This window comes from Schistocerca piceifrons, chromosome X (assembly GCF_021461385.2).
Source record: "Schistocerca piceifrons isolate TAMUIC-IGC-003096 chromosome X, iqSchPice1.1, whole genome shotgun sequence".
NCBI lineage: Eukaryota > Metazoa > Arthropoda > Insecta > Orthoptera > Acrididae > Schistocerca > Schistocerca piceifrons.
Window position 1 is genome coordinate 918542694 of NC_060149.1, and position 288358 is coordinate 918831051.

At 41.2% G+C, this 288358-nt stretch overlaps 2 protein-coding genes and 2 non-coding genes across 6 annotated transcripts; 2 read left to right on the top strand and 2 right to left on the bottom strand.

Annotated features, from left to right (window-relative positions):
- Nucleotides 1–18589: 18589 nt before the first annotated feature.
- LOC124721297 (glucoside xylosyltransferase 1) lies at nucleotides 18590–169143 on the bottom strand. 3 transcript variants are annotated; one of them, XM_047246206.1, is made up of 8 exons: nucleotides 168797–169143; nucleotides 98136–98286; nucleotides 77804–77938; nucleotides 77532–77724; nucleotides 70373–70522; nucleotides 52678–52850; nucleotides 49473–49554; nucleotides 18590–18624 (listed from the first exon to the last, which is right to left on the bottom strand). In XM_047246206.1, the coding sequence occupies exons 1-8, from the start codon at nucleotides 169069–169071 to the stop codon at nucleotides 18605–18607; spliced, it is 1179 nt and encodes a 392-aa protein (XP_047102162.1). In that variant the 5' UTR covers nucleotides 169072–169143; the 3' UTR covers nucleotides 18590–18604. The 3 variants fall into 3 exon arrangements, with proteins under 3 accessions (XP_047102162.1, XP_047102160.1, XP_047102161.1); XM_047246204.1 differs by lacking the exon at nucleotides 18590–18624 and adding an exon at nucleotides 18685–19022; XM_047246205.1 differs by lacking the exon at nucleotides 18590–18624 and adding an exon at nucleotides 39031–39306.
- A 404-nt stretch (nucleotides 169144–169547) lies between these two features.
- Nucleotides 169548–219324, top strand: LOC124721287 (ADP-ribosylation factor-like protein 8B-A). Its single transcript, XM_047246196.1, has 4 exons — nucleotides 169548–169843; nucleotides 170098–170252; nucleotides 177573–177734; nucleotides 214416–219324. The coding sequence occupies exons 1-4, from the start codon at nucleotides 169721–169723 to the stop codon at nucleotides 214534–214536; spliced, it is 561 nt and encodes a 186-aa protein (XP_047102152.1). The 5' UTR covers nucleotides 169548–169720; the 3' UTR covers nucleotides 214537–219324.
- A 57770-nt stretch (nucleotides 219325–277094) lies between these two features.
- Trnat-ugu lies at nucleotides 277095–277169 on the bottom strand. The gene has a single exon. It is a non-coding gene; the product is annotated as a tRNA-Thr (tRNA).
- A 66-nt stretch (nucleotides 277170–277235) lies between these two features.
- Nucleotides 277236–277310, top strand: Trnat-ugu. Its single transcript has one exon. It is a non-coding gene; the product is annotated as a tRNA-Thr (tRNA).
- The last annotated feature ends 11048 nt before the right edge of the window (nucleotides 277311–288358 follow it).

The window sequence follows — 288358 nt, forward strand, 5'->3', positions numbered from 1 at the left end:
GTCGTTTACATCTGTAAGAAGTTCATGTTATGTTGTATTGCTTAAATAGAGGTAACAGCAACAGAAAGAAACACACAAGATAGTGCACTGTGGAAGTTGAAATTGGACACAATCTGATACTTTAACTGGAAAAAAAAGGACTCGAACATCGGCGAGTCTAAATATCTGTTCTCCACGGCATTGCCTCATCTCGTTGAGCTAATGGGACAGCTCTGGGACAGCACAGACTTGATGCTATCTGTTCTTAGCCATGCTGCACACAGTTAGTGTTTGACAGAGCCTCATTTTTTAGATCAAATTTCTGTTAAACATACTGGTGGGACTAGGTTTCCCTACATACACTTTTGTCTTGAATTGGGATGAGGAGTCGCATGCCAACCTCCAAGTGCTTCAGTTTTTTCTTCACACTGTATAGCATTCTGTGAGTATTCCACACATGCATCAAAGTCAAGTTGACAGGCAGACAGTACTGCCTGACAGAAGTACCATCACTGATGGGGCTGTCGAATTCAGCTGTTCTCTGTATAACAGTGTGTTCTTGCACAAGTGTAGCAGATGACTCAACTTTCAGCTTGCTGTTTTGTTTGAATCAATTCTAGATGTGGACATTAATCTTTGCGTGGCATGGTGGAGAGGTCTGCCGTAAAGAGTCTATGACAAAGAATTGCAATGATGAATCTCAACAATGCATTACAGTGTTTACTAAGCTTCACAAGAGAAGAGCTGTAACACTAGCTAAACATGTACATCATACATGTTTTTTCTTATTTTCTTCCTTTTATTTGTGCCACATCAGCCAACCTCTGATACATATTGAATCACACACACACACACACACACACACACACACACACACACACACACAAGATTCGCACACAGTATTTACACTGATTTTAAACATATTACTTACATTATGATGTGCTCCTGTCATTGCCATGAGATGTCACTTCAAACACCAACTCAGTGTGAAAAAACTAACATTCATCTCTTCAGACAACTTTTCTGCCATGCACCAATTAGATTGTGTAACTTATATACCAGGTGATCAAAAAGTCAGAATAAATTTGAAAACTTAATAAACCACGGAATAATGTAGATAGAGAGGTAAAAATTGACACACATGCTTAGAATGACATGGGGTTCTATTAGAACAAAAAAAGAAACAAAGTTCACAAAATTTCCAACAGATGGCACTGGACAGCAAAACGTCAGTGACTGCGCATAACAATTGTGTCTAAAAGGAGCTGTAATGAGAGAGAGAATCAGATGCGCCAGCAGTGGCAGCATGTTGACGTTACCTGAAAAGGCGCTTTTAGTGAAGCTGTATTTATCAGAATGGGGAATGTGCTAGTTCAGGGTTATGATCCTATCGCCATAGGATGGGGATTCGAACAGGTAAAAGTCCGTTGACAAATGCAACTGTGGCGAGAATGATTTTGAAGTTCGAAGCCACAGGTTGTTTAGACGATAGACCCCATAGCAGCCGACTGAGCACAAGGCGTAATGCTGCTGAGACAGTTCAGGAAAAAATGGAGACTGTAGCGGGTTCGTCTATGCACGGGGAAGTCAGCACTTCTGTAGTCGCACATCGCACCGGCATTCCATACACTACTGTTGGCATTTAGGCGTTCCCTCCGATGCTATCTGTACAAAATCCATCGGCATCATGAACTGTAACCTGGCGATTTAGTGAAGCGGAGGGCATTTGTGGTATGGGCGTTTCAAAAGACGGCACAAGACGACGATTGGTTGAGTAACGTGTTGTGGACCGACGAAGCTCATTTCACTCTTCGAGGGTCTGTCAACGCCCAAGACTGCAGAATTTGGGCTACCAAAAATCCTAGAACTGTCATGGAAACTCCATTGCACAACAAGAAAGTCACGGTATGGGTTGGATTTATGGTACCACATCTACCGTTATTGGGCCTTTTTTCTTCTAGGAAATGCGTGATTCTGGTTTTGTAACTGCTACCGTGATGGGTGAGAGGTACGCTGATATGTTACAGAATCGCATCATCCCCAGTTGGGCTGATAAACACCTGCTGGAATGTACGATGTTTATGCAGGACGGTGCTCCACCCCATATTGCTAGACGCGTGAAAGATCTCTCACGTGCGTCGTTTGGTGACGATCGTGTGCTCAGCCGCCACTTTCGTCATGTTTGGCCTCCCAGGTCCCCAGACCTCAGCCTGTGCGATTATTGGCTTTGAGGTTACCTGAAGTCACAAGTGTATCATGATCGACTGACATCTCTACGGATGCTGAAAGACAACACCCGACACCAATGACTGACTATAACTCCGGACATGCTTTGCAGTGCTGTTCACAACCTTATTCCTTGGCTACAGCTATTGTTGAGGAATGACAGTGGACATATTGAGCATTTCCTGTAAAGAACATCATCTTTGCTTTGTCTTACTTTGTTATTCTAATTATTGCTATTCTGATCAGATGAAGCGCCATCTGTCGGACATGTTTTGAACTTTTGTATTTTTTTGGTTCTAATAAAACCCCATGCCATTCCAAGCATGTGTGTCAATTTGTACCTCTCTATCTACATTATTCCGTCATTTATCCAGTTCTCAAATTTATACTGACTTTTTGATCACCCGGTATATAACAACTTATATATTTAGTGACTTAACATTGTACCGCAAATTTTATTCACAGCTTTATGCAGTGACTTGCAAACAAAATACTCTATTCCTCACAAGTCCTCTGACCTAATACACTTCATGCTACCCATGTGAAGCAGGGCCGACTCATTAGTTACATATGAAAATGAAACAGCTGAAAATGTAGGTCTGACAACTACCTTAAAAACATAAATACATGAGTCATCTGTGAATCAGAAAAGTCTTAATAGAAACATGCTCTCAGGAATCTCAGGGCACATACCTTACTACATTGTTTTTCTATGTTACATCATGTTCTGGTAACTATTATTTATATGCTGATGACATCCAGCTGTAGCTAAGTGCCAACACTAAGAACGTCATGCTTACCACATCACATACAAATGATGATCCTCCTTCAGTATCACAGTGGGTATAAAAGCTAGGCTTAAAATAAATCCAAAGAAGCCACACAAAGGTGATCCTCATATTGCATCAAAAGTTGATCAGTTAACACTTTTGTGATGTATTTCTTCATACATTCTGTGACAATATGATGATACCCTTTCAAAAAACAGTTACAAATCTCAGCATAAGCATGAAGGAGCATCTACACTGAGAGGAAGCAACTGCCAGGCCCATCAGGAAAGCTCTTTTTTTGCCTATGTACAATTAAAAAATTTTCCACTTAAAATATAACTTAATCACCTTCAACCATTAATATCACTGAATCTTTACTGATGTTATGTAGTTCAACCAACCAGAAATAGCAACACCTGGTGCTAGCCATGAATTCTTGCATAAGGAACTGGTATGTGTTGATTGGGTTGACTGGTCACATCGTATGGTGTCCTCAACACCTCTCCTCACCTATTTTCATTTCATAATTGCAATAAAATATCTGCTACATCCAGCATTTTGGCTGCACCAATGCATTAAATTAATTTATTTTTCAATCTCTGGCTTCATTTAAGATGCACAATTCTGGAACAAAGTAGCCAGTAATCTACATCTGATTAAAACCCATGCTGCATTCAAGTGAGATTAAAGCTTTATATGTTTTCATCAGCATAGTTTCCCTTTGAGCATATCCCAGCTATCTACTTTCTGTACAAAAGTAAACTAGTGTTTGTGTCACATTGTTAACACTATTTCAGATTTCCCAGATCCATTTTATTTCTTTTTTTCTCCATCTCTTCTGCTTGCTTTACTCCACTTTTTCTCGTTTGTGCCTAGACCAGTAAACTTCTTCTTCACATACAGTCATTATGAGAACTAATTCTTCTTGTTTTACAAATGGGCCACTTTGAACTATGGTTACTTCAACTGTTTCTGGTTTTATCTACATCTGCATCCACATCTACATGGTGGATGGATGGACAAGTGTAATGTAGGCAATCTCTTCAGTAATTTTTCTAAGGGTTCTGCCAATAAAATGCAGCCTTTGGTTCACCTTCCCCACAACATTTTCTATGTGCTCTTTAAATTTAAGTTGTTCGTAACTGTAATTGCTAGGTATGTAGTTGAATTCATGGCCTTTACATTTGGCCAATTCTGCACGCTATTGACTCGTGGGATGAGTAAAGCAATCACTCCTTTTATGATGGGCTGATCGTCGACAAAATTGGAGTACTGACACATTCATTAAAACTAACTCCACTAAAGTTTATGCCATTCTATCAACTCCATCACACTTATTTTACTGGTAGGTGAAGAATTACATTCACGAATTACAAAGTGCCCTATTCTCATCGTTCAGCAAAGGGAACTCACAAGTGGAAGCGATGTCTACATTTACATCTACATCTACACAGACAGTCCGCAAATCTCACCTAAGTGCCTGGCAGAGGGTTCATTGAACCAGCTTCACAGTAGTTCTTTATTATTCCACTCTTGAACAGCACACAGAATAAATGAAAGTAGTAGGTCAAACTGCGTATGACCCCACTCTGCAGTGTTGCCAGATTTATTCGAGATGGTGGATCCAAGGTGGTGGCCAAAGATGTGGCAATGTCGCAGCAACACCGTGGCGGGAAGTTCAAATTTTGGCGTGAAAATAGATCAATTGAGCTACTTTCACTAACCTAGCCATCTCCCCTCACCCCTCCCCTCCCCTATCCTTGCCCATCTGGAAATTGGTGGGAAAAAGGACTCAGTCTGTGCTGGGCTACTGGAGAGGATGGATGTAAGTCTTTATTTTGTGTGCATTGTGTCCAAGCACAGATGGGAAAATCAGAACAATTATGCAAACAGATTTTGGTCACTATTGTACAGAGCAGAAAAATGGCTAGAATTTTTGGTGAATTTTCAGTGTCCTGCAACTGCTGGTCTGGAGATGCTCTAAAGCCACATCGGTGGGTCAGGGACATCATCCCGCCAGAGGTGGATGGTCTGCTTGGACATGTCTCCAAACACTCAAATGAAAAAGACATCACATTACTCTCAGATGTCACAGAACTATCCATAGATACCCTGCCCCTCTCTTGTTCGAACCAGTCTGTAGAGCCTCTTATGCCCAGCTCAAAGGAGGTCTTTTGAATGGAGCATTCTGATTGGCTGTTATGGAATTTACCCATCAAACTGCTGCTGCTGTGGTGGGAGCATTATCTACCAGATTTTTCTGCAGAGGGACCAATTATGTGACTTTCAGTGGCAAACTAGTTTGTATAGTTGGAAAGAAAAGATACAGCAGTCATATTGCACTGACAGTGAAACCCTGGAAAAGTGATCTACAGATCATGAAATACAGAGACTACCACCACAGACACTTCCTCAAGTACATTGCTCTGCTTCTGTCAAGGAAAGCTTGAATATTTCAGTCTGAAACTGATCTCCAACTGAGCTATATTACCACATACCATATCGATGTACCAAACACACCATACAAAATCAGCACTTCTGCATCCTGCATATCGCTATCGACCACCAAACTCATATATATATATATATATATATATATATATATATATATATATATATAAAAACATTCACAAAACTGGATTTATTGAATGCAGTCCTCTGACTGCTAGTGTTGAGCTAAGGCCAATTCACACTGGCTGTCGTGTTATGTCATGTCCTATCTCATCAAAACATTCTGCAGTACATTTCAAATGATGACATCAACAATGGCCATCCTGTCCCATCGTGGCACCATCAAAGTTTCTTGGCAAGAAAATTTTGACGGCTGATGTCATCCATCCGTTGTTGATCACGTGGCACCTAAACTCATTTCCTCTAGATACATGGCCATGGACAGAGCTCCATATTTCATTATGGTTTTTGTGGTTAATGTCAGTTGTATTTTGTTCATTATTTGTTATAAAATGGTTTTGCTTCATAATTTTTTCTGTTAAAATTTATAACAACTGACAAAAGATTAATTGAATCAGCAAGGCAGCAGTCTGAATTGTACAATATGAGTGTACTAAATTACTTGCTCTCTACTACATTCATGAAGTGGATTTTTATACATACCAGTACAGTATTTAACATTTTGCAATGAAATGCATGCAATATGGCTGCAACTTGAAATGAAATAAGTACTGTGGGTAGAATCAGATTGATTAGCTGGTGGAATTTGTTTGTATTTTTCAGCCATTTGTAGTGTTTCATAAAGAAATGGACTGAAGCCTTCAGACACTGCAAAATTTTTACCATTCAGTTTCTGCCAGATTTATTTCTTGCTAAGTAGCTCTCTGGATTGTGTGTCAAACAGTTTTGCAGGCATCAGTGGTCATATTTATGTGGTTTCACTTGCTAACCCCAGTACAAATAAGGCACTTGAACTATTAAAAGCCAAATACAAGACATGAAGAAAACCTTTAAATCATGAAGGGCAGGATATTGAGAGAGATATGAGTATTGCACAAAAACTTGGGCAGGACCAGCAACAAAACTTAGCCTTAGATAAACCAATTTTTTGCAGTAAGTGATGGTAGCTTATAACAGTGTGTTTCATTTAGTAATTCAGCGTGCAATTTTGTGTAACAAATGAAAAAATTGATGCCTTGACTTTCTAAAATAGAAAATGAAGATTCCTCTTCCTCGAGCTTCTTGTATGGTGCGTGAAATTCCCCTTCTGTACCACGGAATGACGTTTTCAGACCCATCCTCTTTTTTGTGTACACTGCTGTATTCCTTCTCTAATATACAAGCTATCCCTGTAAGCTGCAAACCATTTGAGCCGAATAAATGTCATTTTTGTACAAATGTGGACTCCAACATCTGCTTACATACGCTACCACACTGTGTGTGTGTGTGTGTGTGTGTGTGTGTGTGTGTGTGTGTGTGTGTGTGTGTGTGTGTGTGTGTGTGTGTGTGTGCGCATAAAAACAGTTGAAAATCTTGTGAAAATCACAATTCCTGTGGAGACGGGGGGAGGGGGAAACTGTTGAGACCACCATGTGAGTTGAGATCACGTGACTTAACATGATGGATAGGGTGAATACACCATGACGTGATGGTGCCATAATGTGACAGACAGTGTGAATTGGCCTTTAACATATGATATGGATGCTGGTTTTAATTGTGTAGCACTTCAACAACCAGTCTTTGAGGTATGTGGAACTACCTTTCAATATTGTGGGTACTTTCGTTCCCTCTGTTTGTGGAGTACGTCTAGTCGTTGGTGGACCTCTGTCCACTCTTTGTGGACAAAGCTTACTGTTTTCCCGAAGGTGCTGCTCCAGGTAATGAGAAGCATTCTTATCATGATGGTGCCTTTGAGTATATTGTGCAACATATGTGTGAGCAGCAGCGAGCTGGTTGTCAGAAGCACCCAGCACCAAAAGTATATTGATCTTTTATGAACTCCATTGGGAAGCCACACCACACGACTCGCTAGGACCGGTTATGGTTGTGCACTGTGTGATTAGTAGACACAGGCATGCCGTTTAATGGCTCCCACTGTCACGTGACAGGCTATTGTAATGTGACAAAATGATGTCCTGCTGATAAACGAGAACTAGGTACTGGACATCCAAAAAATATAAAGGGGATCTGATGAGGACTGGAACCATAACTCCATGGTGGATGTGGGTTTGATACCCCAGAAGTCTACCCAATGAGCTACGACTGCTGGTATGATAGTGCAGGGTAATACACATTGCTCTGTACATTCCAAATTGGTGCACAACATGAGTGTTATCAGTTCCTCGTTTTCATACATGTGGTTTCAAAATGCACCTGACTTGAGTGTGCTAAATAAACTTTTGCCTTGAATCCGGACGAGGAATGCATGAATACCTCAAAGTGTGGTATTTCTTTCTTGGCCCTGTATACTGTGGAATGGAGAATGTCTTTGTCTGTCTTTGATGGCTCACCTGAGGATGTCTGGCAAGTGCCCCAATTGAAATATTGTGGAATGTATTTAATGACAACTGGATGAAAGTCTGAAATTAACTTGAACATCCAGTTCACTGGAAAAACTTTAAAACTCGCATTGGATGTACTGTGTGTAAACAAAGCAAAGCTGCTGAAGTAGGTTTCTGGAGAAAAATTAAGCATCACATTTTTTTGGATTTGCATGTTTTTTCACTATGCAGTTATTCTCAAGCAACTGAAGGGAAACGATAGGTTTAAAATATTTGATTATGTATTTCAAATTGTAAGTCTCACATCACAGATTGACGATGAGTTGGTTATCTTTCCATTAGTGGTCATGTTTATTACAATACTTCAAAGTTGAATAACTATCAGCTTATTGTTGAAAGAATTTGCCGTGACTTAAGAGTGCGAATTGCAATTTCTAATCTCAGGGAATCAGAAACTTGCAGTCTAAAATTGTTTTCATATTTCAAAATGGGTATCCCCACATCATTGAGAGGTAAATTATAGGTTAAAATGCAGAGAGAAAAAAATGGACCGAGCCAGGACTCGATCCCATAACCTTTACAGTTTCCAGCCACTACAGCTAGATTAACACACCAGATGCTAATTTGGTCACGCTTATTGCTTTCTCGAGGCACTGCTGATGTCTTGACTTACACGAACCATTCACTAATGGCAATGGCATCATTTTCAATACTTAACTTGAATTCATCATAATTTAGAGAACTTGTATGAAATATTTATAAATTATATACATAATCCTTCCCCATGAATCAGTGTATTTATGACTACAGCAGTTCCTGAAATTAGCTTGCATATGTATACTGAAATGAATTAAGCTAATATAGATACAGCAGAGGAGGAGAAAAAAATGTCAAAATCTTCTGTACCAAAGTCCTGGTGACATATAGCAGTATTAAACCAGGCAGTATTAAAATAATCACTTCACCCCTACTCATGGCATGTTTGTTGTCATCAGTCACTTTGCTTAATGGAGTTGCCATGCTGCTGTGTTTTCAGAGGACTGATTGTTATTTATCTTAGATGCTAGAAGTTTTAAGGTATTCTGTCAGGTAATCCACAGCAAGGCTTTGGATAAAGGAGGAAATACATTCTTATTTTAAAAAAGTGACACACCACGAAGGAATTATCCAAATGGGATGAGTTATCTTTGTAACACAAATCCTTGAGTCCTTAACGTGTTTGACATTTACACCTAAAATTAAATGTGATGCTGTGGTACCTTAACATCAAGAGGAATTCAGCCAAAATATAGATTTTAATGAGGTGCAAGTGCTAGCCAGACAATGTAACATTTGCAAAAAGAAAGCTCAAGAACTATTTTACTGGTAAAAGTCCATGCTGATGTGGATTTAACTGTAGCTAGAATGAAATGTTCTCTCTGCAGCAGAGTGTGTGCCGATATGAAACTTCCTGACAGATTAAAACTGTCTGCTGGACCAAGACTCGAACTCGGTACCTTTGCATTCAGGGGGAACTGCTCTACCGACTGAGCTGCACAAGCGCAACTCACGACCCATCCTCACAGCAGCAGTTGCACCAGTACCTCATCCCCCTACCTCACACACTTCTTCCCAGAAATTCCCCTGTGAAACTTGCAGGATTAAGTCCTGTAAGAAAGGAGACTTGAACTCATGACCTTTGCCTTTTGCAGACAATTGCTCTACCAACAGAGTTACCCATGCACAACTCACAAACCATCCTCACAACTTTACTTCCACCAGTACCTCATCTGCTAACTTCCAAACTTCACTTAATCTGGCACATTTTAATCTGCCAGAAAGTTTCATATCAATGCACATGCCGTTGCCGAGTGAAGATTTCATTCTGGAAACATCCACCAGGCTGTGGCTAAGCCATGTCTTTGCAATATCCTTCCTTACAGGAGAACTTCTGTGAAGCTTGGAAGGTAGGAGATGAGGTACTGAAGAAAGTAAAGCTTTGAGCATGGGTCATGAGTCGTGCTTGAGTGCCTCAGCTGGTAGAGCACTTACCTGAGAAAGGCAAAGGTCCTGAGTTTCTAGTCTCAGTTTGGCACACAATTTTAATTTGTCAGGGAGTTTCATAACTGTGGCTATCCACAGTTGTTGTTATTGTTATTATTATTATTATTGTTATTACTGGTTAAAAGTTACTATTTTCCTCTATTTGCATCATATGTGATTTATCACAATTATTATTATTATTATTGTTTTAAGTCACTGTTATCATCTATTTGGGAAGCAGTGCCACTGTATTGGCTTCAGTGCACAGTGTCTTCTTAAGGGTAGATGCCTTGGTTGCCATCTCTGAAGGCTAAAGATGGCAATATGACTGTCTTCATGATTTTCCATACAAGCCTACATTTTGTTTCTTTAGTAGCACCAGCTGCTTTGCCTCTGAGTCGTATCTGTTTTGTCTGCACTAACAGTTGAGCACTTGGGGCTGAGATGATGGTATACATGCTCCAGCCACTGCAAAGTATCGCATGAAGTGCCACCTTATGTGGCTTGTGAGCACATTTAGGATGACGCTGGTGGGAGACAGTAACTCAGCATAAATTATCCACAGGCAGTACCATCACACCATCCTCCATCAACTGTGGCCACCACTAGGACATGGGGTACATACATACTGGGGGGAGAGTGGGGGAATTTTGCACAGCGAGTAAAATGATGCCTACCAATATGTATTTCAATGGAAGAGCTAATCTTAGCTGTTTGGTGCTGCCACATGGTGCTTAGTTATACAAATAGCATACAGACCACAGGCACAAGAAGCAAGAGTGAGTTTTGTCTTTGTTTCTTCTAATATTTGATCTCCAGTTTCTAAGACGTAAGCCATTTTCTGTTATGATAAAGTAAAAGTTTTTGTGTCTGCTTGCTTAGCTGAGTGGTAATGTGCTTGCCTCCCATGAAGCAGGCATGGGTTCGATTCCCGACCGGGTTGGACATTTTCGCTGCTTGTGGACTGGGTATTGTGTTGTCCTCATCATCATTTCATTCTCATCACCAGCACGCATGTTGCCCAATGTGGCGTTGACTGAAATGAGACTTTCACTTGGCAGCCGAACTTCCCCGGCTGGGACCTACTGGCCAGCAATGCTGTATGCTCACTTCATTTTACAGGTTTTTGTTGTTATCCCTATGTCTGCCCGTTAACACTGAAGATTATATACTTATTATTTGTCTTATGCAAAGTGTAAGTCTGGAACTTTAGTTTTATATAAGCCATGCTTGTTAGGGTAATCTGCTGCACAGAAGCCAAGTGTGTTGTTTTACTCCACTTGTTTCACACTAATGAATGTAGGTAGCTAAATGATATACATTAATGTATATTTAATGAAAGTCAAAATAACATAGAGCATAGTTTTTATAACATCAGGTTCCTCTGTTCAGATGCTGAGGACGTACACCTGCAGAACAGAGAGAGCTGCTTGGATAGCAGTTGAATTAAGACATGCTATCACTGCTGTCCATAACGTGACTTCTATTAGACAGAGCACCATCCAACACAACGTACCAGAGGCAAAGATCTGTGTGTAGTCTGTGGTAAATTCGGCAAAGATGACAAGAAATGGTACCAGTGTGTTTCTTGTGCTTTTTGGTTTTGTTCTGAATGCCCTGAGTGAGACAGTCCTGAAAACTATAACTGTGACTCGTGTCTGAATAAGCAGATATGCAAGTTGTTTAGCAGATATAGAAAACACCAAATAGTGAATACATTTATACTTGAGCCTTCTTCAGTTTTGTCACTAATTAAGGTGATGCTTTTGCTATTTTCTTTTTGTAAACTATGTCATTCAGCATTTTGTTTAATAAACGTAATATTGAATACATTTATTTTGTATTATAATATGTGTGGAATGAAACACTTTACACCATTCCTTGCACCAGATTACCCTACTCACTGTGTCATTTCACCCAGTATGTCACGTAAAATGAAGCAATGCAATGATGACATAATTATCACTTTAATTTCTAAAATGTGTAGCTGCATATTTACGGTTTTAAGATGTGTCGCAGTAAACACATGCAGCTAACACTGTACAAAAATTAGAGCCTCTAGGTATTACAGAATAAAGGTTACAGTCAAAATACCTCAGGTGCACCAAATTCCTCCACTTCCCCCTATACTTGTCTCCAATTTAGAGTATAAAATGGGGTTGATTCCCACCACCTTGATTCGGACTGAGGGTTGGCATTTATTTACAGATTCTGAGGCGGTCAACTTTTCATCCACTACACCTATACTTTCAGACACAAAACAGTGAGGAACCCCAGTATCGTGGTCACCACACGTTTGTGGTCTTGGCTGAGAGTTCCTGATTCTGCCATCCTCTAAATCAGCTGCACCCCAGTGACCGCTTCTACAACTGAAGCAGATGGCTAACTGCAGTACCAACACCAGCTCCAGCACCACCTGTCACCAGGCCACCATCAGTCTACAATACTCATTTCCTTGGACCTGGTCTCATCCTTACGTTGGGGCCATCCTGGGCCCTATGCCAATACTGGCAGTCACAGAAGACATCTTACAGGTTGCCTTCTCAGCTGGCTCAGCATCACTTAAGTCTTGGTTACAATGTGGAAGATAGGGTACATACAGGTCTCACAGACAGCTCACATTGGCCAGGATTCTTTTGTCACTCTTTTATCCTTCCCCACAGAAGATGACACATATCCAGCTGTTTCCACCAACAGATGCTCCCCTTTGGGGACAATAATACTGCATTACAGACACACTACAATTATAAAGTCACAAAGGTACCACAGACAGTGGACACATGCAGCCGCAGAGGGCGCTTTCAACTCCACAGCCATTGCAAACTTCTAGTCGGTATGACAGTTACGTGTCCCAGGGAGAGATTGTGTGACCATCACAATAGGATAAAGAAGCAACACTTTGAGTGGCAGATCTGACATGTTTATGAAGCACTGTTATATTATCATGTCACATAAATTACTCCAACCTGTTATTATTTTTCAATTTCCTCAGTGTTATTTTGCTGCTTGCTTTGTAGAAAGTACCTAGCTATGGGGTTGAACACTGATTGGCTCTTTCTGGTGTGACATTTGGCTCATATGATAAAGATCTGTCATAACTTGTATATGCACATTTGAGTATTGCAAAGACCCTTCATTGACATCTCGCTGCAGTTGGATCTTAGATACTAACGTCATGATTTGAAGATTGTACTAGGAGGTGGTTGCTGTTGGCAACTGCTTCATTGCTTTCTCACATTAGCATCTTATGGACAGTTAAATGATGCAGATAACTTGAAAACTTACTATAGTTTAGTCTCTTCACCATCAAACTTGAGATTTTTTTTCTGCTGTATGTGGTTTTGTGTAATGAAGATTTTCACAGGATTTTGTCTTCAACTACTGTATAATAATTGTGTTTTAACTTTCTTGATATTTTTCAGTATTCATGTGAAAGTTGTTTAATGGGGGACTTAATGAAGTAAGTGGATGAATGAAACACACAATATGGGTATGCAGATCATGTGCCTTGAAGAAGCAGAACATTTTGGTCCTGCATGAGCTGCAGTATGCTGAGATATCTTTAGTTCTTATTCTTTTGCGTCCCTTCTGTCGGCATGATACCGCACTAATGTTAACATGAGGTACATGCTTCACTGGGGCACAGTATAATGGTGTGGGAAATGACTTTAGTATCCTCTGCAATCTTAGCTGCCTGCTGATGTGAATTCTCTCAACAGTGATTCAACAAGTCAGCTCCTGGCTACACAAGGCCCCCTGAATTCTCAGGTCTTTGTTTCATTGTGCAGTAGAAACTACTGTACATTCAGCAGACATATCACTGTAATGCTACAACCAGTGGGTGATTGTCTAGTCTAGGCTGTTCCAGCTCACATGCCTGCCAGCAGGCAGTCTGGTGTCCACAGGCAAAGGTGGGCAAATGGCTGATGTGCTGGAAGTAAGGTTGCTGGGCCACACTGTACAAAACAGTTCTGTGCTGGCCAAATGCATGCAGGCAGGTTTGGACAAGTGGTTCACACATGTGCAGAATGCTTGTAACAGGACCATCTGGTGAGTAGCCTATATTAGCTGTGCCTGTCCGGGAGCAAGCTTAGGAGCACCCAGCAGTGCCTGTGCCTATGGGGCAGCAATGGAACAGCCTGTTGCAGTCAATGGTCTATAGTTGGCATGGCCTCCACAACAGGCACAATTTCAGGAAAGTTGAAGCACTTAGGCATTTAATGCCCCATAAATGCAAACAAAACCTCTACAATTGCATACCACAATAAGTCCTTACTACAGTTCATTATATCTTCATAAGATCATAATCTTATGGTAGTGATACTTTTATTAGTCATGCAAGTCATAAATGTGTTGCATTTGTGATAGTTTCTTCATAATGATGACATTTTAATACACATTAATTTGATCTTATGACTTGCTACAAAGAAATGGACTTAAATCTGTTATTTGTATAGTTATTTGCATGTGTTACTTTAATACAAGAAGCACATGTTACATCAGCAGATATTTGAAATTTATCCTACTTTTACAAAGAAAGATCTGTTTTGTGAAAGAACTTTACTTTTTTCAGAGAACAGTGTTGTCTAGCATATTTGACGTGCTCCATGCCCCTGAGGCCAATTAATTTAATTTAAGATCTGTAGAATGAACATTAAACCAAAACAAATTAATGCTTGTGTAAATTATGCTTATCTCTCTCAGAGAGAGAGAGAGAGAGAGAGAGAGAGAGAGAGAGAGAGAGAGAGAGAGAGAGAGAGAGAGATCTGATATCTGGTACCACCACTTCAGCTAGCAAAAAATGTGTTCTTCCAAACACAGGACACTACAAGGTCCTTGACATCAGGCGTGTGCTGTGCTGAAACTGATGAGTACAATTTAAGATCGTTGATTAACTAGATGAAGGTTACTTTTATAAGTAACAGATTCAGTTCCTTCTACGAGAGCTCTACCTCACCTAGTTCTAGAAGTCACACCTTCCTTGACTAGTCTCAGAAAAGCAGCAAGTCAACCAAATTTTATTTTTTGTGGCTCACCTGGTTTTTCTTCAGTTATTATGTTATGCCTGTTGGTGAAAAGGGAATTGTAGAACCAATTAGGAAGACTTTGGAGTGCCAGGACAGCTGAAAGTATATTTTTAAAAAATGTAAAATTCAGAAAATATGTGTATCCTGCATGATATATGATACTTCTATCACGGCTGTTTCTGTGTATGCTACTTGTGCCTATAGCAATGAGGTCATCTTGTTTCTTGTTACAAAGTCCATGATCCTTTTGGGTGCTGGCCAATTTCTCCTATGCGAGTTATACTGGGGATTACCAGTTATCTATATCTGGAGTCACTCTTAATAATTTTTATTGTGAAGTGGAATGTCAGGAAAGTATGTTGCCATGTACCTTCATCAATAATTACTGTGTAGTATTTTCCCCCCTTTTAATTATTGTAATACATTGTATTTCAATTTCACTATGCTGTACTGCCAGCTGGTGTTATCTTCACTAACTTGTGATTTCATGTACACAGTGCCAGTCAGAATGACTTACCTTGCTATAACAATGTTTGTGTATGTTTCATATACATATATTGTAAATACAATTATAAGGTATGGTTTTACTGGGATTTTATTACATATACCTTTATGCCATTGACTTTGGATCATATCCCTATAATTTTATTCTATTTTGTAACTGACCTTTTCTTACGGATGTTCACACTGAAATGACTAAGTGTCTTACCTATTCTCCTGATGTAAACTCCACATGTTTATATCCTGGTATGTACTCGCAACAGATCACGCAAAATTACTCTTGCTAATGCTGTTGTATTCTGAAGTATTTCTAACTAGTGACCTTTTATACCAACTTCCAGATCTATTTGAGTGGTTGAAACGTGTAATAAAAAAATCTTCTGCATTCATAATTGCAGAGATTTGTGTTGTAGTTCACCTACAGAAGTTGATTACAGAGAAATCAATTGGCAAAACGAGAAGACTCTACTGCTGCTGTGAAGCTACAGATAACAAGCAATGAACAGTTCTCTGAAGTTATGAGTGATTTTACATGACGTGGCATTTGGGTGAGCATGTGTCCAGAGGGAAGGCTGACAAATTCAAGGGCACAAGTAGTCCATATCTAGTTATACTGTAAACCTTGTTCTACAGCCATAAAATCTGAGACAAACATGAGGGAACAACACACTTCACAAACACAGATTAAGCAATGGGATGGTGCAGTCTACCCTATAAACAAGTTGTGGATGCATTATGTAAGCAGATTATATTAATTTTCCTGCAGTTGTGTACACAACTTTTCTAGAACTGAAAGAAACTTTCATGGAAAATGTGTGATACCACAACCCACAAAATCACAAACAAGATGTTCTGAAGGCAGGGCAATTGAATGAGCACCCAAGAGCCTATTAGGGGATGTAATAATATATTCACACATATCTTTCATTAGAACAGCATAGAGCATTCTGAAAAAGAATTTTGGGTACTCATTACGCTACTGTTGCATTACAAATCTTTCAGCATTATGAGTGATGGTTTATGATCACAGTGGGGGCAACCAAAACCATAATACTTCCTATCCACAATTTTGACAGTAAATACTAGACTTAAATTGTCGCTTTCTCTGCTGTTATATAAAATCCTCATTCAATCATGGTCTGCATTATGATAAAGATTTTTGGTAAGTAAAACACTTTACATAGTCACTACTGTAATCCAAGACATTCTTCAGCTGTAGAAGGTATATCAGCTGATGTGAGTAGCTTGAAGGCAAATAATGTAGAAGATACAAATATCTGTGAATCAAAAGAAATGTGGTAAATTATGTTTTGCAACAACATACAGTTTTGAACAGTGTGTACAGCAAAATGGTTCAAATGGCTCTGAGCACTACAGGACTTAACATCTGTGGTCATCAGTCCCCTAGAACTTAGAACTACTTAAACCTAACTAACCTAAGGACATCACACACATCCATGCCCGAGGCAGGATTCGAACCTGCGACCGGAGCAGTCATGTGGTTCCAGACTGAAGCGCCTAGACTGCACGGCCACACCGGCTGGCGCTGTGTACAGCACGTAGCTAATGAATGGAAGAATAGACTACTGACTGCACAACTACAGGTATGTAGTCATAAAAGGATGGTAACTTTGTAATTGCATAGAACCAAGTGGAAAAATAAAATGTAGAAGACTGACTGGCTTACACTTGTGCCGTGGTTCAGAATTCATGTTAAACTCGGCATTTTTCAGATCAAAAAACATTGCCAGAGATGAAAGAAGTGGTAGGTGACAGATTAAGATACTAGGAGTGCCTAGAGACCAAAACTGTGAACTCTGGATTTGTAGTCTGGCACTTTAACACATCTTTTTCCACAGAGCCACCAAGATTCATGGGTACTGGAACCAGGTACTGAGTGACAAGGATAGCAGAACGGCCAACGTGAAGTTGACATGTAATTTTTTGCATTTCAACAATTAAAACTATTTCAATTTATATTTGATAGTACAGTATGTTGCTGTACAATAAACATTTTCTAATTAATTCACAGTTATTCATACTTACTGGACTTTCTATTCATTGGCTTGTGAAAGCTAATGACCATAATAAGTGTTTTGCAACCATGTTTCTGCAATGTTACTTTATGTTTCAGGAGGTCCCACTTAAAGCTGTGTTATTTATCTGGTAAATATCAAAGAATGGTAAATAATGCATTCATGGGTATTGTGTGTTTAATGATGGTATCATAGGATAACTCTGTCTTCTCTTTTCTTAAGTAAATCATCATGGCTGTTTGGTATTAAACTGATGTTCACATAAGTCATCTTTCACTTAAAAAACTACCAAATTCACACAGTATCCAGGCTGGATTTTATGCTGTACTGCAGTCAGTTCCAGATTCCTTAATTGTCCATGACAGCGTGTGAAGTGTGTATTGATAAGGCAGCATCATATATAATCAGTCACTTTAAGCTTCCTCAATAGTTTTTTCACCCTTCAAATGTTTCCTATTCCCAAAAATTGATATAGACACAGCAGTTACTAACAGTAACAACTAATTCCACAGTTTTTGCCATTGGTGACAATTTAGAGGCTGTCAATTTCCATATAAGGCGTGTCCTAAAAAGATGATAGGATGCCAATATGTTGTTGTGGAATTTTCAGTTTGGAAGTAATTCATCACTGAGTGTTTCAACAATTCTAAGTTAATCAACCCCTGTACTGTAGAAGTTACCAGCTACTGATACAGGTGGGTAGCACAGAATCAAAGTTTTCAACTTTGAGAGGCCAGCGCTAAGTTGCGAACAAAAAAAAATTAAAGTTATAATCCTGAAACGTGAACTTTTGGATGATTTCAGAAAATAGCCATTTTCTGAAGTTCAGTATCTTAGAAAGCATCGAGTGTAAAGACATTTAACCTGTAAAAATTATATGCTCTACAAGAAAAATGTAAGTGTTGCTTGTTGCAGAACACAAGGAAAAAAATTTGTACAGAAAACCCAAAATATCCCTGTTTTTCAGTGAGGTTTAAACACTATATTTAATGTAGTATATCAACTTCAGTTTAAACTGTGTTCAGAGCTGCAGTGCTTCATCTGAACAGACAGTACGCTCCAAAGGAATTACATATTTACTTCTGTATTATCTAAACTGTCATGAGAAAACCTGTAAGGGAACAGGACATGAAAACTGATCATTTCTGAGTATGGCAGTGAAACAACACTATCACAATAGAAAATTTATTCAATAACAAAATATCAAAATCATTTGTTAATTCTGGCAATATGCAAGGAACAGTGTAAATAAAGGTATCATTATGCTAACACACAACAACAGAAGTGAAATGACATATGTGTACAGACATCATGATCATATAGCATTAGCATCATGACAACCTGATACAACTCCTATCATTGACCACATCTGTATACTTTTTCTTCTTCGTACACCAGTTCTCTGTATTCTCACTAATCTGGTCCTCTCCTTAATCCATGACAATATCTGAAGACATATTTCAACCCTTTCACTGTCCAACTCTTGGGAGTGCACCACCAGCCCAAGATCTAAAATGTGAAATGGGAGTATAGTCCATATGCCACCCTGTTTTGTGCGCATGCTCACTTATTATTGGATTAAAATGTTTCACAAGTACATCCCATTTAATGCTCTCTATTTGCTGCAAAGCTTATTATGTATTTACTACAGTTTTATGTTACTAGCTAAATGTTAGTGAATGCAACATATGTATTAATGTAATTTATTTGTTGGGCAGAAAGGAGAATGAATAAGTCTTGAAATGAATTAAATTTATTAGAAGAAACCACAAAATCACTTTATTGAAAAAGTGAAGCAATATAGTGAGGTGAACAGACATTACATAAAAATAAAATTTATGTAATGAACAGACTTATCAGCAGGCTGTTATTTTAAATTAGTACTTTATTTAGCACTACTAGCTAGTTTTTTCAGTGTTCATTCTGAAGTGCACAATAAATGTGGATGTATCATTCTCATAGGTCACACACTGTGCACAATTATATACATCATAGGCCTCAGTTTCCACAACTTCAGAATAGGTATCCATAAAATGCATGTACACAGCTGTTAGTAATGTTTCTTTGTGTAATACTGTCTGAAACAAGAGTCAATGACAATGGATCATGAAATTCTTCACACACAGGCCTTCTCTTTGGCTGTTTCTTATTGCTTTTACACACAGTTCAATAATTTTGTTTCTCTAGTAGGAAGTGGACTTTGGGTAGGACCTGTCTTGATGCTCAAGTTTTTTAGGATACCATATGATGATCCTGTTCCTTAACTTCGTACAGTACAGCTTCATGAAGCTTCTCAACCATCAGATGAGCTCCATGTGATTTTTGGACATGCCATTTTGTTTCTGGTGACTTTTTAGAGACTTTATTGCTGAAAATTTGTATGTCAAAAACATCTTATATAATTTGCAGTATTAGGAAAAGGATATATCACTATGCTACTCACCATAAAGATAACACATTGAGCTGCAAACAAGTCTCCCCCCCCCCCCCCCCCCCCTTGTCTTCTCCAGCAGCTCGGACCAGAATCATCATACCTATCTGCAACTCAATGTGTCATCCTTACGGTGAGTAGCAATCTATCCTTTTCCTGATGGTGTTGATATTCCAACCTGCAGGTTCCATTGTCTTATATAATTTAATCATCTCTCACATTATTTCAATGAAACTCAGAAGCCTTTCTTCCGAGTCAAAATACCCATTGAAATGTTATAACCTACCTTGGTTTCACATTTTAATATTTGTGATTCTGACGTATAGTTCTCTTTCTTTGTTACCACTGGGACACAATAATTGGACAGTTGTAAGGTGATTGGCCTGCCATCAAAGAAACAGCAAATTCTCAGAGCTACAAAAAGTAAATTCACCCCTTTTAGAATTTTTGTCCATTTTCAATGATATTTCTATTCTGTTTTGTTCCAACGGCATTGGTAATTCTATGACAAGTCATAAGAAAAGTTACAGGTTTGTATACTGCTCTTTGATAAGATTGTGTGACAATTCTTGGGAAATGGGCTCAATAGACTGGTTACATCATCACCAATTTTACTCTGTTCTGAATGTTTCAGAGTTTTATGTACACAATAAAATCCTAGTAAAAGCCAGTTTCAAAGTCCCACAAGATTAAGAGCTTTATACCACATCAGTTTAATTTTTTTTAATGTATCCTCTCAAAACACAGGTGACTCTGAAAAGCAACAAGCTTTTATCTATACACGACTTTGCATTAAGAATAACTGCTTCTCAAAATCTGTCTCTTAAGTAATCACTCACTCGCTTTAAGACTTCAGTGGAGAAAAAGAGGTTTACTACTTGTCCCCAATATATAATTCTCTCCTTGAACCACATGATGTGGCCCATATTTAGTTCTCTCATCATAATAACTTTGTTAACTTCATAATCAAAGGCAATAAAACATTTACATCAATGTGAATGAACACACAGAAGGATCTTCTCATTTTTATATTTGCTTTAGTGCCTCATTTTTTGTACAAACGTTTCTTCTGTGACACTTCACAACAGTCACCATGAAAACCAGACTGACAATTGGGTACAGTAACTTAACACAAAAACAGTGTTCATTTCTTTGGTCTACAGCCGCACTTTAGAACAGGAACACCATTTCCACAGAGGAGAGAAAATAAATAAATAAATAAACAAATAAATAAATAAAGATTAACTTCAACAATTCAGAAGAGCACAGACACCAAAATATTTATGCGTCTTTTCAGTGACTCTTTTCAGTCTAGGCAAAAAGTTGAACTCCCAATAAAATTCCAACTACACTGATACCTATTCAGACTGGTAAGTTAATTAACTGAGTACATAAAATTCAATTGGTCTTTCAATAACACATAAACATGATGTTCAAAAACAGATCTAAGGTGTCACAAAAATGCAGAATTTGACCTTTTCCCAAAATCTGTCACCACACAAGCTTTTGTTAGAAGCATCTAGAACTAGTACCAATATATTTGTCAACCATTTTATTTTCTGTGGCTGATGAAGAACAAAATCAAGGAATACACTACAAAACAAACACTTCAAAGTGAAACTCTCCACTTAAAAAAAAAACTGTAGGGAACAGTAATTGTTTCAGTTTCATTTAGTGTGAGGGAGCAAGACATAAAAACACAAGTGGCATTTTACATGTACTAATAGCACATTAAATATACTATGCTGTAGAGGCTTACTTCAAAAATGCTCAGCATCTCAACATATGAAAGGAATGACAACAGCAGGGAATTTAGGACTGAGAATGGTCTTAGTTAAAAAAGGACTACAATATGTAATGAAGAAACTAAATCTGAAGTACAATAATACAATCTACACAGATATTGCTACCCTGAAGAAAAGAAACAAGAAGATAGAAGCCTATAACATTATGAAGAGAGAGGCAACAACAAAGAGGAACACTGTCATAATCACTAAAAAATTGCATTACATGGTAGAAACAAATAATAACGCAGTGACTTTTTCAAGCACATAACGCACACAGCGAGGTCACATCATCTTTCCAGACCAGAATAATAACATGAATCCCTTAATTCTGATCACAGATTAGAACTCCAATAAAATTCCAACTAAACTGATACCTACTCAGACTGGCAAGTTAATTAATTGACAAGTCATCAATCCTAATTATAAATTTAATACCGTCAAACTAATTTTCTCAGGTCCATAGACACTACCGAGATCTTGTCTACATAGAGAATTATCGGCTGGAAGGAGCAGTATAATTTTACCATTCCCCATTTATATAGTACACATGACTCTGAAGATGGCAAAATGTAGCTTGGTTTCCTAGCTGTTATTTTGAACAGTTATTGAAGCCACCTGGCAGCAGAGACATACAAAGCATCCCACATTCTGGGAATCCATGTCACTTCATCTTGAAGGAAGGAACTTGGCCCCTCCAGTTTGCTGGAACACCAGGAATGGCTACACATCCAGCCTCTGTTAGGATGACTACAAAGACCTATTTGTATACTGGGGGTGCACAGTAGTCTATTGACCAAGTCTTTACGTAGCCCAGAGAGCAGCTTTCCTGCCTATTCCGTTGCTGTTTCTGAAGATGTCTATGGGAGCAGGCTGGTCTTAGCCACCCACGAGCTGTTTGTGATGTTTAGAATTACAAAGCAAGCCACAACTACAATGTTTGTGACTGTGCTGTTACTATGTTTGCACTGCAAGATACCAGAGCTGCAAATTTACATGCAACACAGTAAGCCCTATTGTCCAACCCCTGTTATCGTGATCATATTCATGGCTCGTGGCCATGTTAATTCATTTCAGTGCTCTCTTTAGGGACTGGTCTTTATTCTAAAGACAGAATTGTTTGAGTGAACTTTTGTTCTAATGACTTGTCCTACAGCAAGTCCATTGCTTGCTCAGCAGCTGCTTTATTGAAAGTGATAGTATTGGAAATTTGTGACAGGGCTGCCTCTCATTTATGTGAGCATTTCTAAATATATGCATTGCCAGACTACACTGACTTTCATCGGCCTGTAGCTTCCCCGCAGTCCCTTTTTGTTATTAATTCTTTACTAGGTCATGAAACACCTGCTGTAAAAAATGAAATCCAATGCCTGGGACGGAAGATCAGCAGGTGAGTGATTTGCTATGGAAAAATGATAGTTGGTAAACCTCAGAAGGATATTTGTTCCATATTTTGATAATCTGTATTAATTCAGACTCTTTAAGAGGAGAGACAACAGAGACCCCAGCATAGCACACTACAGCTACAGCTACTCACACAACAACACATGCTGTAAAATGAATCTGTCTATACCAACAAAAATAAAATGCTATTTAACTAGAAATGTCACTATAAAGAGAAACACAAGGAATATGGCAGAAACCACATTACATTAAAACCACTACGCTCATGAAAAGAAATCTTTCGATATAAATACATCAATTAAATAGCACTTACAAACTCTTTACAGAAGTTATAACACGATAAGCATTTAAAGTAACAATGACTAAAGATCAATTTTATTTCTATCTTGATGGGGACATTTATAATCCACAAAGTGACAAGACGGCCTACAAATGGGATTTCATACACTCCTGGAAATGGAAAAAAGAACACATTGACACCGGTGTGTCAGACCCACCATACTTGCTCCGGACACTGCGAGAGGGCTGTACAAGCAATGATCACACGCACGGCACAGCGGACACACCAGGAACTGCGGTGTTGGCCGTCGAATGGCGCTAGCTGCGCAGCATTTGCGCACCGCCACCGTCAGTGTCAGCCAGTTTGCCGTGGCATACGGAGCTCCATCGCAGTCTTTAACACTGGTAGCATGCCGCGACAGCGTGGACGTGAACCGTATGTGCAGTTGACGGACTTTGAGCGAGGGCGTATAGTGGGCATGCGGGAGGCCGGGTGGACGTACCGCCGAATTGCTCAACACGTGGGGCGTGAGGTCTCCACAGTACATCGATGTTGTCGACAGTGGTCGGCGGAAGGTGCACGTGCCCGTCGACCTGGGACCGGACTGCAGCGACGCACGGATGCACGCCAAGACCGTAGGATCCTACGCAGTGCCGTAGGGGACCGCACCGCCACTTCCCAGCAAATTAGGGACACTGTTGCTCCTGGGGTATCGGCGAGGACCATTCGCAACCGTCTCCATGAAGCTGGGCTACGGTCCCGCACACCGTTAGGCCGTCTTCCGCTCACGCCCCAACATCGTGCAGCCCGCCTCCAGTGGTGTCGCGACAGGCGTGAATGGAGGGACGAATGGAGACGTGTCGTCTTCAGCGATGAGAGTCGCTTCTGCCTTGGTGCCAATGATGGTCGTATGCGTGTTTGGCGCCGTGCAGGTGAGCGCCACAATCAGGACTGCATACGACCGAGGCACACAGGGCCAACACCCGGCATCATGGTGTGGGGAGCGATCTCCTACACTGGCCGTACGCCACTGGTGATCGTTGAGGGGACACTGAATAGTGCACGGTACATCCAAACCGTCATCGAACCCATCGTTCTACCATTCCTAGACCGGCAAGGAAACTTGCTGTTCCAACAGGACAATGCACATCCGCATGTATCCCGTGCCACCCAACGTGCTCTAGAAGGTGTAAGTCAACTACCCTGGCCAGCAAGATCTCCGGATCTGTCCCCCATTGAGCATGTTTGGGACTGGATGAAGCGTCGTCTCACGCGGTCTGCACATCCAGCACGAACGCTGGTCCAACTGAGGCGCCAGGTGGAAATGGCATGGCAAGCCGTTCCACAGGACTACATCCAGCATCTCTATGATCGTCTCCATGGGAGAATAGCAGCCTGCATTGCTGCGAAAGGTGGATATACACTGTACTAGTGCCGACATTGTGCATGCTCTGTTGCCTGTGTCTATGTGCCTGTGGTTCTGTCAGTGTGATCATGTGATGTATCTGACCCCAGGAATGTGTCAATAAAGTTTCCCCTTCCTGGGACAATGAATTCACGGTGTTCTTATTTCAATTTCCAGGAGTGTATCTCAAGGGCATTACCCAATATCTTTTTAAATGACAACTAAAATTTATTTTGGGAGAAGGCTTACAAAATAAAATACAAGAAATGGTTTCTACCACAGACATTACCATTGTACTATAACAGCACAATGCAAAATTAAACAGAAAAATGAATGGGGTCCTAAAAATAAATACAAAAAGGGAAAATAAAGCCCTTTCAGCACAAATAGAAAAACCAACTGGTTCACACATTACACTCCATTACTGTACCAAGGAACATGATAGTGAGAATAATTGGAATATTTTCAACACACGAAATTATGAAAAAATATGGAAGAAACTAAAATAGTGAAGAGCAATGGATATGAGAGCCACACATAGATTCAAGTAAAAGATTGAGACTCAAAAGAAATGTTGTAAACGAAACACCCACACACAGACAAGAACAAGAGAGCATACAAACATAGAGCACAATAATACTCACTGCACACGCAAAAGCAAAGAATAGATGATACAATGCCTTATATGCTTAAATGAAAATGAGGACAAAATGCAAGAATTTTAAAGCAAAGCAGGTCAACAAACAGTGTATCTCATAAATGCCGTACAGGAAAATAGCTACCACTACACAGCTACACATTTTTAACCTCTCTATTTTTATGTTGTTTTATGTAGACAAAATTGTTCTTAGACTCCTATGTAAAAACAGTCTTTCAGAATTTTATGAGCAACCCTACACTTAATTCGTATTCCTTGTAACATTTCTCACTGTAGTTTGTTGAGCATCTGCATTACACTTTTGTGTCAATCAAATAAAATAAACTATTTTTAGACAGTTCCAGCTTTTTCAATAGTTCTAATTTGATAAGACAAGCAATAATCAAGATTATGTAGTATTACTAGAATGAAAGTTCTTTCTTTCCTTTAAGATGTTTCATGTCCTCATAAGACTCCCAGTTAACCACACATTGCCGTTTACCTATCTATTTCACAATTTGGGATAAACCATCACGTATTTGCCTCATTACTTGTTAACCTATATTTTTAATCAAATTGTGAATATGTTTACCTTCCAAAGAGGTCAATAAAATATGAAGCCTATTGTGAATTTTAATTGGGATCTTCATGAAGATAACAATTTTAGTGGAAAAGTGCAGACTGTTCATGCATATACACCCATGAAAAAATGTTTTGCATCAGTCCGGTCCCCAGAACTCTTGAACATAGACGTTGACTGTGGATATTGTATCAGACACAGTTCTTTTGACTGTTTAGAGATGTCACTAAACCCACCCAAAGATGTAAACAACCAAGCAGGAGCAGCACCTATTAGATGGAGTGGGTCTGACAGCTGATCAATTCCAGTCACTCTACCAGGAAGGAAGTACCCGGCTCATGTTGTCTGTACTTTAACCATGCCTACATGGTCAATACTGTGATTCAATCGAATCCGCATTGTTTCTTTGTGCCAGGAAGGGCTCTCAATGAGGGATGTGTCCAGGCGTCTCCGAGTAAACCAAAGAGACAGGAACTGTCGTCGAAGACACGCCTCGCTCAGGCAGCCCAAGTGCTACTACTGCAGTGGATGCCACTACCTATGGATTATGGCTCGGAGGAACCCTGACAGCAACGCCACCATGTTGAATAATGCTTTTCGTGCAGCCACAGGACATCGTGTTAGACTAAAACTGTGCGCAATAGGCTGCATGATGCGCAACTTCACTCCCAATGTCCATCTTTGCAACCATGACACCATGAAGCGCGGTACAGATGGGACAATAACATGCCGAATGGACCTCTCAGGATTGGCATCACATTCTCTTCACCGATGAGTGTCACATATGCCTTCAACCAGACAATTGTCGGAGAAGTGTTTGGAGGCAACCCGGTCAGGCTGAACACCTCAGACACACTGTCCAGCAAGTGTGGCAAGGTGGAGGTTCCCTGCTGTTTTGGGGTGGCATTATGTGTGGGCGACATACACCGCTGGTGGTCATGGCAGGCGCCGTAACGTGCTGGCGAGGAGAAAGATACAATATTGTTTCTCCGCCAGGACTACCCCCCTCCTGGTAAAAATGAGGTCCCCCCTGAGTTCCAAAATAGTACTATCTATTTATTTCTATTCTGGTGTGACATGATTACCTTTGTAAACCAAGAATGGCTTGGGCTGCAAAATACGATCTCCTCTAGGAGTAGATTTTGAATATGTTATTAAATTCATAAAAAACACATGGCGTAGTGAAGAATGTAAACTCATCAATATTCCAAGGAGGCCCTATAAGCTTCTAATCTATGCATGAGGAAGGGAATACAAAATTCGTGGTCAACAAGTCACCTGTCTCATAATGCCCAACTTTGCTGTCACTGCCCCAGACCACCCTCCTCCTCCCCCCCCCCCCCCCCTCCCAACAAATTACTATTGCACTTCTATTCCTTGTAGAAAATGTTGTCCATAGTACCTTGTGCCATCTCCTTTGGTTAATTTTAAGTACTAGATATGTCACTGTGCCACCAATATCCATCATGTGTCAAGAAGAATATGCCCAGGCCATAGCCAGTTTCCAATTACATCAAAGCACTGCTGCTCAAATGACATGCCACAAGTAGTGGTAAGAACCTTAGTCTTGGGTCGTTTGGGGGAAAGAGACCAAACAGTGAGGTCATCGGTCTCATCGGATTAGGGAAGGATGGGGAAGGAAGTTGGCCGTGCCCTTTCAAAGGAACCATCCCAGCATTCGCCTGAAGCGATTTAAGGAAATCATGGAAAACCTAAATCAGGATGGCTGGACACGGGACTGAACCATCATCCTCCCGAATACAAGTCCAGTGTGCTACCACTGGGCCACCTCGCTTGGTAAGAACCTTAGTCATTTCCACTCCATACTTGATGTAGAAATTACACAACAAAAAGGCATTTGGATCCTGTGGTACATACTATAGTTGGTTTTTGCTGACTTATTTATGTCTTTCAGTTCTGCAACCATATGAAGAATGAAAACAAGAATTTCAGTAATATCTTCATTGGTGAAATAATTTTAAAAACGAGGATCATTTAAAAATAATGCCCGTAGGCTAACACTGTGAAAGAAGTGACGTGCTCGTAGTGTACACCATGACTATATTACTTCACTCCTCATAGAAGAGGTATGTTATACCACTGTCCCTTCTATTTATGCAGTGTGAGACAGCTGTGTGAAATGGGGTTCACACAATTTTTCAATATGGAAATTACATGGGAGGAAAAATCATACACCAAAATTTAAATTTAATGTGACAAGAGGTTGCTAGAAATAATGAGTGCTTAGCAGGCAGTTTGTTGGCAGCAGACTGCAGATCAGAGCAAATTTTCTCAAAGGCCAGCCTGTCTCAAGAAGGAATGTGCAATTGTAAGTAATACCAATTTGAAAATAGGTACGGATGAAATACTAGGGCGCACTTGGCATAGATCAGCAGCTTCTGTGATGTTTCGGCAGGTATTTGCAGTTTCGTTTTTGCATTGTGTAACAGGAGTCAAGACAAACACACTGCCCTTCACACCTTTCATGTGACACCCAGTGTCACTGGAAAGCACCTTTTTCCCGTTGCAAACAAAATTATTTTCAAGGCAGAATTCTACATGCCAATTCGATAGAATGGTCCCAAATCAGTCTAGTGTGATATTTGTTTTAACAATACACATTAACAGATGCTGTGAAACATGAAGAATAAACAGTACTTCAACAGTGACAGTACCTCCTGGCCCATGCTGACTACTACTGCAATGCAGGAGCACTGCTCAGTTGCTGCTGGACTACTGGTTATTCTTTGTGTTCTACTGTCCCTATTAATACACATCGAGAAAACATCTACCACACTGGACTAATTTTGGACTGCTCTATTGAATGGGCATGTAAAATTCCTCTTAAAAAAACCATTTTGTTTGCTTCAACTCCAGTACACAATGCAAAAATGAAATTGCCAATACCTGCTGAAACATCAGAGAAAATATGCCAGTGACTATAGGAGGGGCAGCCGGTATAAGAAGTGACATTAAAATTACCATATTATACGGACTATAAGATGCAGTTTTTTCTTCTAGGAATTGCCTCAAAATTCAGGTGTGCCTTGCACTCAAAATTAATACAAAAATGTCCAGTGTTTGATTTACAATTTCCACCAGTCTTGAAAATGGCCATATAATCGATGCCATGGGAAACCTATCTCTACATGGCAACACTGGATTCAACTGGCAACAGCAGTGCACTGATGTGACAAAGACGAGTTGCGCATATTCATAAGATTGCTAAAGTCGTCTCCTTCATGGCCTGCCATAACAAATGTGCAAACATAGGACTGAACTCAAATGGTGAAAACTAGAAGATGGCATATTGAAATGGATTCAAGGACACTGTCAAAATGGCATTTGAATTAATACAAAAATTATTAAAGCACACATTCATAAGCTAGCATTATACTGGAAATTAATAGTCTTTAAGGGTGGAGTCGGTTGGTGCTACAGGTAAATGAAGTGTCAGACTTGGCATGTGAACCAAAACCAAAAGATCTCAGAAAATGCCACAGAGTTGAAGAGAAAATACTATCTTTCCAGAACTGCTGCCATGAAAGGTGCTAAAAGTGTAACTATAAAAACAAGTGGATATGAAAAAATTCACTACACTGTTGTCCTTTCATGTTGTGCTGATGATACTAAGCTTAATCCAACGATCATTTTCAAGTGCAGAACAATGTCAAAATCTTCTGAAATACCGATAGGTGGTGGTGTTCATGTATGTGACAAGGATTGGATGGCTGATGCTGGTATGAAATTATGGATTAATCGAGTGGGGGAGAGAAGGAATGGTGCTTTATTGAAGAAGAATTCTCGTCTTGTGCTAGATCAGTTTAGGAGTCCTTCGGAAAATTCTGTGGAAGAGAAACTGAGTCAGGGAAGTACAGAGCTTGCTGTTATTCTGGGAGAACTAACTTCACAACTGCAACCTCTTGATGTCTTGACAAATAAACCATTTAAAGTGTATGTGGGAGAGGACTGCAACAAATGGATGAAACCCAACAAATTCACGCTGAAGGGAGCTTTGAAATGACCTACAAACAAGCGTGTCAGTGGATAAAACATCATGGTCTAGAGTGCAAGAGGACATTATGGTTACATCTTTCAAGTGCGGCATAAGTAATGTTCTCGATGGCTGTGAGGGTGATTTTATATTTGAAGAGGACAACAATGACTATGAAGAGGAGGAGGAGGAGGAGGAGGAAAAAGAAGAAGAAAGTTCAGATGATGATTTTCAGGGATTTTAAAGGTCAGTTCAGTTTTATCAACTACGGATTTCTTTTTTTTAGTCTGGCTTTGCAATCTAATAATAAAATTGGTAAATATGTTCTTTTTATTAAAATTGCTTAAAAATTTAGGAGCACCTTTTGGTTTGTAAAATATGGTAGGGTTATATACGCTTATAAAGAACACCAGATATTGATTAGCCCACAACCTGAACACTTAACAGCACAAGAAACAAAAAATCTCCTGTGTGTTGCAAATGTGGAAAAGACTGTGCAAAATAATAATGTTTGCATTAGTCTCGTACTTTATATTTTAGTACACTTAGTGTAATGTGAGAAAGATTATTTGTAGATTAAAGCAACATCATGCTAATTCAAGGAATGACAGTTGCAGAAATAAAAATATAGAAAAGAAAACTTGCTACTTGTCTAGAGTTGGGTTTGTTTTGAAGTAATAACGATATAATAAATGCATCCTGTAAAGAATTTTAACATTTAAATATGACATCCTTTCTACTGTATTTTGACTGATATATTGTTGTAAAGTGGGCTTGTGTTTTTTTTCCCCAATTGAGTGAGTTTATGGCTATTTTTCTTTTTTTGTTTACACTGTGTAGTATCTTTAATTCATTTAATAAAAAACCTGTATAACTGTGTTTAACAAACAAATATGAACAATGGGAAATGTGAAAATGTTTTCAGAGATAATATTAGAAATACTAATTAAGAGGGGCCCCTGAGAAACTCAAATATAACTATGGCAGACCAAGGACCTTCTACTGAATGCTGCACTACATTTCGAAGTAACACAGAAGCACAACACTATTTTCCAATACAGTGATCAAGTCTATGTAAATAATGACTGTAGCGTTCGAGCAATCGTTCAGTTCCTTAGTAGGAATCTGCTCCTTGGCCAATCAGCCATTCGACAAATGCCATGTGAACATCCTTTACCATCAGAAAATTTATTTCAACCCAGACTTTCTTCCTGGATTGCCTAGACGTCGTTGTCTATGGTCATTGTTGATGGGCTTCCTGCTTGATCAGTACGAACCATGTCTGCAGTCTTTGTCTAATTACTAGCACCATTTCAGTACGACTGGATGCAAGATTGCATTTGGTCCACATACCACCACAATTACATGGTGAATCTGTGCGAAATTTATACTTTTGCCCAAATGAATCTTACTGCCACACTTACTTCAACTTTGGAGTATATTTTCAGTTCCCACATTATTTCAATCTCACACTGTGATGCACCATTCTCTGTTTGCAGGAAACCCATAAAATGAACTCTCTTCTGACAATGTGTCACTCTTGTTGTGCAATAGTCTTAATATGGGATAACATGTCTAACTTATTTTCTGAAGTCTCTTCATAGATACATACATTTCGTAAAAAGAATTACATTGCCAGTATATTTACATTTATATAATCACTCAAAACTGTTACTCCACAATTCCCCTAAGGTCATTTCCATCACACTTAAGCTGGCTTTTTGCTTTTAATTCCTGAGCATTGAACAGAGTGGTTATAATTAAGCTTTTGCTACTTGCGAGGGCCCTCAGGAAAAAAATGAGTGATCACAGTACAAAGCAACTTTCTGGAAATGTTCGTAAGGACACACGGAAGAGAAATATTAAATAAACCATTGAAAGAAATGTATGTTAACATCCACATGAGAGGGTAACATTTGTTAATCGCATACAATGTTAACATTCCAGGTTACAAAAATTGCTCAACGTGATGACCATCTGTATCCATGACAGACCGGAACTGCACTAAAGATTGTTCGCAATACTTTTCGAACAGTGGACCTCGGTGCACTGCTTGAAGATTGCACATTGTGTCCTGCACTCTCTGCCATGGCATCAGTAACTTCAGCAACAACTTGTGCAACTGGCTGTAGGTATCTCACTGGATCAGTTCCCAAATTACCAGATGATTCCCACTTCCAAATCATGCGCTTCAATCCACAGTGTGGAAAGAGGACCTCTTCATATTACTTTAAAGCATTGATACTCACAAAGAGCAGCAGCACTGTTGTTGTTCTTTTGATAAAACAGCATTATGAATAAAGCCTTGATCACCATGACAAACCCATTTTGACTGTCTGCAACTTAATGCACACTGATACTTGCGTTTCAACCCTATGTCTCCGTACCAGTAACGGAGCCTTATGGCAAATTATGACAATATCACCACGAACAATGCAAGTCCTGCAGGACACAGTCTGAATGCCATTCCTATAAAGTTGGGTACCAATACAGTAAACAGTTTTCAGTCTACACTAACTCAAGCAGCGAAAGTTTAATTGTAACCACCTGGTACTCTCATGTGACTGCTCCGGTAAGTAGAATTAACTATTATGTTTAAATTTTGTGTGTTTAACAATACTGAATACTGTTACATAAACAGCAAAATTACCTAAACTGGTATACAGATGTGAACAGATATTAATTATTTCTGCTGAGTTGCCCAAGATGTAGTACTGCAATTATTTTCTGAACAATTCAAGATACAAAATTAAGGTTTTCATTAGCTGACTGTATCCAGAGGAACATACAATTTTCTTACATGGTTAATGCTGTTAAGTCTCATCAGCCAAGTATTGAGGTATATTTTTAAACTGGAATAACGTATTTTTAACAGAATTTGAAAACTTTTGTTAAGATGAATACAGTTCGTTAAGGTTAGCGAAAAACCTCTTATGAAAGTAGTGGAGACACATGCAAAATGTGAGAGGCAAGGCATACGGAACCCAGTGAGTGGTAGTAAACAATTAGAACCAGGGTCCTCATGCCAGGCTCTGTTTATATATGCAACAGTCAGATAGGTTGAGGCTACTGAGATAAAAACATGTCTCCTTTTGGCACTACTTTATACCACAGATAAACACAGTCAGCTACATCTGTAAATGGAACCTTATGGTGACATATCACAAGGGAAGTTCCTGGCAGGTTAACACTGTGTGCCAACCCAAGACTCGAACTCAGGATCTTTGCCTTCATGCTCTACCAATCGAGCTACCCAAGTACAACTCACAACCTGTGCTCACTGCTCTACTTCTGCCAGTACCTCACCGCCTACCTTCCAAACTTCACAATTGGCAAACTTCCAAAGGCAAAGGACCCAAATTGAGTCTCAGTCCAGCACGGTTTTTATCTGCCAGGGAGTTTCATATCACTGCACACTCCACTGCACATTGAATACCTCATTCTGGATATCAGAAGGGGATTAGTAAAATATTGCAAATATATGTAGGCCTCATGACTGATAATATTTCATATAATGATGCAGCCTAGCACGAGAGCCCTGCCAGGCAGTGTTTACATCGCAACAGAAGATTTCATATCCACACAGATAGTCAACCACACTAAAGCACTCGCTTCCATGAGACAGGGAGGCACAGTGCACCAGTCCATGATCAGTTCTGCCTTGTGAATTAACAATGGGGGCCAGTGTGCCTGACGGCTTGGATGTAGCTTTTAGGCAGTTTTTCACATCCACCTATGAAAATACTGGGCTGGTTTCCACATCCTGTCTCAGACACATGATGTACACTTTGTAACATGTTATGTTTGAACTGTTGTTCATAACTGACACTTAGAGGTCAAATGAATCTTGGGGTGGTGCTTGGATAATGGTTGGCAAGACCTTTCCAGCTGCCTCAAAAAATGCAGAGAGCAATTATGTTGGATTCTCCTTAAGGTACCTGCAATCCATAATTTTGAAGTAGCAATTAGCTGGTGGTACTGTCCGTGAGAAAAAAAAAAAAGAAGAGACAGACCTTAGATATTTTGTGTCTCACAATTTTGATTGAATGTTAGAATGATGTCACTGTGGTTGATGCCAGTATGGTGGGCAACTTCCCATGCTGACAACTGTTTTTGTTGTAAGTGACAATGCACACACAATCTAAGCTCAAAATGATGCTTTGTGGCATGTTGTCAGACTGAACAATGCGTGAAAACTGGACTGTGCCAATTGCAACTGGAGACAAAAAGTGTTCTACTAAATCACACTGATAATACAGATTTACTTTTACCTCCGTAACACACAAAGCTGTACAAAGTGATTTATTGAGAAAGATGTGAGGCTGGTACAAAATATTTACTTGAGTGTGTTTAAGTTACAGAATATATGAGGCTGAAAGAATATTTTTTTAAGGGGAAAAGGTTGGTTCCAGTTATGAAAACACCTTTTGCTTGTATTTTGGTCTTTCTACACAATTTTCGTAGGTTACCAGCCCCAATTAACCTCTATTTACGAGGTGCGGCTAGAAAAAAACCGGACTGATGCTGTAAAAAACATTTATTTACAATTATTTACAATTTCATGTAATCTCCTTCAATGTACTCTCCTCCTCGGTCTCTACACCGCTCCATACGAATTTTCCACTGTTCATAGCAATGCTGCAGATCATTTTCGGTAAGTCCATACATTACTTCCGTCGCTTTTTCTTTTACTGCTTCAACAGTCTCAAATCTAGTTCCTTTCAAAGCTGACTTGACTTTGGGGAAAAGAAAAAAGTCACAGCGGACCAAATTAGGTGAGTAGGGTGGATGATCTAAGATGGGAATGTTGTGTTTTGCCAAAAATGTCTTCACTGACAACGCACTGTGAGCTGGGGCATTGTCTTGGTGAAGGATCCATGACTTTTTTCTCCACAAATCGTTCCGTTTTCTCCGTATTCGCTCACGTAGGGTAGCCAGGACGCTAATGTAGTAATGCTGATTCACTGTTTGTCCCTCTGGTACCCAATCAATGTGCACAATCCCTTTGATGTCAAAAAAAAAACAATCATCATTGCCTTGAATTTCGATTTTGACATTCGTGCTTTTTTTTGTCATGGAGAACCAGGAGTTTTCCAATGCATCGATTGGCGTTTAGTTTCGGAATCGTAAGTAAAAAACCACGATTCATCGCAAGTAATAACATTTTGTAAGAAGGTGGGATCACTTTCAATGTTTTCCAGGATGTCAGAACAAATCATTCTTCGGCGTTCCTTCTGTTCAATTGTGAGACACTTTGGAACCATTTTTGAACACACTTTGTTCATGTTGAAACTTTCATGAAGAATCTGCCTAACACTTTCCTTGTCGACTCCCGTTAACTCAGACACTGCTCTGATTGTTAAACGGCGATCTTGTCAAACAAGTTTACCGATTTTTTCAATGTTTGCATCAGTTTTTGCTGACAATGGTCTGCCAGTGCGAGTGTCATCACTGGTGTCTTCGCGGCCATCTTTAAATCGTTTAAACCACTCAAACACTTGTGTTCGCGATAAACAATCATCGCCGTACACTTGTTGTAACATTACAAACGTTTCACTTGCAGATTTTCCTAGTTTGAAACAAAATTTGATGTTAACACGCTGTTCTTTCTGTACACTCAACATTTTCCGACGCACAGACAAAACGTCAACTACTTAAAACAGACGCCACAGGCAGACTGAGTACAGGAGGCAGATGAAACTCGAGCAGTAGATGGAGCGAGAGTCACGTGACAGGCCACGCGACTTTCAGCCTTATTGCATTCGTTTTATTGTTTCACCAGTAGTAGTCCGGTTTTTTTCTAGCCACACCTCGTATACACGAGTTTGGTTGCGTGCATTCTGAAAGCAATGCATCAGTGTTTACATGTGAAGATATGTCCAAGTATGAGAAATCAATAAGATCTTCAGCTGAAGGGAGACTGAGAATTAAGAGCAATGAACTCTGTGAAGCTAAAGTTCACTCTATTCAAATAATGTTGATTCCATATCATTTCATTACCTATGTGCCAAGTTCCCAGATCAATCTGTCCACAAGAAACTGGCCAATGAAAAGTGATAGGTGTAAGGTTGCCAAAATGACATTCCAACTTGCCAGTTGAAGAAGACTGGACGGGCTGATCGCTAAGTAAAACTGCTAGAATCAGCCACACCAACTGACATATGTCCTTCCTGTTAGCTCAGGAAGGTATCCTGATTTTATGCAAAACTTGAAAATTTTCAACACAGTCATTTCACTATCATCTGAAACACTGGAGAAGTCCTTGCTAGTCACTGGATGTTTCTTTCCAGTATATAACAATTAGTTCATTAAAATGTAGTGCCCTGAGACCGGTATGCTATGAGAACTCCAACTGGCGAGTTCTCTCACCGTATGGTAGTCACGTATTAGGGACAGTGCCTTATTTTCTCTCTTCTAGGGGTGCCTTTTTCCCATACAAATGGCTGACAGAATGCATTATATGAGCAGACAAGTCAGTCAGTTTCATTTGTCTTGATTTTTTTGTTATACATCTCCAACTAAGTAGCTTCTAATTATCTGACACACTCTCATCAAGTACAAGGTGATTGCATGCATGAGGATGGTACATTTTGTCACAATAGCACCTTCCAAATACTACTTTGATTACTTTCACCTTCAACAACGTGAACTCTAAACCAATTACTGGAAGAGTATTGCTAAAGGGAAATAGCTGGGTTCAAATCCTGCTTTTTGTTAACTGTATCTAATTTACAAAGATGTGACATTTTCTTTCACTGTATCTAATCTATCAGAGCAATCCCCACACACACTGACAATGATCAAAAGTATATTGTGGAACGATTGTCTTAACTGATCGATTCCATATTTCTGATTGGTCATGGGTATGATGCACCAAATGGTGAAAAAAAGAATCAATAATTGACTAGTTACTCAGTCATCAGCAGGAACCAAGTATAAAATCCAAATTCCTGTAAAAAGCTTCAACAATTCCAATATCTGCGACGAGTTGCAGCTAATAACACCCTGAAGATTCAGTAGCTACTGTCACAGCCTCTACTCCACTTACATGATGTAAAATCTTTCATCATCATCATCATCATACTGAACTATTCTTTATTTTAATCCAGCCCCTAACCCAGTTCAATATGTGAGGCTACTCACGAACTGGCATTTTACGTACTGACAGCCAGTTTGAATCGTGCTATTTCAATAGATTTTAATCATCAGCACTTGGCCAGCAAAGGGAGTATAAGTGGTAGTATATTTTGTCTTAATGGTAGGTTACATTGCAAACTTCTACATTGTGTTTCATGTAGTCAGGGCAAACAACACTGTTGGTGATGACCTAGCCTTTAAATGGAGGTTTACAGATTGCCTCCCCTATTCAAGAGTAGCAGACTATGTACTGGTTTCTGGTTTCCTCTCCCTTCCCCTTATCATAAACAACAACACAAACACAACACTATATTTCACATGAATTCATCAGAACTAAGAGTGAGACTAAGATATTCACCACACAAGTGGCTGAAGTGGTATCTAATCAAAGGATAGCACAAAGCTGTTGCTCACATGAAGCATCACCACATCATGACGACAACAATAATAATAGTAACAATTATAATCAAATTCAGATTCAAAAGACCTTTCAGCCTCTGAAATGTGTCACACAGCCATTTCTAAGATAGGAGTGGGCAAATTAACAGCAAAAACATTCAAATTCCGCTTTGTGGTATGTGATATCATAATCTGCTGTCCGGTCAGATTAGGTGCTCTAGGAGCCACCTCAGCATCAGAATAGTATGCCAGGTACTAGCTGTTCCAACTGAAAACTACAAGTTATGGTTGGATACAATAATCAACTGGCCATAATCACTATGGACTTTCCCATCAGTATATTGTATGCAAGTCAACAATAAAGCTTACAGGAAGTATGTAATAGGCAATTAAAATAAAAAGCTACCAACGAATTACGCAAGTTTGATCAAGTTGTGATTTAAGTCAATTTATACATTTCAGGTACATCATTTTAACACTGCACTTGCGTTAAACCTCACTGCACACACAATGAAAGCTTATGAAGTGTACACACCACTGCCACAAGGCAGCATCTCTGTAGAAAATGAGAGTATGATATTAAACAAGTACACAACAAAACCAGGAAATCTTGAGCTCTTTTTGATATTTGCATACCTGATTGAAAAGTTGTAAAAAAAGAGGTTCCTTGTCAATATATTTAACGCCAATGATGATGCTACAAAATACATGGAGGAGTAATGTGTAATGTAGAAGGGAAATGACTTTTATTCAGTTAAAAAACTTGATATTAAAAGTGTTCCACTCTAAAAAATATCTTGCTTTACTACAACAGACAATTTCTATGATAACATCCTTTCTGAAACAAAGATTTGAACCAATTCCCCGTTTCACGAGTTTTGTAGTTGTCATATATTTCATTCTCATTTTATGCTTTCAATTTAGTTTTCCAGTCTGTTATCACAATTTCTAGTATATTCAGTGTTATTATTCCTTGCACCTGACTCATCTCCAATTCTACTCAAAACATATATTGGTTATGTTAATTCCCACTGACAGAGGGCATTTTCACACACGGGGAGTACATGTCGTATCAGTGTGACTTTTCACTAACGCTCGACTTTTTTCCTTTTATACACGTCCCCTGCCATCCCACACCACCTTTAGGAACACTCTACTAACTACGTGTAAATTAGAGTGTTAAGTGACTAGCTACTTCGAGAAATAATTTCTCTTTCTTTTATTTAACTAAAATTCAGGGCCTGCATAACACTAAGATAAGAGTTTTTGAAATTTTTAAATAATTAGTAACTATGCACGTTAGTTGAAACCTACCATGCTTAGCAGCCAATAATGTTGAACTCATACTGAAAAACTAACATCTGCAAGGATTATGACTTATGGGATGCAAAGATCTTAGGAAAAAATACAAAAATGTATCAACAAAAGTGTAATAATATATTATTTCACTTTTAGAAGTCCAAAAATTGTTTAAATTTCATGCAAGAATTCATACAAATTTCATATAAACAAATGTAATGAAAGATATTAGATGCAAATTCTCACACAAATCTATGCAGTGCATTTAAAGCAAAACAAACCAGGAAGGACAGACATGCTAATGAGGAAGGCATACTCCCTAAATTTATTTTAATAAGACAAGCATAAAAGACTTAACATTCATAAAATTACAGTGACTCACTAAATAATATCCATCAAATCACTGATGATACACTTAACATTCAGTAATGAAAATGCAAGACCTGTAACAGCACATGAAGAACCATCAGGTGCAAAGAATCATCGACACTTTACAAGATGCAGTCATTAACAAGCATGAGTTTCTGCCGCCAATCACAAAAAAAGATTGCACACACACACACACACACACACACACACACACACACACACACACACACACACACACACACACACAACTTAATCTAACTATCACAATATTGTCCAATAATACATTATTCTTAACAACAAAAATGATTAATGACTAGGATAAATGAAAGTATCATTATGCCTGATTGGGCTGACATTTCACAAACATTACGAGACGAAGCTGAAAACTTGTATTAAAGTTCTGATACATAATTTTTCAAACTGCATGACACAGTCAATTCAACATCATAAAAGATCCTGAAGTTAATAGTTATAACTGCAAAGTCAGATAAATACAAAGATTATTTTATTAAAAAAGCATATAAAATGCACAAAATTGTTTTGTATTGTGCTAATTTATCTTTTATTTGAAATATATTACCTTTGACATTCCTTGAAACAGAGTATGTTACAGACAGATACATCAACATGTACAAATAGCAAACAGATTTGTGCTTCAACAATCTCTTCATCAATACACAGAGACAGTTTTGTATGATATTCACTAAAATTCAATTTGTTGCTTGAAGTTTCTCAGTCAGTAAAAACTGTGTTAGTCATCCCTGCATATATTTGATACGTAATATTGACTATACAGGTGTTTGGAAGAGCAAAAGGAAGGCACAGTGAAAGGATTTTTTTTTCTGAACGCTATTAATTTAAGCAACTAATTCACATCTTTCATTGCTACACTTTTCAGAATATATAGCACTGACTTCAGGCACAGACTGCTTTCAATTTGAAAGGCGTAATTGGTTAGACATTGAAATAGCATTTACTGAAGTACTAAACAGATTAGGAAAAAAGATTAAATGACTGACATAAACCAGTAACTTACTGATAGAGGGAAGAAGATGAACCATGTTATGAGTTGCACTGAACTGAAGACAGGCAATCAAATTTTGAGTCACAATTTATCCAAGCATGAAGTACATGCCATCTTTCCAGAGCATTGAGAAAATAGTCTTTCGTTAGGATGATTACTAGTGCTACAGATCTCACGTTTTCTTGTCCTCTGATAATAGATACGAAATATTTATAAGCCACTTTCGACAAGCAGCTGTAGTGAATTTGGTGAGGATATGGACAAAAGTCTAAACAGTTTAGAGGCCATGGTGATTAACAATGTGACAGTTATGAGTGTAATAATTTCCAATATAGATGTAGTTAATTCCAGAACAGGGCACAGTATCCCTTATCTTCCCCTATACATGTGAAAGGGCTTTTATATATACTTAACAGCAAAAAAACTGGCCAGGATAAATCACAGCCAGAGTTAAAATCTTGTACAGCATTGAAAGAAATGAGATGAAACATAACAGTTTTCCAATTTACATTTAACATATGTGGCAAAAAATTTCCTTGGAATTATTATAAACCTTATCAAGTAAACGGAATACACTGTTATTTTCTAGAAATAACTGAATAAATAGAAGTGGGTGTATGGGAGGGCCTCTGCAAGTAAACGACCCACACCTAGACACGTCCCTACTATAAAAATTTAGACATATCCCTCAGTTTTTAGAACATACATTAACTTCCCATTGCAGGTCTTATGATATAACCACTTGTCACATGTTGTGGCCTCTTGAGCATTCAAAATATTCAAAGGCAGTGACCACTTTTAATTTCTTTTCAAATTAAACAAATTATTATACAAAAAAAAAAAAAAAAAAAAAAAAAAAAAAAAAAAAAAAAAAAAAAAAAAAAAAAAAAAGATTTATCTGAGGCGGTAATTACAATCTGTTATTAAAAGCCAACCTGTCATATGAACCACTAAGTTATGAAGACACTATATTGGCCACTCCCATGGTCATCAATTTCTTGCTACTCTTACATCTTTCCCACCATCTATAATTCTTGGAAGCAGATGTACAGGTTGCGGTTGGTGTTGAGAAATGGGGACGGGCAGGCAGACCGACTTTTTGTGGCATATAAAGAAAGTAAATCTCCTTCAATTATGCACACAATTACAAGTCATTTTTACTGTTATAAGTAGTACTGCACACTCTCTAATATGAGTGGCTCATGTGTGACAAGGGGAGTAGCTGAAATTTCACCTCTGCACAAATTTTTTGCTGTCACATTTACTCTTCATCCCTCTTTTGATCCATGACTAAATTCATTTCTAATAGTGGCTCTCTTTCTATTTTATGTCATTTTTATTATTGGTCTGTGTTGTGTTTCATTTTCTAGTACTGATAAACAACATGAAGACAATATCAAGCAATGAAAAACTTATCAAACTGCTCTTTCCTGGAATATTAAATGGTCACTTGTGGCATATACAATACGACTAACTTCTGCAGCAACTTATATTCATAACATGTTTAGTTTGTTGAGCAACAAGTCAGTTACAATGTCCATATCAAAGCCAAATAAATTATACAAATATACACTAGTATTCAATTTAAAAACAGATCCTCACTTCACCTGCAATAAGAACCTGTCTGTACAGTCATAAATTTTTTGATGTAATTATGAATAGGCACACACAATATCCATACTAAATGCTTATCTAAAGGAAAGGCTTCAAATCCCAATAACACACCAGAAAATTTTAAAAACAGCTGTGCTGAAACAATTGAATGGAATACAGACTTAAGTAGAATAATATTGTCTGAAGGTTGTGCTCAGTGCTACTACATAGCCAAAACATCCAAAATAATTCACCATTGCTACTGTTGTGTTCTGCTATTTCTGTCTTAGTTCATATTTTGGAAGCATCAACTCACCAACAGATTATATGAGTGATTGCAAACTTGTTGCAAAATCACTTTACTTCAAATTTGTATCTACACTGTGACACATTCCTTGTCCAGTGGCAGCAATCATTGCAAGTAAATATAAAATCACACAAATTCTATTATAATAATAGAGCAGACTCCAATTTGCACAGTCCACATGAAAATAGAACAATACCTACTCTTTTACTAAATAGTTTATATTTTGGGCTGTGGCTTAATTTGATACAGATGAGATCAACAGAGGTATCTGCAGTAGAAGATTTATTGAAGAATAGTTATGAATGACACACTTCCAAATTTACCATTACTAACAATACTGAAAACATAGTTGGTGTTTTAAAATAAAAACTGAAGATAATACCTCAGAAGGTAGTCATTGCATATTTAATTGCTGGAAACAGCAATATGTCTGCTGTAGAAAGGCAGCATTTTATCATATAAGAAATAAGTGATCTCGTTTTATTACCTAGTGAAGAATACAGTCGAAATCATGTTGTATGGGTCATCTTCATATGTAACACCAGAACACAGGTCTACTGCTACACCACACATCAGATGATATCACTGGTAGTAACAGTGCTGTATTTTAGTGTTACATTTGAGGATGGCCCAATTTGGTCGAAGCCACTCATAACAGTTACTAAAACTTCATCTAGGCAGCTTTCTTCATTATCAGTTTCTGCTACAGTTGTGGAAAAAAGTATATCAAGGAGAAAGTACGCAAAGGTGAAGGATGTATTAAATATTTCAGAATGTTAGGTAAAAAAAAAGTTACATATAACTGAAAATTCATCCCTTCCAATAGAGAAGCTGTATTAGTCAATGAAGCCAGAGCTTACATGGGGTAGGTTATGTGCTAGTCACACGAGTCAGTGGGTGTAATAAACGGTGCACAAAGGCCTGACAAGGCGTTAGATCAGGTATAAAGTTGCTCAACATAAAGTAAGAGAATTGTAGACTAAAGCCTTCGTGAATGAACTGGTTAATGGATTTTGAACTCTGATAGTACTAGCTCAGATGAGATGAGAATTTATCACATATGACTGCAGCTACGAGTGGTCAGTGGTGAAACTTCAAGAACTTCAGATTCTGAATGTTCACAATTTTTAATGAGAATTTTAAAAATGCTTTTGATTCCATGAAGTTATCTTGGTAAGCCACATGTTTTGTAATTCTCTTAATAACAGTCTATAATTTTGGTTCTGACAGTCATTTCCAAAAAGTCAACTATAGGCTAACTCACTACTTTTCACTGCTTAAAAGTTGGGAACTGATGTTGCTCAACGTCTTCTCATTTGGTTTAGTATTCACTATACTATCAAATCCTTTATAGTATCTTAAAGTGCTGAAAAGCAAATATATCTGTTTGCTCTTATTTTTAACTGCCAGATGAATTGCAAAATGCAAACTACAATCACAGTTCAATGTCTTATATATGTCATTAGAGCCCATTAGGAAGAAAATAGGAGCAGGAATGGGCAAGATCAGTTTAAGGAAACTTACTTTTTCCGTTTTCATTTTTGTGTCTACCAGAAACAGTTTAAAAATCCATGAAAAACTAGAATGTTCAACCAGAAAAATGCTTGAAGACCTGAACAATTTAGAAAGGGATTCACTTTTAAACTGATTAGCTGAACTGAAGTTCGTTATGCAATTATAGCAGGCCATAAATGAAAACTCTCCATAGGAGAAAGATTGCTAAAATATATGACAGCACTTTGTTATTAATCTGCTAATTATATTTTGTTATTTGAGTTTTACAGTATTCTGCTAATTTCACGCATTATTTCAGGTGAATATAAATACTTTTAAGTATGTTTTTTCAAAAATGAGCCAGTGCCTGGATACTGATCACTATGCAAATACTTTGTTTCCATTAACCATCAGGTACATTATTTATGAGCAGTGCACTAATATGTGCTTATGTTAATGATAAAGAAACTATTACTAGTATTGCTATTACTAATACTACTATGACTATTTGATGGTGTCCATGGTGGTGATCAATACAATCTAATATCTACGGGAAAAACCTGCAATTTTTGGTTTTTACATGCATCTAAGTTTAAAACTTTTCAAAATATTTTCTTTAACAATTCTCTCTTAAAAATATGGTGCTCTGTAAACAAACACAGACACACACACACACACACACACACACACACACACACACACACATACACACACACACACACTCACTTTTTCTGAAACAAATCTTCTCTTCAGTTATTCACCATTCAGTGTTATGATGCTTTTGTAGCAGGTTATAATTGTGTATCGACTGAGACTTCAAGTTAAGCATCTGATTGTGTGTCAAATTGACATGGGGTCATTAGAATTCAATGGGTTAGTTCATAGCAATAATTATTACAATCACTGGCACATTAACTGTGCACAGTTATAAGGGCCTTCTATTGAGTATTTTTGAGATTCAAGATTCATATTATAATGCTCATCTAAAAGGCCTCAAAGTCTTAGGTCCACCACACCATTAGATTTGCAAGAAGTAACACACAAAATGAACAGAAATTGTGAAACAATATCTGGAGACCTCACATAACATGCTCATTATGTCACACTGTCACAGACATAATGTACAGACAGAACCTGTTAGGTTACTAATACCGTCTTCAGACATTGCATAATGGTAGAGTTGGCAGATGAACATGGAGAGATGGAATTAACAAAGAGAACACACAGCAGCAGCCATCATCAATGGGCACTGATAGCCACACACAAACATTTGACGCAAGTCTGCAGTCCTTGGGGTTAGGAATTCACATTTCTGGAAGCTAATGAGACCTTATTTCTGTGATTATGTACAAATTATGCACAGGTTTCTGACTGACAACTTAAGTCAACAGTTGTTCTCAAATATGGGAATAATTTTCATGATTGTAATGACATTCAGATTTCCTCTCCATTCATAGCCAACTGGTAAATGTGGGAAACCCCACCCACACAACTACAATTTTTAATTTGAAGGCAATGAATCATGAATGTTAGATTGAGTCCACATTTGGTGTTAGTTCAAGACAAAATTTTGGCCTCCCCCCCCCCTCTCTCACTCTCTCTCTCTCTCTCTCTCTCTCTCTCACTCACTCACTCACTCACTCACTCACTCACTCACTCACTCACTCACTCACTCACTCACTCACACTCACACACACACACACACACACACACACACACACACACACACACACACACACACACACACACACACCCACACCCACACCCACACCCACACACACACACACACACACACACACACACACACACACACACTCACTCACTCACTCACACCCAAACACACAGGGGGAGAGGGGGAGAGGGGGGAGAGGGGGGGAGGGGGAGAGAGGAGAGGGGGGAGAGAGGGAGAGAGGGGGGAGAGAGGGAGAGAGGGGGGAGAGAGGGGAGGGGGGGGGAGAGGGGAGGGGGAGGAGAGGGGAGGGGGGGAGAGGGGAGGGGGGGAGAGAGGGGAGGGGGGGAGAGAGGGGAGGGGGGGAGAGAGGGGAGGGGGGGAGGGGGGGAGGGGGGGAGAGAGGGGAGGGGGGGAGAGAGGGGGAGGGGGGAGAGAGGGGAGGGGGGAGAGAGGGGAGGGGGGAGAGAGGGGAGGGGGGAGAGAGGGGAGGGGGGAGAGAGGGGAGGGGGGAGAGAGGGGAGGGGGGAGAGAGGGGAGGGCGGTGAGAGGGGAGGGGGGAGAGAGGGGAGGGGGGAGAGAGGGGAGGGGGGGGGAGAGGGGAGGGGGAGGAGAGGGGAGGGGGGGAGAGAGGGGAGGGGGGGAGAGAGGGGAGGGGGGAGAGAGGGGAGGGGGGAGGGGGGGAGGGGGGGAGAGAGGGGAGGGGGGGAGAGGGGGGAGGGGGGGAGAGAGGGGAGGGGGGAGAGAGGGGAGGGGGGAGAGAGGGGAGGGGGGAGAGAGGGGAGGGCGGTGAGAGGGGAGGGCGGAGAGAGGGGAGGGGGGAGAGAGGGGAGGGGGGAGAGAGGGGAGGGGGGAGAGAGGGGAGGGGGGGAGAGAGGGGAGGGGGGGAGAGAGGGGAGGGGGGGAGAGAGGGGAGGGGGGGAGAGAGGGGAGGGGGGGAGAGAGGGGAGGGGGGGAGAGAGGGGAGGGGGGGAGAGAGGGGAGGGGGGGAGAGAGGGGGAGGAGGGAGGGGGGGGAGGGGGGGAGGGGGGGAGAGAGGGGAGGGGGGAGAGAGGGGAGGGGGGAGAGAGGGGAGGGGGGAGAGAGGGGAGGGCGGTGAGAGGGGAGGGGGGAGAGAGGGGAGGGGGGAGAGAGGGGAGGGGGGAGAGAGGGGAGGGGGGAGAGAGGGGAGGGGGAGAGAGGGGAGGGGGAGAGAGGGGAGGGGGAGAGAGGGGAGGGGGAGAGAGGGGAGGGGGAGAGAGGGGAGGGGGAGAGAGGGGAGGGGGAGAGAGGGGAGGGGGAGAGAGGGGAGGGGGAGAGAGGGGAGGGGGAGAGAGGGGAGGGGGAGAGAGGGGAGGGGGAGAGAGGGGAGGGGGAGAGAGGGGAGGGGGAGAGAGGGGAGGGGGAGAGAGGGGAGGGGGAGAGAGAGAGAGAAGGAGGGGGTGGATGAGAGAGATTTAGCTGAGGTACTGGAAATGTTTCCTATTACTACTTATGTCAGGTGATCTGTGCCTTATTTTCAAATCAAAATAATTCAACTGATGTCCGGGGACTATTTCTCTGAGCAAGATCTACGACCATCCAAGCCACATCATTCAGCATATTACCCTATTTTCAATGACATAAATCTCTCTTAAATCTATATTGCCATTTCAGAAAGGCCAAAATATTTTTCTGTAGTATGTTTACACAAAAGTTCATTTTATCACAGAAATTAATATACAGGAAAGTGGACATAACTACAACATGTTGAGAAAAAAGTAATATTGATGATATTAATGACAATAATATGGCACTGTGACATTTGCTACATCGAGTGATAACTTAATAATAATTGAGAAATTGCATGGTTTATTCATCTCATTGTATGTTTGATGGGGCAATACAATATGTATAATTTCGTCCATTGAATATCTTAGTTTCCAAATACTGTACCTCAGTATTGAAGCAGTCTGTTACTATTATAGGAATTTATTGACTGAAAATGTAGAAACCTAACTCTATTATACATATTGTTCTTTTAAGGTATTGCTGATAGCCCATAAATGGTATTATTTTACTTTTTCTGTAAGGCATGTCCAAACATAATCACTGTCTGAATAGACAATATGAGGATGGAAGTGGAGCAAATTTAAGACGGAAAACGCTAATTTCATGCATCACATGGCAAAGTCATGACATGCCTTTAAAAAAAGTGCTATCATTGGTTAGGACACATGAAAGTGAGTTAGAGTGGGGAGCAGGTGGAGGAAACATTTTCGATTAGATAATATATTGGGACTGTTTTTGGGCTTGACAATTCTTTCATAATAGTTCCAATACAGTGATTATTTCTAGACAGTGTAGAATTTCCAATAACTTTCCATCTTCACGGCTATCAGTTATTATAGTCACAAAACAACATATTATAATTCAATACACTGATTTTTTTAATGTAGTGTAGCTTCTTGTCTTATTCAATTACACAGTTTGGTACTTTTAAAATGCTCAGTTTCTAATTGAAACTGAAATTTTTGAGAAGCAAAGTTAAAAAACTTGTTATGGTAGAATGCTCCACTGATGAATGATCATTAGGGATCAATCACAAGCTGTGGTTACAAAGGATGGAAACAGAACTCATCTTGGCACTGGCCTTAAATGACTTAAGGAGAGTGTTGACAACTTAAATTTGGGTGACCTGACTCACTCTTGTGCACCATATCATACAATGAACATGAATTAACCAATAAAAATAAAGACTTGACATATATCCAGAAGGGAAACTGAAAACACAAGAGCAAAGAGTAATGCTATATCTGCATATTATAACTAACATCTGTTACTGCAGTACCTTTAACATAATCAATCAACTCTTGCAAAAATACTTTCCTAACAAACAAAGGCAACTGCAGAAAATTGCCGACCCCCCCCCCCCCCCCGGGCAACAACCATGACTGCAATATTAATGAAATAGATACTGTGCATTAAATTATGATGAATGCCAATGGCAAATTTCAACTTTATCTTGTCACTTTTACAACAGAATAACTGAATTTGTAGCCACAAAATACAGCTCATAAATTTAAAATTTAAAGTAATCCAACACACTATTCAGTTTGTTCAATTCATTGCTCACATGTTTGTTTTAAGTCATACAAACTCTAATCTTTTTACAACAATATTTTGCAGCAAGTTACAAAATTTATCATCTGGTGTCTTCTTAGAAGCACAGTAGATTTAACTAGTCTTCACAAAATGCTGGAGAAATATTCCAATTGTACAACACAATTAGTTCTGAACACATTTTTTTCCTTGTTAACCTTATAGGAACTAAGAAATTTTGGATTAGGCACATCATTAAGTCCTATCACACACCATATAACCAGCTAGAAATCTTTAGAAAACTGCTAAATACTGCTGTAAATTGTAATCAACTTCACAAGGAGGAGTAGCAGAGAAAATGTGCACCTCCTACAGGGTTACCTTCTACTCAAGTCATGGCAAATGCAAAAAAGTAACAAGTTGAGATTCTCATTATTGCAATAACATGCAACTTGTCTGACGAATCATTATCAGTAGCATCGCTGGGAACTAAATGTGTGATTTGAAAATGGAGGAGAAGTCATGTTTTGAGAGCTGAAAGTACAGTCTACAGGGTTCAGTATAGCACCTCAGAACTCTCTCTAGCAAAACACTGTATAGCATGTGTATTAGTATGTAATTTTTTGGTGTTAGTTGTCTTACAACTATACATTATTGATGCTAGTTTTTCATCTGGTGTCCTTGTTTTGAAACAGAATTCATTTACAGCCCTCCCCCACCTTCAACACTCACATTTTCATGCCAACAAAATCTAGCACCATCATTGGTCAATGGTTGTCAGACAAGTTATGACTATCGACAGTCCTCTGTCACCAATGGTTAATTTTCTGTCATAATTTTTGCACATTTACAATCACATAAAAATTTAAAGTATACATGAAAACACATTAAAGACATTAATACAATATTGCAACTAAAGGAACTTCATCAACTGACAGAATCAAACATCTGTTCAGAAAAGAGGTAACAATTCTAGATTAAAAACATAAAATTAGTTTTAAATGTTTCATCTAGATAATCATCGTCTGTTATCTTAAATCAATTTTCTGAAAATATCTCTGCAGAGATTTTGTGAATATGTGTTTCACTTTACCACAGTTTGATGATGACGCTAGTTCCAAGTAGTTCTTAATGGGTAAATAAAGATTTGTGTGAGGATCTGTCCCCAGCTGATACTGAAAAATAAAAATACAGAAATATCAGTGTGTCTGTCTAATTTTTTCATGATCTTGACTAAGCTTGATCTCATTCAAACAGCAGTAATGAAACCTGCATTTCAGTTGTCTATTAAAATGTGTGGTACTCCTTTCAAACTATTCATATTAATCATATAGATAAAGTATACACAAACTCGAAAATTGTAAAATTAAATTTGCACACACACAAATAAGTTTCAAAAGTAACTTAAACTATCAGTGAAAGCTGAAATCTAATCACTATGAAAATAATAAAATAGTTTATGGTGCCTAAGTTTTTACAATCACAAGCTTCCTCATAGATAATCTTAGCGAAAAAAATGTGCCAGAAGGTTATGGTGAGACATAAAGGCAATATGAAGAGAAGAAGAGCAAGTTCAGTGTTGGACACTGTTCCATGCAAAACACAGTAAGCAACACAATTTGACAAAATGGTGACCGTACAAATCCGGGAAAGCTTTTTAACCATGACTGGGTAGAATTAAATTTTTGGATTAGTTTTTAGAAGCTGTTTCGAAATATTGATAATTCAACTTCTAGCCCAGACACCAAGTTTTTCCTAAAAAGTTAAAAAAAGCTTTGATCAAACTCAACAAGAATGTTTATATGAGTGGTAGCTATGAGGTGCACTCTACCATTCATGAATTTCTTGGACATCATTTTACTAGAAAGAAAGAGAGGTGAGGTGATTGCCAAGAATTTTTAGAGTTAACTTGGGGCATTCCAAAGAACAGGAGATTGTTTTGCATGCCAGGAGCTGTACTCGTATAAGATAGATGACAAAGGCAGTTTTCACATCCACGATCATGTTTGGTTTTAAGAGGAATATGCATTTTTCTTGCTTGAAAGTATGTACAAATCTGACTTCTGTCACTATAAGCAATTCAAGCCCCCTTGAAATAATTCCCTATTAACTGGTCATCTTGAATCTTGATTTGAAATCAGTAACACTGCTGCAAAAATTTTTTCAGCCATCTCTACTTAATTCCTGAAACTGACTCTACTCTTATTTTATGATTTTGTTTGAATAGTAGTTAAGGCAAACATGATGAAAGTTTTTATGCAAGCAGACAGAGATGAAGAAGAGGAAGAAGAAAAATCAGTGTGATAAATTGTGCATGAAAGATATTTTCATTCCCTTACAAACACGAGTCCTAATTTTTGTAACTCTTAGTATGAAAAAATTTCTTCAGATAACATATCGACAGTAAATTCCTCGACAAAGTCCCTATGACACACATGGACAATCCTGGTTACAATACAAAAATTGAAAAATGTCCAGAAAATGTTATTTGTGTGTAGCACGACACATCAAACCTATCATGGATCATTCTCACAAGCAAAGAAACTGAGAAACAACTTATTTTGCAGATCATTGCTGGTGAGTATAAAAATACTCAATGGCTACGATATCCTTTCTTATGACAAAATTATGTCCAAATTATATTCCCTTACATCATGTTTTGATTCAACATAAGATAGTCATTTTACTGAATTTGTGTGCATTATTAGAAGAAAAAAAATTCTTAAAATTTTAACACTTTTCAGGAAATTCTGTAAAATATTTTTTGGGAACTTTGATTTACAATAATGATTTTAACAAGTGCATTGTGTGTCCCTACAAATTTCTCTTTGAGTAAAAAAAAGAAATTGTGGGGATGGAAGGAATATACAACTTTTGAACAGTTATATGTAGGGCTAGACTATTTTCAAACTTCTAGGCATTTCTTACCGAGTACATATTTTGTGCCGTTTTCTGTTGTTGAATGGAGAATATTAAGGGGTAAGACCCCAGCAACATTTTACTTTTTGGAAAATTACCTGTACCTATGGACCATCCCGGTATGCAGTCTCTATCAACAAACTTGGTCACTGGGTTGTGTTACGGGACCACTTTTTCAGAAATGGTCGCATAGCATAAGTAAAATAATAATGAAAGACCCATTTAATCAGAATATTTAATCAATGCCAAGTAATATGATACGTAATGGTACAAGTGATTGTCAGTAACTGATTAATGTAACATTACTCTTCATTTACTCTTTGATTCTGATTTGCATGCCTCATATAAATCATAGTATTTTGAAAGAACATTTAAGTTGTTGCAGAAGCACCCAGGCTGCCAGGGTAGTAAAGTAAAGTAGGCTGCCATCCTTGGAGTAGTTTTCGCAGAAGGATGCACCAAGAGAGGCACAAATCAGTGGTTCACAGGCCACTGGACAGCCTTTTGTAATGTCACCCTGGGGCATCTGTAGTATGTTAGACAATCACAGATAAGATACCCCGTGGTGGCAGCAGTCAGCAGCCAGCACCCGCAGAATCAAAATGTATAGATGAAAGTAAGTGTAAAAATTATGTAATGAAAGGCCTGAATGCTCAACCTCATGTTTAAAGTTACCATTAGACCATAACCCCTTACAGCACAGGACTGCACGAGTAGAAAAATGACTCTACTTCTACAAACTGTTACAGCCTGCAATGGCCGGTAAATGACCAGGTTTTTTCTATCTTCAAGACTGTGCTATAGAATAGCATTTGGTTGGCTGCGTGTCTGTCTGTCTACCTTGTGTACCTTCTTTTAGAGACTCATCGGGAAACAACAAACAAACACACACACACACACACACACACACACACACACACACACACCTATTTTTTCAAGATATTTGTTTTTGTTTAGTTTTATGTCATCTTTTTTGAAAGTGACCTTGCTTACAAGCTAAGAACTATATTACTTTAGTTAAAATTTGCAGTATTTTTTAGTGTGGGGCAACATCTTAATTTCTGCTTTACCTTACTTTTGCCGCTGTCAAGCTCAAAATTTAACTTAATAATATGTTGTACTATCTGGGCATTTATTGCACTCTTCATGATGTTATGGAGAATCACCGCTTCCACCTTGTACAACAGCAGCTATTCACAAGCATTTACTGATCTCCTACCTACATGAAAATTCCAATTTAAATTTGATTTACCTTTGTCATTACACATTGGCGGCTTGGTTGATTCAGATTTACACTTTGTTTTGTTGTTTTTGTCATTTCACTATTACTCCGTATTTCTGAATACTAGGTTTTATTGTTATAAATATTTGGAACTTACTTCTTCCATTGCAGTATAGAGTGCATGGAAAGGTGGTTGTTTCTCAGAGTGAAAGCTCCCTCGACTTCCATGCAGTACAGCAACACCTTCCTTATCAGCACTATGGCACACACTCATGTACATACAGTGATCTGGACGATAATTATACCGACATGGGTATACGTACAGTTTATCTGGAAAATACATATGCAAAGTGATAATTAACAATAAGAGGATAAATAATTTTAGTAAAATATACAAAAATCTTTTAGATACTGTTGTGAATTTCACATATTTTTATATACATATGCACCAACAAAAGATAAAAATACAACTCAGAAAGACCACACAGAAATTTTTTGGCAAATTGTGTCACATACCTTAGATCATATTTCACTGAAAAACACAGTAATACTACTTGTAGATTTTAAAGCACAATTTGGCAAAGAACGAGCACAAATTCTTAGCAGGAAAACTCCATGCACATACGGAAAAAGACCAACGTCTGTGCAGACCCCATAACATAGTACTTACATCTACATTCTTTCAAGAACTTCCTAGAAAACTTACTACATAGGTATCACCCAAATATTAAATAACAAAATAACGCCAGCTGGTATTTTCTGTGCCCTATTTAAGCCATTTGACTGTGTGAACCACAATATCATCCTAGATAAACTGAGGTTTTATGGAAATTACGATAAAGCCAACCAATGGATAATATCATACCTAACTAAAAGAATGCAAGACTTTTACGTAGTTGTTCAAGCAATGTAATCTGGGGAGTAATTACATATGGAATTTCCTGAGGCTCAGCCTTCGGTCTACCATTGTTCTTCGTGTATGTAGACTATCTTCCATTTGACATACAACAAGCAGAATTAGTTCTTTTTGTGGATGACACTGTTGGTGTAATCAATCCAAGCATATGTACAGCAACAGAAGATACGGCAAACAAAGTGCTTAAAAATTTCATTGACTGGTTTTTTGCAGTCTCACTCTCAGTTTTAAAAAGAGCACCATACTCAGTTCTGTACATCTAGAAGTACTACAACAGTGGCAAGAGTAACACACAGTGAGGAAATAATAAACAGAGTGGAATCTTCCAAATTTGTGTGTGTCCATGCTGATGAGGATGTAACCTGAAAAAATTATGTTTTAGAAATCCTAAAACAATGTAGTTCAGCCCTATTTGTGCTTAGAAGCATTGAAAATATTAGGGTAAGACAGATCAGCAAGTTGACATATTTTGCAAACTTTCATTCAATAACGTCATATGGAATAACGAAAGAATGTATTCATTGCTCAACAAAATGCTATAAGAATAATATGTGGTGTTCATCTATGATCATCTTGGAGACATCTGTTTAAGGAGTTGGACATTCTGACTACTGCTTCACTGTACGTTTATTCCCTCACCAAGTTCGTTGTAAATAATCCCTTGCAGTTCGCAATGGACAATGATGTACATAACTACAATACCAGAAGGAAAAATGCCATTCATTACTTCACACTAATTTTGTCTTTAGCACAAAAAGGGGTGCACAATGTCACAACTAAAATATTTGACCACTTACCCAATGATATAAAACGTCTGACTACAGTAAAGTAAAATATGGAAACAAAACCAAAAAAGCTTCTCCTTGACAATTCCTATTCCATAGAAGAATTTCTATCACTGTAATGTATAAAAGGAAGTGGGTAGGAATTACTAACATCTGTAGATTTAATAATAATAATAATAATATTAATAATAATAAACAAAAATTCATAGATGTTCAGCATGTAGCCACATTTACAAATTAATTTTCGATGTAAATGTAAAATGACACATCCCACATCATTTATCATGCAAATTATCCATTGAACATGAAACAAAGTAAGTAACAAAACTAACTCACCCACCAAATCCAATTTGTAGGGGGAAAAAATTTAATCATGTTGCTATCAATAGACACTGTGCAATTTAGATTCAGGCCACTATCTACCTATCATTAAATTCAAAGTAAGATAAGTATTTAGAAAAAAGAACCAATACCAACCAAAAAAGTTTGACATACAGAAATTGTCTACAGCATACCTAAATTGTAATATTGTAATAGTGTCCATTTTAAGGACTGGAGGTAGGAGTTGTTAAGATAACTTTTATAAATATTTTAGCATACAGCCACTAATATTAAGAAAATAATCCTCAATGATGAGTTTCTTGAGTCAAGCTCCCATCATTATCTGTCTAAGTTAATCCTACATGGACATGCCCTTCAAAAACAAACTAGGTCAAAATATAAAAACAAATAAAATTATATGTACATGAAGTCTTTGTCTTACTTTAAAAATGGCAACACCAGATTCTCTGCTCCTCTTATCCACATTACTTCCCATCCACCAAAGTGTTCCTTCTGCAGAGTGATAAGCGTATGTCACATACGCTGCCTCTCCATGCGCCACTAGTTCATAAACATGTGGACAGCTCTGAGAGACTGCATTGAGTTATCAGCCATTCCATAACATTCCAAAGATGTTACGAAGGACATGGAGAGAGACCACACCAATGGTTATCTATGCAAAGTCATTCACATTCACTGTGCTAACATCAACCTTGAAAAAGGTTCAGAAGCCACTGGAAAAGGTGTTACCATTCTTGCCAGTTTGTATATTAAGTACATTATCAACTTTAACCCGATAGATTGCTATTTCAAGTTGCTCAAGAAGTCAAGTTCCTTTCCTTTCTTATCTACATGTAAGTTCTCTCCTATGCCTTTCAGGGTGTGACTACTGTCATACATATACTTGGCAACCACCAATCTGCTGCAGTTGCCCAATATAAAAGCGTGCATTGTGTGACATGAAATATATAGGTTCCTTTTCCCAATATTAGTGGTTCTATGCTAAAGAATTTATAACTAATACCTAAATGTTATGGTCAACTTCAAAAAGACATTATTCAGACGAAACTCAGGGTTGCCCCAACTTTCCAAAGATGAAATTCCCTGGTATTTTCCTTATTTCCAGAGTTTTAGCATTTTCCCCTGACACATTTTGAGATCTCTAGGGTAGGTAAAGACATAAGTTGACAAAAAATGTAAAGACTTCGTATTTCTTCCTTGTGTGAGCAAAAATCTGCAGTACTAACATCAACATCTTTTGTAATGAACTGTTTGCATATGGAGAGAGCAAGCCAAATGGTGTGTTTCATTAAGACCACTGTTGTTATTTTATTTCAGTAAAACAAAACACATTTGGTGACAAAAATACGCATTTCCGTGGAATTGCATAACAGATTTAAAATACCTTCACTCATTTCAGAAATAATGCCAGAAAAAAGTAGGCCCGTTGAAAGAAGTGTATAAGGCAGGGAACAGTTGTGTAAACCAACACTATAGGTGACCACCAGTAAAATGTTACGTCCCTGTGTCACGTCTATTATTTTTACAGGTATTGCGTGATTTTTCTTTCGAGAAATATATGAGTACATAGCGTACAAACTGCCAGTGACAGCCACAATTTCCTTCCTCTTATCGTTAATACTTTCTAATATATAAATTATTTTTGAAGTGTCAAAATGTACCACAATACATAAAATGTCTATAAAACATTGCAAAGATAATCGCTGAGCCGCAGATAGGCACGTAGAAAAGACAATTACACACTCTCAGCTATATTTTTGGCCATGGCCTTTGTCAGAAAACAAGAGCATACACACATTCACACAGTCACTCATACATAACTTGTGCACAGATGACCACTGTCTCCAGCCGCAGTGTCAACAATCTCTGATAATCAGATCCAAACAAACCACTTCTCACACCTTCCTGCCTCTCATTGGCAACTGCTAGGCTAGTGCCAAAAAGTGGTGGCAGCACTGACAGCAAGCTGAGGGGTGTGGCAGGAAGGGGAGAAGAAGTAAGAATGAGGGTGTAGGGAAGCGACACACGTACTCAGCTGCGCCAAGCCAGCAACGATGCACATCATCTCAATAAACAAACCGTTTCATCTACTGAGACAAAAATGAGATTTTTTTATTCAAATTTCCCTGATACGTTTGAAATTCCATGATAGTCCCCGATTTCCAGAACTTGCTCTTAAAAAGAAATGGAAACATGCCTGGTGGAATGATGACTGAGATGAGTTAATTACAAAGAGACAATGAGCTTAGAATATCTGGAATGCAAATGAAAATAAATCTCTAAATTAAATGTTTCCCTGAGACATTTAAGTCTCTTTAGTAAGTCTCTTAAGTAAGCAGAAGAAATGAATTAAAATTTGTGCTGCGGCTGGGACGCAAACCCAGGTCATCTTGCTTGCTAGGCAGAAATGCTAACCGTTACACCGCCGCAGTACAATGGTCAACACTGCTGCACGATACGAACTGAAGTTTGTGTTGAGGAGGGCACTCAACTTGGGTAGTTCGTGTAGCAATGTTGATCATTGTACTGTGGTGGTGTAATGGTTAGCATTTCTGCCTAGCAAACGAGAAGACCTGGGTTTGAGTCCCAGCTGCAGCACAAATTTTAATTCATTTATTCTGCTTCAGTCATTATCCTGGCAAATGAAAATGATAAGAACAAGAAAAAGTTTGTAGAAGTCAGGAAACCTGGATCAAAGGATTTCAAAAAGATCAGTGTACAACCCATAAAAGATTAACTAACAAAGTCTTATTTCACACAGAACAACACAAGGAACTTTTATAAAACATTTAAAAATAGTTTAAAGAGGAACATAACACTAAGTATATAATAAAACTAAGAGCTGCAGAATACTCGACAACTACTTCAAAGAACTACACAACTGTAATCTACCAAAAGAATAATTTAATTTTGATAAGATAAACCAAATACAGCCAGACTCAAAACCACCAGCAATGGAGGAAATCTTAAAACAATTCAAAAATAGCAAAGCATTAGGAGAAGACAATATTGTCGCTGAATTACGGAAACACTCCAGTGACAACATTATTCTAGGTCTAACAGAAATCATTAATGGAATTTCAACAATGAACACCTTAGCATCAGAATGAATAACACCATTAATACATCCATTACTGAAAAAAGGAAACTAGAGAGCCCCATCTCAGACATGCCCAGTTCACCGGAAGCCCCTTATTGCAGCTGATAACACGTCTGGATGTAGCATAGGATACCGCATACCTCCTAGTAAAACTAGAGAGGCATGTGAGTGGCAAAGATATTCTACTTACCTGAATGACATCACAGATATGTACTGCGCATGCGCGGCAGCACTGCAGTGCCTAGGACCAGTTCAAGGTCACACTCGCTGAGATGCGCTCACATGACCCACACACAGACCAACACACTGATCAATGTCTTAAATGGATTTTTTTTTAAACAAGGGGAAAACAAAAATTCATGGTATGGAAGGAAGGGATCAGTATCTTTATTGATTCATTTTCTGTAGTAAAAAGTAAGATCTCCGTGAACTTTATTTTGGAACAGCTGCAGCTTCCTTTAATCCATACCGAGACAGCTTCATGTTCATTAATTTTTCTATGATTCCTGGTCCCTTCCTTCTATCCTATGGAAGGGAAAAAACTAACCATTTCAGACTTTGATCAGTGTGCTGGTCTATGTGTGGGTCACGTGACTACACCTCTGTGAGTGTGACCTCGAACTGGACTTAGCCACTGCAGCATTGACGCGCATGTGCAGTACACGTCTGTGACGTCATTTGTGTGGATGGAATATCTTTGCCACTCGCGTGCCTCTCTAGTTTTACTTGGAAACACACGGGATTTTATGTAATATCCGATCAAATTGTCGACTGCAATAAGGGACTTTCGGTGGACTGGCCGCAGAGTAGCTACACGAGCAACAGCATAGGACCACTCACGGAGATGCCATACTACAGGAGGTGGTTTAGGCATTCTCGCCAGATAGTCTGTAAGGCAACTGATGACATAGAAATTAATACTAACAATAATGTTAGGACTCAGGTTGTTTAAGATGGACCTTCTATGTTTTGTGGATGTGCACTGAATTTTACACTGACACAGCAAGGTACATTTCAACATTCAAACAATTATAGAGGAATTTCCCTCTTGCCAGTGACCCATGATATCTTGTCCACAGCACTTTCAAAGAAAGCTAAAGGAATACTCAGCCCACAACTATGAGAATATGAAGCAGGGCTTAGGAAGGTAGGTCTCGTGCAGAGTAAATACTAAATCTAAAGAACATGGTAGAAATGAGGAAAATCAGAAACTTAAAATATGTGATAACTTTTGTAGATTGTAAAAAAGGCCTATTACTCAACTGATAGAAATGCCGTAAACAACATTATAAAGGAATTTGGACTTGATAATGAAACAACAGAAATAATTAAAGGAACTTAAATACAGCATCCAATATAAAATTTTTTGGGGGAACTGTCAAAACCTTTTGAAATAAAATTAGCAGTAAGACAAGAAGAGGATTTGTGACCTCTACTTTGACAGAATGCAGAAAATCCATCAATATTAAGTGTATTCAAGTAGAAAGAAACCAACATAAAATCACCGTAGACTGTCTAGCTTTTGCAAACGATGCTACATTAACTACTGACTCGCTAGACACTGCCAAAGAGCAAATCGCTAAACAACAGAAACAAGCAGACAATTTAAGACAACAAATATCATTTGAAAAAAATGCGGTTCACGACAAATATCAATGATGCCCCCGAAAGCCTTAAAAATCACAACACAGTATCTAAAACAAGCTGTTTTAAATATCTACTAGAATGAATACAAGCAATATAAAAGAAAGGATAACAATAGAAAACACAGTGAATAAAATGGAAAGGACATTCCAAAAACTAACACACTATCAAACAGTGGTAAGGCTTGAAACAGTTTGTGCAACAAAAACACTTAAACAAACAAAGTTTGAGGATCCTGAAACAGTGGAAACATTTTGGAAGAAGAATTACAAGGAATATACTAGGACCCAAAAGTAACAGTAATACTGACTACAAATTAAGATCAAACAGAGAGCTCTGTTTGAAAATGGAAACGCTAAGTGACGTATTGTGGAAAGGAAGACAGTATTTTTATGGACACACGTAATGAATGAACGAAACAGACTAATCGAGCTGATCTTCAACTTCATAAACAGCTGCAAATCCAAACCCACATGGTTCACTGAAATTGACAGAGAGACAAAAAACATTGGAATTACTATGGACATAATAGTTAATAACACTCTTTCAGAGAAGCAGTACAAAGAGCAGGATTTCAGGAAAGAAAGAGGTATGCACATCGAAGGAAGTGAACACAGGAAAAAAAGAATGACACACTCAAAGCATGAAGGAAGTCTGGGAGCAATGAAAATTAAATACAAAGAAGAAAGTTGATTTATCTTAACCTCCAAAAGGCTTATTTGAACAAACAATATACGAACAATCAAACAATGAACTCTATATGATATGTCAGTAAAGCCAGCTATAAAATGATTTTTTTAAAATTTTTGGAATGTTTCTTTCCTCTTCAGAATATAATGAAGACAGAGAAGAGAAAATAACATGCCACTAAAAACACTGGGTCAAAATGTGACAGGATGAAATAAAAATCTACGATTGTATTTTATTAAATGACAAGTTTCATAATTTGTGCATTTTAGGTTAAACAGGAAAGCTGCAAAAAATTATATAGTTTAACAGGACATTAAGAGTTTGGTAGAGAAAGAACTTACAGACCTATAAAACGGCATCACAAGGTGTGCTTTATTTTCTTGTAATCTGGTTGTTGCTGCCGTTGCATCTGAAGGGCAATCAACACAGTGGTCATCTGCGCCCATACGCCAACTGCATGAGCTAAATGGGGCTAGAGCACAAAACAATGACTAGATAGGTTGAGGAAGGTGAAGGATGCTGGGTAATGGGAACTGGAAGTTGGCAAGAAGGCAGCGAGAAGGAGGAGGAGGAGGTATTCAGACTGTTTTACCTTGTATATATCCAATAGATTTTACCAGCTGTCAGAGTTGAGTGGAGAGGAGCCTCCTGTGTAGGTGTAGGAAACATGCAGTAAGGAGGCCAGAGTTGGTTGCAAAGTCTAACAGAAAGAAGAAGGTTCTGCTGCTAGGTAGTTCGCATGCTAGAGGTGTGGACCAGCAGTGCAGAAGTGTTGGGGAGTGAGTACCATGCCACCAGCATTATGAAGCCTAGTGCAGGGTTGGCTCACATGACTGAAAGCACAGGGGAGTTATGTAGGAATTTTATGAAAGAAGATCAGATAGTGATTGTGGGTGGAGCAGGATCAAGTGGGGGGTGCCCCAGGGATCAGTGTTGGGGCCACTCCTGTTCCTTATTTATATAAATGATAAGCCCTCTAGTATTACAGGTAAATCTAAAATATTTCTGTTTGCTGATGACACTAGCTTGGTAGTAAAGGATGTTGTGTGCAACATTGGCTCAGTTTCAAAGAGGGCAGTTCATGACAAGTTCATGGGTTATAGAAAATAAACTAACTCTAAATCACAGTAAGACTCAGTTTTTACTGTTTCCAACACATAATTCAACAAAACCGATTTTTTAATTTTGCAGAATGGGCATATGGTTAGTGAAACTGAACAGTTCAGATTTCTAGGCATTCACATAAAGGCCACATTCAGGATCTTGTTGAAAGACTTAATGCTGCCATTTTTACTATTTGAACGGTATCTGAAGTAAGTGATCATTCGACGTGCAAATTAGACTACTTTGCTTATTTTCATTAACTTATGACGTATGGTATTATATTTTGGGGTAACTCTTCCCATTCTAAAAAGATATTTTTGGCTCAGAAACAGGCAGTTCAGGCAATAAGTGGTGTAAGTTCATGAGCCTCTTGTCAACCCCAGTTCATTAGTCTGGGTATTTTGACATTGACCTCTCAATATACATATTCTTTGATGTCGTTTCTTGTTTACAACATCAGCTTATTCCCAAGGCTTAGCAGCTTTCACTCAGTTAATAATCGGCAGAAATCCAATCTGTTTTTGGATCGCACTTCCGTAACTTTTGTGCAGAAAGGTTTGCAGTATACTGCTGCAGCCATTTTCAATAAGCTACCACAAAAATTGAAAAACCTTAGCAGTAATCCATGTGCTTTCAAATCGAAACCGAAGAGTTTGCTCATGGGTCAGTCCTTCTATTCTGTTGAAGAGTTCCTTGAAAAATTAAGCTGATTCTTATGTTACATTGCTGATTGTGCTTACTTAAATTTATGGCTTGACTTTTTTGGGTTCATTAAACGTTTTATTTTGTTTGTTATTACTTTCATGTTGTAATTTCATGTATTGACACATTCCATGACCTCTGAGATTTGCTCCTCAATTTGGTCCTACAGAACTGGATGTCTAAATAAATAAATAAATAAATAAATAAAAAATGAGGATACAACATGAGCCCCTGTACTGTTTTTTTACATGAACACAGTCTACTCCCCTGAACAGTACACTGGAGCGAGCTAGTCAATACACACCATTACAAACAATGATATCTGGTCTGGACAGCCACTAAGAGGCAAGTCCAGAATCCTACATACTAAATGCTTCTACCAATGAGCTTAGGTAGAAGGAAAGACAAAAAACAAAATCGTAAAACATGTGCCACCTTCAGCTCATTATCACCTAAAATCAAGGGCAGGTCTGTTGGTGAACCAGGTAAACCAGCTTGAACTGTCTTGTCACTATATGAAATACAGTCAAAATGTGGCGAACTGTAATCAGCACACCACATGCATCATAAACAGGCAGTTCTTCATGTCTCTCAAGAAAGCCATGGGTCAGGGAGCTTTGTCCTATTCAAAGTCATATTAAAGTGATGTATTCGTACTCATGGTCTAGGGGGTAGCTTCTTTGATTCATAATCAAAAGTCTTTGGTCCTGGGTTTGAATCCCGCTCATGATTAAATTCTGATTAATAATCAGCATTGGCAGCATAAGAAGTAACTCTCATTCTGCCAATGGCCTTGTCAAAGAGGGCGCAGGAGCGGACAGAGATTCAGGGTACCCACTTGTCCTAGGGTTGGAAACTGCCCCTGAAGGTAGAAGAATCAGCTATGATCAACGGCATGAGGATGCAAAATTCAATGGAAACCACTGCATTAAAGACACGTAATGTGTATCCACAGGACATGTGGCCTGCAATTGAGAAAGTGTCATGATGATCTCTCCATTGGCAAAAGATTCTGGAACAGTCCCCCATTTGGATCTTCAGGGGGGGGGGGGGGGGGGGGGGGGGTGGAATGTCAGAAGCTTGAATGTGGTAGGGAAACTAGAAAATCTGAAAAGGGAAATGCAAAGGCTCAATCTAGGTACAGTAGGTATCAGTGAAGCGAAATGGAAAGATAACAAGGATTTCTGGTCAGATGAGTATAGAGTAACATCAACAGCAGCAGAAATTGGTATAATGGGAATAGGATTCGTTATGAATAGGAAGATGGGGCAGAGAGTGTGTTTCTATGAACAGTTCAGTGACAGGGTTGTTCTTGTAATTTCTTACACTTTCCCGGCGATTTGATGACATCTCGTGGAAATCGGGTTTTCTGCCGGATATCAGCGTCTTCCAAACGATATTTCGACATCATTACTTGACATCTTCATCAGGTGTGACCTGCGGCTTGTCTCAGGTCACAGCTGATGAAGACGTCAAGTAATGACGTCGAAATATCTTGTTTGGAAGACACTGATATCCAGCAGAAAACCCGATTTCCACAGGGTTGTTCTTATCAGAATCAACAGCAAACCAACACCGACAGCGACAGTTCAGGTATACATGCTGACATCGCAAGCTGAAGATTATGAGATAGAGAAAGTGTATGAGGATATTGAAAGCATAATACAGTATGTAAAGGGGGATGAAAATCTAATAGTCATGGGGGACTGGAAAGCAATCGTAGGGGAAGGAGTAGAAGAAAAGGTTACAGGAGAATATGGGCTTGGGACAAGGAATGAGAGAGGAGAAAGACTGAGTTCTGCAACAAATTTCAGCCAGTAATAGCAAATACCGTGTTCAAGAGTCACAAAAGGAGGAGGTATACTTGGAAAAGGCCGGGTGATATGGGAAGATTTCAGTTAGATTACATCATGGTCAGACAGAGATTCTGAAATTGGTTACTGGATTGTAAGGTGTACCCAGGAGCAGATATTAGTAGTCATGAAGAGTAGGTTGAAGTTTAAGACATTAGTCAGAAAGAATCAATACGCAAAGAAGTGGGATACAGAAGTACTAAGGAATGACGAGATAGAGTTGAAGTTCTCTAAGGCTATAGATACAGCAATAAGGAATAGCTCAATAGGCAGCGGAATGGACTTCTCTAAAAAGGGCCATCACAGAAGTTGAGAAGGAAAATTTAGGTACATAGAAGGTAACAGTGAAGAAACCATGGGTAACAGAAGCAATACTTCAATTGATCGATGATAGAAGGAAGTATATAAATGTTCCGGGAAACTCAGGAATACAGAAATACATGTCACTGAGGTATGAAATAAATAGGAAGTGCAGGGAAGCTAAGATGAAATGGCTGCAGGAAAAATGTGAAGACATCAAAAAAGAAATGATTGTTGGAAGGACAGACTCAGCATGCAGGAAAGTCAAAACAACCTTCAGTGACATTAAAAGCAAGGATCATAACATTAAGAGTGCAAAGGGAATTCCACTGTTAAATGGTGAGGAGAGAGAGCGGATAGGTGGAAAGATTACATTGAAAGCCTCTATGAGGGGGAAGATTTGTCTGATGTGATAGAGGAAGAAACAGGAGTCAATTTAGAAGAGATAGTGGATCCAGTATGAGAATAAGAATTTAAAAGAGCTTTGGAGGACTTAAGATCAAATCTGGCAGAAGAAATAGGTAACATTCCATCAGAATTTCTAAAATCATTGGGGGAAGTGGCAATAACACAACTATTGATGTTGGTGTGTAGAATGTGTGACTCTGGTGACACACCATCTGACTTTCGGAAAAACATCATCTGCACAATTCTGAAGACGGCAAGAGCTGACAAGTGCAAGAATTATCGCACAATCAGCTTAACAGCTGATGCATCCAAGTTGCTTACAAGAATAATATACAGAAGAATGGAAAAGAGAATTGAGGATGCGCTAGATGACGATCAGCTTGGCTTTAGGAAAGGTAAAGGCAGGAGAGAGGCAATTCTGACATTGCAGTTAATAATGGAAGGAAGACTAAAGAAAAATCAAGACACGTTCATAGGATTTGTCGACCTGGAATAAGCATTCGACAGTGTAAAATGGTGCAAGATGTTTGAAATTCTGAAAAAAAGCAGGGTAAGCTATAGGGAGAGACAGGCCATATACAATACGTACAACAGCCAAGAGGAAATAATAAGAGTGGACAACCAAGTATGAAGTGCTCATATTAAAAAGGGTGTAAGACAAGGATGTAGCCTTTCACCCCTACTGTTCAATCTGTTCATCGAGGAAGCAGTGATTGAAATAAAAGAAAGGTTCAGGAGTGGAATTAAAATTCAAGGTGAAAGGATATCAATGATACGATTCACTGATGACATTTCTATCCTGAGTGAAAGTGAAGAAGAATTACATTATTTGTTGAACAGAATGAACAGTCTAATGAGTACAGAGTATGGACTGAGAGTAAACCGAACAAATACGAAAGTAATGAGAAGTAGTAGATATGAGAACAGCGAGAAACTTAACATCAGGATTGATGCTCATGAAGTAGATGAAGTTAAAGAATTCTGCTACCTAGGCAGTAAAATAACCAACGATGGACAGAGCAAGGAGGACATCAAAAGCAGACTGGCAATGGCAAGAAGGGCATTCCCGGCCAAGAGAAGTCTACTAATATCAAATATAGCCTGCCCGGTAAGCCATGCGGTCTAACGCACTGCTTTCTGGGTGGGAAGGCGTGCCGCCGGTCCCCCGGCACAAATCCGCCACGCGGGTTAGTGATGAGGTCCGGTGTGCTGGCCAGTCTGTGGATGGTTTTTAAGGCGGTTTTGCATATGGCTCGGCAAATGCAGGCTGGTTCCCCTTATTCCACCTCAGTCACACTATGTTGGCGATTGCGGCGCAAATACTTTCTCCACATACGTGTACACCGTAATTGCTCTACCATGCAAACATTGGGGTTACACTCGTCTGGTGTAAGACGTTTCCGGGGGAAAGAGGGGGGGGAGGGATGTTCCACTGGGGGCCGAACCACACAATAACCCTGAGTTCGGTGTGGGGCGGCAGTGGGGTGAGTGAACTGCTGTAGCCTGTTGTGTACCACTGCGGGCTATGGCGGGGATGAAGTCTCTCTGGCATCTCTAGGTCCCCAGTTCCATACAATACAATATCAAATATCGGCCTTAGTCTGAGGAAGAATTTTCTGAGAATGTATGTCTGGAGTACAGCATTGTATGGTAGTGAAACATGGACTGTGGGAAAACTGGAACAGAACAGAATCGAAGCATTTGAGATGTGGTGCTACAGACGAATGTTGAAAATTAGGTGGACTGATAAGGTAAGGAATGAGGAGGTTCTTGCAGAATCGGAGAAGAAAGGAATATGTGAAACACATTGATAAAGAGAAGCAACAGTATGACAGGATATCTTTTAAGACATGAGGGAATGACTTCCATGGTAAACTGTAAACTGTAGAGGAAGACAAAGACTGGAATACATCCAGCAAATAATTGAGGATGTAGGTTGCAAGTGCTAATCTGAGATGAAGAGGTTAGCACAGGAGAGGAAGTTGCGGTGGGCCACATCAAACCAGCCAGAAGACTGATGGAGAAATAAATAAATTAAACAGACTGCATCACTTGTAACTGGCTGAAAAGAGGTGCGCCATGGCCACACAGTCTCTTACCGATCACAACTTATTTTCTGGCATGATCAGCAACTCTTTCTCCCAAAGATGCAAGACAGGCCATCACAGCAACGACAATGCAGGGCACAGAGTCAGCTATGTTGTGAAGGGTACATGCCTCCTTGGTCGTGGTGTCGGCCATCTCATTCCCACAGATATCCGTGTGTCCTGTAACCCAGCAGAATGATACCTCCTTCCTCTGTCTTTTCAAAGTGCAGAATGGCATCATGGATGTTCCGGACAGTTCTATCTGCTGGATACATAGGCCGGATTGTCTGCAGCACACTAAGTGAGTCAGAGCATATGATGAATTTGGCTCCACATTCACACTTCATCTGATCCACAGCATTAAAAACCACATAGAATTCAGTGTCAAAGATAGTAGATGCACTAGGCAGATGGAACCTAAAGACAGAGGCAAGAAAAATGACAGAACAACCAACAACATCCCCCTCCTTGGACCCATCAGTGCATATCATGGTAGAGTCCTAGTACAAATTTAAAATGGTAATAAATTTATTCATAATAACGTAGTCTGGAGTGAACAATTTGTTGCACTCTGTCAAACCTAAAATTAATCTAGGTTTCAATAACAACCAGGGTGGAGGTTTGCACCAACCCTCCCTCTGTATGTTTGGCGGACACACTCCCAGACCCAATAAAAGCTGCTTTGCCCATATACTGACTGGTTTCATCCCTTGTGGATGGTTGTAACAGAGTCATTCTAAAGATTCACAGATATTAATAGCTGCAGGGAAAGCCAACAAAGTCAGAAATGACTGGAGCTTGAGCGTCTGTTTAACCACAAGGAAGTGCTGCTGAGCAGCTAATGGCAGCTCCTCTGCCTCTGCACAAAAGCTCGGTATAGGGCTCATCCTATAGTCTCCTGTGGGCAATCTGATGCCCTTGTGGTGTACAGAGTCCAGCATCTTTAAATACGTTGGTCATGCCCAGCCATAGACCGTACAACCATAATCATGATGTGATTGCACGAAATCCTTAAAGAACTGCAGCAAACAGGATCTATCTGCACCCCAGTTCTTACCATTCAAGCACTTCATGATATCCAGAGCTTTAAGGGTTCTTGTTATGAACTCATTGAGATGTGGCAGCCAAGTAAGTTTGCTATCAAATAAGATACCTAAAAACCACACAGTCTACTTAAAATGTATAGCAGTATCCCACAGCCTTAGTTCTGGAGGTGTAAAAAGAGAACAATTACATTTAAAATCAACACAAACCATTTTCTCTAGGAAGAAATTAAAACCTGTCTGAGCAGACTATTCTTCCAGTCACGTAAGTATCAACTGTAACTGATGAGAGGAAGATATGAAACTAGAAGTGGAACAGAAATTGGAAAAATCATATCAACTTGAAGCTGCCTTATGGTAAGTTTATTTTTTTAAAAGTGGCTTACCTAAAGAAACTCACTCACTATCCTCCGCTTTCCTCACATGAAGAAACCATTTACATTATGAGACAGGCATTTCCAGAATTACGAGGTGTATTTTTAAGGTGAAATGTTTCCTAAACAGCCAAAATATAGTACTCTGCAAGTTTTCATAAGGGCTGACATAAACAGCACTTTAAACACATTTAGTTCCCATAAATCTCAGATTTTTCCAATTCAGGTATTCTGTTTCCCGCAATGATAACAGCAGTCTGTTAGTGTATGGTGGGTGGTAAAGTGATTCAGGTCGATTGGTAAACATAGTTTTATGGTTGATTAAATGTTTTCTGTACACTTTCTTTTAGTCAGCTGGCATTTATGACACCATTATAACCAACATTGCTGAAGTGTGGTTAAACTACTTACAGACAGCCTTATATACAAAACAGAGTTAAGTATTTAACACATACTGCAACACCTACGGGTTAAATGCAGTTGCTTTCTCCAGCTCAATACTTACTTTTTTTCTGGACATACAACTTCTGGCAATAATTCTCTATGTGTACACTACAAATTCAGTAATGAAATTAACAGTGTGACAACAGAACTGAAGTCAAGTTAGATTTCCATAATTTCTTGGCGGGAAATATGAGTTTCCCTGATCTGTACTGATCTAGTCCATTTCATGTTTTTTCTTCCTTTTTCTTTGATTTATCATTCTGACAAGCCTTAAAAAACTTTTTTTTTTTGTGAAGAAGGAGAATACCTACTTTTAAAGCCAACTGTTACCCTTCACTTAAAAATCGGGCTACTTCAGCCAGTGTACACAATTTTACACATTTAAGAACTTTGTCGTAATCTCTTACCGTCCACGCAGACTTTCTTTTGAAAGTGTCAGCAACCCACCAACTTCAACGAATTTTTAACCGCTACTGTGAAACAAAAGCTGGCTGACAGAGGCCAAGATGAAAATGCATGAAGATAACTAGTATCCTTGCCTCAGTGTGTGCACCAAAGTTGTTGGACCACTTGCTCTTGGCAAATATGAGTGGCAGTCAAAGTTTTAATTACCACCTCAAAAATTTTTTACTTGCAAGTACATATCTGCAGTCCTGATATAAACTGAAATCTCTGTGCCACAGTACAACAGCATGTCACAAGAGCAACCAAAACAAAATGATACAGCCCATTGAGAAAACGAAGCAACACACAACAATTCATTTTCTCATGCTGAGGGGGTCGAAGTGTACAGCAACAATGCATCAACATGACACTATGAGTGTTATAGGCCCTTCAAGTGTAGTCAAGTAAATCTGAATGATGATGAATGGAGTGGCACACTATTTCCCTGCAAAGAACCAGGACTCTTAATAGAAGTGGGTGCCCTGGTACTCCAAGACTGCCATACCACAATTGAGGTGACAGTGAAAAAAGTCAAGATCAGTTGTGGCTCAATTTTTAACATATCACACAACATTTTGAACAAAATAGGGGTCACCCCCAACTGGGTTCCACCAGTGCTCACACAGGTTCAAGAAAGTCCTCCAAATTGAGGCAGCAGCAGAAATGTTGCAGCTGTGTCAGACCAATCCCTATTACCTTTTTAGCTCAGTGCTGGATGACTCCTAGACAAAGGAGAAGTCGAAATCTGGATTGACCAGTGCCAAGAAAGACCATGGCCCAATCATTATCAGACAAGTAAGATGACGAGGGTGCATTTTTTTTTGTGTTTTTTGCGGGGGAGGGGTAGCTGTCATGAAAAAGCATTACAGGAGAGCTGTCTACAGGGATGGTTTTTGCTCCATGAAGACATGCCTACTGATTCTGTACAGTACACAGACTAAGATACTGTTTCTTTGGGCAATTGAATTTTGCCTCACCTGTGAGTGAGTTTTTTCACTTTCCTCAGATGAATAAAACATTATGAGGCAGTCATTTCTAGAATTATGAGGTAATTTTCTATGTAAACTGTTTTATGAACAGCCAAAATGCAGTCTTCCACAACTGTCGTCTCCACTAAATAATCTGTTGATGGGAAAAATCTGTTACATTGAGTGCTGATATGTAGAGGACTATCACCACTACCACAATGTTTCCCAGCTACAATCTGATTTCTTAAGGTAATAATTGAAAATTTATGATCCATAGGTTGCACCAGTACTGTCTATCAGATGTAATTTAATCTAGAACAAAACCACTGAGCAACTTACTATTGTCTTGAACCTATCTTTTAATCAAAGTTTTCTTTTAACTAAAGAAAACAAAGTACCATGAGTATTATTTCTGCAACACCAGATTCTTAAATCTTCCATGTTGCTATAGGCTTTATGAGTATTAGATCACGAGACAATAGTACACTTAAACATGTTTAGTAATATCTGTGAACAAATTTAAAATACGAAAGCTAAATACCTCCAACAAGTTTTCTCTCTCTCTCTCTCTCTCTCTCTCTCTCTCTCTCTCTCTCTCTCTCTCTTTCCAAAATATAATATATCATATCCAAAGCATGTTGTGCATACCTGGGTGAAAGTGGAATATTATGTTTATAATGTCTTGATCTCCCCATGTTATCTTCAGTTTGTATTCTTTATATATTGGTACAACATAGTCTGTCCACCGGAAAGTGCGCATCCTGGTAAGATTCATTAACATAACACCAGAGTTGACTCCTATGCAGACAAAAAATACACGGGTAATAAATTTTCAGCCTTCTAAGCAATCACTGAGCAGCAATCAATAATACTGTAGCAAACGGGATAGTGAAAATATACTGCAACTGAGAAGGAGCTTGTTAACAATAATTACAAACAAAATATTTTAAAAAATTTTCAGGCTGACAGGAGACCCGCATGGAATCTATGTACAGCTAAGAACTGAAATATTTAGTGCTGGCTTGTAAGATAAGTCTTTGACGCTAGTCCTTAACAAAGAAAATGACAATAGTCAGAAATACCAATGGCAGCATACCAAGCTGACACTAAGGTATGACAACAATAGTGATATGTTCAGTACTCCCAAGTTTTGTAGTTACTTGTGATTAAATTTATTGATATATACTCTTGCAGTGCATAGTATCAACGAAGTTTCTGTTATCATTACAACAGTGATCATATGACAAAACAATGCCATAACATGTGAATACAAATCAGTATTGCTGATTAAATGTGTAAATTTCACAGTTTTTTTAGTGTTATCAACACAACCTCCCTGAAACTAAAAGATGATTAACTTCATGACAATGAAGTACTGAAGAATGAAGTACTTATTATGTTGTATCAGTTTCACATATGATAAATGTTCTTCAGTAAATGTACTTTTTGTGACAGAAGTGCTTCCAATAAAATGAAGCAAGATGAGAAAGTATTACGACACTGCAATCTGAAATGTTTGTGCACTTTAATGACTACAAAGCGATACATGTCAATCTTTTCATACAGTTCAAGTCTCTTTATATGACCCTCCCTTACTTGTTAGTTTTTTCTTCACACCATTCAAGAAAGTCAATGCATTGCATAGTAATATTCCATGAAACATATTTTATTGTTGCTGTAGCGTAATATTAATTTTTCAGACTGGTAAATAATGGGAAAAAAATTATTAGATCTTTTCACATATTCTACAGATTTTTGTAGTTCAGCACTGATGCAATGTACGTCAACTACCACACAACCAAGAAATTAAATTACGGGACTTTACGGTTTAGATGACCCACATCTAAAACAGTAGACTTCAAGTCAGAATGACTGCAGTATCATTTTCCACCTTTGGTCACTAATTTTCAATGTCGATACTTTTGGGAACTGATTATGGTTTCTTTGTCAATAACAGGATTCTCCCAGTGTTTCACTTTTTGTAATTTTGTCACATGAAATTTCTTATAAAATATTAGTAGGTCAACAGACTAGTAAAATGAAATAAACATATTTGCAGTGTTTTATTATTAAATGTAGTTCACTGAGAAAGATTTAAATCAACTTTGCACCCAGTATAAATTCCTTACAAAGTTGGCACTCTTCGGATAATTTTCACTGTAAATTTAATTGATATAACTTCTTGAAAAACAATGTCTGTTTAGCTATCCGTGTTTGTCTCAAGAGAATGACACAATGTGTGTGCTTCTGTATGCCACACAGTAAGCATTAGAGTACACAAACTCTAACACACAGCAGTTGTAATGACAGCCTAATTTTGAGATTACATCTTCTTAAGCAAGTAGCAAAGCAATGACTGTGTTGAACATTAATGAAAGGTTAACCGTATGATAGGCTACATTTCTATGCATTTTTCTGTCTTTCATGGGTTTATTTTCATCATTCTTTACTCAATTTGCACATTGATACTATTAAAAACATATTAAACTAAAATAGAAAGACTCATGGGTATCACTAGGTAACTTTTAAAAACTACCTACACTATCACAATGTCATTTATCGATTCTACAGTTCCAATTTCAGCAGTTCTCTTACTGATAGACATTAATTTCCCACTCAGCTGGATATAAAATTTATTTATTGAAAGTTGCATTTCTTATACTTTTGCAATAAATTTTTAATTATTGGTATCTGCTGCTTACTTTGTTTCATCATTTGTTATGTTATAAAGGTGTGTGTGTGTGTGTGTGTGTGTGTGTGTGTGTGTGTGTGTGTGTGTTTTTCTCCACATGCCATTTCGGGGAGCATGAAATCCCTCTCAGATCATTGCTCACATTGTCCTATTAGGTGGACCGCAATGTCGGATGTTGTGCTGAAAGCTGAACCTGGCTCACCAGTTTAGTAGGCTGCCAGTCTGGTGCCACACTGAAGTGTTAGGGCAAATTCTGTGCTGGACCAGAATTGTATTGGTAGACCCCTGGGTTACCTGTTACTTCTGGCTGACTTCAGTAACGGATGCTGGATTTCATTATCTTCAGCTACAGATTGGTGATCTTCTCGTGAGGCGGCAAGTGTAACACCAACACTAGGACACTCACACACAAGATGTTACTATATCATAACCAGAGAATAGAGTCTGAATGATATGAACACAATCCTACTGATTGAGTGCTCTTCAATAGTGGGGGTGGAGTATTCATGTCATCGAGGAGAGGCTCCACTCTACGATGTCATTCATAGTGACCTTATCGGTTTTGCTTTTCAAATTGTCAGTGGTCTTCAGTTCCACTATATTTGCTTAATTAATTTGTTACTGTATCTTTACTGCTTAGTCAAAACCCTGCAAAGCAACGCTGCAACCTAACTAGTGTCTCTTACATAATGTTACAAATGCAGTCCAGTCTGCACTCTTCTAATGATTTTTTGCTGGGTTTGCTCACAGTCTTGTTCAAGAGTGTTGAGGTTCCTGTCTTCCTGCCTGAGAAACAGTGTTGAAATGTTTAAGATTCCCAGCTGATGGCTGTTGATACTTCCATGTGACTGAGTAATGTCAGCTGTTCACATTTACAAAATTTTACTCTTCTGTTTCTTTAATAATTTGTAGTGTAACATTCCCCTCCACTTGAATAAAATTTAGGCTGAATTTTACCTCTTTCTATCTGCTTGGTTAACTATCTTACATACTGACTACTCTGAACTGTTTGTTCCTTTAGAACATCTTACTCAAGGAAAATATTATTTTTCTAGCTTGCTGTTTTTACCTTTTACTCTAAACACTCTTACTTACTAGGATGAATCCATTCCACAGTAATGTCATGGATGGTTGTTCCCTTTCCACGATTTATGCCCTTTATGAGACAAAAGTAGACTGCATTAATAAAAACTAATATCACCATAACACTTGGAGATCTTTTGGTAGTCTATACTGCTTACGATGCAGTGGTGCACGACTACCCGATGGAATACAGCGATGTGCTACAAACGTGGCTGGTAAAGGACACCCTATTAAACATAATGCTTGTTGTGGAACATTGACATCTAGCTTAACCCAAATTACTTTCTTGTACCTGCTGGTAGTTAGTCATACGAAACAACTTTTAATGTAAAGTGAAACAATATGGTGATAGACACCTTTTGAAGTCTCATACACCTGTGATGTATAAATGCAGATTGAAGTGACAAATTAAACTTTGTAGCAACAACAGGATTTGGACCCAGGTCTCAAGCTCAGTAGGCAAATGTGCTAACCACTAAGCCACCCTGGCACAGAGGTTGGCATATCTGCCCAGTGAGCAGGAGACGTGGGTTTGAATCCAGGACCTGGTATAAATTTTCATTTGTCACTTCAGTCTGCATATAAACTTTTAATGTACTTGCAAATAGTTTAGTTGGTACTGACTTAGCGATAGTGTACCTTGTGACACAGAAACATCTGCAAGTGTTGCACCCATCAAAAATGAATCCGCGTCGAGTTCAACAGTTCAGTCAAACGGTTGATTCTAGCATGGTGCCTAAGCAACGAGTCTACTTCAAATATTGCAGAAAGTCCCTGCCCCACAGTTGGAAACACTTCCATTTGCTCCTGAAACCATGTGGTTCCTAACTAAATTTAAGCTGTGTTGTCCTCACTGAATCTATCTTTTTTACCGCTATTGAGCACAATCTGTATCTCGGTATTTTCAGTCTCCACTTGTCCATAAGATCCAGGTTCACAACTGATGTTTGTGCCCCAGTATCTACTAAAAACTTATACTTCCTTTTGTTTATCCACATTATCAACAAGAATATGTCTCTGCAGATATTTCTACAGTACTGCGATTTACTGGGAATGTTTCCCAATGGAAGGAACATTCTCCATTGGTGTTTAACTGTTTCTTTTTCGCACTGCACTTTCCCTGTTTTCTAAATTCACAATCCCAAACCTTATGCCCAAACTGTTGGCAATTATAGAATTGTGGTTGGAAACCCTGCATCTTAATGCCCCTGCTGCCCACAACCATAACATTCTTTACCAGATCTGAATATCTTCCATTCAGTATGCATCATAGCTGCACTATCCACTTCTTGCAAATTTATAGCAATATAAGCCTAATTCCTCAGGGTCTCCCACTCACACTCATCATGAAAAATTTGGGTAGACCCCTCTGAGAAACATGTCCAGTGTTGTATTTTCTGCTTCTGAGCAAGACTCTGCATGCACCTGGCTTGTGCGGTAGCTCTTAAGTCTGTGAATCAATTTTGCATATTCTGTCAGAAAATAATGTCACTGTTTTATTCATCTTCTGTCTTAAAATATTTAGTTTCTCCCTAAAAACCTGTGTACTGTTCAGTTTTCTATACACCTGATGCAAACCCTCTGCTAAGTCACTGAATGTGCGCAACATATTAAGCACTTCATGATACAAGATATAGGTTTTTAGCCTCACCCATGATACGTAACTTGGCCATCCATGAGCAGGTTTCATCTGACCAGCTACTTAATGTGGCTAACACATCATCTTAAAACACAGTAATGTCCTCTGTTGTTTTCCTGGAGAGAAGGGGGTTATGAGATTTATGGCTGAAGGATCACCAGATGAAGGGGTGAACATTTACTACAGTTTTAACTTCGATCAAACCTGATTATAGTTGCTGTTCTGTCAAGAAAGCTTGTAATTGCTGACTTAGTTGTACATTAAGTGTGTTCTGTAGTTCATTAGCCTCTAACAATTTGGAAACTTATTCTATATGATCCCTTTTTAGTACTAACTGTCTGTGTATGTGACATTCTTGCGCAATTTACCTTTCTCTGTTTCATACGAATCAAACTAGTATTACTTCTGACACTAACTCAAGTGTCTCAAATGCAAAAACAAAATAATCACACCTAATTCCTACACCTAATCATTAACCAATGACAATCTGAACAATTTTCTACCATGTGACTGTATTTTCTACATGTAGTACATATTGCTGGAACAAATGTATCAAATGGCGCACTATGTCCTGTTAAGTTTTACAAAGTGCTGGAACAAAATACCCTTGCTAAATATTACCCTTTAACTGCAACAAATCTGCTAGTTCTCTCTGTCTATATAAGGTATCTTCAAGGTTTAAGTCTTAACCTGGACATAGCAAAGAATATATTTCCTTCTTTTGAGAACACACGACAATGTCTTCTCCTTGACCCACCCTCTATGACTTGCTGCTGGTGTTGCCCTACAACACTTACTGACACTGGGCTGAAGCACTTCCGAAACCAATTTGTTATGGTCGCCGACTGCCAGGCTGGAAACCCCTACAAGTTTTGTAAGGATGCGACAAAGGACCTGCATGGCATTGTTAGATGCAATGAAACAGTATTCAAGATTATTTCATTTATTACTCAGAATACAAATCATTGCCATGACTTGTGCAATGGCCGATGGCTATGTAAGCCAGAGAGGAATCTGCTGAATCCACCAATGGACTCTAGATTGCCAAGGATGCTGCTCCAGCTCACAATGGAAGTCTACAACACCCTTGTGCGGTGGTTTGCCGTCCACTGCCCTGTCAATAGCCCTGCAGGGGCGGTGACCACCATGGTGTGTGTGTGTGTGTGTGTGTGTGTGTGTGTGTGTGTGTGTGTGTGAGTGAGAGAGAGAGAGAGAGAGAGAGAGAGAGAGAGAGAGAGAGAGAGAGAGAGAGAGAGATCAGTGGTGGCTGCTGTGCTGACTTCAGTACTGAGTGCTAGAATTTTAGAATTTCATTATTCATGGCTATGAATTACTGACCTTCTCATAAGGTAGCAAGCGTACGACCAACATTAGAACACTCTCATACAAGATGTTACCATACCATAATCGGAAAATAGGGTACAAACAACATGAATGCCATTGATCCTACTTACTGAGTGGTCTAGGCTAGTGGGGACGGAGTATTTATGTCATTGAGGACAGGCTCTGCTCTACGATGTCATCCATAATGACCAAATCATTTCTGCTGTTCTAAAGTTGTCAACAATGTTCAGATCTGCTACGTATGCGTAACAAATTTATTACTGAGCCTTTACTGCTTAGTTAAGCCCCTGCTAGTTAACATTTTGAAGGTAGTCCACTCTGAACTTTTCTAACGATTTTCTGCTTAGCTCATTTGCAGTCTCACTGAAGAATGTCGAAGTTGCTACCTTTGTGACCAAGTAACAGTGTTAAAATGTTAACTCTTCTTGTATTGCACAGCTTTCGAAACTTCACCATTATTTTGTAATGGTGGCTGTTTGCACTTAGTAAATTTTACTCTCCCATTTCCTTACTAATTTTTTGTGCAACACTTCACTGACCTCCCTACCTGAGCAATAATGGAAATTGTCTAGTTAACCATGTCTAACAATTGGTTCACACAGTTCAGCATTACTAATCAGTTGTTTTTATGCTTACAAGTGTGACGCTCCTGGTGCAAGCATTAAATTTCATCTTTAGAGTAACCCAACTGCACAATGGAATTTACTGTACACAACTCCATTGACAAACCTAATTCGTGGAGCCACCTACAATCAGGCTTCATTTCAACTCTGTTTACTTCGAAGACTCATTCTTCACAAGAAACATGTTTATATACAATGCCTGCACTTATACACCCTGAGATGCATAACCTGACATTCAATGTATTGTATCCCCAAGACTTTTGCCTACAAACTGCATGAACCAGTCAGATGCATGGTGATATAAATTACTTGTTAATAGTAAACAAAGTTTACAGAGGATTCATATAAACAGTTCCCTGGAACTACAGATTATGAGATATCACTAGACAATTATCAAAGGCATATGAGCAACCCAAACTAACATACCTAGTTTTCCATAATATGGATGCCTGGCAAATCTGTTGTACCAGCCAGTATTTGGATCTTCATGTTCAGGAGTTAAAGCTGCTATCTGAGATGAATTCATAAGTTCAAAGTGTCTCCACACATCCTCTAATGGTCCAAGAAATAAGGTATCTGTATCCACATACAAAAGAGCATCAATGTGGCTCAGAACTGTCTGTAAATAATAAATGCAAACATTATGTATCATACTGACATCATTTGATTGAGTATTATAGTTATCTGCAGTTACTCACAGGCAGAAATAATCTTTGAGCTGCACAAGGTTTGAATAAACGTCTCCACTCACTAGTATCTCCCTTCAGGGGGAATGTGATATGGTGTAATTCATATGAAAATGAGTTATTGACCAGATTTTGCCATTCATTGAGCTGGAACAATACAGAACAGGCATTATTTAAAAAGTTTGCAATGTGATATCAAGACTTAAAAAGAAAATAAGGAAGTATGAATATAACCTGTCATTCAGAATGATATTTTCACGTCGCAGAGGAGTGCACCAACATAAAACTTCCTCGCAGATTAGAAGTGTGTGCTGGACCGAGACTAGTTGTGATTTGTGCTTGGGTAACTCAGTTGGCAGAGCACTTGACTACCAACGGCTAAGGTTCCAAGTTTGAGTCTCAGTTTGACACACAGTTTTAATCTACCAGGAATTTTCATATCAGCACACACTCCACTGCAGAGTGAAAATTTCATTCTGTAAAAATTCCCCCAGGCTGTGGCTAAGCCATGTCTCCGTAATATCCTTTCTTCCAGGAGTGCTAGTCTTGCAAGTTCCACAGAAGAGTTTCTGTGAGTTTGGAGGGTAGGAGATGAGGTGCTTATGGAGGCAAAGCTGTGAGAATGGGTCATGAGTTGAGCTTGGGTAGCTGAGTCAGCAGAGCATTTGCCTGTCAAAGGGGAAGGTCCCGAGTTCGTCTTGGTCCGGTACACAATTTTAATCTGCCAAGAAGTTTCATAATTGCCCTTAATACAGTTTACTGTTACTAAAATGATGAGGCATCTGAAAGAATCGTGGACTCAGCAAGTAATTGAAAAACAATATAATGTAAGGCAGAAAGAGGCTGTTATAGTACTGTTCAGTTCTTCTATTGGTATGACCTTAAAAAGAAAAGGAGGGGCAGCCCAGATTCAGTGTACGCATCTCACACATGTGAAAGCTCGTCAAACTGAGATCTTACTCGTCAAAGTATATCTTCTTTTCTAATGACAAGGGTTATTTGGCAAGTAAGGTCTGATCAGTTGTGAAATGGAAACCACAGTGAAATTCAAAAATGTTTTATTCAGAACAGTTAGCTACAACCTCCAGCTACTTCTCTACATAGTCGCCACACCAAGACATTTGTTATAGTGTTGTACCAACTTTCCAATACGCTCCTCATACAAGACAGCCATCTGTGCTTCCTGCCAATTCTGTACACTGGTCTGCAGCTCATTTGCTGCAGCAAAATGTTGTCTGTTGCCTTCATTGCCCCTGCAGTGTGCGGCCAAAAATTGTCACTTAAAATGAAATGTATGACAGTTACATTATGTAGGGTTGCACAAAATCAGGCAAAATATCTCAGCAGGCACACACCATTGGTGGAAAATACTATTATCTAGGCACCTTTATGTGCTCACTGTGCACTCAGAACTGAAAAGAGCAACATGATGTTATTGACAGGCATGCTAGAGACATGCCCAACACATCTGTGCAAAGCTTCATTGGATTTTCATTGTGGTTTCCATTTTGTGATCAATCAGACATTACTTTTCGAATAAACCTCATATTTTGGCAACAGGTGTACACTGCAACCAGTTAAAACCTACAACCCAACTCCAGAAATCTTTGTCCTCTCCAATTCTTTCCACCAGCCTATTCTTCAATAATTCTGGCTTCCTTTCTCTATCCAACTATAGCAATCCAGTCTTGTACAGCTATTAGGTTCCGATTCTTTTCACATGTTTTATCAATTCCTCTGTTTCCTTATATATCTATTTCAGAATCACCAAATTTTCACTGTAGAGGTTGGCATATTTGTGTCCTGTGTTATCTTTGTTTCCTTTTTTTAAAAAAAATTCAAATGGCTCTGAGCATTACGCACTATGGGACTTAACGTCTGAGATCATCAGTTCCCTAGACTTAGAACTACTTAAACCTAACCAACCTAAGGACATCACACACATCCAGGGCTGAGGCAGGATTCGAACCTGCGACCGTAGCAGCAGCGCGGTTCCGGACTGAAGCGCGTAGAACTGCTCGGACACAGCGGCCGGCTGTTTCCTTCAAAGCATTACTCATTATTGTCAACAAAAATCACATCATTTGCTGATGTTATTTTCAGTAGTGAATTCTTGCCTCAAAAACAAGTCTTAATTCTCTTTCAATTTCAGCTCACTAATCTCTCTTACATAAAATTCGGTCTATCTAACTCTCCCTTCAGAGTTTCCTGTTACTCTGTAATATTCAACCATTGTATGCTCAAATTCATAAATGACTGTGTTCATCCTCTTCACAATGATCCCTTACCGCACAGTTCTCAACCACAAAACTGAACAGGGGAAAAGTTTAAATCTAAATCATGTCTTTGGCTGAGATCTGTCACAGACTGAGCCGTAAAAAAAAAATAGAGTGATACAGAAAAAGTGCTACCTTCTAAGATCAAATGAAACAGCAGATAGGAAATTTGGAATCCATGATTATTTATTTCAAGTTTATTTACTTAACTTTGCCACATTTAGTATGTAACAAATCTCAAATTTATTATCAAAGCTTAGTTTCAAGAGAATAGTGATAACTTGGATATTTTTGTAGCTGGATCAGCTTCCAGTCTCTGGCATAAGCCTTGGCTTTTGGTTAGTAGATTAATGGCAAGTCCATGAAGCTGGTGAATCAGAAGTGATAATCTCTTGCCGTTGGGTGAGTAACCAGTTGGTGGCTAGGTGGAAGCCCTGTCCTTGAGGAAAGGTACTGTAAATAAGGGTGATGATGTCCAAATAAGTGGTTCTGGACCATATGGCCCTAACTATGAGAAAAAAATGGCTCTGATGCCGAGCTCCAAGTCCTCCATCACACGTCCCCTTGTACAGAGTTTATGTGGACAAAGTGCCCCTTGCTGTCCTTTGGACTGGTTTGGTTTGGGCTGGTAGGAGGTGGAGGTCAGCAACATCTGAATTTAATTGAGAGCCACAGGCTTCCTCCAATAACCATGGCACATAATGTGTTAGCAGGTATGAAATATGCAGATCCCAAGATAAGAGACACTTTTCATGCAAAAATATAGATAATAAAAGCTATGCTCAACAAAAAATAATAGTATTCAGTATTCAGTTTATTCACCATCGACCAATTACAGTGGAATAGGTCTGAACATTAAATATACAATTAACAATAACTTTACAGTAAAGTTTTTACATTTTAATTCCACTTCTTTTAGGAATATTCTTATATACTAATGTCAGTGATTATTTCAAAATATTCTGTTATCTTATAAAATGGGTGTTTGAGTAACCAGTCATAAATCTTACATTTGAAAATATTACTGGCCAGTGACCAAGCAGATGCTGAAAGTTTATTGAAGAGTTTTAAACTCATTTTTTGTGAGAGTTTGCAGTCTTTGTGAGTCTGTGTCTTGGTATGTCGAGGTCCAGTTTGCCTCTGGTGTTGTGGGGATGTATGTTCTCTCTGCTCTCGAATTCATTTAAGTTGCTTTTGACATAAAGCAGTGCTGTGTAAATGTATGGATTCACAACAGTTAATATCATGTGCTTGATAAAGAGGGGGCAGCAGTGTTCCTTAGGCTTAACTTTGCTCATTATTCTGATTACTTTTGTTTGAATTCTCAGAATTTCACTGACAAAGCAAGAATGTCCACACAAAAATACGCCATAGGAAATGTGTGATTGAAACAGGACAAAATATACCACCTTTAGATACTCATCAGTGACTACACCTGTCAGTCTCCAGATGAGATAACACACACTTGCTATTCTCTTGCAGATATGGCTAATATGTTCCTCCCAGTTTAATTTTGAATCAACATGGAATCCTAACAATTTTACCGATTTCCTTTTAACAGCTGTAGTTAAACTCAGAATTAGTTCTTGTGTTTTATCAGTATTACATAGGAGTTCATTAGAAGAAAACCAATTCATTACTAGTTCTAGTTTTTCAAGTGTTGCCTGATGCAGTTCTGTTGTGTCATGGTGTGTATTGAGCAGTGTTGTGTCATCTGCATAACACACAATTGAATTTGCTGCTTCACAGTAAGGTAAGTCATTAATTGCAATGATGAACAGAAAAGAACCTAGGACTGAGCCCTGAGGCACTCCAGTCTGAACTTCCTTCAGTGAGGAGCATCTATTTTTAATTAATACAAACTGTCTCCTGTTACTTAAGTATGATTAGATTACATCTAAAGATGGTTTGAGTATGCCATAAAATTCCAGTTTTGCAAGTAGGGTGTTAAATGGTATGCAGTTGAAGGCTTTACTAAGATCACAATGTATAACTGACACTAGATCCTTCTTTTTGAATGCAGTTAACACCTGGTTAACATCTTCAGTGACAGCAGTAGTGGTATTTTTACCATGTTGATATGCAAACTGTCTGTTGGAGAGGAGCTCATGCTTTTCAAAACAGTTATTTAGTTGGCTGTACATTAGATATTCAAAAACTTTAGAGAAAATTGGGACAATAAAAACTGGTCGATAGTTTTGGGGCAGATGCTTATCTCCCTTTTTAAAGACTGGTATCACTTCAGCAGTTTTGAGTGCATCTTGGAAAACTCCCGATTCTCAACACACATTAAAAATGAAAGAAAAAGGTTGACAGATAAAGTGTATTTTTTTTCATTACATAGTTATAGAACCAATAACAGTCCATACTTTTGGAGTTGGTGAACTTTGCCATAGCTATTACAATATCCTCTGGGGTTACAACATTCCAGTGGAAAGTATGCCTCCTATGTGGCACAGCGCCAAGATGATCTAGTGCACAAGAGCCATTTTGCTTGATTTTGTTTTTCAGCTCAGTCACTGAGGTTAGGAAGTAATTATTTACTTCTTCTGGGACCAGCATTGCATCTTGTGTGTGGGTTTGTGAATTATATTGGTTGATGATGTCCCATGCTGATTTACATTTGTTGGGAACACTTTCAATGTAATGTTCACATGCATGTTTTTCGGCCAAGTACAGTTTGTCTTTGTAGGTTTTTTTTTAATTTCAGATAAGCTCTATAAGAAGTATTATCTAGCTCAGGTCCTTGTTTAAAAGAATTTCTATGTATTCTGTACAGACTGAGCATCTCCTCCATAGTGAGAGCTAGCTTATCTGTATACCCTTTTGGCTGTTTGTTTTTCTTTTTATGCTTAGGGCTTCTTTTGACTAATGGTGAGCAGGAGTACCATAACTTTCAAGTATTTTCAGGAAGTTGTTAAACACCATTTCACCAGCACCCTTCCCAGGTTGTGTGTTGTATACAAAGTCCGAGTTAATATCAGATAATCTGTCAATAAATAAATTAATATATTCATCTTTCTGCCCTCTTATCCACGTAGCATTAGACTTGATTCTGACTGATGTGTCTGATTTAGGCAACTGATCACAGCAGAATGTTAAAATCAACAGTTCAAGATCAGCTATGGCTCCACTGGCAAGTCTGACGTCATACATATCTCTAGAAAAATGTACTATAATATTATCTAAGCACGCATTATCCCGTGTTGGTCTGTAATTTGTACATTGTAAATTTAGTGATCTTTAAGACATTAAAAAATGTTCTAGTAACATGTTCATCACTGTTGGCCATTTCGATGTTGAAATTGCTAAACATAATTAGTTTTGTTTTAGATTTTAGTGTTGTTGTTGTTGTTGTTGTTGTTGTTGTTGTGGTCTTCAGTCCTGAGACTGGTTTGATGCAGCTCTGCATGCTACTCTATCCTATGCAAGCTTCTTCATCTCCCAGTACCTACTGCAACCTACATCCTTCTGAATCTGCTTAGTGTATTCATCTCTTGGTCTCCCTCTACGATTTTTACCCTCCATGCTGCCCCTCCAATACTAAATTGGTGATCCTTTGATGCCTCAGAACATGTCCTACCAACCGATCCCTTCTTCTAGTCAAGTTGTGCCACAAACTTCTCTTCTCCCCAATCCTATTCAATACCTCCTCATTAGTTACATGATCTACCCACCTTATCTTCAGCATTCTTCTGTAGCACCACATTTCGAAAGCTTCTATTTTCTTTTTGTCTGAACTATTTATCGTCCATGTTTCACTTCCATACATGGCTACACTCCATACAAATACTTTCAGAAATGACTTCCTGACACTTAAATGTATACTCGATGTTAACAAATTTCTCTTCTTCAGAAACGCTTTCCTTGCCATTGCCAGTCTACATTTTATATCCTCTCTACTTCGACCATCATCAGTTATTTTGCTCCACAAATAGCAAAACTCCATTACTAATTTAAGTGTCTCATTTCCTAATCTAATTCCCTCAGCATCACCCAACTTAATTCGACTACATTCCATTATCCTCGTTTGCTTTTGTTGATGTTCATCTTATATCCTCCTTTCAAGACACAATCCATTCCGTTCAACTGCTCTTCCAAATCCTTTGCTGTCTCTGACAGAATTACATTGTCATCAGCGAACCTCAACGTTTTTATTTCTCCTCCATGGACTTTAATACCTACTCCGAATTTTTCTTTTGTTTCGTTCACAGCTTGCTCAATATACAGATTGAATAACACAGGGGAGAGGCTACAACCCTGTCTCACTCCCTTCCCAACCACTGCTTCCCTTTCATGTCCCTCGACTCTTATAACTGCCATTTGGTTTCTATACAAATTGTAAATAGCATTTTGCTCCCTGTATTTTACCCCTACCACCTTCAGAATTTGAAAGAGAGTATTCCAGTCAACATTGTCAAAAGCTTTCTCTAAGTCTACAAATGCTACAAACATAGGTTTGCCTTTCCTTAATCTAGCTTCCAAGATAAGTCGTAGGGTCAGTATTGCCTTACGTGTTCCAATATTTCTACAGAATCCAAACTGATCTTCCCCTAGGTCGGCTTCTACTAGTTTTTCCATTCGTCTGTAAAAAATTCGCGTTAGTATTTTGGAGACGTGACTTATTAAACTGATAGTTCGGTAATTTTCACATCTGTCAACACCTGCTTTCTTTGGGATTGGAATTATTATATTCTTCTTGAAGTCTGAGGGTATTTCGCCTGTTTCATACATCTTGCTCACCAGATGGTAGAGTTTTGTCAGGACTGGCTCTCCCAAGGCCATCAGTAGTTCTAATGGAATGTTGTCTACTCCCGGGGCCTTGTTTCGACTTACGTCTTTCAGTGCTCTGTCAAACTCTTCATGCAGTATCATATCTCCCATTTCATCTTCATCTACATCCTCTTCCGTTTCCATAATATTGTCCTCAAGTACATCGCCATTGTATAGACCCTCTATATACTCCTTCCACCTTTCTGCTTTCCCTTCTTTGCTTACAACTGGGTTTCCATCTGAGCTCTTAATATTCATACAAGTGGTTCTCTTTTCTCCAAAGGTCTCTTTAATTTTCCTGTAGGTAGTATCTATCTTACCCCTAGTGAGATAAGCCTCTACATCCTTACATTTATCCTCTAGCCATCCTTGCTTAGCCATTTTGCACTTCCTGTCCATCTCATTTTTGAGACGTTTGTATTCCTTTTTGCCTGCTTCATTTACTGCATTTTTATATTTTCTCCTTTCATCAATTAAATTTAATATTTCTTCTGTTAGCCAAGGATTTCTACTAGCCCTCGTCTTTTTACCTACTTGATCCTCTGCTGCCTTCACTACTTCATCCCTCAAAGCTACCCATTCTTCTTCTACTGTATTTCTTTCCCCCATTCCTGCCATTTGTTCCCTTACGCTCTCCCTGAAACTCTGTACAACCTCTGGTTTAGTCAGTTTATCCAGGTCCCATCTCCTTAAATTCCGACCTTTTTGCAGTTTCTTCAGTTTTAATCTACAGTTCATAACCAATAGATTGTGGTCAGAGTCCACATCTGCCCCTGGAAATGTCTTACAATTTAAAAACTGGTTCCTAAATCTCTGTCTTATCATTATATAATCTATCTGAAATCTGTCAGTATCTCTAGGGTTCTTCCATGTATACAACCTTCTTTTATGATTCTTGAACCAAGTGTTAGCTATGATTAAGTTGTGCTCTGTGCAAAATTCTACCAGGCGGCTTCCTCTTTCATTTCTTAGCCCCAATCCATATTCACCTACTACGTTTCCTTCTCTCCCTTTTCCTACTACTGAATTCCAGTCACCAATGACTATTAAATTTTCGTCACCCTTCACTATCTGAATAATTTCTTTTATTTCGTCATACATTTCTTCAATTTCTTCGTCATCTGCAGAGCTAGTTGGCATATAAACTTGTACTACTGTAGTAGGCGTGGGCTTCGTGTATCTTGGCCACAATAATGCGTTCACTATGCTGTTGGTAGTAGCTTACCCGCATTCCTATTTTTTTATTCATTATTAAACCTACTCCTGCATTACCCCTATTTGACTTTGTATTTATAACTCTGTATTCGCCTGACCAATCGTCTAGTTCCTCCTGCCACCGAACTTCACTAATTCCTACTATATCTAACTTTAACCTATCCATTTCCCTTCTTAAATTTTCTAACCTACCTGCCTGATTAAGGGATCTGACATTCCACGTTCCGATCCGTAGAACGCCAGTTTTCTTTCTCCTGATAACGGCGTCCTCTTGAGTAGTCCCCGCCCGGATATCCGAATGGGGGACTATTTTACCTCCGGAATATTTTACCCACGAGGACGCCATCATCATTAACCATACAGTAAAGCTGCACGCCCTCGGGAAAAATAGCGGCTGTAGTTTCCCCTTGCTTTCAACCGTTCGCAGTACCAGCACAGCGAGGCTGTTTGGTTAGTGTTACAAGGCCAGATCAGTCAATCATCCAGACTGTTGCCCTTGCAACTACTGAAAAGGCTTCTGCCCCTCTTCAGGAACCACGCGTTTGTCTGGCCTCTCAACAGATACCCCTCTATTGTGGTTGCACCTACGGTACGGCTATCTGTATCGCTGAGGCACGCAAGCCTTCCCACCAACGGCAAGGTCCATGGTTCATGGGGGGAAGAGATTTTAGTATTTTCCTCATAAGCATCTCAAATCTTTCGAAAAATGTACTTACATCTCCACCTGGTGATATATATAAGCTAACAATCATAGTATTCCCTGCATTTAGTCTTATACAGCTAAATTCTCCATCTAGCTCTGCACAGTAAGAGCTAACATCTATTTTGGTAAACATTATAGTATCTTTAACAAATATTAGAACACCTCCATTGTTTCTTTCACTTCTACTTGACCTTCTGTCAGCCAATGTTCTGAGACACAAACAACATCAACATTTTCAATACTACAAAAATGTTCTAATTGTAATAGTTTGTTCCTAATGTTCGTTTGCATCACAGTAACAGATTTATGTTTATTGTTTATTGTCTGTGAACACACTCTCATATGAATGTTGCTTTTAGCACCTAGTTCAAGTACAGGAGGTTTATTACCCGCCGATTCACTAACTTTTATACTAAAAAATGAGGTACATTCCAGGTATTATTCAAACTGCTACTTTTGTAGATTGTTTTACTCCATGTGAGTCTTTCTCTAATTAGTTTCTTTGACACGTTCGCACATAAACTTTTTTCCTTCATAGTTTAGGTGGCACCCATGTCTGGTGTGAAGGCTACACTGCAGTTTACTTATGTCAATCACAGCACAATTTGCGTATTCAGAGCACAGTTTCTTTATTTTAATATTTGTTCTTCGAATTTCTTTATTAACACACGAACTATAGATCGTGCCTATGAGGTACTGTAACAACAACTGTATTCTTTGACTTATTTTTTTCTAGAAAGTTCTGAAGCACTTTTACACAAACATCTGCTTCATTTTTCGCAATATCATTTGATCCCATTATGCATACGACAAAGTCATTTTCTTGCATGGATTTTGTTTGAATGCGAGTGTCTAAAATGTGTTTAGTTCCTGCTCCAGGTTTGACAACATTGGTCACTGCTATGATTCGATTTATTTCTCGAAACTTACTAGATATACTCCTGCCATGGCTGCCTGTTAGAAAAAGCACACTGTTCTTTTTACCTGATATTCCCCATTAATCATCGTTTTTCTCAGAGTGATTATTCGTTTTCAGCGCATTGTCTTTTGCGAGGTCTGGGTGATTTACACTCTCTTTAACACCGTCACTGGGCTGCAGAACACCGTATTTGTTTTTATCCATAAATGTAACTGCTGTTGCAAAGTTCGTTGTTATTTTTCCAGCTAAAGTCCTACCTTTGTATCTCACTTCTTTCCACTCGGACAATTTGTACCTTTCGTCAGGTGCCACTTCACTTGATTTGTTCTTCGACTGTAGTTCCCCATTTTCATTCTTGAGTGTGATGATTTCACTTCTTAAAGTGTTGACTAAGAATTGTAGGCCTGAAACTCGTTCTCTTAAATTTGTTATTTCGATGTTACTATTCTCGCAAACTCCCTTTTTAGCACATAACTAACTTTTTCTCATATTACAGTTACACACTTCTACACTCACGGCCATCTTGAACGTTTTGATTTGGTAGCCATATCTCCAGATCTACAGACTGGCAAACTTTATTAATGCTGTGAACTAAAATTCTTACTTCTGAAACTAGGGGCACAACAGGAGGGAGGTGAAAAAGTCTGCATTTCTATTATAGGTGACCAATAGAAGATAAGGGGTGAGTATAGCAAAAATGGAAGAAATAATGCTATGTAGAATTAAGAGGTCATATACTCATTTTAGACCATGTATTAGATGCCAATACAAGACTAAACATGTAATGGTCAAGGCACATGCAAAGATATTAATGAAGATTAATAGTAGGACTGAAGGAAGCAAGATTAAAGTTTAATGTCTCGTCAACAGTGCAGTGATTAGAGGTGGAGCACAAGCTTAGATTATAAAAGGATGGGAAAGTAAACTGGCCATGCCCTTTTCAAAGGAACCATCCAGGAATATGCCTGGTACCATTTAGGGAAATCACAGAAAATCTAAATCTGGATGACTGGATAGGGAATTGAGCTGTCACCCTTCCAAATGCAAGGCTTATGTGCTAACTCGGTAATAGTAAGACTGAAGATAGTAGAATAAAATAAAACAAAATTGTTATATTGTACAAAATTGCAGACAGACAAAATGCCAGCAAAAGGGCGATAATCTAGAACAGGACTAGGAAACTAAACAAGGGAGAAGTAAAACAAACAGGACGGCTTAATGAACGCTAAAATTACTAAAGCATGCATTAATAAAAATTAAATCTGCGTTTGCTTTTATCTGTAAATCAGGGTGGTAGGTAAAGCAGCTGCACTATTCTAAAGTAAGAGAGAAAAGGAAGGGCAACAATATTGTGGAAACCACTTCCTTCAGCAGCTCTCCATCATCCCCAACCCCTTTACCTCCAGAATCCCTACTTGCCACTGTCGATTCCAAACCCACTACCTCATTCCTCATACACCTAACTAACTTTATCCTAACACACAACAACACAAGGAAAGGTATACACACAAATCTACGGCAGAGCCTGGTGTGACCCACATGGTACCCTCCTATGCCAATCTCATTATGGGCCCTCTACAGGAAAGCTTTGTAGCCTCCCAAAACAACAAACTCCTGGTCTGGTTCAGGTTCATTGATGATATCTTCATGATCTGGACTCGGGGACAAGACACCCTATTCACATTCCATCGCGTGTCATGGCGGCTGCAGTGTAACACGTGTTAAGTTCGGCTCGCGAAATTTAGTTGAATTCGAAGGTGTTCTCGCAGGTGGTGTTGTCTAGTACCAGTGGAAATTGTGTAAACAACAGTGTTCTGTGCAGCAGTGCTATTTTTTTCTGTGCTCCGCCAATATCTTCGAGAAAATGGTAAACAGAAGAGTCAACAGCAGCGGGGAAGCAGCAGGTGCGGCGGGCTCGCTCTTGGCGGAAGGTGTGGCCGCGGCTCCCGGGTCCGCTCTGAGGTAAAAGCTGAGCTTCGCGATAAAAACAATCTCGATCTGATAGCAGGCACTATATCAGATACTGTAACGGCAGCAGTATTGGCCAAAATGCGTGAAATCTGTGTCTGAATACGAGAAAAAGGCACAAGAGTTGGAAGTGAAACTATCTGCCGCAACAGACGAGCTAGAACAGTACCAAAGGCAAAATAGTCTACGACTGTTTGGAGTAGCAGAAAATAAGGAAGAAGACACAGACAACCTGCTTATACAGGTTACGCGTGAAAAATTAGGCGTTGAAGTGACTAAAGCAGACATTGACAGGAGCCATCGGGTGGGACGAAAACTGCTAGGTGTTACCAAACCTCGTCCAATAATAATTAAATTTGTCTCTTACCGAAAAAGGGCAGAGATCTTTACGCAGAAGAAGAAGTTAGCAAGGACAGGGCTTACAATAAGAGAAGATCTGACACACGAACGACTAAAGATTTTAAACAGTGCCAATCCCATTTTGGTCTTCAGAATGTGTGGACTCAAGATGGCAGAGTAATCATTAAGACAGCAGCTGGAAAGAAGACAGTCACAAACATGGCAGAACTGAATAGTATTAAGTGAAGATACTCGAGCCAAAAGTGCAAACTTAACACCATTTGCAAATTGTAACAGCCCTATACTCAGATATACTGTCTTGTAATTTTATTAACTTTTTAATTATACCCGTAGTTTTACCTTCAACTAATTGTTTTTGAAACTGTATTAACTTTTTACTATTTTTTTTGTACCTGTAGCTCTAACCTTTACTTAATTTTAGTTACTGCTAATACTTTTTTCATTTTCTCAGTTTATTCTCTTCCATTCTGTAATAGTTCTATTGCAATTATTAGTCTCTCCTTTAGTTCGTTAATCACCTATCTCTTCGGTTTAAATTGTTCATAACAAAAATCACTATCAGTATCACTTTAGCAAATTTCAATCTAATTGTAGCTTCCTACGATAATCACTACCAGTATCACTTTAGTAAATTTCAATTTAATTCTAGCCTCCTCTTCAACCAACTAAACTACCACGTAATCCTCCAATCCGAAACGTGGTTGAAACCACACATATCCTCTGCATCTATTCATCTCCCACGGTACACATTTCTTAGGGCGGACAGATCAAAAAAGCGAGGTGGCGGGGTCGGCGCGTATATACGAACAGATCTCAAAGCGAAAGTCTTATGTACGTCAAACCCTGCTGAAGAAAGAGAGGCTGAATTCATGTTCACTGAAATAAATATACAAAGTCGGAAGTTCTTGACTGGCGTCGTGTACAAGCCGCCAAAAATAAGCTCAATGAGTTCCTTTCAGTCGGAATTACATTCACTTCAGTGTCAATACGAACATGTCATCGTAATGGGTGACTTGAACATAGACATGCTAAGAGGCACTCCCTCCGCAATAAACCTAAGAAGACTGTTTAGTTACAATAGCATGAACATTCTTCCATTACAACCTACACACCATACGGCGCACAGTCATACTCTTATAGACGTAATCGCAACGAAACAGACTGACAAAGTAAGAGATGTTGGTCAAACATCGGCCCCTGGCCTCTCAGCACATGATGTAGTATTCCTGGCCTACTCTGTGCAGCCCCCAAGGATCAAATTGCGTTACATAACTTGTAGGAACATGAAACGTATTGACCTTGACGCTCTAACAGCCGATTGCTCAGAAATCTCATGGCATCAAATAATCAGAGAACCTACAATGGACGGCAAAATTAACGAACTTGGTGATAAACTCACTGCCCTCTATGACAAACATGAACCCGTACGCACAATTCGTGTAAGAAAATCTCCTGCTCAATGGCTGACAGCTGAGTTACGTCAAATGACGACTAATAGGGATGCTGCCCACAGGCATTTCAAGGCAGATCCGAAACCGGAGCGTTTCGAAGAATATAGAAAGCTACGGAACAGAGTGAGACAATGCATTCGCAATGCTAAAATCAGGCACGCTCACTCCCTTGTATGCAGCGATCTGACGCCCACGACTCTATGGAAGAATCTCCGTAGCTTGGGGGTCGAAAAGGCAAAATCGGAAACAACTTTTCATGTGTCAGCTAACGAATTAAATGAATTCTTCTCTGCACCTCTGAATACCAGCACGGCTGATAATTACCGTCCACAAGAATCCCCAAACAGGATAACTAACAACGATGCCTTCCATCTAAAACATGTAACAACAAATACGGCAAGAAAAGCAATAATGAGAATTTCTTCTGATGCAATAGGCAACGGCAGTATCGGTATAACCGTGATTAAGAATGTTGCCGATATCTTAGTACCTGTCTTAACTGACGTATTTAATTTTTCCCTCGTGAACGGAATATACCACACTGCATGGAAAAGAAGCATAATTCGACCCATCCCTAAGATCGAAAACCCGCAACTGCCTAGTGATTACCGACCAATTAGCATACTGCCTGCTGTTTCCAAAGCACTTGAATGTGTTGTTCATGACCAAATCACTGAACACTTGCATGAATTCAGCCTATATGACAAATTTCAATCCGGTTTCCGTAAACATCACAGCACAAACACTGCTCTAATTAAAGTAACTGATGACCTGAAATATGCCATCGACAATCGAAAGGCAACAATATTGACGCTACTGGACTTCAGCAAAGCTTTTGACACTGTTAACTTTGACATATTGCTCAGAAAAATGCAACAGCTTAATTTCTCAGATAGTGCAATGAGATGGTTTGAAAGCTACTTAAAAGACAGACAGCAATGTGTTGTCTGCGTAAATGAAAAATCTTCCTGGAAATGTGTTTCCTCGAGAGTGCCACAAGGACCAGTCTTAGGACCACTTTTGTTTTCTTTATATGTCAACGATATTTCGTCGTTTCTGTCCCCCTGTAAATATCATTTCTATGCCGAGGACCTCCAGCTCCACCTAAGCGTCAGACCTGAAGATGTAAACACTGCAATCGCTCAGATGAATGATGATCTGTCTTCAGTAGTGACATGGGCGAAAAACCTGGGGCTTAAACTAAATGCAAAAAAGACGCAAGTAATCTTAATAGCCCATCAGAAATTAATAAGTTCAGATTTCCGCGAACGGCTACCTCCTATTCTGCTCGACGGTACTTTAATACCATATCAGAAAACAGTGAAGAACCTGGGTGTAACTTTGGATGAGCATCTCAACTGGGCGGAGAATACAGTCGCAGTGTGCCGAAAGACGTCAGCTTGTCTCTATGCTCTCAAAAAGTTTCGGAACATATTTCCACAGGACTTTAAACGCCAGCTCGTGCAAGCACTCGATCTACCGAACCTCCACTATTGTGATGTAATTCAACAAGGCATGAGTAGTGAAAACAAAAGACTGCTAGAACTAACCATGAATGCCTGTGTGCGTTACACCTGCAACATTCGCCGATATGATCATGTTAGTGCTTCATACTCCGAGCTAGGGTGGCTGCGGCCGGACAAATTGCGTGACTACCACACTCTATGTCTACTCCACCGACTCCTCGTCGCGCAAGCACCCCAGTACCTTGCTTCAGAGATTAAAAACCTGTCATGCCATCATAACCAAAACATGAGGTCACTCTTATTTGGTATCCTAACTGTGCCCACTCACAAAACAAAAACTTTTGCAAACTCCATCTCATTTGCCGCTGTCCGTCTCTGGAACAAACTGCCCCTTACCTTGCGCCAAATTCAATCTCCTGCTGCTTTTAAGAAGAAGTTGAAGCATTTCCTACTATCATCCTCATAACGTTCTCCACAAAATTAATGTACAAGGCCAATCCTCTCATCTGTCAAATAGCAAAGCTAGCGTCTCCTATCTTGCTCCTGAGATGCCTTCCTCTTCATCTATCCCTATTAGCCACGCTATCTTCTTTTCTTTCATATTTCCTTAATTAAGTTTCATCATGTCTCTCTATTCTTCTCCTCCCATCACCATCAGTCTCCCTCATACTCCCTGCTGCTAGCACTCCTATCTAAAATCTGTCTCTTCAATAATGTCTAATTATAACAGTACTTATGATCTACGAATATAAACTCTATATGTATGTATTTTTCCAGGTGTGCCTTTGTAATTGTTTATTTCACTTTCTGTACTAGATGTAGTTTAATATGCCTACTAAAACATATGAATGTAAAATAAGTAGAATGTCTGGTTAGATGTAAGAGGGGGCCTGATGGCCCTAATCTTGCCAGGTTAAATAAATAAATAAATCATAACCTCAACACCTCGTCTCCTATCTGCTTTGCCTGGTCCTCCTCAACTCAGCGTATCACCTTCCTGGATGGTGACCATCCTTGTCCGCATTAAACCTACCAACCACTAACAGTTCCTGCATTTTGATAGTTGCTATCCCTACCACATAAAAAAGTCCTTCCCATAAAGCCCACCATTCCGGGGACGGTGTATGGGCACTGATAAGAGCTCTCTTGCTACGTATGTTGAAGGTCTCAGAAAGGCCTTCACATACAGGCAGTTCTCCTAGACCTAGTCCACAAACTGATTCCCTGTGCGATACCCTCACACAACCCCTATCCTCCTCTCCCATCACTGGCCCCTCCCCCCTCCCAAAGAATCAGCTACAAAGGAGCACCCTTCTTGACATCCAATATTACCCCAGATTGGAACAACTGAACCACATCCTTCATCAGAGCTTTGGTTACCTCTCATCACGCCCTGAGATGAGTGACATCCTACCCAGGATCCTTCCCATCCCTCCCAAAGTGGTGTAGCGTCGCCCAACCAAGCTCCACAACAACCTAATCCATCTCTATGCCACTCCCAATCCCAACTCCTTGGCACATAGATCAAAGCCCTGTGAAAGACTCACGTGCAAGACCTGTCCAATCTGCCCACACATCACTTCTATTCCAGCTCTGCCACAGGCTTATCCTACCCCAGCAGTGACCAGGCCACCTGTGAAAGCAGCCATGCCATATGCCAGCTCTGCTGCAATCATTGTATAGCTTTTTGTATTGGTACAAGTACCATTCAACTGTCCAGCAGGATGAATGGCCACTGCCAAACTGTGGCCAAGAGCAGAGTTGACCATCTTGTGCTACAACATGCAGCCGAATATGACATGCTCGATTTCGATGGCTGCGTCACAACCCGAGCCATCTGGATCATCATCTCCACCACCAGCTTTCCCGAAATGTGCAGATCCCCTTCTCTGCTCCTTTTCACCCCCCCCCCCCCCCATTCCCCCCTTCCACCCCTACAGCCTTCCAATGATATGCCTGGTAGCCTTTTCTTGCCACTATCTAGTCCCTGTGCACTCCACTGGGATGCGCTGACTCTTCTCTTCCCCTCCCAACTCTTATCCTGCTATCCCTTCCCCACCCCACTCCGGATTGCTACTTCCATTGATGCAATGCAGTTGCATTCTGGCTGAAACAATTGGAATAGTGATCATGTGTGCACATGGTGTGCTTGCTTGTGTGAATGTGTGTTATGAGCTCTCCTTTCTGAAGAAGGCTTTGGTCAAAAGCCCAAGTGCAACAGTCTTTCCATTATGCCTGTCTGCAACTCAATAGATTATCTTTACAGAGTGTGGCAGTCTATCCTTTTCATACTATTGTTGATATTCCAAACTGGACTTTCCACTGTTAGAGAAAATGAAGAGAAACAGGGAAAGTGAAGACAAGAAAATGAACACCTATCAAAGAGAAAAACTTAATATAAAGTTAATAAAAAGGAAGTGATTTAGGGTAATCTGAGCCAAGAGGCGAAAAACGGATGCAACTTTATGAAATTTGCCCACTTACACGAAAATGTGTGGTGAAAGTAATAATAAATTGTGTGTGAATTTCTAAGCCCTGATGCTATGTATGATGAACCATGGAGTCTGGTCATTTTATTTGTAACGGTGTTTGTCACATTAAAGTACAGGCTTTACTGCAATGAAGTACTGCAACACAATGTGCTATTTAACTCATAAGTACAGTTTTGTCTTGGTTGGGATGAATACTGTTTTTTACCTATGTTGATAGATTTTGGTTCTGCACTTAAGTATCTTTGCCACAGAACTGATGGAAATATTCAAAATGCTTTTACCGTTTGTTTACTTCCATGCCACAGAATCTAAATTTTCATGATGAGTAAATACATCCACATGTGAAGTGTATTAGAAAACTCATGAATAATTTAAGTAGTGTCTTAACAACAATTTGAAAAAGAAAGATTGCTACTCACAAAATAGAGAAGGTCCTGAGTTGCAGACAAGCACAATGAAGAAGACTGCTAAACATTTGAGCTTTTGAAGAAAGAAGTCCACTTTTCGCCAACACACACACACACACACACACACACACACACACACACACACGTACACACGTCTCTGGGCACTGGCTCTACGGCCACTGGCGCACGACATTAAAGACAGTGGCAATGTGTGTGCAAGTTGTGCTTGTGTGAATGTGTGTAATTCTATTTTGCAAGAAAGGCTTTTTTGTCTGAAAGCTTGAAAGCTTAATGTTATGCAATTTTTTTCATTGTGCCTTCTCTAACTCAATACCTCCTCTATGTGGTGAGTAACAGTCTATCCTTTTTGTATTATTGTTATCCCACTCTGGACTTTCCATTATTTAAATAGTGCCCTTTTATTTTGTGATACAATACCAGCAATTTCCAAAGCATGTTTATTGAATACTCTTCTTCTTTGCACTCTAAACTCCTGTAGAATAAGTCTTCTGTGAGTAATCAACATCTTCATCTATCACATGGAAAATGATTAAATTTGCAAGAACACAGCTTCCCAAGTCATTCCCGCAAGTGCAGGTAATACTGCCCCATATCACAACTGTGTAATTAATTTTAGGCTGGTACATATTCCCAATCCTCTAAAAAGCCCTGCAAGATGCTATGTCTTCCATGAGGTACCTATTCCTAAGCTTCTTTTTTTTGTGGAAGCTCTAGTGATTTATATCCTGTTCATAACGCACCAACTGCAGTGATTTGAAGTTGAACAACAAAGTTCACTGGGCATTATTACAGTGTAGCTGGAATAACTGCAAAACTGTTCTATCTAGATGAGAGAAATTATGTTATATTACCATTATTTGTTATTAACTTTGATCTTAACCCTCATCCCATTTTTGCTGAACATGTATGGATCCCACAGAAACATCAGACACTACTGCTCTTCCTCACTCTGGGTGTACTATTTCACAAACACACGACCCAATCTGCTATATTCTTCTGCCCACTCGTCAATCCATCCAAAAACAATTATTTCAGCCTACATCTGGCAATATCTGTGGCATCAGTGGAAGAGAGACATTTTATATCATATATGAAGGAGGGATAAATAAAGTTGATAGCATTTAAACTTTGGTAGCAATGCCCAGTTATACATCTTATGCTGTTAAGGCTACGAATTTTGCTAGTGAATTACACCAAGAGTTCATAAAGTCGGAATTGGTAGCAAGCAATGACTAATTGATTTGTGGAGGTGTAGAGCTGGAAGACAAAGCTTGCACAAACACAAACAATGATGAAGACATTAAACAGTTTGCCTCATGTACATATAAACTTCAACAACAAGTGGACAGACTAAATGGAACAAGTATGCATGTAGACACAAAAATCATTATAATTAAGACAAATAAAATATATAATCAACAGGTGGAAAGTAAAATAGTACAAGCTGACAATGAAGCCACAGAACCAACTCTTGTGTTATATTTAGAGCAGCTGCAGACAATGACTGGATGGACAGCAAAAGTAAAACCAGAGGATTATGGCCAGGAGTGTGCGTGATGAAGTAAAACAAGTCTTTAAAACGAAGCTTCTGTTGTGTCTGCAACAGAAACTTTACAAGCAATGTGTATTGCCTACTTTTTACTGATGGAGCGAGACAGACATCTAAAGCAAAGGATTGCTCAATAAGTAATGGAAAGATGCACATAATAAATAATTAGGAGACACAGGGGAAACAAACAAATGGATCTGGCAACAGAATGTAGTAGAAGACAAAACTACATAATGAAAATAGCATGGAAGGGGACATGACATTTATCCAGGTGAATTGATGGACCAAGGAACACTCTTTGTTGGAGTCCTGGCATTAATGAAAGAGTAAGAACATTAATTACCTAATGGAAGGTGAATAAAGGATGTTAGAAAAATGTAGGCACAATAATGCATGTGTATAACTGAATGTGTATGGAAAAGTCTAGAGCAGGGTTTCATTCAGCAATGTATGTCATATGGCTGATAATAAGACTTTCCTACTTTATGTAGTGGGTCTCTATATATAGGTTCTGCATAGCCTCCACCTTCTACTTCCCCTAGCTTTACCTTCTTTTCTCCTTCACCTCTCTGTTGCCAGAGAAATATCTTTACACTTCAAAAGCTTCAACTTCTGTGACTATTTCACAGTGTATCTTTTACAAGTCACAAATTTCTTCTTTCTGATAACACTAGTTTTTTCACATATTACTACTCATGTCTTATTTATTTGTATTTTGTAAGTTTATTTATTAAGTTTACTTACTTTCTCTCTGAAACTAGGAATAAGATGATCATCTGCAACCACAATGAATTTCAATGGTGATTTAGTGAATAGTATTGCTGATTTTATCACCACTAGAGTTTCAGCTAGACGATCTCCACATGCGACAACAGCTAACACAATTTCGTGAAATCTGAAAGAAAAGGAGTAAAAAAATATTAATTGTAAGATGACTTTATTGCTCACAAGAATACTGTAATAGGGTCATAATGAAATACATACATGAACACAAGTTTACTTTAATACTGAAACAGAGATCAGCGCATATCCATACTTTACAAAATTTCCCAGAAGAGGGGCTTGCTGTAATTTAAAAGTACGTTCACTGTTATATCGGAGATATATGAAAAAAGTAGCACCAACTGCTCGGGCACACATGCAGTCTACACGGCCCCTGTATGTCTCAGCATCATGAGCTCTCCACGTCGCAGTCACAACCGGACACCAGGCAGCAATACCAGTGCTGGCAGAGGCTGCCATTTCCAAGGAATCTATTTGTGTCTGTACAACACGTAACAAGAAAATAGTATGACGAGAATTCCACAACTGACACCTACAAAGGCCAGTGCATGGAGTACACAAGCCAGTTCTTCTGGCTATGAGAGCCTCTCCTGGCCTCCGGGCAGTGCTACTCACCTCATTATCTCAGGACAGTCTCAATGCTCATTGCAGGGACCACTGCTGCTGTTCTCCACTTTCATCATTGTTTCGTTTGAGGACTTAGGCTGATTCGAGATAGACTTTTCTGTGCCTGTGTTGGACCTAACCAGGACGACATCCTCGGAAATTGGATTACTTCCCTGCAAATGCAGTTTCCTACAAAGCTCCTAGTGACGTTACTACATACTAGAAACAGTCTGGTATGCCAAGCTTCTGTACCAGTACCTTGCAAGACGTTGTATTTTTCTGTTTTTTGTTTTTACTGTCGAAGTAGACGTATTTTTGCAATCAATAAACTTGCTGAAACTTTATCACTATTTTTCCTGTCCCCCCCATGAGGGGCACTCCACTAACTACTACTCTCCAATTTAATTTAGAAGGTTATTCACACGAAGTATGAAGACTGGTGAACTTTCACAGTCTTTTTCTTCCCAACAAAAAGGATGGAAGGCAAAGTAAAGGGTTCTATATGTTTGACATTGCACTAATCATTGATGGCAATCTGAAGGACATACTATTCTTGAAGACTCAAGTTTGCCATAATTGTTAGTAATTATTTTTATTACTATCAAGGTTTGGCAAATCTATGCTGTCATCATCAGATCTTGTAACATTATTAGATGTACAAGTCTTTTACAATACTGAAAGTTACACAGAGATGTGTCAAATTCTAACAAAAAAATTTGGATAGAACACCAGCACGTTACAAATAAAATACCACACAATTAAAACATACAACACATTGTGCTGATGTCCCAGCATACACTAATCCTTGTGTATGCTGGGACATCAGCACAACATTTTGTATGTTTTAATTGTGTGGCATTTTATTTGTGACATTCTGGTGTAAGCAACATCCAACTAACATTAGTTTGGAGTCTGACAGTATGAGGGGGAGGGGGATCTGGAACCTCTGGGGTCAGTGGAGTAGTCATCTCTCAAAATTTCTTCCTTCTCTCTTTCACTGCTTTTGGCAACTGAGAATCTTGTCAGGGCTTGTCTGCCGTGGGTAAGTGGAAGAGGAGCATGCAGCCCTGGGACCCAGAACAGTGGCTTTTTCAGCCACTGGCTGGCGATGTGCCACTGGTCTGTTGATTTCAAGGAATAGGGTTCCCAAAAGGAAGATACAAGGTTAATACTGGAGCATTCATCCTCTCTTTTGAGGGGGATTCGATTCCAGACAATGTCCAACTCAAGGTTTAGTGCTGCAATGTGAAGCTTTACTATCCATCACCAATGCAGTGCTCTAAATGTTGTTACACGCTGGAGGATGCCACTTCTGCAGCCAGGTGTAGGGAGTGGTTCCTGAAGATAGTGCTGCAGGAACAATAAAAGGGCAGTGTCTATTGCCTCCACAGTCAAGCTTATTTGTGAGACTACTGCAGGCCAACATTGAGGGTACTGTCAATGACATTGCCACAGTACTGGCAAAAGTCAATATTGAGACGGGATATAAATGACTGCATTTTCTTCTGAGCTTCAGTATATGAGAGATGATCACAGACCTTCAGCTCATGTATTTTGCATTCCTTAATTAGGGCAGCACACTGGGGTTCAGGGATGGTGGTCATCCCACAGTGGTTAGCACACAACTCACATTCAGGACGATGTCAGTTCAAACAAGCATCCGGCCATCCCGATTTAGGTTTTCTGCGATTTCCCTAAATCACTCCAGGCAAATGCCAGGGTGTTTCCTTTGAAAGGGCACGGCCGACTTCCTTTCCTAATCCGATGACCTCGCTGTTTGGTCCCCTCACCCAAATCGGCCAACCAACCGACCCAGGTCACTGGCATTTAAAGTACTGCATTGGGGATGAAAAGCACAGCTTCACCTTGAGTTTGACCATGTCTGGAAGCAAATACCCCTCAAAAGTGAGGGTGAATCACTGTGTCAACCTTGTTGTCTGGTGGGCTCCAATGTACACGATTCACCAAGTGGATTCCTTGCTTATCTCAGTGTTCGCATAATTCATCATCTGCAGTGTGAGGTCCCAGTGAAAAATTAAACTCCGCAACATGTTTAGGTTCTTATGGGGCTTTAAATAACAGTTATATCAACAAGTTGTTTACAAGAGTGTAATGCCCAGAGCTGGGTACAATTTATTGTCTTAATTAAGATGGAACCACTTTATAATTTAGTAAGGGAAGAGAGTTTGCGAAGCATGTTCTCATTATTCTCCACAATAACACTGGTCTAGTAGAGAGAAAGGACTCTCCAACTGTTGAGGTGCAAGCCAAGAACTGAGGGTTGCAAATGTCTGCAAGTTGCTTTTTTTAGTGTACCTCCAATGGAGCTGCCAAGGAAGAAAAGTTCCTAGGGTCATTATGATCTGTACTGAACAAGAGCTTGATGAGACTGCCAGGCACTTGTGGCCACTGGCTGAAAAAAATAGGGCTTTTCATGACACCAGATATCTGCCACGATGCCACCTAATGTGCAATCTCCCCACGAGTAACACTCAGCTAAAGCATAGGTCACCTGGCTAGATGACCAGTGCCTTCAGTCCTGGTACCCCCAGACAGTCACCTACTCCTCAGCATTCACACGGAGGTGACAGCTCGAGCATCACCAATGTGATACCTGTGTTGTCAGAAGGCTACCACTGTGAAGGTACCTGACAAACCCCTGGCTACCACGCTGGGTATTGAGCAACCTTCCCTAAGTGGCTCGTAAGATCTTATAAATTTTTTTTATTGATTTATCTATTTCTTTTGAAAAGGTGGATGTCTAAACCAGGTGTGGATGCCAAACATAATTTAATCCAAATATGTGGAGTATTTGTCGCTGAGTGGTACTCGTGTTACAGCCTTCACTTCTCTGGAAACATTATTTGCTTCTTGGGAAGGCCAGCACAGGTCCAGCTCCAGCTGAGCGAACAGGTCATTTCCTGTTTAGTTCACTCCTTACAAGAATGTTTTACCAACCTCAGTTTTGATACTAGGAAAAATATAAAATGAAAGAAATACAGTAATACCACTTGTTCTGTAGTATGCACCAGCTAGGCTGGATTGATTGCTCACTTAAACTCCAAACTTTTAGAGTTCTGGCCACACTTATTACCGCTGTAGCCTTAATTACGCATACACCCGGTGTCCAATGTGTGTCCAGTTCTGATATTTGTGCAAGTCTGAAACATGGCTAGTCCTTGTGATGCACCAAACAGGACAGATGTTTCGTGCTGTTATGTGACTAAAATAGTAAGGGAATGTGAGAGTAAAAAAATTGGCAAAACAGTTGCTTTGCCACTCTTAAGAGGGAGTGTGAGCAACTCAGTGTAAAATGTTTACAACAGTGCAGACTGTTGATCACCTCCTAGGCCAGCAAATGCAGGACAAAGAGTGGAACAATCTGTCAAAAAAGATGTTACCATACCATAACCAGAGAACCAAATGCAAATGAAAAGATTACCATTGATCATACTGATAGTGCCAAAAGCAGACTGAACTGTCTTTGTTACTCCTGTAACATTACACAAAACACACTCGGTAGGATGCAACAGCGACTAGTGAGAGTTTGACTATGCATAAAGACCCTGTAACAAGTTTGTTAAGCAAATTTACTGTAACTGAAGACCCCGTAACGACTTGGGAAGAGGAGAATCAATCCTGTAATTACAAATGATGTTGCAGAGCAGATCCTCTCCTTGGCTTCAATGTGTGGGAGCTGCCCCACTACTGATGGCCAATGTTGGCGCCAATGTGTAAATGAACGGTAAAGAGTACAGTTGTTGGCTGTGAACAGATTACTCAGCCCTATTACAGCATTGTTGGTTTCCATATGATCACTAAATTTATAGAAAATATAAAGTCTACTATAAAAGTCTATCAATTCCTAAAACTATTAGTTCTCTTGGATCTTTTAGTTGCTAAGCTGAACGATTTTGTATTATGAGGATGCAGACAGAGGTCCTGTGTGGCATTTTTAGATGCCATAAAACAATTTTCAAAATTATGCCATTTATTATTGAAAATGTAAATAGTTGCCATGTCCTCTGCAATGGCTGGTGGCTATGTAACCTGGAAAGGAACCTCTTGACCCCAGTAGTGGACTCTTGGGTGCTGAGGGTGCTTTATCAGTTTTGAGGGGAAGACTATGACTACCTGATGCGGTGGTTTTGATGCCCGCTGTTGAGATAGGCACGCCCCATTGGTAGCTCTGCTTTTTGGAGATGGCGGTGACCACAACATCTGTGTTTTTGATTCACACGCTGTATTGTGGCATTCTCAGCCCCCCCCCCCCTCCTCCCCCAGATCACTTCCTGCGCGTTGTCACCTCAGGTGGACCGCACAATGCAGTAGGCTTTCTGACCCATGCAATGCTGGGGTTTAGGGCAGCTCCTGCCATGGACCAGAGTCATGTTGGAAGGCCCTCAGTCTATCTTTCAGCACTTGCTGCTGTGCTGACGTCAGTGCTGGATGCTGGACTCGATCAGGTGTGGCATCAGATCGTTGAGGTTTCTTTACAGCGGCGTATTATATACTGAACTATATCACGAAACAGTAGTGTACACGTAAAACAATCTGTGTACTTGATACTTTTTATCTATAGCAGTTTCTAAAGTTACTTCCTACTGGTTTGTAAGAACCCCCACCTTGGCCGGAACCTAGGAAACTTCTCACCTACAGTATTTAATCGCGAACATACTATCCCTCTCTATCATTTTGTGTGTGTTATTTGAGTGGTGTTGCCCATGTTTCTGACAATTAAAGTGAAATGCTTGCTCCAATCACATTTTTAAAGGAACAGTACATGAGGACATTTAATTATCCTTATAATAAATTGATTGTCATGACACTAGTTCGTTAAATTACGCACCATCCAGTAAGGGGTCCCTAGAGGTGGATTACCTTGGTGTCCTTCCGACGCAGATCCTGATCCCAGAATTTCCAAATTTAACAAATTTTGGAGGGCAAATTAGCACAAAAACTAGATAAAGGGATTAGAGAAATTAAAAGTTACTATTAACACATGATACTTTCCAGTTGCTTGCATGAAGACCTGGCCGGTGAGGTACCAGGCAGGTAAAGGTGCACATCCACAGAATGACTGTACCTGCCGTTATGAACAAATCCAATACGTTTTGCGAGTCCACATGCAGAACCAGCAAAACTCAGGAAATCAAGTTGGACAGAAAAGGAGACTTCACTGCAAAAATATGACAAAGACCGAGTTCTTTAACGTGGAAGAGAACAACTTATCTGCTGGCATAGGCGTAGTCTAAGAGACCTGTGTTCACAGTCATACTGCTCCATAAAATATTGACTGTGGTGAGTACACTTCAATTTTAGAATATATTCTGTAAATAAAGAAAATGTCAAAGCTGTTAAGAGGTTATTGCTAGTATATTTATTGAATTAGGTGCACTACATATGTACATCTCAAATATTCTAAAGAATGTTTTTCAAATGCTGTGTACCTCTGAACTGCAACATACTAATCACAGATCTATTTTATTGCAATTATTATTAAAATTGTAACTACCTGTGGCACACTGCAAATGGGGATGATTATAAGTTATACACTGAGGTGACGAAAGTCATGGGATACTGATACACACATATACAGACGGCAAAAGTATTGCATACACAAAGCACAAAACGGTAGTGCATTGGTGGAGCTCTCATCATTTGATGCCGAGATGCCTTCCTCTGTGGACCATAGGAAAGAAGCGAAGGAGGTGGCGTAATTGCCGCCCGTCAGAGCCCGCTCCACCAGTGGCCCCATCTGGCCTCCCACAAATAACGAAGTAGTAGTGGTAGTAGTAGTAGTAGTAGTAGTAGTAGTAGTAGTTGTTGTTGTTGTTGTGGTCTTCAGTCCTGAGATGGATTGATGCAGCTCTCCATGCTACTCTATCTTGTGCAAGTTTCTTCATCTCCCAGTACCTACTGCAACCTACATCCTTCTGAATCTGCTTAGTGTATTCATCTCTTGGTCTCCCTCTCCGATTTTTACCCTCCACGCTGCCCTCCAATGCTAAATTTGTGATCCCTTGATGCCTCAAAACATGTCCAACCAACCGATCCCTTCTTCTAGTCAAGTTGTGCCACAAACTTCTCTTCTCCCCAATCCTATTCAATACCTCCTCATTAGTTACGTGATCTACCCACCTTATCTTCAGCATTCTTCTGTAGCACCACATTTCGAAAGCTTCTATTCTCTTCTTGTCCAAACTGGTTATCGTCCATGTTTCACTTCCATACATGGCTACACTCCATACAAATACTTTCAGAAACGACTTCCTGACACTTAAATCTATACTCGATGTTAACAAATTTCTCTTCTTCAGAAACGATTTCCTTGCCATTGCCACTCTACATTTTATATCCTATCTACTTCGACCATCATCAGTTATTTTACTCCCTAAATAGCAAAACTCCTTTACTACTTTAAGTGTCTCATTTCCTAATCTAATCCCCTCAGCATCACCCGATTTAATTTGACTACATTCCATTATCCTCGTTTTGCTTTTGTTGATGTTCATCTTATATCCTCATTTCAAGACACTGTCCATTCCGTTCAACTGCTCTTCCAAGTCCTTTGCTGTCTCTGACAGAATTACAATGTCATCGGCGAACCTGAAAGTTTTTACTTCTTCTCCATGAATATCACTCGGGTCTTACAGGCTGAGAACTGAAAACCATGGTTGGATGCCCAAAAATGTGCCTTACGGATAGCTCCCTGCAGCCGCCGTTCAGCGACACTGATGCTTCGGGAACTGTAATAAAGACAAAAGTCATCAGCATATAGAGAGGAACAGACCGATGAGCCCACCACAGCCACAAGACCATTAATCACCACCAAAAAGAGGGGAACACTGAGAACTGAGCCCTGGGGGTCACCGTTCTCCTGAACCTGAATATGAGCAGAGCTAAAATAAGAGCCAACTCTAACCCGAAAGGAGCGATTGAAGAGAAAAATCGGAATTGGACCCAGTAAGCCCCATTCGTGCAGCGTAGCAAGGATATAATGGCGCCAGGTGGTATTGTACGCCTTTCAAAGATAAAAGAAAACACCATCTACATGCTCACACCGAGTAAAAGCTGTACGAATAGCCGACTCTAGCGAGACTAAATTGTCGATCGCTGAGCGGCCCTGATGGAAGCTGCCCTGTTGCTGGGCCAGGAGGCCCCAAGCTTCGAGGATCCACATGAGCTGCTGACTCACCATCCGTTCCAGGAGTTTGCACATAACATTGGCAAGGCTGACAGGGCGATAGCTATCAACCACCAGCGGATCTGCACCAGGATTCAGCATCGGGATGGTAACGCTATCCTGCCAATGAGTTGGGAAAACGCCCTCTGTCCAGATGCGGTTAAACAGGGCGAGTAATTCACCCTGACAGAGCGCCGAGAGATGGCGAAGAAACTGGCTGTGAATTTGGTCTGGACCTGGAGAGGTATCGGGGCAAGCTTAAAGTCCATTTGGAACTCCCATTCACTAAACGAGGTGTTGTATCGTTCCCAATGGTCCATGCAAAACGACAGCTGCATACACATAGCCTGCTCTTTAATGGCACAGAATTCTGCGCTGTAGCCTGCTGTCACAGAACTGCGAGCGAAGTACTCTGTCAGATGTTCGGCGATGGGTCAGTACAAAGTGTACCCCGAAGAGAAAGGCAAGGGACAGACATATGAGGGCGAAAGCCAAAAATGCGCCGAACCCGCGACCACACCTGAGCTGGGGAGGTGCGAGAACCTATTGTGGCAACATATCGTTCCCAGCAGGCCTGTTTGCTCCACCGGATTAACCGCCAAGCCCAGGCCCGCAGCCGTTTAAAAGCAACGAGATTCTCTAGGGAAAGATGACGCTTGTGTAGTTGCAGGGCTCGCTGGTGGTCACGGATAGCTCCTGCAATCCCTGGTGTCCACCAAGGGACTGACTTACGCCCTTAGGGTACTTGAAGAACAGGGGACAGTTGCCTCGGCAGCAGAAACAATGGCGATAGTGACGTCGTCCATTGCCAAATCAGTGTCACCAGAAAGCGGAGCAATGGCCATAGTAGCTGAGGTGTAGGCTACCAAATCAGCTCTACGAAGAGACTATCGTGGCAGCTGGTCAGGGGTTGGGATTGAAGAAGAGAAACCAGGATAGGAAAGTGGTCGCTACCACAGAGATCATCGTGGACACTCAAACTGAGGTATGGAAGAAGACCTGGGCTACTAAGAGAGGTCAATGGCTGAGTATGTGCCATGAGTCAAGCTAAAATATGTGGGAGCACCAGTGTCAAGGAGGCAAACGTCCTGCTGTGCCAACAGAACCTCAACATTCCTACCCTGGCCCGAGATATCGGTCCCACCCCATAAAGGGTGGTGGGCATTAAAGTCCCCCAAAAGGAGGAATGGCGGGGGGAGCTGGGCGAACAAGGCAGCTAGGTCAGCAAGAGGGACAACCTCATCCGGGGGAAGGTACAGGGAACAGATGGTAAGCTCCATTCCTGTCCGGAGTCTAACAGCCACAGCCTCGAGAGTCGTGTGAAGTGGCACTGGGGCACTAGCAACAGTGGCAAGAACATAAACACAGACACCGCCAGACACCCTGTCGTATTCTACGCGGTTCTTATAGTAACCCCAGTAGCGACAGAGGGAGGGGGTCCGCCGAACAGGAAACCAGGTTTCCTGTAGGGCCAGAGAAGCGGCACAAAAGCTGTTTCAACTCAGCAAGGTGGTGGAAAAAACCACGGCAATTCCATTGAAGGATAATGGTATCCAACTGTGAAGACATGAAAGAACCTGGGGGGATAGGTCACGCCTCAGAAGCGCTCGCTGCCACCGATTGCGAAGTAGCCTGATCAACTTCCCTAGGAGCTGTGGGTCGAGCAACATCTAGATCCTGAGTGGACGCTAGATGCTCCACATCATCTTCAGGTGCAGTGGTTAACTCCTTTTCTGTCTCTATGACCTTCTCCTTTTGCTTTTTCTTCTTTTTGGCAGGGTCCTGTTTGTCCTTCGGTTTATCAGGCTGGGTGGGCTTTTCCGACCCAGTCTCATGGACTGAGGAAGACCTGGAAGCCCTACGGCCCTCAGGTGGTGGCTTTTTCAGCCACTCGCTGACATCTGGAGGGGCAGTAACCATGGAAGGGAGGGCACCAAGCGATCTCTTCCGCGCGAGGGGAGCTGGAGGAGGCGGGCACTTCTCCGGCGCAGAGGTGGGGACTGAAGTCCCTAAAGAAGGAGAGGTTGTTACTCCCGATGTTGAATACAGGTGAGCAACGGAAGAGGGTGTTCCCCCCAACTACCGGGTGGGGGGGAGGGGGTGGAGGGCAGGAATAGACGGCCGGGCTGGAGGGCCCACAAAAGTGGCTGAGCTTGGGGGCTCATCGCCAGGGATGGTGACATCGAAGCTGCTGCAGTATACGGCGATGAAATGCGCACAGGGTGAAGTCGATCATACTTGCATTTAGCCTCTGTGTAAGTGAGCCTGTCCAAGGTCTTATACTCCATAATCTTCTGTTCTTTTTGATAAACCGCGCAGTCTGACGAGCAAGGTGAATGTTTCTGTCCGCAGTTGACACAAAAAGGGGGCGGCGAACATGGTACGAGGTGGGAGGCACGTCCACAATCCCGACAGGTAGGGTTGGCGTCACATCTCGATGACATGTGCCCAAATCTCCAGCACTTAAAGCAGCGCATGGGAGGAGGGACGTAAGGCTTAACATCACATCGATATATCACCACCTCGACCTTCTCGGGCTCAGTGTCACCCTCGAAAGACAAGATGAAGGCGCCGATGGCGACCCTACTATCTTTAGGTCCCCTGAAGACACCTCGTACAAAGTGGACACCGCGGCGTTCCAGATTTGCACGGAGCTCGTCGTCAAACTGCAACAACAGGTCACGATGAAAAATAAGTCCCAGAACCATATTGAGGCTCTTATGAGCCGTAACGGAGACTGCAACATCACCGTGCTTGTCACAAGCAAGCAATGCCCGTGACTGTGCTGGGGATGCTGTCTGTGCATGAGGAGAGATCGTGACTGTGTGCAGGATGTGTAAGGGCTTCCCACCGAAATTTCCGAAGCGTAGTCGAAACAACCTTAGCAACATGCCCTTACAGTGCCTAGTGCGCGAGATAGACAGCCCAGGACTGCAAAACAAATCGCTCTTCCAGAGCTCTGCCACCATGGCGTTGCAGGTAGCCAGCGAGACTTACACTATGTGATCAAAAGTACCCGGAAACCTGACTGAAAATGATTTGCAAGTTCGTGGCGCCCTCCATCGGTAATGCTGGAATTTAATATGGTGTTTGCCCACCCTTAGCCTTGATGACAGCTTCCGCAGGCATACGTTCAATCAGATGCTGGAAGGTTTCTTGGGGAATCGCAGCCCATTCCTCGCGGAGTGCTGCACTGAGGAGAGGTACCGATGTCGGTCGATGAGGCCTGCCACGAAGTCGGCGTTCCCAAACATCCCAAAAGTTTTCTATAGGATTCAGGCCAGTCCATTACAAGGATGTTATTGTCGTGTAAGCACTCTGCCAAAGGCCGTACATTATGAACAAGGGCTCGATCGTGTTGAAAGATGCAATCGTCATCCCCGGATTGCTTTTCAACAGTGGGAAGCAGGAAAGTGCTTAAAACATCAATGTAGGCCTGTGCTGCGATATTGCCACAAAAAACAAGGGGCGCAAGCCCCCTCCATGAAAAACACGAGCGCATCATAACACCACAGCCTCCGAATTTTACCGTTCGCACTACACACGCTGGCAGATGACGTTCACCGGGCGTTCGCCATACCCACACCCTGCCATCGGATCGCCACATTGTGTACCGTGATTCGTCACTCAACACAACGTTTTTCCACTGGTCAATCGTCCAATGTTTACGTTCCTTACACCAAGCGAGGCGTCGTTTGGCATTTACCGGCGTGATGTGTGGCTTATGAGCAGCCGCTCGACCATGAAATCCAAGTTCTCACACCAACCGCCTAACTGTCATAGTACTTGCAGTGGATCCTGATGCAGTTTGGAATTCCTGTGAGATGGCCTATTACACATTACGACCCTCTTCAACTGTCGGCGGTCTCTGACAGTCAACAGACGAGGTCGGCCTGTACGCTTATGTGCTGCACGTGGCCCTTCACGTTTCCACTTCACTATCACATCGGAAACAGTGGACCTAGGGATGTTTAGGAGTGTGGAAATCTCGCGTACAGACGTATGACACAAGTAACACGCAATCACCTGATCACGTCCGTGAATTCCGTGGAGCGCCCCATTCTGCTCTCTCACGATGTCTAATGACTACTGAGGTCGCTGATATGGAGTACCTCGCAGTAGGTGGCAGCACAATGCACCTAATATGAAAAACGTATGTTTTTGGGGGTGTCCGGATACTTTTGACCACACAGTGTACCTCGTCGCCAACCTGTGCGCCATTCGCGTCAAGCGTGTCACCGTCATGGCCAAGGACACCCAGCTCGCGCTTCGCATCCGCGGCGAACGCGCCTGAAGCCCGTTTTACACGAGCGACTTTGTGGTCAAGATCGACTATTCTAGTACGTGGGCCTTTTGTGCCTGCGTATTAAGTCAGCACCCAACCTCGACGCGAGTGTGTCTATGACGTCAATGATCTATAGACTGTGCCGAGAGCGGAGTTCTAAATTTCTGAGTATGCTGCACGTTGTGCATGCGCAGAGACAAGGGACTACAGCGGCGTCTGCTAACGTCGGCAGTTATAACCAATTCTAGCCGAGCTCATTCCTATTACAGAAATGTATTTCATGTCTTCTTAATCTTCATTATCTTGTTTACTCTGTTTTCGTGGCACACTGAAAAGTTACACAAGGTCCTTGTATTTTTTTTTTCTTACTACTGTCCGCCTACAAGAGAAAGAAAACAACTGAAAGCGAAAAAGTATTTGCGTTTAACAGAGAAAAAAATTTACACTATGTATACATAAGAACGTAAATAAATAAACGTGTTTTGACGAAAATAATTTCAACAGTGAAAAAGAATTACTGGAGGAGAAAAATAATTTTCGTTGTTATTTAGCACTTAGCAAGAACACAAAATACAAAGGCTACAGCAAAAAGGCGCAATTTACTGCGTTCTACGTATTGTCTGATGTGTTTGCAAGTATAGATTTTCTCGAGCAAATAAATGTATATGTTCTGAAATGTTTGGATGACACCTTTCCTGTTCTTACAGTTCTCAGGAGTGCCGAAAACTTACGACGCGATCTCTGACAAGAGCTTCCACTATGAATTCTGCTTTGGTCACTAATAAACTATACTGTCATTGCCTCTTCCTACATTTTGTTACTATATTTCGATTTTTCCATAAAAAGGATAGTCCCTCATTATATCGCTTTCATCAAATGCCAAACTGCACAGCAGAGAGCTCACACAACTGACGTGTAAACGAAAATGACCACTTCAGAACAGACGAGACTCAGCGCGGAAATAAAACGTCTGGGGCGCTGCAGTAGACGCACTTGTCTCGAGTAGTCAATTGAGGCAATGAAGTCGATCGTGTAGAAGGGTCTTAAGTGTCCTGCTAGTTACACCCGGCTCGGCACTTCTTCACTGCACTAGCGCCGGTAGGTCGCATGAGAAATCTGAGGAGTGTCGAAAGAGATGCCTGTCATGCCGGCGCCTAGGAGACAAATAATTGGCTGTTTTGTACAGCAACATTTTTAACGTGATCAACAAAAGGGGTTTTTGAGGGAACCTTTGCCGTTTTATTCACGGATGTGTCAATGTCGCAATCCACCTCGTAAACATGCCACAGGAGGGCTGAAAAAGCATGAACACCCTTTGCTGCTTTGGATCACGTTCAAATACGCTGAATGATTTTGAACGGTCTTTAGCGGTTTCATCCTGTCCACCAGAGCAAAAATGCGGTCGCGCTATACATAAAACGGGTACGATCACTTTCAATGGATTGAAAGCCCACGATGTCGTTGGAGAAGGGTTGATCGTCCAGGGAGTGGGGTGGCTGACAACTATGTCAAAGATGTTCAAGAACGTCGTCGTATTGCTCATCGCAATGCGAAATGTCGTTTTCCACCGAAAGATGTGTGGGAATTAACGCCCCAAGAGAAGAGGCAATTTCATTAGCGTCCTTTACGCCAACCCTGTGGCCTTTTCGTTTCGGTACTGAACGGCAGTGTGCCTGAAATGTTTTTCTCGGCCATAAGAAAACAGTGTGATTTCAAATCTGGGCGTCGCAGTTGTGATCTCTATCGCACAGGCGTCAAAAGAAGGGAGTGAAATGTGGATAAGAAGGGATGTGATGATCTTCCCACCGTGTGATACGTCCACGGTGGAGTTGGGCAGAATTGAGATAAAATTTGGCGCCAATCTGCCATCATTAACCTATCTTATACCTCATATACACTTCTGAGCTGTGGCCTTTTTTCGCATGTATTTGTAGCGTAGCCGAGTCCGACAGTGATGTAGCATGGTGCCACGCTTTTGCACCATTACAGAGGATTTATTTATTTATTTATTTATTTCTCAAGTAACGACCTGCTGCCTATTACTATATAGCATATCGTACATTGTGTGATAAATAAATAAATCGATTTTACAGTGTAAGGCGTTAAATTTCTGTACACCTGCTGTCTCGGGCTGCTTTGTGTGCGATAACCATGTCAGACTGCGGTTGAATAGCAACCCTGTAAAGTTCAAGTCGCCTGCCACTTCAAATTGTTTTTCATCCAGATATACACTCCTGGAAATGGAAAAAAGAACACATTGACACCGGTGTGTCAGACCCACCATACTTGCTGCGGACACTGCGAGAGGGCTGTACAAGCAATGATCACACGCACGGCACAGCGGACACACCAGGAACTGCGGTGTTGGCCGTCGAATGGCGCTAGCTGCGCAGCATTTGTGCACCGCCGCCGTCAGTGTCAGCCAGTTTGCCGTGGCATACGGAGCTCCATCGCAGTCTTTAACACTGGTAGCATGCCGCGACAGCGTGGACGTGAACCGTATGTGCAGTTGACGGAGTTTGAGCGAGGGCGTATAGTGGGCATGCGGGAGGCCGGGTGGATGTACCGCCGAATTGCTCAACACGTGGGGCGTGAGGTCTCCACAGTACATCAATGTTGTCGCCAGTGGTCGACGGAAGGTGCACGTGCCCGTCGACCTGGGACCGGACCGCAGCGACGCACGGATGCACGCCAAGACCGTAGGATCCTACGCAGTGCCGTAGGGGACCGCACCGCCACTTCCCAGCAAATTAGGGACACTGTTGCACCTGCGGTATCGGCAAGGACCATTCGCAACCGTCTCCATGAAGCTGGGCTACGGTCCCGCACATCGTGAGGCCGTCTTCCGCTCACGCCCCAACATCGTGCAGCCCGCCTCCAGTGGTGTCGCGACAGGCGTGAATGGAGGGACGAATGGAGACGTGTCGTCTTCAGCGATGAGAGTCGCTTCTGCCTTGGTGCCAATGATGGTCGTATGCGTGTTTGGCGCCGTGCAGGTGAGCGCCACAATCAGGACTGCATACGACCGAGGCACACAGGGCCAACACCCGGCATCATGGTGTGGGGAGCGATCTCCTACACTGGCCGTACACCACTGGCGATCGTCGAGGGAACACTGAATAGTGCACAGTACATCCAAACCGTCATCGAACCCATCGTTCTACCATTCCTAGACCGGCAAGGGAACTTGCTGTTCCAACAGGACAATGCACGTCCGCATGTATCCCGTGCCACCCAACGTGCTCTAGAAGGTGTAAGTCAACTACCCTGGCCAGCAAGATCTCCGGATCTGTCCCCCATTGAGCATGTTTGGGACTGGATGAAGCGTCGTCTCACGCGGTCTGCACGTCCAGCACGAACGCTGGTCCAACTGAGGCGCCAGGTGGAAATGGGATGGCAAGCCGTTCCACAGGACTACATCCAGCATCTCTACGATCGTCTCCATGGGAGAATAGCAGCCTGCATTGCTGCGAAAGGTGGATATACACTGTACCAGTGCCGACATTGTGCATGCTCTGTTGCCTGTGTCTATGTGCCTGTGGTTCTGTCAGTGTGATCATGTGATGTATCTGACCCCAGGAATGTGTCAATAAAGTTTCCCCTTCCTGGGACAATGAATTCACGGTGTTCTTATTTCAATTTCCAGGAGTGTAATTCAGATGGGGGTGGGAGGATCGGATTCTGCATAAGTGTATGATGCAGCATTTTGTAGGCGGGAAACACCAGCCACGTTTATGGGCTCCATATCCGTGTCATACGAAAATGACCCTCTTCTGAGCACAGTGTTGTAGAAGTGCAGTGCACACGGAAGTGTCAGCATACAAGGACGACCGTAAATTTGGACGGTAACGGCGGCAGTTCCTGTTACGAAGAGGATAGTGCTGGAGCCTGAACTCTGTGGAATGCCGTGTACTAACCGTTGCACCAATTCGGAATGCTGAGGGGCTAATAAACTGCAATAAAAGTTGGGGGATTACCCACGTGACTTTGTAAGGTGGGGTGTTAATATGTTGTGTATAATACGTCTTTCGCAAATCGAATAAGACCGCTAACTGCTGTCAACTAAGGGTAAAGTCGCCCTAATAGTGGTTGGTTGGTTTAAAATAGGGGGGAAGGGACCAAACTAGGAGGTCATCGGTCCCTTGTTCCTAATAACACAATGCCACAAGTGTTAGAATAAAACGAACTAGACATATAATGCAAACCGGAAAGGAAGGAAAAACCACAAGAACGAAGGAAAGCCTCCGAACACTAAAAGGAATAGAAGAGGACAAGAAAACAGAGAGACGCTAGAAACAGAAGAGAGTAAAACAAGAAAGCACATTACAGTTGCTGGCCGACCACGAGAATAAAAAGGAAAAGCCAGCCAGTCTGCAACACATTAAAACTTCCATCCTAAAAGCACTAGGGTGGAGGACACAGAGGGACAAAGCACATGCGCTAAAACCTATATAGAAGTATAAAACCCACTCACATGGATAAAACGTAAAACTAAAGCCGCTACTGAGGCATCGTCGCCCAACACCGAAGGTAGGGAGCTGGGAAAGTTAAAAAGTCCGCTGAAGAGCGGATAAAAGTGGGCAGTCGAGCAACAGGTGGACGACTGTAATTTGGGAGCCACAACGACGGAGTAGGTAACCACGCGTTAGCCATGTATGGCCAATGCGGAACCGGCAGAAGAGAACTGATTCCCTGCGAGAGGACCGCATGGATGACTTCCGCACATTCATAGTCTCTTTAATGACACGTAGCTTGGTGTTCGTACTGCTATGCCATTCCGTCTCCCAAAGCCGGAAAAACCCACGGCGTAAGTCAGAACGTAGGTCAGCTTCAGAGATGCCCATCTGCAGAAGCGGTTTCCGCGTCGCCTGTTTGGCCAGCCTGTCGGCAAGTTCGTTGCCTTGGATACCGACGTGTCCTGGGGTCTACACAAACACCACTGAACGACGGGACCATTAGAGGGCATTGATGGACTCCTGGATGGACGGTACCAGAGGATGGCGAGGGTAGCACTGGTCGATAGCTTGTACGCTACTCAATGAGTCAGTACACAGGAGAAATGACGCGCCAGAGCATGAGCGGATGTGTTCAAGAGCACGAGATATGGCCGCCAGCTCTGCAATGAAAGCACTGCAGCCATATGGCAAGGAGTGTTGTTCAATATCTCCTCCATGAACAGACGCATAGCCTAGGTGCCCATCAGCCATCGAGCCGTCGCTGTAAACCACGCCAGAGCCCCAGAAAACGTCAAGAATCGAGAGGAAGTGACAGCAGAGAGCGGCGGGGTTAACGGAGTCCTTAGGGCCATGCAAAACGTCCAGACGAAACTGCGTCCGAGGCGTACACCATGGAGGTGTACGTGAACGTACCGGCAAGTAGAGGTGATAAAGGGAAAGACTCCAGTTCGGAGAGAAGGGACCGCACGCGAACCGCAATCAGCCCCGACCTGGGCCGCCGATGCGGGAAATGGACCGCCGTGGGCGGGAAAAGGAGATGGTAATTCGGATGCTCAGGAGAACTACAAATGTGTGTGGCGTAACTCGCAAGCAGTTGTCCACGACTGACCTGCAATGGAGGGACCCCACCCTCCACCAGTACGCTGGTCACCGGACTCGTCCTAAAAGCTGCTGTTGCTAGTCGAACCCCGCACAGGGTCGAGTGAATGTAACGCTGAGGGCGCTGCCGAACCACAAGCCACACTCCCCTAGTCAATTTGAGATGGGACAAGGGCTCTGTAAAGCTGCAGCAGCGTAGAGTGATAAGCACCCCAAATGGTGTCACTCAGGCAACAGAGGGCATTGAAGTGCTGCCAACACTTCCGCTTAAGCTAATGAAGATGAGGGAGCCACGTCAATCGAGCGTCGACAACCAGTCCTAAGAATCGATATGTCTCCATTACAGTGGGTGGATCGTCACGAAGGTAAAGTTCTGGGTCTGGATGAACGGCAAGACACCGACAGAAGTGCACGGCACACGACTTTGCAGCTGAAAACTGGAAGCCGTGGGCTAGAGCCCATGACTGCGCCTTGTGGATGGCTCCCTGTAGGCGCCACTCAGCAACACCAGTATTGGTGGAGCAGTACGAAATGCAGAAGTCGCCTGCATATAGAGAAGGTGAGACGGAGGGCCCGACAGCTGCTGCTAGACTGTTAATAGCCACTAACAATAGAGAGACGCTCAATACAGAGCCCTGCGGGACTCCAATCCCCTGGGTATGGATGGAACTATGGGAGGCACCAACTTGGAAATAGAAGGTATGGAGCGACAGTAAGTTTTGGATAAAAATCGGAAGCGGGCCCCGGAGACCCCACTCGTACAATGTTGCAAGGATATGAAGTCGCCAGGTCATGTTGTATGCTTTATGTAAGACAAAAAAGACGGCAACCAGGTGTCAGCGTCTGGAAAAGGCTGTTCAGATGGCAGACTCGAGGAACACAAGATTATCAGTGGTAGAGCAACCCTGGCGAAAGCCGCCCCGACATGAAGGCCACGTGACTCCAGGACCCAACCCAATTGCCGACACACCACACGTTCCAGCAGCTTACTAAGAACGTTGGTGAGGCAGGTTTTTACTGGGTTCGAGCACCAGAATGGTAGTGCTCTCCTGCCACTGCGATGGAAAGACGCGATCGCACCAGATACGGTTGAAGATGATGGAGGTGTGTCACTTGTAGTAAGATGAGAGATGTTTAATCATCTGGCTGTGGATCCGATCAGGCCCAGGAGCTGTGTCAGGGCAATGTGTAAAGGCAATGTGCAAGACCACTGAGGAGCTCCCACTCTGTACATGGGGCGTTATAGGATTCACTGTGGTGTGTAGTGAATGAGAGGACTTTCCCTTCCAGAAGCCGTTTGGAGAGTGCCAAAGGCTGGGGGCTAGTTCTCCGACGCAGAGGCTCAAGCATAGTGCTCGGCAAAGTGTGTGGCAATCGCGTTTACATTGGTTGATAACACGCCATTTATGGTAACACTGGGAACACCTGTTGGGGTCTGGTACCCGAAAAGACATTTGATCTTGGCCCAAAGTTGGGAAGGTGACGTATGGCACCCAATGGTCGAGACGTATCTCTCCCAACACTCCTTCTTCTGACGTTAGGTAAGTTGGCAAACGCAGGCACAGAGCTGTTTAGGCTATGAGGTGCTCCAGGGAAGGGTGCCGCTTATGCCGCTGTAGTGCTCGCTGACGCTCCTTAATTGCTTCAGCGACTTCCGGAGGCCACCAAGGGACTGCCTTACGCCAGGGACATCCTCAAGAGCGAGGGATCGCGCTTTTTCTGCCGCAGAAACAATTGTTGTTGTCATCTGCTCAACTATCACATCAAAGTTACCATGTGGGGGAGATTCAACGGTGATAGCACAGGTGAAAGTTTCCCAGACTGCATGGTTTAAAGCCCATCGGGTCAGGCGTCCATGGGCCTGACGTCGGGGCAGTGACAGGAAGATGGGGAAATGGTCACTACCACACAGGTCGTCATATGCTCTCCAGTGGATAGATGGGAGAAGTCCTGGGCTGCAAACTGATAAATCAATGGCCCAGTAAATAGCATAAGCCACACTGAAATGTGTGGCGGCCGCTGTATTTGAGAGGCGGAGGTCGAACTGAGACAGTAAAGTTACGACATCTCTGACTCTGACAGTACGCACGGTGCCACCCCACAAGGGGTTATGGGCGTTAAAATCTCCCAAAAGTAAGAAAGGTTTATGGAGTTGATGAATCAGTGCAGCCAATACGTTGAGGGGTACAGCACCATATGTAGGAAGATATATGTTGCAGACAGTTATTACCAGCATCGTCCTTATTCTGACAGCCACAGCCTCACGAGGGGTTTGAAGGGGGACAGTGACACTACAGACTGAGTTTAGGACATAAACGCAAACTTCACCTGAAATTCGATTATAGTCACTACAGTTCGTGTAATATCCCTTATAGCCATGGAGGGAAAAGGTCCGCATTGCTGGGAACCAGGGTTTCTGGTGGAAAATGCAGATAGCAGGTGTAAAACTTAATAGTTACCGTAGCTCAGGCAGGCGGCGGAAAAAAACGCCGCAATTCCACTGGAGGATGACGTCATCGTACGACTGGGAAGGCATGGAACATTCAATGAGGCAGTTTACGTCTTAGAGGCACCTGCTGCCACCGACTTACTGCCTGAGCAGTCTATATCCATTGTGTGAGGGTCTGGCGCGATGCAGATCCTCAGAGGATGCCAGAATCTCCATCCCATCCACAGATGCAGAGCTAGTATATAGTGGTAGTGTGGGGCAATTTCCTTGGTCTTAGGGGTCTTTTTGGGTTTCTCTCGCTACTCCTTGGGTTTAACTGGCTGGGAAGACTTCACTCTCAGTCTCCGGGACTGAGGATGAGTGTTAAGTCCTACAACCAGCTAATTTTGAGTTCTTCAGCCACTGTTGTGTGTTATTTTTCCCACAAGGCGAAACCAGGGAAGGGAGAGACCCAAGGGACCCCTTTCTAGTGAGAGAAACCGAAGAAGACTTACGCTTCTCCAGCTTAGAAGTGGGGACGAACGTCCCCATTGATTGGGGAGGGGGGTGTTGCTCCCAAAGTAGGTGGTGCGGGAGCAACAGGTAGGGAAATGCCACCCACCATCAAGGGGGCAGGTGTCGTCTTCTGGCTCTGAGAGGTGACTGGGTTGGCAGAATTGTTGGTGCTATAACTGTTGTAGGGGTGGCGTAAGACAATGTCATACGTACCGGAAGCAGGTGTTCAAATTTTCTCTTCGTCTCAGTGTAGGTCAGTCAGTTGATTTTCCTTTCTTTCTGGAGAAACCTGCAGTCTGGCAAGCAAGGAGAATGGTGCTTTCTGAAGTTGACAGAGATGGGAGGCAGGGCACATGGAGTATTGGGATGTGATGTGCGTCAGCAATCTGAGCATGTGATGCTGAAATACAATGGGAATACATATGGCCAAACTTCCAGCACTTAAAGCACCGCATCAGGGGAGGGGTATAGGGCTTTACATGACAGCAGTAGACCATCACCTTGACCTTCACGGGCAATGTATCACCCTCGAAGGCCAAGATGAAGGCACCGATGGCAACCTGATTATCCCTCAGACCCCGGTTGACATGCCAGACAAAAAGTACACCTAGCCGCTCAAAATTGGCAGCTCATAATCAGACTGCAAAAGGAGGTCCCCGTGAAATACGATACGCTGGACCATATTTAAGCTCTTATGGGGCGTGATGGTTACAGAAACATCCCCCATCTTGTCACAAGCGAGTAATGCCCGTGACTGGGCAGAGGATGCTGTTTTGATCAAGACTGACCCAGATCTCATTTTGGACAATCCCTCCACCTTTCCAAACTTGTCCTCTAAATGCTCAACAAAAAACTGAGGCTTCATCATCACGAAAGATTCCCCATCAGTTCTCCAACATACAAGGTACCGGGGCGAATAAGATCCGCTGGCATCCTTAGCCTGACGTTCCTCCCATGGAGTGGCCAGGGAGGGGAACGATTTGGGGTCATACTTCTGTGCGTTGAATTGAGCTTGTGAACGCTTAGAAACTGCTGGTGTTTCACCAACAGCAAGAGATGATGGACTACGCTTCATTGCGTGTCATCTGCCCTGATGCCACCCACTCCGACCAGGAGCCCTTCCCACGGGCGCCACCCAGCCGCAGCAAAGGCCACCTGGCAGGATAGCCATTGCCGGGAGTCCCAATGCCCCAGGGGGATGGGCATCTACCCCTTGGCATACGTGGTGAGTTAATGGCGCAGGCATCAGCAGAGCAATCCCTGTGTGGTCAGAGGGCTACAACAAACAGGGTACATGGCGGCCCAACCACAACGGACTGGCTACCGTGCTGGATATCAGGTGCAAAGAAGTCCACGCTCATCGTCGACGCAGAAAGCGACACTGCATAGTGCACAGTGGAAAACGCACCAAGGAAGGTGTCCACAACCAAGAGATGGAGAACGGGTGGAACTGCAATGCGACGACGAGAAAATGGGCTGAAGATCTCTATGCACGATGGACACGTTACACCATGTAAGGCCCTCAAAAATGGCTCTGAGCACTATGGGACTTAACATCTGAGGTCATCAGTCCCCTAGAACTTAGAACTACCTAAACCTAACTAACCTAAGGACGTCACACACATCCATGCCCGAGGCAGGATTCGAACCTGCGACCGTAGCAGTCGCGCGGTTCCGGACTGAAGCGCCTAGAAACGCTTGGCCACCATGGCCAGTAAGGCGCCCTTCCCCAATTGGCTCACTCTTTGGGAAAATTTTGAAAAATGGAAGTCAAACTCTACAGGGGATCACCACATGAAGGCCGAAACGTGAGACTCCTTTCAGTCGCCTCTTACGACAGGCAGGAATAACTTGGGCCTATGCCAATCCCTGGACCCACAGGGGGGTTCCTAATAGTGTATTTACATAGTAAAAGGTTTCAATGTCAGTACTATGACACTTTCTGCCTCTTCCCAAATCTTGTCCAACATAATCAGGATGGTACTTCGTTTGCTGTAGTGCGTAAGGCGGTGGAGCATTTGATTGTATAAGGTATCTCAGACGTAGGAGGTGTGTTTTCAATGTCTTCGTGCTCCGCTGAATTACGTATTCAAAAGGCGAATTATAGGGCTGTATCTGACAAACGTTAAAAGATGTAATACTGAGTTCTCTTAAAATTCGATGCAGAGTGAAATCTTGATTGAAGCTGACACTGTGTCGTAATTCGGCTTTGTTAAAAAAGATTGGTATGTCGAGCTCTTCAGTCTTCGTGCTCGGGAAAATGTGTGCTGGAACGTCCCAGTTATGCCCGTATCTGGGAATCTGTTACATGTGCAATCCTTGAAGCGACTATTTGTTCTTAACAAACCTGCCTGCATTGTTTGATTTAAAAATGCGTTTTTGCTCGTAGTCTTTTATATAAAATTAGGTTACTGTCGTTGTAATGGACTTCGTTTACTTATGATGGTCTTCGTACCGCTTGCGTCGAGATGTCCCGGAAGAATAGGGTATCGCATTCGTTGTTTCTCGCAGTATCTCATCAATACCCTTTTCTTAGGATATCGTGACTGGAGGAGTGTACGTCCTCAATGGAATTTAGTAGAGGCTACCGCAGCGGAGCGTCAGTGCCTCTCCAAAGTGGTACCAATAAATTGATTGGGTGAAGGTCGCTGTCACACAGAACGCGGTGGACAAGTCGTAGCACAGATTAAAGACCAGGACGCAGCCTGTATTCGTAGTGCAAAAGTTAAAATCCCGCTAGACTGGTGGACTTCAACTAATTGTATTCTCGCTGACTAGCATAGCTCTGGGCAAAAGAATAATGGGGAGGAGTAGTTTATGTAGTAGTACTTCTATCTGCTGACAGTACATACCTCTATCTGGGGAGGGGTTGGGGGGTATGATTTTGAGATCGTTACTAATTACCAAGACAGAAGGATTATAGCAGCTATGACCTCGAACTCGCTAAAAGTAAGCGAATGTACTAATGTACAAACGCATCCTGAAGCATCCATCGCATTAGTTTGACTAAAAACGTGATATTTTTGGACTATAGGAAGTTTGCCTTCCAGTATCCGAGACTAATGCATTGCAACACACGCGATGGATAGGTGGGACATAATTTGCAGCCAGGTGGCGGTAATAGCCGTTCAAGTTCCATTGTATGAGCGTTAAACGAGTAGTAGTTTCAGTCAACTAAGCTGAAAGGGATTGGATTGGTTCTTTCTCGGTTTCCTCTTTGACTGGTGTAATATCCTGATTTACAGGCAGTGAAACGTACGTTTCGTCCGTGCCTTGGAGCTTCTGTAGCGTCGAGCGAAATCCATTCATGGCTGCAGTCAGCGCTATACAAATTGAAAAGCACATTTCGTTAATTCGTGTAAACTTTTATTAACAACGTACTTTTTAAATGGGTACATATGTATAAGTAGGGTTCAGATCCTGAAAATATATTTTAGCACACACTTAGCGATACCGAAGCATTTTCCGTAATATGTACACTGAGCTGAGGGGTACTTCATGGCGACAAAAAATTTAAAAAATACAATTTCGATAACTGTCGTTGAATTTTATTCAACGACGTGCTTTTTAAAGATATATAGATGTGTATGAAGCGTCCTGAACCTGAAAAAGACATTTGTTGCGGAAACTCACATTAACTACACTACTGGCCATTAAAATTACTACACCAAGAAGAAATGCATTGGACAAATATATTACACTAGAACTGACATGTGATCACATTTCCACGCAATTTGGGTGCATAGATCATGAGAAATCAGTACCCAGAACTACCACCTCTGGCTGTTTGTGTATGAGAAATCGGCTGGAAACTTTCTTCATGTCAGCACGTGTAGGTGTCACCACCGGCGCCAACCTTGTATGAATGCTCTGAAAAGCTAATCATTTGCATATCACAGCATCTATCGGTTAAATTTCGCGTCTGTAGCACGTCATATTCGTGGTATAGCAATTTTAATGGCCAGTAGTGTACTAAAACAAAAATTTTTGGGTTAAGTTTTAATGAAAATTTTAAAACGATTACGGAATCTGATATAACAAATCATTAAAAACAAATATTTTTCAAAATTCTGAAATATAAAGTATATGACTAGCTTACAATACTTTCAAAAGGTGGGTAGCTGGTATCACCTCCCCCCACCCCCACCCCTTTCCCACTTTTGGTATTGTGAAGGTTAATCGGAAGCTTTTATAGACTTACTCGGATGAATTCTCTACTCTGCTGTCCTGCTAATCTCTCTAAATAAGAGTTGCTAGCCTCGCTTTGACCCCACCACACAGGGTTCAACTTCTCACAACTCCAAAGTCAACGACTGAAACAGACCTGTAGCTGGAAGATTCAGAGACCCGACCACTGGACTGGAATATGTTCAACGCTAACAGTTCAGACACTGCCCCTAATGGCAACTACCAACTCTCGCCAGTATTCCCCACAACACCAAAATAGGAATACAGTTGGAAGTCAACAGGTGGGGAGGGGGGAGGAGGGGGCAATCACAGAAACCCATCCCTCACAAATCTGTACGGAAATAAATGAAATTTAGTGACACGAATTAACCCAAGCCAAATACAGTAGAGCGTCGATTATCCGAAGTAATTGGGGGACATGGGTGTTCGGAAAACTGGTTTGTTCGGATAATCTAACTGTACATGTTTATTTGCCAAAAAGAAGTACTGTACAGTAAATTTATTCATAAAAACAGGCATCCCTTTTAGTATTGCGGAGCGGCAAGCCTCAACTCTAAGCTGGCGCAGCTGTTGCTGTGAACAGTTTTGTTACTGCCGCTACTTCTACTGCCAGTGCCAAGCCGACAGAAGTGTGCTGATTGTTGAAACACAGCGACTGGCGGCTTGGCCGGTCAGCAGCGCCTTGTGAAGGCCCCATTAGAAGCAATGTTCCGCCAGCGGTGGCCCAGTGCGGCGACTACTGTGGGAAACTTGGTTTGGGAGTGAGGCGGGAGAGTAACAGGTGCGAGCGAGTACACAGTTCGGTTAAGCGGTCTTTCGGTTGACCGACGTTCGGATAATCGACGCTCTACTGTACGTTACTTTTCTCAACGAGCTCCACCTCCAGTTAGTTAATGGGTCCACGCTCTGCATATATATCTCCCGAGAAAAGGAAAGGAGCACGAAAGTATCTAAGCAGAATTCCGGGTCCGAGAACTCACTACGAATTCTCTCAATCTTCCGTACTTCAATACGTAACTTACAACTTCCGAGGTCTGTTCAAAATATCCCGAAACATTCGTAATAATGCGCCAATTGTGAGTTGGAGCGAAATGCGGTTCGCATCCCTACACGATGCCTGTGTTTAATGTGTAACTGCCGGAAGTTTGTATGTTATTGTTAAGTGTTGTATTGAGTAGAACATTGTGTCGCACAGTTTGCGAATTTCGAGATGGAAGAGTTAGGGCAACGCGTCTGCATTAAATTTAGTGTGAAGCTCAAGAAAACGTACAGTATCACACCAAATGATGCAGGAAGCCTACGGTGATACGGTGGTGAGTGCTTACGTGGTACTCCGTGTTAAGAATGGTTCACACGGTTTAAAAATGGCCGGATGGAAATTAAAGATGACAATCGTCCAGGACGCCCTTCGACGTATACCGACGACGCTCATGTCGGGGACGTGAACGAAACTGTGCGTGCCAATCGTATACTCACTGTCGCACAAGAATGTAACATTTAAGTAGGATCATGTGAGGAAAATATGAGAAGGAAATAGCCTGAAAGTGGCAAGACAATTCAAGCCTCTTGCATCACGCTTAGGCACCGGCACATTCATCCCTGTTGGTGCGTGACTATTGCACAAAAAACGAAATCACTGTGCTGCCCCATCCTCCGTACTCTCCATACCTGGCCTCACCGGATTTTTTTTATTATTTACAAAGTTGAAATCCCCATTGTAAGGACGAAGATTTGCCACGACAGATGAAATTAAAGAAAATTCGCAGACGGCGCTTCGCGCGATCCAGCAAGAGTTGTACAAAGACTTCTTTCGGAAGTGGAAACGGCGTTGGATGCTGTGCATCAATTGTGTAGCAGAGTATTTCGAAGTAGACCATGTACAATAAGTAAAAGATGGGCGTAGAAAAATTTTGTGGACAAAGTTCTGGAATTTTTTGAACAGACTTCGTAGTTGACCACGGAGGATCACGTACTCCCGACTTAAGAAAAACACAACGAAAACACAACCTCAGCCCCACGAGGGCTGCAGGACAATGGCTCGACTTCGTGAGCTCAAACTGTTCCACCAACGCGCTAGGATGGAGTAATAACACTGGTCACAAATTGATATTCATAGAGGTATCTACGGAAAATGCACAATTGTAAACTTCGGTGGCTGATGGATGAATGTGTGACGCTGCAGCACAAATTTCACCGTGCAGCTGGCAACGCTAGTAGACAAGGGACACATCGATACCACAGTATAGACTTCCGAACTTCACTCCGTGTACTCGGGTCAACAGTAACTATGCCTCGCAGACAGGCGCGTGAAGAATATACGCAGATGTCAGCATTTGAAAGAGGGTGTAAAGTTGATCGCAAAGAAGCCGGTGGGCGTAATCGGAGAATCGCTCGAAACTGAGTAGCAGCGACGCCATTATTCGACGATGTTGGCAGGAATCGGTGAATGACGGCCTATTACAGCGGCAAGAATGAAGCAGTCGACATAGAGACGACAGAACGGGAGGACCGAGCAATCGTCAAAGAGGCACTCAGAAACATGTCCCCACCGATCCAGCATGTAACTGGTGTGTCAGTGACCACAAGGACCATTAACAAGCAACAGACAGAACGCGGGCTGAGCTCATGGGGCCCCTTGCACAAATCCCATTTGTACATCAAGAAACCCACTTGCAGCGGTGTTGGGCACATTCAGCCTCGAATCTCAGACAATAGAGTAGAACTGTTTTTGGTGATGAGTCCTGCTTCGAACTGAGCCCTGATGACCAGCGAAGAGTTTTTTTTGTCATCAGTCTACTGACTGTGCTAACCTCTTCATCTCAGAGTAGCACTTGCAACCTACGTCCTCAATTATTTGCTTGACGTATTCCAATCTCTGTCTTCCTCTACAGTTTTTGCCCTCTACAGCCCCGTCTAGTACCATGGAAGTCATTCCCTCATGTCTTAGCAGATGTCCTATCATCCTGCCCTTATGTGTTTTCCACATATTCCTTTCCTCTCCGATTCTGCGTAGAACCTCCTCATTCCTTACCTTATCAGTCCACCTAATTTTCAACATTCGTCTATAGCACCACATCTCAAATGCTTCGATTCTCTTCTGTTCCGGTTTTCCCACAGTCCATGTTTCACTACCATACAATGCTGCACTCCAGACGTACATCCTCAGAAATTTCTTCCTCAAATTAAGGCCGGTATTTGATATTAGTAGACTTCTCTTGGCCAGAAATGCCTTTTTTGCCATAGCGAGTCTGCTTTTGATGTCCTCCTTGCTCCGTCTGTCATTGGTTATTTTACTGCCTAGGTAGCAGAATTCCTTAACTTCATCGACTTCGTGACCATCAATCCTGATGTTAAGTTTCTCGCTGTTCTCATTTCTACTACTTCTCATTACCTTCGTCTTTCTCCGATTTACTCTCAAACCATACCTATTTTTTCCTTCCCAACTTCTGTGATGGCCCTTTTTAGAGATGTCCGTTCCTCTTCAACTGTACTGCCTACTGCGCTATTCCTTATTGCTGTATCTATAGCGTTAGAGAACTTCAAACGTATCTCGTCATTCCTTAGTACTTCCGTATCCCACTTCTTTGCGTATTGATTCTTCCTGACTAATGTCTTGAACTTCAGCCTACTCTTCATCACTACTATATTGTGATCTGAGTCTATATCTGCTCCTGGGTACGCCTTACAATCCAGTATCTGATTTTGGAATCTCTGTCTGACCATGATGTAATCAAATTGAAATCTTCCCGTATCTCCCGGCCTTTTGCAAGTATACCTCCTCCTCTTGTGATTCTTGAAAAGGGTATTCGCTATTACTAGCTGAAACTTGTTACAGAAGTCAATTAGTCTTTCTCCTCTTTCATTCCTTGTCCCAAGCCCATATGCTCCTGTAACCTTTTCTTCTACTCCTTCCCCTACAACTACATTCCAGTCGCCCATGACTATTAGATTTTCGTCCCCCTTTACATACTGCATTACCCTTTCAATATCCTCATACACTTTCTCTATCTGTTCATCTTCAGCTTGCGACGTCGGCATGTATACCTGAACTATCGTTGTCGGTGTTGGTCTGCTGTCGATTCTGATTAGAACAACCCGGTCACTGAACTGTTCGCAGTAACACACCCTCTGCCCTACCTTCCTATTCATAACGAATCCTACACCTGTTATACCATTTTCTGCTGCTGTTGATATTATCCGATACTCATCTGACCAGAAATCCTTGTCTTCCTTCCACTTCACTTCACTGACCCCTACTATATCTAGATTGATCCTTTGCATTTCCCTTTTCAGATATTCTAGTTTCCCTACCACGTTCAAGCTTCTGACATTCCACGCCCCGACTCGTAGATCTTTATCCTTCCGTTGATTATTCAATCTTTTTCTCATGGTAACCTCCCCCTTGGCAGTCCCCTCCCGGAGATCCGAATGGGGGACTATTCCGGAATCTTTTGCCAATGGATAGATCATCATGACACTTCTTCAAATACAGGCCACATGTCCTGTGGATACACGTTACGTGTCTTTAATGCGGTGGTTTCCATTGCCTTCTGCATCCTCATGTCCTTGATCATTGCTGATTCTTCCGCCTTTAGGGGCAATTTTCCACCCCTAGGACAAGAGAGTGCCCTGAACCTCTATCCGCTCCTCCGCCCGCTTTGACAAAGCCGTTGGCAGAATGAGGCTGACTGCTTATGCCGGAAGTCTTCGGCCGCCAATGCTGATTATTTATCAAAATTTAGGCAGTGGCGGGGATTGAACCCGGGACCGAAGACGTTTTGACTATGAATCAAAGACGCTACCCCCTTTTTTTTTTTTTTTTTTTACCCCTAGACCACGGGTAAATGGCGAAGAGTAGTGGAATAAAATGTCGTCACATCACTTTCTATTGTTGCCAGATGTATCCATGATGGCGGAGATGCCGTCATCCAAAATGGCGGATTTTGGCGGGAATACAGGACACTTGGGCTACCTCCACTAACCTAATCCCCTTCCCATCCCCCAGAAAATGGTGGGAAGGTCAAATTCCAACAGAACAAGGCAACACACCTCTACTAACCTAAGAAAATCGCAGGAAGATAGGTCACTTGGGCTGCCTCCACTAACCCAAGTCACCAAGCCACCACCTCTTCCTAGGGATTGCTGGGAAAAGGACTCAGCCTGCACTGGGCTGGTGGAGAGAGGAAGGAATGTACTTTATTTATTTTGGAACAATTTATTATCACCTTGATACAGAACACATGCCACACAGCATACAGACCTACTGCTAAATAACTCATGTATAATGCTTTGCACAGACACTTGCTAATTGTAAACTGTGAAAATAACACATTGCACAGCCTACAAACTTGCAAACCATTCGTAAATAATGCAATATATTTATGTTCACAGAGGCAAACATCTCGAAAATTGTCAGAATAATAATCCATCTAAAAGACTCTGCAATCATGCTTGCTAATCATCAATTGTCAAAATCATGCACCAGTCTTTATTTAAACAATTCGAGACAGCACCCCCATCCAGTGTGTTTGCCATGAGGTCTGCACTCCAACTGACCTAGTACACAGTACCACCACCAGAGGGCACTGTCATCTGTTCTGTGACGTAATTCAAGATGACAGCCATGACGTCAGCTGATGATGTATGTACCATTATCCAAGATGGCGGCAAACTGTGTTCACCATAAGGTCTGGACCTAGTACTCAGTACCACCACCAGAGAGTGGTGTCGTCCATTTTGTGATGAAATCCAACATGGTGGGGGGAAATGGTGGGAGAAGGCCTCTGCCTGTGCTGGATATAAGTTTTTATTTTGCAGGCAGCCTCCCCACCATGAGACCTATAGTCCATCTGACCTAGTACACACTACTGCCACCAGAGGGTGCTGTCATCACTCCTGTGATGCAGTCCAAGATGGTGGTCTGGAGGGGAAAATGGCATGAAAATGACTCAGCCTGTGCTGGGCTGCTGGATAGAGTAAGGAAGGAGTGTACGTTATTTATTTTGGAATGGAGTATATTTATCACCCTGATACAAAACACATGCTTGGGGTCACAACACACGATCTGCAGACCTGTAAACTACTTCTAAATAACGCTCTCCAGTCACGCAAACACTTAATTTACCGAAATAACTTCAGGACAGACATACAAACTCCACCTAAATAATGCAGTACACTGATGTGCAGACGCAAAATCAACTTGTAAACTGGCCAAATAATGCATAGCGCAGCCTACAGACCTGCTCACAAAATAATGCAATAGACAAACAAACAATGTACACAGACACCGTCCGCCACCCCCTACAGACCGCAATGGGATACCAATCTCACTGTCACCCCACATACAGCCCAACATCCAGAAATGATGGTTTGGGGTGCCATTCTTTTCACAGCAGTAGTTCTTTGGTTGTCATCCACAGCATCCTCACAGCACAGCAATACATCGACGATATTCTTCGCCCTGTTTTGTTGTCATTGATGGCAAGCCAACCTGGGCTTACATTTCCGTAAGCCAATGCACACAGCGAGAGTTTTCACTGCTTGTCTTTCAGTTGGCCCAACTCATCTTGGCCAGCAAGGTCGCAGGATCCCTCCCCAATTCACAACGTTTGAAACATTGTGGATTGAGCCCTCCAACCATTTTGGGATATTGAACAGCTAAAGCAGCAATTGGACAGAATTTGGCATGATAGCCCTCAGGAACATCCAAGAACTATATCAATCAATGCCAAGCTGAGAAACTGCTTCCATACAGGCAGAGGCAAACAAATGGATTACTGACATGTTCAGTTTGTGAAGTTCTTTCTCTTCAATAAATCATCCAATATTTCTGAAACTGCTATCATTTTGTCTGTACATGTACATAGTGATGTAAAATGCATGGGTATTTACACTGAAGCGCCAAAGAAACTGGATTAGACATTCTTATTCAAATACAGAGATACGTAAACAAACAGAATACGGCGCTGCGGTCGGCAACGCCAATATAAAACAGCAAGTGTCTGGCGCAGTTGTTAGATCAGTTACTGCTGCCACAATGCCAGGTTATCAAGATTTAATTGAGTTTGAACGTGGTGTTACAGTCGGCGCACGAGCAATGGGATACAGCATCTCACAGGCAGCGATGCAGTAGGGATTTCACGAGTGTACCCTGAATATCAGGAATCCGGTAACACATCAAATACCCAACATCGCTGCGGTCGGAAAAAGATCTTGCAAAAATGGGGCCAACGACGCCTGAAGAGATTCGTTCAACGTGAAAGAAGTGCAACCCTTCCGCATATTGCTGCAGATTTCAATCAACAGAGCCAACATGTGCAGCGAGCAGACCATTCAACGAAACATCATCGATACGGGCTTTCGGAGCCAAAGGCCCATTCGTGTACTCTTGATGACTGCACGACACAAAGCTTTACGCCTCACCTGGGCCCTTCAACACCGACTATGGACTGTTGACTGGAAACATGTTGCCTGGTTGGACGAATCTCCTTTCAAATCGTATTAAGCGGATGGAAGTGTACGGGTATGGAGACCACCTCATGAATCAATTCATCCTGCATGTCAGCAGGGGGGTGTACTTGGGCAATTCCAGCAGGACAATGCGACATCTCACACGTCCGGAATTGCTACGAGAGGCTCCAGGAACACTCTTCTGAGATTAAAAACTTCAGTTGGCCACCAAACTCCCCAGACATGAACATTAGTGAGCGTATCTGGCATACCTTGCAACTTGCTGTTCAGAAGAGATTTCCACCCCCTCACGGATTTGTGGACGGCCCTGCAGGATTCATGGTGTCAGTTTCCCTCCAGCACTACTTCAGACATTAGTCGAGCCCACGCCACGTCCTGTAGCGGCACTTCTGCGTGCTCGCGAGGGCCCTACACGATACTAGGCAGGTGTACCAGGTTCTTCAGCTCTTCAGTGTTTAAGTTCTGGTAAATGCCCAGGATAAATATCCAAATTTCATAAATGCTCGGGCATTTATGCGTTCTAAGCACTAACTGATAGGCGGCACTTATAAAAAAATTTAAACTGATATTTTGTACCATAAAAGGCGTATTGCAACACCGCTTCTGTAGCAGTTGGATAACCAAGTTGAAAAATCTGCTTAAAAAAAGAAAACTCAAATTTAAAAGTAATACTTGAAATATAGTATAGTTTAAGTAGGTAGCCAGTAGCTAGTATTTTTGCTTGTGCTATACTACTACCAAAATATGATAGTAAGGAAAGTTTATCCGTAATGATTTTAATTAGGGATGAGTCGTGTGCCGATTCCGAATCCACTAGTGCAAGAATCACCGATTATCTAGGAATCGACTAGTATCGGAATCGATCGTTTCCATTCTTTGTTATTAAATTTTTTTATGTTAGTGTTCCCATTTTATCTTCAGAGCAGTGCAGCCATGAGAAAGTAGATAGACAGAAGCAGAACAGAAGACTATAGTCTATCTGAAATGTCACTGTGTCTGACAATAAAGTCATTATTTTCACTGAAAACAGTTTAACATTTAAGAATACATTTATTGTCAAGAAACACATGCCAGCTATGTAATACATTCCGTAAAATTTTGTTATCAATAATCATTCTTCAGTAATATTTGACACTGATTATAAAGTGTGTTACACAACAAAGCGATGATGTACGGACTATGTTTTTTAGTACCGGCTTATCACGACACAGCTCTTCTATGCAGAGAGTGTGTGTGTGTGTGTGTGTGTGTGTGTGTGTGTGTGTGTGTGTGTGAGCGCGCGCGCGCGCGAGAAATGGTAAAAATATAAAGGAACATTGTAAATGACAAGCAGCTGTTGTTAAGCTGGAATGCTAGGAAAAAAAACCTTCACTCTTCTTTCCTTTAATTTTTAGTATTTGTTTAAATGTAAACATTTGCTAACTGGTAATATCGGACGCACTGTACCATCCCTTATTTTTATTCGTAAATTATTCATTCCAGCACCAAAAACTTCAAAAAGTACTTTTTATAAACAGCCCAGAGTTTTGGGCATTTAAAACTACTTTGGGCAAATGCTCATTTATAAATGTCCTGCCGCTGGGCATTTACCTGGCCCAAATTACTCGAGTCCGTGCATTATCGTGGTACACAGGCTGAATTGTTTGGTCACAAATCCAATCGACTTTTATTTGTTTGTTTTGCTCCACGCAAACGGCGTTGATCTTTTAAGTAGTACTCGTTATTGATAGTCTCACTTTGTGGTATGAACTCGTGGTGCACTATGCCATTAAAATCGAAGATCAAAGTACGCATAAATCTGTAATCGGAAAAAGAAAATTTAATGCTGATACTTACAACAAACAAGCTTTGGCACTCCCAAGCACTCAGGTGTTGTACCAAGTTAAGAGACATCCCTGTCATTAACACACCACATTAAAAAAAAAAAAATTAAAACATTTGTGACTTGTCTTTAAGAGAGGTCTGATGAAGAACTCAGAACCTGACAGTTCGCAGTGTTCATTTTGTATGGAACACACAAAGGCAAACTGACTTGACAGAGGTGGGTTGTTATTGACGTTTGAAGGACACACTTACCGGAAGTTACCATTTCAGTCATCTAATTGTATTTCACAATCCGTATGCAGTAACTGTCAGAATTCCGTATGACGACCGCTGTTGTGAACAACCTACAGCGTGCACAAACTGTCCTGATGACTTTCCCAGGTCACAAGTTTGGCTGAGTTTTAAAAAGGACAGGAAGACACATGAATATAAATCTTTGGATCGCCTCTCCAACTTGTTAGTCCAAATACATATGCGAACAGCTTCATCCAGTTGATATGATCTTCAATTTCGCAAAAGTTACAGCTAACACTCCTCTGTTCAAACTCTATTATCTATTTACTAAATTAGTGAACTGTTGGACGGAGAGGTTACCACCTCCCTTAAATACTACATATACCACGTCAGTAGGCACCCCTTCTCTGACATCACAGGGAAGCTGGGTACGTTCCCCCTCCCTTCTCATCCTGTAGTTTTACTGACGTAACAATCAGTGGAAGAACCGAGTACAAGCATCTGGCCGTAGAATGGATATATGGAGTGTCCCAGGAAGAATGGTCAGTATTCGGGTGTATGACAGGAATGATCATTTGAAGCAAAAAAGTTCAGTAAACTTAGGCTCTACAATGTGTCCCTTAAGAGTTATGAGCATTTCTTCAGTAGACGAAAAGTTTTACAGTAGTGAAGATGAAAAAGTCCTAATAGCTCTTAAGGTATGCATTTTAGAGACCTTGTTTACTAGACTTCTGCTGCAAATAATTGTTTTTGTAACATTTCTGAATTTTGACTGTTCCTCCCAGCACACCTTGTATAACTCGACAAGCCCACATAAGAAAGTCTTGAAAACAAAAAAGCAAGAAATAAAGGGAGAGACTAAATCAAAAATTTCTTAGATGGTACCGTTCGACCTTGAATCTGCCCTAACGTCCCCTGCATTAGAACTAGCATAATATCATTTATGGGCTCCGAATGTTTGCTCGTTAGAGCGGCTACTTGTGTACACCGGACAAAGATGTTTTATCCACCTTTGAGATAATGGACTGGTCTTTGCCCACCTCCCTCATCGAGTAGTGGTGGAAGCATATCAGACTCGCTCCATATCGGGTGATTTCCCCTTGACACCACATATTTCCAACGTTACTATGAGACCACTATGGACCCTGGCAGGAAGCAGCGCTTTACAGAAGAGCCATTAGCGCAAGACAAATGGGCATTTGCCCCGTAATTTGCTCAAAGCATTTCAAACGCCCAAAATCTGGGCCATTTATAAAAAAAGTACTTTTTCAAGTTTTGCTGCAAGAATGTATAATTTACAAATAAATGTTTATGTTTAATCATATGTATGTCATTCACTGTCTTTATAATTAAGAACGAAAGGAAAGAAGAGAGAATTTTTTTTTTTTTTTACTAGCATTCCAGCTTGCTGTACCAAGGAAAGGCGCCTGTTACTGACAGTTGCTTGTGCGCGCGCGCGCACACACGCACACGCCGCGTTGTAACACAATATATAGTCCGTGTCAAATCTCTGAATATTATTGAAGAATGATTATTGATAACAAATTTTACTGAATGTATTACACAGCTGGCATGTGTTTCTTGACAATAAATGTACTCTTTTTCCTCCTTTATCTAATTTCGTATGAACGGACTGCTGTAAAGCTAAAATGAGAACACTAACATAAAAATAACAAAGAATCGATGCCGAAAACACTGGAAACGTTCGATTCCGATACTAACCGATTCCTAGAGAATCGGCGATTCTTGGACTCGTTGAATCGGAATCGGCACGTAACTCATCCCTAATTAAACTAATTATGGATAAAAATTTACTATTCTAATATTTTGGAAACAGTATAGTACAAATAAAAATACTACCTACAGGCTACCTACATAACGTAAACTGTACTTAATTTGAAGGAATTAATTTTAAACTTTAGTTTTCTTTTTTTATTATGTACTAGCGCAAGAACTGACCTCATTAAAAATGTACAATTATGTTTACAGTCCAATTTATTTCCTCTAATAACGCATCCCTAACTCTCGAGCAGCTTTTTCCAATTTGTTACCAAACCACTACAGACACAGTGTTGCCAAACATCTTTTTCAATACAAAATATGAGTTCAAAATTTTTTATAAGTTCTGCTATATCAATTAATCTTTAAAATGCATATATGTCAGAGCATTTTTGAATTTTGGGCATTTGCCCATGCATTTATCCTGGGCATTTGCCCAAGTTATAAATTAACAGGCATTTTACGTCACTAGTGACAACTTTTTTTGATATTTTCATTACATTGCTCTTATTATGTTTTGTTAGCAAGATAGGGAAATACTGTAAGATCACTCACAACAGTTACCTGCGTCAAGCGTTCTGGTGCAGGAATGTGCAAGCACGTAACGTTGCTACGCAAAGCTATGCTGGAGATTGCATCACCGCAGTCGGAACAGAAGATACAGAACTGTGACACGCAAGTTCAGGGGCAGTGCATGATTGTGAAAGAATATGACGGAAGGCGAAGTGGCGCTGAGTAGGGCATGTTAGTGTAGCAGTTGGGAAGACTGACCTAAGACCGAATCAGTGAATAATGTCTTCAGGAAGAGTGTCTTATCAATAAAACCATCAGGCCCTTGTGTCAGATTTGTATCCGTATTTCAACAACAAAAGCAAAGAATACGAAAATAAAAAGGGTAGCAACATTTCGATATCAAGACAGTCAAAGCAACTAACACAGTCAACGAAGACAAAAAAAAGGGCGAATAGAGGAAAAAAATTATGTAGCCCCAAATTTTTGTAGTGAGAGGGAGAGGGCAATGAACAAATACTAAAAATCCCCAGCCTTGGGGTGTGAGTTTTGGGATTGGAGGGCTGTTTAAAGTTCACTTTTTAAAGTTTTTCTTGAATAATTCTAAAACCACGGCTTCTAGCGAAAATCTTTTCCAGTACAACATCCAACTACGTTACATTTCCTAAAAAAAAAAAATGCCATAATAATTTTTTCTCTACGCTGGAGCGTCAAAGAAACTGTTATAGGCATGCGTATTCAAATCCAGAATACAGAAATATGTAAACAGGCAGAATACTGCGCTGAGGTCGGTAACGCCTATATAAGACAAGTATCTGGCGCAGTTTTTAGATCGGTTACTGCTGCTAGAATGGTAGGTTATCATGATTTAAGTGAGTTTCAACGTGGTGTTATAGTCGGCGCACGAGCGATGGGACATAGCATCTACGAAGTAGCGATGAAGTGGGGTTTTTCCCATACGACCATTTCACGAGTGTACCGTGAATATCAGGAATGGGGTAAAAATCAAATCACCGACATCGCTGCGGCCGGAGAAGGATCCTGCAAGAACGTAGCCAACGACGCCTGAAGAGAATAGTTCAACGTGACGGAAGTGCAAGCCTTCCGCAAATTGCTGCAGATTTCAATGCTGGGACATCAACCAATATCAGTGAGCGAACCATTCAAAGAAACATCCGATATGGGCTTTCGGAGCCGAAGACCCACACCTGTACCCTTTATGACTGCATAACACAAAGCTTTACGCCTCGCCTGGGCCCGTCAGCACTGACACTGGACAGTTGATGACTGGAAACATGTTGCCTCGTCGGATGAGTCTCTCTTCAAATTGTATGGAGCGGATGGACGTGTACGGATATGGAGACAACCACATTAATCCATGGACCCTGCACGTGTCTAGATACGGTTCTGAGGGGTGACACGTTCGTAAGCATCCTGCCTGATCACCTGCATCCATTCATGTCCATTGTTCATTCCGGCCGACTTGGGCCATACCAGCAGGACAATGCGACACCCCACACGTCCAGGATTGCTACAGAGTGACTCCAGGAATACTCTTGTAAGTGTAAACACATCCGCTGGCCGCCAAACTCCCCAGACATGAGCATTAGTGAGCATATCTTCGTATTGCAACGTGCTGTTCAGAAGAGATCTCCATCCAGTCGTACTCTTCCAGATTTATGGACAGCCCTGCAGGATTCACGGTGTCAGTTCCCTCCAGCACTACTTCATACATTAGTCGAGTCCACGGTACGTCGTGCTGCAGCAGTTCTGCTTGACCGCGGGGGCCCTACACGATATTAGGCAGGTGTACCAGTTTTTTTTGGTTCTTCAATGTAGTTCCCGCGTTGCGGGAGATAAGAGAAATCGCAGATTATTAATAGTAGTGTTAATGGCAGAAGATTGATGTTTACTGTTAAATGAAGTGGGTTAAAACCAAATATTAAATGTGTGCAACATGTCTTCGTGCAGCACAGCCGTGTTAAGGGATAAAATATGTTCTGGGGATGTAGAAGGGTGGAGGGGGCGGACGTGGAGGGTAGAAGTGCGAGGGATGGCAGATCGCCGGATTGTGGCCATGCACTTCCCTCGAAGAGTGAGGTAGTTCCCTACTCTACCTACGTCATCACGTTACAAGAAGCAACTACAGGGTGTTACACAAAGTTATTTCGACCATTCGCAGCGCGCATTACTAATCATTAGCAACGCGGTGCGCATACATGCCCAAGGCGCGTTTACTTTTCACAAAGCGCATTAACACTACAACAAGTACAGACTGGCCCGTATTTGGAACTCCTGACGCCCACCCTTTCTCCGCAGGCTTTAAATATAATGGTTGGCTTCACAACGGTCGCCTGACGCCGTCGATAACATCGTTTGACATCTTTGTCACGGTGCGTCCGATCTCCGTCAGTCTGGAGGTTGTAACCGAAAAATATGAAAAGATTATCCTAACCTAACAGTTATGTAATACTGTTTGAATGATATTTGCGCCACTTGACAGAACAAAATTTATTTTATATTACTATCATGATTTCGGCCTTACGTTATTATCAGTAACAACAATGTTGGGTATATTTAGACTTTGGTAAGTGAAGTCATCTTCAAGATCTATTGATATAGGCGTCCCAGCGTGTAGATAAGTACTTATCTACACGGTGGGACACCCAGGTTAATAGGTACTGACGATGATATCACTTAAAGTATAATTTTACCCAGCACTGTTGTACTTTATAATGGCTTAAGGCCGAAATCATGATAGTAATATAAAATAAAGAAGTTTGTAGAGTCAAATGGCGGAAACGTTGGTCACACTCTGTTAGGCTAGAATCTATTCTATGTCCGAAGTAGGTCAGATTTTAACCTCGATGGGTGAGATGGATACCACGACAGCTCTGTGCTTGGAGGCGATTGTTGCAATTAGGCGTTTGATATTAAAAAGATGCCGAAATGCATTTAATGAGATTTATCTTGAGATTACTAAATACTCTGAATGCCACTTTCCTTCTCCCACCGCCTATTAGCGTCAGAAACGGTCACCATCTTTGAATCTAACATGATGTACTTTACACATTTTTGTAATAAACACGTATTAATACGAAAAACGTAGTTTGAGTGACGTACCGCATTGCGAATCTCTCCGAAACACGTTGTTCCGAGTATTACTTTTATGCTACAGCGATAGGATGTGCGACTTCGGCGTATAAACGTTTTGTTTAAAATTTAAATGTGTGGTAAGATCCTATGGGACCAAACTGCTTACACACTACTTAATCTAAGTTACACTAACTTACCACGCCTGAAGGAGGACTCGAAGCTCTGGCGGGGAGAGCCGCGCGGACCGTGACAAGGCGCCTCAGACCAAGCGGCTAAGCATTTTGTCAATGACATTACGAGTACATTATGGTTAAGTTACGTGGTGAAAGTAGACGATGCTTCTATTTTATGATGCACGGATAGAATTTGTGTGTGAGTAAGCAAGTACTATTTAATTAACCTAAGACAAATTTGTTGTTTCACAGTAGCTCATTTTATTCCAACAATGGTGAAAATTAATGCAGTACGGGCAGTATATTCAGATAATTACATTCTAGTACTGGAAACTGCAATGCCCTTTAAACACTTGTCCAGTGGATTTGGGAAAAGTAGTCACAAGGTTTATGGTGACAGAAGTATTTCAGATTGAGTGTAGCTTTTATTAACTCTGAGCACTATGGGACTTAACATATGAGGTCATCCGTCCGCTAGGACTTAGAACTAATTAAACCTAACTAATCCATCCATGCCCGAGGCAGGATTCGAACCTGCGACCGTAGCAGTCGCGCGGTTGCGGACTGAAGCGCCTAAAACCTCTCCGCCAACGACGCCGGCAGGTTTTATTAATGAAGTCAACTATATCACAGTGTCTTTTAGTGTACTTACACAAAGCATACCGCCAAAATTCGGTACAGAATAAATTTATTATTTCGTAGTATTTGTTGTGCAAGATTGAAAACATTCGCTTTTAAATTAGTCTTAAGGACATCGTAAAAAGGATCCAACATACGACACAACAACTTGCAAATTATAATTTTTAGAACATGGTATAGGCTTACATATTGGGAAGATGTAATCACCATATATCAAATATCAAAGTGTCATTTCTAATCTTCCTTGAGCCAGAACTACACCTTTAATGTGAGTGTCGGATTTTTTAACAGAGCTCGAATCACGCCTCTACAAGTACCGGAAATTAGCTTTCGTTATCCGAAAGTGTCCCACGTTTGAGTCTCCAGCTTTACATATTCGAGATTATTAGAGGTGCCCTGAAAAGGGAAACTATGAACACTGTTTTGCTGAATTTATTTGAAGTTGTGCAGACATACGTCAATCAACCTTCAATGACTGTCATTCAGCATGCGTGTGGAAGACAATGGTGAAGTATACAATAAGACATTAAGAACAACTAAAGCACTGAGAAGTGGAAACATGATACCACATCTGCAAACCACTTCATGTAACAAAATCACCAACCAACTGACTTAAAATCACCAGCAAGCAAGCGGTAGTAATAATTTGTAGACAGCTAAGTCCACCTACCACAACCCAAAAAATATCGACTACAGTAACTGTAGCATAATATACGCCATCCTTCTCACTTGAACAAATTATCTTTTGAGGTTATGATTCACGCCTAAAATTTCCATAAAGATTTTGCCTACTTCTTGTTTCCAATAAACCTGCGATTTCAGTTAGCACATTCCGAACTATATCCCGATGATGATATTGTCCTCGGGATGCAACAAACTCTCTCTTTCTCGAATTAAACTTACCAGTTTCTCACAGGCCCATATATCGTGTGTGAATACGTCGGTCGATTTGATCGAAGAAAACACAGATTTGAGTGTCACCGATTGTCGTTCGAGGTCTATGCGTTCGGACGATGAGATCGGCTACAGTGCGGTCGCACTGGTGCACTGATGTGAAAGCTCGGCCACCGCCGGCTGATGTCGGTCTTCGGCAGAATCCACCCATATCGGTGCCACTGTGACCGCAGCTTAACACGTGGACATGTTTTTTGCCTGATTATTGTGTGCAGTAGCACGTTTCGAGTTAACAACGGCAGAATAATATTTAGCTGCAATAATTTCTGCCACTACTTCAACTACTCTCTTACCCTAATTTTGATTACTTCCTCATAAATAGCAGAAGACAAGTATGATGTTTTTCCCTTTCCAGAATCCTTAAATTGTGACATGTGGCTAACAAGAAATGGATAAAATTAAGATACAAGTTCCATGCACATTAAAAAGGTAGCATTATGAACTCGTCCAAAACAGAGTTCTGTTTTTAAAACTTAGAACATAATCTCAGTGCTTTGAACTGTCTTCATGAGCTGTGATTACCTCTGGATGCTTCCAGTCCGAGAAACCGTGAGGTCCTGCCAAGCCTGATGTACCTACAGACAGAGTACTTGTTGCACAAAATAATGTTCCCTGACTTTCTGGATGCACTAAATAATCTCTACCATTAATTTCACTGTCTACAAGTTCTCCCTGTAAAAAAAAAAAAAAAAAAAAAAAGGGCACTAGTACAGCGTCTTGTAGTACCATCCTTAAATTGATGTTCTGATGTTTCAAAAGAACTTTGTTTTATCTCGTTCACTGCGACGGAGTCCTGAGTATTATCAGTTTTTCACAAAAAAAGAAAAAGGGATAAGCACTGAGCGTTCAATTACATTTTCATATGATGAAAGTGCATTTTTCATCGTCTTTGGGTTTATCTGGGATAAGTGTTTCTTCTTGATCTTCTACAATTTCTTTTGGGGAGAGTGTTTCTTCTCTACCGCTTTCTGCCAGTCAGTGATAATCGAAATATAGCAGCGTCCATTAACGACAAAGTAGGAATCACATTAACAGTCACTTGTCATTTGATTTAACGAACTGGAGCAAACTATTCAGTCGTCCGCGTGAAAAATCACACTGAGTGTATCTCCTTGTATCTGCTACTCTCTGCTATTATAGGTAAATTCGCAATGAAAAAAAAACCGTGACGATAAATTAATTCACAATATGACCCACAGAAGTTAAAACGTTCTGTTTATCAAACACGCCCGGAAAGTTCGAAAGCACACGGCAAAAAATCGCAATATCAAGGAGTTGTGCAACATAAACGAAAATTGGTAGGCGTGCTTCTACATCTGAAAGATGTATTTCGCACCAGTCGCATAAGAGTGGCGCTAGTAGCGCCACTATGAGGATGCAGATCACGTTTGCTTTAAATATAAGATGTAACGGTCGTGAGCGTGTTACCTCTGAGAATGGACGTGGTGAGTTGATGTTAGTCATTATCAACACTGCACTGAGTTTGTACGAGGGCGAGTAATAGGGCTGCGAGGAGCTGGATTTCCTTCTGCGATATTAACGGAAAGACGTGGCAGGAATGTAGCCACTGTACATAGTTGCTGGCAGTGGCGGTCACGAGAATGTACAGACCGGACCCTGGATGGCCACGTCGCACTACCGAGAAGGAAGACCATCGTGTTCCGTATGTGGCTATGGCGCATCGTACTCCATCTGCAGCAGCAATTTGAGTACCAGTTGACACCATAGTGACAACTAAATGTGACAAATCGGTCACTCGAGAACAGCTCCGAACCAGACGCCTTGTAGCACGCATTCCACTAATCCCAAACCTCCGCTATTTGCGACTTCAGTGGTGTCAAGCGAGCGCTCATTGGCGGGCAGTGTGGGGTCTGTTGCGTTTCCTGATGAAAGCTGGTTCTGCCTCGGTGCCAGTGATTGCCACGTGTTGGTTAGCAGGAGGTCAGGCGAGGGTTTTCAACCAATCTGACTGCGTGCTAGAGACACTGGAGTTGTTGTCTGGGGTGCGACTTCGTATGACAGCAGCAGCACTCTCGTGGTTATTCCACGCACCGTGGCTGTAAGTCCGTACGTCAATCTGTTGTGCTGCCATTCCAGGGGGTGTTTCCCAACAGGATGACGCTCGCTCTCATACCATTGTTGTTCTACAGAATGTCCACATGTTGCCTTGGCCTGCTCCATCAGATCTGTCTTCAATCGAGCAGCTATAGGACTTCATCGGACGACAATTGCAGCGTCATCGACAAGCTGCATTAACCATCACCTTATTGACCGACCGAGTGCAACTGGCACGGAACTCCATCCCACAAACTGACATCCGGCACCTGTACAGCACAAAGAATGCAGTTTGCATTCAACATTCTGACAGTTACACTAATTATTAATGTATCAGCATTGCACATTTGCAATGGCTTATCTCCCGCCTACAATGAACTGTGATTTTGCAGTGTTAATCAAATATGTTACCTAGGCAAATGTATTCCAGGAATTTCATAGCTCTACATTAATTATTTTTTGGTGTTGCGATTCTTTTCCTTCAGTGTACGCAGTTTTGTTTATGAATAGGACAAAGTGTGCATGTGTATCTTGCGTCAAGAGTTTGTTAACAAAGTGAACAAAACCACGCTGGCGTGGACGTACTTTTATAACGCCACTTTAACCGCGTTGTAATACAACCATCAATCGAAAGTGGAACATGTAAGAACGCTCTCTCGCAAGTTACGGAAACAACTAATTAACACCACAATATCACGCTATTTCTTACCTTTCTTAATGGTCTCCACAACAAACCACACTTCTGCGTGTGCGACAATTAATATTTCCCGGTGAGTGGGAGATTTAAATTTTAGGTACCTGTTTGATGCTCGTGCCCAGTTCCCCTCCCCTGCCCTCCTCCCCCCCCCCTAAAATACAGATCTGTATTACTAATATAATACTAACGCTAGAAACGCAAATTGACAGATTACCTAAATCTCTGCATACCGCTCTATACTGTCATACCGTACGGCAGCTGTAGCGTTCTTCCGGTAAACGCAACTTCGAACTCCCCCTCCTCCCCCAGAAGAGGAGATCACTTTTCATTTTGCAGACAGATTATACCTCACCAGCATTTCCTGCCCAGTTCTCTCATGTGAGTTGACAGAATTTCTTCATTGAGATCGTGTTTATATGATTTTACTTTTTTCCTGTTCCTCTTATGAGGGTTTCGACGAAGCTCCGGCAGCGCAGTCTATTTCGGGCGAGGAACTTCGAAAGTGTTTCTACAGTGGGCTTTACTCAGTTTGTTAAATGGTTCAAAATGGTTCAAATGGCTCTGAGCACTATGGGACTTAACAGCTGTGGTCATCAGTCCCCTAGAACTTAGAACTACTTAAACCTAACTAACCTAAGGACGTCACACACATCCATGCCCGAGGCAGGATTCGAACCTGCGACCGTAGCAGCCGCGCGGTTCCGGACTGCGCGCCTAGAACCGCGAGACCACCGCGGCCGGCTGTTAAATGAGTACTTATTTGCAGTTGTTAAGTAAGCTTTTATGTAAAATACGTTCCTATAAACAAAGGCTGAGAAGTGTATAATTTGTAAGTGTGATTTTGCAGTGACCTTTGTAGTTTTGGTGGGAAAGTGACTGGATTGGCGAATGTAGAACCTTGCTGTTGTCTATCGTTGATAGCATATTGTAAAGCCGTGTAATGGTGTTCTAGCCACTGGGTGGGTGAATATATGAATAACCAGAAAGTTACTGCACTTCTCTCACCCTTCATTCTGTTACTAGTGGACGTATAAACCTCTTAGATTCAGGAATTGCTGTTACTTGCAGAGTAGGGTGCATTGAGTTGAGTCACTACCAACCGCCATGCCAAGGTGGATACACCAGTTCCTGTTAGATCACCTAAGTCAAGCCCCATCTGGCGCGATGGAGTAGACTGTGTGCCGGTGCCGGGTTTCACTCTCTCCCTTCTCATATCTCGAACGCGACACTTTACTACACTACAAGTCACACATACACCATTAGTCAACTATACTTAACAGACACTCTTACACACACAGCTCTCATACTTCGCAAAGAAAAGGTGCCTACGAACGCAGAGGATAGGGACAACCTTTCCAACTGGGCGGCGAAACCGGCCCTTCGGGGTCTCCCAGCCATTCACAGCATACGACTTACTTTAGCGGAACCACTTATCAAACATTCACAGTATATCCTCCACGATGAGTCGTTGTTGTTGTTATTTGTTGCTTTAGGGCGCAAAACAGCTGAAGCCGTAAGCGCCCATGTCAAAACTTAAATGGTCAATTATCGAATGAATTTGAAGTTGGTAATACGGAGAGCCTAATCGACTGGAGAAGAGGGATAGCTACAAACGACCTCTTCCCCTTTGAGGTAGCTCAAACGGTTGAAAATTACATTTTCTTCCCCATTTTACTACGACGACTAAAAAGTAGAACGCGATCTACAGCTCGCGGGGTATCTGCTAAAATATCTGATAATTCAGATGGCAAACATACATTAATACGTAAATGGATATAAAATCGGCTTAGGGTCAGAAAATGGCGTAATGTTAATCGTTGGGTACAGTAAGCGCAGAGTGATGCGGGGGTCTCCACTTAAAAAATGACGGTGACTGAAACGAGAGCAAACAATACGCAGCCCAGCTAAAAGTATCTACACACGATGAGAGGTGCGAGAGGAAGTCAACAAAGCCGTTGCGAGGTGTTTAATTTCCCGGAGTTTGTTGCCATATAGAGGCGACCAGTGTTCAGACCACGGTGGCACTGTGTTCTTACGTGCGCCAACACAGAGATCATACAGCTAGAAGGCCTAGGTAGCCTGACTGTTGCCTTGGCAGCAGCATCGGCAGCTTCACTCCGACGAGACCAGGGACCCACATGCTCCATCACCGAGCGAGTGGAGGCATTCCTAGGTGGGTGCGAAACAAACGTAGATGAGTGGTCTGCTGTAATGCACCGCTTCATTTGTGTTGAGATATCTGAAGTTCCATAACTCCCATGTACCCTACTTGTGTTGCAGAGAGGGACAATTTTAAGCATCTGGGTCTCTTCAGATGTTGGGAGAGTTCAGGTTGAGGTGGAAATATGCCAAGGATGATTACTCCTAGTGATTTAGGGTAAGCAAGGAGAACCTAAATCTGAAAGGTACGATGGCAATATGCACTCCACTCCAGTGCCTTTGTCATCATACAGCTCACTGTAAATTTGTATTTATATATCGTCTTTATAGATAATAATATGGGATAAGGAATAATTTGAATGCCGGATAGGATGAAAAACCTGCAGTACTGTTCACTTTTTAAGTAAATGTGCCAGTTGTTCTCTAAAATATTCCTCTCTGCCAATTTTTTCTGGGTTCGCAAAGAACTTAAAAACAATGGAGGAATGTAACAAAAACGTAGAGCATCACTGATTCACGTAGCACTTGTTTTGCACCCAACATTTAGTATAATACCCACTTTATGTCTGATGTCCTTCTGTTCCTAACAATGATCAAGATTGGCCGAAATAAGCCAGTGCCATATGCGCAATTCGCTCACGTGGTACCGGAGACTTCCACGTCAACTATCGCCGACTACATAATTTGCCTATAATTTGGACTTTATACTGATGAACCAATGACGCTGACCTCTGGGCAGTAGATGCCAAAGAGATACGGATCAAAGTACTCCCATTTATGCGGCAGCCAAACAAACTCTTACATGGGTTGTGACGCGCATAGACTAGCGATTTTATTCGAATATTTAAAGGTGTGTTTCCTTCAGAAGCCTTCAAATATTCCTGGTAGAGTTTGTTGGATTGTATGCGTTATATACCAGCCAGACCGGACTGGGCAGTAGAAGTACACAAACGAGACGAGACAGGGATTACATAATCGACACACAAAAGGAGTCCTTTTACTCACTCTGCAGGCACGAGGCAGAAAACTGTACGGCACAGAGGAATACGCAAAAACAAACCCTGTGCAAGTAATAAACCCCTCTATCTGATGTGACCCATAAGGGCAAATCAACTACAACGACAATGCTTTACGTGTGATCTCAACTGCGTACCCAAGCAGTATCGTAACACTATTCCTCATCGCTCGAACAATTTTGCAAATAATATATCACCACTCAATCAGTAAAATGGATGTCTGTCCTATATGGACGATGGCGGAAAAAAAAGCCTCACACACGATATTTGTAAAGGGCTCTCTGTTTGTGTCGGCGTTCACGCATTCTGAAAATTCTGGAAAGAAACATTAAGAGGGCACGATTCATTGTCTAGGAGTGGAATTCTTAATATTTTTAGCTGAAAATCACTTTTATATGTACCAACCCTTTAACGTCACTGCACTTTATACAGCGTTTCTCCAGCGAGTAAATTCCTTCACTCAAATGCAACTGCAAGACGTTTACAGAATGCTATTCAACAGCAGCCAAAACCTCTTCATTAAACTCAGAACTGTTACCAGTCAACAAATATAAATATGGGAGCAGAGGAATTTAAAATGTGGCAAACAGCACGCAGGGTGTCCACAGCCAAGCACCTTTCACTGTCTTAAGCAAATGCGATTTTTTTTCCTTTTTTAAGACCTAGGTTCCTTCTCTAATATTTTTCCTTCCATACAACACAGAGGAACTACTAGCTATTAATTCTATTCTCCCACGGTAACGAATAAGAGGTAGCCCCTTTGCAGCCCCCAGACAACACTGGCCACCACCTTTCTTGTAGATGAAATCGACTTCTCCGTTTTAAGTGAAGGGGCGCGGTCTTCTATCTACTGCTTTTATTGCTGCTTAGTTTCTGCCATGAAGCGGTAGACTCATGCTTCATCTATAGTAACATACCGGCGCACAACAAATTCATAAAAGATAGAACCAGTGACAGTCACTACTTGCTTGGGGAATAAATTGAGTTGCTTTCGCTATTTTACACCAACTGTACCCAGACGAAACCGTCCAAGTTCTCCCAGGTAAAATGAAATGATCGTATGGCATTTATTGGCCAGGATATTCCCTTCAGGGTTCGGCCGCCGTATTGCAAGTCATTTTAGTTGACACCTCTTCGGCGAATTGATGAAAATGGTGATGAAGGACACACAACCAGTGCCCTTGCTCGCCATGTCATACACCTGTAGCTTTATCGAATGCCATAAGTGCGTCTTGCATTGACCCCTGCCTCCAAATACAGGGTGTTTATAAATTAATATCGGGGTTTTAACCCTTTTATAATATTTATTATCATTTATAACTGTAAGTTTAATATATGTCAATTGAAAGAGCTCAGTTTTACCATGAACCTTATAAATATTCAATGTGAGTACCATTTTGTCACACGGCACACATCAAGTCTATAGCCGAGTTCTTCCCAAACGTTGATAAGTGTGTCTTCAGTGACTGTAGCAACAGCTGCTTCAATCAGATTTCATAATTCAGGGAGGTCTGCTGGTAGCGGAGGCACGTACACACAATCCTTGATGAAGCCCCAAAGAAAAAAAAAAAAAAAAAAAAAAAAAAAAAAAAAAAAAAAAAAAAAAAAAAAAAAAAAAAAATCGCATGGCTTTAGGTCGTGGAGGCCATGCAAAGCAAGCCCTGTCATTGGGCCCCTTGCGGCCTATCGAGCGCTCGGCTATGGACTTTATGTGTGCCGTGTGACAAATGGTGCTCACGTTGAACATTTATAAGGTTCTTGGTGAAACTGTGAGTTGCTCTTCTATTTGACATATCATTTATAACTGTAAGTTAAATATAATAAATATTATAAAGCGTTAAAACTCCGATATTCATTTATAAACACCCTGTAGTTGGAGTTACTGATATTTCACTTGTTATGATACTTTTGGCTCACACGGTACAGCTTTAGCAGAGACCGAGACGTAGGTAGCCCTAGTATTATGGTAATATCTTGCGGTATGCCATTTAAACATTTTGCAATTCTTTCTTACCTATCTCTCTACGTTTGTGATAAGCGCTCCCGCAGACGTCTATTAGCAGTTGTCAATCTCCCACGTACCAAAAGCCATGACATCACGTTTTAATATGCACTACTTTACGAAGATAATTTCAAGCTTCTATCCTAGTCTTCTTACAGACACCTTTCCCAGATCCCGCCGCGTGTGTTCGAAACTTTCTACCTGTAGAACATTCTTTTAATTCCCTCAAAATCTCAACAGTCTTATTGGTTTCCACTAACAACTACTCTGAGAATTCATTCTAACGTTATCCATTACGTTCAATAAATCTTCCAAATTTTTCCGGATACGACGGAACTGAAGCTCACAATACTACTGACGAAAGATTGGTGATATGAACGCACATACAACACGTAGCAATAACTTTGCTCGGCAAGGATAATACTGTTGAATGATTATGACTGCTCTTTGAGTAACAGAGTTTACATGTGCCAAGATGCTTCTCTTTTCTTCTGGAAGAATGACTGGGTACCAGCAAACACTGCTACGAGTTATAGGGATTCCGCCAAGATTCAGGGCATAACTTTTGGCAAGAGTGCGCCTGTCCTAGATATGTATGTATGTGGTTCTGTGGCTAGCTATAGACAGTCTTTCCCTGTGTATCGCTGTTACATCTACGTAAGCAAAGCATTCGTCCGTTGCTCATGTCTCGACCTAGAGTCTGCAGACATTACTAAGACGTCATTTGCATAATCACGCAATTTTCCCTTCAACAGTCTCTATCCCGTCTGGTAACTTTTTTTGTTGATGCGGGTAAGGAACAAATACAATACAAGGTAATTATCATTAAAAGCAAATGAAAGAAAGAACAATCAAGTTACAGGTCTGTTGACCAAAACCTGCACATGGAATTTCCAGCATTAGATCTTCTTCTGTACAAGTTGTAGAGCACGACAATCCAGTAGGTACGCTATAGTCTGTAGTTATCCTCACAGTTAATGGTATCCACAGGAAGTGTCTTTCCTGGAGGTTACTCCTGAAATTTCTAACCCCAGAACGAAGACAGCTGGGTGACCACACGATCCAACTGTGTTTACGCCCAGTTGTCCTTGAATAGTTGGCCACTTTGGAGACGGCCTTGGTAATATTTTTGAATACCTCAAGCCAGAGAACGGCACTGTAGCTAAACATTGTGCTTCTTCTAAATAATCTGGAGAGGAACTCTACGAGTCGTTCCTTGCTAGCAGGAAGCTCTATCGATAAAAGTTGTTCCTTGTCTCCAGCTACTAGCACCGACAAGGCGACGTGTCTCTCTTTGACATCCTCTACATACAGTAATAACCCGATTACTGTGGTAAGTGCTACTGGAGCTAGCAGACTCTACAGCGTATTTATAGTGAGCATACATCCTTATCTGGTCTACAAGCTAAGAAATCTGTGTGTTTATAGGTTGTTTGATTAAACGATTAATGTGATGAAAGCTCACATAAATAGACGAATAAAGAGACAGCATAAAATTAGTTGTGTGTGGAAATATCCTGAAGATTGACTTCATATTGCTGCGACTTTGAAACAGCGTTCATTCTCTATTTCCATAGAAGAACAATGTGACACAATATCAATGAAAGCAATTAATACTTAGCATATGTTTAAGTGATACCTGGATCATATAATGTAACTTTATAACGCCACAAAATGAATTAATAAACCAAATTCAAAATGTATTATTTCTGAGAAAAGTAATAAGAAAAAATGGTTCAAATGGATCTCAACACTATGGGACTTAACATCTGAGGCCATCAGTCCCCTAGAACTTAGAACTACTTAAACCTAACTAACCTAAGGACATCACACACATCCATGCCCGAGGCAGGATTCGAACCTGCGACCGGAGCGGTCGCGCGCTTCCAGACTGAAACGCCTAGAACCGCTCGGCCACCGCGGCCAGCAAGTAATAAGAATCGAATGGTCTATTACTATGAAATCGGCGCATTTATGACAATGTAACACCAACATTCAATAAGCTTCATTTTCAGATCATAGCTATAAATGCACGATATAGTTTAGATGCTTTGCATGCTGATATATGTCTTACCGATTTCCTTACAGAAAAATGTCTAGGAAAACCTCAAAGAAGATAATTCTGAACAGCATCAATCATAAACTAATGAGTCAGGTGAATGTATCTAGTATGTTGTATGTACAGTGTACAGCTAACAGTGACTGTGAATGTCTTTAGTAGCACCAGACGTCTTTAGAACGCCTGGTCCAGATATAGGGCCCCCAGGAATAGGACCACCTCTGATAACACGTGCCCTACATTCGATTTCCATTCTTGTCATAATTACACCTTCCACCCATACTCCTCCCAGATTCATTTGTTTTCCTGTCCCTCCAGGTAATTCCCAACATTCTTCTCTCCTTTTTGAATGATTTTTTGCACTGAATGTCTATTCGCACTACAGTAAGTCAAAACTGGCATCACATACTGATGATAAACTTTACTTTTGAAATAAATCTGAAGTACCGGTTTGAATACTCAATTTACTACATGTAGTCCGAGGCATATTTACTCTTCTGTTCATTTCTTTTAGTGTGCATCCTGTCACTGTCGTCAACTTCTCTAAATAAAGAAAAACCTCATTAACGTATTCTTCTACGTTACTGTTAATCTGTACATTTTTTCCGTGTTTATTACACATTATTTTGGTCTTAATAAATTTTGGGCCTACTTTCAAACTTACTTTTCCATTCGTTGTTGACGTTTATCTGCAAAACGTATGTGGTCCAATTATATTCCGTTAATTCATTCATTTTCTCTAGGGCTACTGAAAATACTTACGATGATATGAGATCACCATGCCTGACTTCCTTTTCAAATCTGAATTTCTCAATACTCTGATGAAGTATACGAATCTGTAGCATGACGCGCACACGTTATGCCGAACTGCTTAACAGCATGTTCACCGTTAGAATGCAATATGCCAACGATTATGTGCGGCACAGATTTGTCAAGTCCTCGGTATTCCTGAGGTGGGAGGCACCACGTGTCTACGTACTGGCCGCGCAATGCCCGTAATCACGGGCTGGTGGTTTTGGGCGAGGAGCTGTAGCCCGATAGCGTGTCGGATATGTTCCATCGGCTTCAGATCAGGTTAATTTGGAGGCCAAGACGTCAGACAGAGTCCACTATCAGGCTCCTCAAGCGAATGTAGAGCGAGTGTGGCATTGCGAGACGGACAGTTATCCCGCTGGAAGATGCCGTGGTCGTCAGGGAAGCCAGCAGTTACGAAGGAATGCTCGTGGTCCGCAGTAATGTCCACGCAATCCGCAGCTGTCGAGATGCCTTCGATTACGACCACAGGTCCCATGGAAGCTCAGGTGAATGTCCGCTATAGGTCATCAGTCCCGCAATTCAACAGTTACGTGCATAAGACAGAGGCGCTCGGGAAAAGTGGATGGATCCAGTCAGAGGGGCCAAACTATAAAGCCAGGAAGTTAAAAACGCAGACAGTAAAAGGCATAAAAGGTGCGGTCAAATCTAAAAACGGGAAAACAGAGGGATAAAAGAGCGGTTTTTGCACAGGGGAGTGGTCATTGGTCCCAGACCCAGAAAACACGAAGAGAGGCCCCAACCACAACAAGCCTGCCCCTGCTCCAGGACGAAAGCAAAACTTTATAACTGAAAATAAACACCACTTTCACGAAGGAAACTGAGGACCAAATCAGCCATCCGTGAATCTTCCGCTAATATTACAGACAAGGAATTTGGAAAGTATGAAGGGCCAAAAGGAGTGGACATTCTACCAATATATGGGACACCGTCAATCTGGCTCCACAATCACATTGTGGAGGTGGTTCGTTGCGCAAGAGAAAATAATGGGTGAGCCTAGTACGACCGAGGCGTAGCCGGCATAAGACAGCGGATTCCTTTCGAGAGGAGCGGAAGGAAGAGCGCCAAACTGCAATAGTCTCCTTGATTGTGCGGAGTTTATTACCGAAATAGACCTGTTGTAAAAGGAAACTAATGTCCCCGGCCAGGCAACACGTTTCCATTGATCCACGGTCCAATCTCGATTATCTCTTGCCCACTGCAATCGTAGCTGACTACGTCGTTCGATCAACTTCGTAACGGCAACACACGAGTTGTTTGCTGCGGAGCTCCATATTCAACAATGTGCGCTGAACTGTGTGCTCCGAAACATTTGTCCCACCAGCACTGTACCCTGTCGTCAAATCTGCCACAGATTGCTGCATATCCGGCTTAACAGCGATGGCAAGCCTCCGATCTCCACACTCTGACAACCTTGTCGCTTACTTGTGGATTTACCAACACTTTTCTGTGGATGCTCAACGACGGAAGTATCCGAACAGGTTACCCGCTTCGCAATTTCCGAGATGCCCGTTCCCAGGCGTTGGGCCATAACAATCTATCCTTTGTCAAAGTCGCTTTCGTCACTGTCTCCCCCCCCCCCCCCATTTACAGTCCGTATCGTTGCTAGAACAATTCCCCTTTCGTCTCTGCTCCGATTCCTTCCAGTCTCACGGTGGGCAGTGATCATAATGTTTTCGCTCTTCAGTATATTTTCTTCTGCATATTAACGTAACTTGGATCAATTCTTTGTCTCTCAAGAAAAAGATTCTGTCGACACTGAGTGAAAAGCTTTCTGACATTAATAAATCGTATGCATTTATTCATCAAATGCAAATGATCTATTATGCTACATTTACTTATAAAGTTAGATTTTTAGTGAATATTTGGTACATTACAGAGCTGACCACATACATTTTTTATCTTCTTTTGTTTCTTTACAACAGTCTTTCAGTTCTGAGGGGTTTTCTTTCCCTGTAGAAATATTGTAAACAATTTTGCAGTTTATTTTCACATTGCTTTCCCTTCAGTTTCAACCATTTCTATTGAAACACCCTTTCCAGACACTCTGCCTTTCTTCAAAACTCAAATGGCATTACTTCCATAATGCCAATCTTATTTTTATTATCATCATGTGTGTTTATGATTCACTGCTTTAACAATACAATACGGCATTACTTCCAGAATGTTGTCATTTTTATTATTGTGTGTGTTTCGGATTTATCTCCCAAGCATAAGAAACATTTAAAGGAATCTTTGGATGCTTCTAAAATTCTCTCTGTTGTCAGTTACTGAGAGGAGGAGGAGGAGATTAGTGTTAAACGTCCCGTCGACAACGAGGTCATTAGAGACGGAACGCAAGCTCGGGTGAGGAAAGGATGGGGAAGGAAATCGGCCGTGCCCTTTCACAGGAACCATCCCGGAATTTGCCTGAAGCGATTTAGGGAAATCACGGAAAACCTAAATCAGGATGGCCGGAGACGGGATTGAACCGTCGTCCTCCCGAATGCGAAGTTACTGAGACATATGAAATCACCAGTGATGAAATTTAGGTTTGTTCTTTGATTCCTTCAAGCTCTTTTTCTTTAATTTTGTCTCTTGTTATAATTCCATTATATCCTCTCATAGCATCTTGGATCAAGTACCCTAGTCATCTAGAACGACCTATAAAACGCAGTGTTCTAAATTCTATGTTCACTTTTCGGGCCGGTACTTTCACTTGTATTAAAAACCGAATTAAAGTGTGATAATGTATGCTTTTTAGTTGATCACTGTATGGTACGCTGAAAGATTTCAGCAGGCACTCAGGCTCCTGGCAACACATTTGTTGTTGTGCTTATTTAATCTACGGCACGGATACGGCAACCACCATTGCAGTATTATTCACATGTATTTCCCGCGTAATTTTAGGTGAAGATCCTATAACCGTGAGGGGCCCGTTACCGAGCAATCGCATTGCCCGTTACACCAAATGGAGACTTTATGGCCCCCCTCCTCCCAAAATTCCAGAAAGACGTGTCTGATATTTTGTATGTCTACGTCGTTTCGTGATGAAGAACCGCTATGTTACGCACAAACTAAACATAATGCTTGGGTAATGGAGAGTTGGTTGCTTTGGTACGACGCCGGTGGCCTACCGGTTTCACGATTATGTGCCTACCTTAAGCCACGGTTTCCCAAACTGTGTTCCGCGGAACATTGGCACACTACGGGACGTGAACAACTGCTCTACGAAAAACTATTAATAGCAGGGCGCTTTTTTTCTCAACATTTTGAAGATTATAATAATTATTTTTTAAAATTTTATTACGATTTTCTGGGTTATTCGTTATGAGTTGAAATTGAAGTAATCATTGAATAAAACAAACGTTTCACTTTTTAAAAATTTTATTAACCTTCAAAATAAAATAAACAAGGTGTTTCATCAAAGTACCAGGAGCCTCAGTGTGTTCCGCCAGAGGAATAGTTTGGGAACCCCAGTCTTAAGCCAATATGACTATGCGATATTCACACGGAACATCCACATGGACTTTGTTACTAGGACTGTGGCAGACTCTGATCTATGTCTTCTTGGGTGTACAAGTCAAAGAGGCTCGGTTGGAGAGATTGTCATGGTAGTATGGGTTAGAGGTTTCGAACTGTTACTAACACCTAGTTCCGTATAGTAACAGAAGAGATATTAGGCACTATTGTAATGAAAGAGTGTTTTGCTTCATTGTTCAGATTATACTCGTACATTTAACGTTTTGGTTATACGTTCCCGTGTGGGTACGAAAATAATGTGCAAGGTGGCGCAGTAGTAAGACACTGGTCACACATTTGGGAAGACGGCGATTTAAATCCCTATTCAGTCTCAAGAGTCAAGTTTTCCGTAACTGTGGTAAAACGATATTAAGGTAAGTAAGACGATGATTTCATTGAGAGGCAGCACTCTCCTGGTCGACGTTGGAGCCAATATCTTGCTGCACCAATCATCGACATACTGCTTCCTGTGGAGTGCATCCTTCATTGGGCCAAACAGATGCGAGATCTGAGCTGTAGGGTGGATGTGGAAGAACGAGCCTATGAAGTTTTGCGAATTCCTCTCGGGTGTACAGACTAATGTGAATATCTGCGATGCTCTGGTCTTCTACCAAAAGAAATTCAATGACAACTCTCTGCTTGGAACACACATCAATTACAAACGCCATTTTCAAAGCTACGTATAATGTCATCACTTACTGGAACTTCCTGAAGCTGTAAGAGCTGAAGCAGGAATATTCCACGATATCCCACAACAAATTCCACATTTGTTCCACCCGAAATTGGCCGAGAAACAAATTACTCGTTTTCCAGCTGAAACTGGCCGAGAAACTGGCAGAAGTAAAGCTGTGAGGACGGGGCGTGAGTCGTGCTTCGGTAGCTCAGATCGTAGAGCACTTGCCCGCGAAAGGCAAAGGTCCCGAGTTCGAGTCTCGGTCGGGCACACAGTTTTAATCTGTCAGGAAGTTAAAAAAAAAGTGTTGCATTATGTATTGCACGCCCCTCATATTACCACCACCGCTGGCTGAAGCTGCCGCCACACTGCTCAGCCTCTGTGTTCACATTAGGAGGGTCACAGTTGCACATGATAGCCACTGTGTGTAGCCACAATCCTGCGTCACTCTGCCCAGCATGGAATGTCATCTGCAGATATCATTATTATTATAAGAAGAAGAAGGCTGGTTTGTCCAGTGAGCGTATATGGGTGTGCGCAACTCTGGCAAAAGCCATGGCTGTAAAGCACGATGCATATAGTCATCTCCAGTAGTACGCCCGTCCTCAGGAGACGGTGTCTGGATAAGCAACTATGATCATATCAACCATGGAGTCACTAGTATAATCAATACCAGGAGGAGGATTGGTTGGTTAGTTTGTTTGTTTGTTTGTTTAGAAAGGGGGGGGGGGGACCAAACTGCGAGGTCATCAGTCCCTTGCTCACACTAAAATAATTACATAAGGAAAAGAAAGAAGAGGAGACGTACACCACAATAACAGGAGAAAGGAAGAACCAGAAGAAGGGCAGAAGGACAACGAACGCTACTATGGGCAAAACAGGAAAAGAAAGCCACAGAGAGAAGCAAGAAACAAGTAGAAGGGGTAAAAACAAGAGAGCAGATGACCGTGGCTGGCCGACGACGAGAATTAAAAGGAAAAGCCAGCCACTCTGCGACACATTAAAACATCCACCCTAAAAGCATTAGAGTGGGGAACACAAAGGGACAAAGGACATGCGCTAAAACTTGTATAGAATGATAAAACCCACCGTCATGTATAAAACGTAAAACTAAAATAGCCGATGAGGCGTTGTCTGCTAAAATTAATGGCAACGAGTCCGGTAACTGAGGAGTCCGTCGCAGAGCAGCCAAAGAAGGTCAGCTCACCAAGATATGGGCCACTGTCAGCCGGGCGCCGCACCGACACTGAGGTGGGTCATCACGGCGCAGGAGGTGGTCGTGTGTCACACAAGCGTGACCAATGCGGAGCCGGCAGAGTACCACCGAGTCCCTGCGAGTGGCCCCCATGGAGGAATGGCACAAATTCGTAGTCTCCTTAATGGCACGCAGTTTGATGTGCGTGCTGAGGTTGTGCCATTTCGTTGGTTGGTTTAAAATATGGGGAAAGGGACCAAACTACGAGGCCATCGGTTCCTTGTTCCTAATAAAACAATGCCACAAGTGTGAGAATAAAATAGATGAGACATATGACACAAAACGGAAAGAAAGGAAAGATCACAAGAACGAAGGAAAGGCAACGAACACTAAAAGGAACAAAAGAGGACAAGAGAACAACAGACAGATGCAAGTAACAGAAGAGAGTAAAACAAGGAAGCAGAATACAGTGGCTGGCTGACCACGAAAATAAAAGTGAAAAGCCAGCCACCCTGCAACACATTAAAACCTTCACACTAAAAGCACTATGGTGGAGGACACAGAGGGACAAACGACAGGCGCTAAAACTCAGATCGAATGATAAAACCCACCCTCACGAATGAAACGGAACGTAAACCAAATCAGCCGATGAGGCGTTGTCTGTGAAAATCAATGATAACGAGTACGACAACCGAAGATGAAGTTGCACGGCAGCCAAAGAAGGACATAGCAGAAGAATACGTGCCACTGTCAACCGGGCGCCGCACCGACACTGAGGTGGGTCTTCGAGGCACAGGAGGTAGCCGTAGGTTGCCCGTGCATGTCCAATGAGGAGCTGGCAGAGAACCACAGTCCCTGTGAGACGCCCTCATCGAGGACTTCCACACATTCGCGGTCCCCTTAATGGCTCGCAGTTTATTGTGCGTACTGAGATTTTGCCATTCCATCTCCAAAAGCTGAAAAACCTTGCGGCGTAATAACGAGCGTAGGTCAGTCACTGGCTGGTCGGTTTGTGGTATTGAAGGGATCAGACCACTAGGGCCATCGGTCCCTTTTTCCACGAACTTTAAACACCCACAAAGAATAAGATCAATGGAGATGACAAGAGACGACACAGGACAAGAGAGACAGAGACCAGAAAAAAGGAATTAAAATCACACCGTGTGTGACAGTGGTTGGCCGACCACAGAAACAAAAAAGAAAAAGCCAACTACCACGAAATGCAATAAAAACCCCAGTCTACAATCATAGGCCAAAGGCCAGACTCAACACAAAAAAGGACAAACACTGATCAATCGATAAAAACCCCCTGCACGAATAAAATCCAAAACTAAATCTGCCATCGCAACGTCATCTGATTAAACGTGCAGGAAGCGTATCAGGCAGTGCAAACTTCTGCCTGAGCAGATCCAACAAGATGTGGACCACCGTCAAAGTTGACCCACAGCGACACAAAGGTGGGTCCTCGCGGTGCCAGAAATAGCTGTGTGTTGTCCAAGTGTGGCCAATGTGCAGTCGGCAGAGGACAACAGAGTCCTTGCGAGAGACCCGCAAGGAGGAGCGCCATGTACCGGTAGCCTCCTTGAAGGCCCGAAGTTTGTCGGTTGAAGGAAGGGTGCGCCATTCTTCACCCCAGGTACAAAGTACCTTCTGCCACAAAACTGACCTGATGTCACTCTCCAAAAGACCAATCTCTGAGGCTGGTGCATCGACAGCCTGTCTGATCAGCGTGTCAACACATTCATTACCCGGTATTCCTACATGACCCGGGGTCCACACAAAGACCACAGAGCGGCCGCAACAGGCAAGATTATGGAAGGACTCCTGGACAGGAAGCAGACGAGAGCAGGGGAAACACTGTAGCTCGTAAATCGCTCAGGGAGTCACTACAGATAACGGAGGACTCACCTGAGCAGGAGCGGATATACTCTAGGGCGCGTGAGATGGCGACCAGCTTGGCAGTGAAAACACTGCAGCCAGCCGGCAGTCAGTGTTTTTCACAATAATCCCCTAGAGTAAGAACATAACCGACACGACCAGCAACCATCGAACCATCAGTATAGACAATGGCAGAGCCTCAAAATGCGGCAAGGATTGAAAGGAAGCGGCGGCTGAGCGCCTCAGGAGGGACTGAGTCCTTCGGGCCCTGTGCCATATCGAGCCGAAGGCATGGGCGGGGCAGACACCACGGTGATATATGCAGAGTGGCCCGGAAAAGAGGTGGAAGAGGGAAAAACCTCAAGCCCGGAGAGATGAGCTCTGATGCGAACTGTGATCGTACACCCTGACCGGGCCCGCCGATCAGGAAGATGGACGACCGACTGAGGGAACAGGAGACGATAATTGGGATGCTCGCGCAAGCTACAAACGTGTGTAGCATAAGCGGCAAGTAATCGGTGGCGCCAGAATTGCAATGGAGGGACACCTGCCTCCACAAGTATGCTGTTGACAGGGCTTGCCCGGAAAGCTCCAGTGGTGAGTCGGATTCCGCTGTGAAGGATGGTGTCAAGCAACTGCAATGCGGAAGGTGATGCCAAACCGTAAGCCAGGCTCCCATAATCTAGACGGGACCGAATTAATGCCTGGTACAGCCGTAGAAGGGTAGACCGATCGACACCTCAGCTGGAGTGACTGAAGCAACGAAGAGCGTTAAGAAGCCGCCAGCACGTCTGTTTAATCTGCCGAATATGAGGGAGCAAAGTCAATCGGGTATCAAAAACCAATCCCAAAACTGATGCGTCTCCACCACAGCAAGAGGTTCGCCGTCAAGATAAAGCCATGGCTCAGGGTGAACACTGTGTCGCCGGCAGAAATGCATAACGCAGGTCTTGGCAGCCGAAAACTGGAAGCCATGCAATACACCCCAAGACTGCGCCTTGTGGATAGAGCCCTGCAGCTGCCGTTCGGCAAACACTTAAGACAGACCCTTGCAGTACCCCACCCTCCTGAACTCGTGAGGAACTATGGGAGGCCGTAACTTGCACGTGGAAGGAAAGAAGCGACAGAAAATTTTGTATGAAAATCAGGAGCAGACCCTGAAGACCCCAACCATGAAGCGTAGAGAGGATGTGATGTCGCCATGTCGTATCATATGCCTTCCGCATGTCAAAAAAATGGCAAACAGATGCTGATGGCGGGCAAAGACCATACGGATGGCAAACTCTAGGCACACCACATTATCGGCGGCACAGCAGTCCTTACGGAACCCACCCTGAGACGGAGCCAGAAGGCCCTGAGACTGAAGTAGGCAACTCAACCTCCAGCTCACCATGCGTTTGAGCAACATGCAAAGAATGTTGGAGAGGCTAATGGGGCGGTAGCTGTCCACCTCCAGTGGGTTCTTGCCAGGTTTCAACACAGGGATTATGATGCTTTCCCAACATTGTGATGGGAACTCACCCACAACCCAGATACGGTTGAAAAGGTCTAGGATGCGTTTCTGGCAGTCCACTGAGAGGTATTTGAGCATCTGACAGTGGATGCAATCTGGCCGGGGAGCCGTATCAGGGCAAGCATCTAGGGCACTTTGGAATTCCAACTCACTGAACGGAGCATTGTACAATTCAGGGTGGCGCATGTGAAATGAAAAGCTCCGATGTTTCAATCGCTCTTTCAGGGAGCGGAAAGCCAGTGGGTAATTCGCAGAAGTGGAACTCTGAGCAAAATGCTTCCCTAAGCCGTTTGCAATTGTGTCAGAGTCAGTACAGACTGCTCCATTCAGTGAAAGTGCAGGTATGCTGACGGGGCTCTGATAGCTATAGAGTCATCTAATCTTGGTCCAAGCCTGTGATGGAGAGGTACGGAGACCAAGGGTGGAGACATACCTTTCCCAGCACTCCTGCTTGCGTTGGCAAATGAGGCGGCGGGTTCGCGCAAGGAGCCATTTAAAGGCGATGAGGTGTGCCAATGAGGGATGCCGCTTGTGATGCTGGAGTGCCCGCCTGCGATCTTTAACCGCCTCAGCGATCTTGGGCGACCACCAAGGCACAGTCCTCTGCCGAGAGGACCCAGAAGAACAGGGAATAGCAGATTCTGCGGCAGTAACAATGCCAGTGGTGACCGAGTGAACCACGTATCAATGGCGTCATTGGAAAGAGGCTCAGTAGTGGCAATGGAGGTGAACAAGTCCCAGTCAGCTTTATTCATAGCCCATCTGCAGTAGCGCCCAGAAGAGTGACACTGTGACAGTGACAGAAAGATCGGAAAGTGATCACTACCGCACAAGTTGTGATGCACACTCCATTGGACAGATGGTAATAGGCTAGGGCTGCACATCGAAAGGTCGATGGCCAAGTACATGCCACGCACCACACTGAAATGTGTGAAGGCACCACTATTTAAAAGAGAAAGGTCTAGCTGTATCAATACTTGCTCAATGATGCTGCCTTGGCCTGTTGCCACTGATCCACCCCACAGATGGTTATGGGCATTGAAGTCGCCCTATAACAGAAAAGGTGGCGGCAATTGGGCTATCAGCGCAGCCAGGACATGCTGCGGTACATCAACATCCGGTGGAAGATAGAGACTGCAGACAGTAACAGCCTGAGGGGGTCCACAACCGAACAGCGACAGCCTCTAAAGGTGTCTGTAGAGGGACAGACTCGCTGTAAAGAGAGTGAAGGACGTAGATGCAGACGCCACCAGATACCCTCTCATAAGTTGTCTGGTTCCTATAATAACCCCAATAGCCATGGAGGGTGGGGGTTCACATCGCCAGAAACCAAGTTTCCTGAAGAGCAATGCGGAGGAAAGGGTGAAGGCTGAGAAGTTGTTGGAACTCAGCAAGATGGTGGAAAAAACCACTGCAGTTCCACTGGAGTATGACATTGTCTATGGCCGAGAAAAGCGTGAAGGGACTGAGGAGGCAGATTACGCCACTGGGTCACCTGCTGCCACCGACTGAGTACCTACGGGAGCAACACCATCACGTCTGAGGGACCGGCAAGATCTAGGTCCTCAGCAGACACCAGAATCGCCACCGCATCCTCAGACGCAGAGCTTGTATGTAGCAGTGGAGTGGGTGACACCGCGATTTCCTTTTGATCTTTGTCCAGAGTTGTGAAGGTGACGTATGGCACCCAATGGTTGAGACTTATCTCTCCCAACACTCCTGCTTCCGTTGTTTGATAAGGTAGCGAACATGGGCACGGAGCCATTTATAGGCTATGAGGTGCTCCAGTGAAGGGTCTTGCTTATGCCACTGTAGAGCACACCGGTGATCCTTAATTGCTTCAGCGACTTCGGCGACCCAAGGGACTACCTAACGCCAGGGGCACCCTGAAGAGCGAGATATCGTGTTTTCTGCTGCACAATGGCCCTTGTGGTGGGAGCACAGAGACTAGGCAGTGTGGTGTCAACCTCAGCCAGTGGCAGCTGTACTACGAGCACAACGCAATCTCGCGACAGCTCATGCACGGACACTGTGGTCTGTTGATGCTTCCCCAACTGTAAGCAAATAATAATTATAAAAATAATAAAACATTCCTATTCTACTACACATGATGAACAGCTTCAGTTGTATGCATGGGCTTGTGGGCATCTGTGCAGCCAGTGTTGTGATCTCAAAATGAAAATCTGTGTGCGATGGCTGAGTATGAGGGAAGGCCTGACATTCCAACTCTAAATGTTTTATAATTAAAGTGCTGTAATTGTTTACAACTAACATCACTACCCCAGTGACCTAGACGGGGAGGACAATAGCCCCTGATTGGACATGTGGCTGTCATTCTGCCTCAAACACAAGGACAATTGTCTGACAACTGGCATAAAGAGAAGGGGGAGGGGATTTCCCTTCCTTCAAGGTGAAAGTTGGCAAAGGGGAAGTTAAATCAAATTGCACTGGAACTCTCACTTTTTCTCTACTCTCACCTTACACTAACTAAAGTGAGAATGTGCATTTTGACTATCGGTGCTCGATAGCATTCACACTGAGCTAAGGCCTGCATACATAGCAGTTAGTTTTTGTTATATTGTCAAACAAACAAAAAAATGTTTAATGTGTTTCACATTCCTGTGATGTCAACACTGGCAGCTGTAAAAATGATAGTGTTGACAAACCAAAGTAAGGCAGAGACACTGTTAAAAATCTGCAAAACTCCCAATGACAAATAAAATAATGTTCTATCAAGAGAAGATAAGATATTCAGACCATGATCATCATCATTTGCCTCCAAAATGTTACACCTGTTGTGTGTCGTGTGGGTTTGAAGATGGCATACTCACTGCTCAAACTTACTGGAAATGAAAACATTATTAACAACACATCCTGGTGTGTTACCTTGACCATTTCAAAGACTTCTATCTGCTGAATGAATTCTTGAGACTGTATTTTTGAAATTTAAATCAGTCTAGAGTTCTTAAGGGATTCAATAAGTGGAACAATAGCAATTCAGAGAATAGCTGTGCTGTTTGTCAAGAATTTGGTTAGATAGCACAGGAGTGTCAAGGAAATCCCTGGCAAATTACAATGGGAGATACAGCCTTTTCTAATGAAGCACAGTTTGGTTTCCGATGTAGGAGAAGTACAATGTTAGACATTACAGTCTTCACAAAAGTACTTCAAGCTTCTGACAAGGACGAGTGTGTTACGGGTATATTCTGAGACTTGACCAACACTTTTGACTTGGTATGCCATAAAATATCACTAAACAAGCTAGAAGCACTACTTGTAAGTGGAATTGTAAGTGAGTGGTTCCAGTTTCACATGGAAAACAGGGTGCAAAAGGTAGAGACAGTTCACATGTCTGCTGATGACAAAAATTTTGTAAAACAATTGTCAGAAAATATTTACATAAGCACAGGCATCACTCAGGGAAGAGTGTTGGATCCAATTCTGTTTTTACCACATAACAATGATTTTCCAGACAGCATAAGACATGGAGAAAAATCTCTCTCTCTACTGATGAAAGCAACATCATAGTCAGTGATAGAACACCAGACTCCTATTAGTGAAAGCAAATCAAAACCTCAAGCATGTTTATGACTGGGCAATATGTAATGAATTAACATGGAACTTAACGAAAACAGTGTGCACTTCAGCAAAAAGAGGGCAAACAGCTCTGTCACAGTAATCACTGATGATAAATTTATGCTATTTAGCAAATGAACAAACTTTTTGTGGCAGCGTAAGTCAGTCCTTTCTGTGCCAATGTCAAATTTAACCCAGAAGATCATCCTTTCTTCTAGTGTTGCAGCTATGCACTTTGCTATTATTTTTGAACTGGGATGGGTCATTAATAACAAATTTCATTGGTGAATATATGTATTGCACAGGTACTGTGAATATCCTGAGTTCCTTAAATAAAGGTCTCCAAGGTGATCATAGGTGGGCTCCACCTATTATTCAGATTACATGCTTTTGTGCAATGAATAATTTTCTCTTGAAACTTCCTGGCAGATTAAAACTGTGTGCCGGGCCGAGACTAGAACTTGGGACCTTTGCCTTTCGCAGGCAAATGCTCTACCAACTGAGCTACCCAAGCACGACTCACGCCCCGTCCTCACAGCTTCACTCCTGCCAGTACCTCGTCTCCTACCTTCCAAACTTTACAGAAGCTGTCCTGCGAACCTTGCAGAACTAGCACTCCTGAAAGTAAGTTTTAATCTGCCAGGAAGTTTCATATCAGTGCACACTCCGCTGCAGAGTGAAAATCTCATTCTGGATACTTTTCTCTTATTGATGAATTACCCCAAAACTGATGCCATATGACAGCAGTGAATGAAAATATGCATAGTAGGCTAATTTACTGATATATTTATCACCAATATTTGCAATAACCCTAATAGCATATGTAGCTGAACCTAATTATTTCAGCAGATCATAAATGTGTTTCTTCCTATTCAATTTCTCATCAATGCACACACTCAGAAACTTTGAATATTCTGCCTCAGCAAACAGACTTCTGTTTGAAGTCTATATTTATCAATGGTGTTCTGCCATTTATTGTACAGAACTGCATATCCTGTGTTTTCTCAAAATTTAGTGAGAGTCCATTTGCAGAGAACTACTCAATAATTTGCTGAAAGTCGTTATTTATAATGTCCTCAGCTAATTCTTGTTTGGTGGGTGTGATTACTATACTTATATCATCAGCATAAAGAACTAGCTCTGCATCTTCATGAGGACAGAGTGGCAAGTCATTAACACTGTCAACTAACAGCGAACGAACGCACAAATACTGGCAAAAATAATGTTAGGGTTGTATATCAGTTTGAAACAGCGAATGCCTTGTGGTGCATGCTATTCCCCTGATAACACAATTCTTAGCTGTAGGATTCTTTTCTGATGATCAAAGGCACAAAACATGGACACAATCTTCGAACTGTGAAGAAGGGCTGTAAGAATAATAAATAGAAGTCGTAGTTAGGCTCAGTGTAAAGAACTAGGGCCTACTTAAAATACTGGGTATTCTTACTGCATCAAGTGAATATATTGACTAATCAAATTCACCAAGTGTAAAAAAATGCAACACCATCATTTTCTAATAGAGAATAAAACTGTGCAATAAACTGCCCAAGGAGATTAAGGATTACTAAAACAAATTTGTTTAAAAAAAACACAGCTAAAACATACTTCATAACTAATGCATGTTACACATTACCTGGAAGGATTTAAACAACAGTTAATAATGAAAGGAGACAGCTACACATTACTATGAGAGGCTTTTACAGAAAAATCATGGTTTAAGATCTGACATGCATGATCCTCATATCTTGCATTATCCTGAGTTCAACGTCTCAATCATCATAGGTGGGATGCTAACTCAGATTTTCAGGTGGACTGAGAGTAGGACATGAAAATGTGCAGGGGGTATAGTTCATTGTTTATCAACTTGGAGTCAGTTTTTCAAACAGACTGGAGTAAGTGCAAGGAACCTAGCAGCAGGTTCATGGTCCAGGAGTCACCAGCAAGTGTTCTTACTGCAATGAAAAACTGTGTCTCTTAAGTTGTATGGGACAAACAGTGTGTAAAACGACATTGTACAATGGAGACCAACTTAATGAGGCAGTGCATTTGTCAATACACTGATCTAATTTTCGGGAGGGCAGACTTTGCATTGTCCAACCATGCAGATTCAGGTCTTCCTAAATCATTTCACACAAATGCTGTAATGGTTCCTTCAGCAAGGCCATGGGCGGCCACTGATCTTATCTTCGCAAAAATATACCTACATACTCTATGTACTCATATATTTTGAACACTTTATTTTCACTGCATTATGATGACAAAGTCCTCATCACTGGAAGATGATTCCTGCATGAATAAATCAAATCAAATCAGGAAAGGATACTTCCCAAATTTCTGAAAATGAAAGTACTAAAATAAAACTATAAACATAACTAGGTCAAAATGTATACATATCTGTAATTAAAGCCATTAAAATGAGGGGAGTGGGGAATCAGATGTACAGACAATTTTTTTAACTACAAAGCTAGTTCAACTGACTGCCCTCTCATTATTTGCTACAACAGGGTTATGACTAAAAATGGAACCATGACATTGATGAAGATTTACTGGGTAAACAGGAACTCTACTGGGAAACAATAAAATAAATTTTAGACATAATTTTCTGTTTTCTTGTTTCCATTTCAAACTGCCATTTTTAAATAAATTAAACATTTTACTTTGCATATAAAATCAGAAAAAATAATTACTATTATGTTACTCTGATTCACTTCTTAAATGGGAAAAACACATGAATCACCAAAATGTTGCCGATGGCACTGTATTATTTGCATCTAATGTGGTAACTTCAAAAACTAATGGAAGAGTTGAGTAGAGGATGTTTGGGAGTGAACCTGAAAATCAGTGAGAATATAACTAAAATAATGTTTACCCAAAATACAGACAAGAAAATAGGACAAATTAACAATGAAGACAATAACTGACTGGACTGTAAAACAGGTGAGTAAAAAATGGCTTAGTTAATCAGTTGCATGTTCCACTGATCAATCGCACGGTATGGTAGCCGCTGTTATGTGGAACGTGTCAAGTGCACAAGAAATGCACATGTGAAACAAGATTTTTTTTAAATATATGATTTCAATTTATTTTTGAAGCTATTACTTCTGTCTGTCAGGCATTTTATTTCATCTGGTAATTTGTCAAATATTTTTATTTTACCCCTTTCTGTGCCAAAGATAGGTTGAGTAACTGATAGTGTAAGTCTTTCTATCTTCTGGTCTTATAATCATGAATGTCACAGTTGTTTTTAAACTGGTCCATGTTGGTGAGAACAAATTTCATTAGTGAGTAAATGTACTGTGAGGCTGTTGCAAGAATTCCCAATCTTTTTAAGATGCTACAAGATGTGTGACTATGAACCCCACACATTATTCTAACCAGTTTCTTTTGAGGAGTGAATACTTTTTGTTGAGTTACCCCAAAATATACCGTATGACATTAGAGAGTGAAAGTATGCAAAGTATGTTAGCTTACTAATTCCTATATCCTCAAAATTGGCAATTATTCTGATTAAATAAGTTGTTGAACTTAGTTGCTTTAGAAGATCCAAAATATAAAATTTCCACTTAAGATTCTCATCTGCATGTACACCCTGTCTACTGACTTCTGTTGATGTGTTACATTCATTGAAAGAACTGTACTTTTTGCGGCAGAAAACTGGATGTACATTGCTTTTCCAAAGTTTAAAGCAAGCCCATCTGCAGAAGACCAATTAATAACTTTTCCAAAGACCTTATTTGTGTCATTTTCAATTGGAGTTTCTTTAATTGGATTAATAATGATGCTTCTATCATCAGCAAACAGTGTCACTTCAGCTTCTTGTTTCAGATAAGAAGAAAGGTCGTTCATATACATCAAGAACAGAAGGGGACCCCCATGATTAAACCCTGTGGAACACCTAATGTAATTTCATCCCAGTTAGATGATTAGATGAAGTGGCAAATTTATTTAAATCACTTGACCCATATAAAGAAACTTTTTTGTTTCCTTTTCTGTAGGTATTACTTAAACCACTCATATGCTATTCCATTTATACCACAGAATTGTAATTTCTGTAACATAATGTCATGGTTCACACAATCAATAAACAGCGTTTTCTGAATTAAGAAGCTTCTGAACTGTATGCAATCAGTGTGTATTACCTCTTGCATCTTGTGGCAGTGAGAAAAACTTTTAATGTGAAGCCCATTTGAAGTTGGTTGCTCAGTGAGCAATGGAGAAATGCATGTGGAAAATTACTAGGAGAGACAGGAAAGCAAACAAATGGATCAGGTAATAGGCCTGGGTGGAAGACGTAATTATGATCTTAAGAAAATGGTGGTGAGAGAGGCCTCTAGCCAAGTGAACAGATTGTAGAAGGATCAAGGAAACATTTTGCTAAATAACGAAGTGATGAGAAAAGGCTGAGATGATGATGATGCAACAGAGTGGGAAGTTACAAAACACAGAAGAGCAAAGTGGGTGCGGATATCTTAAAAATGTAATGCATGGTCAAGTATAGAGGAAATCTTAATACTGCAGTGGCTGTCAAATTGTATGTGCTGCTGATGATGATGATTGCAATCTGTTAACATACTGATGACAGTAACTTTGTTACAAAGGTGATGGTTATATGTATTTAACAACGTGTTGTACTACAGGGAGATGATGATAGTACTGGACCCTATTGTTAGTGACAGGTGGAACACTAAGCGTTACAGTTTGCAAGTTTTCTAGCATTTTTCTTGCAACATGTGGCTCTTCTACATTTTGAATATCCATTATAAAGAGCACTTTTATTAACAGCCCTACTGCCTTCATTGTGGGGGGTGGGGGAAATAAAAAAAAATAAAAAAATTGACCATCATTATAATGACAACCACAAACTCCAGTCATGTGCCATTTACAAGCTGTCAAAGTACTTTCTATAATATTATGCCAAGGAATGAAGGTCTATAGAGTCTAGTGTTAAAGTCTACATGTTCAGCCTGAGGAAGAAGACAGTCATGTTATATTCAATTCACACAAGGAATATGTACAATGTCTTGAGTTCAGGTGAATAGCACATGAAGCTCTAGAAAAATACGTACTTAGAAGACAAATTAAACATAGCTTCTTTAAGGGGGCATTAATGTTCTTTTTGGTGGACTTATGTAGGATTCAGAGATAAAAACCTAGAATCAATCCCATATATCTGATACTGAAGATTTTGAGTTGGTCCATGAAATATTCCTAGGTAGTTCTATACCCGCAAAATCCAAGTTTAGATGTACAGGCTGTTAAAATCTGGCATGCAGCTCTAATGCATTATCCAACAAAGTGCATAGAGCTACATTTGTAGTTAATAAAGAATAATATCAGCTTCAATAATGTTGTGTTTATCTTACTGCCAAAAATTATTATAAGAGCAACAGTGTTCGTGAGTAAATTAAGTTCAACAGCACAATGGTTGATTTATCCCATTACACTTCCTGAATAACAATAAGAAATGTTTATGTGGAAGGCGAACAGAAAAGAAACATACGTCATACAAAAAGGACACTTGTCAGTTAAATTTTGGTGCAGAGATTCCATGTAACATAACATCTAGTCATAAAAAGCCACTTTCTTTACTATACATAGCATGCACCCAGTAGCCCTCAAAGTTAGAAGTATCCGGGAGTTTAAGAATTATTTTCAATATGTTCTCTTTTTTCCTCTCCTGTCACTTCCCCTCATCCCTGACACTTGCGTTTGTCAATTTAGTTATTGCCAATCTGAAACATAGGTCTATACAACTAAAATCTATTTAGAGGCAGTAAAGTATGAGGATATAATTAAAAGAGTCAAAACACTTTCAGCTATATTATATTTTGCACAGTAAACAATGTTATTCTCTTCTTCACAGTCTAAATAGTTTTTCCATATTACATGTCTTCCAGACGCTTCCAAACAGATGAATCTGAGTTCTATGAAAACAAAAATCAATAATTTACTATAATAAATACACAAAATAATAACCCTTCCTCCCTCTCAAACTGACCCATAAATCAAATTTTGCTTTAAATAACAACGAATACACGTACCTGCTACTCCAAGGATTGCGAAGTGAACCTTTGTAAAGATGTGGAACACTAGCATCTGCTTCAATTTTGGTTTCTGTGCTTCTAGAGATAATGTCACCCCTGGTTTCAAACTGTGTGGACGGCTTATGTTTCACATACACTAAGTTCATGGCACTAGTTTGACTTCCAAATGCATTATACAGTTTTGGTTTGAGGTACAAAAGATTCACGCCAACGTATACAAAACAGACGCAAACAGCTAGCAGCAATATTACCAAGCGTGTTAGCGATTTCATGCTGAAATAATGCTTGGCACGCTACACGCTGTGAAAAAATCACATTGTGTCACAAATCTCATTATCCTTCATTAAAATAAACAACACAATGTTTTGAAATAAAAAGATATTACACACCACTGCATATCATAATGGAACTCTTTGACATCGAATGTTAAAAAAATCGATAATAAAGTTCAGAAAAACGTACTGGAAAAAGTACAGAAATAATATTTTCGTAGTTCTATAAATTTTATTCGCCTGGAAAAGCTACAGTAAAATAGGGATACGAGTTATGTAACTAGGTTTATAGGTATTTTGAAAGACAGCAAACAATAACACCACCTACCAGAGTTAAATTTATTTACTTAAAAATTAGAAATATGTTTTATGTACAATAAACATTGCTTTCAAATGTAACGGAACATCACTATGACAATAGTGTCATCGCCCTATTACGCACTAAGGGTTTATATAATTTTTGGGTGACAGCGCATTCAGTGTGGATTTTGAACCTTGCAGTAACACGAATAGTCATAGGACTTTTGACGGCCAGATGTTGATGTGAAGGCAAATATTGTAATTGTCGGTGTCTTCGGCAATATTCTGATATTCCAAGTGGACCACTTTATTTTAACTGCTGTGGGCAGATTTCAGAGCGGCAGACAACATGTTGGCTTTAATAAATCGTATTCTAGATTGGTTTAAAAGTTTGTTTTGGAAAGAAGAAATGGAACTGACATTAGTAGGCTTGCAGTACTCTGGTAAAACTACGTTCGTAAACGTCATAGCGGTAAGAACATAAATATTGATATATTAAAACTTTATTTTCATGATGATTCATTTCTTTTGGACGACTGGCATACTCTTGTTCAATCGTTAATTACCAGTGAATTTCGTGAAAGTGGTTTTTGTGCAGTTTTTTTAAATTACTCTTTCAAACAGCAAGTTTGGCACTACGAAGTTTTCTTTATTGTGTACTTTATGTTGCCCATATGTCTCCGGTCTTTACTTTAGTGTGATGATGGTTCTTTCATATGTTTGCAGTCCGGTCAATTCAGTGAAGATATGATACCGACGGTAGGTTTCAATATGAGGAAGATAACAAAAGGAAACGTAACGATAAAAGTATGGGACATTGGAGGACAGCCCAGATTTAGATCGATGTGGGAGCGATATTGTCGCGGAGTAAATGCCATTGTGTAAGTTTTCATACCATTTTGTTTTGTAGTGTAACATATCATTACATCTTAAGAACATCCTCTTAAAACAAAAAGGGCCAAGATTTCTATCTGCTGACGGAATTCTTGAGAAACTATTTCGAAAATTTTTTTGGACCAAATGTTTCACTGAAACAGTTGGTAATTAATGTCGACATTGCCCTTTTCCAGCCACTTAACACACTCTTGACGAAATCTGTTTCTGACTGACTAAGGGAGGAAAAAAGTATCAAACCATGTATGTCATTTGCTTAAGAACTGGCATCTCAGAATTTTAGATTTTGACGGTACACTGTCTGAAGTGAGTGTATGGATTGCACAGTAAAGATAACTATTTACAAATATTAGTTTGTGATATATCATTTATCTGCACAAGTAGATAATTAGGAAAATTGATAAAATTGGAAGATACTGAGAAAAGTAAATAACTGTGATGCAATTTATATAAAATTAAGGAAATGAGTGATATCAGCAAACACTATTAGAAAAAAGCCATAGAATAAGAAAGCTTGCTGAGTACAACCCATGCTAAAAGTGGAGATAAAATTGTTTAAATATTGAAAATAAAGTAATGTCAGTTGAAAGAGGCAGCAGAATGTGTATGGACAACTGGTGAAAAATTGTCAAATAGCCATTTCAAAAATGAACTGCACTTAGTAGGAAAATCATGGAAAATCTAAATCAGGATTGCCACATGTGGATTTGAACTCTGGTCCTCCTGATTGAAAGTCCAGTGTGCTAACCACTGTCCTATCTCACTTCGTGAAAACAGTGTGATGGCTGAAGTTATGTAACTGCAGTAAGAAATAAGACTCAGCAGTGAACATGTGGAAATAGGAAACTAAAGCTATAATATATGGTTGACCCTTGACATCTGTTTGTAAATAAATGTTTGGAGAAAAGAGTGGGGGAGAGTTGCGAGAGGAGAAAAGTAAACTAGTGGCTTGGAGGTGCTAAAGGAAGAGCTACCAGTGGAACAGCTTAGAGAACAAAAAAACAATGTGGTGCAGCGGTAAGTTAGTACACACATTCGAGGAGTCAGAGTTCTTATCTGGTCATCCAGATTTAGGTTTTCTGCAGTTTCACCAAATTGTTTGATGTGAATGCTAGACTGAGTCTTTCAAGTGGATATAGCAAACTTCCTTCCCATTCTTTTCCATGTTATGTTTGAACTTGGTGCCAAATGACTTCATTGTTAATAGGATGCTTACCCGTATTCTTGCTTCATTCCTTTCGAGTGAACTCATATTGGCAAATACTAAAACTGTTGCTCACAAAAGTGTTTTTGGTTATATACCTGATACAGATGTAGCACACAGTGTTCAGCAAGAAAGACTGGAGAAAACAGAGGGACGCAATTGTGGATGAAACTTAGCAAGAAGCTTCATCCACACAGTAGACTGCAGTTTTTGTGGATAACATTAAGTGTGTGTTGTATAAATTAATCACAGCTAAATTGATAATGCATTAATTGTGACAATACACATGCAGGAAATCTCTGTTCAGTATACTGAATGAACACTGAATTTATTAAAGTATGGTGAATCATGGTTTATGATAGGATCAGAATTTTTACAGGGGAAGAGTGGTGGTGGTGGTGGTGGTATGATGATATATTTCTTAGCAACTATTTCAAAAGCCTCGGTATTATTTCTATCCCAATGCTGTTTATAAATAAATTTTGTTGTATATTTGACACAGAAATCTGTTCATGTATACTGTAGAGACTGAGAAATTCTCAGAAAAATGACAGTATCTCTCAGAAACGGAGTTATTACTAACTTCAGTGACAAACCTGTACCACTAAAAACACAGTTGATTTCCCCCCCCCCCCCCCCCCCCCCCAAATAGGCTGAAAGACTGTTTAGTGCAAGAACAATACAATAATATTAAGAATGAAAACTTAACAGAAGAGTTGATTTTTGCAACACACTTTCTTAAAATAATAGGAACGACAGATTTCAGGTAGTATGTGACTGCGGTCCAGTTCATGTGAAAATGAATTGAGAAATATTTACTAAGAGACATGAAATCAACAGCCATAATACTAAGACTTGCAACATATTAGGGCATAAGTGTCAGTCAAGCAAGTCGCAAAATTGCTGTGATGAGTGCATCAAAAATACAGAACCCAGTGCTTAAAGATGAACAGTCAGTAAATGTAGCTGTTTAGACCAATATGATTGTTTATTCTGTTGAAATTTTTGATATTTTAAAAGCAGTAACCCTGGGCCTAAAACTGCAGTGTCATATCCTTCCTAATTATTAGGAATTAATGACACAGTTATTGACAGGACTGTACCTTCAGATATCTTTGCCAAGCTATGAGGAATTTAATGTAATTACTTAATTCATTTAGATTCACATTTAGTTACTGGACAAATAGTCATCGCTAGGGTCAGTAGGATGGAATCGAACCAGTACGGGGACATACATGTTTTTATTCCAGTTGACCCTTTTTTTTTTGTTTCTTTCGTAATTTACACGAAAATTTCCTTTGTGTTTACTAAATGATATGCAGTTGGACCTAAAAGTACATATCTGGGGTGATCTAAAGTGGAACCACCACGTAGTAGTAGTTAAGAAAAAAAAAAGAAACAAATGGTGGGTTAAGATCCATGGGAACAATCTTAAGGACTTGTAATTCACGTACAAAATAAGTAGTTCACAAAATCCTCCTACAACTGACCGAAATATTATTCAGTGATGTGGATTTATTACCACACAGACTGAGCAGATGAGTTGGAGAATAGCACCATATTTCACCACGAGTATGTTTAGGAAGTGCTAAGCATTAAGGAGGTAGCATGCTTATCCAGCTCCAATGACACTGCTAGAAAGGTGTGTATCCATGGGGTTTACAGTTAAAATTCCATGTGTGTGCCTATTAACAAGCCTAGCAACATTTAGGTCTCCGAGCTAAATCTGGTGAAATAACCATAATGATAAATTTGAACACATACAGAGGTTTGCTATCAGCCATTCTTCCCGTGCACCATCGGCAAATGGAAAGGAAAAGTGAGGCAAATGATAATGGTACCCAAAGTACTCTTTGCCACATATCATAAGGTAGCTAACAGTGTGCAAAGGAATACTTCCCTAGGCAGAGGCTATTTATTGCTCTGTCATTTTACTTCTTTTCAGCTGAAAGGCCTCGCTGTAGGTGCCTTGAGAATTATAAATTCAAAGTAGTATGCTAAAACTTTCATCACTATTTATGATACATAGTACACTGTACATGGAGGGAACTTGCAGCAGTCCTCAGCTATTGGGAGGCCTAGGTTAGTTGCAAAGTCTAGCAGAAAGAAGGTTCTGCTGCTAGGTAGTTCTTATGGTTGAGGTGTGGGCCAGCAGTTGCAGAAAGTGTTGGGGAGTGAGTGCCAGGTCACCAGCATTGTGAAGCCTAGTGCAGGGTTGGCTCAGGTGACTGGAAACATGGGGGAGTTATGTAAGAATTTTACGGAGGAGGATCAGGTAGTGATAGTGGGTGGAGCAGGGAATAGTCTCGATAGGGATGGGGAATATGTTGGTGGTGACTTGGTTAAGATAGCTACTCAAACTGATGGCACTGATGTGCATTTCGTGCAACTGTTTCAGCGTCATGATCGGCCTCACCTTAATGCGGCTGTTAGGCGTGTTAATGTGGGGCTGGGGAGGGCACTGATGGCAGAGGGCATGAATCACATCTCAGTGGTGCCAGTTGGTAGATCAGGTTTCACTAGGCATGGCCTGCACCTCAATAGGTATGGGAAGGGGAGGCTCGCTAAGCTTATAGGTGGTGGTGGTGGTGGTGTCACTCGTGGAAAAATTCCTGTAGTAGTTGGTGTTAGAGCTACACCTTTTTTAGATTGAAGTTAGCTGATAGGTATACATGCTTAAAGGAAGTCCCTCTAACTAAGGGCTCACTTTCAGAGGATGTAATGTTTCCAAGTAGAGAAAGAATTAGCATATTTCATCAAAATATAAGTTAGTGAACTGCTAATAGATGTTGACTCTGAAATTATTGGTATATCAGAGCATCACTTAAATAATTTGATAATTCATAGGCTTCATTTACCAGGCTACAGATTAGCTGGCTGTTTCTCAAGGAGTTCCTTGCGGGGTGGGGGAGTCATTCTGTACGTAAAAAACAGTATTCCATTTGAGTCCATAGATATATCACAACACTGCACTGAACAGATATTTGAAAGTTGTGCAGCGTTAGTTGAATTTAGTAAAACTAAACTTCTAATTGTTGTTGTTCATAGATCCCCTAACTTTGACTTCAGAGCATTTTTGCTCTAGCTAGAGAGGGTTCTTTGTTCACTTTATAGGAAGCACCAAAAATTAGTTATATGTGGTGACTTCAATATTAATTTTGTATATGATTGTGCAAGAAAAAGGATGTTGGTAGATCTCCTAAATTCATATGATATGATGCAAACTATGTTTTCTCCAACTAGGGTGCAGGGGAACAGTAGCACAGTCATAGACAATATTTTTATTCATTCTTCATTACTAGATGGGCATTCTGTTAGTAAAAGTGTCAATGGCCTTTCAGACCATGATGCACAAATTTTAACACTAAAAGGCTTTTCTACTCAAACCAATGTCATATTTAATTACAAACTATGTAGGAAAGAACATTTTAAACGGGGTTCTAGCAATAATGGACAGCCCAGGTGGCTGACTAGTGGGATAAGGATATAAAGTACAAAAAAGCGAGAATTATATCAAGATGTTAGAAGCAGTAACAATCAAGCTACAGTAGCCCATTACAAACATTATTGTGAGGTGCTTAAAAATGTTATAAGAAAGGCAATTAGTAAGTTCCATGGAAATAGAATAGCTAATTCACAGGATAAAATTAAAACCATATGGTCAGTTGTGAAAGAAGTGTCTGGTCAGCAGCACTAGGTCGACGATATAAAGTCAGTTCATAGTAAAAATATTTCTGTTATTGATAAATCAGATATATGAACAGTATGTAACAATCATTTTCTGGGCATTGCTGGTGAATTAAATAAAAAATTAGTTTCTACACAGAATTATATAATTTCCTTGGCAAATGCCTTTCCGAGATTGATGTCTGAAATACTCCTTTGTGATACAGACAAGAGGGAGATTGAGTCAATAATTAAATCACTGAAGAGTAAGGACTCTCATGGTTATGATGGAATGCTGAGCAGACTATTAAAGTACTGTGCCGCACATGTTAGCCCTGTATTTAGCCATATTTGTAATTTTTCCTTTAGGAATGGTCAGTTTCCTGGGCGATTAAAGTACTCAGTAGTAAAGCAACTTTACAAAAATGGAGAAAGGGATAATGTAGATAATTTTAGACCTATTTCTATGCCATCAGTGTTTGCAAAAGTTATTTAAAAGGCTGTGTATGTAAGGATAATTGATCATTTTATATCGTAAGATTTGCTATCAAATGTACAGTTCGGCTTTAGAAGTTGTCTAACAACTGAAAATGCTATATTCTCTGGTCTCTGTGAGGTACTGGATGGGCTAAACAAAAAGTTTCAAACACTTGACGTATTTTTTGATTTAACTAAGGCATTTGGTTGTGTTGATCACAAAATATTGCTCCAGAAGTTGGACAATTACAGAATACGGGGAGTAGCTCACAACTGGTTCACCTCTTAATTTAGCAACAGGTCACTATCCACAGTGTTGATAACGGCTGTGATGTGGGATCTGAGTGGGGAACTGTCAAGTCGGGGGTACCCCTAGGGATCAGTGTTGGGGCCGCTCCTGTTCTTTATTTATATAAATGATATGCTGTCTAGTATTATGGGTAACTCTAAAATATTTCTGTTTGCTGATGACACTAGCTTGGTAGTAAAGGATGTTGTGTGAAACATTGACTTGGTTTCAAATAGTGCAGCACATGACCTCAGTTCATGGCTTTCAGAAAATAAACTAACGTTAAATCACAGTAAGACTCAGTTTTTACAGTTTCTAACATACAATTCAACAAAACCTGACATTTTAATTTTACATTTAATTTCACAGAACGGTCATATGATTAGTGAAACTGAACAGTTCAAATTTCTAGGTGTCCATATAGATAGTAAGCTGTCGTGGAAAGCCCACGTTCAGGATCTTGTTCAAAGACTTAATACTGCCATTTCTACTATTCGAATGGTATCAAAAGTGAGTGATATTTCGACATGAAAATTAGTCTACTTTGCTTATTTCCATTCACTTATGTCGTATGGTATTATATTTGGGAGTAACTCTTCCCATTCTACAAGGATATTTTTGGCTCAGAAACGGGCGGTTCGGGCAATAAGTGGTGTGAGTTCACGAACCTCTTGTCGACCTCTGTTCACGAGTCTGGGTATTTTGACATTGGCCTCTCAATATGTATATTCCTTATCGTCGTTTCTTGTTACCAGTATTAGTTTATTCCCAAGAATAAGCAGCTTTCACTCGGTTAATACTCTGCAGAAATCAAACCTGCATTTGGATTGGACTTCCTTAACTCTTGTGCAAAAAGGTGTGCAGTATACAGCTGCATCCATTTTCAATAAGCTGCCACTCAAATTCAAAGATCTTAGTAGTAATCCACGAGCTTTCAAATCGAAACTGAAGAGTTTCCTCATGGGTCACTCCTTCTATTCTGTTGAGGAGTTCCTTGGAAAATTAAGCTGATTCTTATTATATTGCTGATAGCATTTACTTAAACTTATGAACTGACTTTTTTTGGGTTCATGAACATTTATTTTTATCTGTTATTACTTTTATTTTGTGATTTCATGTACGGACACGTTCTATCGCCTTGGAGATTTGCTCCTCAGTTTGGTCCTACGGAACTTGACGTGTAAATAAAATAATAAAATAACTAAAATTTGTAATGTTTTATTATCTACAGAACATCAGTTAAATGGCAGCAGTTAATCTTACTCTCACAGTGTTAAGAGATAAGTATATATGTAAAATTGCGTGGTGATGGTCCTGGCAGTAAAATTGATTTTTGTATCAGACTTATGTTTTCCATCTATTATTTTCCAAATCAGTCTGAAGATTATCACAAGCAGTTTGTCAGTGTTTGATTTTCCTGGTGTCATTAAAAACACTTCAGTTGCTCATTGCCTTGCAGTATATTGTACCCTATTATATACATTGGAGGCTATAACTGTTTTTTCAAATTTCAGATTCTATGAGGCTACTTTTCGTTCTAGCATGTGCTACCAGCTACTCTTCTTCTACTTGCTACTGTATATTTAGTGCTGTAGGCTGCTGTCTTTGCTGATCTTGTCTCACTCCTTACACTTTGGAATCTAATATATTAAATTATTTCTACCATTACAGATATATGGTAGATGCAGCAGATCAAGAAAAAATTGATGCATCTCGGAATGAACTTCATAGTTTACTGGATAAGCCGCAACTTGCTGGTATACCAGTTTTGGTTTTAGGAAACAAACGTGATCTTCCTAACGCCCTAGATGAGAACGGACTTATTGAAAGAATGTAAGTATTACTCCTAAAATTGTGTGTATTCAACTTTATGTAGTAGGTAATCTGTTCTTATATGATGTATATGTTAACTGGGAATGAACCCATAGCTGTTCGTTTGAGTACTTACTGTTCCTAAAAGTTATAATGTTGCCAATTGAGAGGATAGTGACTGTAGGCTGCACCTAAAGCTTGTAGCTATGTCCTATAGATTGAATGTGTGGTGTGTACAGATGAACAACTTTGCATTTTAAAGCTGTCTTACTTTGCTTGCTGCCATAATTTAAAGTTCCCTTTTTTCCTTTATTTTTAGAATTGAACTAAATGGAAAACAAACCTGCTTTATAATTTTGTCTACTACTTCTGTTTTCCTAGCTTGCCTTTTGTCTTCTCTCAAAATGTTTGAGAGCACTTTGCTTCAGTGGTTGTTAAGTGATGCTGTTCTGATAATGGAAATATCATGGGTCTTAATAGAAGGATGGTGTATCAGAATGAATTGGGATGAACTTTTAAGGAGAGTTAGGAGTATATGGTGGAAGTCATCTTTGTGACATAAGTTAGCATGGCTCTGTGGTACATATAATCCATGCACTTCTCCCTTGCCCTTTTCAAAAAGTTTATTTGGGAAGCACAGGAAGCATGCTCCTCCCAGCACCATAGAGTTGTGGGAAGTGGAAAGATTTAAATTCTAAAAGTATGCAGTCGATTGGTTAAAAAACTCAATTTTTGTAGATGATAGTCCTCACAAAACTGCTCGTGAAACACTTCTACATGCATTCTCTAGAGAGTTGATGGCATATAAGTTTATAGAGACTGCTTGTGCTGAGTATGTATTACTGTCAGTGGCAGTGAGTCAGTAGAACTTGGTGATAGTCACCTTCTGACTGGATTCAATGAGCTGCAAGCAACTGCAACAACAGTAATTTTAAACAGCTCTGGACTTACAAGACTTGTTTAAAAAAGAAGAGTTTCTGTTTGCTCAAGGCCGAATCATATTTCCATAATTATACATTTGGAAGTGAACATGGGCAAAAAAAGATTCAACTGCATGATGAATAGCTGCTGGACTTCCTTTTCACTAAATTCGGGCAGCATCTGAAGGGAGCCTAGTGTGTTCAGCATAGATGTTACATAGCCCACAAAAGGAAAATATGATAAAGGATCAGATAGTTGACAAAAATGTAGAAAAGGGTGTACATAGTTGGCTTGGTAAATATGGTTGAGATGCTTCCTGGGGAGAAAAAAAAAAGGATTAAAGGAAATCGATTCTTTCATTCAAATCAAAATCTATAATGTGGTGATTGTGTGTGACAAAGAAAAACTTTGTGCTGGGCTTAGATTTGAACTTGGATCTATGCTCTTTTCAGACAGTGCTCTAACAGTTATGTATCTGCTTTGAGTCAGCCTGAGAGATGGTGTAATTGGGTGTGCACTTCTGATGAAAGACGGGGATCCAGTTTTGTGTAATGGCCAGTGGTCAGTTCTAACATACAATCAATAAAACAGTAGAGTGCCAAATTACAGTAAGTGTAAAACATTTCATACATTCACAGATGAACAATGATTAGTTGGAAATATGTATTTCTCACTAAACAGCAATGCGTGATGTTTTTTCATTACATCTTCACACATATGCACACACATATTAACTTGCTTATTGAGGACATGACTGAAACAGACCGCAGAATAAGGAAGCCAAAATCATAATTTGCCATTTGTTTCAGCAGAAAATTAATCCTTATAAATCATTGATGATTACAGTGTCTGTATCTTCACATTACAATGTCTTTAATTCAGGATGGCGACAGTTCAAATTCGTGTCTGCCAGCATGAGTTAGGTTCCCATGATTTCCCTAAATTGCTCCAGGTAAATGCAAGGATGTGGTTCCATCAAAAGGGCAATGCCAATTTCTTTCCCCATCCAGGAAACATTCCAAGCATTTTATCTATATGTAATGACCTCAGTGTCAACAGGATGTTAAACCCTAATCTTCCTTCCTTCCACCTTGTATAAACACAGACATTGCGGCCATTAATTATGTATCCAGAACTGGACAGGCTAATGATGACAAAACCTACCCCCCCCCCCCACCCCCCCTCTCTCTCTCTCTCTCTCTCTCTCTCTCTCTCTCTCTCTCTCTCACATTCGTGCTCTGTATCAGTCCAGATTTTCAAAATGCATATCTATTTCATAGTCCTCATAAGTAGAAGATGCTTTGAAATCACCTCTAAAACAATCACTCTTGTCGGTGACATTAAACATTTTGGTGTAACAAGTTACTTCTAATGGAGCAACTTTCTTTATGGTTGTGGGATACAAGAGCAGGAATAATTAGCCTCAAATTTGATTTTTCAAGTGCAGTATTCTTCGTATGGAATTACTTGTGGGGTTTATGACAAGTCTAACGGGGTCTTTTGGACGGCCGAGTAAAATGTTGTTGTGTCCATTTGCTGTTAGGATGGCATGCGTGGGCAATAGCTCTGGGTAGTGCAGAATGTGGAACTCGCTAAACTTAGTTTTACCATTTATTAATAAAGACGGTGCAACAATGCATTACGCGCATCTGGTAACCCGTCTTCACTGTGTCGGGAGCGATACATGTTCGCAACTGAACGGTTTCAGACTGCTCTTCGTAGCCGGTGGCTGTGACATGCCACGGCACGCGACTCTGATTGCATTTCCCGTCAGCATTCCACGTGATAAGTGCACAGCACGGCGGCTCTCCTGCTGTCCGCTACGGCCGTACAATTCTGTCGTTACAATCACCCTCCCTCATGAAAACAAACTACCGAAGGTTGCTCAAGATGACCTCCTGGGTGTCGTGCATTTATCTCGCCAATGGCAGTGTTGGGGGGACACTTAACATTTATTTTGTTTGCAGACACAGTGACGATGGGCACTGACGAGAGGTTTTTCAGGATGACAATTTCACACATTACAGAGGCTGTCCATGCAAGAGACATCAGTAAAAGCACAAAGAACACAACACTGACAATCAAATATGGATTAGCATTATTGGAAGATTCAATAGACTTAATTTTAGTTGCTACTTCTAAGAAATTTAGCTCATTATTAGTATTTATTACACTTTCATGGATATGCACAATTAAATTGTCATCCTTGGGTAAGCTGGGCAGAGAATTATTTGCATTGGTCAGTAAGTATGATTCATTGTAATTAACAGGTAACATCCTTGTTAAAGGGAATTTTGCATCTGCATGAAAGGTGGTTGGTAATACAGATCGCATTTCAAACAGATCACGTGATAAATCACAGTGCGTAACATTCAGAATTGATCCACTACCAGTTAATTTGGATGTGAAATGTAGTTCAGGTGTGTCGAACATTTTACAGGTAAATGTGATTTCGAGAGTAGAGTTAAACGAATATATTATACCTTCAGAGTATCTTTTAAGGAATGGTTGATGAAACTGCATTAAAATCCTAGGGCAATCACCGTGAGGCGGATTGTTCATAAACAAATCTTTCTCACAACTGTACACTCCAGTATCTAAGAATACTGCCGTCTCTGGGCAAATTAGCTTATGATTACGTTTACACTTATGAACATCATGTTCATTCAGGGATACAAAATATCTTCTATCTTTACTGATCAATAAATAATCCTTTAGCTGATACATTGTGTGAATACCTACTTCGTTCCATTTCACAGGGTAAGTATGAATTTTATTCGTTTCAAAATTATGCCTGGATCTGGCAATCAGTATAGAAACAATTACAGTTAATTGATCTTCAATAATTAAAGAATATGTGGTAGTTAATCTGTAATAAGCATATAAATTGTAGTAATTGACAGGGTAAATCATGGTAGGTGATGCATCTAGCCACGAGCCACTGATGGCCGAGCGGTTCTAGGCGCTTCAGTCTGGAACCGCAAGACCGCTATGGTCACAGGTTCGAATCCTGCCTCGGGCGTGGATGTGTGTGATGTTCTTAGGTTAGGTAGGAAGATATTAAGTCCTATAGTGCTCAGAGCCATTTGAACCATTTTTTGCATCTAGCTTACCTTCAATCAACAGCAACATTTGTAAAAATTGGTCTGGATGCAATAAAACGCTATTCAAGCAATCATTTGAACTACTGTCTAAGGCTATTCTTAAATTGAGAGCATTAAATTTAGTGTTTGATAAACTGTCAGTAATTCTTAACAGTAGGGTGTTTAAATCTAAATGTGCACTCACAGCTTGAAGAATTGCATATAATTCACGGATGGTTACATTCATTTCACCACGAATTGTGTTAAAATGTGTAATGAACTCTTTCACAATTTGTTCAATAAACAATTTGTGGTTAGTAATGGTCTTTTGCATATTTCTTTACACAATTATTTCATTAGAAAGGTTAATTGAATTTGTGTTAGACTGCTGCTCTAGAGCTAGTATTTTATCCTTTATGTCCAATAGATCTTGGCTAGTTAAGGTACCAAATACAGAACGAAGAACTTTACCTCCAAAATCAAACCAGGCATGTTTGCGCCTAATCAAGCTTTTATATGCAAGAGTTTTAAGAAACATTTAATCTCTTGCTCATAGCTAGCGAAAGTGGATTCTACTTGCATTTTTACAGTAATCCAGTTGTTATACCAAGAGGTTCCAGTTTCCAAGACTGTATCATTATTCTTAATTGAACGGATCAAATCAATTTGTTTTTTAACAGAATCAAATTGTTGGTGAACCTCAGACAAATTATATTTAAGCACAATTGTAGCACTGTGCGTTGAGACTGCCATGTCTGATTGTGGTTCAAACAACACACTTGCATTCTGTTATACTATGTCTACAACATTAATGGAACACACTAACATAACAAAGAATGGAATTACAGTTCACATGGTTAATAAGTTCTACACACTAGAATTAAACAATGAATATGGAGAAATATGCGTCTTTGGCGACCTGTGGATCAGATGTTATATACACTTCAGCACCTTACGCAGTAGCTGCAATTTTATGTTGCACAGCACATTCTCACATGCACTCGGCTAAACGCAACACACCTTGCATTCACTCACACTACACACGCTTACGGAGGTTGTAAGTGTGCCTTGGGCTGGATCGCTGGGTTGGCGGCGGCGACGCCTCGGGCTCGAAGTCTGGACTGTGAACTCGCTGTGCTCGGCGCCTGCATTTTGGAGCATCTGGTCTGCCCCTCGGTCGGTCCTCGTCGTCGTCCTGCGTTGCTACAGGGAATCTACCCAGGTAGGGCTTTACATGGTTGACATGGAGCTTTACATGGTTGACATGGATGAGAACCGAACGAAAAGGCACTTGGAGCTTTACGGTAACAGGTGACACCACCTTCAATATCGGGTATGGTCCCTTCCAAAACTTCTTAAACTTTTTGACCTGTGACTTCTCTAGCACTACATTGCTCAGGTAGACAGTCTCCCACTCGATACTGCAGCACAACTGCTTGGCAATCATGTTGCTTGGCTTGCTGAAGGAAGGACTGATTATTCTGCTGTTTCACTCCCCTCCATATGTCTCTGAGTTTGCGAGCTAACTCCCTTACGTGTTCATTGCTGATTCCAGCTGTCGATCGTGCAAAGTCCAAGGGTGAACGCATCTCCCATCCATATACAATTTCATAGGGACTGAGGCCCGTTGATAAGTGCATTTTAGTGCTGTAGGCATTTACAACACATGGAAGACAGACGTCCCAATTATCGTGTTTGCTGCTTACATAGTGGCTAAGCATTTTAATGATGGTTCTGTGTACTCTCTCGATGCGACCATTGCCTTCAGGGTGTGCTGGTGTGGTTCTCAACTGTGTTATTTGCATCATCTTACATGTTTGTAAATCACTCATAAAATTCGTCCCTTGGTCACTGATAATGCTTAATGGAGATCCAAACTTCAGAATCCATTCCTTCACAAAAACTTTAGCTATGGTTTCAGCACTTTGCTCAGGTACTTGTACCATCATAAAATATCTGGAGAAATGATCTAATATCGTCAAAATGTACTTGTTTCCATCCTTAGTCTTCGGCAGGGGACCGATGACGTCTAACCCAATTCTTTCAAAAGGTTCACTAGTCTCTGGCAGTTCTTGTAATGGTGTCTTAGTTCTTCCTGAATTATTCCGTCTGTTGCAGGAATCACATTGTGAGACAAACTCAAATACGTCAGCCTTATGACTTGGCCACCAATACTTTTCAGCTACTTTGATATTCATTGCCTTTCTACCGCAGTGTCCTGACAGTAAGGAATCATGTTGTTCAGTTAGGATTTGCTCTCTCATGCTTGCTGGAATAACTAGGCGATTCCCTTTGTTAGTGACTTCGTACAGCAATCCCTCTATTTCAACGAACCATTGATCATTCTTCCATATTTTGCATTGTGAATCTTCTTGGGCTGCTTTTAATTCCTCCTCACAGCTTATGGTGACACAAACATGGACCTTACGACTCATCGCATCAGCATTCACATGTTGTTTCCCAGGACAATGGATAACTGTGAATTGGTAAGCACTCAGTTCAAATGCCCATCTTGTTAGTCTACAACTAGGATCCTGTAAGCTCAACAGCCATCTAAGTGCGGCATGGTCTGTGATTACAGTGAATTCTCTTCCTGTTAAGAAACATCTGTTTTGTTTGATACCAAAGACCAGAGCACAAAGTTCCTTTTCGGTGGTAGTGTAGTTACATTCAGTCTTATTTAATTGCTGAAAAGCAAATGATACTGGACGTTCTTGGCAATCAAATTTTTGGGACAAAATAGCACCAACTACAAAATTTGAAGCATCTGTGGAGAGGATGAAGGGCTTACTGAAATCCGGATAGGCCAAAACTGGAGCTGTGGTTAGAGCAGTTTTCAGTCTTTCCATTGCATTTTTGCATTCTGTTGACCAATTGAATGTGGCTCCTTTTTTAAGTAACTGTGTCATTGGCCTTGTGATATCTGCATAATGGGCTATTAAGCAACAATAGAAATTCGATAAACCCAAAAATGATTGTAGTTCTTTGACTGTTTGTGGTTCAGGAAAAGTTTTGACAGCTTCTACTAATTTTGGATCAGGGCGGACACCTTCACTGGTTATAACATGTCCAAGGTACTTCACTTCACTTTGTGTGAAGTGACATTTATCTATTGATAAAGACAAGTTCGCACTCCTGATCTGCTCAAATACTGCTTGAAGTCTCTTAGTGTGTTGCATCATGTTTTCACCAAAAATTATCACATCGTCAAGGTATACAAGAGCTTGTGTTGGGGTGAGCCCGCGTAAAACAGAATCCATTAGGCGTTGGAAGGTAGCTGGGGCGTTACGTAGTCCAAAGGGCATACGGAGGTATTTGTAAACTCCTGTTGCAATTACAAATGAAGTTTTTGCTTGATCATCTGGATGCACTGTTAATTGGTGATATCCGCTAATTAGATCACAGACTGAGAATATGCAACATCTGCCCAAATAGTCCAGGGTTTCTACCAAGTTTGGTAACGGGTAAATGTCTGGTGTGGTGACGGCATTTAAAGCTTGGTAATCAACGCAAAATCGGAACTGTGGTTCACACGAAACAGATTTCTTCTTTACTGGGACCACTGGTGATGACCATGGTGGATCAGCAGGATCTCTTGGTTTAATAATTCCGGCCTCTAGTTGTTCCTTGACCACATCTTCTGCCAATTCTCTTTGACTGAATAGAATTCAGTAAGGCTTCTGCGTGATTGGTGCTGCGTTTCCAGTGTGTATGTGATGCTGAACTAAGTGAGTAACAGGTAAATTTGAACATTCTCTGAAAAGATCTGAATACTCTAACAGAACAGGTGCTAAAATCTTCTGATCATCAGCTGACAAATGTTCAGTCTTCTTCCAAATTTTGTTCTTTAATTCGATTTCATTTTCAGCTCCTTGTTTCAATATTTCAGTATCACTACAAGAATCTGTTTCCATGACTGCTACATTTGCTGCTTTGTTTGGAATCGGTATTACATCATCTTTACTTATGCTCGACACTTCAGCAACCTTCCTTCCTCGTGGCAAAACGACATCTGTATTGCTCATATTAGTTATTGATATTGGGACTCTCGCTACGTTCGACCTCACCATTGTAGCTACGCCTATACTTCGGGCAACATAACAATGCATTATGTCCAATAATTCACAATTTTCCGACTGTTTGGTCAACAACAGTGCTTCTTTTGTGATCAGTGGCGACTTTACTTAAACATGGATTGTCTTTTCTGTTCCCTGAGGAACTTGCTGTGGCTGAGTAATTTGTACTTCGACTTGGAGAGTTCCAACTGATGTGTCGGTCAGGGTGATCGGTCCATCGACGTCAGAATTTCGGCTCCTTTGAGTGTGACGTGAAGAATGATTTTCCAGGTTGTAATTGTTACGACCTAGTCTGATCCTTCCTGCTGTGACAAATATCTCTGCCCCGTTAGCAGATACGAAATCAAATCCAAGTACACCATTGTAGCGCGTTTCATTGTTAGAAACCAATTGCACCTTTGCTGTGTATTTGTCCTGGCCTAGGCACAATTCTACGTCAACTTCTCCATAGTTACATAGTTTCCCCACTGTTGAGCCCCCGCACATTAAACATTGGCGGTCTCAGCTTGTCCCTTTCGTCTATAGAACACCACATCAGTGAGGTCTGTGCTCCCGTGTCAATCAATAATTTAAAATTTTTTTCACAATAAACAGCACCTATCATGAAGTCATTATCGAATTGATTTTCAGCTACACTAACAGGAATCACTGCCTCAGGCAAGGGGCGGATGCTGTGGTGGCACGTACGTCCCCACACTCGTTTAAAGATCTGCCGAGTTGTCTGCTGCTCACATTTGGTTTCTTTTTGTTGCGGCAGTTCCTCACTAAGTGACCCTGTATCCCACAGTTGTGGCAGGTCTTGTTCTCCTTAGTCCTTGCCCTCGTGACCGGGCCTATTGCATCGGTAACATTCCACATTCGAGTTGAACACGCGACATTCTTCTTTTCGCATGTCATCTGGGCGTCTCAATGCTTCGACAAAACCAACAGCTGCCTCTACTGCTTCTTGAAATGTTTTACAGCGTGTGAGTCTGACTGCTTTGTTTACTTCTTCCCCATACAGCTCATGGATGAATGTGTCAAGTGCTCTCTGATCGGCTTCGAAAAGCTGGAACCAGTTCTCATTTTCGTCCTCTACAAGCTCGTAAGTCTGAGCATTTGTGTTTTGGATTCTATCAGCGAATTGCGCGATAGATTCATCATGCTGCATGCCCAAACTATGAAGTTGCTCACGGTAGAATCTGATTGCACTTTTGCGTTTGAACCTCTGAACCACTACCGTTTTAAAATCATTGTAAACTTCGGTTTTCACGGAAATCGGCTCCACGCTAATGAAATCTTGTGCAGCTCCTTGGATTTTCAATTTAGTAACTGCTAGCTTATCTGAATCGGTCCTCGAACCCCACAGAGCTGCGCCTTCGAGTTTCCGAAAAAATACTTTCACATCTTCCTCAGGTTTTCCACTGAACACTGGTACAGATGGCAACAGTGAAAAATTCTTTATTGGAACAGAAGTGCCATCATGTGACAAATCAACCGGGATTCTATGCTCGCTTTTATTTGCTTTTAATTGTTGAATCTCTCTTCATAGTTCTTCTATAACGGTTTGGAAATCGGCCGTGTTACTCGCGTTTTGCGTCTACCATTTTGAATGCAGTCTATACCACTCACTCAATACAGAAAAAATTAAAATCCATCACTGCCTTTCGTTTTAAGCCAATCTGAGTAGACTAACCTTAATTCCAGCACTGGATGTCCCCATGTTGTCGGACGATGTCCTTGGCTGCTGCTGCTTGCTGTGTTGTCGTAAAGATGCTCCGATGTTAAGTTTACACATTGCTGCACTTTTCAGGACTGTAGGTTTTCCGAAAATAATCCCACACCTGGCACCACTTTTCTAATGGGGTCTTTTGGAAGGCCGAGTAAAATGTTATTGCATCCATTTGCTGTTAGGATGGGATGCGTGGGCAGTAGTTCTGGGTAGTATGGAATGTGGAAAACGGAAAACTTAGTTTTACCATTTATTAATAAAGACGGTGTGACACTGCATTATGCGCGTCTGGTAACCCGTCTTCACTGTGTCGAGATTGATACATGTTCGCAATTGGCCGGTCTCAGACTGCTCTTCGTAGCCGGTGGCTGTGTACACGGCACGGTGCGCGACTCAGATTGCATTTCCCGTCGGCATTCCGTGTGATAAGGGCACAGCGCGGCGGCTCTCCCACTGTCCGCTATGGCCGTACAATTCTGCCATTACACAAGAAAGGATCTTTTTTGGTTGCTTGGTCATTGATATTAGTTCTCGGGTGAGACATTTGACTTTGCTTTCAGTGGAGAGTTGCATAGATACCTGTTCAGAACTTAAGTTAGGTGAACAATGTCAAAACCTTGACAACCATATTTAATTGCATAGTAGTGTAATATACCACGCATAATCAAATGTAAATGCTTAATAACCCTTGTGTACAAGATTAGTGACTTTCAGCTAGAATTTGCTGCATTACAGACTAGAGGAAAGTAGTAATGGTTTGTGATATCAGTTGGAATAAGCCTATATTTTTCTCTCATTATACTGATTATTTTTTAAGGTTTTTAGCTTTGGAAATTGTGAACATATACAATTTGTATAGATTGCAAAATATTATAGCTAGTTAACATTTCGTATGTTATAAATGTTAGTCACAGTCCATAGATGACAAGCAGTTACATGATACAGATATTTGGGGAAAGAATGTTTGTATACAATCTAAGTGTGTGCATATTTTCTACACTGCTCCAAATTGCTGTACAGTTTGGCATTTGTGGCCAAAGAAGGCTGTACCAGATATTTTACAATGGTTCAGGATCGGCTGCCTGAAACTAAACTATATTTTCCATTAGCAATTACTGTTGAGGAAACTTATTGCCAGCTGGGGTGGCTGAGCAGTTCTAGGCGCTACAGTCTGGAACCACGCGACCGCAGGTTCGAATCCTACCTCGGGCATGGATGTGTGTGGTGTCCTTAGGTTAGTTAGGTTTAAGTAGTTCTAAGTTCTAGGGGACTGATGACCTCAGATGTTAAGTCCCATAGTGCTCAAAGCCATTTGAGCCAAACTTTATCTTTTCGTATTCTGTGTGGATTTCTTGTGTACATAGCTGTTCAGTCAAACCCCAGAAACTTTTTTACAGTTAATAGATTTTTAAATTTTCATTTATTTGTAGGTTAGTTGTAAAGTATTTGCTGCTGTTATTGAGTGTTAACAAGTTCTCATATCTAAGTTTATTGATTCTGATAGTGAATATTTCTCTATGGAATATAATACTGTGATTATGTGAAAAGACCCAATAAAACTGAAAATGTTGGTAAATGTAAGGCCAAATACAAAGCAGTAGGAGCATGGGATAAGTAGTGGCAGGTTAAAAAATCCGGAAAATAAAATTAATGGGGTAAAGTAAAATTGAAGAATGAGAATAAAGTGAGAAATTACAGTTAAGAAAAGTGTAAAATAGAGGGTCTAAGGCAGAAACCATTGAGAGGTCAAAAAGGATTGTGGAACCAGGGACTGCACTGGTTCTCATGAGTGCAGTTTGAAGGAGATAGTGTTCAAAGAAAGTATTCAAATACAGAGCTGTGGGGATACGGTTTGTAGGTGGGCTCTGCAGCATGTACGTATACAGCCACTGGGTGGCAGACCTAGCAAACTGACTGCAGGGTGGTAGTGGAGGCCTACTCACAAGTGTATAATTCTTTAATATTCAGCAATACTGGAGTGGCTGCAGTAAAGTTCATGAACTGTTTAAATACATTCACTATTAGCTCCTATGTTGTGATGTGACATGATTGAATCAGGACTAATGTGTCAGGAGGAAGATGGATCTTGTAAAACAGTTCTTGAATCAGACTCATTCTCATGGGTAAAATTCATGCTGTGTTGGATTTGGAGTTAGTGATAAAGTTACTATCTAGGATGTTGTGAGAGTTGTTTGGACAGTGTAATACTCTGTGAGGGTTGTGGGAAGGACCTCATGAATTTGTCACTTAAGGATGAAAGGAACTAAAAGTTTTGTTAGATGGTTTAGTTGTGCTGTTGGGGCCTATGGGGGGGAAGGGGAGGTTGCAATGTAAGGTCAAGGTTTAGAGTTGGTTAAATATGTATTTGATTGTTTTTCAAGTTTCATTCATAGGAGGTATAGGGAATTGGTTGTGACTGTGTTGAACAAATCATCCTGTCGTTCAGATGAAATGATTGTTGGAAGGAAAGGTCAATCTGTATCAAGACAGCAGGACATAAAATTATGTCGCTCCTCCTAAATAAATTTGTAGTATTTTAATCATCCATGGTGCTTTCTTAGGTGGTACTGATGGAAACTGGAGACATTCTTCATGGTTGGTTAGTCGAGGTGCATGTATGAATTATTCCCAAATTTACAGAACCCTTTTTTATTGCCATCTGTCTTCATGCTTCCTCCAATCATCTTATCACCAGCCTTCCTACACTTAGTCACTTTCTACCTAGAGCATCGCCCACACTGTTCGTACCTGGCCTAAGAGTAATATTTAGCAAGTAGTGGGTTAGTTAGGAGTTGAAACTCACTCTTTAGAAGTGATGTGCACATCCTTGTTTGCATTGTTCTTTTAAGGCAACCACATCTCAGTCCCTTCACAATCTGTTGTAACTGGCCTCGTGCTCCAGATCTTGATATTAACAGTTCCACAAAGATGTTAAACTCTAAAACCTCCTCTCACTAACTTAATAACTCATGAAATGTGTGCACAATTGTTACTTTGGTCTGTAGCATCTCAACAGATATAATCACTGTCATTTACAGCTTTTGGGACAGTTAACTGTTCATTAATGTGTGATGAAGCTTTGAAAGGTAAATAAAAAATGATCTAACAGTATTGTGTATGGCAATGCCAGCCAAATGCTGCACACTATGTAAAAGTGCAAAAGTGTGACAGAGGTGCTCACACCTCAACCAGTGGACAAAGCAGAACAGTGACATCTGTGACTAGACATGTATACCAAATGAGCAGTGACGGTTTCCTTTCCTTACTTATGTGGTACCAGGAGGACCAAAGCACATCCAGTCTTGCTTCCCTCTGGCAACTGTAGCCTTACGCAAGATGTGCTGAGAAATGACTAGTATTGCAAGAAAAGCAAAGAATGGGAATCTGTGTTCTCAGTCATTGATACTGTGAAAACTCACAGTATTTGCTCTGCTGCTGAATAACAGGTGAGCAGCCCAAGTTCACAATTGAAAAACAAAACAACTCACTCCATAAAGACGAGTTTAGTGTACTAAACTGCAAAGAACAGCAAGCCAAATTAAGTGCACTTAAGAAAATGGATCAGGCACATAAACATGTTTTTAACGTGTCATAACAACTGATACCTCTGAACTCTTAGTTTCTTGTATTACAACGTACTGTTTTCAATTTTCCAGAACAATTGCAGTGCATCTACACTGCAGCAAGTTTCAAAACTGCACCAAGAATAGCAAGAGCTGGGAAAATTTTTCCAAAGGGGGTCTGTAAAAGGTTGTCTTACCGATGCTGCAGAATTTCTATGTCCCATTAATGTCAGCAGGTTTCAAGAAATTGGCCTTTCCAAAGAAATGACACAATGTATAAGAGTTATGGTCAGCAATGTACACAAGCAGTTAATAACTCTAAAGACTTTGCTGCTTTCTCTGTTGCAGGGGATGAAGCAACAGATTATACAGATACAGCTCAGTTAGTGTTATACATATGAGATGTCAGTAACAATCTGCATGTAACAGAGAACGTTTTGGACTTAGTGCCTTTGAAAGGATCATGACAGACGTAGACTTCCTCCAAGCTGTCTAGCAAGCTGGTGATGGTGTTGATATGGGTTGGATTTGGTTATTCTCAGTGACATCAAATGGAACACGGTTAATGTGAGGCCACCAAAGAGGACTCATGGCACTGATGTGCAAAAAGCTAGAATGCATAGAAGAGACATTGTATGGAATTCACTGCACTCTACATTGAGAGACACTTTGTGCGAGATTAGCAATGTTAGAAAACATCCTGCAAATTGTTGGGCATACTGAAAACACATGAGCTTGTGCATCGCCAGTTTCAGCAGTTCAGCAGTTCTTGGAGGAATTAGGAGAGGAGCAAAGTGACATACCTTACTATACCGAAGTACACAGGCTCAATCGAGGTAAAATGCTGAAAAGATGAATTAGAAGACCCTGGCTGGATATCAGACTTTGTGTTTCCCCCTGGCTATTACATCTAAGATGAATAGCCTGCCCATCAGTTTGCAACGTGAAAATGATTTATTTTTTGACAAGTTGGAAATAGTAAATGTTTTGAAAGGAAGCTTGCTCTATGGGAGAGCCAAGTATTGTCTGAAAACGCTGCAAATTTCCTTACTCTTGGTTTGGTCTATGAAAGTGCTAGATTTCAGTAAATGTAAAAACTTAGCAGCAGTTTCGAGCACAATTTGTAGATGTTACCATTGTGTCTCCTATCATTCATTGCTTTGCTCGGCCATTTTTAGCATCAGTTGAAGATGCCCCGAATCATTTTCAAATAGATCTTACTGACTTGCAGTGCAATACATCGCTGGAGGACAAGTTCTTTGCAGTACGAAGGGCAAAGATTTCTATGAAAACTTTCCACAGCAAGAATTTCCACGACTGCAACATGAAGCTGTGAGAGTAATGTCCATGTGTGTGAAAGATTTTTCTTCATAATGAAAATGAATAAATCTAGGTTTTGATAGAGTATTAACGATGAAAATATTCACAAGCGCTTGCATTTATCAATGTGCTGCACTTTTGTGTGGTCTCATCACCAATGATAACAAATTTCGGATTTCTTTCTTTTTCTAATTTAAAATTGTTATTTACTAACCATGCCTCGTCCTGCTCCATGTTACATAGACAAACATTGTTATCTGATAAATTTGGTATTAAACCAGTTGTTCAAGATACACTTACATGCTCAAAAATTATCCTTTAATTATTGAGACATGTTTGATACACTTGCCATTAAGGGTATTTAGATAACTAACATGGGCATAAAACCAATCCAGCATATTTATACACCATTTGTTTGTATGTTTTGTTTTAGCTCTGTGCCATTTTAACAGAGTGATAGAATAACACGATACCTTCCCATAATTGTATTGAACACTGTGAAAAGAGCAGTAGGTTTCCCCAGGTATAGTGTATCCCAGCTAGTGGGTAAAGTGAAGTGGCAACATCAGTGCTTACGAAAGTACACTAAACGAGCGGTGACAGTTCAGTTTCCCTGTTTACACGTTTGGTAAATGTGCACACTCTGACTAGGAAGTTGCACATGTGCAGCAGCTCTGCACATGGGCAGAAGTTCTGTGCAGCCCAGGTGTATGGGCTTTGTAAGACTTTCAGTTGTGCAAATAAAATATTACCTGGAAAGCTTCAGCATAATGAATTGAGTTGCATGGGTGCATATGGCCTTCGTTGTTTTTGCACCTTCAAACAAAACAGAAAAAACATAGGTTGCATTTTGTCTAAATTTTAGAGGAAAAGTGGGCCTTGCTAATGGAACCAGTCGCACCATTAAACAAAACACTAAAAAAAGGGGGTTTGAACCAAATGATGAGTCAGCACCTACAGTTGCTGCTTGCTCTGACAAATGTGTGGTAGGAAAATATTAAATTTTGTGTCAGAAACAGAAGTATGTGTCATAAACAGTAGTATGTACTGATATTCAGTAATCTTACACTGGTGAACTGGGTTCCTTTTTTGAACCACTTAATCCGGTGAATCCTGTCTCCAACTAAAACAACTACTACTACTACTACTACTACTACTACTACTATTACATGTTTGCAGACTGTGAAAGCTCACTGAAAACTCGAATATTTATTACGTGTTTTGCACTCCATTGGAGACAGACTTTCATTAGTATGAAGCAATTGTTGATGTATTTTATTCTCCCTGCCTCCCTCCGCAGTTGCTCTGACATCAAATCAAGTGAGGTCTCTCTGAAGCACAGGCAAAGACGATATTATCTTTGTCATTGATGTGCCATAACTGGACAAAAATTAAATAAATGTCAGCTTTATTACTGCATTGTAGTATGAAAGTAAAGTTTCCAGAATTATATGAGCAAACAGTGCTAAAGTATGTCAAAGGGGTATGTGGTTTGGTGTAAATATTGTGGTAAATGTTGTTAACTGTTTAATTATGGAGGTTCAAACATGAAATAGAAAACTGGATTATATGAGAATGAGATTCATTTTTGCATGTTAATCTACAAACTCTGTAATGTTGGACCATTATTGGCTTTTTGTAAATGAAAGTGATGTGATTTGTATTGAATTCACCATGTCTGCTACCAGGTTCACGTAACTACTAGGAATATTGTAAATGGTTTATTGCACGAGAACTATAGATTCTATGAATATAAAGAGGAGCTTTGAATATTTAACGTTTCCTCATTGACAGTAATGTCAAATTAAAAAATATACACACAGTGGGAGTCTTGCTCTACCTTTCCAAGAATAACATTCTCATCTCTGAAGAACCTCTTTTCATATTCAGTCAGTGAGTTGTGGTAAATGTGTACAAAAGCTAATGGAAAATTGGCATGGTTTCAGGTGAGGATATATTGAATATTGTTTCATAAAATGTGTGTTCCCTTCTGCAGTACATGACAGCCATTGCTAGACTAGCTTCACTTTGAAGTGCACAGTCATCATGAAAATGATGTGGATCTCTATGATACAGAAAGAAGAATTTATTAAAATACTGTTTCATTTGAAACATATCAAGAAACTTTGCTTCATTGCTAAAATTTTTTTTTTCGTAATGCTAGATGTTAAAAAACTGGTAGCAAATCTAGGGTCATATCATTCATCTTAGTCACTGCTATTTATGTTATTGAGGCATTTAGAGTACACGGGTAACTCTAAATATATGCGATTTTACTAGATTTTGTGCAGGGAATCTATTTGCAGCACCAAAAAGTTAAACAAAAACAATCCCAAAATGATGAAATTAGTCACATAAATGAAACATACAAATAAGTTTTCTGTTCAGTCCTGTATGTGCCCTGCAAGAATGGGAATAACAGAAAAATCTCAGAATTATACTTACATCATTATGACATTTTTCTTCGCCTGTTCATTGTCTTAATGTTGAATGTAGTAAGTTCTAACAACCGGCAGTTTTAGGTATATTTTAAGCCTCAATTAGACATTCTGATACAATTTTCACTTAGATTCTATTTGACTGACACTGTGAAGGCTGAATATTGCACCCAAAAATAAGATACTGTGATGTAGATACTGTTCTTATAGCAAATGGTCTCCTTTTTTACTAACGGTTGCTACCCATCAGGAGACACTCATCTTTTAAGATGACTTTAATGGTATTTGCCTGTAACTTGCTTTAGTGTAGCTACCAATCTTATTTAATACTTTCCATATTCCATTTGGCAATTGCTGCATGTTCTGTAGCAAATACAAATCATTGGCTTGTGGGTGGTGTAAAAGGGCAGTATGGAGTACCTGGAAGTCTTCAGTTTATAGTTTTTCATTGTAAAATTTCTGTTTTCAAGATTGCCAGGAGGTTTTAAAGGCATATTAACATGTGTCCAGCTGTCAGTTTTATCTTGGTCTATCACAATAATTGTGCGGGACATCTCAAATGAGCCATTCTAAATTATAGGTCTTTGATGCAGTTTACCTTACTTGTCTAACAGTGTCTGGTGCATGTACCTCATGTTGCTTAGAATTCTTTTTCCCTTTGTTATATTTACTATCTTTGTCACTTAGAAAAGTATGGCAGAAAATGTTTTATGTAACACTCATTAGTGTTTCTTCACATTTCATTCACATGGAGTATGAGAATTCCCATGATACAAACGAGGCTGAAATGGTTCACTTTGCACTTAACAGTATGTTCCCAGCATAGGCATGATGTTCCCAGCTTCATAATCAAACTAATGTTACAGTATATTATTAGTGTATCAAAGAACACAATTCACTTTAAATACAACTAAAGCTATGTTATTGTTACATTTCATATCTACATACGTATTTGTGAGAGTTGCCAGACTTCCATTATATCTCACTAATCATGTAGGCAGTTAATATGCTGTTTGGCAGTCTATGACCTGCACAACTTTACATTTCTCAAGAATAAGAAATCTTTGAGTTTTTGGCACCAGATTAATATATTGCCTACATCTGATTTGATACTCCTAAAATTTTTATTGCAATGTTTCGCTCAAACAGGAGAGGGTGCCACTTTCCCCTCCTCCTAATTCAGTTGGAGAATCAGCTCCAATTCTGATGATCTCAAAATCAACAGAACTTTACACCCTGATCTTCCAGTTTCCTTAATGGGTAAACAGTCCTCTGCAAGATGCAAGAGATTGTAAATAGTACTATTCACTAAGTCACCAACACAGTGTGGATAGTGCCTGAGAATAACTGCTGTGCACTCACTGCAACAGGCAACACCTGGGTCTGTCTTGTGTTCTGTGTTGGCTTTGTGCTTTCTAACCTCTATTGGGAATTTGCTAGATTGTATAAGGAAGTGTCATTTGCAAAGAGATACCACCTTGTTTTTGGATTCTGAATGATCTTTTGTTCATATCATCACTTGCATTACATTACACTACATTAATACTTGTCCCATAGATCATGAGTATGACATTTTGTAATGATGTGGAAGATAACTTTCCTTTATGCAATATAATTTTCTTTTTGTTTCTTTCGTTTTTAGTTACTACTTCATATGTAAAAATTCATCTGTTGTGTAGGAGGGGCTTGTCATTCAGAAATTCTTTTAACTTGTTTTTAAATGCTGATTGGGTATCAGTCAGACTTTTAATCCTATTTGGCAAATGACCAATTTTTGTGGCAGCAATTTTCACCCCCTTTCTGTGCCAATGTCAGATTCAACTCAGAAGAGTGAAGAACATCCTTCCTTTTAGTGTTATAGCTATGCACTTTGGTGGTGTTTTTGAACTGAAATGGGTTATTAATAACAAATTTCATAAGTGAATATACATATTGCAAAGGTACTGCGAATACCCTGAGTTCCTTAAATAAATGTCTGCAAGGCGATTTTAGGTTGGCTCCAGCTGTTATTCAGATTACACACTTTTGTGTAATGATTACTTTTTGTAATGATTACTTTTTGTAATGATTACTTTTTGTAATGATTACTTTTTGTAATGGATTACTTTTTGTAATGGATTACTTTTTGTAATGGATTACTTTTTGTAATGGATTACTTTTTGTAATGGATTACTTTTTGTAATGGATTACTTTTTGTAATGGATTACTTTTTGTAATGGATTACTTTTTGTAATGGATTACTTTTTGTAATGAATTACTTTTTGTAATGAATTACTTTTTGTAATGAATTACTTTTTGTAATGAATTACTAATGAATTACCCCAAAATATGATGCCATATGACAGCAGTGAATGAAAATGAGCATAGTAGGCAAATTCACTGATATATTTATCACCAAAATTTGCAATGACCCTAATAGCATAAGTAGTTGAACCTAATCGTTTCAGCAGATCATGAATGTGTTTCCTCCAATTCAATTTCTCATCAGTGCACACATCCAGAAATTTTGAATATTCTGCCTTAGCAACAGACTTCTGTTCAAAGTCTATATGTATCATTGGTGTTATGCCATTTACTGTATAGACTTGCATATACTGTGTTTTCTCGAAATTTATTGAAAGTAACTGCTTAATAGTTCTCTGAAAGACACTATTTACAATTTCCTCAGATAATTCTTGTTTGTTGGGTGTGATTATTATACTTGTATCATCAGCAAAAAGAACTAGCTTTGCATCTCTATGAATATAGAGTGGCAAGGGACCCAAGACTGAACCTTATGCGCTACCATTCTTGTTACTTACCCATTTAGAGGACACGCTTGATTTTTACAGACTATTTGTACTGTCAGTTTCAACCTTCTGCATCCTTCCAGTTAAATGTGAATTAAACAATTTGTGCACTGTCCCACTCATACCACAATACTTAAGCTTATGTAGAAGAATTTCACAATTTACACAGTCGAAAGCCTTTGAGAGATCACAGAATATCCTAATGGGTGATTTTCAGTTATTCAGAACATTCAATATTTTTATCAGTGAAGACATGTATAACATTTTCTGTTGAAAAGCCTTCCTGAAAACCAAATTGGCATCTTGTTAGTACTTCATTTTTACAAATATGTGAAGCTACTCTTGAATGCATCACTTTTCAAGAATTTTGGATAAAGCTGTCAGAAGTGAGATTGGGTGGTAGTTGTCAGCATCAGACCTATCATTATTTTTATGCAATGGTTTAATAACAACATATTTGTCTGTCCAGAAAAATGACCATTTTTAGTGAGCTGCTACATGTGTGTCTGAGAATCCTATTTATCTATTGGGAACAAGCTTTTAGTACGCTGTTGGAAATACCATAAATTCAATGTGAGCCTTTACATTTGAGTGAATTTACTATTTTTCCTACTTTCAGTAGGAGAGGTGGCTTTGAATTTCAGTTTTATCAAATTAAATAAGTATTGCATCTTCCATATGCAGCCTTGCATTTTCTCTACATCATTTAAAAAATAATTATTAAAAATATTTTCTACTTCTGACTTTTTGTTAATAAACTTTTCATTGAGTTTGATAGAAATACAGTCTTCGTGTTCTCTCAGTTGCCCTGTTTCTCTTTTAACCATATTCCAAATTGTTTTAATTTTATTAGCAGAGATGTTAATCTCAGACATAGTGCTGATACATATGGACTCATTAATAACTTTTCTTAATACAGTGCACTAGTTTTTATATTATTTGATGGTTTTTTTACAATTATGTTTCACCATTTTCTTAGGGAAACTGTTTTCAGATATACTCACAAAGGCATCATGAAAGAGATTAAATTTCAAATTAGTGCCACTCTAACTGTGCAAGCTTTGTCTAAAATTTGCAACTATTAAATCATTAATCGAATGCCCTATTTTGATAGACTGTTTTGCATTATGTATGGAGCTATGTCATATGCTGCAACTAGCTGTGCATCATGATCAGACAGACCATTCCTAACAGGAAAAATATTATTTGAATAAATTTATCTGGGTCTATAAAAACATTATCTGTTGTTGTGCTGCTTTCCTGCACAACTAGAGTAGGAAAATCGGTAACTGGCGTCAAATTGAAAGAACAAGTAATATTTCAAGGTCCAGCTTTCTATCAGACTCTTTCAGAAAATCTACATTGAAATCCCCACAAACAATAATTTGCTTCCCTTGTCTGACAGTTCTGTTCGTGGAATGTGCAGCTTTGTGATTCTGAACTTTAATGACAGTGAAGTACAAATTGATAAATCAGATCAAATGATTGCTAATCATCTTTACAACAAATCGTAGTCCAGTTGGAGGGCACCACTAATGTATTCCTGGTTCATCAGGAGACAATGTATGTGGCCAAAAGAAACAAAATTGTACCTTCTCCCAGTTAAGAAATTTTATTGTAGCAGAAGAACCTGTTTCATCTCCATGTCATGGACCAGGCGCACACTTCATGGCAAACACATTTTGCTGAAATGTTGCAGTCGACTCTATGATGAGTATACCAGGGTCAGTAACAGCCAGAAGGAAAATGTTTACCAGGAGATCTTGTAATTGTACCATTTATGATGTTCTTTATATGCCCAGATGTTGGGAAACATTACACAATGTGGGAAATTATGTTACAAGAACTGTGTGTTCCGTTTTTTTTTTCCTGAGCAAAAAACTTTACATAGGTCCTAGTAAAATAATTTGTGTGCATGCTATTTACAATATCTACATCTACATTCATACTCCGCAAGCCACATGATGGTGTGTGGCAGAGGGTACTTTGAGTACCTCTATTGGTTCTCCCCTCTATTCCAGTCTCGTATTGTTCGTGGACAGAAAGATTGTCGGTATGCCTCTGTGCGGGCTCTAATCTCTCTGATTTTGTCCTCGTGGTCTCTTCGCGAGATGTACGTAGGAAGGAGCAATATACTGCTTGACGCCTCGGTGAAGGTATGTTCTTGAAACTTCAACAAAACCCATACCGAGCTACTGAGTGTCTCTCCTGCAGAGTCTTCCACCAGAGTTTATCTATCATCTCCGTAATGCTTTCACGATGACTAAATGATCCTGTAACGAAGCGCAGTGCTCTCCGTTGGATCTTCTCTCTTCTATCAACCCTATATGGTACAGATCCCACACTGGTGAGCAACATTCAAACAGTGGGCGAACAAGTGTACTGTAACCTACTTCCTTTGTTTTCGGATTGCATTTCCTTAGGATTCTTCCAATGAATCTCAGGCTGGCATCCACTTTACTAACGATCAACTTTATATGATCATTCCATTTTAAATCACTCCTAATGCGTACTCCCAGATAATTCACAGAATTAACTGCTTCCAGTTGCTGACCTGCTATATTGTAGCTAAATGATAAAGGATCTTTCTTTTTGTGTATTCGCAGCACATTACACTTGTCTACCTTGAGATTCAATTGCCATTTCCTGCACCATGCGTCAATTCGTTGCAGATCCTCCTGCACTTCAGTACACCTTTCCATTGTTACAACCTCTCGATATACCACAGTATCATTCGCAAAAAGCCTCAGTGAACTTCTGATGTTATCCACAAAGTCATTTATGTATATTGTGAATAGCAACGGTCCTACGACACTCCCTTGTGGCGCACCTGAAATCACTCTTACTTCGGAAGACTTCTCTCCATTGAGAATGACATGCTGCATTCTGTTATCTAGGAACGCTTCAATCCAATCACACAATTGGTCTGATAGTCCATATGCTTCTACTTTGTTCATTAAATGACTGTGGGGAATTGTATCAAATGCGTTGCGGAAGTCAAGAAACACGGCATCTTCCTGGGAACCCGTGTCTATGGCCCTCTGAATCTCGTGGACGAATAGCGCGAGCTGGGTTTCACACGATCGTCTTTTTCGAAACCCATGCTGATTCCTACAGAGTAGATTTCTAGTCTCCAGAAAAGTCATTATACTCTAACATAATACGTGTTTCGAAATTCACAACTGATCGATGTTAGAGATATAGGTCTATAGTTCTGCACATCTGTTCGATGTCCCTTCAGGATGACCTGTGCCCTTTTCTAATCCTTGGAACACTACGCTCTTCTAGAGACCTACGGTACACCGCTGCAAGAGGGGGGCAAGTTCCTTCGCGTACTCTGTGTAAAATCGAACTGGTATCCAACAGGTCCAGCGGCCTTTCCTCTTTTGAGCAATTTTAATTGTTTCTCTATCCCTCTGTCGTCTATTTGGATATCTACCATTTTGTCATCTGTGTGACAATCTAGAGAAGGAACTACAGTGCTGTCTTCCTCTGTGAAACCACTTTGGAAAAAGACATTTAGTATTTCGGCCTTTAGTCTGTCATCCTCTGTTTCAGTACCATTTTGGTCGCAGTGTGTCTGGACATTTTGTTTTGATCCACCTACCGCTTTGACATAAGAACAAAATTTCTTAGGATTTTCTGCCAAGTCAGTAGGCTACATAGAACTTTACTTTCGAATTCGTTGAACGCCTATCGCATAGCCCTCTTCACACTACATTTCGCTTCGCGTAATTTTTGTTTGTCTACAAGGCTTTGGCTATGTTTATGTTTGCTGTGAAGTTTCCTTTGTTTCCGCAGCAGTTTTCTAACTCGGTTGTTGTACCACGGTGGCTCTTTTCCATCTCTTACGATTTTGCTTGCCACATACTCATCTAATGCATATTGTATAATGGTTTTGAACTTTGTCCACTGATCCTGAACACTATCTGTACTTGAGACAAAACTTTTGTGTTGAGCCATCAAGTACTCTGAAATCTGCTTTTTGTCACTTTTGCTTAACAGAATAATCTTCCTACCTTTTTTAATATTTCTATTTACAGCTGAAATCATCGATACAGTAACAGCTTTATGTTGCTGATTCCCTGTTCTGCGTTAACTGTTTCAAACAGTTCGGGCCTGTTTGTCACCAGAAGGTCTAATATGTTATCGCTACGAGTAGATTCTCCGTTTAACTGCTCAAGGTAGTTTTCAGATAATGCATTTAAAAAAATTTCACTGGGTTCTTTGTCCCTGCCACCCGTTATAAACATTTGAGTCTCCCAGTCTATATCCGGCAAATTAAAATCTGCACCCAGAACTATAATATGGTCAGGAGATTTACTCGAAATATTTTCCAAATTTTCCTTCAGGTGCTCTGCCACAACAGCTGCTGAGCCAGGGGGCCCATAGAGACATCCAATTACCATGTTTGAGCCTTCTTTAACCGTGACCTTCACCCAAATTATTTCACATTTCGTATCTCCGTCAATTTCCTTCGATACTATTGCACTTTTTATCGCTATAAACATGCCTCCCCCTTCACTGTCCAACCTGTCTCTGCGGTATACATTCCAATCTGAGTTTAGAATTTCATTACTGTTTACATCTGGTTTCAGCCAACTTTCTGTCCCTAGTACTATGAGCATTGTGACAGTTTGTTAATGAGAGTAGTTCTGGGACCTTTCTATAGATGCTCCTGCAGTTTACTATTACCTCATTAAAATTGTTATTCCCTGTTGTGTTTTGACTACTACTGCCTTGTCGCGTCTCAGGAGCCGTCTTGTCGGGCCTATGGAGGGAATTCTCTAACCTAAAAATCCCGCATGTGCACTCCACATGTACTCTGCTACCCTTGTAGCCGCTTCCTGTGTGTAGTGCACACCTGACCTATTCAGGGGGACCCTAGATTTCCCCACCCGATAGCAGAGGTTGAGAAATTTGCACCCCAGATCTCTGCAGAATCGTCAGGACAAAGGAAAAAATGCGGCACTTGGAGGTCAGTGTGTGTTTCCTCATCTAGATTAAGACAAAAGTTTATCTTACAAAATTGGATCGGGTGCATTTTGAAAAGACAGGTATGAAAAGAGAGCTGGCAACACTGTCACATTGTGAAGCACATTGAAATGTACAGAGGAAGGTGTATCATCCCGCACTACTGTACCAGTCATGGTAGTTTACTGAGTAGACTGCCATGACAGCAAACTCACATCCACCATGGAGCTATGGTTTGAATCCTCATCAAGTTCCCTTCTTGAAAAGAATGTTTTTCATCACCCTGAGCATAACCCTCAGGAAACGGTTATCTTTGCCCAAAAGTAATGGACGTAAGTCACCGGAGGACTAGACGTACTCATCAGAGGATGTAATTCTTGAAAACCTTCACCAGTCATCTCGGCGAAGTACCTGTGATATAGTAGTGCAGTTCCAGATATCTCAAAGAATGGTTATTGAGTCCGCAGCTCGTGGTCGTGCAGTAGCGTTCTCGCTTCCCGCGCCCAGGTTCCCGGGTTCGATTCCCGGCGGGGTCAGGGATTTTCTCTACCTCGTGATGACTGGGTGTTGTGTGATGTCCTTAGGTTAAGTTAGGTTTAAGTAGTTCTAAGTTCTAGGGGACTGATGACCATAGATGTTAAGTCCCATAGTGCTCAGAGCCAATTGTTATTGAAGTGTTTGTTGTACAATGAAGAAGTATTTGCGTATCATTACACATAACTCAACACCAGCAGCCAGAAGACTGCATTTAATGAATACAGTTTTGTGAATGGCTTTTGCACCAAGTGGCAGGTAGCGAACACTCAGTAAATCATGTGATACCAACTAACAAATCTAGCTTCACTTGTGAAGGCATTTTCAACCTCCACAACAGCCATTATTGCTCAGAACACGACCCACGTGTTACCCGTGAATGTGACACACTTTGGCATAAATCTGTGGCTGTAAATGTGGGAGGAATGCTTATGGGCTCTACTGTACATTTCTTTGGAATACTTTGCCTGATGCCTGGAAAATGTTCCACATGGTATTCAGTGACAATTATGGTTTCAACATGATGGTGCCCCTTCACACTTTGAAATGAATGCAAATAACTATTTAAATGAAGTGTTTCCAGGGACATGGATTGGTTGTGGAGGTCCAGTGTTCTAGCCTTGACACTCCCTGGCCCTTAAACCACTAGATTTTTATTTGTGGGGAAACTTGAAGGAACAAATTTATAGTGCTCCATCCATGGATGTACATGACCTGATAGCTTATGTGCACGCAGCTTTGGCAATGGTGGCTGCAGGTGTATTTTTTAGGGTCAGAAAGTGTGATCCAGTAACGGGGAAGTATCAGCAAATGCAAGGTGGTCGCAGTGAATGTCCTCTCTAAAGTGACTGTTGCTCGTACGTGTTTATACTGGCTCTGTGAAGATACACTTGGGTATCAAATGTACAGAACAGAATTATTGTGTGCGCAGTATAAAGTGTAATCTAGTGTTGCCTAATTGTTGTGTTTTTTGTACCTCATGAACACAGATGATGATACTGTAGCCAGTAGTATTTTTTGTTGGCTTTATTTGTGTCATGTATTAAACAAAGTGGTCATTTATGTCTGTAAGAAGTTCATGTTATGTCTTAATGTTTAAATAAAAGTAACAGTAACAGAAAGAAATACACTAGATACCATATTGTGGAGGTGTAAAATGGATACAATTGTGTGCATTGGCACGAACAAGACTCGAACATTGGCAGATCTGCATATCTTTTCCCAACGGCATTCCATTCTCACTGAGCAAATGATACAGGTGGAGCACAGTGCGGAGTTCATGTTACTTGTTCTTGATCACACAGCATGCAGTTAGTGTTGCCACAGCCTCATTATTTAAAATCTGGTTTCTGTTAAACCTATTGGTGGTGCTAGGTTTTGCTAGATACACTTTTGTCTTGAATTGCTATGAGGAATCATATGCTGATCCCAATTGCAGCATTTTTTTCCTTCATCATGTATACTAAAACAATGTGTCTTCAGAATTGATAAACCTCATTTTACATAGTTCATATAATTTCTTGGTCACATTTTAAGTAGTCATTGTGATGTGGCTATTATTTTTAAAATATGTTGTTAAACCAGTCTAGGGATTTTGAGGTCAGTATAAAATGTATTAATATGCACTGTGTTAACATCTAAAGTCATGTCAGTGTCTCTGACATAAAATCCAAGATACCAAGTTACATTCTACCAGTCAACAAATTTTCCAGTCCAGTCACATCCAGTCAGTTTTCTTTAGTATACATTTGCTTTCATGCCAAATTGATAGCTTTCCAGATATCTGGAAACACATAATGGACGTGATTACTACTATCTTTAGGCCATTGCTCTTTTGCCAAGAGTGTGAGTTGTCTTGTGTGGTTGGTGTTCTCACAGTCCAGGCTAGTTTGTGTGGAGAAGATAATTTTGTTCCAGGTATTTCGTTATATTCCAACTCTGAGTGTAATCTAGGATTACAAAAAATAAAAAGGAATTCAGCAATCAGTCACACATACAATCTGTATTTATATTGCAGATCTAGATTTTAGCTATTGGGTAGCAGTCTTAAGTGATTAAAAAATACAAGAAAATATACAAGAATCGGTAATTAAAAGATGTAAATTAAATTTACATTGTACAATTGTAATAACAAAATTAGGCAACATACTGTTTAAACCAAGTCATAGAGACTCATCAGGCTTGTGACAACACGTTACTGTAAGACTTTGATTTACATGGCCAAACTGAGGCTATTGTTCACAGATCAGTGGAAGCAGCCACAGTTTGTCATATGGGTAGAGTAACGCCCTCTATAACCCTGACACAGTTACCAGTACAATTTTTTTGTATTACTTGGATATTAAAATTTAAAAAAATGAAAACCAAATGACCACTATCAATATAAACAGTGTTATCATAAAGATTATTAAGTGTTAAAAAGCTGGAGCATTGAGTTAGTGGAAAATTAACTCACTAAAACATCGTTTGAATTGCAGTGCTTTAGCTGTAGAGAAGAAAATATTTCAACTAATAGCTCAATTCAAATGTATTTGGTGCAGTTGCTGCTAAAGAACACTAACAAGCAAGATAATAGCAAAAGTTAGAAGACGAACAACTCCCACAAGTAATAACAAATTTTGTTCTCACATGGTGAACTGCCAGGTGTTGTCATATAAAGGGAACTGTTAGGCATTTTACATCCTACTGGGTGGTGACATCGTCTGCCACCAAGTAGATGGCAATTGAAAGGCTCGCAAAAAAGGCTGTTTCTCATCACCACAGCATTGAGTAGTTGATAAGAGAAAACTGAAGAAATTGTCTCTTTCCTCCAGGAGGTCCACAAATCTGCCTTTTTCAGCTCGGTGGAGCAATGCCATGTATGACCTTAAGGACAGAACACTAAGTCCACTCTGTTATGTGGACAGTTATATTTTCAACTATATCTTGTCTATCCAATGCGACATGTTCACCAGAGTTTAGTGTTCTCCCTCATGCCAAAACCCCCAGGGGGCCCACAGTCCTTTTGTGGGTACGTGTGTGGTGTGCATGGGGCCCTGAGCCATTGCAGCCTCCTTTCCTTTCCAGGCTGCATTACCATCCCTGTTCCTCTCTGTCCCTATCCTTGCTCCTTTGTCCCTGCCCCATCTTTTTCCCCTCTTAGTGGACTTCTTTATGTCGACCTGGCTATCCTCCTGGCTTTGATTTTGGTCTGTGCTATTGTTTAGTTTGTTGTTTCCATTTCGTATTCGGAGTTTTTAGTCCCTTTGGGGTTTGACCTCCATTTCCCAAATTTTCCATTCAGTGTGAGCCATTTGGGGATGAACTCTCTACCTAGCTTCCATGGTGCAGGTTCCTCTCCCCCTCCCCTTTCCCTTTGCGCCCTGGCCCCCTCCTGCTAGGTCACCAGCACGGTAGCCAGTCCGTGTGATGGGGCTTGTTAAGTATCCACTTGGCTGAGCCCCCTGAAACCACAGGGATCACACTGCTAGTACCTGAGCTGTTAACAACTCGTGTATGCCCAGGAGTCAATGCTCATCACTTTGGGGAACCAGAACTCCCGGCAATGGTCGCAGTGCGACGGCCCTTGCTGTGGCTGGGTGGCACCCATGAGGCGAGCCCCTGGTCGGAGTGGGTGGTACTAGTGTGGATGCCTTGCGCCTGAAGTGACAAAAGCTTCACCATCCTGGCCATTCTGCGGCTATCTCTAAGAGTGGTAGCAGACGTGACACTCCTTCTGATCCTTCGGCCTTCCCCTCCCTGGTCGCCCCCTGGGAGGAAGGTCAAGCTCGCCGGCTTGGTTTGAAACCTTTCCATTGGTACCTGGTTTGTAGCAGGATGGAAGATGGAAGTTTTTTCATGACCAGACCTTTGTTTTTCATGGAGGCGATTGAAGATAAGTATGACGAAGTGCAATCGATGAGTAAATTGCGGTTCGGTGATTTGTTCGTAAAGACATCTTCTGCTGCCCTGAATGCTTGTGACCATCTCGGTGACGTCCCAGTTTCCGTCTTGCCCCATCACTCTTCGAACTCGGTACAGGGCATTATTTTCCACTGGGATCTTCTTCTCCAAACTGATGAGGAGCTTTGTGCTAACCTCAAGCGTCGAGGGGTTCGTTTTATCCTGCGTGTGCAGCGAGGCCCTCCAAACAATCGCACCGCTATGGGTGACCTCCCAGAGGAGGTCAAGGTAATGGTGTATCGGTGTGATGTAAAACCTTATATTCCACCACCGATCAGGTGCTTTAAATGCTTACGGTTTGGACACGTCTTCCTGCTGCACCACTGATCCCCTCTGCGGTGACTGTGGGCACCCTCTCCATGAGGGGAGTGCCTGTGCTCCCCCGCCAGTGTGTGTAAATTGTCATGGACAGCATTCTCCATGCTTCCCTGCATGCCTGGTGTTTGTGAAAGAAAGAAGGATTCAAGAGTACAAAGCCTTAGATCGGCTCACCTACACTGATGCTCGTCAGAAGTATGACTGGCTCCATCCTGTGTCTATGACTTCTACTTTTGCTTCAGTTATGTCCATACCCCCCTCCTCTTCCCAGCCCCACCCCATTCGCCCCATGCCTTTAGCCTCCTCCCTCTCCCACATCCCCTCCTCCTCCTTGTGAGTACCCATACACAGCCCTTCGGGAGCTGCTCCCCCTCCCCTGCTGGAAAAGTGCTCCCCTCCTTCAGCTGCCACCGGTACTGAAGCTCCCTCCCTGGACTCTTCTTCTCAGCACCCCCCTGAAAAGAAATCTGCTGCTTCACATCGGCTGCACGATCTGCGGGCGGTGGGCGCCAAGATTGCCTGATGTAATTCTGTGCCCGCCCTCACTGAAGTGTGCTCTTCTCTTCCTTCCCAAGAGAAGAAGCAGAAACACAAGAACACAGGCAAGGCCCCTCTGGTACCCCCTGAGGTGCGGCCTTCCCCTTCTCCAGTCAATGAACCAACAGAGTCTGACCCCACCTATATGGATATTACCCAATCCTTATCAGTGACGGATGGCGACTTAGCGGCGTGACAGACTCCGGTCCATTAGCTTCCCATTTGGACTCCGGCTTGAGAATCCTTCAGTGGAATTGTAATGGATATTTGCGTCACCTTCCAGATTTGAGTCCCCTTCTTTCTTTGTAGTCTGCTGCTTGTATTGCACTCCAGGGGATGCATTTTGTCAATTCTTACTCATCTGCCCTTCGTGGGTTCCACGCTTTGTCAGAACCAAATTGGCCCCTTGCAGGCTTCTGGTGGTATCTGTACCTTGGTCCGCAAGGACATTGTTAGTAAATGGGTTCCCCTCCATACCACTCTGGAAGCCATTGCTGTCAGGACCCATCTGGCCACTCCAATCACAACCTGTAATCTCTACCTCTCACCTGACAGGCCGCCCACATCCCTTGCTTTAACCACCCTTCTTCAACAACTCCCTTCTCCCTTCTTGCTACTAGGGGACTTTAATGCCCACAACCCTCTTTGGGGTAGTCATACGACTACTGCCCTGGGCAGGACAGTTGAAGCTGTTGTGGCAGTGCTTGACCTCTGTTTACTAAACACAGGTGCTCCCACACAGTTTAGTGTGGCGCACGGCACTTTCTCTACCATTGACCTCTCCATCTGCAGTCCCGGCCTTTTTCCCTCCATTCAGTGGGGTGTCCACGATGACTTATGTGACAGCGACCATTACCCAATTGTTTTGACCTTCCTTCAGTCTCTCTTGCTCCGTCACCCTCCCAGGTGGGCCATATATAAGGCTGATTGGGGTGCCTTCTGCTCCCATCCCCCCTGTATTCCCACACGACAGTGTTGGTGAATCTACACAGACTTTGACTGCTGCCATCCTTTCAGCAGCTGTTTCAGCAGTCCCTTCTTCCTCAGCTTCTCCCCATCAGAAAATGGTCCCTTGGTGGACTCGGAAATTGCTTCAGCCATAAAAGACTGCCACCGTGCTCTTCAACACGTCAAGCGGCACCCTTCTACTGCTCTTCTCTTGGTCTTTAAATGACTCCGCACCCGGGCCCACTACCAAATCAAATTTCAGAAATGCATTTGCTGGGAAAGATATGTAGCTGCCATAGGACTACACCCCCTCTTCACAAGTCTGGGCGAATCTCAGGTGAATTTTTGGCAACTGTCTTCCCACCGGGGTTGCAGGAATTTCTGTGCATGGTGTTGTCCTTACCAATCCGAACATTGTAGCAGAAAATTTCATTCAACACTTTACTCAAGCTTCAGCATCGACTCAGTATCTGCCCATGTTCCTTCTCCTGAAAGAGCACTCAGAATGACTGCCTTTGTCTTTTGTTTCTCGCTGCTTGGAGCCCTATAATGTCCCATTCAGCGAGTGGGAATTCGCCAGCGCCCTCATCCTCTGTCCCGATACGGCTCCTGGACCGGATTGGATACATAACCAAATGCTCCAACACTTACGGCCACCATCGTATACAGACCCTCTTCAACAGTCTGTGGAGTCTTTCCTACCCTGTGGCAGGAAAGCATTGTTGTTCCGGATTTGAAGCCAGGGAAGCCACCTCTTCAGTTGGATAGCTACTGTCCAATTAGCCTCACCAACACCCTCTGCAAGCTCCTTGAACACATGAGTCGGTGGCGGTTTTTGATCCTTGAATCCCGCAACCTTTTGTCATCGACTCAAAGTGGTTTTTGCTGTGGCTGCTCTACGGTGCATAACTTGGTCCACCTGGAGTCTGCTATCTGGTCGGATTTTGCCCATAAGCAACACCTCCTTGCAGTCCTCTTTGATCTGCATAAAGCCTGTGACACCACCTGGCACTGCCACATCCTCACCACCCTTCACGAATGGGGCCTTTGTGGTGCTCCACCAGTTTTTATCTGTAACTTCCTTTCTTGTTGCTCTTTTTGGGTCCAAGTTGGCTCCTCCTACAGCACTTCCCATTGGCAAGAAAATTGGGTTCCACAGGGTTCCGTCCTGAGCGCCCCTCTTTTTGTCTCGAAATTTGGTAGAAAATCCGAAGAAATTCTGGTCGTATGTAAAGTACACAAGCGGCAAGACGCAGTTTTGGTATTGTCTCAGTTGTGCGACTGGATTCGTAATTTCCTGTCGGGAAGGTCGCAGTTCGTAGTAATAGACGGCAAATCATCGAGTAAAACTGAAGTGATATCAGGTGTTCCCCAGGGAAGCGTCCTGGGACCTCTGCTGTTCCTGATGTATATAAATGACCTGGGTGACAATCTGAGCAGTTGTCTTAGGTTGTTCGCAGATGATGCTGTAATTTACCGTCTAGTAAGGTCATCCGAAGACCAGTATCAGTTGCAAGCCGATTTAGAAAAGATTGCTGTATGGTGTAGCAGGTGGCAGTTGACGCTAAATAACGAAAAGTGTGAGGTGACCCACATGAGTTCCAAAAGAAATCCGTTGGAATTCAATTACTCGATAAATAGTACAATTCTCAAGGCTGTCAATTCAACTAAATACCTGGGTGTTAAAATTATGAACAACTTCAGTTGGAAAGACCACATAGATAATATTGTGGGGAAGGCGAGCCAAAGGCTGCGTTTCATTGGCAGGACACTTAGAAGATGCAACAAGTCCACTAAAGAGACAGCTTACACTACACTTGTTCGTCCTCTGTTAGAATATTGTTGCGCGGTGGGGGATCCTTACCAAGTGGGATTGATGGAGGGCATCGAAAGGGTGCAAAAAAGGGCAGCTCGTTTTGTATTATCACGTAATAGGGGAGAGAGTGTGGCAGATATGATACGCGAGTTGAGATGGAAGTCATTAAAGCAAAGACGTTTTTCGTCGTGGCGAGATCTATTTACGAAATTTCAGTCACCAACTTCCTCTTCCGAATGCGAAAATATTTTGTTGAGCCCAACCTACATAGGTAGGAATGATCATCAAAATAAAATAAGAGAAATCAAAGCTCGTTTTTCCCGCGCACTGTTCGGTAGGGAGATAGTATGATTGTGGTTGGATGAACCCTCTGCCAAGCACTTAAATGTGAATTGCAGAGTAATCATGTAGATGTAGATGTAACCATTAATGGTCTGGTGACAGCTGTTGGACCGACAGTGCCTCCCTCTTTGTATACTGAAGATTTTTGTATCTACGTCGCTTCCTCCATAATAGGTGCTGCAGAACGCCATCTACAGGGGGAAATCTGCCGGGCGCACTCGTGGGCTCTCTCCCATGGCTTTCAGTTTTCGGCAGCCAAGTCGTGTGTCGTGCATTTCTGCCGTCACCGTACAGTCCATCCCCATCCAGACCTGTTCCTCGATGGCAAGCCGTTTGAGATGGACACCCATCGCTTCTTGGGTCTAGTCTTCAATGCCTGGTTGACATGGCTCCCTCATCTTCACCAGCTGAAGAGGATGTGCTGGTCCCATCTCAATGTTCTTAGGTGTCTGTGCAATACCACCTGGGGTGCAGACTGCTCTGTTCTCCTGCGATTGTATCAAGCACTGGTCCTGTCTCGTTTAGACTATGGAAGTCCTTTCTAAGGTTCTGTGTCACCTTCGATTTTGCAGATACTAGACCCCATCCACCACTGTGGGGTCTGAGTTCTAACTGGTGCCTTCTGGACTAGCCCTGTACTTAGCCTTGTCGCAGACGCGGGGATTCCACCACTGCGAGTTTTGCGCAAGCTGATATCTTACGCGCTCCGCATTCTGTGCACCCCAAAGCATCCAAATTATGGTCTCCTTTACCCAGACACGGCGACCACCCTGCCACAGCGGCAGCAACGATGTGGGCTTACCATGGCTGTCCGCATTCAGTCGCTCTTTCCTGAGCTCAGCAATTGCCTTTACCACCTGTTTTCTCCGCACATACCCCTCCATGGTGCATCTCTTGGCCGCAGCTCTGTCTTGATCTCTCAATCGATTCAAAGGATTCTGTCCCCTCTGTTGGCTCTTCACCGCCAGTTCTCCTGTCTCCTCAGTTCCTTTCTGGGTTCAGAAGTGATCTATACTGATGGCTCCATGGTTGCTGGCCGCACCGGTTTTGCTTACACCTATGCGCAACACACGGAACTTCGTTCCTTGCCAGATGGCTTTAGTGTTTTTACTGCAGAATTGGTAGCCATCTTGCCCGCACTGGACCATATCCACTCCTGCTCAGGACTATCCTTCACTATCTGTAGTGACTCATTGAGCGGTTTGCACGCTATCGGTCAGTGCTTCCCTCACCACCCATTGGTCATCGCTATCCAGGACTCCCTTTCTCTTCTTGCTAAACGTGGATGCTTGGTGGTTTTCATTTGGACCCCAGCCCATGTTGGGATTCCTGGCAATGAATTTGTTGATCAACTGGCTAAATTAGCTACTACCACGCCATCTCTTGCTATTGGCATTCTGGAAATAGCCCTTCGCTCGGCATTGCGTTTTCAGGTTTTGGGCCTTTGGATGCAGAATGGCACACTCTTTCTTTGCCGAACAAGCTCAGGGCGATTAAGGATTCTAAAACTCCGTGGCAGTCCTCCTTGCGGGGCCTCTCGTAAGGCCTCTGTCATCCTATGCCGGCTCCGCATCAGCCATACTTGGCTGACTCGTAGTTATCTCCTCTGCCGTGAGGACCGCCCTCTCTGTCGTCGTAGATCAGTGTTGACTGTGGCTCACATCTTATTGGACTGTTCCAACTTAGCCACACTGTGATGGACTTTTAGCTTTCCAGGCTCACTACCCCTGGTGTTGGCTGACACTACCTCAGCGACAGATCTCGTTTTACATTTTATTCGTGATGGGGGTTTTTATCGTTTTATTTAAGGAAGGAATCATCCACCTTATTGGTGAGTGGAGGGGATGGCAGGCCCTCTTGCTCCCCCATTCGCCCCAACTGGATTGGCTTCAGCTGGGTGTGGTGGTTCACCTTGGCCCTCTCTCTTCCCACTCCTTTCCTTATGGGGTCTGTTATGTCTTGGGCGTCTCTCTTGCCTCCTGCGCTTCTTTCTTCACACCCCTGTCATTAGTCACTTTCTTTCCCTCACCTCTTCTTCTGCCCTTTTCCTTCCTTTCATGTCAATAGTTCATAATTTTATGGACATTTTAGTTCCTTCTTCTAATATGGGATTTTATCAGCTTTAGTTAATCCAAGGTTGGAGGGACTGATGACTGTGTAGTTTGGTCCCTTCTCCACCCAACCACATTGTGCCAAATATAATGTGCAACATAGTCTAAACATTTTATTTTTTGCACACCTGATTCATGATAAATACATTTTGTAGCAACACTGTAGCAAAATTGAAAAAAAGTATTTTTCCTGAAGATCCCAGAATTATGTTTCCTATTTTCACTCCAGATATTCAAATCTAAAAAATTTATGGAAACATTGGTTTCAACTTCAAATGTAAACTTGATTTTATCGTGTAAATCATTGAACTTGGTGACGATTTCATTAACAACATTGGTTCAAATGGCTCTGAGCACTATGGGACTTAACTGCTGTGGTCATCAGTCCCCTAGAACATAGAACTACTTAAACCTAACTAACCTAAGGACGTCACACACATCCATACCTGAGGCAGGATTTGAACCTGCGACCGTAGCGGTCACACGGTTCCAGACTGTAGTGCCTAGAACCGCACGGCCACTCCGGCCAGCATTAACAACATTATTGTTACCTTTGGCTAACAATAGCTTATTGTCAACATATGTGAAGTAATATACTATCTTTTTTGTTAAACTGGGATTTTCAGTGAAAAACTTATTTGCAATATAACTGATAAAAATATTGGCCAGCACACCAGAAATGTAGCTTCCCATGCTAAGTCCGTCATTTTGGAGGTATATTTTCATCATTAAATTTAAAACAGTTATACTTCAGGATTAGCAACAACATACTGATAAACTCTTTTAATTTATTGTCCAGAAAACCTGTTCTCATCACCTACATTCATCCCAATAATTTTAATGCTGCTATTAAAAGTGCAGTTTGGATTTGCAACTGATTGCCGAATTCCTTTTCCTTTTTGAAATGTACTACAGTTGCTATCCACAACTGTTCCAATGGAATAGACCTTGGTTATTCTAGGATTCAGTACAAATGGTGCGTGGTATGTGACATGTAATAAGTTACGGTTAAGAGTGGAGCTATTTCACATGCAAATTATCTGTAAAGGATGATCAAAGACCATCAAGCCAATTAGCTGTACAGTAGTGTGTCAATTGAAATATCCCTTTGTTCCATTACCAAAGTACAGCTTTGCAGTGTTACCATAATTTGAATAATAATACTTTTACCAAGTGAAGAAACGTTTGGGGCTCCACTTGAGTGGGAGATGTAGTAGTTTGATAGCCACAATTTTTTTGCTATATTTTGTCATTTATTTGTAACTTCTCTGTTTTAAAGGAACTTGTCGGCGATCCAAGACCGTGAAATTTGCTGTTACTCAATATCTTGTAAGGAGAAAGACAACATTGATATAACTCTGCAGTGGCTGATTGCTCACTCGAAGTCAGGAATACGCTAGTGCCACTTGGTAAAAATTGGAGCAAGGTGACTGACACACAGAATGTTGCTACTAGTCGTTGTACACCCTCCTCCTCAGTGCCTGATTTGGCCATAAATTTGTTTATGTATATTTTATTGTGATTAAAGTTTATTAATCTGTGTTAAAGGCTGATTATAACTAATTAGTATTTTCCAAGAAATACTTGGGAAATTGGAATATTGTGCAACAAACTTGATAATGTTCTGTAATTTAAGAAATGTGTGTGTATATACACACATTTTGTGTAGAGTGATATAGATGCCTTTTTAATAATTGAATTGTAAAATCATGGAGTGTAAATTTCGTCTTAGAGCTGCTTAGAAAATATCATTTTTGTTTTTCGTTTCCTTTAGGAACATTTGGTATGTGTGTTCTTCCTTCTCAAGAAGTAATTGAAGTCTCCAGTTAAGGGAATATTGAACAACAAAATGAAAATTGAGCTTGGCTGATTACTTTTTTGTCCATTTTGTTGGGCTGTGTTTCTGGATAAGGGGAGTTACACATGTAATTATTGTGCAGAAGCAGAAACTAGGTGTGGCTTAACTGATATGTTAATATTCATCCATATATAATTGGAATTGTGGTTCTGCCAGCAATTAGACATGGAATGTAATGTAATGTGGAATCTCAAATTATAAGGAGTGGCATATCTCATATGGACAAGGTAAATAATCTATTACAGAGAATATTTGAGTTTTACAAAAATCCATTTATGCAAGCTTCACTGACTGACTGGGTATCCAACGCAGAAAATTAATAATGGAAACTCTAATGAATGCTCCTGTGTCAGAAGTGGCCTCTCCTCTGAATCCTAAATTTGTGGTGGCTACATTTGTTAAAACAGTGTGCAGATACCTTGTACTGATAATTTTGCTATGAAAACATATTGTATGCATTGTTTTCTAATTAACCAACATTAACAGAATTCTTTCCAATATTATTAAAATGTTTCTATATAAAAACTGTCCTATTTTTTGCTGTCACATAATCATGCTCTCCCCACATCCCCCCCCCCTCCCCCCCATTATAGCTGAACCAATGGAGTGGGAGTTTGTTGGTTATCATTCCTTCAATATGAGACATCTTGTCACATTTTAATATTTTTTATTTTGTGTGACCACCTGTCTTGCTAAGTTGAAAGTTTTCATGGTAGGTAAAGATTCTTTTCATTGCCATGAAATAGTCATCACCTTATCTTAGCTGTTGTGTGTTGTCAGCCTCGTGGAACAGCAGTTAGAACATGTAAGACGGTTCAGACAGATGTCTAGAGTAATGTTGAGAGTATGGTGTAATGTAACAGACATATTGTTATTTCATCTTGTACATAGTTCACTGGTGCAGAATCATCACTGTGTGTTTGCCAAACATCTCGTTCGTGAAGCTGTAGCCCACAGGATGGCACACACTTTGTTCCAGTGTTAAAAGTATTCTTTTGCAGCATAGGTACACAATGATGCTCTTTAAAAAAATTAATATTTTTGTGAATCTTGAGAACACGAAATTGAAATGCATCATAATGTCACATGAAAAGTCTTCAAGGCAAAGTTATGGCTTCCAGAAACATAACAGTAATATTACACATACTACTTTGATTTAAAAAAAAAAAAGATGGATTGACTGATAAAACCACATTATGTTCCAGCATATTGTAAGAAAATAAAGGTGTTTGGAAAACTAAAATTAGTTCAGCTGATTTTATTCTGTACGTACATCAGATAAAGTATTGTTTTTAACAAGTGAATAGTAAACACCTGTACTTAATTCAGTAATGGAGTGGCAGTTGTTAGAATGCAATGAACTAAGTGATTAATGTGCTGGAAACTTCATCATTCATGCCAGTTGGTAAAGTATTGGCTTCTTGGCATGCTTTAAAAGTCATGAAACATACCACTAATCTCACATTCCTCAGTCTGTAGTTACGTTTTTCCTTCAGAACATAGTGCTCTACATAATTTGCAGCATCACTTAGTTTAATCTTGTAAGTTAGTTTAATACATAACTTGAGTGTTTCCATTTGTTTTTTGTTGGATTTGTCCAGAACTGGAAAATTTTGAAGGTCTCATAAAGGATAGTGTATTCTTCTTTTGTTTATTCCCATCTGCTAAATTTTATAGATGCTGAATGTTGATTCCTGATCGGTTTCAGAACTATACAACTAAGGCAGTAAACAGATATTCAGTTTTGTTAGAAAATAATGAACTGTGGGGGGGGGGGGGGGGGGGGGAATTAAAAAATAGGACTCAAGATGTAAGATCTTCCTTAATTGAAGAATGAATGCAGAATGAATAAAGAATTCCTGATTATGTATTCCTGTGTCACAGCATTTTTTCACACTAAATCTTCAGTTTCCTTGACAACTAGAAATGAGAAAATACTGGAATGTAATCATAGGAGAAGTATAGATTGATATGTGGTAGTAGGAAAGGTTGTTTCTGGAATAGAACAAAGGGAGGAAACTTCCTGATAGTTGAAGATTATGTTCCAGTCAAAGATCCAAACATTAACCCTTGCCCTCTCCCCCTTCCCCCTTTTTTTTGTCATGTTTGCACTAGGTTAATCTTAGTCCACCACACAGTGTTAAATGTGTTGGGAAGTTTCAGTATAGCATGCAGTCAACTGCAGATTCAGATGTAATCTAGGAGGAAAGGTTTATTTGTGAAATCATGTTAATTGAAAGGAGGAACAGCATTGTATGGCATACACTAGGTAATAAAAGCATATTTATCTGGAAACAGACAGCAAGGAGGTTATTGATGTATTTGATTTCATCAAAACTTGGAAAAGGAGGCTGGTTTGCAAAGGATATAGTGGGGGAATTATTAAAGTTTCACTTTGTAAGGAGGGTTATCAGCAATCTTGTCATGTGGAATGTTGTATGAACGTTTCAGATTAATTGTCTACAGGCAGCTGTAGGAAACAAACAAAAAGAGCTGATGCTGATGAATGGAACTTCATTGAGTGACCTAGGTATACTGGAATTGAAAAGTTTTAAATGATCATCAGATTGTGCAGAAATTCAGGAAGAGGCTGGCCTAATGTTGCTTATGCTGAGAAATTTTTTCCACTATACTAAAATATGTGTAGAACTGCTGCCAGATCATCATGAATGAAACCATAATCATTATAAGTTATTTGGCAACCATTGAAGTAAGATATTTGTGAGTATTCCCAAATGGAGCTGTAAGAGTTGGAATATCGCTGTCACTGGTGGCAATCTGTCACTTGATATTTTGCTTCCAGTATAGGAACTGGTAAATTATTAGTATTATTTTTTTTTACATTTCATTTGTTGTTTTTGAAACACAAACAAAAACTGTCTATTTGGCAAATACAGCAAAGTCTTTCAAACTAGACTCATTTGTTGTCATCAGTATTCCATATATCATTTACTTCATTCTCTATAGTGCATATGATTGATGAAAGTCCCAAATGGACTCTGAAACTTTTAATATTGTCCATGAAAGGAAATGAGTACGATAAATTGATGGGCAAAACTTCTAAAGAATTATTGTGGATGTAACATTTGACATTATCACATATATAATCAGGATTGATGCTTGAGGGAGAGGGTGTTGAAGTCAGTGCATTGTTTCCATTTGAAATTAATGTTAATCATACCCAAATGACTGAGTTACTGTGAGTATTTGTATGCCTGCTTTTTAATATAGTTTCAACTTTGTTTTACCTTCTGTTTTATCATATTGTTAAGTGTTTGTATGTGTTGACAATGTGTTACTATATCATCAGTGAAATATTTGGCTATTTTGTTGATGGAACATGACAACCAGAAATGTTTGTGTGGTAAATGAATATTTTCTTTGGTGATAGTATAGGTCATGTTTGTTATAATAATTAGTATGGATTTTGTTCTTGGAACTTGCGTTGTATTTCTGGTGCATGTGGAAGTGTGTGCATATTTATACACAAATATGGATTAAATTTGGAACCTAGTTATGTATTAAACATACGTGAGCTGTATGTTTATGTAATTTCATTCACACTTATGCAATTTTACTGTAGTATGTAGGTATGTAGCTTTACTTTCCATTATTGTTGAGCTGATGAAAAGGCCTGACAGAATATAAATCTGAGAAGATACTTTGGTCCTATTTTTATGTGATTATGTTTGGAGAGACTTAATTGTGTAAGTATATGCTTTAATCAACATACATTAGTCACTCCCTCTGGCTGGTACTGCTTTTGCAGATAATTTAGTTTAGCATTGTGGAAAACCTATGAAATACGTTCTTACCAACATTTTACAGGTTGTTATATGTTCTGTAATTTTACAGTTATTTCATAGAAAAATACAAAGCACAAAATCAACTTAGATATGTATGCAGCAACTGTAATTATTTTGTTGACTCATATAGATGTAATGAATAAAATTCTGCAACATTCTTGTTCTGAGTGTAATTATTAATTTATCATTTCATGTATCAGTGAGCTTCAGTATCTGTACAGCACATAACTGTTAGTAAGAAGCAATAGATATTTTTTGGTAGTAGAACTAGCTTGAATAAATTTTCTAATGTACCTTTTGTTGTGTCAGATGTAGTCAAAGCCTTTCAGTGACTCTGTGAGGTGCTATGTTAATGGTGAAGTTTTACAGATCCTGTGCTAGCTTTTGCTCCAAAATACATCTGTCATCTGAAATGAAGATCTCATATTTTTTGATACTGATTAACGTTGTTAAAAAAATTTCAACATTTTTAATTATGTAAAGACAGTATAAGACATTTGAGTTTAATAAACAGTTTCTCTGCACTCTTGTTTTATTGTAGTGGTATTTTGAATCCCCAGTTTGTGTGTCGTACCTATAGCAGTCTATAAGGGCGTTGCTTTCCAATTATAATTTGCAGAACATATAGGGTTTGTTCATTTGACAACTATGAATGTGACCCATCTGTTATGCATATGAAACAGGTACTGGTACACATGAGAGTTAAATTCTGGATAATATCATTGTTCTGGATGTGCACTACATGTTCAAATGTAAGAAAAAATTCTTCTAAATGTTGTTTTTGCCATTTTGTCAGTGTTAACAATAGTTTAGAAGACAGTTTTATTTGTTCTTGATCTTACTGTGGGTATTGTCAAATACATGACAATTTACAGGTTGAGAAGGTTTTTATACATACTTAGATTACTGTTTAAGTCTGTTGCTGTCTGCTAAATATTACTGATGAGTGTTCTTCAAAAGATTTTCATACATAACAAATGTTTCATGGAAAAAGTTTAATGTGAACATGGCATCCAAAACCTGTAGCTTCAAAGTTTACCCACATGGTAGAAGACTCAAAATGTAGTGTTTTGAGATAAGGAACCAATGATTGAAGATGTATATTTTAGGCCATAGGTTTGAATGAGCTGTGTACATGAGGCACATGTTTAAAAATTTTTGTGTCATTAAGACATTTCTGTGAAACATTGTTGGTGACACTGCGTTGAAACAGGATACACGATCACCTGTGTTCTGTCCACAGTAGAGTTTTTCGCTGTTCATGACTAGTTATTGAAGTACAAGTTACTGGAGCTTTCACTGAATGCATTTCATGTATGGTGCTACAGGATGTAGCACCCAGAAAGTTGAATAAGTAGACAGATAAATAATAAATTTTGCTAAAGGTTTCATGCTAATTCTAAGAAATTTCTATGGATATTAACTTTGAGGAAATGAGTCATTCAAGACACAGAAAGCTGGCCAATGTTTTCAACAAAGAATGTGTTGTACAATAAGAGCTGAGACAGTGTTGAGTCATGTGGAATATAATTTTATCAATAATAACAGAGCAATTTGCCTGTGAAAGGTGCTTGTTAGGTATACCGTGTGGTACTGGCAGAGAAGCAATTGCACTCCCTATCATAAATAATGTATGCAAGCAGTGGGGTGCAGGCCTCTTTTTGGTCAACAGATTACATTGTAATGCATGCAGTGAGGCTCTCACTTTGTACAGTTACTGTTATTTTAAGTTGTTATAAAGTGAAAGTTGTGACAATAAGGTAGATCCTTACCTTTAGGTACTCATTCTAGAGGATCCACTACCAACTGTATAATTTTGGTCATAAAAGTTTAGCATTGCCTATAGTATGTCCTTTATTTTTATTGAAGCATGATGAATGTGGGGAGGAAATTATTCATTCATGTTTGGTTTAATAATGAATGGGGACAGAGTTGTAGTAAACAATACTTAATGCTTTATAGCACTGTGGTAAGTTCTCTAGCAATAGTAATTTGTAATATAGTAGTTCTAACGAGAGGTAGATGAAGCAGTTGCATTTGGTTTTTGCTGGGATGAAATCCGAAATTAATTTCAAGTGGTTCTTATTGGGTTTGTTTCAATATCTAATAACAAAGACAAGGCAATTTTATCATTGGAGGATTGTTGTCTCCTTGTCCATTTGACTGCTTCCACAAGAAATGCTGCTATGTATTTAGCATCACCTACTTCTTCAGAGAATTGTGCTGGAAAACCCCACCCCACTAATGTCCCGCGTATTTATTTGATAAATGAAATGACTTGTTTAATGTTGAGTAACTTGTTGTGATATGTTTATAAAGCAAAAGGTGTTAAGGGCCAATTAAATGAGAGCTTTGGTGTGGGATGGGTGTAATGTAGTGCTAAGTTTCGAATATAGTCTATAATTATAAATTGGATAAAAAGTTTTATGGCAGCTTTCTGCATCAAATTCAGATAAAATCCTAAGCTCTTGATAAGTGCCTCTTCCTCCCACTGCTGTGTCCAGAGGATGGCATCTGATCGGCTAGTTATATCATAGAGATGACATATGTTGTGGTGGCACCCTCTACCACAATTTTAAGGTGTATGTAAGTAGAGTGATGCAGCTGGAATGAACGAGATCTCAATATAATAAACAAAGTTCACATTTACAATGTAATTCCAAAATGGTATTCACAGTCAATGTTTACTGACATTTGCTTTATGTGTAAAAGTGGTGCATTTTGAAGTGAAGTTAAGGTGGCTTATCAGTTGTAAGATACTTCAAACAAAGGGAATAGCAGTGACGCAGCAGGATTGCAATATGCATTTTCAGTGAGACCAGCCTGCCAATAATGTTTGTTGTGATGTGTGACAATCAAGAGAGAGAAATTCTGTTATTATTGATTTTGATTTGAAACAGAACTGGGTTATGTTCCTTGTAGCCTCTGCACTGGTAATTAAGACTTCATTACAATATTTGACGTTAAATGTGATTTTAGAATTAAGTACACTTCCATGGGACAATTTAGATTACCACTTGCAGTATCACTGAAAATGCCATGTGGAGATAATTGCAAAAAGCACTGGTTACTGCAATTCGTGACTTTTGACCAAAAAGAAATTCAGAACATTATTTCAAGGGAGAATCTGGCACTGTTTATGCTCAATTTGCAGGACTTTCTACTCAAATTAATGACCATTAATGAAACTTGCTACTGAATTTATCAACAACCATGAGCCTGAATGAAGGCTTGTGAGAGTTCACTGAAGTAGACAGACTACCATTGGTTTGGAAGTTTTGATGACTACTATATGAAATTCTAAGTGTCTTGGAAAAGAGAAGTATTACAAATAGTTTGCATGTAAACAATTAGTGACCAATGTCCCAGCTGGATAAAGTTGCTGAACTGTTTGATAGATGAAACACAAAGTTGTTCATTTAGCAGTAGTAGTAGTAGTAGTAGTAGTAGTGTTGGTGAAACTACTATGTACCTGAAGATGCCATTTCTATGTTTGTAGTAAGTTTATGTTCACCCCACCAAATGTTTCTAAATGCCTGCTGTGCATGTATGTTTCTGTTAGCTACTTTTGCTTCCTGGACAGTGCTGAATGCAGTTAAGGAAATCATGACTGGGTTAATGGTTGGTAACTGTGGTGTTCCTAAACTGGTGATTAGTCACAGCCACCAGTCTGTTATTAGAAAAAGTAAATAAGTTATGAGGAGTTGTAAAAAGTGATACCATGTTTAAAGACCACTGCATGAAAAAAGAATGTTGACCCTTTCAGAAACTGGAGAGTTTTTGCTTTAATCACCCAAATTTTGAGGGTAATAAAAAGCCATATAATACACTCAGGTGACAAAAGTCATGGAATAGCTCCTAATACCATGTCAGACATCTTTTTGCCTGGAATAGACGCATCAAGTAGCTGGAAGATCCTTGCACAAATACTGCCTCTATAGCCATCCATACTTGCTGGTGTAGGATTTTGTGCACTAACTGACCTCTTGATTATGCCCCGTATGTGTCAGTGGGATTCATCTCAGCATTTGAGTGGCCAAATCATTTTCTCCATTTGTCCAGAATGTTCTTCAAACCAATTTAAACAACTGTGGCATGGTGCACTGTAATCCACAAAAATTCCATCTTCATTTGGGAACATGAAGTTCATGAATGGCTGCAAATGGTCTCCAACTATACCAATTTCCATCCAATGATGGGTTCAATTGGCCCAACCATTTTGGAGCCACCACCAGCTTGCACAGTGCCTTATTAACAACTCGGGTCCATGGCTTTGTGGGAAATGCACCACACTCGAACCCTACCATCAGCTCTTACCAATAGAAGTCAGGAATCATCTGACCAATCCATGATTTTCCAGTCGTCTAAGGTCCAACTAATAGGGTCACAAGCCCAGGAGAGGTGCTGTAAGCGACTCTGCTGTTAGCAAAGGCACTCGTATTGGTCGTCTGCTGCATTAACGTCAAAATTTGCTGCACTCTCCTACTGCATATGTCAGTTAAACATTCCACAATGACTTCTGCTGTTATTTCTTGCAGTGTTGCTTGTCTGCTACCACTGACAACTCTACACAAACACCACTGCTCTCAGTCGTTAAGTGAAGACCATTAGCAACTGTGTTGTCTGTGGTGAGAGGTAATGCCTGAAATTTTGTGGATCTCAGAATACTGAATTCCCAAGATTCCAAAATGGAATGTTCCATGCACCTAGCTCCAACTTCTGTTTTGTGTCTGAGGTCTGTTAGTTCCCGTCGTATGGCCATAATCGTGTTAGAAACTTTTCACATGAATCACCAGAGAACAAATGATAGCTCTGCCTTTTTATTCCTTGTGAACGTGTTATTACCACTATCTGTATATGTGCATATTGCTATCCTATGAATTTTGCACCTCAGTGTATAATGGCTCCTCTGGGGAACCTAATGAATCCAATTTGTTAGCCTTTCAACTATCTCATTGGCTTGAGTGTACACTAGAGATTGGTCGTTCGAACTAACGGGTCCAAAGGAACGGTTCATCAAGATGAAATGAACGAACGAGGAACGAATTCAAAGGAACGATCTTCCACAGTTCACTTCGGTTGCGGCTTTCTACTTATAGTTCCTGGGAACGGGAAACGGTCGGTCTCGTTCCAGCCTCGGTCCCGTTCCTGTCTCTGTCTCGATCTTGGTCGCGGTTTTCTACTTATAGTTCCTGGAAACGGGAAACCGTACGTCTCGTTCCGGCAACGGCACGTCGGCCGGTCTCGTTCCACCCTCGTTCCCGTTCCCATCTGTCTCGGTCTCCGTCTCGCTCGGTCGGACTCCTTGTCCTTCGCGTGGCCACTCGTCGCAGTTCCACTGCCGACTGCTCATAGTTCAGTATCGAGTTGTTCGTTTCGTTCGCTGCAGCGCACGCCCATTCTAGATCAGTTTCAAATCTTTTTTGAACTCTGAGCTTCTAGTTCTTTTCGTATTCTATTCAGCGCCCATGACCGGCAATTAAAATGTATTTTATAATTACGTAAATTACATTGAAATTACGTGGTATGTAAGACATACATCTTTTCAGGTAATAAAACGGCGTATCAGCTTATTTCACTATTTCGATAAACAGCAGAAGAAATACTTGTAAGAAGGCAAGACTTTTTATTACACATGCAAAGGAAGTCGGCACGGCACACACGAGTGGCCATTTTCCGTCTTTTTTTGATGCAAGGTAAAAGAATATGTTCATTGTTATGGAAGGCAGTTCCATAATAGTGTCTGGTGTCACATTTTGTAAAGAGAATATAACTTCTACAATATTATTTCAGTGGTATAGGTTGGCGCCAAGTTCTAGAATGCTCTTTGTCGCCTACCAGTCGTCATCTATGGTTTCGAAGTTGTTGTTTACATGAGCTTATTTGTTATTTCTTCACTGCCTAATTATTACATGCTTATCTATTCTGCTCGTAGCGGTCAACAAATCCCGTGTAATTGACGAGCAGTCTGTACTCGGGGCCGGTTTTTCGTGCGCAACCTTATATTATTTCACTGCGATCAGCCACATAGCGCTACAGTTGGCTAAACGAGAGGTTTTGCAGAATCACGACACTTAAAAGTGTGTGAGAATTCTGTTATGGATAAAAACTCTGTACTCTAGGGCGGAGGCAAGTACCACCTCTTGGCGCCTTCCATCTTAAGTCATCTATGCTACTAACTTTCAATTTTTGACAAGAACCGTATACCAAGCACAAATGAACGGTGAACGAGTAAAAATGAACGGTTCCCAAGAAAAAGCGATCACCAGTGACCTAGTTCCCAAGGATGAACGTGTTTGCCCATCTCTAGTGTACACCTAAGCCATTTTGCAGAGGATGCAGTAATATACCAGATATGACTAACTGGGAATACTGAACTTGTACAAAGAAGGGCCGCACGCAATAAGCAACAAATCTGCCCGCTTGTCAAATCTCATTAACACACATAGTCTGATCAGCATGACTTCCACGAAGTGAGGTGGCTCAGTGGTTAAAATACTAGTCCCACAATCTGAGACTGTAGTTTGAATCCCCGTACAGTCATACAGATCTAGATTTTCTGTGGTTACCGTAAACTGCTTAAGGGTAATGTCAAGATGTTTGCTTTTAAAATGATAGAGCTGATTTCCTTCCCTCAGTCTGAGCTTGTTCTCCAACTCAAATGACTCTGTCAACCGGACTTTAAACCCAGTTCTTGCTTTTTAATTCTATACTGATTTTTTGACCTGACAAGGTATCGTGAATATTCACTTAAAAGGGTGAAATGAAAAGTGTTCAACCTGTAGAGTTGAAGAAATAAAGCAATTGAGAAAACAGATGCATTAGTAAAAACTGCATTACTGAAGCAAGTAAAAAGTTTACGTACAAAGGAATTTTATGGTTATCATGATTTTAAAGCAACCATTGGAAGGGACAGAAAGACTATTTTTAGTCTTAAGTTCGTTAACCAAGAAGGAAAACATGTCAGGCTACCTGGGAGTCTGGAACAACATTTAATTTTACTTACATATTTTTTATTTGCAATAATAGCATTCCTGCATTTATTTTTCATCACTTCAATGTAGTGATCTCCTGAACACTATACAGAATGACAACACAGCATAAGATTTCACATCCTAATGACAGTCTCTTCGTCTAGCCTACATTGAATGTGATGTGTAGTCTTAGACATAAAACCTGGCCACCAATCGCTGCAGGGACTAACTCCGAATCGTTCACATTAGGCGCCCAATAAAATCGGTTGCCCCTCAGAATTCTAAGTCTGGCCAATATGGGCGATTTGGCAACACTGTAGGATGTGGAAGTGTCTGAACGAAGTGGTCTCCTCCTCAAGCTGTTACAGTGATGTATGAGGTCGTGATCTAGTAATAAACGTCGCGAAATGGCGTTCCCAAAGAATTTTATATTCGATTTTGGCCCCTAATAGGAGATACGATAACTTCCATGGTGAATGAAGTGTTCCACAGAGGCCTTCTCCCGCCCAGCTTGAAGGTTGTTCTCTGCCTCATGATGACTGGGTGTTGTGTGATGTCCTTAGGTTAGTTAGGTTTAAGTAGTTCTAAGTGCTAGGGGACTGATGACCATAGATGTTAAGTCCCATAGTGCTCAGAGCCATTTTTTTTTTTAATTTCGATTGCTTCCACCATTCCCGTGCCAAGCGCTTTGCTTTTCATCTATTTTCACCAAGCGTTCGACCGCGTCAATCTTTGATTTCTTATGCGAGTATTGATGACTGTTGGTTTTTAACGATGCTGCTCTCCAATCACTGGTGTTCGGGCGTCCATTGACGTAAATGGCCTACTTCCCCCATCGCGGTGTGTCAGGGGGTCCTTCAAGCGAGTCCATTATCAATGTCGCTCCATGTGCTGTTCCTGGAACCATTATTGTGAACTATAGCTGCTCGTTTGAGTGGCTGGTCGCTGCTGGGAGAAAGGTTTACCGTTCCTGCATAAGCTGATCACGTTATGGTTCTTCTGCGTACCCATGATGATATACCACTGCTGAAGGAAGTTTGGGATGCCTTTTGTCGTCTTACGGGAGCGCGGGTTAATGACCAGAAATGTCGTTTACTCAGTTTGCAAGGATCTGACGCTGTTGAAATTCCATGGGCTTCGAAGGTCACCCGATATCGATCGTTGGGTGTTATAATTGACAGTTGTCCGTTAAAGATGGCTACGATAAACTGGAAGTCTGTCACAGATAAGATTCAGGGTGCAATAACTGAACACGAGCGTCGCTCCCTCTCACTTCTTCATAAGCTTCGGGCCATGGAAATGTATTTGTTAAGTAAGGCTTATTTAATTGCACAAATCTTTCCACTTCCTGCGATGATGGCCCGCAAATTGCAAAGTTTAACTGGCAGGTTTATCTGGCGCCACTTTGCATTTCGCGTGCGTTATGGGGTCATGGCGCGGCCCCGTTTGCAGGGAGGTTTGGGCCTCCCTGACATTCGGGTTAAGGTTTCTGCCTTATTCATCCGTCGCACCGTTTTAACGTGTCAACACGTTCCCCAGTCACTTACAGCTCGCCTTTATGACTTTATCCGACGGGCTAGTTTCACACCTCCAGTAGATATTGGTAGGATTAGTTATAAATTACGGCACTTTAAGGAATTTTTTCTTGAGGTCAGTTATTTAGGAGTAAATATCCTTTCCCAAGCGAATCTCTCCCTAAAAATGCTGTTAAGCTGCTGGCCAGTTCCTTATAGTATTCCCTCTGTGGATGCCCTGTCGCGGCGCGGGATTAGCCGAGCGGTCTGGGGCGCTGCAATCATGGACTGTGCGGCTGGTCCCGGCGGAGGTTCGAGTCCTCCCTCGCGCATAGGTGTGTGTGTGTTTGTCCTTAGGATAATTTAGGTTAAGTAGTGTGTAAGCGTAGGGACTGATGACCTTAGCAGTTAAGTCCCATAAGATTTCACGCACATTTGAAGCCTTGTCGCCAGAAACGAACTGGAAGATTGTTTGGTCTAACATCAGCCTCCCGATTTTCCCGATGGAAGTAGCGTCCTTGTGGTACCAAGTTGTTCACGATATTGTACCTGCCAACGTGCGACTTCTTCGTATTGGCGTCAGTGTAACGGATCGCTGCAATCGTTGCCGTGAATCTGATACATTGTCTCATCGTTTGATTTCCTGCGGTCATGACCATTGGAGATGGCTTCGCCGAGAACTGGCTTTTCTCCTCAGGACGTCGAAGGAGGCTATCTCGGGGGAGATTCTCGTGCGTCCCGATTCAACCTTCTTTCCTCGATCGAAGAACAATACCATTATGCACACTACGTGATGGTGAGTGGATATGACGCAGATCCGTGTGCCTATTCCCAATATATGGCCACCACACATTGGACGTGGCTCAGGATGCCCCGTTATCCTGAATTTTTTCTAATATGTTGTATCTTGTCTTTCATCGACAAGGCGTTGGATGAGTTGCCATGCCCTCCCCACTTTTTTATTTTTGTGGACACTTTTATGGATTTAAATGTTCCACGATGTAGAACTGACGGAAGAAAGAATGTGTGGGCACGTTCAAATTGACGCCCCATTCCTTCCTATATGTTTTTCTGATTTCACCCTTTTGTATTTGTCGAAATTACTTCTTTTGATTTATTTTAATTGATTACGTTCAATAAATGTTTTGGAAAAAAAGAGAATATTTTCGTTTTTTGAAGGAATACACTGCCATTTGAATGTAAAGAAATAGGTTACTTAGGTTTAAGTAGTTCTAAGTTAAAAAAAAAGTGGTAAGCGTCGCGAATTCCAAACTTATAGTCGCGTGTTCACGTCCAACTGCATTTTTTAACCACTTTTTGACCCTCGTCTAAAGTTATGAGTCTGATTGAACATCGAAGATAATTCGCTTCACATTCTACCCACCAGCAATAACAAGTAATTCCAGAAAAAATTCCGCAGGACAGCTCGGGGATGCGCCGCGATCAGAACAGCTTACAATCGAGCGTTTCCTGGCCTGAAATCCGGCGCCGCCCTGGTGAACGCGGCGCGACGCTGTCAGTGTATGTATCAATTGTCATTTTCAAATTTGAAGTTAAGCATTGCAGTTAAGCATTGGATTTTGCGTACTTGAAAATCATGAACTACGCTTAAACGTTGTAAAATTGAGTCGCAAGTGGAAAAAGGTGTAACATATGCAACACAATATTTACTTTTACACGAAAATGCTCTTCAAACTACACTGTTTTAGTGAGGTCGTTAGAACCAGTAGGTTTCTACAGGTGTAGAATTTATAAACTACTTTAGCTTTGTCGGATTGTTTTAGATATCGTGAAATAAAATCTTGCTGCTGATTAATTCCTCTTTGATGATTACTATTACGTTCAGTAAAGTAATGGAAAACGCAGTTTAAATATTCACTGTACTAATACAAATTAAGTTCGGCTTACAATAGAAACACCACGACGGCAGTCTATCTTAGTAAAGCGTTAAGTATCGGTAAGACGATTGAGCCTATTTTAACACGAATTAGTAGGTTAGTAGCGACTTTTGACTTCGAAAATGTCAGTATTTACTTCATTTCCTGTATCATTCGAGTGTATTATGAAAATGTGGCAGTTCATAGGTAGAATTATGTATTTACAACAACAAAAAATATGTCGGAAGAAAACAAAAGTGGCATTATGAATTTTGCAATACCGTAAGGATTTCGCTCTGACACTAAGGGCCACTAAAAGTAGTAAGACGCATTTCGCTCGTGCGTTGTCTTACGATTCCCTTATTGACTATGTATCTGCCTGCTTGAAGCTCTGCTACAAAAGAATTGAAAATCTGGGTTTCAGCGAGTCTCTAAAGGCGAACGAAAGCAACTTGCACCTGGTAGCCAAGCATGTTACCTGGGAACTGGATTTCTCCTAAAGTGGGTAGACATCATTTTGAGGTTGAATTGTTGGTAAGTGTTTCTTTGTGTTGAATTTGTGCCAATGTTTTATCTATAGGTTTTTCTGTCCCAAATAGAGAGTTGAAGTCTCCCATTGGTACTTTCACGTCATCTTGATGAATTTTGCTCATGGTTTTTTCGAGTGTGTTCCAGAACTTTCCGATATTTTCGGTGTTTTTCTTATTTTCGATGTTGGTGGGGGCATGTGCACTGATCAGTGTATATTTTTTATTGGGGCTCTGAATGAGCATAGTCATAAGTCTATTGTTGATGGGTGTGATTTCTTTGCAGAGTTGATGATAGATATGCGTTCGAGAAATCCCATGCCGAAGATTGTTGCGCCTTTCGCTACCTTTCGTTGTGTTTTGCTCTTGAAGATGCGATAGTTTTCGTAATGCAAAGTTTCATTCTCAGTAAGTCGTGGTTCTTGAAGAGCAAGGATGAGAATTTTTTGTCGATCGATTTCTTATGTGAAATTATTTAGTTTTTGTGTTTGGATCAATGTATCGATGTTTAGTTTTCAAAGGCATGTTTTCTGCTTGTAGGGAAATTTACCAGAGATCTCCGATATTCTCTGCCATGCTAGCCTGGACTCCCCAGATTCCGAAAATCCAGCTGCCGCCTGCCGACGTGCGGCTTGTGTTCCATCTGGGGTAAAGTTCACTTTGCTTCCACAGTTCATGTTTGCTTGTGTTTCATTGGTTTGGCCTGGGTGATACCAGGACTGGACAGGACCAGAGGGTGTTGAAGCCTTTGGAAGCAAATATTTTCAGCCGAGCTCATTGAGCTAACAGACGGTCACTAGATTACCGGTGATTTTCACTCCGACGTGTCTGGATTTTGGGTTCAACGGGTTGAGTAGCCGTTCGGGATTGTGTTAGTATTTGGTTCACCCCAAGTATTTGATTTCCTCGGTACCATCCATATGCAGGAGGCTTTCCTCTATCCGCCACACGGGATTATTATTATTATTACCATCAGCAAATCCGATATGGTGTATCTTTCCACCACTTAAATAGATTTATATTGTTCGATTCAACATTTCCATCACATAAATATGGGTTATAATTTCGTTACATTGCTGCTACTAGACATATTCTTCACTTTTTCTTAGACGGTTGCTACCTGCTACAGCATCGAAGGAATTTATGTGCGCAACATTGTTGCAATACAGACGTTCAAATTATCCTATTTCTGTAATTTCATTTCGATACCAGATCGTTCTAATCGGATTCAGCCAGTCAGTCTTAATGTGGATATCCGACTACGACTCTCATCATATGATAGACTGGGTGAACCACATTCTTAATCGGACTGTTGAATCCAGATCACTTATCTATGACAGAGCCTGAATTCTTAAACACTATGGAAAATACTAATACAATGTGCTTATTACAAATACATTATTTAAATATCAATATATGAAGTAACGAGATAACAGTTTATTTACAGGAGCAGAGCCCCATCCATCAGAGCAGAGCAGTGCAAGATTGGTTTCAGGGCCAAGAGAGGACAAAGCTTTTGCCGTTTGTTCCACGATCACCGAACATCAACCAGATATGGAATATGTGGGCAGAGGTAACAAGGTCATTGCCATGTGGACCTACAAACGCAAGCGACCTTTGGACGAATACGGTATAGAAAACGTATGGTGGGAAGTAAACCATCACGCTACACTATCGACGACTTAATGAAATCAATGCCCCTACGCCTTCGAGAAATCTTACGTAATGATGGTGGGTGGGTTGGTTGCTAAAAGAAATACTCGTTCACAAAGCCCATGTGGACAGTTTTCTGATAATCGGTCAAGCTTTGCTTTGTTGCAGCTCTTTAGCATACAAGTCCATTTTTTTCAGACTTCTCCTTCCAATTCTTGCAATGCAAGGTAATTGAGAAATCTCATCCACTCGACGCCAACTGAGGAATTGATTGGTGCATGTGTTGTTCAACACACAGCTGTCGTCACCCTCACTGGAATCAATGACTGACTGTGTGTGCGTGCGCGCGCGCGTTTGTGTGTGTGTGTGTGTGTGTGTGTGTGTTTGTGTTTGTGTTTTCGCGTTCACGCACAATCTGAATCAATACTATTAACATTAGAGGGACAACCAACAATAAATATTGCATCAAATACACTCCTGGAAATTGAAATAAGAACACCGTGAATTCATTGTCCCAGGAAGGGGAAACTTTATTGACACATTCCTGGGGTCAGATACATCACATGATCACACTGACAGAACCACAGGCACATAGACACAGGCAACAGAGCATGCACAATGTCGGCACTAGTACAGTGTATATCCACCTTTCGCAGCAATGCAGGCTGCTATTCTCCCATGGAGACGATCGTAGAGATGCTGGATGTAGTCCTGTGGAACGGCTTGCCATGCCATTTCCACCTGGCGCCTCAGTTGGACCAGCGTTCGTGCTGGACGTGCAGACCGCGTGAGACGACGCTTCATCCAGTCCCAAACATGCTCAATGGGGGACAGATCCGGAGATCTTGCTGGCCAGGGTAGTTGACTTACACCTTCTAGAGCACGTTGGGTGGCACGGGATACATGCGGACGTGCATTGTCCTGTTGGAACAGCAAGTTCCCTTGCCGGTCTAGGAATGGTAGAACGATGGGTTCGATGACGGTTTGGATGTACCGTGCACTATTCAGTGTCCCCTCGACGATCACCAGTGGTGTTCGGCCAGTGTAGGAGATCGCTCCCCACACCATGATGCCGGGTGTTGGCCCTGTGTGCCTCGGTCGTATGCAGTCCTGATTGTGGCGCTCACCTGCACGGCACCAAACACGCATACGACCATCATTGGCACCAAGGCAGAAGCGACTCTCATCGCTGAAGACGACACGTCTCCATTCGTCCCTCCATTCACGCCTGTCGCGACACCACTGGAGGCGGGCTGCACGATGTTGGGGCGTGAGCGGAAGACGGCCTAACGGTGTGCGGGACCGTAGCCCAGCTTCATGGAGACGGTTGCAAATGGTCCTCGCCGATACCCCAGGAGCAACAGTGTTCCTAATTTGCTGGGAAGTGGCGGTGCGGTCCCCTACGGCACTGCGTGGGATCCTACGGTCTTGGCGTGCATCCGTGCGTCGCTGCGGTCCGGTCCCAGGTCGACGGGCACGTGCACCTTCCGCCGACCACTGGCGACAACATCGATGTACTGTGGAGACCTCACGCCCCACGTGTTGAGCAATTCGGCGGTACGTCCACCCGGCCTCCCGCATGCCCACTATACGCCCTCGCTCAAAGTCCGTCAACTGCACATACGGTTCACGTCCACGCTGTCGCGGCATGCTACCAGTGTTAAAGACTGCGATGGAGCTCCGTATGCCACGGCAAACTGGCTGACACTGACGGCGGCGGTGCACAAATGCTGCGTAGCTAGCGCCATTCGACGGCCAACACCGCGGTTCCTGGTGTGTCCGCTGTGCCGTGCGTGTGATCATTGCTTGTACAGCCCTCTCGCAGTGTCCGGAGCAAGTATGGTGGGTCTGACACACCGGTGTCAATGTGTTCTTTTTTCCATTTCCAGGAGTGTATAACTGTAAAGTATTTTAATGCGATGGGAAGTTACAAACTGAATTTTTACCCAACCCATGTCCTGCATATTACGTTAAGTAAGTAAGATGTATTAACTCCATAATATAGTTACGAGAGACAGTGCGCTCTTGTAGGCGGCCGGTGTGGTCGAGCGGTTCTAGGCGCTTCAGTGTGGAACCTCGCGACCACTACGGTCGAAGGTTCGAATCCTGCCTCGGGCATGGATGTGTGTGATGTCCTTAGGTTAGTTAGATTAAAGTAGTTCTAAGTTCTAGGGGACTGATGACCACAGATGTTAAGTCCCATAGTGCTCAGAGTCATTTGAACCTTTTTTTTTTTTTTTTTTTTTAGTGCACTCTAGTTGTCGCGGCTCGCGACAAGTGCAGCGATTAGCAGTGCCCAATGCCGTCGCGATTTGTTTATGTTGGCTGAGACTGGACACTGCAGCAAACTCTTCGCCATAAACAGAAAGAAATCACCCTGGCTCTGACTGCAGTGAGAGGACTTCACTGCCTGCGTGTTCTTACAGTAACAAACGTGAGACTCTACTCACAGGTGCACTGGAGGAATTGGAATGGATATCATGTCATAAGTCATCAGAATATTAACCAGTGATGAACTGTCCACTCTATTTGAATCCCAAAAAAATAAGAACCTTCTTACAATGGAATGTGAGGTGATTTCAAAATTTATCCAACATACAAAAATTAACTGCAGACCTTTAATGCACGCATTAGTAGCTGTTGTTGTTGTCTTCAGTCCTGAGACTAGTTTGATGCAGCTCTCCATGTTATTCTATCCTGTGAAAGCTTCTTCACCTCCCAGTACTTACTGCAACCTACATTCTTCTGAATCTGCTTAGTGTATTCATCTCTTGGTCTCCCTCTACGATTTTTACCCTCCACGCTGCCCTCCAATGCTAAATTTGTGATCCCTTGATGCCTCAGAACATGTCCTACCAACCAGTCCCTTCTTCTTGTCAAGTTGTGCCACAAACTCCTCTTCTCCCCAATTCTATTCAGTACCTCCACATTAGTTATGTGGTCTACCCATCTAATTTTCAGCATTCTTCTATAGCACCACATTTCGAAAGCTTCTATTCTCTTCTTGTCCAAATTATTTATCGTCCATGTTTCACTTCCATACATGCCTACACGCCATACAAATACTTTCAGAAACGACTTCCTGACACTTAAATCTATACTCGATATTAACAAATTTCTCTTCTTCAGAAACGCTTTCCTTCCCATTGCCAGTCTACATTTTATATCCTCTCTACTTCGACCATCGTCAGTTATTTTGCTTCCCAAATAGCAAAACTCCTTTACTACTTTAAGTGTCTCATTTCCTAATCTAATTCCCTCAGCATCACCCGACTTAATTCGACTACATTCCATTATCCTCGTTTTGCTTTTGTTGATGTTCATCTTATATCCTCCTTTCAAGACATTGTCCATTCCGTTCAACAGCTCTTCCAAGTCCTTTGCTGTCTCTGACAGAATTACAATGTCATCGGCGAACCTCGAAGTTTTTATTTCTTCTCCATGGACTTTAATACCTACTCCGAATTTTTCTTTTGTTTCCTTTACCGCTCGCTCAATATACAGATTGAATAACATCGGGGAGAGGCTACAACCCTGTCTCACTCCCTTCCCAACCGCTGCTTCCCTTTCATGCCCCTCGACTCTTATAACTGACATCTGGTTTCTGTACAAATTGTAAATAGCTTTTCGCTCCCTGTATTTTACCCCTGCCACATTTAGAATTTGAAAGAGAGTATTCCAGTCAACATTGTCAAAAGCTTTCTCTAAGTCTACAAATGCCAGAAATGTAGGTTTGCTTTTCCTTAATCTATTTTCTAAGATAAGTCGTAGGGTCAGTATTGCCTCAAGTGTTCCAACATTTCTGCGGAATCCAAACTGATCTTCGCCGAGGTCGGCTTCTAACAGTTTTTCCATTCGTCTGTAGAGAATAAGCGTTAGTATTTTGCAGCTGTGACTGATTAAACTGATAGTTCGGTAATTTTCACATCTGTCAACACCTGCTTTCTTTGGAATTGGAATTATTGTATTCTTCTTGAAGTCTGAGGGTATTTCGCCTGTCTCATACATCTTGCTCACCAGATGGTAGAGTTTTGTCAGGACTGGCTCTCCCAAGGCCGTCAGTAGTTCTAACGGAATGTTGTCTACTCCCGGGGCCTTGTTTCGACTCATGTCTTTCAGTGCTCTGTCAAACTCTTCACGCAGTATCGTATCTCCCATTTCATCTTCATCTACATCCTCTTCCATTTCCATAATATTGTCCTCAAGTACATCACCCTTGTATAGACCCTCTATATACTCCTTCCACCTTTCTGCTTTCCCTTCTTTGCTTAGAACTGGGTTTCCATCTGAGCTCTTGATATTCATACAAGTGGCTCTCTTTTCTCCAAAGGCCTCTTTAATTTTCCTGTAGGCAGTATCTATCTTACCCCCTAGTGAGATAAGCCTCTACATCCTTACGTTTGTCCTCTAGCCATCCCTGCTTAGCCATTTTACACTTCCTGTCGATCTCATTTTTGAGACGTTTGTATTCCTTTTTGCCTGTTTCATTTACTGCATTTTTATATTTTCTCCTTTCATCAATTAAATTCAATATTTCTTCTGTTACCCAAGGATTTCTACTAGCCCTCGTCTTTTTACCTACTTGATGCTCTGCTGCCTTCACTACTTCATCCCTCAGAGCTACTCATTCTTCTTCTACTGTATTTCTTTTCCTCATTTCTGTCAATCGTTCCCTTATGCTCTCCCTGAAACTCTGTACAACCTCTGGTTTAGTCAGTTTATCCAAGTCCCATCTCCTTAAATTCCCACCTTTTTGCAGTTTCTTCAGCACACAAGGAAATATTATGTCTTGGAAGCGTATATTTCATTTCCTCTTCTCATATCAACGCCCTTGTTTTAGTATGAAGTGAGAAAATAAACACTAAAAACTAAAGTTCCTGAGAAGCATATAAATCATTTCTTCTTCTCATATCATAGCTTTTGTTTTAGTATGATGTAAAAAAATAAACAATTTAGGGTTCTGAAGCATAATATGACACCAGATTCTTATCGTAGGCGCTATCAGAAACGCAAAAAGCGGGGAGCTGTCCCTTCTTTTGTCCAACAGTCTGTTTCCTTTCATGCATTACTACCGGTAGAAGATTCTTATTTAAGGACTTGCGGGCATCAAGTTCTTCAGCAAAATAAGCCTTGTGTTATTATGCTAATTACGGTATGGAAAAAATGCAACAAAGACGAGTTCCCCTAGAGCAGTGAGGATATTTGCACGTGTCTGTATTCAGCAGTGATGCCAGCTGCCACAACACTTAACAGAACCCATGCGGCAGGCAACACAACTGTGAGTGCACTTCAGACTTCATACAGTAAGACGTCAGGAGATGACGGAAACGTCAAATTAACGTTGGTTTCTGAGTCGTATTCAATCCAGAATGAGGTGCTATTAACGTAGTTGAGCGTTCTAGCAATTACTCTTTGAGAATTCCCGTATGAGTATTCCGACAGCCAAAAGAACCTGTTAGTGTGAAACCATCGGGAACTGCATTAATATCAAACTGCAAGAACTGGAGATAATACGTGGACTCTTCTCTTCGATGGGTAACCTATTACTGTTATTTAGGATTCTCTCCGTCCTAGGCCTAATGCAAATGGAACTTCACATTCATGAGGTGCTTTCTGCTGTTCTTGACAAACATCAGCAACTTGTTATCGCTGCGAGTTACAACTGTGTGATGATAATGGTACAGGTTGTCAGTGGATGTGGTGGTGTTATGCTGTCAAACTGTCTACAGTAACGTTAATGGTGGCGCACATAATTTAGCGCTGACTACCTACTTAAGTAAAGATAGTGTGGTGGCGTCGTCGCTTCTCTTTATTTGGCATCAGCTTAAGTAATCCGATTTAACGAACACAGTACTCCATTCGCGAGCTGCCAATGATACAGTGTGATTACAGATATCATCGTGGCCGGCCTAGGTGGCCGAGCGGTCCTAGGCGCTGCAGTCTGGAACCGCGCGACCTGCTACGGTCGCAGGTTCGAATCCTGCCTTGGGCATGGATGTGTGTGATGTCCTTAGCTTAGTTAGGTTTAAGCGGTTCTAAGTTCTAGGGGACTGATGAGCTCAGAAGTTAAGTCCCATAGTGCTCAGATCCATTTGAACCAAGATCATCGTGCGGGTCTTACATTAATTCTGCAGTGAATTGCTGAACAAATATTACCCTCAGCTAAGCAGCTGGAGTGACTCATTACACAGGTATTCTATGTTGCACTTGGTTAAGTGATCATTTCGCTGCAATCCTGCTTCTACTGTTCATAAATACTTCTATACTCACCATTCGTTATTTGACTAAATATGCGCTACAATCTGATTGGCATATATATGACATGGGTTAGCGCCGTCACAAAGCAATGACTAAGGGTTGGATGCCGTTGAAGTCCCGTTACATTGAAGGCAAGACAAATGTTCGCAAATCAGCTCTATTGCCTCAAAAAAAATTGCATCTTAAATATCGGAGGACCAACATCCATACTGTCACAGCGCGTTGAAATACAGCAACGATGGCAGATGAAAATTTATGACCGACCAGACTTCAAATCCGGACCTCCTGCTTACTACGCAGACGTGATGACCACTGCACTATTTTTTTTTTTTAAGTGTGAGAAGTCTTTCAGCACCAGGCAGGCGGAGGCAAAGAGGGCAGAGGTCGAAGACCCGAGGGGCCACAATGCCTCCCCCATACCTGTCACTGAGTAGCTGCATTATTCCCATGTATTCCATATTTGTTCCCATATATGCCTTAAACTGTAGAACAAAATTGAAGTAATAATTAAGGTAAAATAAATTACAGGTTGCCGCTTCCAATGGCGTGCGTTCCTTGTAGAACACAACTCATAACAGGCAAAAGGGTGACGGAAAAATACATAACAAACATTCATTTAGAAAAATATTCACAATTTAAGTTATTACGCACTGGATGCGTATGAGATCTGTAATGAAGCCACATATTTTTCAACAAATGAAAGAAATTTCGTAGCCGGAGGGGTTTTGCCAAATTAGAACAGTTCTGATTTTTAAACCAACATAAGAGTCCAGGAATAAAAAAATGAAAGAATAGTATTCTGCTTCTAACCAATAAAACTGTCCGCCTCCTTGTAGCCCACGTAAAGCAACAGATAAAAAATTTCGAAACCATTCCCTATACTTTTTATTCTTCTTCAACTTAAAACGTTCTTCTGCAATACAAACCATGTACCCTTGTAAGTTCGAAGTTTTTTTTGTTAACACGTAAAACACAAACTGTCCCAGAAGCCACGAATAACTGTTATTCTTTGCGGACGGGTAACATTTCCAGTCGGGTTGTAAAGCTTCAGTTATCGGTATTTGACTTTCTACGGTTCTATTGACAGTGCTAATTTCTTCCTAGTCCAGTTCCAAATTCTGATTCAGTTTTCACATAAGAACATGTGCGCCACAGTTTCTACAAGCCGACATTTGTCGCAGTATGGAGATGGTCTCAATTTGACCTCTCAGAGAGGTCACAGTTCGTAGTGATAGATGGTAAATCATCGAGTAGAACAGAAGTGATATCTGGCGTTCCGCAAGGTAGTGTCATAGGCCCTCTGCTGTTCATGATTTATATAAATGATCTAGGTGATAATCTGAGCAGCCCCTTTAGATTGTTTGCAGATGACGCTGTAATTTACCGTCTAGTAAAATCATCAGAGGATCAATTCCAATTACATAATGATTTAGAGAGAATTTCTGTATGGTGCGAAAAGTGGCAATTAGCATTAAACAAAGAAAAGTACCAGGTCATCCACATGGGTACTAAAAGAAATCCGATAAATTTTGGGTATACGATAAATCGCACAAATCTAAGGGCTGTCAATTTGACTAAATACCTAGGAATTACAATTACGAGCAATTTAAATTGGAAAGACCACATAGATAATGTTGTGGGGAAGGCGAAACAAAGACTGCACTCTATTGGCAGAAAAAATCCTCTGCTAGGCACTTAAGCGTGAATTGCAGAGTAACCATGTAGATGTAGAATCGTTCCGCTGTGGGTATGGTTTCGTTTACAACGTCGTCCCATGCGGCACTGACTCTAGTTGGTAGTATTTTGTTGTTGATATTTTTCCAGATGTCCATCCAGTTTTTAGTAGGTTAATTTACCTGAATTGGATTTTGAAGACGATGTCTGGTAATATAATGAAACGTCCCCTTTGAACAATTATACATGACTGTGCTTTAACTGACACCCAATATTTTTAGCGCAACGCAATCTGACTTTCAATAATCCCTAGAAAAGAGTGGCCCTGACTAACATTAACCTATACCTTTCACAAATCAGTTACCTCAGAAAAATCTTCGTTACTCGAACTATTGCAATACGGCGAGCGCCACTACTGCCAGCTAAATACAAGATTCAAACTACGGAAGGCACTAACTACTGATAGGCATAGTTAGCAAATGAAAGATTTTAACAGAGAACAAACAATGTATTTACCATAATAGTGTTGAAAAATCATAATATACATAGCAGTTCATGACATCCAGTCTTACAAATTTCAAAACTCCGCCATCTCTCTCCCCACATCCACCACTGCTGGCGGCTCACCTCCAACTGCGCAACGCTACGCGCTGTTAACATCCAGCTGCCCAACGCTACAATGGCGAGTATTACAACAATGCAAAGCAGCCACAGACTGCACACAGCATAGCCAGTGATTTTCATACAGAACGCTACGTGGCGTTACCAATAAGAAAACCTAAACAGCCTACTTACATAGCCCCCATGCTCCCAACAAAAAATTTTACAAATTGTTTTGGGCAGTGGCCAATAATGATTTGATAAAATTTTTCATAATTACAATAACAAAGAAATCAAAGGTACACACATATTGATACAGTGTTGGTCAAAAGCTAATATTTTCTAACAGTCTATAAAGACAGTCCTGATCGTTCATCACAGTAAAATAGCAGTGTTTTTCTCAAAGTCTGAGCAGTAAAAGAGAATGCACACGGAAGTAGTGGATTTCCATGCAGTCTTGAAGAAATGGTGTTGTCCTTCCAACGGAAAGACAGTGCTGACTCTTGACATGCTGACAGGTAATGGGCCACAACAGAGCAAACCCACAGCAGAGTCATTCGACGTTTTGAAGAATATTGGTAGGTAGGTCATCACAGAGCAGACCCACTGTAGTCCTGGTAGAGAGTATGGTATTGGCGGGCCACCAGAGGTGCAGACCCATTGCAGTCCTTGTAGAAATAATGGTATTGGTGGGTCATGAAAGGTGCAGACCCACTGCAGTCCTTGTAGAAATAATGGTACTGGTGGGTCATCAAAGGTGCAGACCCACTGTAGTCCTAGTAGAGACGGCCAGCAGCCATCTGTTGCGACTGTGCAGGTACACAATCACCATCGAAGAGTCTTGCGGAGAATATAGCAAGTCCATCAACCACCACTTGTGCACTCACAAAGTTTTTGGAATTATCCTTAGAACCAGCAATGCTGTTATCCAGTCCCTTGCTGAATTATTAACACACGTGCAAACACTAACAGTCCCTACTTCTCACATATTGTCCATATACTTTGACCAACAGAAACGTGTGCAGTGAAATGGAACTTACAAGTTACTTAATTTGATGAACTGGTGTCAATTACAATTTTATAACATAAGAATACAATTACAAAGGTACAAAATACATTATTAAAGATCATAACAATACAGATAACATTTGTAGTGATACAGGCTTTACAAAAGAATCGAAATAACATATATATCAGTGTTACAGGAATAATGACATAAGTACATACATAAAATATCAGAATAACTTTTGAAACATCAACTTCACACATGAGCATTAAAACAAAACAGAATAAATAATGTCTAAACATCTTTACAAGGTAGATAACATATTACCAGAAAAATTTTGCAACATAAATCTTATTAGCTAAACACATACAGACAGGAAAAACACAAATTCACATAGTGTAGTAACACAAAAATACAGGACAGGGTTTGTTTTCAGTGTAAAATTCGGTACTGCAGTCCAACCCAAAACTTCATTCCATAAATCTTTCGCCTTATTTCAACATTTGTTTCCACCAAAAAAATCCTATCCAAGCATGCTTTCTGTATTTATATGTTCACATATTTCTTACCTCATTATTTATTTTCCATTATCTTACCCCATCATTTACTTCCAAGAAAATCCTACCTAAATCTGTTGTCCCTAAACCCTACTTTTTTGCTCATATCCTCTTTCAAACTACTTTTTTGGCCAAACCATTTTCTTATAGCTTCTCAATGCATTTCTTCCAATTCATCACAACTCGTTCTCTCATATAGCCTACCCCATCTTAAGCTAACTTAAATCTACTCAGCTCAGATGCTAAACTAAGGAACGAGGCAATGCAGCAGCACAAAACAATTAACACAAACAGCAATGATAAAAAATACAAATGGCAAAGCAAGCAGCATAAATTAGCAAAGCAAATGCAATATTACAACTAATATAAGGCAATGCGCAGCAAACAAGAAAAATAAATTCGTAGTAAAACTGGCTTAACAGAGTAATGTAAAGTGAAATTTAGTAGCACTATGCCTGGGAAACAGCAGCAGCAAATGCAATAACTTATATCTAAACATGACATAGCTCAAGCAGAAAAAAATATTACACTAAAGACAACAATGCAGACAAGGGAAATGTATATTTACATCGTAATGTCTAAGTAATTAAAGTGGTGCACCACAAAAACTAATTCTACAAAAAATTACCAAGTACTTGAAAAGAAAATTATATATGCAGTTACTGTTATTAGTCCCTTCTTATTGTTCTTTCCATTCCAAGAGCTCCCTTTTCGAAGAATGTGGATCATAAAATAATTATTTAATAGATCTGTTGACAGAAAGTGTTCACATTAGCAAATGCATTTAATTTTATTTTATGAAACCAATGCTGCAAGACAGCTGGAAACCAGATATCAAATGAAATAAGCAATTACGCAAACCAAAGCATAAAAACATCATTCAACAGCTATGTGGCATTTCATAAGTCAGTAGAAATTCTCGTAGAAAGACACTTGTCATAATCAGGTGTGCAGATGTACGAATATTTCCCATCAATTCATAAGCATTTCAGTAAGTAGCACAAAGTACGAGTAATCATGTTTCCAAGTAATGAGCGTGTCGTATTTGCGATGCTTTCTGCAAAGAAATGTCAATAGCGAGGATAATGGCCTTTTTTTTCCACCTGTGCCTCTGAAAGGCACACACTAATGGCTTTTTTTTCCAGGCGACGGTCGCGCAGTTGGGTGCCCACGACACATTACGTGCAGGTGGTCACTTAACTTTCTTACCGAAATATTTACGACAGCAGTTTCCGCTACAGTGGCAGTCTCCTATAAAAAAATTTCACAGGCTGAGAATTTGCGTTACAAATGTGTAGAAACAAAATTCTATGAATATAACAGTGTTCAAAAAGTTTTCATCGGCATTGTGATACATTCGCGCATTTACACACATTTCATAACTCTTAAAGTACGATTCTTGGTTTCCAACATACTTTTTCACAAGTCAGAGTCCCTAACCACTACTCACTATTCCTTACCTTATTACACATATACATATTCATCAACACTTCTTCACTATTTCATCATAATAAATACGTAGCATAATCAAATTCCTCATATAGCATCAGCTTATTGATCATAAACATACCGCAACAGCGTAATACACATCGTCCTCATAACATCATAAAACCTCAGCCAAATCTCAAAAACGCCATAGCTTTCTGCAATAATGCTAAAAAATAAAAATAATTCTCTGCTCATTTCAATAGTGTCATCTACCTCCAACGTACTTGAAAAATCATGACCCCATACCAAATACATCATTCTAAGCTCTCATAGTATCACAATGGTTCCGAAAAAATATGAACAGTTCACAAAGTACAGACAAAATACAATTTCGTAAGTGTGAAGTTATCCAACAGTGTAATTACGTAAACATCTGTCACTGATGTAGTAAAATAAATGTTTGTCTCTCTCAGTTAAATGATCAGGTAGCTGTGTATTTTGTGTTGGAGAAATATGGTACCGATGTGTAAAATTGTATAAGCATATACCATATTAGCTAGGGCTCCTTGTGCTTGCCACACACATGGTACACAAAGTAAGTGTGTACCCCCCTGAGGATTAGTGTAATTATACCCTCAGGTGTTACAGATTATTGCAATGGAATGAAATGTATCACAGAAAACTTTCTTTGTAATTCAAAAACCTTTAAAAATAAATGTTTTAAATATAAAATTAATCACTAAAATACGTGTACTGTAGCGCTAAACTGTGCGTCTTGTTGTAAGATAATCTGTGTGGAAGTGTCGTAGTTATTGTCCTCCGAAAGCTAAGTTCTGCAGAAGTCAATGTACTTACCTCATGATAAACAAAAGTGAAATGCTTTGCGTATAGATATCTTAGTTATTACGCTTATTGCCATGATGAAGAAAGTACTGTGCTGTAACGTATTGTTGTGCTACGGAAAAGGCAGTCTCATTGTAGCTATACCACAAAAGTTACTACTAAAACATGTTTTACTTCCCAGAATAATACAGAAAAACTGTGCAGATATAAAACAGAAACACTGAAAAAGCAACATTGTAAATTGTCACTCATTAGTAGCGTCATGATAAAATCGTGTAGCTGTCACATAAACTAACCACTGTGTCATCTGGTATCTCACTGAAAGTACTTTAAATCCAGAATTTATTTTCAAGTAAACCAAAATGTTGCATTAAAATCTCATTAGCAGTACTGGTATATGTTCTAAGTATGTAAGCCTTATAGTCGTTACGTAATCGTGCAACTAACAAGTAGGAATGTACACACACAATAACACTGTGTCGTCTGTTCACAATAACAATGCATTTGTAATTTCTGTTTAAAAATGTTCCCTAGGTTCTAGGGTGGACAGTTAACTTCGAAACATTGTTGCATGTTAACAGTTTCTCAGTGTGACAAATTGTACTAGTAGCGTGAAGTGAAAAGTTTTATGGCAAAGACTAAGTTAAAAAGCAGATTATCTTTCAATAAACGGTTTTACATGTGAAATGTGGTGTAAACCTTTACTCTTCCTAGTACGCAGAGTTTCAACTTCAGTGGAATTATCATGTGGTATATGGTACATCGGTAAAGAATGCTAAAATTTTTCTCAAGGTTAGCGTCTATGTAATTTTTCTCTGAGCCAGCCGGCGCACGTGGCTGCCTGCGGTGCGAGTCATTGTCTGTCTCTTTGTTGGCGTGCGTCGTTATTGGGATTAGGAGACCTAACTTCTACAAATTCACCTTGTCGAGAGTGCCCTGCTCTGTTTGAATCCCGCCAGTTCTGATGGAATTCAGGTCTGTCGTTTTGTCGGTAGTTTACATAGTTTCTTGTTTGTCGGTCATGTGGTGGAGAATTTCTCCCGGAATCGTAAGTGGGCGCTGAACTGTTGCGTCTGAAGTTATTCTGTCTCCCTTGATAATAATTGTTTTTGTTCCCATATTGTCTGTTTCTCTGATTGTCTCTGTGATAGTCATTACTGCGGAGAGGTGATCTTTCCCTGTAATTATTACTACTCTGCCAATGGTTGTCATACGGGTGGTGTCTGTTTTGGTCACGATTTGTGTTGTGAGACTAGCCTTGTCGTGTCCAGTTATTATTTCTTTCATCGCGGAATTGCGACGGATGTGACCTGTAATTGTTGTGTTCCTGTTTTCGCGTTGCGCGATTGTCAGTGTCAATTTCCAATTCTTGTAACAGTCCCTGAAAAGCTTCAATGTTATCTTTGCAACGTCCTGCCAAAATATGTCGTAAATGTTCAGGTAATTTGATTAAGCAAATGCGGATGAGTTCTGAGGGGCTGTATGGGTTTGACAGGTACTGATTCTTATGCAACATGTCTTCAAAATATTTCACAATACTGGAGAATTCAGATTGTTCGATATGTTTCATCATTATGATGCTATGTTTTACTCGGTCTTGTGTAGCTTGAGACCAATATGCTGAGAGGAAGTCATGGTAAAATTCTCCTTCACTGTGGCAATCGTGAATGACCGATCGCATCCTTACAGCTGGTTCATTCTCTAAATAGCCACACATAAATTCTAATCTGTGCTCTAATGACCAGTTGGGAGGAAAACAATGAGAGAATTGATGGAGCCATGCTTGTGGATGAATGTCGTTGCCAGAATTCTTAAATGTTTTGAATTTACGTGTAGTAATGAACAGCTTATAGTCAAAATCATCATGTCGGCGAGTCACATGTCGGTCATTGTTACGTCGTTTCGGCGGTTCCATCTCAAAATTCGGTGTACCTTGCCAATTTCTTACATAATTTCCGAAGTGCCCTGAGTTATTATTTTGTGGCTGTTCCGTATTTCTATGTCCCTCTTCCCATATTGGAGCGCGAGTGGCCTCTGAAATACGTAATTCTTGTATTGCCTGTGTCAGCTGATCTTGTACTTCCTGGATTTCTCTTTGGTGTTGCGTATTAATTTGATTCTGATTTTGTTTGAATTTCCTAATTTGTTCACACTCTTCTGTGTCATTAAAGACTACCAGTTTTGTGTCATTCAGATTATCATCTACCTTCGTAGATAATTTATTTAGCTGATCCAAAAGTTCAACTACTTTCTCTGATAATGAACTAATTTCCTCCATGTGTCTTTCTACTGTGTCCTTTAAGTTTTCCTGAGTTTTTGCAAGTTGCGTAACCGAATCGGTAGATGCAACTGAGTCAATTTTAGCTTGCAAGGTCTCATGATTTTCATGAACAATAGTTTGCAGTTCTTTTATGGCTGCTTCGTGATTCTGTAATGCATTTTCATGATGCGAAAAAATAGGTTGGAAGTGCTCACAAATTTGTGTTTTTACGTCATTACAGACTTTTTGACATTTCGATTCTATTTTATGTAACTCAGTAGTTAAATCTTCACGTGTTTGTTCAAGAGTGGTGTGAAGATTTTGTTCCATTGCGTCTAACTGTTGCTGTGTTTGTCTCTGGTGTTGTTCCATTGTGTCTAACTTTTGAAGCTTTTGCTGTGTTTGTCCCATTTGTTGTATTAATTGTAATAACAATGCACTGGTGTCTGAAACAGGTTCCTCAGTGCTTTTCGGCAGTGAATTTGCACCGGCAACATTCACATTTTGACAAGCAGAAAATGTGTCTTGACTTATTTGAGAAAACGGTGAGGACCTAAAACCTGAATCTACAGTATTTGCAAGATTGTGTCCTGTCATTTCGGATTCCTGAGGCAAGCTGTTGCCGACCGATCGATCGATAATGCTTCCCTGTTCACTAATTGTTTCACTGCCTACACCATTGTTTGCAGCCAGCACCATTTCCCTATGCACAATTACCAAATTACTACTTTGAACATTAGTTAATTCATTAATCGGTGGCGCTAACACACTGCTTTCGTCTTCACTGTCATTTCTCAGTTTACTTTGGAGCCTAGCATTACGTTTTTCACACGCCATTATTGTCACAATATTTCACACGATAACACAGAAAAGCACAATTTGAAGAGCAAAAATAAGAGAACACATTAACATAGCATTGCAAATAATATCTCGTTAATTGCAAGCGCAGCTGCGAAATACTTGCTGCAAATCTACATGCATGCCACAACTGTTTTACTGTACAAGAATGAAAAACTACACTACAAAGGAAATTATCTCTACAATTACGCTCTAGCAATAAACAAAACCTACACTAATTACACAAACTACAAGAAAAAATCAGAAGATTCCAGTGAGGTATCCTCGGCTAGGGGTCGACATATGAAACGCCCACTTTGAACAATTATACATGACTGTGCTTTAACTGACACCCAATATTTTTAGCGCAGCGCAATCTGACTTTCAATAATCCCTACAAAAGAATGGCCCTGACTAACATTAACCTATACCTTTCACAAATCAGTTACCTCACAAAAATCTTCGTTACTCGAACTACTGCAATACAGCGAGCGCCACTACTGCCAGCTAAATACAAGATTCAAACTACGGAAGGCACTAACTACTGATAGGCATAGCTAGCAAATGAAAGATTTTAACAGAGAACAAACAATGTATTTACCTTAATAGTGTTGAAAAATCATAATATACATAGCAGTTCATGACATCCAGTCTTACAAATTTCAAAACTCCGCCATCTCTCTCCCCACATCCACCACTGCTGGCGGCTCACCTCCAACTGCGCAACGCTACGCGCTGTTAACATCCAGCTGCCCAACGCTACGATGGCGAGTATTACAAAAACGCAAACCAGCCACAGACTGCACACAGCACAGCCAGTGATTTTCAGACAGAGCGCTAAGAAAACCTAAACAGCCTACTTACAATAATCATAGACGGTTTTGGTGTTGGTTTGTGCTGATGGAAGTCAAATATAGCTCCAATCGACATAGTACTTTCTGATGTAACCTAGGCTGGCATCTATATGTGCTACATTAACGGGAGCGTTCCTAGCCCCAGGATCTAACGAGAGGAACAGAGGTTTCGTGATGCATATTCTAACAATACCACCACTTGCAAAGTAGGTTAGAAATCAGATTAATAATGTTGCTCACGCAGCATATGTTCGCTTTATTGGGCAACAACAAAGTTATTGACTGTGGATGGTATTGTCAGAATGGAAATAATGAAGTCACTGTAAAAAAGTCATTAATTTTGGCACTTATCTTGAATGGATTCCCACGTAGATTTCGTCGAAGTTGTTATGGCTCATCATGTTGGTTCTAGGGTGATTTCACTTTGACTGCTAGAAGGTCCAGATCTGTATTTTAGCAATATTTGAAGACCAAACCAATGCGTTTTTCAGGAAGTTCTTAATGATCAAACAATCCCAGATCAGAACAATGGTATGGTAGAAATAATTTTTGACTTGGTGTTCACGATCCACATTTTTATTAAACTTTTTGTAAATTCACATATACTTCTTCTTAATTGTCACATCATCAAGAAAACAGTTTTGTATCAATCTTCATATATTTAATTTCCACTTTAACCAAACAGAAGACTTGACTGTTCTTTTATAAAGCGAAATAACAACCTCCGCAAAGTGAAACAAAGACTGCTCTGTGCGCATTCGCGCCAAAACGGTTACAAGTAAGTCAAAGACTATGACAGTCTCACAGAAATGAATACACACAAGAACCATATCACTGTAATATATCGATACATCGGAGTACCTATACATTAATAAAACCAAACGTGAATATTGTCACAAAAATATGTCTGTTACTTCGCAGAAAAGTAGTACGATATTACTGGAATCGAGAACTGGGGTTGGAGTGCCGTAATGGTCACGTAAATAAAGAACCATTACAGTGTATTAGATTAAAAGCACAAGTTAGAAACAGTGAGTCACATATAGATTTAACGTATTTAATTCCAAGTTATCTGTTTTGCTTCTGCAAAGTCGCCGTGTGGGAGGATACTTTGAAGATATTTTGTTCCCACACATACCAACACGCTGCCGCTAGTATTTTATGTGCGGTGACCTGCTGTATCGCTAAGACTGCTGCGACATGATACATTTTGCTAAGTATGTATGTATGTATTTATAAACTGAACTTTCTGCCGTCAGTCTAACGATCGAATGTCATAGTCCTTCAACAAGGCTCTGATAACATTTAGTTTCCGCTCCCAATTGTTTGCAGTCATGCACTTGGGATTCGCCCTAAACCACAATCCGAGATGGAGTCTCTCTTCAGTTACATCTAACTAGTGCGCACCTATTGCACTATTGTAAGAACCGAGATGCAGTATTTTGGATTTAAAATTTTGTAAATTTGTGGTAAGATCTTATGGGACCAAGCTGTTTAGGTCATCGGTCCGTAACTTTACACACTACTTAATCTAACTTCCACTCGCTCGCGGCGACACTGTAATCCCGCGAGGGTTCGGACGATGACGCGCATCTAGCACTGAAAACTTTCGATGACTCGTCGACACCTGAGTAATTATACACGATGTTTCAGGAGGAATGGTAAATATTGTAGGAGATGGTAGTATAGGCAAATTGCAGAAAAAATGCCGTATAACACGTGTCCGTGTCCAATTTTTTTTGAGTACATATAGCTGGATTCAATGCATTTTCGTTTCATATGTTGGTCCTTGGTTCTTACAGGACCCAGTTGTCTACACTTCCCCAAAAATGATCTTCCAGCGTTATCGAAAGAGGTTCCTTTGGTTACAAGAATGCGTATGTTCCTCCAGCATGACAGGGCTCCTGCACATTCTAGTCGTCAGGTGACACATCATCCAAACCTAACATTTCCCGGAAGATGGATCAGTAGATATGGGCACTTTTCTTGGCCACCTAGGTCCCCGGACCTTATCTCTTTGGATTTTTGCCAGCGGAGATGGTTAAAGGCGAAGTCTACAAACAAAAAGAAAACCTAAGAGCCGATTTGACGTTCGGATTACGAATAGTGCAGCCCTCATAAAAGAACTCAGAGACGACCTCAGAAGAGCTATACGTGGTGTTATCAAGAGAAGTCAAATGTGCATTGAAGTTGGTGGGGGATTTTTGAAAATCAGCTTTGAACGTCCTCATTTGCCTTTGCTTTGAGTTTGTTAGGTTTAAGTACTAACAGCTGTATCTCTGTACTCAATAAAAAGTGGACGCATTTATATGGAATTTTTTTATGAAATTCGTCTGTACTTCCACCTGCTAAAATATCTACTATTCCTCCTGAGCCGGCCGGGGTGGCCGAGCGGTTCTAGGCGCTACAGTCTGGAACCGCACGACCGCTACGGTTGCAGGTTCGAATCCTGCCTCGGGCATGGGTGTGTGATGTCCTTAGCTTAGTTAGGTTTAAGTAGTTCTAAGTTCCAGGGGACTGATGACCTTAGAAGTTAAGTCCCATAGTGCTCAGAGCCATTCCTCCTGAAACACCCTGTCTATGGATATATATGTGGTGCCTATTCCTTCTAACACACACACACACACACACACACACACACACACACACACATATTTTTATCTTAAGTGCTATTCGGAAAATGTTTGGCAACTCGGTGATGGTGCCGCACTGGAGCTGCATCAACCTACTCATTTCACTAGATATAGTTGTAATTTTCTGAACAATTCCTGTTTAATAAGTGACAGCGACAGTGTCCCTCATCGTCTACTTTGTCGGAAACCTGCTTCTTTCTGCCCTAGCCTATACTACAGCAATGAGTCATTGCTCACATTCTTGATACCTTACTGAACATGCTACTGCAACTGTAGCCAAAGATTCAAATCCCGCTGGAAAAGTATGTTTCAAGACAGATGGTTTTGCTCCTCCCCTACTGTCGTTGAAAACGATTACATCGAAATTAAGTATAGGAATCCTACGAGACCATTGAGTTCATACTGCGGTGCTGTGAAGATGAAAAAAGTAGTTTTTCACCATTATCAGTTGACAGATGGAATTTGTCAGATTCCACTAATTATGAATGCATTATTAATTGTTGGTTCACAGGCGCTTTTCTGCCGCTTATTGTAACGGTTTTTGGAATGTTAGAGTTGGAAGAATAGAAACATTAGATTTTCGCCATATGGAATACTCGAATTCACCTTAAGTCTTCACGTTTCGAGCAAAGGCAGAATATCTGTCAGCAAAGATGACAACAAGAATCCAGGCCATGCCTGTCTTCTGGCGGATGTGCCAATGACAGTGATCTCAATAACAATATTGTACAGCAAAGATACGTTACCAACTCAACCACTGGAGAAGCTCCAAAATTGTGAATCGCGTCTGGTAAATACGCTTTCAAGCTTTCGATCCGATTAAGACCGTAAAACACCAATAATTGTAGCAATTATTAATTTATGACATTTAGTTTGCACTCAGTGCATCGATGTATTACAAGTAATTACTCTCTAGCCCCTATAACTAGTTACAGAAATGCGAATAAGACTCATTGACATATAATGAGGATATTGCGGCCCTTGCCACCCGCAACTTTGAGACGCAGCTATAGTCACTTCCGGGGTCACTGACAGAACACATCACCTGGTATCATTCCTGGAAGTATAGCTGAAACTTGGCAACAGCGCAGAATATGTTTGGCAACTGTGAGATCGATTAGTTACTTCCTTGATGGCACAAAACTATCCTGCTAAATTCACTTGATATTATCGTGTCATTTCAATTGAATTATGTGAGTGATTTTCTCTTCACATGTGACATAAGGATATCAGGTAATCCTTTTGAGTCAACGAAAGTCGTTGCACACGGGAAATACAACTACTATCGTCTCTTATGTTGCGATTTATCTGCCATAGCGCCTACTGTGGCAATAAGTAAATCAAGTACACCGCACCTATTCGCTGGCTCCTAGGTAACGTGCTCGCCTCTCAGCTGTCCACTACCTTTGTTTGCCTTTCGACACTCACTGAAAACAAAAGTTTTAATTTTTTTGCAGAACTACAATCAGACAGAGACAAACTCAATAAGGGAATCGTAAGAAACGCTCGAACAAAATTCGTCTTGCTACTTTTAGTACCCCTTAGTGTCAGAGCGAAATCCTAATGGTAGTGCAAAATTCATAATGCCACTTTTGTTTTCTTCCGACATATTTGTTGTTGTCGTGAATACATAATTTTATCTATGAGCTGCCACATTTTCATAATACACTCGAATGATACAGGAAATGAAGTAAATACTGACATTTTCGAAGTCAAAAGTCGCTACTAACCTACTAATTCGTGTTAAAATAAGGCTCAATCGTCTTACCGATACTTAACGCTTTACTAAGATAGACTCCCGTCGTTGTGTTTCTGTTGTAAGCCGAACTTAATTTGTATTAGTACAGTGAATATTTTAACTGCGTTTTCCATTCGTTTACTGAACGCAATAGTAATCATTAAAGAGGAATTAATCAGCAGCAAGATTTTATTTCACGATATCTAAAACAATCCGACAAAGCTAAAGTAGTTTATAAATTCTACACCTGTAGAAACCTACTGGTTCTAACGACCTCACTAAACCAGTGTAGTTTGAAGAGAATTTTCGTCTAGAAATGAATTGCCTTGACCGTTGATCGATCAAGAGCGGGAAAGGTAAAATTTTGCGAGTATATAATGAGAGAGACAAGTGCTTGAGAGAGGACTTTCAATACAAGTGCCTGAGAGATAACTTTCCTATCAATATCCTGGATAGTTTTGTTTCTCAAGTCAACAGAGTGCCTTATCATGCAGTAGCACATGTGATGTAGTTTTGTCGGTCGATTTTATTACACTGCGACCGAAAGGTGTCTGAGTTGTTGGCAACAAATTCCAGCTGTGTTGCACACAGCCCTTGGGGCAGAATTCGTAGCCCAAAAAAATTTTTTGGAGCTATCACATGTAAAATATTATGTTCACACAACTCTTTGCTCGAGTTTACATCTTTTGGTGGGGCTCAGCCTTTCAATTCTTCTTAGGAAGTAAACGACGAAGGCATCATTACTCGTCACCAGTAACAGTACTGCATAGGAATGGTCAATGAGCGACCTGATGACGTTAAATAATAGTCACTCCGTTGATTTTTGTTGTTTCGAATTAGAGCATGCAGTACTCCTACACCAGACTTCTGAACTTTGCCTGTTAAATGCAAATGTCGCATGACGGTTAAATGGGAATCCATCACATATATCAGTAGTCGAGACTTCTTTAATGTGGAAAATCATTCATACCAGAACGATCTTTGTTGAAACAAGAATATCTTTTTCTGGCGTATTTTTCCCTAAAGCACTAGCTCCACACACAGTTCAAATCTTTCTAGCTGCCTCCTCTGCATTCACCCCTCTGTTATACCAAAAGTAAATATTGAGTTGCAGATGTTACACCTTTTTTCACTTGCGACTCAATTTAACAACGTTTAAGCGTAGTTCATGATTTTCAAATATGTAAAATCCAATGCTTAACTGCAAGATGATAACCAGAACTTCATATTCGAAAATGACAGTTGATACACACCCTGACAGCGTCGCGCCGCGCTCACCCTGGCGGCGACGGATTTCAGGCGAGGAAACGCTCGAGTGTAAGCTGTTCTGATCGCGACGCATCCCCGAGCTGTCCTGCGGAATTGTTTCTGGAATTACTTGTTATTGCTGGTGGGTAGAATGTGAAGCGAAATTATCTTCGATGTTCAATCAGACTCATAACTTTAGACGAGGGCCGAAATGTGGTAAAGAAAAAAAAAAAAGGATACAGTTGGATGTGAACACGCGACAATAAGTTTGGAATTCGCGACGATTGCCACTTTTTTTAAAAAATCTCATTTTTGTTCACTTATGTTCGTTGCAGCTGCTCAGGACGGACGTCGAAAGACATCCGTTCAAGTTCGTTGTTGATCGATTAACTCAGTTTTTTTATTACAGAGGGCACGTAATCCTCTGACCAAACACGCTGAGCTACCGTGCCGGCTCACTAGGCCACAGGCTCACCCAACACGACGACATCTTGGAAGCAGACAACACTTTCTCCTGACACTTATGCATCTAGCAGTGTTGCCAGATCGTGCAGATGGCCGGACTTAGCGTTGTCAGGGGCGGTCGGTTTTATTGGCCATCTTGAGTGAACGACTCTGACTTAGTCTCTGTGGCGGCCGGCCGGCGGTTAGTTTTTATGTCTAAGACTGTACATTAAGTGCACTGAAGCGGAACCCACCACCCTGTAGGTTAAGTGGTGTGAATGATAAAAATGTGAATTGTCTAGGTTCCACGTTGTTGGGTTTCTGAATTCGAAGCCGAATATGTGTGTAAGTTCTGCCTTTTGTGGGTGTTAGCTACGACGTTATTCTGTGCCTGGAGTTCCCGAGTAAATATCACGATCTGCAGCCGCGCAAGATGCAACTGGATGGGACATTGTTCCATATCGAGCCGAAATGTCCCAAAAGACCCGCCAAGATGTCTGGTAAGCCAGTTAAACTTCGTACATTGTCTCTTAGACTTGACTCGGGGGATACGATACTGAAAGGTACAGGGGGGCTGGTCTGGGTGGACATAGGAGCTGATCTGCCAGTTAATACTCTATCTGTGTGTGTGTGTGTGTGTGTGTGTGTGTGTGTGTGTGTGTGTTAGCGCCCCTGTTAGAGAACGGCGTGCTGGATCAGGCACAATCTTTTGTACAACGTAGTATGACATAATATACGCAAGAGTTAGCTGGTAGCCGAGTAGTGCCTGTCAGTATAGACAATTTTGTTTCAGATGAGGTGAGGAAATCTGATAGCTAACTTAGAGGTGAGGGACTCTAATAGACAACTTAGCAGTTTTAGGGAACGAATTAGAAAGGGATTTTAATGCAAATTATCGAAAGCTGGGACAGTCTGTCGATTTAATTCCACTGAGGGGAAAAGTGTCGCATCTGAAAGGATGTGAGTGAGCAGATGTGGAGAAGCTATTAGAAGAAAATTGAAGATTGTTTAACCCGCCTGGACACCTACCAAATACACCTCTGGTGCAACATAGAATTCGAAAAGGGGACGAGCTGCCAGTATACAAGAAACCATACTATGTCCCGCTCTATTTGATGCCTGTAGTGGAGGAGTTCATAGACTAACAGCTTCAGGATGGAATCATAGAAGACTTTACTAGCCCCAATAGTAATCGTGCCCAAGAAGTCCTCAGATGGGAAAAACACTTATATGTTCTGCTGCAAAGCAATACCTAGTAAGACCTGAAACCAAAGCAATGCCTAGCATATCTAGATGACGTAGTAGTGCATTCCAAGGACATCCAGGGCCACACCGTGAGTCTGCGGGAAGTATTTGAACTGTTGCGTGCAGCACGTTTGACCCCCAGCTTAAAAAAGTGTCACTTTGTTTTGTAGGAGGTCCGCTAGCTAGGCAACATTATTGGCCAGGATGGGGTATATACTGACCGTCGGCTTATGCAAGCAGCATAAGATTTTCCAATGCCTAACACGATAAAACAGGTACAATCATATCCTGAGACTGCGGATTTCTATAGAAAATACATTTGAAAATTTCCAGAGATAGGAAAACCCCTTACACATTTGGTGCAAAACGGTGTAAAATTTAACTGGGCTCCTCATTATCAAGAAGCATTTCAACGGTTAAAGCAATTACTAATCACGACTCCTGTTCTCATTTTTCCAGACTATCAAAAATAGTTTATCTGGTCCTGTGATTCGAGCAACAATGTTGTATGGCGTGTCCTGGGGTAAGAGTTGGATGGGGAGGAACACCCCATAGCCTGTGCTTTCATTCAGTTGAATAAAGCAGAAAAACACTGTTCAGCTATGGAAAAGAAATGCTGGCGCTGATTTTTAGTATCACGTATTTTCACTGCCATCAGTATGGGAGGCGTTTTAAGGACATAACAGATCACACGCCACTAAAGTTGATTCTAGGATTAAAGGATTCGACCAGTAGGCTAACCTGCTGGGCCTTAGGGCTTAGCGAATTCGATTTTGAGGTAATGCATCATCCAGGGAACTCTCACGGTAATGCTGAGGGATTAAGCAGCAAAGTACATGCCACAGAATCCGTCTGAACAAGTACAGAAGAGCGGTGTAGAACTCAGGCTGCTGACCCTAATAGTTCGTGACACACAAAACATACGTAGTTCAGCTGCGATGTTTGAGTGCTTTACAAGCAAACGTGATGAGGCCGCCATGTCGTTGTGCTAGCCTATTTACAGGACAAAGAGTTCAAGCAAGCCCATGATTCTATCTTTCCTGTGCACAGCAGACGACGAGCCATGGATAGCGGCATTGTGGAAAATTACAGGTGGCCACAGAGGAAACAGTATGTTGAGTGTTGCGTAAAGAACTGCATCCTTTGAGCTCAAAGAGTTTAGCTGAGTCATTACCACTGCAAAGATTGCCTGAGGCAGATAAACCATTTCAATTTATTGGCCTCAACGTCCTTGGCCCTTTTGCACGAACACCAGCGGGAAAAAGAAATACACTAACCATAACTGATCATTTTTCGTGTCACTTCGCCGTGATCGTCATTCCAAACCAACAGGCTGACACAGTGGCTCACGCTTCCGTTAACTATTGGCTATTGAAATTCGGCGGACCAGAAGCAACAATAACAGAGTAATGTATGAGTTTTATGTCAGAATTGTTTAAGCAGCTATCTCGACTATTGCACATTAACAAGTTACGAACTAGGGCCTTCCACCCGCAATCGGATGATGCAACAGAGAGAGTGCCTAAGACATTGAGGAAAATGCTAAGCTGTTATGTTAATAGTAACCACGATAATTGAGATGCCCTCTTACAATGTGTAAATCTGCTCACCTTTTGATTTACGTCAAATTTCTCCAGGGGAGGATGTCCCCTTCGTCACTTTATTGAAAGTTTAAAAGGGTTATGGCGTCAGGTGAAAAAATGAATACAAAGGCTCTAGAAACACAGGAAAAACTCATAATAAAGGAGTGGGATTACTCAAGTATCACGTCGGGCAGTGAGTTATGCTATCTAACCGTCACATTCCAAAGAGTAAAATAAAGAAGTTCATTTTGCAGTACCATGGGCTGTGTCAGGTAGTCGACCCGATATCTCCAATTAATGTTAAAATAAAACTCCCCACCCAGACCAAAGTTATCCATATGAGTATAATCTGACCATTTCAAGGTGAACTGGAAGCACTGCTGCAATTGTCGGTAGCTCCTTCCTTCAGGGGAGGGAACTGGATAAAGAAAGCAGAAGAAAGAAAGGCAGAAACAAGCCAGGGACGCAGAGTGTACCTGAGATTGTTCCAACTGAGCTGTCAATATAATATATTCATATATACACACATATATATATATATATATATGTATATAATTCGATATTTTTCCCAAATATCTCGATTTATATAAGCGACATTTCTTTCCTCTATATACCGATATATCGATATTGAAATAGCGATATCGAGTGCTGATATTTTTATTTTATATTATTAGTTTCACAGTGTGAAGGAGTCTTACTACTTTTGGAGCTTTCATAACGTCCAATCTTCCTCTTTGACTGTGTGAGGCAAGTATATGTGGCAGAAGGAAGAAGACCGATTGCACGGGGGGTGACGGTGAGAATAGAATAACAAGATTCCCGATGGGAATAAATAGCGCACCAGTTGCGTTAGAAGCCAATTTTTAATGCCATTGGTGAGCTATTTTTTTACATCCACCGAATGAGGTGGCGCAGTGGTTAGTACACTGGACTCGTATTCGAGGGATGACGGTTCAATTCCGCGTCCTGCCATCCTGGTCTAGGTTTTCCGTGATTTCCCTAAATCGCTTCAGGCAAATGCCGGTATGGTTCCTTTGAAAGGGCACAGCCGACTTCTTTCCCCCATCCTTCCCTAATCCGATGAGACCGATGACCTTGCTGTTTAGTTTCCTCCTCCAAATCTACGGTGGTGTGGAACCTCAGTGGGAATAAACTAACGTGATCACAGCGGTTTAGCTTTTATAGCCCTAATAAGCCGAAGCAATTTGCGATATCACCGTATGTACTGTGTCCGGTGCGTCGAAGTGATGGTTCTCGTAGTCGTCTGCGACGATAGAAGAGCTCCAGCCACAAATAAACTCTTTCAGACACTAGGACGGCAGAAGGCGGTTCTCTGACTAATATACTCTAATACTGTCTTCTCCTCTCTGCGTTCTACAGACGAGAAACGCGAACTCGCAGCCACAACGACGGAGATCAGATAACGTCTCAACGTAAGTATAGGCAGAGGAACTGCTCTCAAATACTGACTGCTGTGTACTCAACGACGACTTCCAACCCGGAAGTGAAGTCCAGAACTGTATAGGTTCGCAACGGTAAGGTGCCTAACTGTTCTAACTAGAAACTCTCCTGAGAGCAAAGACATCAAGTCCGCCTGTATCAAGCGACTGTCACACACGGGCGCTCACAACGGAAGACCTCATCTTCCCACCGCTGGCCTCCCAGCAAGGCTCGGCTCCCCACCCTCGTAATTCCGAAAACGAATCATATTCCCGAAACCACGGAATTTTCTCCCTCTCTACAGATTCTTCCGAACGCCGACCAACCATATTTTAGTCTTTTCTTGTCCAGCGTGGAAAGTTTTCGAACAAATACCTATACTCGTACAATGGTACGCTTTAACACAGCCTGCATAGTTTCCGAGGTGACGCTTCCTCGTTCCTCTCAGCTGCGTCCAAGATTTCCGTAGTTTCCGAAGTATAATCCTTCCCATCCGGCTACAATACTGGCTGGTTGCGACTCTATTGCACCCCAGCGCTCAGGTGTCACGACGTCCGTCTACATACTTCCTGTGTTTAAGCAGGACCAACACCTGTACAGGCCTCTCACCCAGAGCTTGAGTTCTGCCTGTCATGTCATCTCCACTGGCGTTCCAACATCTACTAGTATAGGCACTCATGCGTTATGCCGTTTTTATAATAAAGACACTCCGCCACCTTTCATGCAATAAGCGTTAACAATTATTTACAAGGTGCACTTGACAATGTCAGTCTCCTTTAAATATTCATATATACGATATACAACCTATCAACTGATATCTAATTGTGGTTGTAGTTCACGGAAAAGTATGTGGATGAGTGCTTGTAAGGTGCGAAATTATAGCCACCTTACAATACCCCCACTTAACGAACTATTTTGTACTAGGATGCGGTAATTCTTATAGTATTATCTCATCCAGTACATAATCATATAACCATCAATTGTCTGTACAAGCGAACTAATAAGAATACGAGATCAGAGGAACACTTGAATCATGATATGTTCTTCTGCAGTCATTCCGCATTCATTCATGGGTTTAGTGCCATAAATTTACTTATTACATCTTTATTATAATCTGTCTACCCCTTATGTTTGGAACATTGTTACGAGACATGACAATTGGAATATACGGTATCAAAAGAAATTTAACTAACATTACAAAATTTTTATTCTCTTTCAAGAATGGCGGTTCCTATCTTTCTGTATACTTAAGCCCCACGCTCTCTGTCATTCATCCATCCGTAAGACATAGGTTGAGGCAAGAAATATTAAAGTAAAGTTTCCTAATCATTTGAAAGTGGTCGTCAAACAAGTTACATGTTCTTCATTTAGCCATTAATATGCAAAACAAGCAGTTGCGTCCATAATCCAAGAGTATCTATTGGACATTATAGAATTATATAAAGTTCTGCAAAACATCCTATGTAATTTCACTCGGTCATATTTATGCTCTTGGCTTACATTTTAAAATAAACATCATTTCACGAACTGATTTACCAAGTCTAGTGTTTTCCTAACATGTATACTCTTTAAACATTTCAAAAATCTTATGTTCTAAAGCGTTCTTTGACAAACTGCATTTATATTTACTGTGTCAATTAATATTTGCAATAAGAGTTCGGATTGACCACCAATTTTAAGTAATGTGTTTGTTCACAGTGTGTAAAATGTAATACATAAAAACATTAAAAACCCATAGCATCATTAACAAAGAAAATGACAAAAAATAATTTTACATAAATAAATACAGAAATAAAATTCTGGAAATACAAAGATATATAAAACCGTGAAGGACATCTCGTCATTAAGAAAGACAATGTCAAACAATATTTTACATAAATACATACACAAATATTTTCTTAAGACTACCCTGAAAAATAAGTACAAAATGTTTACACAATGATAGATATCGGAAACTGTTAGTTTGTGGGTGTAACTGTTCAGTGTTCACTACATTATGCACCTTTTTATCAAGAGTCACACACTGATTCGGATTTCACAACACAGTTTCGTCGTCATTTGTGTACGGGGATGGAAGCTACAGTTTTTTTTTTGTGTAGTTTAGGACGCGAAGATTATTTGAGATGGGACATGTTGCCTTTACAAGTCAGTCTTTGGACCCTCAGCCGATATTTGATCCCGTGAGGTTACCAGTCTCTCGCAGAATTGATGATGTGGAAGGATCCTCGGATTATACAGCCAGGTAAGTGGGTGTGTGATTTGAAGCAGCCAAGTTTTCGTCGAATTTGCACACAGTATGAGGGAGGCACAGTCAGGTATGATCGTATAGGTCACCTACAATTCTTCTGTGTTGGTTAAGAGAAGTGTAATTGTATGTAGTCTTCAGTTCTTCGTGTTTCTTCTTTTACAATGTCTGTGTTCCTATTCTTCTGTTCTTCATGTCGCTTCTTTCTCTTGATATAACTATTGTATTTTGGATAAGGACATCGGTAGTTGTGGACAGGTAGGTTATCTGTTTGGTGACACTATACATGGAAGTTGAGTCGTTGTGTGTGACTCAGATTCCTCAGAAGTCAATGCCAGTTGACTGACTGCTAAGGATTATGCCTCTGTCTGGCGGAGGACCACAGCAGAAAAGCAAATACAGTTCACAGTTCCATACAGCTCTTAGCAATTCCGCTGTAGGCTTAACTGACTGTGTTACGTGTGCAATTGGTTTATCTCGTCTCCACCGTGTAGTACAACAGTGGAGACAAGTCATTAGCGGCCGTTTAAACACCAGTGTGCTTCACCGGCTGCGTTACCTGGTGCCACTGTCTGCCGCCCGGCCGAGGTCTTCAGGCAGCCGATGAATAGCCCACGTCCGTTCAAAATGGTTCAAATGGCTCTGAGCACTATGGGACTTAACATCTGAGGTCATCAGTCCCCTAGAACTTAGAACTACTTAAACCTAACTAACCTAAGGACATCACACACATCCACGCCCGAGGCAGGATTCGAACCTGCAACCGTAGCAGTTGCGCGGTTCCGGACTGCGTGCCTAGAACCGCGAGACCACCGCGGCCGACTCCCACGTCCGTGTCCGCCCATATCTGCAGCAACATGACTGACGGCGCCCCTCGCATCTGGACCGTTCCATCCGCACACCGTGTCGTATCGATAGCTACGATGCCACAGCGTAGGTGCCCGTTCTTATGTTGGCACTACGAGAGCGGAAGATTTTCGCTGACCACAGCGCCCTCTAGCTGCCGCTGTGCAGCTATACGAGGGCGGCTCGACTTTCCCATTTCACCAAGTGCAGACTGCCGGAAAACATTGCTTCAGCTTAGCTTGCTATAGAGACTTTGTATCAGTAACGACAGGTCTAAGACGTCGCACCTAGGTGCTCATCTGTACCAAGTTACGTATTCAGCTGTGTACTTTGTTTTGGGCTATAGTAAACCTCTTTAACTTTAAGGCAGTACCGAAGTGCTTTACCTCACCTGCTCCTAATCGCTTCCCTCATTCGGCCCCCTCCACAGATCTCCGGAGCAGACCCACGCTCCGCCTTCCAGGTGAGATACAAAAGAAATGTCGACGAGAAATTACGACGAGAAACAGCAACGATCAGGGGATAAAAATATTTTTTCCTCTCCCTATGTGTTTTTTTTTTTTTTGGTACTGCTTTAGCTTTGTCAATTTCCCTGTGTGAATCAGTGTATGAGAGCTTCCACCCTTCGCTATAAGACTTTATTTTGTGTCCGCGATGGCTTCACCACAGGAACAGGCTACATTGTACGGTTTCAGGCTCAGCAAATGACGCAGCTGCTTGCTGCTGTAAATAGACTGGTCACACTACAAACTGCAGCTACTACGGCGCCTCCGAGGCCTCAGCCTGTACCAACGCCAACGACGCCTCCGGCGCCACCATTTCGTGCCTTCAATCCTGATGTTCAACGCTGGCCAGAATCCATCGCCCAGCTCGAGGCACACTTTTCAGCGTACAACATACCAGGCACAGAGCGACTTGCCTTTTTCTTAGCCAACACAGGTATTGTGTTATACCACCCACTCAGAGACTAACACTTACGACAAAGTGATTGCTGCGTTGAACTCCCACTTCCGTGACAGTATAAATGTGACAGCTCCACGCTACAAATTCTTTCGTCTCCGGCGTGGTCCTACTCAGTCAAATAAATCGTGGTTAGCGGACTTTCAGAGACTAACATCTGATTGTGACTTTAATTGCTCCTGTGGACGCTCAAATGTGGATATCATGATTAGAGATGCTATTGCACAGAATGTGGCAGACCACCACAAATATTATGATTTAAAAACCCGTCTTTGCAGGAAGTAGTGGACTTGCTAGACAGATAAGATACATTAGATATGGCTACTTCCACGTTCGACGTGACCCCGGTGTGTGTACTGTCAGCGCTGCACAACACGTGCCCAGACCCGGCACAGAGCGCCGCACACGTTTCCAACCAGGCACCTACTAAGACACTGAAATCCTGTCCGAACAGCTTTCGTGCCCACCCACGGGACAGTTGCCCATCCCATCAAGCACAGTGTTCCTTTTGTAATAAGAAAGGACATGTGCAAGCTGTGTGTAGCAAGAGAAACTCTAATTCACAGCCTGTCTCCCATTCGCGTGGCTCGCGTGGGCGTCACCGCAATGGAAATCGCCGTGATCATGATTCACATCATCAGCCTGTGGACGTTAATGCCATTTATTCACAGACTTCTGCTTCATGTGCTTCTACAGCTCGTCGTGTGAATAAGTGGCTCGCATGGGCGTCACCGCAATGGAAATCGCCGTGGTCATGATTCACATCATCAGCCTGTGGACGTTAATGCCATTTATTCACAGACTTCTGCTTCATGTGCTTCTACAGCTCGTCGTGTGAATAAACAAGTTTTGCCAGACACTTCCTCTCGCATTCAGCGCGATGCGAGGAAACTTCTTGTGACTTTGAACATTTGTGGACGTTCTGTTCTAATGCAGCTGGACACTGGTGCGTCAGTTTCTTTACTGAACAGATCTGTGTTGGGCAAAATTACATATTGTGTTCGGTTTACCCCAAATGGAGCGCAGATTGCAGCGGTTTTGCATCGCTTTAGGCGTAAGAACATTCCTTTTGTTTGGTCTTCGGAATGTGAAGCTGCTTTCCACAAGCTCAAATCTGCTTTGTTGAGTGATCGCTGTTTGATTCCTTTCGATCCCTCCAAACCAGTTATTTTGGCTTTTGATGCATATTCTCACGGCATCGGAGCGGTTCTCTCGCACCGCATTAATTCTGTCGATCGCCCGATTCCTTTTGCGTCTAAGTTGCTCAATTCTGCCCAGCAAAACTATTCTCAAATCGAGAAAGAAGCATTAACTATTGTATATGGAGTGACAAAGTTTCATGATTTTTTGTACGGTCGCAAGTTCTATTTGGTCACCGACTATAAGCCTTTGACATCGTTGTTTCACCGGGCAAAGCCGGTGGCAGCCCGTACTGCACAAAAGTTGCAACGTTGGTCTTTGTTTTTGGCCAAATACAATTACGAAATTTTGTTTCGCCCTATGACCCAGCATGGGAATGCTGAGGCTTCGTATCGCCTCCTTATCGGTCCTGATGACGAGTTTGATTCTTGTGACTTGTCACGCATGTTTATTGATTCGCAGGATAAGGATTTAGCTGATGGTTTTCCGGTGGATTTTCGTCGCATTGCTTCCACGACAATCGCTGATGATTCTTTGCAGATTCTTTTGCAGTATATTCGTACTCAATGGCCTCCATCTGCTACGCAGATTCGTGATCCACTTGTTCGACGTTACTTTGCGCAACGGTGTTATTTTGTTACGAACTGACAATGATCAGTCTCGTGTGGTTGTACCTCGTTCGTTGCAGACGGAAATCCTCCGATTACTGCATGCCGGTCATTGGGGTATAGTGCGGACGAAGCAATTAGCGCGTCGCCATTGCACTTGGGTTGGTATTGATAAACAAATTGAGAATTTGCTTGCTAACTGTCGCTCTTGCGCAGAGCATCAATCTCCTCCCCACCAGTGCTTCTCTGCGTGGCTGACTCCTACTGCGCCTCGGCACCGCATTCATATTGATTTTGAGGGTCCTTTCTGGAATGCCCACTGGCTGATAGTTATTCATGCGTACAGCAACTTCCCTTTTGTTGTGCCTATATCTTCTACTACATCTGCCAGTACTATTCGGACTTTGAGGTCTATTTTTTTGCATCGATGGCCTTCCTGAAGTTATTGTCTCCGACAATGGCCCCCAATTTGTGTGCTCCGAGTTTAAAGCGGTCTGTGCTCCTGATAGAATTCACCGTCTGACCTCAGCTGCATTCCACCCCCAGTCGAACGGTGAGGCCGAACGCTTTGTGAGTACATTTAAGTTGCTGATGAGCAAGTGGCAGGCCACGCACTCTCGCGAGCGCGTGCTATGGACTTTCGTTGCTCCCTATCGCTCCCAGCTGTGTGGTATCCTTTCCCCAGTGGAATTGCTACACGGCTGCGCTCCTGCAGCTATTGCACCCTCCGCTGCGAGCTCCCTCTGCTTCGCCTCGTTCTGGCTCGGCGCTGCACGCTTCGGTGTTCTATCGTATTTTCTCTGGCAGACAGCGCTGGGGGCACGGGCGCATTCTTCACCAGCTCGGTCGCGTCTTATTTTTAATTTCTGGTCCCTTCGGCACTGTCAAGCGACACCGGAACCAGATCCGTTTGTGCCGCCGTCGGTTTTCTGACGCTGGTTCTTCTCCGGCAGAATTGGATGCTTCACGGCTTCTGCCGCCCCAGCCCGCGACTCCACCGACGGCACCTCCGCCGTCCGCTCATCCGCCGCGGGCGCTCCTGCCGCCGCTGCCGCTGCCGCTGCCGCCGGTCGGGTCTCCTGCGCCGGGCGGCCGCCTCTCGTCACCCCACCCACACCGCCGTGTTCCTCTGCGGTGCCGGAACCGATGGACGCTGAGGCTGCCGTCACGCCGCCACCGCCGTCGCCGTCGCCCGTGGAGGTTGTTGCTCCGCCTCCTCATCCGAGCGTACCCAGTAGCGGTGCACGGCCTGGGCAGGTTTTCAGTGGGGTGTTTTCCTCACCCCCTCACGAGCATTTTGGGGGTGCGGATGGGCAGCACGCCCCGGCAGTTCCACTGTCCACCCACTCAGTTGCGCCACCCCTGGCTCCCTCCACCCGCCGTCGGAAAGCCCTACGCGTCGTTTCAGGGGGGAGGAGTGTGGTATTGATAGCTACGATGCCACAGCATAGGTGCCCCTTTTTAGGTTGGCACTACGAGAGCAGAAGATCTTTGCTGACTACAGCGCCCTCTAGCCGCTGCTGTGCAGGTCTATGAGTGTGGCTCAACCTTCCCATTTCATCAAATGCAGACAGCCGGAAAAACATCGCTTCAGCTTAGTTTGCTATAGAGACTTTGTATCAGTTATGACAGGTCTAAGAAGTCGCATCTAGGTGCTCATCTGTACCAAGTTATGTATTCAGTTGTGTACTTTGTTTGGGACTATAGTAAACCTCTTTAACTTTACTTGCAGTACCGAAGTGCTTTACCTCAGCTGCTCCTAATCGCTTCCTTCATTCGGCCTACTTTACAGATCTTCGGAGCAGACCCACGCGCCGCCTTCCAGGCGGGATACAAAACACCGTGTTGTTGCTTCCACTGTGTCTCGAAAAGTTTTTTGCGCATCCTGTGCTCACTAATGCCCACAATTAGTTTCTGATTTACAACAAATACTATATAATACATAAAACAATTTATTGACATTTATGAAATACAACATTTTAAGATGCATTCACTAGTGAGGTCATTTATCTTTACATTTATTATTCTTTGAGTTGTACAATCACCCAAAACGCTCACGTATTTACTATTATTCCTATAATAAAAATTTAATGTACAAAGTTAATGTTAATTATAAAGTAATACACCTCTACCTATGTCAATGAATTACTAAATGTCTGTCGGCACCTGTACACCTATAAAAATACTAGTTCATTAGTTGTTCATACAATAATGGAATTAATCCTCACCAAATCCCAATGTTAATAGTTCCAAATACTATTTGTTAAACTATTTGTTAAACTACTTGTTAAATTACTTGTTAACTACTTGTTAAACTACTGGCCTGTAGGATGTTTATACTAGTCTAACTACTACACTGTCGTGGGTATCACAAGATCGTCCAATCTCATGGATCTTGGTTCCATCGTGGCTGTCATCGTGAATATCTTTGAACAATAAAGTGCACGTCTGCAGCCACAAACATACACAAATGAATGATTAGGTGGGTCAGTTCCTCACTTCATACTCCTGGCGTGCTTCCTGTGGACAATCATACTACATAGCAAGTTTAATGCAATTACTGATCTTTTATTTTAATGACACTTTCACATACCTTTTCTCATCGTTTTATTCAGTAATACCTTATCTTCCCTGTCCCTCTTTTTCGGATCTGCTGCTGTTACCTTTCTCTGGTGGTCTCTTCTTTTCATCTTAATAATGTTACATTTTATTTTATTAGTGGTACCTGAAAATATAAAGATTTTAGTACATTATATAAAATCGCTGCTCATCAACACTACTGCCATGTCCTTATTTATTACCCTCTGTGTCATGTGCTTTTAACTTACAGCATTGTACTTTCCTTTATTACATTTTACGTGTCTATATCCCCTTATTACACTTACAGTTCATGTCCCTCTAACACTCAAATAATATTTCGGTGCGCTCATATGGAATTCCACAGAACTGGCCACCATGTACACAATTATTGCATCTCTTTGGACAGCATATATACAACTTTCCCATGCAAATAACGGTGTGTTCTCGCGTAGTCACATGGAGCTGGCCACCTACTAAACTCCTGATTGTCTGAACGGTGACAAATCATACTTGGACAACACACCTGCATGTCACCGCAAACCCTATTAGGAAGTCACTCATTTATGATCCTATTGCTAAACATGTAAAATAGACACTCATTTCTAATTTTTTTTTGACGTTCTCTCCTAATACGTCCCACATCAACTGGTTAACAATTTATATCTAGTCACACATCTTTAAAACATTTTTGCAGTACCACATGTCTCTCAGTTTCACTTTATTCCTTCATGGGCAGATAGCATATCTAAAACTCTTAAACACCTTCTAAAGTTCTACGCTCAGCTGGCTGTGCACATAGCTATAACCTACACCAAGAAAAATACCCTAATTTTCTTACCCACTACATCCTGCCCTTTTATGTACTGTAGTACCTCTTTTAACATGATAATATTATAGAAAATTTTATAAATCTGCAGATCCCTTCAGTCTAATACTTAACTTAATTGCTAACTATATACAATACTATACTGTACTTTTGCCATACAAGCTCCCTTCGATTCTCCTTACTTATTCTATAAATGGCTTGAGATGGCTCACATGAAGGAGTCCCAAGGATTTTCCTGTTTTCACAGACTCAATTTCAACCGCATTTGCGTGCGCTAGTCTTGTTATACGTACAGGGCCGCTGTATTTCTTGAAGAACTTTTGACACAGCTTCAGTTGTTTGTTGAACAACCTATAAGATTTAACAAAGACTTTTTGTCCAACTACAAATTCCCTTACGTGCGTCTTTTGGTCTGCGCGCACCTTACGCTTCTCTCCAGCTACCCGATTATTGCGCAAAGCCTCCTCCACTATAACTTTATGGTGCCGACGCGTCTTTTGTGGAAAATCGATCAGTTCTTGAATTTTATCTGGAGGGTCTCTATTCTTCAGAACAATCATAGGTGGCATCAGTGTAGTGCTGTGGGGAAGCTCTTTAAGAAATACATCCCAGTCAGCATGATTCTTTCCACAGTATAATCTACATAAATTACACAAATCTTTCATCGTTCTCTCTGCGGGGTTCGAACTCGGGTGAAACCTACTAATTAATATGGACTTTATCTTATACCTCCTTAGTGTTCTTTTCCATACCTCAGATTTATATTGAGGTCCATTATCTGAGATAATATAGTCTACAGTTCCCACTTGGTTTATGAAGTCTCTGCACAAGGTTCTACTAACAGTTGCACCAGTAGCCCTTTTCAGTGGTGTCAATGTCACAAATTTGGATGTCAGCTCCAATACTACCGATATACCGGGTGATCAAAAAGTCAGTATAAATTTGAAAACTTAATAAAACACGGAATAATGTAGATAGAGAGGTAAAAATTGACACACATGCCTGGAATGACATGGGGTTTTATTAGAACCAAAAAGAAAACACTCCATATTGCTAGACGCGTGAAAGATCTCTTGGGAGCGTCGTTTGATGATGATCGTGTGCTCAGCCGCCACTTTCGTCATGCTTGGCCTTCTAGGTCCGCAGACCTCAGTCCGTGCGATTATTGGCTTTGGGGTTACCTGAAGTCGCAAGTGTATCGTGATCGACCGACATCTCTAGGGATGCTGAAAGACAACATCCGACGCGAATGCCTCACCATAACTCCGGACATGCTTTACAGTGCTGTTAACAACATTATTCCTCGACTACAGCTATTGTTGAGGAATGATGGTGGACATATTGAGCATTTCTGGTAAAGAACATCATCTTTGCTTTGTCTTACTTTGTTATGCTAATTATTGCTATTGTGATCAGATGAAGCGCCATCTGTCGGACATTTTTTGAACGTTTGTATTTTTTTGGTTCTAATGAAACCCCATGTCATTCAAAGCATGTGTGTCAATTTGTACCTCTCTATCTACATTATTCCGTGATTTATTCAGTTTTCAAATTTATACTGACTTTTTGATCACCCGGTATATTGATGGCCCCTCGGTATCTTGGGTAATGGTCCCATTAAATCCGTCGCTGCCATATGTCTTAGCTTCTCAGGAATAATTGGGTATAACAGAGCCTGGGTTCCTACATTTATGGATTTCCCCTTTTGGCAGTTTTTACAGACGGCTAGCACTTTCCGTACGCGTTTAACCAAGTTTTTAAAGTAGCAGACACTCCTCATTTTCTTATAACATTTTCGTGGACCGAAATGTGCTAACTTAGGTGTGTATACCATATAATGGTATGCACACCACCCACAGCGAATGATTAACGTTTGACCTATAAAACAGAATCGTTTTTCTCAAGAGGTAGTGCTGTCTTATGCAGGCCTGCGTCCGATCCTTCCATTTTTCTTTTATTTTGACTAAATGTAGGTCCTTGTCCTGCTCATTCTGGATATTCCGCATCGTTCCAGTAACGAAGTTTTCAAATGCCACGCCTCTGAGGTAGAACAACGAAAAGTACTCTTGCTCTAATGCTTCAGCCGTCTCTTCTGTTATACCAATAGGTGAGCGGGACAGGGCGTCAGCGATGACGTTTGTCGGACCAGGCACATAGACTGTTGAAAATAGGTATTCCTGAAGCACAGCTACCAATCTCGCTAGTCTTCCATGTGGAAGTTTGGCAGTTAGGAGAAATTCTAGGGCCCTATGGTCCGTATAGTCTTTTGTTTTCCTACCAAACAGAAAGTATCTGAACTTTTTAAATCCCCATACTATTGCAAGGGCTTCAAGTTCGGTAACGGAGTAATTTCTTTCACTTTTGGATAGTTCCCTGCTACCAAAGGCGGTTGTTCTGTGTACTAATTTGCCATCTTGTCCAAACTCCTGAAACACCGTAACTCCCAGACCCTTCGCGCTGTCAGTGGCCATACAAAAATCTTGTGATAAGTCAGGATGTGATAAAATAGGAGCATTGACGAGTGCCACCTTCAGATTATTGAATTCTCGGTCTGCACAGTCACCCCACACCAAGGGTGTTCCTTTTCCTGTCAATTTTCAGAGTCAGGGACTAGCTAATGTTTCCACATAGATAAACTTCTTATAAAAAATTATTATTCATAGAAACCCTCTCAGTTGTTTTCTGGTTGTAGGAGTGGTAAACTTCGCAATTGCTGCCATCCTCTTTGGGTCGGGACTAATCCCTTGTCCTATTGTAACGTGTCCTAGAAAGCTAACCCTACTGCTCCCAAAACAAGACTTCTATTCTGTCGAGGAGCTCCTGGAAGAGCTGAAAAATTAAGCAAATTCTAGTGTTACATTGTTGATTTTCTTTACTTAAACTTACGACTTGTCGTCCGAATATGTTTCTTATATTTCATTTTATCTGTTTCTACTATCGTGTTATAATTTCATGTATTGACTCGTTCCATGTCCATGGAGAATTCTCCTTAATATGGTCCCACGGAACAATAAATAAATAAATAAATAAAATTTTTGCGGTCACTCCATATCTTTTCAAACTGCTTAACACTTCCTCTAAGAGTTTGTTATGTATCTCCCAGGTCTTTTCTACTATCAGTATATCGTCTACATAGCACGTGAGCTTCTCTTTTAACTCTTCACTCAATATTTTGCTAACATCCCTGATAAATGCAGCTGAAGATATATTCAATCAAAAAGGGAGCCTTTTGAATGGAAAACACATACTGAAGGCAATAAAGGCCGTGTATTTTCGGCAGTCAGGTTCGAGCTCTATCTGCCAAAAGCTCGAGCGCAAATCAAGTGAGGAAAACACCGAAACCCCGTGAAATCTTTGAAGCAGCTCCTCTTGGTACAGGCTGGTCAACAATTTGATTTACACCAATGAGCGTCTATATCACATCGGGATTAGTAACACAGATAAATGCAGTAAGTGTGCGTCCCTAGATACGCTGCAGCACCGGTTTACTTGTTGCAGTCACCTACAAACTGGTGCCGGCTCAGGAAGCACTTGGCTTTCCTCACTCGGTCTGTTGAAGATGCAAAATCCACTGATATAATTCTGCGGCTGGCTTGTTCTTTTTTTCTGAGGACAGAGACTAATATGATCATATGGTTGGTTGGTCACTTTTTACAGTTGTTGTGGCTGGCGAGGGTGATGATGGCCATTTCACTTTTCGACAGTTTATGTCTATGGCTTACTGGTCCTGCACGCAACTGCCCCGATTTCGAGAACTCCTTGCAAACTGAATCTTACTTTTCAGAGATAGTTCCAGCAGCAGATGCTGCCCTCTTTGTGTTTTTTTTTTCTCCTCTCGATTTTTCCTCCATATTCATCCCTTTTGCGCTATTGGTATTACTTTTTGAAAATTAAAAGAAACATGTGAAGGAGCAGCTCACTGACGAGGAGGAGCGGGGTTGGCATTGTGGCCAGGCATTGGATTTCCGCCCTGCCCACCTTGCACCAGCCTTAAGCTGATTGTGATCGTTACTGATTGCTTTTCATAAAATGTATTTCCTGTTTGCACGAATATTCAGATCCTTCTGTGTGGATTTACTAATTAATGCTGTTTTCACACACACTGTGGCGCCAAAGAAATTGGTATAGGCATACGTATTCAAACACAGAGATATGTAAACAGGTAGAATATGGTGCTACGGTCGGGAATGCCAATATAAGACAACAAGTGTCTGGCTCAGTTGTTAGATCAGTTACTGCTGCTACAATGTCAGGTTATCAAGATTTAAGTGAGTTTTTACGTGGTGTTATAGGCGGCACACGAGCGATGGGACACAGCATCTCCGAGGTAGCGATAAAGTGGGGATTTTCCCATACGACCATTTCACGAGTGTACCGTGAATATTAGGAATCCAGTAAAACATCAAATCTCCGACATCGCTGCGGCCAGAAAAAAGATCCTGCAAGAACGGGACCAATGATGACTGAAGAGAATCGTTCACCGTGACAGAAGTGCAATCCTTCCACAAACTGCCGCAGATTTCAATGCTGGGACATCAAGTGTCAGCTTCTTCGTCCCTCCCCAGATTTAGAGGAACTCGCATGTGATCTGTTCTTCACCTGGTGCCTTAAATTCTTGAGATGTTTCAGAGCTGTTTCCGCTCTACTTTTTATCCATAGGTTCCAGTTCTTCCAATGCCATATTCATAACAAATCTTCGTGATTCGTCATTTTGATTGACAGTGATTGACTGTAGAGCCTCCGATGAAAGTCCTCGACAATTTTTATAGTTTTGCCTCTTTCAGTAACAGATTCTCCTCGACCGTTCCGAAAGCTGTGGATGATAGGCCGCTGGTTATTAACAAAACTCATTATCATTTGTCCTCTCTGGTTTTACGCTGAAGGTCCAAAGCTTCCAATGAAGGGATGGTTTTCTGTGGACTTAACTTCTACTTTGATATTAATGTCACCAAGTATTAAGGAAAATGTAGCCGTTTCTGAATTTTTTGCTGTTTTCAGATCTTCATAGAATTGTAACAGACTTTTACTCGTGCGTAGGAGTGAGCGAATGGTTCTCTGCTTGAGGTTAGCGATGAAGCGGGTGAGGAAGGCAGGCAATCAGTTGATAGTGTAAGGTGGCTATAATTTCGCACCTTACAAGCACTCATCCACATACTTTTCCGTGAACTACAACCACAATTAGATATCAGTTGATAGGTTGTACATCGTATATATCAATATTTAAAGGAGACTGACATTGTCACGTACACCTTGTAAATAATTGTTAATGCTTATTGCATGAAAGGTGACGGAGTGTCTTTATTATAAAAACGGCATAACGAATGAGTGCCTGTTCTAGTAGAGGTTGGAACGCCAGTGGAGGTGAAATGGCAGGCAGAACTCAAGCTCTGGGTGGAAGGTCCGCACAGGTGTTGGTCCTGATTAAACACAGGAAGTATGTGGACGGACGTCGTGACACCTGAGCGCTGGGGCACAGTAGAGTCGCGACCAGCCGGTGTTGTGCTGGACGGGAAGGATTATACTTCAGAAACTACGAAAATCTTGGACGCAGCTGAGAGGAACGAGGAAACCATGCGGGCTGGATTATTTCCAAGGATTTTTACTCACAAGCATACCATTGTATGAGTATAGGTATTTCCTCGCAAACTTTCCGCGCTGGACGACTAAAGACTAAAATATGGTTGGTCAGCGTTCGGAAGAATCTGTAGAGAGGGAGAAAATTCTGTGGTTTTGGAAATATGATTCGTTTTCGGAATTATGAGGGTGGAGAGCCGAGCCTTGCTGGGAGGCCAGCGGTGGGGAGACGAGGTCTTCCGTTGTGAGCGCCCGTGTGTGACAGTCGCTTGATATCAGCTCTATTGGCACAGGTGGACTTGCTGTCTTTGCTCTCAGGAGAGTTTATAGTTAGAACAGTTAGGCACCGTACTGTTGCGAACCTATACAATTCTGGACTTCACCTCCGGGTTGGAAGTCGTCATTGAGTACACAGCAGTCAGAAATTGAGAGCACTTCCTCTGCCTATACTTACGTTGAAACGTTATCCGAACTCTGTCCTTGTGGCTGCGAGTTCGCGTTTCTCGTCGGTAGAACACAGAGAGGAGAAGACAGTATTAGAGTATATTAGTCAGAGGACCGCCTTCTGCCGTCCTAGTGTCTGAAAGAGTTTATTTGTGGCTGGAGTTCTTCCATCGTCGCAGACGACTACGAGAACCATCACTTCGACGCACCGGACACAGTACATACGGTGATATTGCAAATTGCTTCGGCTTATTAGGGCTATAAAAGCTAAACAGCTGTGATCACGTTAGTTTATTCCCACTGAGGTTCCACACCACCGAAGATTATATTTGAAAGTAGTGTCTTCTAGTGTTTGGTATGTAGGTGAGGTCAGTCATTTCGCGTTATAGATATTAGACCGCGCAGTCATAATAAGGGGCAGAGTTGGGCAATTGATTATTAATTTTACTTGGGAAAAGAAAGCTTTGTAATCTAAAGGTATTTTTAATCTATAATAAATATATAAGCAGAAACAACATTTATCATTTAGTAGGATTAGTTGCCTTCATTATTCATTTATGTTTAGACTGTAATTTATAGAATTAAGAGATCCTAAGATCTGCTTCAGGGGGTAATCAGACAAGGTCAAATCTTCATTTAGCGTTTACTATTTTCCGTTGTGCACATTCAAAAAATGGCTCCGAGCACTATGGGACTCAACATCTTAGGTCATAAGTCCCCTAGAACTTAGAACTACTTAAACCTAACTAACCTAAGGACATCACACACACCCATGCCCGAGGCAGGATTCGAACCTGCGACCGTAGCAGCCTCGCGGTTCCGGACTGCAGCGCCAGAACCGCACGGCCACCGCGGCCGGCCTGTGCACATTCATTTTACACCCATCTGGAGTAGCATCTTGGACATGGCGACACTTCCAAGATCCTACTTAGAGTCATCTGATAGTAGTCATAAAGTGGTTTGAATCCTCAGAAATTTTCAAATTTTTTTTTTCCCATTTAATGTTTAGATCTTATTGATGGTGATCACCAGCTTGCGTGTATAGTTTGCAGTGGTAAAATCATGCGGTAACATTAAAAATACTATTTGTGTATTAATTGTATTTCTTTTCAGAGGTGTTGCGCTTCAGCCCACAGGCTGCAATTTGTTGATTTATATTATGTAATGTGCCAGTGTATTTTGTTGTATTGTAACGACACTGCTCGTTCATGACATTGCTATTAGTTTAGCTTCTTTCCTGTAGATATTTATCTTATGTGCCATTATGTAACAAATGTGGGTATTGTAAACTGAGTGTATTTTAAGAGAGAATCGTAATCAGGGATCAGTCCATGTTAACTAGGGCGAAAGCGCACTTAGTAGCACAATGGACCACTAGTTGTAACAATATAGAAATGGCAGATACACAGTGCAGTCAAGAAAGCCTATTGGAAGGGAAAGAGTTAGCTATGTTAACAGCACAAGGCACTGGTGAGGAGGATACCGATCCAAGGGAATGGGAATATTTTGAGGATGATAGACACAGTCAAGCCCGTGGTGGGCAATCTGATAGCGAAGATGAGCGACACACTGAGGCAATCATAAAGATACGGCAATAAAATGTAGGGGGTCCAAGTGAACGCAGAACAACTAAGATTTGTGGTAGATCGCCGTCTGTGGCATCGTCACGAGGCAGCATACCAGGGGTGCGCGGTGATGACTTTTATGAATACCAAGAAATGGAAAGGGAAAAGAGGAGAAGACCACCTAAGAGTAGAAGAATGGAAAGTCACAACAGGAGAGAAGATTTAGATAACACAGGTGTGTTGGACATCCTTACATACCTGAAAGCAATGGGACGTGAAATGGGAAATAAAATTCGAAATGTTAGTGCTGAAATGCAGAATGTCAGCTCAGAAATGGGAAATAAAATTCAAAACGTTACTGCTGAAATGCAGAAGGTCAGCTCAGAAATGGGAAGTAAAATTCAAAAGGTTGGTGGTGAAATGGGAAGTAGAATTCAGAATGTTAGTGTCGAAATTCCGACAATAAAACATGAGACAATGGAAGTGAGAAATGAGGTAGTGACGCTCCGAATAAAACTAGAACGAGAGATTGCGGAGGTCAGAAGAACCGCGAACGAGGCACGATTACTAGCGAGGGGTGCAAATCGGATTGCTATTGGAACATTAGAGAAAACAGGAAATACGACAAAGGCAGGCACATGTGCATTAACGAAGTTGCAGAGGCGCGTCAAACAAGTAGAAATAACGCAGCTGCAAAAGACGGAAATTGCACCAAATAAGCCATTGACCGAGGAGCTCTCCCAATTTAAACAGAACATAGAGAGCGAAATTAAGCAGTTATCTAAGGAAGTCAGGTCGCAACCAAGGCAAAAATCACCTCTCAGAGAAGAAGCAGTAGGCGATTTGGAAACAATAGAAACCGAATGAGCCAGTTCGAACTCTACACGATCATGTCCAAGCCCAGACGATATTAGAATGTGCTCGAATGTAAGAGTTGCTCGTCAACTACAGACTGAAAGAGTATCTGCAGAGCAACGAAATATCGCTAGAGATGTGGTCCGCGCGTCTACACAGGGCATGACTGGATCGCAAATTGCGAATACGGAAAACAGCAATGAAATATTTCATATGCATAATTGTTATCCGATAATGCGCACCACGGATCATTTTTCCAGTGAGGAAAACGGGACAGGGAATAGAAGAGGGGACGCCCAAGGTAACGGGAGACAGGGAACGTTAGCGCCAAGTGAGAATGTGGTAGGCCGAGCGGGAAAAAAATCTTATGAAATTTTCGATTTTAAGCATTTTATCTCTGTACGAAAATTTAAGGACTACAAAGAAATGTTTTACACCCGAAAACTTTCATTGGACAATTTGATTTATCATTACCTCCTCACTGGCCTCTGATGTACAAATTGGACTTCGTATGTTCACATATCGAGTGAACAACGACTGAACGCATGCGGAACATTGCCAAAACATGCACGTCATAAGAAGAGTTTCGTGACGCATTTTTAAACAAATACTGTCCCAAGGAGACACAGGACAGTATCAAACAGGAAATAATGATGAGTAGAGACTCGGAGAGTTCAGGGTTCCGTAGTCCGGTGAAGTTTTTCGAAAAGTTGACCAAGAAGAATCAGTATTTGGTCGACCCATGCACACCGGCTGAGATCATAAGATTATGTTACATGAAGTTGCCAATTTCCTACCGGCAAACGCTCGTCGGCCGATGTGGAAGTGATTCAAGAGTATCCTAAGAGAGTTAGAGTTCGCTTTCAACGAGCAGCAGGCGCGAGAAAAACGTAGGCAGAGAGACGTGCAAGGTGAAAGAAGGGAGAACAAAGGAGGGTATAATAGAGGCCGTACTTGGGAAAACAATGTAAATCGTCAGCCTCACCAAAACATGGACCAGAGAGATCGTAGCGGGAATAATGGACAATGGAGAAACTATGGCAGAGGATATAGGCAACAAATTGACCGGAGATGGGAGCCACAAAATAATGGCGCACCATGGGGCGACAAGAGGGAAACTCGTCAACGATCTGACCGAGGATTGGGTGGAACGAACAACAACAGGAATCGGGAACAATCGATTGAAATTAGACCACCTAACCGTGGGAGAGTACGCCAAGATAACATGGAAAATGAACAATGACTAGGCCAGACGACGGGCACTAGAGAAAACGTGCCCGTAAACCGTCTCTGAAGTACTAATATAAGTATTACATATATGACGGTAGTATCTGTTCCCGAAAGAACAGTTACCGTGGATGACCATGCAGCTTTGCTAGAAATGAAATGATAATTAAATAGACACCCTAGCTGCAAGCAGGCGCTGATACACTTCATTGGGGACATGTTGAAAATGTGTGCCCCGACCGGGACTCGAACCCGGGATCTCCTGCTTACATGGCAGACGCTCTATCCATCTGAGCCACCGCGGGCACAGAGGACATTGTGTCTGCAGGGACTTATCCCTTGCACGCTCCCCGCAGACACACTGTCCTCTGTGCCCGCGGTGGCTCAGATGGATAGAGCGTCTGCCATGTAAGCAGGAGATCCCGGGTTCGAGTCCCGGTCGGGGCACACATTTTTAACATGTCCCCCATGAAGTGTATCAACGCCTGCTTGCAGCTAGGGTGTCTATTTAATTATCATTTCATAAATATTACAGAATATCAGGACATGACTGAGATATTACTTGAAGAAAAGGGATCGTTACCTAAACAGGACACCTACCCGGTGGTAAATATACACATTGGAGGAATTAGGTGTGCTGCTGTAATAGATAATGGAAGTGAACTTGTGGTGTCACCGCCAGACACCACACTTGCTAGGTGGTAGCCTTTAAATTGGTCGCGGTCCGTTAGTATACGTCGGACCCGCGTGTCGCCACTTTCAGTGATTGTAGACCGAGCGCCGCCACACGGCAGGTCTAGTCTAGAAAGACTCCCTAGCGCTCGCCCCAGTTGTACAGCCGACTTTTCTAGCGATGGTTCACTGTCTACATACGCTCTCATTTGCAGAGACGACAGTTTAGCATAGCCTTCAGCTACGTCATTTGCTACGACCTAGCAAGGCGCCATATTCAGTTACTATGAATGTATTCTGAACAGATAATATCGTGAATCATGTACCGTCAAGAGCGACGTTCATCATTAATGGATTGAAGTTAAGTATCAAACTAATTATGTCCGCTCTCTGAATTCTAATTCCTTGTCATGTTCCAGACGTCTTGTCAGTATAGTTCTTCCCTCCTCACGCCAGCCTGCGTGAGCTAAAACGCGTGCATTTCGGCCTCCATTCGTAACACGGTGTTGGCTCTTCTGCCAACACAACAGAACTCTTAGGCTATTTCAGATAGGCTGTTCGCTAAATGCAAAAAGTCAGTTAATCCACCTGTGCTCACAGTAAAAAAAAAAAAAAAAAAAAAAAAAGAAGACACCATACGACTGCCAATCTGTTCATAATACCGAAACTAACAGCTGATATAAAAATCGGTGTAGATTTTCTTTCAGCGCCGAAAGCTATCCTCGATCTAGGAAGAGGGGAGTTAACGCTAGGGGAAGAGAATAAAATAAAAATCAGATTTGATGAGAAAGCAATAATAGCTCAAATTGCGGCGAGCTGTTTAAAACTACAATTGACGGGCCAACATTCAGTTCAGAAAGAAGAGCGTAAAAAAGATACTGACAATATAACAGAGTTCAAGTCAAAACGTGAACATATTAATGAAATTAACAGCAGGATTGATTCGAAACTTGAGAATCTGGATAACATAGATAATAAGGACATAAAAGGGTTGGAGCTTGCACTCAAAAATAACGCAGAGATCTTCATACCCAAAACCGGATGCATTAAGGGGTATCAATATAAATTTGAGGTAAAGAAACATAGACCATTTCGGGTACCTCCTTCTGCCATTCCATGGTCATACCTGGAAAGGGTTCTAATTGAATTACGAAGAATGGAGGACGAAGGTGTAATTCAGGCCGCGAGATCTGAGTATAATAATCAACTACGCATAGTAGATAAAAAGGACGGTGGTATTCGACTGGTGTTAGACTCACGCCAAATAAATACAATTATTTTGCCGGAGACGGATGGCCCTGAAAGGCTTGAGGAGCTACTTCAAAGATTTCACGGGGTTTCGGTGTTTTCCTCACTTGATTTGCGCTCGAGATTTTGGCAGATAGAGCTCGATCCTGAATGCCGAAGTTACATAAAAGTATCCAAATTCTTACGTTCTGAAGAAGGGGAAAGGAGCGTCCATGTCCCAGTATTGCCCCCTGGGTCTTATCAGAAACCGATTTTCAATTAAGAGTCGCCATTTGCAACGGACAACGATTGAAAACAACCTCCCAATGATGTATGTCGATCCACAGCAGTGACCCACTGATTACATCTACATCGATATCCATGAAACTAAGAAGTTTACTTTTGCCCTCATCAAGACGCAGCAACAATCATCGATAATCATCTTCAGCAGAGGTATCTCTGCACGTAGACAGAATAAAACCATCACATCAGCATATCCATGAACAGCGAAGATCCTTCTAGAAAGTTTCCATCTCTGATACTGGGGCGCAATCCCCTGAAGCGCCAGCTACATAGGTAAAACAAACAAAGACATTGAGAGCGGGTTCCCCTGTGGCACGCCCCGACGGATGCTAATCTTGCACGTCAGTTGCCCAGTAACAACTGAAGCTGCAACGAGCATGACCAAGTTCAATAACACTCTACGAGCCTCAACAGTAAACCCGATCATCTCCAAAATCCGGAGCAGAAATTTGTTATTTATGTTATCGAAAGCCTTATTAACACCCAAAAAGGCAAATTCACAATGGACAGAAGTAACGGCAGCCACTGAAACCCCATGACGGTATTCAGCCACAGGTGTAAGAATAGAGCGACCAGGAAGAAAACTCTGATACACGTTGACGACAGTCGCCAGCAAGGCAGACGTCGTGCGATTTACCGCCCTCGCCACTGTCTTATAATCAAAATTCAGTAACGTGAAAGGACGAAAGTTATCAACAGCATTACGAGCATAATGTTTAGGTATCAACATAATTTTCCCCATATTTGACTGGAGCAGGTATAACTCCTCCCCTAATCATCTCGTTCAACATGGACATAAATGGTACAACCAAGGGGCCAAACATGCACATAAAATTCCTTGGAGAGCCTATCCATATCTGGCGATTTGCAAGAAGAAGTATCACGCGTCAGCTGGCTGAAAGCCGGCCGAGAATTCGGTGGTCCGCTCGGACGTGGGTTGCCTACGTACGGCCAAGATAGCTGGATTGAAGGGAAAGTCGCTAGGTGTATCCACGCCGTAAAGATCCGCGTAGCACTGATGTAAGGCGTGAACTATGTCAGCTTGTGCTGTCAGCAGTTGACGGCCGTCGACTGTTACTGCAACAACTTTGCTTTAATACATCGCACATCTGCAATCCGCAGGGAGGTGCGATCCAGACCGTCATACAAATCGTACAAGAGAGAATAATAAATCTTACGAATTCTCCGAAATTCCCTCGCGGTAGCAGAAGAATAAGTGTTCGAAGTCTGACGGAACTTCGATTTACTTAGGCCAGTCCACAATTCCAAAGTGGTAGCGTACCTTCCAGCAGATCGAAGACTACTCTTCCACACATCGTGTATCACATCATCGAGATAAGGATCTACCAAGTGAGCGACATTTAACACCCACGGGGAATGGAATAGTTTCACTGGTTGCCGATCAATTTGGAGAGTGGCGACCAAAGCACAGTGATCAGAAAATCTAGCAGGGACAACGTCGACTGCAAGAATGCGATCGCACATCCAATTTAGTATGTAGAATCGGTCAATCCTGCTACTAGAAGTCGCAATAAAAAGTGTAAATTTGACCAACGTCGGATGTTTACAGCGTAAGCATCTATCAAGTGCATCGAGCGTATCAACTTCTTTAAATCCCAATAATAATTAAAATGGGGAGACTGATCAGTAGGATACAGAACACAGTTGAAATCATCATCCAACAATAGACCCCGAGGACTACTACATAAAAGATAAATAATCTCCTCTTTAAAAAAACGCGGATGTTCCACTGTGTGATCAGAACAAGACGGAGCATATAAGACGTGTAAGATGAGGTCAATAATTTATTTTTATTTTTTTTCTTTTATTTTATTATATTTTCATTTTATTAAAATTTATCCTTCTGCCAGACTCAGGAACCTCTACCTCAGCAATGGGAATGCGTTCCCAAAAGAATAAGGCAGTTCCCATCAAAAATTCGGACGCCCTATTAAAAATAGTTTGAAATACAGGGAGAGTGGAAGTGGTAAATAAAAACTTCTTGGAGTACCACTATATCCACACCGGAGTCATATATAAACGACGCATAGCTTCGATACTACTCCTTTAACATTTAGTGTGACGAATGTAAATGCTTGAGCCATCAATAAAAAAAAAAAAAAAAAAAAACACCGAAAGAATACAGTGCACCTTGACTATTCCATCAGTCGTTTATCACAGTCCATCACGGAGTACAATAATTCGAGAGCGGGGTTCAGTACTGGCTCCAACTGAACCCCTAGCTTTGTTTAGTGCGCCGCTGCGCGTTCCGGCTGTAAACGTTCTTTAACCCGACTCGAGGCATAATAGCATCTGCAGTCGGTGGCGCAGGCTGATATTGTACAACTTCCATATCAATCTGTGGCTTCCCGTGGTAAAAGGGCCACTCTGCTAGGCTTGCTGACTCCCCTATAGTTGAAGCCATGAACGAAGGTGGTCGAGTTTAGGCTCGTTCTGCGCATCTGACGTGACGTCATCCTCCGACGGCCAATGAACGTTCAGTAGTTTTCTCAGCGCTCTGCTGTGAACGTCTTAGCCAGTGTTACACGTGTTTACTCAGTTATTCGGTGAATTTTTATTGAGTTTGTTGCGATTTGTCATGGCTGATGGTGGTGGTAAGCGACAAATTCTCCATAAACTAGTGAGAGACATAATTTACAGGATACACGGTTTCTTCAAGCGCGAAGCAGAAAACGGTGGACCTATCACATATATTACCAGATCTCAGGAACGCACAGCAGAAGCGAATGGCGTCAGCTTGAGAACTGTTCAGCGGATTGCCAGTGAAGGTAATTTAGCTGTCGAGACAAGTGGAAGCCCAGTTTTCAAATCGCCAGGGAAACATGACATTCGTGAGAAGCCTGTCACGAATTTAGACGATTTTGACAAAGATGTTCTAAGGCGAGTTGTGTTAACTATGTACAAGACAGGCGAATTTACTAATGTTAAAAAAATTACGTTGAAAATGCGTGAAACTATAAATTTTAAAGGCAATGTTACCTCAATGCGAGGAATACTGAAAGACATTGGATTCAAATATGTAAATACAAATGACAGACGAAAATTTTTTAGTGGAACATTGTGATATTGCTGCTTCAAGGGCACAGTTTTTAAGAAGTATTCTTGAAATAAGAAAATCTGGCAATCAGAACATTTTTTACTTGGACGAAACATGGGTAAACCAGAATCATACAAGGAAAGCGTGTTGGAAACTGAGTGATAGTTCAGATGGTATGAAAGTACCAGTTCATAAAGGGGGACAAATAATGTGCTTCGCGATGGTTCTGCTTCCGCATCCATTCCAGAAAGCAAATTAGTGTTCTGGGCAAAAAAGAGCAATTCAGATGATCATCATGCTGCAATGAACTCAGAGACATTTACATTATGGTATGGGAGACAGTTTATCCCTTACTTGCCTGCAAACTCAGCGATTGTTATGGACAATGCGAGTTACCACTCAGTTGTTGTTGAAAGGCTGCCAGCAGAAGTACAAAGAAACCGATATCATGCTGTGGCTTGCAAGTAAGAAGATTCTGCACACTCAGGCTGAATTTTTAAATCTTGTAGCGGTTAGGAGTCTCGTGTGAAAGTGAATGAAATCGATTGTATTGCACAGGAATATGGACATACAGTTTTGCTTTTACCACCATATCATTGCCAGTACAATCCGAAACTCATATGGGCACAAGTGAAAGGGTATGTTGCAGAACGAAACAAGACATTTAAAACTGCTGACACAGAGAGACGTTTGGACGAAGCAATTGACAGCATAACAGCTTCAGCATGAGCTGAATGTGTTCCACATGCAGAACGACCACAGGAGGAGGACATGGAAAAGGAAATTTTAATTGATAATATGCTCGATCCCATCGTCATCACTCTAAGACCAGATGAGTCAGACACTGACAAGGACTCAGCGATGTAGATGACGACGGTCGCAGCGTTTGGAAACAACCAAAGGTGAGTCACACATGCAATATACACATTGTCTTTTCTTTTTCTATAGCTTCTCTTCTGAAGTTGCAGTTTTACCAGTAATAATGAGATATACACTCCTGGAAATTGAAATAAGAACACCGTGAATTCATTGTCCCAGGAAGGGGAAACTTTATTGACACATTCCTGGGGTCAGATACATCACATGATCACACTGACAGAACCACAGGCACATAGTCACAGGCAACAGAGCATGCACAATGTCGGCACTAGTACAGTGTATATCCACCTTTCGCAGCAATGCAGGCTGCTATTCTCCCATGGAGACGATCGTAGAAATGCTGGATGTAGTCCTGTGGAACGGCTTGCCATGCCATTTCCACCTGGCGCCTCAGTTGGACCAGCGTTCGTGCTGGACGTGCAGACCGCGTGAGACGACGCTTCATCCAGTCCCAAACATGCTCAATGGGGGACAGATCCGGAGATCTTGCTGGCCAGGGTAGTTGACTTACACCTTCTAGAGCACGTTGGGTGGCACGGGATACATGCGGATGTGCATTGTCCTGTTGGAACAGCAAGTTCCCTTGCCGGTCTAGGAATGGTAGAACAATGGGTTCGATGACGGTTTGGATGTACCGTGCACTATTCAGTGTCCCCTCGACGATCACCAGTGGCGTACGGCCAGTGTAGGAGATCGCTCCCCACACCATGATGCCGGGTGTTGGCCCTGTGTGCCTCGGTCGTATGCAGTCCTGATTGTGGCGCTCACCTGCACGGCGCCAAACACGCATACGACCATCATTGGCACCAAGGCAGAAGCGACTCTCATCGCTGAAGACGACACGTCTCCATTCGTCCCTCCATTCACGCCTGTCGCGACACCACTGGAGGCGGGCTGCACGATGTTGGAGCGTGAGCGGAAGACGGCCTAACGGTGTGCGGGACCGTAGCCCAGCTTCATGGAGGCAGTTGCGAATGGTCCTCGCCGATACCCCAGGAGCAACAGTGTCCCTAATTTGCTGGGAAGTGGCGGTGCGGTCCCCTACGGCACTGCGTAGGATCCTACGGTCTTGGCGTGCATCCGTGCGTCGCTGCGGTCCGGTCCCAGGTCGACGGGCACGTGCACCTTCCGCCGACCACTGGCGACAACATCGATGTACTGTGGAGACCTCACGCCCCACGTGTTGAGCAATTCGGCGGTACGTCCACCCGGCCTCCCGCATGCCCACTACACGCCCTCGCTCAAAGTCCGTCAACTGCACATACGGTTCACGTCCACGCTGTCGCGGCATGCTACCAGTGTTAAAGACTGCGATGGAGCTCCGTATGCCACGGCAAACTGGCTGACACTGACGGGTGCGGTGCACAAATGCTGCGCAGCTAGCGCCATTCGACGGCCAACACCGCGGTTCCTGGTGTGTCCGCTGTGTCGTGCGTGTGATCATTGCTTGTACAACCCTCTCGCAGTGTCCGGAGCAAGTATGGTGGGTCTGACACACCGGTGTCAATGTGTTCTTTTTTCCATTTCCAGGAGTGTATTTTGTCTTTTGCGACTGTAATAAAAGTCTTATTTATACCAGCCGAATTTTGCTTTATTTTGAAGAATCTTCGGTGGACAGTATTTTGGCTTCTATACTGCCACTTGAGTACCTGTCGTAGTTTTGTGCATCGCTGCGGTTATAAGATCATATTCAATGTTGGTTTCGATTGATCTATATTTTATCAAATAATTGCTGTATGTGTGTGACAGACATCCTCAAATAAGTTCTTTTTTTGATGCATTGCACTTCACTAACACTCAATAAATTTTAGTCTCTATGTTTTTATGAGTCAACAACTGACTTTTTATACTTAACCAACTTTTTTTTAATCGAGATGCCTAAAAAAAAAGCGAAGTGTGTCTGGTATAAATAAAACGTTTGTCACAATCGCAAAGGACGGAAAGTGTTCCAGTATTACATACAATATTTTCGTGGTCTTAAAGTTATTTCATTCAGAACGTTATATAACATGTAATTTGAGGTAGACTGTGTCCATGTTGGAAGTAGTTAAGCACTGCACATAACAGCAATTTTTTGGTGTTTTACGAAAATAATTATCTGTAAACTTTAATTTTGTCACTGGACCCAAGCATTCGTTCTCCTCTGTACAAAGATGCTCAGGCCCAAGCATCGCAACTTGCTGTGCCAGACGAATTGCATGTCTCATTCCTTTCGGTCCGGCTGTTTCACAGTGGTAGTCATGTGGTGGTGGGAGCTCAACTCTCTCACAAATCGCAACAACCTGAATAAAAATTCACTGAATAACTTTCTCCACTGCCCGCTACCCCTTAAACACAAGTTTACGAACTGTTCAGTCTCTACTTCTCTAAGCGCATACCGCAGTTGTTATTTGCAACCAGCAACGCTGCAATCCTCGTCTGTGTCTCTACACTGTGCTGACCTGCACGTCCCGCCATCGCTCATGGATTCAAATGTAATAGAGAGCAGTCACAGTGAATCTCAGAGACGGTGGCAGACAAATGTGGGGTAACAATTTCCACCACAAGAGTCGCAATAGGCAGCAAATCACGATCCCCATCGTCGAGACCAGACAGAGGAATAGGAAGGCATTGTGGTATTATCAATTGTACCTGTAGTTGAAGCTATGTAGGAGACGACTCCAACATACACTCGCTCTAAGGCGGTTGCATAGGCGCCACCCTTGCAGCAGCAAGACTACCAAAGGCAGTCTCCCCCATCTCCTCTTCGCCAGAACTGGTGTGGTATCTGGTACCACACTAGTGGTAAGAGTAATAGACAAATATAGCTCAGGGAAAGATTCGACAGGGGAAGGCTCAACTAATTCATCGCACCACTTATTATAAATCATGTGCCGCCAACCATCAATAGCAGGAACAGTGTCAGGCTTTGCTTACAATGGTGGAAAATCATCTGCAGTGATAAAGGAAACTGTCGGCTGATCACCAGAAATGATAGAAGATGTAGCACCGAGTTCATTATCAAGATCAAGACCCATACAGCACCCTACAGCTCGAGAAGGAGACAACACTTTGTCTAGAGACTTCCGCATCCTACAGTGTTGCCAAATCGCGCATATGGCCAGATTTAGAATTCTGATGGGCGGCCAGTTTCATTGGCCGCATTAAGAGGACGACTTGGACGTCATCTCTGCAGTGGCCAGAAGCTGGGTTTTATATCTAAGACTATATGAGGAATACATAGATGATGGGCAACATATCGAAAAAATTTAACAACATCCTGTGACCAATGTCTAACTTCCTTGCATGTACAGAAAGTTATCGCACAATGTGGAGGGAGTTGCAAATATCGGCTTAATTCCACGTTCCTCAGCCGAATCACTCTCTAAATCCCACGAGAATGATGACTTTATTACGATATTACACCGCTGGCGACGTGCAGCCTCGCTTTTGGTCTGTTAATACACACTCAAGCGATCACCATCTGTGTTCAATGTTGCAGTATTTGTGTGGAAGCCCATTTCATTCGGAAGCTATATTATACTTCTATTTATTAAGCTTGTATAGTCTTTAATATGGATATCGTTAGTGATACTTGTGTGTCCCTGTAGAAGCAAGACCGCATTTTTTGCACGGTGACAGTAACATAGTCGTTGCTCGCCCAGTTAGCTGTGCAGTCTAACGTACGGCTTTCCGGACTGGGAAGGAGTGCCTCGTCCCCGGCACGAATCCGCCGGGCGGACTTGTGTCGAGGTCCGGTGAGCTGGCCAGTCTGTGGATGGTTTTTAGGCCGTTTTCCATCTGTCTCGGCGAATGCAGGCCAGTTCCCCTTATTCCGCCTCAGCTACACTATGTCGGCAATTGCTGTGCAAACAAGTTCTCCACGTATGCATACACCACCATTACTCTACCATGCAAACACAGGAGCTACAGCTACACTTGTCTGGAGTGAGACGTTCCCTGGGGGGGGGGGGGGGGGGGGGGTCCACCTGGGGCTGAACCGCACAATAACCCTGAAAGAGTGGTTTGGTGTGGGGCAGCAGAGGGGTGAAGCGGACTGCAGTAGTCGTCGTGGGGTTGTGGACCACTGTGGCAGCAGCGGGGACGAAGCCTCTCCATCGTTTATAGGCCCCCGGTTAACATACACTACATACAATACGAGATAGTCGTTGAGATCGTGTTTTTAATAGCTGGTCACTTATATGTCAATTATGTCTCTCTTCTTAAGAGGCACTTGTACCACTCAAAAGAAAAACAAATGAGGCATGTCCACCCATCGCGGATTTTAGCTCAATATCTTTTGGTGTCACCAGCATTCAGTTATTCGTAAAGTATTATTAAAGTATTATACTTAGTAGGGGATGAGTGATAGATCAGCTGTAATCAGCAGGCTTATAAAGTATGTGTTGGGATGTAAAGTTACTATGGTCAGGGTTCCAACATGTGCAAAGAAAATGACTGTGTCCTGTCGTAAGGAAGGTATGGACAGACATTGAAAACTGCGATTTCAATGCATCAATAGCTGTAAGGAGACTGAAAGATTCTTTCATGTTTAAAATTACGTCCAGTCATAAGGAGGACATTGATATTTATATTTCCAGCACGACAGTCATAAGCAGGGAGTATTTCCGATACTTTGCTCATTGTCAAATGTCATCAGATTGAGACTGCAATCGTAATATTTAATTGTATGTACAATGATAAATATGTGGCTAGTTTCGTAGGGCGATTCTTCCTGCCGTGTTAAGACGCGTGGCGGAGGTAGCCTGTGACCCGAACGACTGACATTTCCGGTTTTGCGGGGGGACCCTCGCGAACTGGACTAGCTGGAGTACAGGAATGCAGCTGATCTAACCGTGTTGCCCTCTAGGCGGGTGAATAGCGAACTAATAATCAGTATGTGTTGGGCAGTCTTCGTGGTCGCGTATGATGGGAGTATTGTCCGTGGAAATTTGTGAAGATTCAATATGGGCGTGTGTTAGCCCTGGACAATTATTCTCTTGCTTCTAAATTGTCCGGTTGACTGCTTGTACTGCCATTCTGCACATTTCTCGTCTTTATTTGTTTGAGAGAACGTCGACTGCGATGTGTGTTTTGTGCATCTACATGGTGAAAACATGTGGAAGATACGGTTGTTGGTTCTCTAGATATGAGAAACAGTGTAGTTGACTTTGTAAAGTACAAGGATGATTTGGAATCTGTTATATCAAACCTACGTTTCTAGCATTTGTAGACTTAGAGAAAGCGTTTGACAATGTTGACTGGAATACTCTCTTTCAAATTCTGAGGGTGATGGGTAAGATACAGGGAGCGAAGGGCTATTTACAATTTGTAAAGAAACCAGATGGAAGTTATAAGAGTGGAGGGGCATGAAAGG

What these genes read in the sequence shown, in the direction of transcription:
- LOC124721297 (XM_047246204.1), bottom strand. Translation starts at nt 169,071, where the DNA reads ATGAAATCGCTAACACGCTTGGTAATATTGCTGCTAGCTGTTTGCGTC. An exon ending in TTCCTAGTTTCAGAGAGAAA is followed by an intron (nt 77,939 to 98,135) that starts GTAAGTAAACTT and finishes GTATTGTTCCAG; the next exon opens with CTCAATGAATGGCAAAATCT. An exon ending in TCTATACTGCAATGGAAGAA is followed by an intron (nt 49,555 to 52,677) that starts GTAAGTTCCAAA and finishes TTTATTTTTCAG; the next exon opens with TATCAGCTGGGGACAGATCC.
- LOC124721287 (XM_047246196.1), top strand. Translation starts at nt 169,721, where the DNA reads ATGTTGGCTTTAATAAATCGTATTCTAGATTGGTTTAAAAGTTTGTTT. An exon ending in CGTTCGTAAACGTCATAGCG is followed by an intron (nt 169,844 to 170,097) that starts GTAAGAACATAA and finishes ATATGTTTGCAG; the next exon opens with TCCGGTCAATTCAGTGAAGA. An exon ending in AACGGACTTATTGAAAGAAT is followed by an intron (nt 177,735 to 214,415) that starts GTAAGTATTACT and finishes TCTGTTTTAAAG; the next exon opens with GAACTTGTCGGCGATCCAAG.